Source organism: Haliotis rufescens, unplaced genomic scaffold (genome assembly GCF_023055435.1).
Source record: "Haliotis rufescens isolate VD_foot unplaced genomic scaffold, xgHalRufe1.0.p SCAF_2, whole genome shotgun sequence".
NCBI classification, from domain to species: domain Eukaryota; kingdom Metazoa; phylum Mollusca; class Gastropoda; order Lepetellida; family Haliotidae; genus Haliotis; species Haliotis rufescens.
This window is the reverse complement of record NW_025963890.1, coordinates 66,594,959-66,883,316: the sequence shown is the minus strand read 5'-3', so window position 1 is coordinate 66,883,316 and position 288,358 is coordinate 66,594,959. Positions and strand designations below refer to the sequence as shown.

General features: G+C 38.9%; 2 protein-coding genes and 1 long non-coding RNA gene across 4 annotated transcripts in view; 1 reads left to right on the top strand and 2 right to left on the bottom strand.

Moving 5' to 3' along the window:
* The first annotated feature begins 51,822 nt into the window (after nucleotides 1-51,822).
* On the top strand, nucleotides 51,823-261,626 carry LOC124134575 (orexin receptor type 2-like). Of its 2 annotated transcripts, none has more exons than XM_046499481.2 (7): nucleotides 51,823-52,950; nucleotides 253,282-253,663; nucleotides 256,683-256,806; nucleotides 257,118-257,242; nucleotides 257,819-257,902; nucleotides 258,548-258,578; nucleotides 258,987-261,626. In XM_046499481.2, the coding sequence occupies exons 1-7, from the start codon at nucleotides 52,576-52,578 to the stop codon at nucleotides 259,078-259,080; spliced, it is 1,215 nt and encodes a 404-aa protein (XP_046355437.2). In that variant the 5' UTR covers nucleotides 51,823-52,575; the 3' UTR covers nucleotides 259,081-261,626. The 2 variants fall into 2 exon arrangements, with proteins under 2 accessions (XP_046355437.2, XP_046355436.2); XM_046499480.2 differs by having other exon boundaries at nucleotides 258,984-261,626.
* LOC124134576 lies at nucleotides 180,802-183,308 on the bottom strand. Its single transcript, XR_006861119.2, has 2 exons — nucleotides 183,109-183,308; nucleotides 180,802-182,201 (listed from the first exon to the last, which is right to left on the bottom strand). It is a non-coding gene; the product is annotated as an uncharacterized LOC124134576 (long non-coding RNA).
* A 13,930-nt stretch (nucleotides 261,627-275,556) lies between the features above and the next one.
* LOC124134574 overlaps nucleotides 275,557-288,358 on the bottom strand; it is a 14,861-nt gene continuing 2,059 nt past the window's right edge. The window contains exons 2-5 of the mRNA XM_046499478.2: nucleotides 283,263-283,328; nucleotides 278,842-279,432; nucleotides 278,191-278,308; nucleotides 275,557-276,492 (exon numbers count right to left, since the gene is read on the bottom strand). Of these exons, the coding sequence (XP_046355434.2) occupies nucleotides 275,991-276,492; nucleotides 278,191-278,308; nucleotides 278,842-279,432; nucleotides 283,263-283,323 (1,272 nt within the window). The 5' untranslated portion in view covers nucleotides 283,324-283,328 and the 3' untranslated portion in view covers nucleotides 275,557-275,990. The remainder of the gene's footprint in view (nucleotides 276,493-278,190; nucleotides 278,309-278,841; nucleotides 279,433-283,262; nucleotides 283,329-288,358) is intronic.

Here is a 288,358-nt window from a genome sequence, read left to right as displayed (position 1 = left end):
GTAGCCATGAAACTATTATTACAGATTCAAGATCTGTCATTTGTAAGGCGCAGTTTACATTTACCAAAAACTTGATAAAACTATGGGTTCATATAAACGACACATTTGTCATTTAAAATTATGTTGTGTCTCTGAGTAACACATCGAATTCATAAGCTACATTCATTGTCCTGTATCCTACGATGTCCAATAGACAATCTTTTGCGAGACATGTTCGATATCTTGAAGCAAGTTCAAATACACACAGACAGTGGTAAACATAGTCAAGCATTCAGACATTCGATTTATCAAAATCACCTACACGACATATAGGCGGTGTGTTCATCAATTGTACTTCAGTGTCGCCTACTCCGTACCTGTCAAATTCTTGTATTCCTAAATGTAAGAGAGAGTTCCGTTAATGTCGGCGCTGTCTGGGGGATCTAATTAGATGAGTCCCCCTTTCCACATTTTCGTTCTTGAAGTAAGACGTGTGGCAGTAAATGCTCCTGCCACCTAAATGGGGGAACATTGGTCCACCACTTGGAGACGGCATTTACGGCAGACCTCATCAGTGAGGTATATATTAATTTGGTGGTGAGAGAAGAGGATACAGATAGTCTGTATTAAATGACACGAAAGCCGCTGATATGTGGCTATTCAGAGGGGACTTGTCAAAATACTTCGGTTCATTACTGCACAGGAAATACTTCATTCACTGACGAAGTAGAAAATGCTCTTAGTACTTCGCTGAAGTGCATCACTGTTAAATGTATTGCCAAACCATCAAATATGTACCACCGGGTTCTTTACTTGTTTGTGTGACTGAATTCTTTGAAACGATCCGTTTGGTTAAATATGTTGCAACATGTAATTGCTGTGAAGTTTTCAGTGGAAATAAAGATATATCAATTTTTACAGAAGTATAAATGACTCTCATATGTACAAGGAAGAGAATTTATGGATGTCAACTTTTTTATTTATGGATGAACACAACGTTTCGGAGTGTATGCTTACTCCTTCATAGGGTGAATGAATATATATGTGTACATGTAAGAACGACGAAAGTAATAAGGTAACAAAATGTGGAAACTTAACAAGGAAAGCTAACTTATAATTGGCGCTGATGGGTGATTAGCAATAGACAATGGAGGCCAACACCTTAGAGTAACTAGCGCTGATAGCTATGGACAGCTGGAAGCCAGGACTAAATCATCACTGATTGTGGACATACATAAATTATCTTCCTTTTGTGTATCACTTCTAAATGCCTTTCAAAGTCTCATATATGTAGTTATTGCCAATCTTCAGTAATTGCACAAAACGTTTACCAAATGTCATTGAACCATCACCTTTGCATCATATTTTGTAATATTTATATCGTTGTCCGGCCTCACATTGTCCAGCTGCGACCACTAAACCCACTGCAGGTGTGAAATTGTATCTGTGGAAAGGTCTCCATCCAGCGACACTTCGCCAAGGTAGCCATATTGACTTGTGTTACAATCACGCATTCTAAGAATTAAATGCAGGAATGCAGTTTGATTTCACATCTGATTGCAAATATTACGGTCAGTCAATATAGGCGTACATAGCTGTGTAGTCTGGAGGTGTGTCGATTCTACTTTCACAGTATTATATGCTATTCGCCTTCCCTGACAAACTGAAGAAAGTGACTCGTTGGAAAGCATATTCCCGGTACCAGACAAAGATTGTGTTGAAATCAGTAACAAGAAACAAGAGTAACCTGTACCGGGGAAAGACTAACTATTGCTTGTCGACCTGAAATAGCTGGAATATAACGGACTCATTCAACCTGACTTAGTCGAACTATTTGCATCTCTTTGCGTCATTACCTTTCAGTTGGGTGACATGTGAAGGAAAACGATAAGGACCGCAGACGCTGTTGTTCAGCTACACTAGTATCGCATTTTAAGTACTCTTCCTTGCCCTTTTTCTCATGTTCTTGTATCTCGGCAGCACAAAGCAAATTGAACTAATTCTTCACGATAGTGAACACATTGTCGATTATTCTTGACTCGAGTATATAGGATGCGTAGGTGTGCTGCTGTTGAACGTAATTGGTATATGTTAGCTTAGGTCAGCTAAGGTGAGATCAGGTACAATGCACTGTATATAGTTAATTGAATGTTTCGGATGGCGAAGTCGTATAAATCGCCGCAACTACTGCGCTGCGTCCATCATGCGTGCCAAAATCGTTTTAACCTGCTTTCGAAACCTAGATCATCCTGAATATCCGTTTTGGTTTGTCAAAGGTAATCCAAAGACATAAGACAGCCATTACCAGAGACCAAGGCATCTACCTACATGTACCAACCTCCACTGTGCTTTAACCATATCATCAGTCACAAACGGACATCGTGCTTGCCGTTTTGGTAGTGTTACCAAAGGCAACCCCTTGTTATTACACCCAACCGAATCACTACACCTTCAATGTACCTAATTTGCTTCTCCCCTTTTTATCTCATTGGCTTCGTCATTATATTGGTATCTTTGTACATTAAAACTACCTTGCGTAAACATATCAGTTATATATGTATAAACTCCATACGCTTATTCAGACCGCGTCTGTTGTCTATGCAGTGCGTCTGTCCGGAGATCGTGTTCGATCTCCGACCGCGTCATACTTAAAGAAGTTAAAAAATGGCAAATCTTGATACCCTGAGTGACGCTCGGCATTAAGAGGATAAAACAAGACTGTTCGCCTCAGTGTAAGTATTCTGTGTCTGAGTGAGGTAATCATGTTAAATTTAGTCCGGACTAGTACAAGTAGACACACACACACACACACACACACACACACACACACACACACACACACACACACACACACACACACACACACACACACACACACGAATGCACGTCGCCATATAAGTGCAATCTTGAATGCGACAAACACCATTTCAAATCACCTCACCTATACACTTATTCAGTGTTCACCTAATGCAGGGGCATGAAGTAGCTCCGACACGTCGTTGCAGAGAATTATAGGAGTTGTTATCCATAAAACGTGTCATGTATTCATGTTCTTCCAACTTCGAAAAGCCTACCAAAGACATGATATATGAGTGTAAGTGTGTCATTTACATTCATTATTGCTTACATGACGTATGCAACTTTTGCCTGTCTACCCTTTACTCCTCTTGTTAATTTGCCATCACTCTACGATATGGGGAAAATGTATTCTTTTCTTGTATGGAATATTGAATGTACTGTGGTTGAAGGTACAGGCTGGCAAATTGGCTTCTCCCCATGTGTTTTTATTGAACCTTTTCAAATCATCTGTCATGAACACGCGATCCATGTATCTCTTCTGACTTTTTCTATTTCCTCAGCCTGCAGCTGGCAACCAAATCAATTTTCCATCTATGACAGGCATTTCCTTTATATTTGTACTGTGACAGTCTAGGTCGAAAACATTTTCAGTTTCAAATGCGGTGGCAAGCTTTTAAGTAACCGTTGGAATTACTATATATTGGTGTTCAGATACATCTCAAGAAGGGACGAAGGGACGATGACTGTAAACGCACAAGATGGTGTCAATTTGTGCGATACGCATGAATTGCATTGAATTTGATAGGAGCACATACATAAATTACGAAGTTTGGAACTTACCTATTACTTTCAATCTTTAAAATACATCAAATTTTATTTGTAAACAGGGAAACAGTGATGTTATGTACCCTTGATTGATTGAAGTCCAGATTGACTTCCTGCTCTCCACAAATTTTCAGAGATACAACGGTCTGGAGACTGGAAACCACTTCATTGTCTGAGTGTCATTTCCATGTTACCACTTGGTCGTCTGTGATGATATATTTACAGTGCAATTGTCCTCTTGAAAATAAGACTATCCAGGGATTGTGGCTGGAAATCCGAATCTAAGAAAACTACTTTATCTTTATGTGATCATCCACAGCATCAGGGGTACTGACCCCTTCAGAACCTACGCACCCCGGACATTCTATGTTCTATATTTTATGTTTATCCTTTTGCATTCCAAGACATTACGGCCTCCACTAATCTTCATTAGTTCCTCATTCTTTCTGATTTTTATCTACATCAACCTGAGTTTCATCTGATATTATAAGTTTGGACTAGTGTTGTTTTACAACCCAGTGACGATGGCATCTGGCAAAGGCCTACCGCTTGAATATATTTTGAGTTGGTTGTTTTCCCTGTCCCTGTTTTCAATATGTGTTTATTCATAATACTGCGAGGCCATAGGCCTATAGTACATGTTATATATGGATGTATATACAATGTGACACATTTGGAACTTCTTAGCTTCATATTATGCAATATGTACATTGACAGTTTTTCGTTATTACTACATTCTTACTTGACATTAAAGAAACACATTTCTGTAAACTTGATTAACGGATATGATATTTATGAATGAACTGTTTTCTGAGTTCAGAATACAACAGCCAAAGTAGTAAGAAATGGTGGTCACTTTCTACAGTGTTTAAATCACAATACTGACAAATTCCGTGTTCTCTTACGATCCCCATATATCTTCCGGTCTCGATAAAGAGTTCACGTGAACGACATCTGAAACTTGCAAGTGCAATTCGAAATGTTTTTAGTGTCACATTTCATAAGTGTTACTCTCCACAGAAGCTGTTTTTAAAGAGGGAATCACTTGATTATTTCTTGGATACTGATAAGGACAAATGCCAATTTTGTATGAACATATGTTTCAGGGTCTGAGTAAAAGCATCTATGAAATGATCTGGTACATACTTGTCCTGTTCTGTACATATGCTTGCCGTAAAAGGCGACTATGCTTGTCGTAAGAACGACTAACGGGATCGGGTGGACAGGCTCGCTGACTTGGTAGGTTTATGTCATCGTATTCCAATTGCGTGGATTGATGCTTATGTTGTCAATCACTGGATCATCTGGTCCAGACTCGATTATTTACAGACCGCCGTCATATAGCTGGAATATTGCTGAGTGTTGACTCACATCGTCAAATAAATTCATTAAATATTAACCATGTTCATGATTACAAATAGGAATACAGGTTGTATCTAATCATTGATATCCAAGAATCTATGTCATATAAGATTGCAGTTCTTCTTCCAGGAGAACGTATATACTTTCCCGGTCCCCCCAAAATGCACCATTTCCAGTATTCTCGCCCACCACTTCTTCACTTCCCACAACAACAAAACCGTAAATAATTTCTTTTGGTCTTAGATTCATGGTTCTTGAAACTCTCACATGAGCAATTTAAGCAGCATTACTGAAAAACCTAGCGGATGCCTTGAAAACGGTTGCATTGAATAGTTTTGCCGTAATCATCGAGAAATGTCGATACACAAGCTTCAAAATGTGACATTAAGTCTTGCTGAGATGAAATCTGCCAGATGAGTGGCATATTAGGTACTACGATTAGGTTGAAAAAGAAGCTCGCATGTTAAAATAACACTGACAGATGGAATAATGAGATCGTCATGAACTGGTATGGAGAGCAATATACAACTCAGCAATCGAACATGCGACCTAATCAGTGAAACGTAGTGACTAGATGATCACCTTACAGATGTAGAACTATCTATGAAATGAATTTATGAAGTGCCACTTTTTAGATATTTTTCCGTGAAGAAGATCGTGAGAGAGTTGCTGATGGTATCCTTGACTCTTAAGCATGATGGCATGAAATCGAAGATCTCAAATTATTATATTAAGCTTTGAATCACCGCGACACCTTTTCAAATAAATCACTCTTAGATCGGGGAAGATTAATTCAATTGATACCGGCATACTTACTCTATTTTCATTTCATTAAAACTTCAGTTTTTCAACCCAAAGCGCAAAACGCTACCGGCAATATGGTTGAAATTCGATTGCTAAACAAGAGCTGTCCTTACTAGAAATACCGCTGCATTCATTACTGCTTGTATGAGAACTCTACAATGACAACATTTTCAAATAACGCAAGGCGACGAACTGCATGTCTGTGTTTAATGACAAATTATGTATTGTTGTCGGGTTTTGTCTGTATCCAAAATGACATTGGTAAACCAATTTACAGCTAAGGACATATGTCCGCGACGCTTTGGTATTCTAAGGTAAAGTATAAATCAGTCCTACTTTATAAATAGATTAACACAGAAACAGAGCAACACAGAAGCCGTTGCTGTTTGTATGTTATCCTGATTAATCACCCAGTATCGTTAGAATTTAAACCGAAGCCTACACAGATAGGAATTCATTGAACTAATTCGTGTAAGGTGGTAACGTTAAATACTAAAATAATTGTCAGGGAATATCGGTAGACAACCAGTTAACGTTGTAATTTAGTGCGCTACAAATAGCCAAATTGTGCAGGGAAATGCTTAGAAAATGATCTAAATAGAAATGGTCGGGTTTTATAAGAGATGATTATAGAAAGGGTTTTGTCACTCAGGTATGCTTGTTTTTCAGATTGGTATATATGTTACATGCAATGAAACAAATATGAACGACGAATCAAGGGACCAATCTGGCGATGATATTTTTCAGATCGTAGATGTCTCTCTCTACGCCAACAGATCAAGGCTACGACTCGTACTATTCAAATCATAACGGTACCACATACCTATTACTGTTAACACTAAATCGAACAAACGTTGTCTAAAAATAGTGAATTAACAATCAGCATTCTTCATTACCCCCAAACATCTTTTGCCGTGCTTATACAAGATCACTTGTGTAACAGTAGCAGGTACAGGAGACCCACGGTACACAGTATATACCAGCGGGACACGAAAGCCAAGCGGCTGATCAGCTGAACCCGATATGTTTGCCCCAGAAGCGTTACAGCAAACTAGCTTGCTGACGAAGTTGGCACGACACACATTCGGCGTGGGGGACACGGGTGGCCCAGTCGTCTAAGGCGCCGCGATTCGCTGTGCAGAGTTGCGTCCCCTGGACACGCCAGAAACCTATGATTGTGGGTTCGAATCCCGGTTCACCCCGATAATGTTTCTAGGTTTGTCAGCACCATACCCATGCTCGTGGGTTTCACCGAAGTGGTAAACGTCTTAGACCTGCATCACTTGGGGCTTTCCTCCCACATTAAGCTGACATGCCGCGATATAACTGGAATACTGTTAAAAGCGGCGTTAAACCCAACTCACTCACTCACTCACATTCGGCGTTCGAAGTAATAAAACAAACTGCAAACGCGTGATATAACTGGAATACTGTTAAAAGCGGCGTTAAACCCAACTCACTCACTCACTCACATTCGGCGTTCGAAGTAATAAAACAAACTGCAAACGGAGTTACAGGGAAAATAAGCCATGGATCAACAAGGAATATACAATGATTTAAATTCATTAGTGAAAGCAACAAAAAAAAGAAGAAGATTAAAGCACAGTGGTATTTGAAGTAAATAGAAGATAAATATACGAGAGTACGTTTCTCTTAACGGTCCCATTCACGGCACAAAGTAGCCATGAAACTATTATTACAGATTCAAGATCTGTCATTTGTAAGGCGCAGTTTACATTTACCAAAAACTTGATGAAACTATGGGTTCATATAAACGACACATTTGTCATTTAAAATTATGTTGTGTCTCTGAGTAACACATCGAATTCATAAGCTACATTCATTGTCCTGTATCCTACGATGTCCAATAGACAATCTTTTGCGAGACATGTTCGATATCTTGAAGCAAGTTCAAATACACACAGACAGTGGTAAACATAGTCAAGCATTCAGACATTCGATTTATCAAAATCACCTACACGACATATAGGTGGTGTGTTCATCAATTGTACTTCAGTGTCGCCTACTCCGTACCTGTCACATTCTTGTATTCCTAAATGTAAGAGAGGGTTCCGTTAATGTCGGCGCTGTCTGGGGGATCTAATTAGATGAGTCCCCCTTTCCACATTTTCGTTCTTGAAGTAAGACGTGTGGCAGTAAATGCTCCTGTCACCTAAATGGGGGAACATTGGTCCACCACTTGGAGACGGCATTTACGGCAGACCTCATCAGTGAGGTATATATTAATTTGGTGGTGAGAGAAGAGGATACAGATAGTCTGTATTAAATGACACGAAAGCCGCTGATATGTGGCCATTCAGAGGGGACTTGTCAAAATACTTCGGTTCATTACTGCACAGGAAATACTTCATTCACTGACGAAGTAGAAAATGCTCTTAGTACTTCGCTGAAGTGCATCACTGTTAAATGTATTGCCAAACCATCAAATATGTACCACCGGGTTCTTTACTTGTTTGTGTGACTGAATTCTTTGAAACGATCCTTTTGGTTAAATATGTTGCAACATGTAATTGCTGTGAAGTTTTCAGTGGAAATAAAGATATATCAATTTTTACAGAAGTATAAATGACTCTCATATGTACAAGGAAGAGAATTTATGGATGTCAACTTTTTTTTTTATGGATGAACACAACGTTTCGGAGTGTATGCTTACTCCTTCATCGGGTGAATGAATGATATGAGGCAGGGAACATATATATGTGTACATGTAAGAACGACAAAAGTAATAAGGTAACAAAATGTGGAAACTTAACAAGGAAAGCTAACTTATAATTGGCGCTGAAAGGTGATTAGCAATAGACAATGGAGGCCAACACCTTAGAGTAACTAGCGCTGATAGCTATGGACAGCTGGAAGCCAGGACTAAATCATCACTGATTGTTGACATACATAAATCATCTTCCTTTTGTGTATCACTTCTAAATGCCTTTCAAAGTCTCATATATGTAGTTATTGCCAATCTTCAGTAATTGCACAAAACGTTTACCAAATGTCATTGAACCATCACCTTTGCATCATATTTTGTAATATTTATATCGTTATCCGGTGTCACATTGTCCAGCTGCGACCTCTGAATCCACTGCAGGTGTTAAATTGTACCTGTGGAAAGGTGTTGACGACATCGGTCTCCATCCAGCGACACTTCGCGAAGGCAGCCATATTGAATTTGTGTTACATGCACACATTCTCAGAATTAAATGCAGGAATGCAGTTTGATTTCTCGTCTGATTGAAACTGTGGGTTCATGACATATTATCGGTCCGCCGTTCTAGGCGTTTATAGTTTTGTAGTCTGGAGGTGTGTCGATTCTACTTTCACAGTATTATATGTAATTCGCCTTCCCTGACAAGCTAAAGGAAGTGACTCGTTGGAAAGCATATTCCCGGTACCAGACAAAGATTGTGTTGAAATCAGTAACAAGAAACAAGAGTAACCTGTACCGGGGAAAGCCTAACTATTGCTTGTCGACCTGAAATATAGCTGGAATATAACGGACTCATTCAACCTGACTTAGTCGAACTATTTGTATCTCTTTGCGTCATTACCTATCAGGTGGGTGACATGTGAAGGAAAACGATAAGGACCGCAGACGCTGTTGTTCAGCTACACTAGTATCGCATTTTAAGTACTCTTCCTTGCCCTTTTTCTCATGTTCTAGCATCTTGGCAGCACAAAGAAAATTGAACTAATTCTTCACGAAAGTGAACACATTGTCGATTATTCTTGACTCTGCTTGTGTTCGTCATTTGAGGTATGACACAGATGATCTCGAGTATATAGGATGCGTAGGTGTGCTGCTGTTGAACGTAATTGGTATATGTTAGCTTGGGTCAGCTTAGGTCGGATCAGGTACAATGCACTGTATATAGTTAATTGAATGTTTCGGATGGCGAAGTCGTATAAATCGCCGCAACTACTGCGCTGCGTCCATCATGCGTGCCAAAATCGTTTGAACCTGCGTTCGAAACCTAGATCCTCCTGAATACCCGTTTTGGTTTGTCAAAGGTAATCCAAAGACATAAGACAGCCATTACCAGAGACCAAGGCATCAACCTACCTACCTCCACTGTGCTTCAGCCATATCATCAGTCCCAAACGGACATCGTGATTGCCCTTTTGGGTAGTGTTACCATAGTCAACTCCTTGTTATTACACCCAACCCAATCACTACACCTTCATTGTACCTAATTTGCTTCTCCCCTTTTTATCTCATTGGCTTCGTCATTATATTGGTATCTTTGTACATTAAAAATTACCTTGCGTAAACATATCATCATTTATATATGTATAAACTCCATACGCTTATTCAGACCGCTTCTGTGGTCTATGCAGTGCGTCTGTCCGGAGGTCGTGTTCGAACTCCGACCTCGTCATACTAAAAGCATATAAAAAATGGCACATCTTGTTACCCTGACTGACGCTCGTCATTAAGAGGATAAAACAAGACTGTTCGCTTCAGTGTAAGTATTCTGTGTCTGAGTGGGGTAATGATGTTAAAATTAGTCCGGACTAGTACAAGTAGCCACACACACACACACACACACACACACACACACACACACACACGAATGCACGTCGCCATATAAGTGCAATCTTGAATGCGACAAACACCATTTCACATCACCTCACCTATACACTTACTCAGTGTTCACCTAATGAAGGGGCATGAAGTAGCTCTGACACGTCGTTGCAGAGAATTATAGGAGTTGTTATCCATAAAACGTGTCATGTATTCATGTTCTTCCAACTTCGAAAAGCCTACCAAAGACATGATATATGAGTTTAAGTGTGTCATTTACATTCATTATTGCTAAAATGATGTATGCAACTTTTGCCTGTCTACCCTTTACTCATCTTGTTAATTTGCCATCACTTTACGATATGGGGAAAATGTATTCTTTTCTTGTATGGAATAGTGAATGTACTGTATTTGAAGGTACAGGCTGGCAAATTGGCTTCTTCCCATGTGTTTTTTACTGAACCTTTTCAAATCATCTGTCATGAACACGCGATCCATGTATCTCTTCTGACTTTTTCTATTTCCTCAGCCTGCAGCTGGCAACCAAACCAATTTTCCATCTATGACAGTGATTACCTTTATATTTGTACAGTGACAGTCTAGGTCGAAAAATATTTTTCAGTTTCAAATGTAATGGGAAGTAACCGTTGGAATTACTTTATATTGGTGTTCAGATACATCTCAACAAGGGACGAAGGGACGATGACTGTAAACGCACAAGATGGTGCGATACGCATGAATTGCGTTGAATTTTACAGGAGCACATACATAAACTACGAATATTGCAACTTACCTAAAACTTCAAATATTTAAAATACAGCACTGTTCATTTGTAAACGGACAACCAGTGATTTTATGTACCCTTGATTGATTGACTTCCTGCTCTCCACAAATTTTCAGAGATACTACAGTCTGGAGACTGGAAACCACTCCATTGTCTGAGTGTCATTTCCATGTTACCACTTGGTCGTCTGTGATGATATATTTACAGTGCAATTGTCCTCTTGAAAATAAGACTATCCAGGGATTGTGGCTGTAAGTCCGAATCTAAGAAAACTACTTTATCTTTATGTGATCATCCACAGCATCAGGGGTACTGACCCCTTCAGAACCAACGCAGCCCAGAAATTCAATGTTCTATATTTTATGTTTATCCTTGTGCATTCCAAGACATTACGGCTTCCACTTTTCTTCATTAGTTCCCCATACTTTCTGACTTTTATCTACAACAACCTGAGTTTCATCTGATATTATAAGTTTGGACCAGTGTTGTTTTACAACCAAGTGAAGATGGCATCTGGCAAAGGCCTACCGCCTGAATATATTTTGAGTTGGTTGTTTTGTTTTTTAACTGCCCGTCTATGACAACCATATTTGACTTAACGCATTGTACTGTCCTCTTTGATAACTTAACTTGTGAAGACGTGCAATATGCTGTAACCTGCCTTCAGTTGCAGTTAACAACGTTCAGCGATGACAAATGTGAGTTGATTTTCTTCTACCACTTCTGTGACGATTTTCTGAATCTTCTAGTTTAGAACACTCTTAAGAAATGTACATACGGTAAACCTGTTAACCGCGTTATTGTGCCAAGTTCACTACCACTTTTGTCTTCAGCTATAATATGCTGTACATTTGCCTCTTGGTCTCATGACACTGAGGCAGATGCCATAATCCAATAGGTGATATAGCAAATGTGTACATCCTAACATGCATCCAACCATATTACTTCGAGTGAGTAAGTGAGTATGAGCACTTTTCGCAATATTTAGCAATATCAGAGCGAGGGCAAACCAGAAATGGACTTCACACTACACTACCTCATCACCGCTTCTAAGACCCACCACCCTGCAGTCAAACGTACGGCGGCACGTTTCGTGAACTTTAATATGGCACAAGAAATGAAGCCGTGCCATTGCTCCTGCGTAACACAACACTCACCAACCCACTCTCACTCAAGATAATAATCAACGCTATCTAAGGCAGCACTTCTATACGACACAATTAATTTTCTACCACAACCATTGAGGCTGTTACTGTGGTTTGTTACCAAAGATTACAATTAATAAGTAACCAAACAGACCTTGGGAAGAGATGAACAAACATAGTTTAATGATGACTACAAGAACACCATTACTCCTATAAATAATACCCCCCTAACAAAGCAAAGTATTCTTGTTCCAGCACAAACTATTACTGCCATTAATTGGGAGTGATTGACGTGATTTGACATTCTCTTGTCAAGCAGATATGCAACCTACCAGAACAGACATTACGTTTATTGTGAAAGCGCAGATAGTCTGTCCTTGATGATGTCCTCTGTATCCTCAACACAAAGCTGTCATATCCGGGCATAACGCCCATAGAAGTCTCTCCATCATCGTATTACCTCGATCGACAGATAAATTCACTGGTAATGATTATTTGCGAAGCGAGTTCTATCCAGCGGTACTCACATCAATACAGTAAACACATGCTTCAATAATGAGTTAAACTACCTTTATGGTCTGGCTTTGCAACTTTGGAACCGATATTTATTCATATTGTCTTGTGCGTCGAGAGATAGGTAGTATAGGATGAAAATTATAACGCTAGACACACAGAGATAGTGGCGAAAATAGTCCAGCGATAACATGGCAACCAGTAAATAATCGAGTCTTTATAAGAAGCAAACGTGGTTGATATATTGAACATATTCTGTCCCATACCGTCGAAGTACGATAACACGCAATTCAGCTAGTCACAGAGCCTGAACACCAGTTCCATTTAGTCTTTTCTTCCGACAATCGTAGATTAATGGTGCTTATCAGACTGGGTGCTTCGAAATGTACAAGATATATATCTTTGAAAGGAGGGGTCAAACATTGTTCCAGACTCACAACACATTATGTTTTCCTCCGACATGTCCACTGATTTTCTTTAGTAAAACCTGAGAGCAAAGGATTATTTCGAGCATTTTGGGGAACAGATTATTTGTTTCAAAACAATCTCAGCAAAGTTATAACGGTGTATGATGAATTTAACTTTTGTCCGAACTTGAAGACGTGAACCTGTTTACTTGATAACATACATTTTTTATGGACATTCATAGGTTACAAACACTCAGCTCTTTTCTGATGTTTTTTCCTACTCAGTGGCATCCACTACAGATCAAACCACCTTTGCGTGTACCGACCTTTATAAACATGCAGCATATATATATAATGTGGGGCTGTATATTTTCTTAATTTGAAGAATTACTCGTGAACTTTCTATGGTATCTGACGAGAATCATTGTAGAATTCTTGTATGCTATCAGGTGTAAAGTGACAAAAATGACTTCAGACAGAAAAGACTGAAAGGTCGACGCAGCAAACTTCTTATAACCTCTTTACCTATCACCGCCAGCCTTTCAAACTATTTCCAACTCCTTTTTTTCGCAAAGTGCACCGTGAATGTCGCCTTTGCATCATTCTAGATAAATGTCAAATGGAAAAAAATAAAATTTTACATTAACTTGATTATGTGTTAACCTACAAATATTTGCAGCAGGACAAAGGCTTCCAAATTACTCACGGCTGGCGTTTAATGTTGGTTGAGGACTACACAAGAGTGAAATATGTTACCTCCGTATTTTATAGCTATGAATTCTGTGGATTGTGGAACTAATAAGAAGTATGGAAATGTAACAATCAATTATTTCATCACATTAAGAATATTCTTACAGTGTCACACTTAACCCAGTGATTGTGTGGAGTATTGATCATACGTGCTTGCCACGACGTTTCTTTCTGGAATGGACTTATCTTAAAGGGATATTTCGAAAACGTCTGTAATGCAATGAGCTGTCAGGTTTTGTTTTCGGATGTTCTATATATATATTCAGTGTCCATTATACTCAGTAACTTTTTAACAAGCAAAATTCACCTAAAAGCAATAAATATGTCCAAAGTTATCAATCACAAAATTACAGAGCAAAACAGATTTCCGTTTGCCGTTTACATCACTGTCTCAATCACTAAACGCGACAAGAGCCTTTCCATATCATTAAGAAAAATGGCCAAAGGCAGAATTGTTTGTACGATTCCGACTATGTCACGAGTGTTGATAGCAGGTGTTTGCGTAAAGACGAGCGTGTACCTCAGGTGGGACCCGTCACAGACACATGCAAAGGCAAGTCGTTTGTGCATCTGAAAATAACACGTGGACATATGGTACAAGTCAAAATAGGGAATAGCATCGGTGATCACTTTTGTCTCTGATATGTCAAATTTGGAAATGTCCTCCATATGTCCATCATTAAACCTTTTGAAGCTCAACTGAAGTCTTGAATGTTGTAACCTTGATCAAACAACTTCTGAGCAAGAGTCGTGTGACGCTTTTTGAAATCTTGGTTGAAATAGCATGCAATTGTGAAATGTACACAACAAAGACTGGAACTACAGGGATATTACATGCTATAAAGGGAAAGTTGCCATTTGGAAAGTTGAAGTCATCCCTCTTTTCATACAGTTTTGTGGAGAGTGTTTTGTTTCGCTGATGTTTTATTCATAGGTTCTACAAAACGTCTCCAAGTAGATTGAACTTGTTTGGTATGACATTTTAGCCATAATGACGTCACAACGCTGATGTCATAATTGTACAAAAGCCAATCAGTATGTGACCAAACATCCTGTGGGGTATATTGCTATATAGAGACGCCAACGCAATTGCAAGAGAATGCCCTGTCTCGATTATCCGCCGAAACAGACTTAATTTGGAGTTAGAAGGAAGTTAAATATAGATGGATCAATGAAAATTATGATGTGTTACCATGTGTTCGTGAAAGGCGGTATCAGGCTATACTAAATGACTCCACAAAATGTCATTACATTCGGAAGTCAATTAGCTCTCTAACCTTTTGCAGATCGTGTTAATGGGCAACACCACAGACGTATGTGTGATCATATGTTAATTGATCAAACAGGGCCAAACTAAATTAAACCAATTGAAAAGGAAATATTATTCACCTTGATCGTCGCCAGCAAAAGGCACAATTAGCCTGAAATGAAAATATCACTGAGTACGTTTTGAACGCAAGAATGGCTTCTGATGATCCAGTGCTCAGTCTATAACGATGGCAGCGGATTTGTCATGAGAGACGGATGTATCACGGAACAGACACATACTACCTGGATGTAATCAGACACAGAAGTCAAATACAATTCGTGATGTTGATAAATGTGCTTACCTCAATCCAATGAGAGAGAGAGAGAGAGAGAGAGAGAGAGAGAGAGAGAGAGAGAGAGAGAGAGAGAGAGAGATTCTTTATTTCCTCCAGAAGTTAATTCGAGGATTATACATAATTAATCAAACGTATTCACACAAACTCATATTACCTGTACATATATACAATACAAGACAGTAGCACCAGTGTTATGCCATTCACACAGTACAAAAGGTTAGATCAGATGACATAATCAAGGTAAGGCTTTAGTGTAAGTACATAAGCAGAAAATATCAGTATAACAGATTTCCATGTAACTATATCAATACATTGTGAGAAGTGAGTATCAGCACCAAAGAAAAGGGACAACATATCTTCTTCATCTTGTAATTCCAACAGGACATAGCTTTCAACATCAAGCAGATCAATAAAAGTTGAAAACAGTTCATTTCTTTCCTGCAGTAGAGCTTCACAATGTAATATCACAGCTGTCGAACATCAAGTGTGTCAAAATTCCTCATGGATGTCTTGAACTGCTAAATGCATGTAGTGGTCGGCATGAGACAAAGTTGGTCAATTAAATTGAGATAATGTATGATGCATTGCAACTTATTCGAACAATTTAAAGACAAATTATTATGGGTAAGGTAAGGTGCATATAGTGTGTGCGTGTGTGCGTCTGTATGTGTGTGTGTGTGTGTGTGAGAGAGTATTGCTCACAAGTTTGATGGAAAAATATAGCAAGATTCCATTACTTATTCATCGATTTTTGCGGGGCATTAGACTCTATCAAACACGATTTATTAATAGAAAACTTCTCGGAAGAAGGTGCAAATATATGGTATTATGTTATATCATCAATATTTAACATGCTAAGTGCCTGTATTAAAACTTAAAATTGGACATCGAGACTTCCACTTTTCTAAGTTTTACCTCCCAAAACAATTCAGAATTTCATCTGGCAATATAAGTTACAATCCAATGAATATGGCATCTGGCTAACATATTCCACTTGAATAGATTTTGAGTTAGTTGTTGTCTTTTCATCTGCCCGTGATGACCATATTTGTGCCTTTGTATTGTCCTCTTTGATAACTTGTGAAAACGTGAGGAAATATTCTGTAACCTTCCTTCAGTTGCACTTAACAACGTTCAGCGATGTCAAAGTGTCCCTGTGAGTTTATTTTCTTCTACCACTTCTGTGACGATTTTCTGGATCTTCACCTATAGAACACCCTTAAGAAATGTACATACGGTAAACCTGTTAACCGCATTATTGTGCCAAGTTCATAACCACTTTTGTCTTCAGCTATAATATACTGTACCTGGTAAGGAATCAAATGATACCACTAAAACAGATAAGCCTTTTGTTCACAAACTCCAATAGGTTATATAGCAAGTTTGTACATCCTAACATTTTATCCAACCATATTACTTCCAGTGAGTGAGTGAGTATGTTTTTACGCACTAGCGGTTGGCACCAGAAATTGGCTTCAGACTACGCTACCTCACCATCGCTTCTAAGACCAATACCATGCAGTCAAATGTTATTAGTATCAAGTCCCCATTTGACCTACGGTGGAACGTTTTGTGAACTAGAAAATGGCCGTGAGTGTAGCTATGTCATTGCTCCTGCTGTACACAACACCCTTACACCCACCCACCCATTCTCACTCAAGATATCTGGAGTAACACATCTACATCAATTAATTTTCTACCACAACCATTGAGGCTTCTACTGTGGTTTGTTACCAATGATTAACATGATAAGAACCCAAACAGACCCTGGGAAGAGATGAACAAACATAGTTTAATGACTACAAGAACATCATTACTCCTATCAATAATGCCCCTTACTGAGCTTACAGCAAAGAATATTTGTTCCAGCACAAACTATTACTGCCATTAATTGGTCGTGATTGACGTGGTTTGACATTCTCTTGTCAAGCAGATATGCAACCTACTAGAGCAGACATGTACGTTTATTGTGAAAGCGCAGATAGTCTGTCCTTGATGATGTCCTATGTATCTTCAACACAAAGCTGTCATATCCGGGCATAACGCCCATAGAAGTCTCTCCATTGTCCTATCACCTCGGTCGTCAGATGAATTCACTGGTAATGACTATTTACGAAGCGAGTTCTTTCCTTACCACAATCGTAGGTTAATGGTGCTAGTCAGACTGGGTGCTTCGAATTGTACAAGATATATAATCTTTGAAAGGAGGAGTCAAACATTGTTCTGAACATCCAGCATGTCCACATAACTACTGTAGTAAAACCGCAGCGCAAAGGTTATTTTCGAGCATTTTCGGGAACAGATTATTTGTTTCAAAACAATCCCAGCCCTGTCATAACGGTGTATGATAAATTTAACATATGCCCGAACTTGAAGACGTGAATCTGTTTACTTAATAACATACATGTATATATGGACATTGATAGGTTAAAAACACTAAACTCTTTTCTGATGTTTTTTCCTACTCTGTGGCATCCATATTGATTTAGAGGATGACTCCATGACACTCCACTACAGATCAAACCACCTTTGCGTGCGCCTAGTCGCGATGAACCCATCTAAACATCTATTTCAAAATCCCTGCCCAAAGGACATATACGTATCTCTTATCCAACCTAATATCACTCCTTTGAAATAACACTATAAAAAGAAACATATTTGTCACCTGCATGAAGTAGTTCGTTCGTCCCTCGCTCGGTAATTGGATGGGAAGGAAAATCCATTTATCAAACAGTCATCTGAGGTTTTGAAAGAAATAATTGGCAAGGGATCAAAAACGAAACAAAATGATCTTTCCATAGATGCTGTCTTGTTGGTTTGGAACTTAGCAAAATATGGATGATCGACGGGGGATTTATGTCAATATTTCACCGTACTTTGATTTAGGTAGTTAGGGTTAAACGTGATGTCCTCTGTAATCAGTGACTGGTTGAAACGCGCCTCTCCGTTTTCCCATCGGATCGGATTCCCACATGCACGAGGGCCAATATCGTAACACGTGTTAAGTTATTGGTTAAATGTGTTCATGGAATCCGTGAGCCCCTATGACAATTGAGCAGACAGTAGACCTGGTCGGTAGAAGAGTCTTCACTATTGATTTTAAATGACAGGCTGAGCGTATACGTACAACATGAACGTTTCCATAACGCGTTTGGTACAGCTAATATATCAAAGAATGGATGTACATCTTAGAAGAATATGTTCACAACACAACCTCATTGGTAGATCCCCCCGACCCCCCCACCCAATATGTTTGACTGATCACCAATGTGTGGCAAAAGGAACTTATTATTTATGTTTCTCTCTCTACAATTAAGCAACAGAAGCTCAGTATGTGTTTCAATAAATTTAGTAAATGGGCTATCATGTCACTGGATTGTCTGTTCCAGAGACGATTGCATACAGGCCGGGGTTTTTTCAAATTGCATAAGTGCCGGGTGCTGACTGCCGACCGGGACATGCTTATCCTTGTCGTGAACACCTGCTGTCATCACTGATTTTCAGTGATCCATTCATATTATTTTCATCACTATCTTGCCTTTACGCCCAGTGGAATCTGTTTTGGCAGATAATCGAGACTGGCTATTCCCAGGCGTTGACGTTTTATATACCAGACTAAACAAATAACTGTGCTTCATTAAAAATGGTTTAAATGTTATGCTATTGAAACTACCAACAATAATATCAGGCCGTTCGTCCGATCAATGTATTACCAAACAAATACATTAACAAAACTCTTTTAACAGCACTCACAGCTACACGCCCAAGATCGGGGTGATGTAACAACTCAATTACGAGTGTCAAATCGGATGTGGCCACCATTGCGGATACCAGTTAGTTCTGGTGCTGTCGTAGGCGTCGTTCTATCTCTTGCAAGACATGTTCTGTGGGGGAGATATCTGGGGAAGAAAACGGCCACGGCTGTACAGCAATGTTATGCTGCCTCAAAACGTCTGTTACAACACGTGCAACACGTGGGCGGGCATTATCCTGGTGCAACGTGACGTTACGTCCCTGCATTTGCACAAAGGGCAGAACATGATCTCGAAAGATGTCGTCAATCTCGATCACGTCAGTCTCGATTATCTGGCGAATCCGATTCCATGGGGCGGGAATGGTAAAATAGAAACATATGCGTGGGGAGAAACATAAAATCAGTGATAACACATTGTGAAAAGGGTAAGCATGTCAAGACTGTCAAGTGTGGTGTTTATCCTAAACATTATTGCAATGTATTTGATATTAAGTGCTGTAATTTTAAGTTGACACATAAAGGGGACAGGGATTTAACGTGTACAGTTGGAAGCTTTTCTAATCATACGTTTACTCTCATTGGTTGTATCGAGATCACAACAACCCACTGCCTATGGTTACTTTGAAATATCAAGTACCATGCCAATCCTTAACTTATAATTTGAACAATACTATTCCATGTTAAAAAGGGGCACAACTTTGTAGACCCTCCGTAACACTGGGATTCTAATGCAACATTACAATGCTGGAGCACTACACTTTGATTTGATTTTAGAAACTACAGTTTGATTTATTTTTTATCACTTTCACCGAAACGTATAAGAAACGTCATCGCCTTGATCTAATCAATGCTGATTATGCGCTTTACGATGTACGCCATAAAGTAAAGATAAGCTCAGAATTTGTTAATTCCATGACAATCTAGAACTGAGATAAGTCTCACATTTCAACTTCGGCAGTTGTAAACTTTACTGGTTATAATTTCCAACTTGGACGGTCCATGATAACAATATTCTACTGTATAGATACGAGCAAATATTGCAGGAATCAATGGTTGTAATCGATTCCCCGCCTTCCTTCATACTAAAAGAATGTCAAACCTGTGCAGAAGTGTGTCCCTTAGCTACCGAGATATGCAGGTCGTGGGTTCTGTTGGCATTAAGTCCACTCTTTGGTGGAAAGTGGAAGACCGGCGTCAACTGGGTTTTTCTCCCACGCCCAGCTGACACACATCAACTGAGATATTGTTCAAAGCGGTAAGACGTGAGTATAAAAATCCGGACAATTGCATTCCGTTTTATTCAGGTTATATCTATCTTTTTTTACCCGGGACGAAACAAACATATGTCCAATTTTTTTGTCAAGCTCAGTGCGGCTTCTTTGGAGAATGACAGTCTGCCACCTACGCTGCAAACAGGTGGACAAGTACTCATGCTGTGTTAAACAATATTAACTCACTCGTTTACACTGACACAATCGTGAGAGAAATATCTGAATATGCTGACCATTTCGAATAAAAAGTCAAAACGTAATTAACCGGTTGACTTAAAGCCTTACGTATACTATCAGGCGTAAAGTGACTAAAAGGACCTCACACAGAAAAGACTAAAAGGTCGACGCAGCAAACTTCTTAACGCCTCCTTACCTTTCACCGCCAGCCTTTCAAACTATTTCCAACTCATTTTATTTTTGTCGCAAAATACGCCGCGAATGTCGCCTATGCAACATTTTAGACTAATGTCAAATGGAAAAAAATATATTTTAAATTAACTTGATTATGTGTTAACCTACAAATATTTGCAGCAGGACAAAGGCATGCAAATTACTCACGGCTGGCGTTTAATGTTGGTTGAGGACTACACAAGAGTGAAAATATGTTACTGCCGTTTTTACAGCCATGAATTCTGTGGATTGTGGACCCTAATGAGAAGTATGAAATGGATCAATCAATTATTTCATTTCAAGTAAGAATATTCTTACAGCTAACCCAGTGATTGTGCAGAGTTTCGCTCTTTCTTGCTTGCTGTTTTTATCAGACATTAATCTGGAATGGACTTATCTTAAAGGCATATTTCGAAAACTTCTGAGAGGGTATGAAAGACCACATCATCCAAAGTAGGTTTATTCCTCCTACCGTTTTTAATCGTAGTATACTTGTTTGTTTTTTATTTTGGCTAAACTTGATGATAAACGCCAGCAGTTAAGGGTTGGTGTAAATCCTACTGGGGAAACGTGCAGGTAGCTGAAGTATTGTAAGTCTCCACAATTCCTAGTATGCTTGCTTGCCTTTGGTTGCTGGCGATCCCTGTTTTTAGAATGTATTGTTATTTATCATATCTTTTTATGGTTCCATACTAGTTTTAGAATATACATCTGTGATAATCTAGTTATTTTACTGTCCTTTGCCGACAGGTTTTATGATCAAATTGTATGTATTACTGTCTGACTTGATTTAGTCACGATATGGCTGAAATATTGCCGATGTGACTATAAATATTCACTCACTCACTCACTATTTCGAAAAGTTCTGTAATGCAATGATCTGTCAGCTTTTGTTTTCCGAAGTATACTCAGTAACTTTGCAATAAGGTAAATTCACCTGAAAGTAATAAATTTGTTCAAAGTTATAAATCCCAAAATTAAAAAAAGAAAGCTTTCCATGTCCCGTTTACATCACTGTCTCAATAAATAAGCGACAAGAGCCCTTCCATATGCATAACATATTTGCAACACCACAAACGTATGTATTAAATTGATCAAGTAGGCTACACTAAATTATACCAATTGAAAGGGAAATATAATTCACCTTGATCGTCGCCTGCAAAAGGCACTATTAGCCGGGGAAAATCACGGAGTACGTTTTGAATGCAAGAATGATCCAGTGCTCAGTCTTTGACGATGGCAGCGGATTTGTCTTCAGTAAAGGAAGTATCACGGAACAGACACATACATACTACCTGGATTTAATCAGACACAGAAGTCAAATACAATCCGTGATCTCGATAAATGTGCTTACTGCAGTGTAATGTAATTTGTGATGATAAATGTGTTTATTGCGAATTTATAACAACAGTACGTTAGTATCATCGCTGTTGAACACCGGATGTGTATAACTCATCATGGATGTCTTGAACTGCAAAATGTATGTGGTGTGCCTGCAAGTGATAGACGCTGGTCAATTACATGAACATTCGAGATAATGATTCGTACATTCCAACAAATGAGAACCTTTGAAAACAAATGATCATCAAGTAAGGTGAATAGAAGGCCAAACTATTACCATCAGGAAATCAGATTGAACTACTTTGGAAACATTTAAACAAGATGAACCTTTCAGATGCATATCTGAAAAGTCACCAAATGATGACTGGGTACAATTGTTCACTTGTCTGTTACTTTTGGGAAAGGTTTAATGGAAAAATAATCATGACTGAGTCGGCTATTGGTGATATGGATATAGATTTTCATATTGATAAAATTGTTATTCAGGTTCAAAAAGATTTATGAAAATATGAAAGCTCCGCGTTCATTTGTAATTATTATATTTTAATAGGATCTTCGGAAGTGGTGAATTCCCAAGTTTTTGGAGGAATCGAAGCGTATGGCCATCTTTCACGTTTTTTCTGTTCGAATGGGAACTAAAAATTACAATAGGTGGATAGATACTGATAGTGTTATTAATTGGATTTTAAAGCCAATTAGCCGACTTTTGAGCATACATATATAGAGTGTGTGTGTGAGTATTACTCACAAGTATGATAAAAAGAAGTAAGATTCCATTATTTATTCATCACTTTATGCGGGTCATTTGATTCTATCAAACACGATTTATTTATTGAAAACATCCTGAAAGAAGGTGCAAATATATGGTGTTATGTTATATTATCAATTTTGTCCATGCTAAGTGCTTGTATTAGAACTTCAAATGGCCTTTCGAATTCTGATAAGTGTAGTAGAGACACCCGTCAGAGATGCATTTGAAGCCCACATCCTTTCATCATTTTCATACATAGAGAAATCAAAGTTATGTAGGATTTGTAAGGTATTTTTGAGTATTTCTGTCTCTCTGTCTCATGAGAATATATTTGCATTGATGTCTGCCAAAGATTTGTCGTAAGTGGACGATTCGTGTTTGCAGTTTCAAAAGAAAATCAATGCTTTCAAATGTAATTTGTGGTTCTGCTGGTGTGAAGGTAAATTTGAACAAAACCAAGATAATGGAGTTCGGCGACGATGACCCTCTACGTTCATTTAGAAAAGTGTCTGTTAATGGTATCCACATTGAGGTTGTGTCTTTGTATGATTTACTTGTATTTACATCAATTTTGAGGTCTATTTACCATTATTCCGAAATGGTTGGGAATAGCCAGTGTACAGACATGCTCACTAGATTTGGCAATATGATTATCCACACACTTTAATCTTGTTCAGACGTTCCGTGAGTTATGACAAATAATCAGAACAATACCCATACAACTACATGTATGTACAACGTAATTGGGCGTGTCTCTCTCCGGTTCATGTAGATGACATAGGTTATAAAATGTTATTGTCTTGAAAGAGGATGTGTCAGAAAGATATGAAACATTGTGTGGACATCCAAAGATGATGAAATATTTAAACAGTTTTATATCCCCAAAATTAAAATTTAAGATAGGCCTTGTGTACCGGTACGTATTATTACTACAACCACATGATGCTGAATTACATCTTACTTCCAATGCGCCTATTCAGATACTATTTACATACAAGATAACGTGACACTTCATCTTCCATAGAAACTGGAAGTATTTACCACGTTTTTATATTCGGAAGTACTTACTAAACATTCAAGACAATGAATATTTTCAGCACTGTGTTAATGCACCGACTTCCCAAAACACGTCGCTTCAAAGTTCAGGAAGTAAGGTTACCATTGTCCTAAAATACCCTCTATATAATAATAGACAATGTATACACTGATATGTTATATCATAAATATAATTGTAAACAGCATGTCTGCATCAGTTCACTCTGAAAATGTATTACGGGCTATTTCATTCTGTACTTAATAAAATGTCTGACAGTTTGTTCACATACTTGTTTGGGAGTACGGCCCTATATACCACAGAGACAAGTCTGACGGGATCACTTGACATACAATTACCCACAGAGGGGAACCTGTTGTTGTACATAGAAAACCGGAGTCACAATATTAAAGGGGTATCATAAAGATCTAATACTGACATATAGCAGGATTTCAGTGAAGACGCATGTCGCGGTTTAGAAGCTTTGAAGCTTGTGTATGTTTCAAAAAGAAAAGAAAAACCAAGAAGTTACAGACACATTTCATTGAATCATACAGCTGAATTGTGAAGCACTCCTACTCAAATATATCAAACTTGAAACTAGAAATGAACTGTTAGCCGGAAAAGGTCCAGTTTTACACGCAGTGGACATGAATGACATGAAGATTGAGAAAAACAGAAACGGGAGCCCAAAGAAACGCCGATACATCGAAGGCCTCTGGACCACATAATGATACACGTAGTTTATATTCGTACATCGAATAGTCAGTTACTCCTACTTCGAACAGTAATTGTGCCAAGAAGTTGAACTGAAGCTTCAGGTATATCGATGATCTGGTGTCGTTCAATAGCCATTCAATAGCCATTGAATAGCCAACTCCCTTCCTCTGATTTACCAACATGAACTAGAAATAAAGGAGACCAGTGAGACCACTTCATCTGGTTCATATGTAGATCCATGCATAAAGATTCAGAGTGACATAACACTCCCCACACGATTGTATGACAAGAGGGGTGACTTTCCAACAGTCAGCGTTCTCTTCTTGTCGAGCAATATTCCAGCAGCTTTTGAGGTGCAATCGAGCATGCTTTTCTACCAAGATTTCAAAGAAATTCATACAACTCTTGCTTTGAAGTTGTTTGATCAAGGTTACAATATTTCAAGACCTCAGCTTTCAAAATGTTTTGTGGTAGACATGTGGAGGACAATTCCGAATTTGACGCATCAATGACAAAAGTGATGACCGATGCAATTCCCAATTATGACGTGTACCATAGGTTCCCGTGTATTTGTAAGCGCACAAATGACTTGACTTTGCATGTGTTTGTGACGGGTGCCACCGGTGGGACGGGATACGCTTACCTATTCGAGATCGCCTGGTGTCATCATTTGGTTTTGTCGCTTTTGTTTTTATACATTGAAGAGAACGTTATTCGTCCAAAGGAGACTGAATAATTCGTACATTGAAGATAGAGGTTATCACGCGAGTGTGTTTTGGGATGGTAAATTGTGTATATTCCTAATACAGTGTACACTGATATTGAGTCGCATTTTTGGCTAGGGGTCAGCAGTCGTATTAATTAAGAGGCGCATTAATTTCCAGATTTACAGTATGTACCACACCATAACACACAAGTGTGATATCTTTATCATATGATGTCATTCCTAAGTTCTGTTGTTGAAAAGCCTGTCCTCATCTCTCATTTAATAAACATTACCAAAACAAGTTTTCTTGGAATGTGCACATTGATTTGTCAATCGGACCGTGACAATAGGCAAACGTTGGCAAAATGACAATTGCCTATATATACATATCGTTTCTATTTGACTTTCGCGGCAGTCCATCTGTACGTCCGCTGAGAGTAACTGTCCTTTATCAAAGGGAAGCTACTCTAACCCTTGTCTTTGAGACTTAACGTTTGTTTGCGTGGCTTGTCATGAACAGGTCATAATGTTACGAAGAGTCAGATGTACACACAGCGACAAAAGGAAACAAGGTAACAATAGGAAATATAGGAAAGAGTTTTTTTGCTTTTATTAACAATATGATATATTTTGAACAAATCCATCTGTTTTAAATTGGGGGAAAGGCCTCAAGCCGCAGAGGTCTACAAGCACTGATATGGAAACTGATCTCGCTTATCTAGTGTCCTCGCTAAATTGCTTCGCAATTTGTATTTCTAAAGTTGCCGAAACTTGTAAATTCAGCTACGTCCCAATTAGAAACGATGTTTAGTATCTTAGGCTATTGTTTTGATAATGATAACACTTATCCAAGTAGTTTCTCCAGATTCACGATGGTTAACTCTGACTCGATAACCGATTGACAAGGGAAACGCGGTATTTGTGTGTAAACACTTAGAATAATTATACCTACCTGACCGTTCATATTTGCATCTTTATCAGTATATGACCCCAACGGATACCGGTTTCATCTGTTGGCTTTATCCTGCCTGGAAACATATCTGTTATATGTTTAAGGGTAGTTATTTGTACTTCGGAGAGCTGGATAAGCGTAGTAGACGAGCGGCGGGCCGATATTAAGCCAAAAGCTTTTGTGGACCATTAAGTCGTAATAACCGCAGTACATGTTCTTGCACACGCTTATATCTGGTCAAACTATGACATAATAAAGTTATCTAATCATTCATGATGGTAAACCAAAATATATCTCTGTGATTTTGCTAAATAGTTCACGGCAATGTTGAGACAAATCCACAATATTCCAAAATCGTATAAGTGATGAATAAGACGATTATGTCACGTGGGTATCAAGTGGTCACATTGCCAACTATGTATGAGCAGTAAATAGATCGGCGACCAACAGAAAAGGCCATGTCTTGACTGAGATCTGGTTTATTACGAGCCATTGTGTGCATCGTGTCACACACTATCGACCACGACTTTGTACAGACGCCAGTAATACCACTGACAAGAGCGTAAATTGTTATTTGCTCAGCACGTCTTGCATATAGTGTTATCAGTATCAAAGGTTGAATAGTGTAAATTATTATTGACTTGGGTGAAAGCTAACTCAATCACTCAAAAGTTAAGACTTTCTTCACGGTCAATAAAACGAATCTTTCAGCTGTGTTTGAAATATTAATAAAACTAAATATTCACACTATATATTTTGGGTAATTATTCTCAAGCTGTCTGGTGTGTGACAGCTGAATTAATCTTGCCTTGAGTCTGGATTGTGACTATGAATACTGCAATACTCAAACCATATTTTATTTATGTTATCTAATCATATTCTGATTCACATATAATAGAACTACAAAAAGGATAATTTCTGTAAACAAATATCCATAACACTAACGTATGTGCCGAATCAATTTTCAGTTAGGTATCGCGGCCCAACTGGTCAGGAGCTCGTCACCCAATCAGGAACTCTTCACCCGATCAGGAACTCTTCACCCGATCAGGATACGTACGAAAACAAGATGTGTTGCCAAATACGATTGTCCATCTATAACCGTGGGACTCTTCTTTGTGTTCTGGATTTCAACATGTACATGTATGTGAAATTTGGGGACAGGACATTTAAGGCAAGAATCAGGCATAGAAGCAGGACCAATTGTACTCCCCTCTTGTTGATCTGTTTCTTTCTACATACGAGTGGGAGTTTCTTCTCGGATTGGCAAGATCAATACCAAAGGAAGACGTTTTACTGAGGCTGAGTTTTACTACATGGATGATCTTCCACTTATTAACACACCTAAGCTACAAATAAATGAAAACAGATCAACCGCCTCAACTGTTTCATATTTAGATATATGCATACAAATTGAGAGTGATAAACATTATGCACAAGATTGCATGACAAGAGTGTTGATTTCAACCCTCCTTTTGTTAACTTTCCCTTTTTGTTGGAGAATCTTCCAGAGCTGTACAGGAATCACCTAATTTTGAAAGGTTGTCTAATAAAAGCTGCAAGCTGCTCGATGCTACGTTAGTAGTCACAGTTTTCACAGTACGGCGATCCCGATGGTGAGATATATTTAGATGTCAAATTTAGTAAACAATTGTTTTGCTAAATTCAGGCACAGTAAATTATTATTTTCCCATTGTATCAACCTGCAAAACCTGGAAGGAACACTTATTCAAACGCCACCTTATACATGTACATGTTGTCGGCCATACACATATAATTTAATTTAACCAGTTAATGTCCAACATAAACAAATACCTCCATGCCACGGTGTTTAAACTTTATATGCAAATATATGGCACCATTTGGACCGCCGTTCTATAAAATGTGCCACTATAAACGTAGCATCGAGCTGCTTGCAGTTTTTATTGGACAACCATTCATATTTTAGTGATTCCTGTAAATTGATGTATGGTGACATGACGGTGCGATCAGAAGAGCAAAATAACATACATGTTAACTTCCAAGATTATATTGGTAAAAGTTGGTTGGTTGGTTTGTTGTTTAACGCCGCACTCAATAATATTCTAGCTATATGACGGCGGTCTGTAAATAATCGAGTCTGTAGCAGACAATCCAGTGATTAGTATTATGAGCATCGATCCACGAACTTGGGATCGATGACATGCATCAAACAAGTCAGCGAGCCTGACCACCCGGTCCCGTTAGTCGCCTTTTACGACAAGCATAGTCGTCTTTTACGGCAAGCAGGGGTAAAAGAAAAAAAACCCACATCGAGGAGGAAGATATACTAGTATTTGATGAGATATTGACAGACATGTGCTATGCATTCCAGTTATTCATTGCCAGTGACATGGGTTTTGGAAAAATTCATTGCCAGTGACATGGGTTTTGGAAAAAGCCAAAGGTGAAGGTCATTTGTGGCAATCATGTATGGTGGCAATTTCTTCAATACAGAGACATGTTGAATATTGGCGGTCTTTCAGATTGTGATCACTTACCTCGAGAGTTGACTTTTAAATTCTTAAACATGTTAAGTTCGAATGTTAACAGTATACAAGAAAGGGTGTTGTCATGTAATCAACTACTTTTAAACGTCATTCTAAGAGAAGATGTATTTCTAAAATGAGAAACGAATACGAAGCTTACTGCAGAAAACATAAATAAGATATGTGTAAACTAGAAAGACTCCATGCCACTGTTCATTCTTCTTCTATGTTTTGGAGACACATAAGATCATATCAAAATCGGTCAAATACAGATGATGCCCTCTCAAAAGATGATTAGCCTATCCTTTGTGCGTGGACAGGAGGCCTGAAATACAATTTAACGTTGACTAAATAAAAGAATTAGAAAGTACATATACATGTCACGTTACCTAAAGGTTTTGCTAGATGCTAAGAAAACAGACGAATGTGAACTGCATGTTCACAGATGTGTTAGAACGTGAACGTCACTCACCAATTACAATAATAATACAGGAAAACAACACCTAGTGTTATAATCACTTCTGCTGTACTTCGGAAAGAAGGCTATACATCAATTTTCCCATATTTACTTCCGGCTACATTATTTGCCTATTAGTAACGATTAACGCCACTATTAAAGACGTTATACAAAGTTAGATGAGAAGGTTACTTCAGCTTGTCACACAAATGCAACTTAGATGGCCACAAGTGGAACTAGGATGACTTTTATTCTGCTCTCAACTGTTACGCCCCTGTAACTAGTGAGTTGGGTTTTACACCGCTTTTAACAGTATTCCAGTTAAATCATGGCGTGTCAGCTTAATGTGGGAGGAAAGCCCGAGGTGATGCATGTCTCAGACCACTTCGGTGAAACCCATGAACATGGGTATGGTGCTGACAAACATAGAAACATTATCGGGGCAAACCGGGATTCGAACCAACGATCATTCACGGGCTGTATCATAACTGAAGAATGTTGACCAAAAAAAATACAAACGTTATTACGAACTTAAGGTCCAAAACACAATTATGATACCCGTATCAAATATATCAGCATGGAATAACCATTTCCTGTTTCCTGCGAAAACAATTAGCCACGATCAAACGTGGGTGTATGCTTTCTTTTGCCCGGCAGTTTAACTCAGGCAAGTAGTCCTTGACATTTTCTGTCGATTGGAATTGTTCACTTCGTCATTTCAGGCACCCTTTCCAGTAGCTTTTGACGCGGTTTCGGCTTCGTTACATACATCATCACCTTCAATACATGAAATGTAAATTATGTGTTCACATTCGCACAATAGAAGCACAAATAAAGACTGACGTTAATGTTAATGACTGATTTCCTCTTCAAAATAAGCCTTTTGGAAATCTGCTCTGAGGTGAAAAGGAACAAGTCTCATTAATCTGTAGATCGCCTTTCCCGTCCCTCGGCGCCGACTTATTTGATCGCAACAATCAACTGTATGTCCAACCACACACTCACACCTAAATTGCAATATGTAGCATGGATGAGGGATTGTACTTTGAGATTGACGGTGGCAGTAGTTGACATTCATTTCAAAACCACTGTTTGTTGTGTTCAATGCTGGGATTGGTCATTCAACTAACTAACGACTTCTTTGAAGGGCTTTTAGAATAGTTGTTATTAAAAATAATCTGTAAGAATTTGATCTGTAATTCCTGCTTCCTTTGCTATCGATTTTCATTCTTGACATTTTATGAACACTCTGAGTCGTTACAAGTTCTTTCCTTGTAATACGAAGCCGGAAACAAGGCATATCCAATTTGCAGTCGTGGACATATTTTAATGCTAAATTCAGCTGGAACTAGACGAAGTGCTTAAATGCATTAAATGCTAGTTTAATTGTGCATTTAATAACGAAGTAATTCATACTTGAGGACGAAAGTCTAAGACATAAGGACATTTTAGGTTCACTCAATTGCCAATTGTTCATTGTCAGATTCCAACCATAACATACGCATATGATACTCCCCCTTTCCCCCAATCCCGGTGGCACATGTTACCAACACATGCAAAGGCGAGTCAAGCATTCACTTGAGCAAACACGGGAACTGTCACGGGACAGTTCAACATAGGAAATTGCATAATTTGGTAACCATACGCCGAAAATGGCTAAACTCTTATGCATATATCTGAATATGAAACAGATGAGGCGGTTTCACTGATCTGTTATTTCTTGTTTTCTAGTTCAGGTGGGTAAATCAGTGGAAGTGAATTGGCTATTTGATTCTTATTGAACGATATCAGATCATCGATATACCTGAAGCTTAAGTTAAACTTCTTGGCCAAATTACCTTGTTTTGACTTTCCCTCTGTGAAATGCGGTCGATCAATGAGCCATCAGTTCGCTTACTTACGTCTTCGTTCACTACTTGATTATTTGACCGTTATTGAACGGTATCAGATTATCCCTATACATCATGTTAAGGTTTAGCTATATGCAATTGCTTAAATTCAACTTCTTTGTCAAAGTGGAACAAGGAATGCAGTTTCTAATGTGGTATATTGGTGTACTGAATTTCGTTTCTCGTTTCTGAGATTGTAAAACTAAAAGCAAATCCTTTGAATTTTTTTGAATCCACATCCTATTAATTCCGTATTTCTTCAATACTTTCCATGAACTTAAAGTGTCTTTTCCTTGTTGTATTAAAAATTATATGGTAACTATTTGGTATAGGGATTTGGTGATACATTTGCTGAGCCCTGCAATATACACTGCTCAAAAGAAGTTAAGGGTCCAGGGATTTGTTTGATAATTGTTGTAATTCTTATTACCCGAAAAGGGTCAAAATATTGGTTTGTTTTTTGGACTATAGACATCCTTATTAATCATACATGTAATCATTACACCTATCTGTAGAAACTTTTTACCTTAACCAGGATTTCCTTTTTCATGAATTTGAAGCACAGACTAAACTGACAAACTCCCTCAAAACCCCAATTGAGCCACTTCATGCACCATTTTCGCAAGTGTTGTGCATTAGTGTCATTCAATGCATGCCGATTTTAGCAATAAAAGGTCTGAGCATTTGCTATTCATCATCACTAGAAATTTGACGATGGTTCGACGGCAGCTCATCATTCCAGCTCTACGTTATCAGCAGGCTCTGGCAGAGGTTCAGGACAACTAATACTGTTCAGGATCGCCACCGTTCTGGACGACCCCAATTAACAACAGCACGAGAAGACCGCTTCCTGATGACAACAGTGTTGCGACAGCGCTTTGTGACCGCAAAACATCTTTGTGATCAACTCAGAGCTGCCAGAGGCACCAACGTGTACGACCAGACCATGAGAAACGTCTGTGAGACCGAGGTTTGCGATACGGGCGTCCTGCAGTCCGACCACCGCTACTTGACCATCACACAAGGGCTCGCTGAGATTGGTGCAGACGTCATATTCAGTTCAGTGATGGCCGGGCTCGTGTTAATAGTCGAGGAGAGAGATTTGCTGATGTCAACGTTGCTCAACGTCTACCATTTGGAAGAGGAAATGTGATGGTGTGGGTGGGGATATCCAGAAACCACAGAACCCCTCTGTACCTCGTCTGCGTAATCTCAACGAGATTGTTCAACCTGGTAATGCCACTTCTGCAGCAGATTAGACCAGGAGCTTGGTTCCAGGATAACAACGTAAAACTTCATCGTGCCAGTGTGTAGACCGACTTCCTGTAGCAGCAGATCGTTCAGCACATGGGTTGGCCCGTATGTTCACCCAACGTGCATTGGAGGAACTTCGGTGGCTAGTTCGATGGCGTCACGTCCCTGCCGTCAACCTCCAGCAACTGGCTCTCGAATTGTCGCAGAATGCGCAATCGTTGTCAAGAATGTGTGAATGCTAACGGATGCTGCGCCAGTTAATGAAGCTTCTGCGACTTGTGTGAACATCGTTTTGGGGTGTACATGACCTTTTTCATCAGGGAAATAAACCAGTGTCTTCTCAGAAGTTGTTTAGGTTCTCTGTTCTTCAATCAGAGAATTATTTTTTCATTTGTCGTCAACGTTTGAGCACTTTAGGTTATGTTTATATGCAAAAGATATTTGGTGACCCTTGTCGTCTTTTGTGTAGTATATATATCTTTGTATGGATTTTGTACGGCCATGTCTTCAGAGTCAAACCAAACGTTGATTGTACTGATATATGTTTACTGAAATCTTTCAGGACAGAATGTCTGTTTTATTTGAACATAAATAATGTTATTTACTTTCAGGATAAAGATGTTTCGCGAATATTTATGGCTTTAGACACGCCGGGCCTAATGTTTTTATCGTTTCCATTGTTTACGCCGAGAACTGTGGCAGTCTGTCATGAAGACAAAATGATTTGACACATGTGAGTAGTTTACTCTTCGCGTTATAGCATGCCATTCTTTAACTCACACAAAATCACATATTTAGAAAAAAAAACCACTTATTTGCCAAATCAGGATAATTTAAAGCTGGCAACCCAACAGATTACATTAACTACATTGACAAACATTTTAAGCGTGCCGCATGGAAACAACATTTTATAGTAAGAAAATGAAATTTGAATTGAGATGCTGAGTTGATATCAATGACTTGTGTTGTACTTCATGTTGTATTTAGGCTTTGAGAAGTCTAGTGGATGAAGCCTTCGTTCTTCACACGGAGGGCCCGGGTTCGATTCTCTACATGGGTAAAATGTGCGAAGCCAATTTCTGGAGTTCCCTGTGGTGACATTGCTGGAATATTGCTAAAGCGGCATAGTATAAACTTACATAAATATGATTTGTGGTAGATGCAACTTATCTTTTGTCGAAAGTGTTGAAAGTTTCCGGCCAACATGTTTCTGTTTTCTAAGTTTCCAACGAGGTGAGTAGTTCTTTTGTTTCTAATTTGAAGTCGATGACAAATCATTCCTCGCCCCATAAATAATTGATCTCAAAGGATGAACTTACACGCCTTTCCTCTGTTTCAAAAAGGCACTCTACTGTATGTGAATAGGCGGCAAAGAAAAATGACGTTATAAAGAACATCAGAAATTATAGCACTCTTGTAATCTTCTATTCTATTTGAAAGAACAATTCCATACAGCAGAAAAAGTCTTTATTAAAAACAAATTAAAGTGGATCAGGACACATGTCTCCAAATCGTATTACCTTCCTAAAACTTTGTTTTGAAATTAAATTTGGAAGTTTTTGCTAATGCATCAGTGTGTCATCAAGCGTCACGTTAACCAATCATCGTTTTGATTTAATTTTTAAAATGTTTTTATTTGTATTAACTTCGTCTAATCTCTTTGGAATTTTGTATAGACGACCTAATCTAATATTGTTTGTTGGCCATCGTTTCTATGTTTCTGCCAAATCAGTCAACCACATGAAAACAGACACTAAACTTTGGATAGTGACTGTTTACAATATTGTTTTCTTTATTTTGCAATAATGATGTGATTCAGATTGTAGAAATACAAAATCACTTATTTGAGGCAACAATAAAACTGTGCCAGTTTTTTTTTATACATAAACATATCTGCAATATTATGTTTATAAGGTTTCACTCTTTGAACGCGGAAACTGTTATGCAGCAAGATGCAGCAGGGAGAACTCAACAGACAGTCGAAAGTGCATGAAACATCACCTTTAAATGTTCAATCGCGCCCTGACAACAAAGAACAATATGACAACACCAAAGGTACTAGCAACTAGAATGCCCTTTTCCCTTTTGCTTTTTTCATAAAATGGAAATAATTTATCATAAAAATGTCCACATTTTATCTGAAACCTGCTGGCTACTGTAACTTCATAACTTGACGGCCTGACGTCATAGGCGTCACGTTACTTGTAAATGACGTCATCATGTATTATGTTCTATGACGTTGCTATTCATAAATCGATGACTTCCGCTGTGAGACCTTTAATACAACCACTTAACTTATGCTGTTGTTTGTTACTTTATCCATTTTGGGATTGGCTACACATTCTATCCACTTTAGCTACAATAACGGTAATATCCTTCGTCGGGTGGTTGATGGCAGACCTCCGTTTACTGCAGCAAAGGATAATACCCTGAAATATATCCTAGTAGACAAAAACCGAGTATTGTTATTATTTTTGGTCAAATACCAAGAGTTCAAAATGGAGAGAATGTAAATAACACTTTAAAATGGTATTGTGCCCGACACATTTCCTCTGGTGTTCATCAAGGGCGTATTTAACCCCCAGTATGTGTCAACCTATAATATACGCTACTACGCAGCTTAACTATGTTTGTCTATCATACACTGTCAAACAAAGTAGAATCTAATACAGCTTCAACCACTGAGATGTATTGCATATTCTGGGCCTACATGTGTGTCAGAGGAATTATATGCTTTATTTATTGACGGATAGGGATACGAATGTATTTTTTTCAATTGGTCTTCAGCAACCCATGCTTGCCGTAAAAGGCGACTAACGGGATCGAGTGGTCAGGCTCGCTGACTTGGTTGATGCATGTTATCGATCCCAAATGCATGGATCGATGTTCACGTTGTCAATCACTGGACTCGATTACTTACAGACCGTCGTCATACAGCGGGAATATTGCTGAGTGTGCCCTCTAACAACAAACAAACAAAAAGGCGACTATTTTTGTCGTAAGAGGCGACTAACGGGATCGTGTGATCAAGCTCCCTGACTTGGTTGTTGTATGTCATCGTATCCCAATTGCTTGGATATATGCTCATGATGTCAATCACTGGAATGTCTGGTCCAGGCTCGATTATTTACACACCGCCGTCATATAGCTGGAATATTGCTGAGTGCGACGTTAAACAACACACAAACAAAACAACTGTGTCAATGTTAACCAGTGCACACTTCTTGTCTGTAAGTAGGCAGTAATCCGCTAGAGACAGTTGGATTATCATCGGGTAGGTCTCTGCATGAGACCTGTGGCAGGAACATCTTCAGTACTACAAGTAAGAACAGAAAGGAAAAGAAATACTATATATTTCAAGTCGCAACTATGACAGGTTCTTGTGGCTTTACAATAATTGTGATAGCGTTTTCGTTCTGACGAAGTTCAGTTGCCTATTGCATAATTCATAAATAAATCATAGGTAAAAGGGATTCTATAATTTAATTCTATGAATGCAAAATATTCTCAACAGGATCCTTACTTTATCAACAATTTGTTTCTGAATATTGAAACCTCAGTAAACAAATATCACTAATATGGTAATAATTTACGTATCATTTCCATATTCGAACCAATTTCGGGAACCCCGAAGTACTCCCCATGGAAACGTTCCGGGGAAAACACCATGATAAGCTTTCAGGTTTATTCTGGTACACTTTTTGTCATTTCCTGCGACGCAAATACTAGTTGGCATCCTTATCGATTTCGTATCATCAAGCCTCTGAATTCTCAAAGTGTCTATCAAAGAGTCACCCCGGTCTGTACGAATGTATTTCTCTACTGTATTTTCAATTTTAACTTTTAACTAAATTTAGTTGCTTTTCTTTTATCTGTAAATAGTGCTTTAGAGCAATACAAAGAGATAGTGATTGGTGAATATGGTGAACACTTGTTGGTTGTAGACTGACCAACGTCATTAGGATTTAACATATCCTGAGAGGTTTCTGCCTTTATCTGGCACTGACAGCTGGTATGACCTGTGCCTTAAAATATCACTGATTGAAATAACTTCTTGACAGATTGTCATTGACAGGCACACAGTCACCCTAGACGTTGTCGCAGGCTGCAGGGTCATTTTCATAACGATCTTAATCAATACTTACTGATACATGTTCCAGTGAGTATGCGAGTTAGGTTTTACGCCGCTTTCATTGTTTGTTTGTTGTTTAACGCCGCACTCAGCAATATTTCAGCTATATAACGGCGGTCTGTAAATGATCGAGTCTGGACCAGACAATCCAGTGATTGACATCATGAGCATCGATCCACGCAATTGGGATACGATGACATGCATCAACCTAGTCAGCGAGCCTGACCACCCGATCCCGTTAGTCGCCATTTACCACAAGCATAGTCGCCTGTTACGGCAAGCATGGGTTACTGAAGACCTATTCTACCCCGGATCTTCACGGGTCTACGCCGCTTTCAACAACATCACGGCGAATAATAGGTCAGATGTGCTACATCTTATCTTAGTTGATTTTTGGGATGGCACAAGATAAAAAGTCAAATACAATATAGTTTGTACGTTATCTACAAGCGTGAGGACCCGTGGCTTATTTCCTGCAAGGATCACTAGTCACTTGTCATTATGTCCCAGAATCGGAACTGTGTTCTGTATATTAGCAATAAACTCCCCCCCCCCCCCCCCCCCCCATTTCATCGTCACACTGGATTCTGTAAGTTTAATAATAGGACAAATGGGGAAGTTTATGCTGATGGAATGTAAACATTAGATACAATTCTTCGAACACATCACGTTGGTGTTGATGTTTTAGATTATAAGACAAGAACATTGTTTCATATCAACGACATGATTTCACATTATGATCAACAAAGTATTTACTGCGCATGAGTTTCACTTTACAAAAAACGTAATAAAAAACAAACAAACTACGTCTGCTTAGTTTGTAAACAAACATGACTGACCATTTGACACCCGTCAAAGTAAATGACCTCGTTCAAGTGGACGGATATCTCACAGGAAGAGTTATTCGTGTAGTTCAACCTCTGAACACATTAAATGTCTATGTTGTTCAAGCTGCAGATGGCTAGATTTAACATGCAGGTTGCTAGTGCTGCCAGAAACTGTTTCTGGTGCACCAAGATCAACACCACCAAGTCCGGGTTAGCCAGCGTCTGTGCCAGAGGACTTGCTCTTTGACGACTTTTCCCACCCCACCAATCCAAACACCGGACTCAATGCAGACTGGTTTGTGAACGATGATGACATCGATTAGTTCTGAACTGCCAATGAACTGTTTGTGTGTTTGTGTGTTGTTGAACGCCGCATTCAGCAATATTCCAGCCATATGACTGCGATCTGTAAATATCCGTGTCTGGATCAGACAATCCAGTGATTGACATCATGAGCATCGATCCACGCAATTGGGATACGATGTCAACATGGGTTGCTGAAGACCTATTCTACCCCGAATCTTCACGGGTCCAACTGCCAATGAAAATGTCTAGACTTGACATGAATTCTGTTCAGAGGCATGCAGTGGGGCGACGTCACACTCAAGACTGATTCCGATAATAAGTAATATTTAAAGTATTTGGAACGCCAGTCAAAAACACGGAAGGGTGATCAATTCCGTGATTTGACACCCTCTGGAAAGCAATTTCGGAATTGGTTGTCTGGGCCTCTGGAGTGACAGAGGGGACACAAGCAACATAGAAAAGTATACCAACACTGAGAAAGGCGTGTGTAAAAAATACTGTATACATGTGCATATTTGGTTTGTGAAGTTAGTGGAAGATGCTTATCATTCTGATCACAAGAAGAGAGTTACGAAAATCTTAGTGAGGTAATGTGTCGCGCTACTTTGAAATGATTTTACGAATGGTGTGTCAAAAATGCAACCAGCTGATGTTGTACTTCATTATGAAAGTTATGGGTGCATTAAGACGTGGTTCCATCCATTTGGGCACTGTCATTCTCAGTCGCCATCAAAGACCAAAACACTGTATGGAAGAACTGCCTGGAAAACTACAGAAAATGTTTATTTCAAATATTTGATGAATTATATTATCAGATGACAGTATAATGGATGCACAATATCTCTTTCTGTCACTTGCAGCCGAAGGTAAAATTAAATGCATGATTGTGTTTCAGCACATTATCATTGCAATTAATAATACTGTCACTTTCCAAACGTCAACTTTGTGCAAAATGTCAATTTTCTGAAATGAATACCGAACAAGCTGAAATCATTCCTATGTTTCAGTTCATATGAAGCATCAGAAGTACTGTTGAAAGGCGTCTAGACTGTGGACGGAAACATAATACTAACCACAGAGTTCCATTTGGGAAAGATTAATAATGATGGCGTTTTATTGAATCTTGCAGCACAATTGACGTTGCCTGGTCTGGGGTGATGGAAGGGTAGCCTGGTGGTTGCTCGTCAAACGGAAACCCTGGTCCCCCATATGGTCACAATGTCAAAATTTGGTGTACAATGCGGTGTAAAACTCATTCAGTGACCCGAGCATTGTCAGCTATATATGTCTATATTCAAGCAATACATATGCAAATGATTGCCTAAATTGTAGGGGGGCACGGGTGGCCCAGTCTTCTAAGGCGCCGCCATTCGCTGTGCAGAGTTGCGTCCCTTGTGAATACCAGAAACCTATGATTGCGGGTTCGCCCCGAATATGTTTCTAGGTTTGTCAGCACCATACCCGTGCTCGTGGGTTTCACCGAAGTGGTAAACGTCTGAGACCTGCATCACTTCGAGCTTCCCTCCCACATTTAGCTGACACGCTGCGATATAACTGGAATACTGTTAAAAGCGGCGTTAAACCCAACTCATTCACTAAATTTGTAATTGAATTTTATAAAGAATTAACTCACTGAAAATCTCTCTTATTGTATATATTAACCGTGTTCCTAGAATTAACCCAAATCAACATCGGTTCAGAAACTATTTAGCATTCGTGGTTTTACATTTCGCTTTAGTTTTATTGGTGCAATGTTTTTATTATACATCTAGGGGTTGCAATGACATACCTTCATTTACATGTATATCAAATGTGACACATTTCGTTTAGATTATATATAAAACGTCAATGCAAGAAAATAACCAGTATTGATTATCGGATTCCATCTGTGGTAAAGGGCAAAATAGCTCTGGAAATAAAATGAATGGCCCACTGAAAATCAGTGATGACACCAGGTGTTCGCGAAAAGGGTATGCATGTCCTGTGCTACAGGTAGCAACCGCCAGTGATACAATTTGCATGTAAAAGTAAGAGCACAGCAGCACTCCGTCCGTGCGACGGCTACAAACCAAACATTCGATTGATCGATGACAATATAGTGAATTTACTGATTTTGTTGCAACCAATAAAAACTATATGTTGTTTTTGAAACTAATATTTTGTTAATTTAATAAACCAGGCGCCAGTTTACAACGTGTGAGACATGCATCGGTTGTAGGAGATCTCCTTCTCTCTCTCTCTCTCTCATTTTTCGTGTAAGGTCTTCATAGTGGACATGGTGCCCCGGTTCCAATATGCCAATACTCATCAAGTGTTCAGGTGTATAGTCAATGCGTGTTGCTTCCCACACCTAATATCCGGTTATGCATTTCAATTAATGTACCATGTACCACTATGACTAATGCGGATCCTATGGGAAATAAACTAATTGAGATTGACAATATCTTGTTGCAGTGTAAAACCCCATTCATCCATTCTTGGTTGTAGCATTGGCACAGTTTCGATTTTGCTGTATGCATTAACGCCAATACGTAACATAGAGATGTTATACTACTACATATTCGTTTAGTAGAAGACCTTTGCTGAAAGAAGGACTGACGTTAATGTTAATGGCTGATTTACTCTTTAAAATAAGCCTAATTAGAACATGCTCTGGGGTGAAAAGGAACCAGTCTCATTAATCTGCAGATCGCCGTTCCCATCCCTCGGCGCCGGCCTATTTGGTCGCAACAATCGACTATGTGTCACACAACACAATCACACCTAGAAATAGTAATATGCAGCATGGAAGGGGCATAGTACTTTGATGTTTGAGATCGTCGGTGGCAACAAATGACATACATGTCAAACAAGACTGACGTATTTTAAAGGTTACTCCTATGATGAGTGTACGTACGTTTCTGGTTGTCTTCAGTGTTGGGTTCGGTCATATAATCTTTTCCTACTAAAGGTTATTCAACTGATAAACCCTTTCGTCTAGAGGACTTTTGGAATATTTCGTTGCCGTGATGACAGAATATGCATACGTGTGTACTCATTAATGCATTTTGCCCGATGATGTCCGATGATTGGCAATCTTGACTTGTGGCATATGGTCCCGTGTTTTTTCATGTGAACGATTGATTTTCATTTGCATGTATTTGAGGGGGGAGCCATCGGTTTGGCACCTGGTATCATCATTATTTAATAGTGATAAATAAACACGTGCTTACAACAAAGTGAGAATCGTACAATGGACTCTGCCTTTAATAGAAATTTCTTATGATTATCGAAATGATTTTGTCGCTTTGTTTGTTCCTTTTGTCGTACATCTACATGTAGTGGAAAAGATAATCAAATTCGTTCCAGCTGTTGCACTTTGGTTATTTGATGACCATATTTTTGTTGTTGACATTTCTGTATCAAAGAAACACAACACTGTATTTTGTTCTATTCGTGATAAACATAATACTTTAAAAACGTTGCATCAAATATTTGAGCTGGAACCTTGGATCGAAATGCTAATACATCATCTAAAAATATCACATATTGTGTTTCTTTTGAATGAGAGTGTTTAAAAACATTGTAAAGAAAGAAAGGTCATTGGATTAATGAATATTTTACAATGCAAATATAAATGGTTTTACCCGCCCGACAAAACAAACCACAGCTTGTTTTGTCTAAAGATGGAAATGCACTAAAAAAACGAAATAAATTGTTACATTACATAAATAAAATAATAACATTGATATGAGTTAAAAGCATGCCCAAGTAAAAGTCTGTCTATTGATCGAGTCAAGATTTTCAACAAAAAGATGCTGTTTTTTGAAGCACCAGAACAATAAACTACCTTTATCATTGTATTGAATTTCATTTTGGACTACAGTTTACATCCCCATGTTTCTAGGTTTGTCAGCACCATACCCGGGCTTGTGGGTTTCACCGAAGTGGTAAACGTCTGAGACCTGCATCACTTCGAGCTTTCCTCCCACATTAAGCTGACACGCCGCGATATAACTGGAATACTGTTAAAAGCGGCGTTAAACCCAACTCACTCACTCACTCATTAAGGGTCTGCATATGGCTCTGGTATTGGACTGAAATCTACACGAGACACCGAGACAGTAACATATACCATATGCCTCAGCATAATAGGAATTATGCAGACACAGTCTAATAACCGCCATTTAATAACTCTTTATGAACATGGTTACAATGATATTTATTAAGATGTACAATCCTTCAAGAATTACACAAATACATTAACGATAGAAAGTAGAAAATTCAAGTATTTTGTATCTGAACTATTTAAGGCTGCGTAAATAACGAATGTGACACGCACATGCAGCGACATGTCTTTTACAGGCAATGTCTCAAAAGCTTATTTAATTGATACCAGTTGCAACACAGTCTTTTGCAACGCATTGTCACTTCTAATATATTACCTAACAATATCTAAACAATAGATGTTGCTTTTGAGTTCTAGAAATATATACATTGTGTACATGATGTTTCCTCGAACAGGATTTCTTTACACCATTTGATAGTCGTTTTTGACAAGACTATCGTAGGTTTTTTCCTCCCCGTACAAAGTCCGCTTACCCAATGCTTTTTTTCCTTACCAGACTGACCCGATGTCATGGAATTTAGAATGTGAGATTTACTCAGATGTCTCAGCACTAACATTCGTTAACGTCCGACTATTTCTTATTGGGTGATGTGGTGGTTGCAAAAATTCAAAATTCATGGGGGTTTTTCTCTCTGAAAGGAGGACTCCTCCAACCCCACAAATATTAAAAGTGTCAGTGGCCTATTTTATGTTCTTGAAATGCTTTTTTCCAGTATTTAAATTTGATGACCGTGGAGTGCATACATTGGTTGATTTGTGTGAATACCCTGGAATGTCCATGTATCGATGTATTCTACAACTTCAAAGCTTCAACTTTTACATTTCAAACTTTCTAAGGACGTTCATCAATGCTTCAATCTAATTCAAAGTCCACAACAAACCATTCGTCTTCTTCCCCATCTTCACATTAATCATGAATCTGAAATGGATGCAACACTCGCATCGGTCTCCTCTTTCAAAATGTCATTTCACTGTAATTGAAAAGGCGCGACGATTACGACGAACATCAGGAATGAACATTAACAAAGTTGCAATTCTTCATTCTATACGAAGGAACAATTCAATGTTGTTTAAACGCGTTTCATAAAAATGTTCAGGTATTCTCATTGTGCTAAATGTAAATAGCCATCCTGATCCTGTACCGATTATATCAGACTTGATAACAGTAGCAATGCACAGCAACCATAATAGTCAACCAGTTCAGCTGTAGAAGTGACGTGCTTGCTCGGTCCACAGACCATATCATAAAGTGATATTTTTAACGTTTCACCTAAATATTCTCCTTCGGATCAGACAATTGAATTTTAAAAAAAGAAATGCTTGTTTGTAAGACCTATGAACTCTGTATTCTAGATCTATCATGACTGGAGGCTAGATCTTAGGCGCCGCGCACCGTCTAATGGACAACATATATTGCTGTACGTTGTCGCGTGAATCAACCTTATCGGAACAGCAAGCGCTGCGTTAGAGTTATCTCAGCTGTACACAAGTCAATGTGTCTGGGCTACCATGGGATCAAAGAGTAACAATTCGGGGCCTAACCATAGTCAAAAGACAACAGATGATGCCAGGACATATTTTGTTTCCTAAGTAGAGAACTGATGGCACATTGATCTAAGGTACCGCAATCACTGTGCATAGGTCGCTTAAGCTATGTTGCAATGGAAGCTGCATGAAGTAGACATTTAGGCAAGAAGTAAACATCCCCATGGGTACCAATTGTGCATCTCTTCTTTCGGATCTGTTTACTTATGCACATGAATCGGAATTTCTGTTCGGATTGGCAAAGTCAAAACAAGGTGATTTGGCCAAGAAGTTTAACTTAAACGATGGTAAAAACAGGTAAAACGATGATCTGATATCGTTCAATAACCATCAAATAGCCAATGCCCTTCCACTGATATATCCACCTGAACTAGAAATAACGGAGGCCAGTGAGACCATCTCATGTGCTTCATATTTATATCTATGCATAAAGATTCAGTGACAAAACACTCTCCACAAGACTGTATGACAAAGGGGATGACTTTCCAACTTTCTAATAGCCAATTTTTCCTTCATGTCCAGCATTATTCCAGCAGCTCCAGCCTTTGGTGTTTGAATTTCGCAACTTTTTAGATACAATCGGGCATGCGCTTTCTACCAAGAGTTCAAAGAGCGTCATACGACTCTTGCTCAGAAGTTGTTTGATCAAGGTCACAACATTCAAGACCTCAGTAAACCTTTCAAAAGGTTTTGTGGTAGTCATGTGGAGGACATTTCCAAATTTGAGGCATCAGTGACAAAAATTCACTATTTTGAATTGTACCATATGTTCCCGTGGTTTTGTTAAGGTGATCAATTGACTTGCCTTTGTATGTGTGTGTGACGGTTGCCACCAGTGGGGCAGGATACGCTCACCTTTTCGCGAACACCTTTTCACTATTTGATAGTGATTCATTAACACGTGCTCATTATATAGTCGAAATCGTACAATCGAGATTTGCAAAGATTTTTATTGGACATATAAAGGGTATTCAATATATGTATGTATTGTCAATATCTGTATAAGTGCTTGTCCGTATGCTTGAACGTAAATTAGAAAGAAAGTATGTAATTCATAAGGGAGAAAAGTGATGAAAGAATAAACTTTTTGTTTTGTTTTCAATAATGAAGCAGTAGAGCAAGACACGTAAACCACAAACTCACAAAAGAATTGGTGCTTCAAAATCACAACGTGAGTAACGCAAACAACAAAATCTAAGCACCAGATAAAAATAACAATTACCATAAAACTATGTCCTGGGAGTTAAACATTAAAATTTGCAATTACAAATAAACACTTTCATAAGTATTGCTGCATATCCATAATTCATTCACAGTCCTAAGATGATATGAATGCAACTTACTCTCAACCTGAAATGTCACATGGATTAATATTTGTCTGAATTTTGAAACCTAACGGCTGAGCATCAACGTCAATCTTCCACAGATATAATAACTCAACTGAAATAACTGAAATAACTCATCAGCAACACAGCATTCCAAGCTTCATCTCATCGACATATATTTTAATTCCAGCACCAGGAATACGTAGTCGGTATCCATATCGATTTCGAAACGTTCAACCTCCAGGGTATTCCGACAGTCTACCACATACAGAGACAGCATTATATGCATCCCAGATGTGCAAACCAGTTTTCTCTCTCTCTCTCTCTCTCTCTCTCTCTCTCTCTCTATATATATATATATATATATATATTCCTTGAAAATGCCCAAGGGAAAAATATGGAGCCTTTAATTGGTTATATATAGAAATATGTCAGCAATTATGACTCTCTGTGGAAATATTATGCTTCTTTGAATGAGTCTGTGGTAACATATCACCTAATGTAAGACTTATATGGCAAAACTAAGGACGAAATTGCGTTTTTGTATAATTTGAACCAAACCCCATGTCAGAACTAATTCTAGTTTGGAGAAGCAAATGTGCCATGGCGCGAGTTTTGTCTGTTGATACAGATGTGTATTCACAGGGGGGTGTACGTACGAATGGACCTGCATTCTCTAACGTATCAATATAATTGTCATACTGGCTTCGTGGAATCTTTATACGTTGTCACTGACACTGTCGGTAATGTGATTCTGTCCGCTAAATTATATTTCAGACACTCCATTATTAAACAGAGTATAAGTGGGCGTTACAATATTATCTGAACCAAGTAATATATACACAGTTGAGCACATCGTGTTTATCCAGTGCTTCGTGGACGTTCTTTGATTCTACGGTCGGTTGTTGGTACGATGGCAGCAGATGTAATACTATAGCTCGCCTTTTTGCATTCTGTGATTGTATTATTTAGTTTATGCATATATCGTAATTAAACTCCATTAACTGCCCCAGATAAGCAATTTGCAGTTGTTCCTACAGACAAGACCTCACATAACATATAACCATCATTAATTGTTTGATCAAAGAACATGGTATAAGTAACCTGTCAAATAATGCCAAATAAGGCCAGAGTGTAACCGAGGAGGAAATATGCCAAAACGAGGCATCAGTTATGTATACTGAACGTCTGGCTTGACGTTAAACCCTGAAGACATGTCCATTCTTTTTTTGGAATGGGTCAGAAAGCTGCATCCAAAATATCCGTACAAAGAGGAATGTATTGCAGGGTCCAGCAAATGCACTACCAAATCTCTGTCTGAAACACAATAGAACCATCATCCTTAAAACAATCAAGGAAGGACTTTCCTGATATTCACAGAGAGTAATTGAGGGAAGTACAGTAACTGTCATGTGGATCATCAAATACTCAAAGAATCTGCTTTGAAAGTTTGTAATCTCAGAAACGATCCGAGTTCAATTCTAAGATTTTTTTTGCTTTGTACACCACTAGTCCATATTACAAACTTAATGTAAAACTTCAATGAATAATCCAGTGAGGCATTTGTCACTAAACGTGATAGCCGTGGAAATTGTGTAACATTTCTCGCTTCAAAGGTTCCGGACAAATTGTCAAAACGAAAGCAACTGTCACCTGAGGTTAACTGAGAAAAGAGTATATGTAACATAATAGGAAATTTGGGGATGTGGCCCCTTTGGCAAGAAGTAGGCATCCCCTATGCATATGAATCGGAATTTCTGCTCAGATTGGCAACATCGTATTTGGCCAAGCAGTTAAACGTAAGCTGCAGGTATATCGATGAACTGATATGGTTCAATAATGGTCAAATAGTCAATTCCTTTACACCGATGTACCCACCTGAACTGGAAATTTAACAGACCAGTGACTCTATGCATAAAGTTTCGATCAGACAGAAAACTCTCCACAAGACCGTATGACAAGAGGCATCACTCCAACTTCAAGTAGTCAATTTTCCCTTAATGTCGATTTCAAAGAGCGCCCGACGACTCTTGCTGAAAGGTGCTTTGTTCAGGATTACAACATTCAATGCCAGTGTAAAGCTTTAAAAAATTCTACGGTAGGAATAAGGAGGACATATCCAAATATGACGTATCGCTGACCCAAATGATGTTCGATGCACTTCCATATTTTGACATGTACCATGTGCTCCCGTGTGTTTTCAGGAGAACAATTGAAATACCTTTGCATTTGTCTGTGATGGGTGCTCACCCTTCAGTGAAAACCTGATATCACTATTTGATAGTGATTCATAAACACATGCTTATGATACAGACGGATGTATGGAAAGGGTTTTGTCGCTTTTATTATGATCGTACTGAGAGTGATTGAGATTGACATCCCGCGTGGTGACAGAGATTACAATGTATGTAGCATTCACAACATATCACTCGTTTAAGCATTCCTTCCTCCATGAGATTACCAAAGACATCAGTTGTGGTTATTTGGGCATTCCTTAAGTTAACACAGTGTGTCTGTGGTATTACTAGTGATTAATATAACATCCGGCTCATGCCGATCATCCCATAACAGAACGATACGAAAAGGCATTAACAATGACAGAGTCCTCGCACATATCAATTGGTGAACATTTATCAACAGCTTACCGATTAGAAAGTGGCCGCTTAAACGTGCTGTCTGGTGGTTTGGGGGAGAAATATGACAACATATGTCATTATTGTGGCGTCAAACATTATACACTGTTGGCAGGCGTATGGCACGAGTGATAATTATACAACGGGCGATTGAACAGATCAAAGGTCCATCACAACGGCCATCATGAACACTTAGAAATGATGTCCTGTGCTGTGTCTGGGCAACTGATGCAGCCTCAGAAACTAAACAAGAGCTGCACTAGATGCGTGAAATTACATATTATGCAGATATTTAAGTATTGTTCATGTATTCTAAACAAGAAAAGTTCCTGTGACATTGAATAAGATTTAATGCAAAGTTATGTTTTTTTTACCAAATCTGAAACAATTTCGGTTTGCAACAGATAAGACTCCTGTAAGTGTTCAAATGGTTGAATTTGCAATACTGACTTCAGAAAATGCGTGATTTTATAAAATAAAAACATGAACAAGCCAAAATGTCAATTTACCTCTGGTTGCGATGCAAGCAACACATCTTCGTCTCATGCGTCGCACAAAGCTTCATGCAGTTGCTGGCTGGAATCGTTATCGTAGGTGTGTTGTTCGAATCCAGTTGTCTTGTCGATTATTGGTTACGCGTGGCCTGCCACTCCGAGGATGGTCTCGAATTGCATTCGCCTGTTGCCAACGTTGCCATAAACACCAAATGGTGTTTCTGTGAACGTTAAATTGTCTTGCATCATCACGTTGACTCGATCCTGCTTCAAGCATACCAATGGCTCGCAGACGCTCATTTTCGGACAGGCGTGGCATTTCGTAATGTTGAATAATTGCGTAGTTTTGTTGTCTTTCTGAGTGGTGGTTGTCAGCACGATTCTAAACACTGCATATGGAATCCCGTTAACGCATATGTTTTTATACCCATTCTTGGGTAGTGAAATGCATGGGGCTTGCATAAAAGTCAACTTTTGCATGGAACGCGTGCTTTTCTGTAGCAGTTGCGGTTTTGTGACTTGATTCCATACATGTACTACAATATTGAAAACCAAACATACACAGAAATATTGGTGTCATAGGAACTTTTGTTGTTGAGTATATATGTATTTCCATGGTTCTGATTATATAAGGGGCGGTGGGGTAGCTGGTCACGCCTGAACCCCGTTTCGATTCCCCACATGGGTACATGTGTGGAGACCATTTTTGCTGTTCCCCACCGTTAAAGCTAAAGGCTGAGTAAAACCATACTCACTCACACGGTCTGATTATTACAGGTGCGTTCTTGTTTCTGCTGAGTGAAATAAGGTGTCAAAGAAGTTTGAAATCAGTTAATAATAGTTTTCTTTAAAATATGTACTCGCGAGCTTACAAAAATGAACATACTGAACGTTATATAGCCCAGATGCCCAATATTCTTCTTCTAACGAATTGTACCTGGATAATCTGAAGAAGTTATTCCAATTTTGAACAAATAAGTATGTTTGCAATGATTCAATGAGTTATGCACTATGGCATGACGCTGAATCTGAAATATAAGTCGTGTTTGCAATTTATACCATCCATCAAATGGATCAATTTCAAGTGCATCAAGAATTGAAATTATTGTTAGATCAGACCACATATACTTGCCGTTAAAGGCGACTAACATGATCGGGTGGTCAGGCTCGCTGACTTGGTTGATGCATGCCATCGTATCCCAATTGCGTAGATTGATGCTCATGATGTAATTCACTAGATTGTCTGGTCCAGACTCGACAATTTACAGACGACCGTCATATGGATAGACTACTGCTGAGTGTTGCGTTAAACAACCAACAAATAAATATTGTCAAATCACAACTCCACCGATATTGTTTTATGAGGTACTATGTTAACTTGTAATGATTGACGACGTTTATGGTCCCCGTATGCTTGGAATAAGGAAATACGAAACATGATATTCTTTGAATACTGTACTTGTATGATTGGTTGGTTGGTTTGTTGTTTAACGCCGCACTCAGCAATATTCCAGCTATATGACGGCGGTCTGTAAATAATCGAGTCTGGACCAGACAATCCAGTGATCAATATGAGCATCGATCCACGCATTTGGGATCGATGACATGTATCAACCAAGTCAGCGAGCCTGACCACCCGATCCCGTTAGTCGCCTTTTACGGCAAGCTTGGGTTGCTAAAGACCTATTCTACCCCGGAATCTTCACGGGTCGTACTTGTATGAAAGATACTCGACTTGTATACGACAAGAAAGCTTAAAATCAATCGATACATATGGATTTCCTTTCTGCTTACATACTTGCCCTAAAAGGCGACTATGCTTGTCGTAAGAGGCTACCAACGGGATCGATGCTCATGATATTAATCACTGGATTGTCTGGTCCAGACTTGATTATTTACAGACCGCCGTCATATAGCTGGAATATTGCTGAGTGCGGCGTTAAACTACCAACCAACCAACAAACCAAACGAACGATATAAACCCAAGGTATATCATATAGAACGGTTGCTGATACATGTAACTGGGTTACACGGAAGCACGCGTAGACTGTTATAAACATGATAAAGGACAGTAAAACAGTTTTATATTGCAATGCACTAGCCTAGAAACTCAAACAAACTTCACAGAAGTGATGTGTTGACAACAGCACCACAATATCGGAAGATCTAATCACTTCTCCAGTTGAAACAGCATACCATGATGTAACTGTGCATCGAGGAGAAACAATAACGCTACACACTGGGTTTGTGATTCATATAACCACCACAATACAGGAGATTAACTGGTAAAAAAATAACTCTTTTTCTTTAACCTATCAACTGCCACAACGTCTCACAGCAGCATGTTTGATTGATTTATCCTTGGCAATGATGTATGGAGGTAATGATGTATGGAGGTCAGGCTAGCACTGTGCTTTACTTCACTGTATGCATCTTGGGATAAGAAGCGGTCCTATTGTTTCACTGGGAGAATATAATTACATGACAACGTTAGTTCAGCGACAGAGATCAAAGCCACGACCAGAATCCGAGCAAGAACTGGGATAGATTGCTATAAAAGGGACCATAAGGGATAGACTGCGTCCTGGGAGTATTACTTGCAACAATCAGTTATGTACAAGCACGACTTTCAACTTTAATCATCAGGAAGTAACAAATAGAAGCAGTTTGGCTAATAAATACATGTTAAACAGCCGTTGTACCCAGCTCTTAAAGCTGTCTTGGTATCACTTATATCACACTTCCTTATTCCGGAAAATGCTTCTCTTAGTAAGAATAGTATTCGACGATGACTAATTACATTTAATGCTATGCACTAACGTCGATTTGATCGCCATTAACGAAAGAACAAAAACACATTAACCAGCAAAAGAATATCACACGTTACAAAAAGCATTGGACGTAACATGGAAGTACACAAGGCGGCGAGATAAGAACATTTTGTCCCCAACTGAAAGACTTGAAAAACGTTTTACCCCATGGTTAAGTGTGCTGAATTTTTTCTAAGACACCAACAATGTCGCACGTAAAGCACAGGACACCTGGTGGTCCAGAAAGGAAGACGTGGCGTGATGGTCTCGCACGTACAGCTCTGCAGAAGAGGTTTTATATACTCATGAAAAAGAATGTTGACGCTCACTCACTCACTCACTCACTCAACCCTGTTTGAAGGTAGTACACCTATAGGTAAGGTACTGGTAAGGAATTGGAAAATTCTGTTCCGAGACACTCACTTTTGACACCTAGTCTGGGCCTTTTAAAGGAATCGCTTACCTTGGTAATCAAGTGTCAACACTCCAAATGTTTCACATTTTGACAGTACATTTACTCAACGCGCGTCGTGTTATCCTGACAAAACATGTAACAAGATACCTTTAAAAGATCAATACAGAATGAATCCGAACGTCGTTGTGTACGTGAGCCGCTATTAGAGCAGCCTTTAGGAGACAAGTTCTATAATAAGTAATGGTTCAATTTAGGCTTAAACTGCTATTAATATATGAATCATTTCCCAAGGGAAAATTCATATTGAGCAATTTATCGAGAATATAAAATACCCACATCCCTAAACTCCGATGAAACGAAGTTGAAATTTAAATCAGGGAGTTAAGTTTTTATGATTCTGGAATTCAGGAAAGAAATAGTTCATGTCATTTCCATTTACGAAGACAAATTTAAAAATAAATCAAGTCTCAAGAAGAAATATGATTTCGTGTCTAATGCAGCATTCATCTATTTCTCTCATCTCCCGACGGTACAGGCCGGAGATGTTTCTTCTGACGACGGGGCGTGGTTATCGATTGTCTCCGAGCCCCGCTGTGACTGGTGGAAAGTGGCAGCAATTTCCGTCAATCATTTTCTCTTACGGGGGCCTCTGTAAACGATCAGGACCATCTGTCTGGGTTCTACATGTGAGGTTCAGGTGATAGCCACGAGGGGGTTACAGAGGCTTCCATGTACAACTTCTCAGCTTCCAAATACCAAGTGATGAGGGAATGTTGCATGTGATGTACTGGTCACACTGTACACGATTTCAATGATGTGACATAAACCATCTTCATTGGCTCATAAAAGTCGGATTTTATACCGTATATTGACTAACCCGCGAGTATGGCAATTTGACACTGAGAAGTAGAGGACATTTTTTAGAGGACGCGAAAGAAGCTTTTGGATGTAGAGTATGGCACAGTTGGACATACGTGTGCAAGTGTATATCAAAGTTTGATGCGCATGGTAGAGTTTTGGATGATTTATGCCTCTGGTATTTCTATTTCCCTGCAGAATCCTGTCTGTGTGAAATGCCATTTTGAACGTAATCACTTTTGAGTGTAATTCCTATTGATTTAACACATGTTATTGACAAAAGTCAAACGGAATGAACACAAGTGGATAACACAGTATCAATTCATGCTGTGCAGCATATGACATAACTAGCATGGTTAGGATCGGAAGCATATGTCCATGGGCAAACACGTGCCAGATGTTATCTGGCTTTGACGCTTTATATTCGTTACAATTCAAAAGTTGTAAACAAAACCAACGCAACAACAAGCAATGTTCGAGGGACTCGCAACGAGAATGTGACTTGGTAAAATGAACGTTGTCTAAAACCTGCATTTTACATGAAAAGGTTACGAGAATACGGACAGGAAGACCTTTGAAATCACAATGGTGGTTATGAATTCAACCAACCACACGTGCAAGCATTACTATCCCAAACAAGGTCCGATAGAGCAATGCTATCAGTCGGACGAGGATTTAATGAATTCCATCTATACATTCATATACCCCAAGCCTCACGAGTGGATATTTACTATACTGTACGTACTTGTATTCATCTTTGGAGTGTCTGGAAACTTCCTGGTCTGTTTTGCAGTCTGGAGGAACCGGCTGTTGAGGACCACCACAAACTATTTTCTTGTGAATCTGGCCGTGGCGGATTTTCTGGTCATCGTCCTCTGTCTTCCGCCGTCGTACACTCAGTCTATATGGGAAACGTGGTTTTTGGGCAATGCCATGTGCAAAGTGGTCGAATATTATCAGGTAAGTACATAAGTTGACTATATTGTTTTAAATACTGAACAAACTGACGTTGGAGTTTCTTTCAGATTCTTATGATCAAAATAAATGAACTTAGATCTTCAACATAAATGCTATTTGGTATTATTCTAGCATTTCGGTACGTGATGAACGTTTCGTGTACATGTTGTGTGCTGTGCTTTTCTAGCAATTATTCAGTATTACCGGTAAGATGCATGCATGTCTTTATGAACATATTACACATGGAGTAACTATAAGTTACGTTAGATTTAAAGGAACTGAATTATTGTATTAAATCATTAGGACACATAAGCTTATGTTTAATGTGTTCTCATATGTGTAACAAGTATTTACTTGCCAACATACTCAGTACTCACCATGTCATACATAATGTGAAGTGAATGTTGTCATATATTGATCAAAAAGAGATTGGCTATGAATACATACGCATGGATGAAAGATACCACTTATAGCTGCTGAGAGATCCCTCTGTTGAGTGATGGTATATAACATTGTCTTTCTGAATAAACAGTCACGTATGAACGCCGATACGTCATCAAATAAAGGGTGACGCCATACGTTACCTTGAGTAACAAGCTGTGCGATCGGGAGAAGGTCGAGACAAATCTCTGGAATCACCATCTCTCCGAATGTCTCTCCCGTATTTGTTCTTGAAAAACATAACCTTTAACCAATCTTGAATACGCATAAATGTCTGTAATATACACCAATGTGTTTATCTCATTGCCTTCACACACACGGGCGCACAAACACGCAAGCACGCGCGCAGATTCACAGATTTATCTTTACACGACTGTTTTCAATAAATTCATTGCGAAATATTTGATCACCTAAGACACTTCGCGAAGGAAATTGATTTTACGCGGATTGAGGTGACAAACTTTATACCAATACATTCTCTTTATTAGTTTGCCATTTCCATATTTGAAAATTAAGTTGTGATATCAAACGGAAGTAAAAAAACACGTTCATTAAAGGTCAATAGTTGCTCTTTTATACATAGTCGAATCAACGTCCCCAGATAAAGTGTGTAATTGATGAACACGCCAAATGTTCCTAAGCGTGGAACTGGCTGTACATCTGAAGACAGCATCCGTGGCGCCGTCCTTTGTATGACTCCTTCACACTTATCCCAGGACAGGGATTTTATCCGGATGTTTATGAAGAGTCACGAAGGATCGCTGGCCATAGGGGCGGTTGACGTAATTAGATATGATTGTCTTGGCTGTCACTGCACGGCTTCGCCGGGGATATAGTGCCAGACAGCATCTAGTGACACAGAATACCAGGAAAGATGGACCTGTTATTTGGAAAAGTATGTTTACTGTATTCATTATACTTGATGCAACAAAAACAGAACTTAGTCAGTTTAGTGAACGTTCAACACTAGTACACCTTTGTTAAATTTAGATTCACATGATGAATTATTATGTTGTTTTCTCAAATAGTTTGTATCATGGTTTTACGCCGCATTTAGCAACATTCCAGCAATATCGAGGCGTTTTTTTCTCAAACAAATGTTTACAAAATGCCATCTATTTGCTGATTATGCATGTCAAATTATTTTGAATGCACAAAATAATCTTTATATATATTTATCTTCAAAATATTTTTCGTTACAATGATAAAAATAGTTTTGTAAAAAGTTGGATTGCACATTTACTTCAATACGCCTGAAGACAGATATTTTGAATATGTCAATGTCTCAGTGTGCAATATTTATGTATACGTAGCAGTCTCAACAACATTTAGATATAGCTAATTATATGCCAGTGACGAAATACATTTTAAGTTAAACACAGCCTCGGCAGCAGTTTTGATTTCTTCACCGATAAATAAACTGTGCCTATTTCTGCATGTTTCAAAGCATTATTTAAAAAATAGTCACAGGTCATGAATGTTTCATGACGGGGATAAGTCACCAGTCTCTTAAATTGGTTGTAATCTCTTCAAAGATATGCCATTGTAGAGACGTTGCAGCTATTGAACTTGCACTGGCATGTCCTTCTCTCCGTTCTGTCGTGGCAACAAGAAATGATATCGCCCACCTCCCTTTCTGTTCGTGGTCAACTGCTTCATAATGATATACTTGATTTGAGTTTGATGATATGACCAATGATTACCGTTGTTCAGTTTATAAAAATAAAAATATTGTTCACATAACTGGTTAGAGTGACCTTTAAGTCAGTGCCCCAGCCCAGAAGACTGTATTATTTACACTGCCCTATTTCGCCGCGCTTTTACACAACGCCCAAATAGGCGAATACACTTGAAGATTACAAAGTTTAACATTATATCAAAACGTCGCCGAAACACTGCAAACTTAAGAACCTATACACAACTATGACACCCGTATAAAATCTATCACTATCGAATAACCATTTCTGTTTTGTACCACAATCAAACAGGTGTATACTTTCTTATTTATTTATCTTTATTTTCCAGTTGGAGGGAGAGCGGACTAAAAGTAATTAATAAATGATGGCCAATACAATATCAGATTATTTTATGTTATTACTTACCCGTGAAGAGATCACCCGTTTAATATACAAACAGCTGTATTACACATTGTGTAATACCAAAACGCGTGCTTATGTCCTCTCGGAACACGTTTCACGAACAAATATACAAAGCTCTCAACATCCCTTGGCTTGTTCAACGACATTGCGCGTGGAGATGATAGATCACTGAGAGGAGCTTATGCCCACTCGATGTCCCTAGCAACCTTGTTGCTAGGCTGACGTCACATGGCATTGTTTCGCCGATGGATCTTGCAACAAATTACGTCATCGGGTATTGTGACGTGATTGTAAACTTTGAGGTGCAAGGCCCCGGTCCACAAGGCGATCGTATTGTAGCGCAACGACAGTCGATAGTCTAAGTTAAAGTATGTGAGTTGCGATAACCTTAGCGCTACGATAATTTTGTGGAACGGACGCCTGAATTCTAAAGGTTGACCGCTGTATGGCATAAAATTCATACGTTTCAACTTTTGACGTGTTTGAAGTATTATTCTGTTAAACTCAATTAGATTATGCGGTGGATCGTGTAGGTGTCAGCCTATTCAAACTCAACAGTTTAATTCTTAAAACGTTATAAATGGCAAGTAATAAATAGAATATAAAAAATTAAAAAAACGAGCTCCCGTGTAAAACCAATTTTATGAAACTCGTGAATAGTTGTGGTATACCAGAACTATTCACTCGTTTATTAAAATTGGTATTACACGGGAGCTCGTTTAGTATTCTATATTTATCATATATAGGCTGTTCTAATTGTATTCTAGTATTGATATGTATAAATGCCTGCACCATATGTTCATGAATTAGGTATGGGCTGTTTTCAGCCAGTAAATGCTAATAACGTTGACTCTAATGCTAATATAGCGTGTTTGCAGACTTGTATAACTAGAAGTAGGGGGTATGTGAGTTGTAAGTATACGCAGGAATATAACTGAAGGCTCGAACCCGAGACTCCTGATGAATACAGTAAGTGTTGGGCTCCAACATTTATAAATCGAATATGTGTGTACACTGCAATCTGATTGGATGAGGGCGATCGGGTTGCCTAGTGGTTAAAGCGTTCGCTCGTCACGCCGAAGACCCGGGTTCGATGGGTACAATGTGTGAAGCCCATGTCTGGTGTCCCCCGCCGTGATATTGCTGGAATATTGCTAAAAGCGGCGTAAAACCCCACTCACTGATTTGATGAAAAACATGGATAATAAGAATTGAAGCCCGGAAATCTTTCAGATTTGTCACTGCGTATGAATACTTTGTTTTAATAAGTATCTATTTTTCAAAATCTCAAATTTAAAAAAACCTTGACATTAGCCTAGGAGAAATAGATACCAAGTTCTTTTAAGTGTCATCAGAAAAAAACTTCGATGTTCTAGTATTTTCCCACATTCTGCTAATCAGGCGAGTTTAGTCTTCACGAAATTATGCAACGTTATGCTAATGACTAATAATTTGTTTTATTTCACAATGACGATAAACAAAATGAGATTTTAGATTGACTATGCGATGCCCATAAAGTCCATGAAACCAGCAAATCTGAAAACACCGAACAGTTATCCTCCAATGCATGTCGTGCAATAATGTCAGTTGCAAGGAAACATGTACTAACCACCTCTGATGTACCCGAAGATACCGTTTAGCTTGTTTTAGAGACGCTGTAAGGAGCTTATATATTCCTACAGAAACAGTCAGACACTGTTCATTAGAGGATTAAATCAAATCAAAGAACCATGTCTATAGGACATCCTTCGGCCGGAAAACATATTTTGCGCTCCAAATAAAGTCATTAGTGTTAATGGCGTTGAAAACGATGTCTAACTACGAAAGATGCCCATGGTGTAAAGCCATACGCAACATCCCGCAGTACGACCTGAATGATGCTGACATCGTAAATAGGACAGGCATACGTGCATATCCAACACTTCTAAGAACGTTTGCGGCCGAAGGGACGTTTCTTTCGAACAGTAGTGTATGTGTGGTGAATGGAAGCGGACACAGACACTATTGTCATATGTCGCGCAATATACAAATCTAGATTATCTAGTTTTGACGTTGGTCATCACCCAAGGGACACAACTCTGTACCGTGAATTTCACGGCCTAAGACGACTGTGTCTCCCGTACCTCGTTTTTGAGTTGGCTGTATAACAATAACGTGTTATGAACGATGTTAAGCTTTGTGTCAAGGAAACCCTTGATAAAGAACATTAAGAAAGTCTCACAAGGATCTACACAGCACGTCACTATTAAGACGTCACACTGTGACGAAGGAAATATGACGTCAAAGTTGGCTATATAAAAACGTCAAATTTAATGCTGCAACCATCCATCAAGTGAGAGTCTTTTCTATGCCTATCAAGCAGTCAGCACAGTGTCACGGTAGAATGCGACGCTTCAAGGAAATCCATTCTTAGATGATGGGATGATCAGCACTCCATTCACTGCAATTACTTCTGTTTCGATATCTGCATCATGAGGCCTTAAGAACTGTGAACTTGTGCAATGAGGTTTGTTACTTGAAAGCCTTTAACTAGCTTTAGGGTTAACAAAAACACATTCACTTCATTAATGGATTGCCGAGCTAGGCTACAGCAAGGGATACTATTTCTACGGTTATTGTCTGTTCAGCCCTATCATATCAAACAGGCACCGTGCGTCAGTGCAGATGCCCTATGCGAGAGACTAAAACACAAATCCATTTTGTCATGGGTTATTCAAATAAATAAACTACGTTCCGAACAATATGGGCATCTTTAACGGTTACCTTTGATGGCAGAACAAGATGAAATAAAGGATATACACTTAGGCGTCTAGATACGAAGTCGATGTTTTGTAACAGTGATTGATCGAATGCATTTTCATAGGGAGATTTCACATGAAGCATCTGTCTTTGACTCATCCAAATGAGTAAATTAGTTGGACTTATTTGGATACATTTACTATTAGATTGGGTTTACAACGCATGTATAATTCAAATTTACTCTAATAACCCTTCAAATAGACCATTTGTTTGTTTGTTGTTTAACGCCGCACTCAGCAATATTCCAGCTATATGACGGACGTCTGTAAATAATCGTGTCTGGGTGAGACAATACAGAGATTGACATTATGAGCATCGATCCATGCAATTGGGATACGATGACATGCATCAACCAAGTCAGCGAGCCTGACCACTCGATCCCGTTAGTCGCCTCTTACGACAAGCATAGTCGCCTTTTACAGCAAGCATGGGTTGCTGAAGACCTATTCTACCCCGGGTCTTCACGGGTCCCTTAAAAAAATAGAATTTCTTGATCTATAATACGGACTTATACGGAGGACACTTCTTAAAATCGAAGACAATATATTACAGCTCTATAAAATCACAAGGTTGTCATTTGTTTCCTAAATCAGTCGGACATACACGGCCATTTAATAATGTGTATAACTGGTGGCCCAGTCGTCAAAGGCGCCACAATTCGCTGTGCAGAGTTGCGTTCCTTGGGCGAAGAGATCAGACGGGCGTTATTGGCTCTTTCAATAATTGTCATTACGAGCTATAGTTCTTATTAGAATACCATCAGTATTAATAGAATACTAAGCTGAATGTTATTTTATAACTCGAGAACAGTCTTGTAAATGATGATGGTATGATTGATAGTCTTGTACGTTAAACAACAGTCTAGTACGTTAAACAACAGATGCCATAAAGGCTTACCTAAACTTGTCAATCCAAGTTTGTTTATGTACAAGTTTAGAGTCTAGTAAACACCGTAAATAACACATTTATGCATTATGTAGATTACATAAGTGTCATGTACGCGATATATTGCCATGTGGGAACATAATTTATGGCTTCAACATACAATTAATGCCCAATACTCATTTGCCTTTTATTTAATTCCAAGTCATTGATTTTCTAGCCTGGCTCGAAATACTGCTTTCACTTGATCCTTATGCTGATTGACTCGACAGAGTTGAATAAAAGCCTTAATTGACAAAGGTTCTGGCTACAATTGCGATACTGGTTCCCTGTTTTTTTTTAAATTTTAGCTCACCTGACTCAAAGTTGCAGTTAGCTTATGCCGTGGCCTGTTTGTCCGTCGTCCGTCGAAAACGAAATCAATAAATTGATGAAGTTGAAACTTCACCTGCTTGCTACCGCAGATGATGATACCCGACTGTGTTCTGATTTTCAATGTGGCAGTGATAGTTAGAGCAATATTTTCATTTCTTTATCAACATTGTTTTGCCACTGGTCTGCAGACAAAAAAAGGTCACGCAAAAGGTTCGTTGTACGAATATTTTTACAATGAAAATGTATATGAAGCCTGAATGTATGACAAATACATTATGTAGGTTTGTTTTGCTGCATTGGAATATGATAATGGCTGACAAATAAAGTCAGCGTACTTGTCCACACCACTAAATAATGTATCACTGAGAAAAAAACCTTGGGAATTCTACTAACTAGTAACAGCGGTCAGAAGGTTAGTAAACAGCGAATTTACTATCCTGCCGCAGAGGAGAAAAGGAGTATCATATTCAGTGTCTGCGCCAAGACCTATTATCATTGCTCACTTTCGCCTATGTGTAACGCTCGCCATTTTGAGACAAGGCGATGGTAATGAGTCAGAGAGGTAGGTTTTATATTGGCCTTGTGACGTTGTTAATGTTATTTTTTCAGGACTGACAATTTATGAACTTCATAGAATGTACTCAGTGAAAAAGGAAGTTGAATAATGTTCGCCAGTGTAAAACAAGATTTATTTATTTTAGTCACTTGTCAATTACTTTTGGTAATATTGTGTAAACAAAATTGAACCCTGCCACTAAACCTTATTATATGTTATCTTTCACCTGTATTGTTTATGTAATTTGTTATTTACTTGCTGTTTGTTTGTGTGTTTGTTAAACGCCGCACTCAGTAATATTCCAGCTATATGACGGCGGTCTGTAAATAATCGAGCCTGGACCAGACAATCCAGTGATTGACATCATGAGCATCGATCCACGCAATTGGGATCGATGACATGCATTAACCAAGTTGTAAACTGTATTACAGGGAGTGCAGAATATAAAACATAACACCGCTAAGGCCCTTAAGATTATGTGACTGGTTGACTAGATCCTGTTACATCATCACCATCATGTCTTCGTAAGGATTTACTCTATCACGATGTATGTTCCTAATTAATTTTCATGTCTTCATGTGTGCATAATCATATATGACCGTATTTGCACCTGTATAATCGACCCGTCAAGATCCGGGGTAGAATAGGTCTTCAGCAACCCATGCTTGCCGTAAAAGGCGACGATGCTTGTCGTAAGAGGCGACCAACGGGATCTGGTGGTCAGGCTCACTGACTTGGTTGATGCATGTCATTATATCCCAATTGCGTGGATCGATGCGTATGATATGAATCACTGGATTGTCTGGTCCAGACTCGATTATTTCCAGACCGCCGTCATAAAGCGGGAATATTGCTGAGTGCGGCCTAAAAAAACAAAAAAAACCCAAACAAACCTGTATAATCACTGCAGGTAAACGCTGCACAATTGTTCCAGATACAGCTGACAAAAATTCCCTAACGAGCCATTCCCTCTCCTATGAACAGAGGAGATCTGCGTTTTGGCATGAGGTTCACGTCGTTTGATCTACTAAATTTTCTCTCCATCCACATGTCTCGGATTTAGTGGCATCTCCCGTCTCAGCAGTGCCTGAGTCTGTCCCATAAATCGCTCCTCGTGATAATTGTATTGTGATATCGGTCAGTAAGGGCTTTGAGTGACGCTGTGGCTCAGATCCTGATTGTAACACCACAGGCATCATTCCCTTGCATCCATCTGATCTTTGGGCATGATTTGTAACTCAGGTACCTTTGTAATTATAAGCCTGACACGACGGGTACGTTTGCATGTGTCTGATATAAAACTCATCAAAGGGACAGTCACACATGTTTAGAAGCATTTGCAAAATGAACCTAAAATGTCACGCTTCAGATTGCTCATTTTGACTTGAAGGAAACCGTGGCTATGCAGACTCTTTGTAGAGGGACAATGCTCCATGGATAAATTGGTGCCTCTTTCAATATAGGTCTAGACATTAAATGAATGACCACTGTTACATTTGATACTGTCGCAATGCCATTCGGGTAATCATCAATTGCTAGATTGGTTTACACCATGAAGTTTGAATTTACAGGCAAACCAGGGTGTGAATACCTGGTGTCATCAGCGATTTTCAGTGATCATCCATATATTTTTCACCGCTCTTTGACCGTTTACGCCAAATGGAATCTGTTTCGGCGGACAACCGAGATTAGGCTCTGGCGTTGACGTTGCGTCTTGTTTCAACCTTTATAGGATTGCGAACTGGGCCTTGTCTTTTTTATTAACACGGTGGTATTATTGTCAGTTTACTTCTTTTCATGAGTGTAGGTTTTAAGTATTTCTTGGTTTCATTTTGGTTTAAAACTGCTAATATTCTTGCAACAGAGATAACGAGATGAATCATGATTTCATGTTTTGATTTTGAACACCGCCGCTCGCAGTTACTATAATTTAACAAATCTTGTTCAGTACCAGAAAACAGATTTGCTTGTTTTGTAATTGTTTAATGTATGTGTAAGTCGTATAGTAAATTTTCGTTTTACTCCAAGCATATGCAGCATATGTTAAACGTGATCCCTCTACTGTTTAGCAAGGCATCACAAACTCGTGATAAATCACCATATTTTAAAATAGAAAGATAAATAACTCAAGTTGGACACGCAACTTGGAAATCTTTTGATTTAATGAGAAACCTTTTTTAGCCTTACATCACATTCGCAACTAAGTGGAGATTTCTAAAATTAAGTGATGAAGTCTCATTACAGCCGAACACAAGCCATCTCCTTCTAAGGACATAGTTAAAATGTTTATGGGTTGTTCAAAAGTGGAATCTTGGATAGCATAAACGCTCGTTGATGTCAATTTGATATAAAAGGTATTTGTGTTTGAAAATAAGTTAATTAACAGTTTTTATTTGTTTCGGAAGAATGGTAACTTATATTTCTGTGTAATTGCGCCTCTGGGCCCTTCGGCGTTCATATCCGACCGTAGGACACTGAACTGTGGTCAGTAGTTCTAGCCTTCAGCCAATTCCACGCTCGTGCTCCAATTACTGGAGTACCAAACCTGGCTAAGTTGGGATATTCATCATTTGGGCAGTCTTAACGGCCATCATTAGGGACATGTTTCAACCCTGACAAACAAATGAGGTAATCCTTAATGCATTATCAGCCATGTTTTCAGCGATTATTGGACACATCCGATGACATTGGTTGTTAATGCAGCTTAGATAGCTTAGTGTCTGCTTGAATAAAACTACTTTACTCAATGCGAGGTTAAGTTAATGGTGAAGATTTACTCACACAGAATACATGTATGTTCCAATATGCTTACGATATTTTTAGTTGAGTTGATAAATCTGAAGTTATGTTTTTGTTAAAATTAACTATTCTTGCCATTATTTTTTTTTCCAACTGGCAGTATTTAATGTTACTTGGATGTGTGATGTCTTACTTTGATTACGTCTTTTCTAACTTATGGTAGGATGATTATTGCCGTATTGTTATCGCTTTTCATATGCTACAGCCATAAAAAGAATATATTATTCAGCATTAACAATTACAGTTAAAGTATTATCAGTGTCAGTATTTTACAAAGTGCCGTTCTTCTCGTTTGACATCTAATGTCTGTACATCTGAGGAAACATTACAAGCAAGCATAGTTTTGAAATAGATGTTTGAAGTTTTCTTTGTTGTTTAACTCAGCAATATTCCATCTATATGACGGCGGTCTGTTAATAATGGAATGTGGACAATCCAATGATTGACATCATGAGCATCGATTCACGTAATTGGTTTGTTGGTTGTTTTACGCCGCACGAAGCCATATAGCGATATGACGGCATTCTGTAAATAATCGAGTCTGACCAGACAATCCAGTGATTGAGATCATTAGCATCGATCCACGCAATTGGGATCGATGCCATGCATCAACCAAGTCAGCAGGCCTGACCACCTGATCCCGTTAGTCGCTTTTACAAGCATAGTAACCTTTTACGGCAAGAATGGGTTGCTTAAGACCTATTCCAACCCCGGATCGTTACAAGCATAGTAACCTTTTACGGCAAGAATGGGTTGCCGAAGACCTATTCCACCCCGGATCGTTACAAGCATAGTAACCTTTTACGGCAAGAATGGGTTGCCGAAGACCTATTCCACCCCGGATCGTTACAAGCATAGTAACCTTTTACGGCAAGAATGGGTTGCCGAAGACCTATTCCACCCCGGATCGTTACAAGCATAGTAACCTTTTACGGCAAGAATGGGTTGCTGAAGACCTATTCCACCCCGGATCGTTACAAGCATAGTAACCTTTTACGGCAAGAATGGGTTGCTGAAGACCTATTCCACCCCGGATCGTCACGGATATGTTTGAAGTAAATCAATAAACAGCATCAACTAGTTTTATCAACGCTGACAGTTAACATGACACATATACAAATACCCAGCAGTTAAAATTGGTACCCTGAGGGGTGAGACGGAAATGTGACTGTTAACCTTCCAGCGCCTGACAAGGCAGCTTCCTTATGGAGATTACCATTTAAAAAATGCAGCAAAAAGGTTTTTGGTCATCCTGGCACAGTCAAGCTTGGTTAGGCTCGTCATCAACTCAGGGCCCTTGCTCTCTCTACAAGCAGCCCAGACAGCGAATGGGACTTATCCAAGGAAGCGCTGCCTAGTCGAACCCACCGAGAACCTTTCGGAGAATGTGAAGACTCCTCAACACTGCAGCCCTCTGCATTACCCAGATTGTCAGAAGGGCTGTATTCCTGGCAGCAAACCCGGGTACTCTCCCAATGTCAGTAAACAGATTGGGAGTCACTTGGCCTGACCAACCGACCCCGGTAGTCGGCGGCTCATACGACAAGCATGGATTTCTGAATACCAAATCTAACCCACTTAATTTAGTGAGCAGGGAGGTTAACCTTTACACATTTGGAAGGTTTCTTTAAACAACTCGAGGGTATTGACCTTTCTGTATGCCTTCATTTAAATTTGCAACTCAGGGATTCAGAAAGTGTCAATAATGCAATATGGCACTCGAATGAGTGGAGCGTGATGAGTCAGTAGTGCCAGATTACCTTGATTCTATGAACAATATAAATGTCCAGCTTGTAAAAACCGTCATCGTTAAATTCAAACTATTTTGGAGCGTTTAAACTATTCTTACTGTGAATGCAAATCGTGTCAATACGAGTAGCTTCTAGCATTTGTCACAAGATGGTTCCATATTCGAAAACGTAAGGAATTGCCTGTTAAACTATACAAGCCTGTTAAACTATCAAAAAGGGGTAATTTATTCCTAACCTGATCTGAGAATTGCGACGTTAAAGCTATTTCAAAGAATGGATACTGATACTGTTTATGTGCACTGAATGCACTTTGAAATGGGACCAACAGACCAACAGAGAGAGATTCATATTTAGAGGCACATTGTAATTAAATTAGATCAGAATAAATTGGTCATTTGCTTGAAATGTTTTCTGGGAATATTTTGTTCATATTTTACGCCTGTGACCGTTTTATATGCATCCCTTTTTTAAGCAGATTTCTTTTTTCTTGTTCAAACATACGAATGTCCCTGCACATTTATAATTTCAGTCATCAATCTGTGTCTCCTTACCCGGACTCTTTACAAATTTCAAAATTAAAGAATATTTGTTACAGAATACAGTTCTCTGCATATGTAGTCGTTAATAACATCGGAATTTCTAAATGATCGGAATCAGCAGTAATGGTGTTTCATTCCATATCAGCTCTGTGGTACCTCCTTCCTACCGAGGCCAGATATAGAGCTTGGCCCTCACAAAGTTTGTTTGTTGTTTAACGCCGCACTCAGCAATATTCCACCTATGTGACGGCGTTCTATAAATAATCGAGTCTGGATCAGACAATTCAGTGATTGACATCATGAGCTTCCCAGCTGAATTGTAATAATCCCATTTACCTTTATGCATTTTCCTTTGTTATCATGGTTACATACCATCGCAATAGAGTTGATTGGTTGGTTTGTCAGCAATATTCCAGCTATATGACTGCGGTCTATAAATAAACAAGTCTGGATCAGACAATTCAGTGATTGACATCATGAGCTTCCCAGCTGAATTGTAATAATCCCATTACCTTAAGCATTTTCCTTTGTTATCATGGTTACATACCATCGCAATAGAATTGATTGGTTGGTTGGTTGGTTGGTTGGTTTGTCAGCAATATTCCAGCTATATGACGGCGGTCTATAAATAATCGAGTCTGGATCAGACAACCCAGTGAGTGCCATCATGAGCATCGATCCTCGCAATTAAGATATGATGACATGCATCAACCAAATCAGCGAGCCTGACACCCGATCACATTAGTTGCCTCTTACGACAAGCATAGTCACCTTTTAAGGCAGGCATTGGTTGCTGAAGACCTATTCTATCCCGGATCTTCACGGGTCACCTCACATCGTCCTAACACCCAATACAAATGCCTTCTAATGGATTGTGAAACATTGTTTCATTTTGAGAAAGTAGTTATTTGTTTCTTGATGACGGATTTCCCGAGGGCACACTGTTCCCAGAGGAACAATCTACGAAGACTGCACTCAACTTGACATTTCACTCAACTTGACATTACTTTGTCAAACTATTAAAACGACTTGGGACTTTTTCTGCCTAAGTTATATTGTGTTCACTTTGACCAGCTAAAGAAATCCATTTTGTTAATACAATAAATTTCCATTCGTTAATGCATACTTGATGTTCATGTTAAGAAAGGTTTCTCATTCACTTGAGAGAAAAAATACCCTCACGTTTTGGAAAATCAATTAAACGATTTGGGCCAAAGTGAAACCTCTCTCGCTCTATCCACGGCAAAAATAGATGCTTAAATAGATTTCCGATTCCTTGAAAGATTATCGCATGTGCATATGTGCACTTACAAAATTGCCAAATTACTACTACAGAAAAAAAATGTTCATAAAGTCGTAATTAACCAAAGCTTGGCTTGGTTGATTTAATATATAGTTTCAAATAAGTACTCGGGTCCGTCGTTGAGGGCGACTAAATTGATGATCGGGTGGTCCAACGATTGATAGGTACGAAAATGTATCAAATAACAAAGCTACCGAACGATTTCAAAGCCCCTGGTAATGGTACAAATGTTGTGTGACCTCCTGGAGCCTCATGGTGACGTGATTATTCAAGCAGTGTGGGGCCCAAGTCCTGTTGGAACAATATCCGTGTGGATGTTTCCTGAGGAAGGGGAGAACAACTGGCTACAGGATGACATCCAAGTAACGTTGGGCGTTTACATGTCTACAGATGATGACCAGACGTGTCTTGTGTTTTGCCACAATTTCCACCCCACACATGAGTGAGTAAAAAATTAAAGTCCCATCGGCAGTATTTCAGCCTATCGTGACTATCAAATGTTAAACATAGTAAATGCATTGAAACCCCACACATGAACATCTTGAATGCCTCCAATCATTCACCTTCCCGTTGATACACCCACTTCGGACCATTATGATGATACAAGTTGAACCTCGTAGCTGAATCACGTCGACCAATCACGTCGTTGCCAACGTCGCTCAGTTAGAGATGACTATCGACTATTTCGCCGATGTTGATCGGTCACGGCTATTTGGGTTAAGGTGTTCCTTCGTCACGCCGAGGACCCGGGTTCGATTCCCGACATGGGTACAACGTGTGAATCTCGTGCGGTCCTCCTGTGGGGTGGTCACACGTGGTTACCGCTTCGTGAGCTATCCCTTCTGTGGTAGTCCCAGTCTGGTGGTACCGCTGAAGTAGTCTGGCAATGGCCAGTCGGCTATACCCAGTCGGCTATACGCCGTCGTTCTTGCAAAATGGACCTGCGTGGCTCCCATCGGCGCCATTCCAAGACCCTCCTCCCTCTCCTCTGCTAAACTTTGGCGTTTTTATCGTGTGCTTGCATGAGCTGTGATTCGACCGCGTGCTTTGTATTCCATCTTTGCATGTTTATCACATGCTATCATTTGTTTGCCAAACATGAAAAGTTTGTCTTTAGAGGTTTTGGTCAATTTGTCAAAAATGAAAGCAAATGACGTCTAAAGTTTACTGAGAAAACAATATGTGAAATGCTGGACTTCCTCATTGATTTCATCAATGTAAAATTGTGTAAGTGTGTGTGGGGGGGGGGGGGGGGGGGGGGCAGACAGAAGGCATCTCCAAGGCACCATTTGCACTCCTCTTCTTTCTGATCTCTTTCCTTATGCATATGATTCAGAATTTTTCCTCGGATTGGCAAAGTCAAAACATGGTAATTTGGCCAAGAAGTGTAACTTTACCTTCAGGTTTTTCGATGATCTGGTATCGTTAAATAACCAGCGGATAGCCAATAGCCAACAGCCACTGATTTACCAACATGAACTAGAAATAAAGGACCAGTGAGACCCCGCTACATCTGGTTCATATTTAGATCTATGCATAAAGATTCAGAGTGACAACACACTCTCCACAAAGACTGAATGTATCACAAAAGGAATGACTTCAACTTTCTCATAGTCAACTTTCCATTTATGTCGAGCAATATTCCTGCACCTCCAGCCCTTGGTGTCGACATTTCCCTTGAGATACAATCGGGCATGCTCTTTCTGTCAAGATTTCAAAGAGCGGCGTCATATACATCTTGTTCAGAGGTTGTTTGATCAAGGTCACAACATTCATGGTAAAACTTTTAAAACGTTTTATGAACATTTCAAATTTGACGCATCAGTGAAAAGAATGATGTCCGATACAATTCCCTATTGTGACTTGTATCACATGTTCCCGTGTTTGTTTGGTGAACAGTTGACATGAACGTGCGTGTTTGTGACGGGTTGTACCGATGGGGCAGGATAGTATTACCTATTCGCGAACACCTGGTATCACTACTATTTAACAGTGATTCATTAATATATGCTCAGGATAAAGTCGGAATCGTACAATCGACAATGGTTTTGGCAGAGATTTTCTATTGAATATGGAAAGGGTTTTTTGTTGCGCAAAATTCACGAACAGGCAGATGATGTTGGGTGTGTTTGGGCAATCTTTTTCAACCTGAATGATTTTTTCTAAGGTATTAAAACCTATTCACAATCTAAAATTGTATATTTTGTTTTGATCGTTGTTGATAACATTCCAACATGGCACAAAAATTAGATAATATGGTAAGAAGTCTATTAAGTCCAACAATGTATGTTGCCCAGATGTGTCGACGTGTCGTCGGAATGAAGTGTATTGCCTCTATCGAACCTATCGATAATCAAGAGTGGTATTTGTTTCAAATATCCTTCAATAGACTTGTCACCGATGAACTGCAATCGGATCCTTGACTATTTCAATGTATCAACAGTTCGATCAACCATTACATCCCTCCCTATACATTATACGTATTATAAGACACGAAAACACACCTAAGCTTGGGTTTAAGGGTATCAGATCCTTTTAACGCATGTATGAACACACAGCGTCATTAGACTCAACTCAACCCGGATGAACCGGGGTAGAATAGGGCAGGGTGGGCAGACTCGCTGACTTGGTTGAAGCATTTCATCGTATCCCAATTGCGTGGATCGATGCTCATGATGTCAATTACTGGATTGTCTGGTCCAGACTCGATTATTTTCAGACCGCCGTCATATGGCTTGAATAGTGCTGAGTGCGGCGTTAAACAAACAAAACAAACATTAAACTCAACTCACTCACGTCAAAAATAACTATATGAACATTATGCAATTGAATCTGACAAAACCGGTATCTGACTAATCCGGAATTCTGTCATAACAAATAAAATTTACGTTCCCGAATTTACCACGGTATCTATCGTCAGGTAAAATCTTTAATTTATATTGTCGTCGATCCAGGCAGGACGGGGCGCAACTCCTGCTAAATATCACAGGTCCGGACCACTGTCCAAAGCGGACTACACTTTCAGTCCCACACAAGAGATGTTTAGAGAAATTTCAGTGTACGCCCACAAGTGTGCAGAGGGAATCACGTGATAACTAGTAAAACTATTCCGTCTCGTTCAACAGCAATATGTTTTAAGATTAGATAAAAAATGTTTGAAAATAATTGGCACCTTTTTTTGAAGATACACCTAAAACATGTGAAACCTTCATTACAAGAATGCCTGACACCACTGACGTGAAAAACAAACAAACACAGCTGTTAATAACGAAAACTCTAAAAAGAGAACATGAATGTATTTTCTTTGTGCCTTTGAGAACGCCACAAGTTTACGTCTGAAGCATGATTAGGTTACACAAAAATGCTTTTATATGGACAATTAATCATCTCGTATCGGCAGTAACAACAAAAGGGTTATATAAATCTCACGTACGTTGACATTTACTTGTTGCAAATACTGCGAAAACAAGTTTCGTAATAAGAATGAAATATCTACATGCACGCATGTTGACATACTTGACATTGCAAAGACTGCATAAACAACTATCGTTATAAAAAATAAACACCCTACATGGATTAAAAACTAATAAACAGTATGTCCTGCGAACTGTATCCAAAATATCTAAATATTCAAATTGAGATGAGTGTGAAAATGTACATGCCAAAAGGACAAACAAACATGTTCAATTCAACGTCGGAAATTGAGAAAAAACCCAGACCACTAGTTAGTTCACAAAAAGTTACATTTGTAATAGGCAAATGCATCAGTAACTCGGCTTCCAGTATACTATCACAATATAGGTCCACATGATAGCCAAAATGTTACTGACTTAACGTAATATGAACTAAACTAAACTATTCATGAACTGATCATTATGAGTGAGTGAGTGAGTGAGTTGGGTTTAACTCCGCTTTTAACAGTATTCCAGTTATATCGCGGCGTGTAAGCTTAATGTGGGAAGAAAGCCCGAAGTGATGCAGGTCTCAGACGTTTACCACTTCGGTGAACCCCACGACGACGGGTATGGTGCTGACAAACCTTGAAATCATAGGTTTCTGGCGTGACCAAGGGACGCAACTCTGCACAGCGATTCGAGCGCCTTAGACGACTGGGCCACCCGTGACCCCGATCATAACGAACACCTTGTACATCATAATGACTTTGGTGCCATAGGACTTGATAGCTCATACGGTTGGAATATACAGCCAAGTGCTGCAATGCTTTAATGTCTCATGTTATTAAAGTGACGGTATGCATGGAAGAGTGGGGATGGGATACAAGGTATAAGAGCTACACGCGTTAGTCGTGATCATTCTGGCCTTAATCACATAAATCATGGATGGCACCGTAAATATGTCACGGTGTCAATATATTAGAACCGTCCGTATATAACAGTGATAAATATCTTTAAAAGGTGATTTTTATTATGAAGTAAAATGACCTGAGGAATATATACTACTCAAAAGAAGTTAAGGAACATCCTATTATTTCATATAACTGCAGTTAATCTGTCGGGTGCTCTTTGACTTCTGTTGAGTAGTACATATCGAGTTGTCCATAGTTCGAGTGCCGATATAAGAACATAATGACGGTAACGATTCTGCCGGTGTTGGAGACCCAACTCAATCCCCGAGTAGGGGGCGTGTTGTCTCACTGACAATTGTGCCTTCCTCCCATGTTGTTTCGTTGGAAAATCGACATTGGTCAATCTCTGGCATTGGCGTTTTATATTTCTTCAACAATGGTTGTTTATGACATGAATGTTGGTTGATAACAACATCTGGTTCTACATAATACCAAATAAAAATAAAAATGCCTGTAAGGCCTTGGTTTTGTGTGACAAGGATATTTGATATTGACCGGGCTATACATTCCAGCAAGAGGTAGCTAATGTGGTTTTATACTATTTTATTCTGGAAACAATAGTTAAAATATGTTGCCTGAACACACAACCAAATATTTTTACCTCCCTTTGAAACAACAAGTGTTCTGATACACAAAAACCGTTTAACAAACAAATGTTGATGTTTACCGTATACGTTATGCTTCAAGTCAGATGTGAATTGTTTGTTTTGCATAATCCATGTAGCATTTGTGTACATGTAAATTTATAAATGGTGTGTACAGTACTGTGTGGAGAGAAATACGATATTGAAATAAAGAACGTGTTCATAAGTCGAGACATTTCAAAACACTAAAGTATGCAATATTTAGGGTTTTAAAGATCTTATTTTAGTTGACTACAAAATATAGGTGCATATACCATCAGCTACATCAGAAATTAAACATTATTATTAATTTTCTAGTTTTAAATACCCACATCGAACATCAATCAACAGACACTTCCAGACATACTGTTCACTTTATTTGGGGAATTGTTTGTATTTGGATTATTTTATTTGAAAAATATACACTTTTGACAGCCGACATATGTAACTGTAAGACTGTGTTGTACAAAGTGAAACGGTGATCATCAGAAGATTGAACCTACTGGTGGTATCAGGTGACGGGTAAACACGGTATACGCATGTTGATATCACATGTATATGTTATGTAAAGAGTGAGTGAGTATGGTTTTACACCGCTTTTCGCAATATCCCAGCAATATCGCGGCAATATCACTAGAGAAATGTGCTTCACACATTGTACCCATGTCGGGAATCGAACCCGGGTTTTCGGCGTGACGAGCGAACGCTTTAACCACTAGGCTACCCGACCGCCCCTGCTATGTAAAGAACACACAGCGTTCACTTATGTATAATATACTCGGATTTCTATTATTATTAGATCAAATAAATATAATATATTTTCAAAAGGAAGGACTTGGAGAACTTATACATACATGTAAATTACACGAGTACACACTGTTGTATATGTACGCGTCGAAGTTTGACAAAATCCTGATATGATTGTTATGATTAGAAAAAAAGAAGTTGAATCGAAATTACTTTTAACCTATTTGAGACCTGGCGCTTTTTAAAGTAAAACATCCTTTCAGAATTGTTATAAGCGATTGATGTCGCATGTTAAATGTTAACTATACAATGATATATAGATAATTCCTTGCACACCTACCTACTGATAATAACGAATGTTGACAATTGAACAATCAGCTACTCCCTTTCCAGGTACTGGGCTGGTCAAAAAGTTCTTCGCCTGACTAACCTTCGACTATGGGCTATAACAAAGGGACCTGTAGTCAATGTAGTACATTGTTTGAGCTCATTGCAAGTGTATTTGGCCTGTTGATCATGAGTCCGTTGTATATTAGTGAAAACAAACGTGATAGGGGTCCAAATGGACACAGAAATTGAAAAGAACGAGTACCGAGCAGTCATCACGTTTTTTTACTTTAGAGGAAAGTACTCCCCAAGACATTCATGACCGCATGTCACAAGTGTATGGGGATAGGTGCCCTAGCTATTCCGCCGTTAAACGATGGGCAGCTGAGAGAACAAGCCTTGATGATGACCCTAGGTCTGGACGTCCCTCAAGTTAGATCAATGAAGATTCAATCAAGGAGATAGAAAAACTCCAACTGTCAGACAGACGTATAACCGTTGTTGAATTTGAGGAAGACAGAGGTCTAAGCCATTGAAATTGTTATTCATGAACATTTACAGATGATTAAGATATCTGCTCGTTGGGTTTCATCAAATTTAAAACAAGATTAGATACGGGTGATGAAACATGGGTCTACCGCTATGATCCCGAGTCAAAACGTCAATCCATGGAATGATACCATTCCACTTCTCCGGCACCAAAGAAATTCAAGTCTTCAAGATCAGTGAAGAAACCTATTGCCACTGTATTCTTGTATGCAAAGGGTGTGATCCTTGTTGATTACCTGAAAGTTAAAAGACGATTACCGGTGCCTTATTTGCGTCATCGCCTGAGAGATTATATTAAAGAAACGCGCCGAGGAATGCTGACTGCTGGAGTTCTACTGTTTCATGACAATGCCTCTTCTCGACATGCAAAGGCTGCTCCGAAACGTTCAGACTACATGTAGTTTCATGACTGATAGGACTAATACTTATTTTTTTGTTATCTGCATGAGAACTTCAATTTAACATGTAAGCATTCTGTAAGAACACGCCCTATCATGAGTAGGGAAATGATCACTCCCACTCTTGAATGTCCAAAATACATATATCAAAACGGTCATAAAAACTGTTCTGCCTCTTACATGCTGTTTTGTGTAAATAACATGTTATTTCATGTCTTATTATTTCCGGTCATATTTACACGCCTTAAGCCTCGGGAAATGGAAATGTTTGGGATGAAAATGGGTCTTGAATAATTGATCATGAACCTGTGATAACGGCGAGCATGCATATGTGCAGCTTCCTGAAGCACCAGGATTGTGCTTATAGCTACCTCGTGATACACACGTTGCTTGTTGTTCTTGCGTCCATCCCTATCTATTTTCTGAAACATGAGAAATGTCATTTTATGAGATCGATAAAACAATTACATCACGCATCGTATCGTGGTTTGATTCCAACGGTGATGTAAACCTCAGATGTCATCGGACGCTATTGCTGTCCCAACAGCTAGTGGATGTTATTCCACGATGAGGATATATCACATCTCAACATCTATTCGGAAACTTCTCTGTTCAACATTTTCATTTCAAGGTTATTGTATTGAGTGATATATCGTTAGAAACTGACATACATGTATAAAGTAGTTGATAGTTTATAGGTTATGTTAGCATTGTGAAACTGCATGCCTATACTATTGAATTGATGGAATCAATTCAACAGTTTGACAATACCATAGATGAGTGTACATTCTGATGCACTCTTTTACGACTTCCGAATCCAGTGCTGTGGACTGGTGAGGTAGGCATTCCTGCGTTACGCTGGTCGATTTCCCACATGGCTACGACGTGTGTCTAAAATTGATATATTGCTACAAACGATGAAAACCACCCTGTCACACTCAATCATAACCTGTGATATAAATATGATGGAAGCATAGGCACGTCAGATCTTGTGGATATGATATAGATACGGATCGGGGATGGCAACTCGTTTATCATGGGTTTGAATCCCAGAGTCACTCCGGTTATGATCCTTTGTCAGTCATAACCTAATCCCTGCCGTAGATAAGCTTTCCTCTTAACGCATACTGGTCTGTATTGATGTAAATGCAATACTTAGTGGCGATACTCTCTCACTCAACCCTTTTGTTATTTTGCATAGTTTACGTGAGCCTTGTGAGCAGACGGCCGCCATCACCTATCATCCACACGTTGCAGCAAACCTGTGTCATGCGATGTCTTCATGATTTAAATGCATGGGAAACTTTACACAATTTCCTACTTCAATATTCTCTTTATATTACTTTTTAATGTTAAGGCAAATGCAATTTTAACCGATGGAAATATGTGGCATAATTGGATTGTCTGAACAGTCGCGGATGGTTTTGATAAGAGCGTTTCAACCTCAGTCGTTGCAATGAATAATTATGACACTGCATTAAACTTAATCAAAACTTGATAGAGTTAAAGTATTCCTACGAATAACGTCAATTATACTTTAACACAGAGTAATACGTTTCTGTAATATCCATTAAATTCAAAATGTATATTTGGTCATCTCGACCGCTGTTTTTTTATGAATATAGTTTATCCGTACGGTTTAAAGACAAAACGACCATTGCGCCCAATGGATTTTTCATCCTCGCAAACACATCAAGTATCATATTGTCATCTTTAAATCTGTGACAAAAAGGTCAAAGTGACTACTGTTCTTGTATGACATCAGCCTGTCAACAGAAACCATAAGCACTTGGCTCCTTGTCGGATAATTGTCAGCTGTTCTCTGTCTGCCCTGTAAATCATCTTGATTCCGTCGACGCTGTGTGTAGTTGTCTCGCAGTAATGCATGACCTCAAGTGAGGGTCAGTCAGTCACCAAGTGGCTGTATACATGTCAAGAGCATAAAAGCAGCTAAGCTCCCGGTGTCGTATTGCTATCTGTTTTGCAAAGATATCAGATGTCGATGGTGTTGCCTCGCGGTGGTTGGTTGGTTGGATTTTAGTTTAACGCCGCACTCAGCAATATGCCAGCTATATGACGGCGGTCTGTAAACAATCGAGTCTGGACCAGACAATCCAGTGATTGATATGCGCATCAATCCACGCAATTTGGATCGATGACATGCATCAACCAAGTCAGCGAGTATGACCACCCGATCCCTTTAGTCGCCTCTTACGACAAGCATAGTCACCTTTTATGGCAAGCATGGGTTGCTGAAGACCTATTCTACCCCGGATCTTCACGGGTAACCCTCGCGGTGACATCGCTCGTCACGTCCAAGTCGCAAGTTTCGATGTATTGCAATGGTGCTACACCTTACTCTCTTGGTGGAGCTGAATTGTCTATGTAACGACTAGTAATGTCAAACATAAACTGCCTGACAAAAAATAAGTATACACTTGAGAATTCGATTTGACTCCCGAATGACAAACGTTATCGAAACGTTGCCAGAATAAGGAAACACTGCAAAACTTAATGCCCGAAACACAACTATGATACCCATATCAAATACATCACTATGGGATAACCATATCTTGTTTGTTTCCCTCTTAACCTCCGTCAAACATGGATGTATCCTTTCTTTTGCCCGGCAGTTTACTGAATATATTGAAGGATCCCTGCTGTTTGTAACCATTGCACATCTACGATCAAACCGTAATATTAAACTTAACAGTAATGAGTAAGTGAGTGAGTTGGGTTTAACGCCGCTTTGAACAGTATTCCAGTTATATCGCGGCGTGTCAGTTTGATGTGAGAGGAAAGCCCAAAGTAATGCAGGTCTAAGACGTTTACCACTTCGGTGAAACCTACGAGCACGGATGTGGTGCTGACAAACCTAGAATCATAATCAGGGCAAACCGGGATTCGAACCCACAATCATAGGTTTCTGGCGTGCCCAAGGGACACAATTCTGCACAGTGAATCGCGGCGCCTTAGACGACTGGGCCACCCGTGCCCCCTAACAATTATGAGCACTGATAACTACTGGTATTTGTCAGTTGTTAAAGTGTTTGCTGGTCACGCCGATGAACCTGGTTCGATTGCCCTTATAAATGTCAATCCCAACTGTCCCAGTCGTCTAAAGCGAAGCAATTACTAACAGGGTTGCGGCCCTTGGGGACGCCGGAAACATATGATTTTGTGTTCCAATCCGGTTTTTCACCCCTGTTAAGTTTCTAAGTTTGTCAGCACCATACCAATGGTAAACGCCAGAAACCTGCATCACTTGGAGCTTTCCTCCCACATTAAGCTGACATTAATGTGGCTGTCTGGTCCACATTAAGCTGACACGCCGCGATATTACTGAAATACTGATAAAAGTGGCGTTAATCTCACTCACTGTAATGATACAATGTTTCATGTGTATATGTTTTAATTAATCTTGCACACTGGTATATGCTTCCACATGTGACTGATGTTCGAGCATGAATGTCCCCAGACGCTTAGACGCTTAGATGTAATCATATGCTCCCACTTCGTTGGTAAGATTCAAATATCTTTCGCCATCTCAAACGTGATAAACCAAACTAAAGGCGACTATGCTTGTCGTAAAAGGCGACTAACGGGATCGGGTGGTCAAGCTCGCTGACTTGGTTGATGCATGTCGTCGATCCCAATTGCGTGGGTCGACGCTCATGATATCAAACACTGGATTGTCTGGTCCAGACTCGATAAATTACATGCCCCCGTCATATAGCTGGAATATTACTGACAAACCAACAAACCAACTAACCAACTCTATTGCGATGGTATGTAACCATGATAAGAAAGGAAAATGCATAAAGGTAAATGGATTATTAAAATTCAGCTGGGAAGCCAAGAGGTTAAAGCGTTTGCTCGCCACGACAAAGACCCAGGTTCGTTGTCCTCGTGTGGGTACAATGCGTGTAGCCCATTCGCCATGGCGTTGATGAAATGTTGATGAAAGCGGTGTAAAGCAGTACTCAACTGTGAACGTATCAGCAACACGAGAAAATAAAAAAAAACGATTAAAGAACGATCCAGATAAATATGCTGGCTATTGTTATAACACTAAAGCTTATTTGTGTTTTTTTATGATAATAATTGCATGAGTAATAGGGGCATGTCAAATTGCTCTGATAATGCAAATTATCTGTGTATAGGTGTACTGATCACTATTAACACGTCAACCTTGGGGATGAATGTGTACTTGAAACCCAACTACAATGTATTTTGGACATTGAGGCCCAAAAATGTGTCATGAAATTTCAACCCTGAGCCAAACCAATCTTATTACTTGTTTGACGGTTATTTATCCCAAATATCTGAATTAATTCCTGCATTAATACACATCGTTCGTGATTTGGAGGAAACTGCTGTACTTTTGCTTCAGGTGAAATCTTTGCTGGAGTGGGCGGGAGAGAACGAACAAAGTCAAGATGTCAAAGTTACCGTAAATAAAGCAACAAAACCATTTCCATATCCAATAGAGTCGATTCTACGATTCCGACTATATCATGAGCATGTGTTTATGAATAACTATCAAATAGTAATGATACCAGGTGTTCGCCAAAAGGTGACCGTATCCTGCCTAACCTGTTGCACCCGTCGCAAACACAAATAAAGGCAAGTCAATCTTTCACCTGAAAAAGCACGGATACCTATGGAACAAGTCAAAATTGGCTATTGCATCGGACATTATTTTTGTCACTGATGCGTCAAAATCGGAAATGTTCTCCATATGCCTACCATCAAACATTTTTGAAGCTTTACTGGGCCCTTGATTATGGTAATCTTGGTAATACAACTTCTGAGCAAGAGTCGTGTGACGCTCTTTGGTAAAAAGAGCATGCCCAATTGTATCTCAAAAGTTGTGAAATGCAAAACACCAAAGGCTACAGCTGCTGGAATGTAGCCCGACATGCAGGGAAAGTTGACTATTGGAAAGTTGAAGTCATACCTCTTGTCATACAGTCTTGTGGATAGTGTTTTGTCACTCTGAATCTGTATGCATACATATAAATGTGAACCAGATGAGGCGGTCTCACTAGTCTCCTTTAAAGCTAGTTCTGGTGGGTATATCAGTGGAAGGGAATTGGCTATTTGATTGTTATTTATATCAGATCATCGATATACCTGAAGCTTAAGCTAAACTTCTTGACCAAAATACAATGTGTTGACTGCCAGTCCGAGCGGAAAATCCGATTCATATGCATAACGAAACAGATCCGCAAGAAGGGAAGCATAATTGGTGCCCATAGGGATGCCTACTTCTTGCCTAAATGTCTTACCCTCAAATTTTAAGTAGATGTTATCAATTAAGTCAATCATTTCACATATAGTTTTCTCAGTAAACTTCAGATGGCATTTGCTCTCATTTTTCACAAATTGTCCTGAACCTCTGAATATTGATACGAAACTGTGTCTGTGGTCACCACGTTTTGTAACAAAAGCCCCATGGATCAAGGAATGAAGTTTTCCTAAAGTTTGTCATGTGGGATAGTGGTGTATAAAGTCGTAAAATCAAATGTTTCAACAGTTTCATGAATGCAAGCAAATCCTTTGAGTTTTTGAGAATCCTGATGGTATTAGTTCCACTTGTCTCAAATACGTTCTGTGAATATAAAGAAAGCTCTACCCCGCTTTCAAAATGACTAAGAAGTGACAGGCGGATCAGTAAAACGTTTAATCACATTGATGTGGCCTTAACATAAAATAATGACTTCCAAAGAGATTTACTTAACTTGAATAACTATGTGTGCGACATCTTCGTGTTACCATCAAAACTTAATCTAATTGACTCATGCATACAGTATAATCAATATATATTATGGTCCGAAAATATGTCAGGAAAGTTTCGTGAGAAGATGGCCTTAGAAAAAAATCATTTCAAGCTTTCGTTTTGATGCAAAAGAATAATTATAGCAGAAATATAAATATTATAGAAATGAACAAGGCAACATAGAATGCATATATCAATCTGAAATTTAAAAAAAAAATTGTTTCTACTGTTTCCAAGTCTTCAATACGCCGTTAAAACCTAAATTCCAAATGATTATTATTATTATGTAGAAAGGTAGCTCCATAACAGCCCGAAGCATTTTGGAGTTCCTTCTTGCTCGAAATTATTCTAATTAACTTGGTTTCACTTTTTTCGAACCGAAATGCCACGTTCTTTATTTAAGATAAAATTCGCGCACGGCTTTGTTAAATCCTTTCTTTATAAAAACAATGAAACAAGAAGGTAGCGTTTGTTTTAAGGCATTTATGGTATTGTTTTAAGCTTTGATTTTTTATGTTTTGTGAAAGAAAAATATACGAAACGTGACATTCCAAGAGGTTTGAAATCTGAAATATGTCATTCAGTTAGAATAACAAGCTGAAAAAACAACCAATGCATGAAATGTATTTAGTGAACCGGAAGTTATTGAGTAACTACTTTTGACGGGGATTATTTATTGTGATAACTTTCAGAATAAGTCCAGAGGGACTACTTAGATCACAATTGAAAACATATAATTGACATGCTCTGGTAGCATCAAACGTAGAGACTTTCAATAAATTACACTGTACAAAGGATTTTAGGTATTACATACGTGTCAAGCATGTATAGATCTGAGCCTGTCAAAGATTGTGTTTATATCCTAAGCGGAAGTGTTCAGTCTGTACTTGTGTACTCTAAGCATGTCTGTTATCTAAACATAAGAAAAGTGTACAACCTATTTTGAAACATCAGTTAATTCAATATGACCTCAAAATGCAACACCATTGTGTCAGGACACGCTTATTGATTGATGGAGATTATGAATATTGGTGTGTCATCACCCTACCTGTGGGTTTAAAAAAAGTGTTACACGTCCATTTTCTGCATCACTTCGGAGTTTCATGCCATTTTAAACTGACACATGATGATATAACTGAAACGGTGTTCAAATAAATACAAACTACAAAACCTTTTCATAGTCATAAGAAATCTCTGCTAAAAGCAGAGTAGATTGAACAATTCCGACTTTATCATGAGCGTGTGTTTATGAATCACTATCACATAGTGATGGTACCAGGTATTCGCGAAAAGGTTAGCGTATCCTGCCCCAAAGTGATGTTAAAGCTTTCTCAGTTCCTTAAACCGCACAAAATCATGATTTCACTATAAATTCGTAATTTATTTATTTTGTGAATGCAGTGTTTTGATAGATGTCGATCAAACAAAACAAAGATGAATCATTTGGTTCGACATAATAATGACACTCATTGACCAGTTTTAATATAAAATTGAAGGCACATGTACATGCATGATACCGGTTTTTATCAAACAATACAAAACTGACTCAATTTGTTCGACATATATTTGTAGTTGAACCGAAATACATGTTGACTTCATCACACATTAATATTAGCGGCACGGGTGGCGCCGCGATTCGCTGTGCAGAGTTGCGTCCCTTGGGCACGCCAGAAATCTATGATTGTGTGTTCGAATCCCAATTCGCCCCGATTATGTTTCTAGGTTTGTCAGCACCATACACGTGCTCGTGTGTTTCACCGAAGTGGTAAACGTCTGAGATCTGCATCACTTTGGGCTTTCCTCCCACATTAAGCTGACACGCCGTGATATAACTGGAATACTGTTAAAAGCGGCGTTAAACCCAACTCACTCACTCACTCATCACACATTAAAATCGAATATATGCTACAGGTTTCTAAGGTGTCGCTAACCGGAATCATCACCACACGAAGGTACAGTATTTCCCATTTTTTCTCATGGAAGGAAATGAACTTGTAAGCCGAGGCCAGTACGATAAACGTTTGAACTATACGTCTCATTTGCCCGCCCAATTTGCACACACTACCGCGGGTCTTGAAATGAAAGAATATTCAAGTCATTATGGAAACTATCTGCTATGTTACAGTGGTGTGTAAATATGGTCTTCGTTTTCATGTATTTCTAACGTGTGCAACAATCGTAAATGCTGTGAATATTTGACACGGATTTCAGAAGCTGTGAAATCGAGTGTGACCAGGATTCGTTTTATCCTATATTTCATACGTACCGAAATATCCGGTCATAGGTGAATGGAAGATTGCCATATTGACTACAGTTATCCTTTATTTCAATGGTTCTGGAATATAGCTGGAGGGACGTAATGAGGTATTTGAAACAGATGGCGAGGGGATCCATTTCGATGTGCACTGCCAACTGATGTATAAATAAGAATGTTTTAGGGTGAGTGTTATCATATCAACCTTGTGAATATCATGTTAAATCCAAAACTTATGGTGGCCTCCCCCTCCATGTTCTTGTACATGGGGGTAATATCTTGTTAAGTTAAACTTTTCAATCAAATCAAATAACTATACTGTTGCGATATGAACACACACCACTGGAAACACGTTTTGAAGAAAAGTATTTCACAACTTTTGAGCTTATGATCACGCTCTTTCTATCAAGATTTCAAAGAGCGTTATACGACTCTGGCCCAGAAGTTGTTTGATCAAGGTCTGTTACAAGGTCAATTGTAATAACGCGGTAAATTGTAACAGCATACAAGGCCTCAGTAAAGCTTTCAAAAAGGGTTGTTGTAGACAAAAATGACAGTGACAAAAATGGTGTCCGATGCAATTCCCTGTTTTGACTTGTAGCATATGTCCCCGTGTTTTTCCAGGTGAACAATTCACTTGCCTTTGCATGGAACGGGTGCCCCTGTTGGGGCAGCATGTTAACGCGAACACCTCGTATCAACACTATTTGAAAGGGATTAAAAAACAAATGTTCATGACATATTCGGAATCGTACAATCGAGATTTCTGATGATGTGAAAAATGTTTGGTGTTTTTTACTTACATACGTGTGTACATATAAGTATGATAAATAGGAATGTCTAAAGCGCAAATTAAAACGAAATATCCCCACTCTGATATAACTGATTATACCATAATCACGATAATCAGTATACGTATGGCCAACAACGGCTTCGAGGAAAATGTTTGGGCTACTCTCCTTATGCTGTCGACTCTTGGTGTACATTTAATAAGACCATCGCTGCCAGATGTATAACACGTGGTGCATGGCTCCTTAAGCAGATATGTTGGGACCCGATCGAGAATTTGATCAATCTGATCATTATCAACGAATGATAGAGTTAACTTTCTTTCTAGAAATGTCATTAAATGGTGATAGAGCTACATTGTGTATTCCAGGGGAACACAGTTTGTGGTCCACCTGCGCAAGACCAATGAAACCTAGTTCGTTATATTTATCCTTTATTCAGCCTTTATATTTATTGCTGCGTTTCACCTGTTATGTTTTTTTAATTATACTTTTCTCGTCAGTTTTGTTTCATTTCATAAATACGAATATAAGCTACAGTATGACTAAGATTTTGATGTTTTGGAATAGGATGTCGCTGAAATAGGTTCTATCTAAGAAATGCACCTCTTAGTGCGAATCACATTCGCTCTGCAGTGTTGTGCCCCTTAGGCGCCGCAGAGTCCTATGACCATTGGTTGAAACTCACCACGGTAATGCTTCCTGGTTTTTCAGCACCGTACCGTGGTTGTGGGTTTCTCCAACATTGATATCACAGCAGTGATAGTGACTGAAATACCGTTCACATGAGCTTCAGTCCAAACTCACACATATCCCTTCACCTGGCCTTTAATTATTTGCATGCACACTGTTTTGGGGAATAAAAGCTAATTATAGTCGTGTAAATTGATTAATTTAATTAGCGAATGGAATGTGTTAACGCACACGTGTGTCATGTCTTATATTCACTGTAGCAGAAAAATGGATTGTGTGCGTAGAATGATTCCAGTCTCTTTAATATTCACTTATTCGTGCGCAACCATTGTCTGGTAACAAAGGGAAAAGTGTAAGTTTCTGAATTAAACTCGGTTCACTCGCGTCACAATATGCCAAAAGTAGGTTGGTACCTAACGTGATTGCCTGTCGTACACTCGATGAATATTCATGTATAGTTTACACATATATGACCCGTCTAACACACATCTTAGTCATGTGTTTAGTTTTGTAAGACTGGGTACTACTATACTACATTCAGTATTTAGGACAGATGCAGTCGAATCTGGGTTTCAACTGTTATCCTTTCCAGATGTATAAACGTCCAAATTGGGTGATTCCAACATTTTCATATCAAACGACGTTCTACAGCTGGATAGATACATTGATGAAATGGAGTAAAGAAAAATATAATAAGAAGGTTTAATACTAATTACATATGATATTAGGAACAGTGTATGCGTACTACCGGAAGTAGACGCCAGCTTTAGCGAGGGATTGTTACTGGTGTTTTGATCACTTGCAACGAGACCAGTTAATGTCATTGACCAGCTGAATATAACATTGTAGAATGATTCTGTGGACCCAGAAAATGCATCAAGTTCCCCGGACTTAAAAGATACTTCATCTAGTTTGGCATTCAGTACCAACTATAATTGTGAAGTAATGTTTATTAAAAATATAACATTTAGATCAGGACACTTTGATTTCAGTGATTGGTTTTCCTCGACAACATCTTCGCTATCTGTTGCCAACTGTTTAGAGTGTTTGACCTCATCTGACCATCACTGCTGAGAACAATGGGTTACCTGCACGCAACGCTTAATTCCCGAATATCTGTTTCTCGTGACTACGGGGTTGACAGCCTCATACAGCCGGAATGGTGCTGAGTGCGGCGTTAAACAACAAATAAACATAAACAGAAATGGTTCAATCAAGAGCGATAATCCAAATACTCGAAATACTACCTTAACATTGTTGAGTCAGGCACAGTGGCGACTTGACGCGGGAATATCTTGAAGACAATAATGTACAAGAACACAGAATGAGTTACTCACTGAAAGTAAAAACGATTGTGTGTCGTTAAGACGATTTTGTGTCACCTGCGTTAACAACAATAACTTGGACTGACTCATAAAAAGTAACCATCGATTAAAGAAACTCCGGAACAAACACAGCTAAAGCAGTTAAAAGTAGTTTCTGCTTCCTTTTTCGTTTGGAAGTGTCGTGTGATGTTTGTAATCGAGCACGTTTTTTTCTTCTAACTAGAAACGTGTCGATTCTAAAGACATCTATATTCGATTTGTGAGGTAATTCGGTACTGAGTATTGAGTTAAGCATCTATATTGAGTTAATATATCCGCACAAAACACCAGTTATTTACTGCATAGTTTGTAGAAGTCTGCAATGTTTTTCTAGTTACTTTATCGCGTGTGTAAATACATGTGTACACCATACTCGTCTCTCACTTGTTCGAAAACCGAACGTATACATTATTGGGAACAAAATATATACTGACATTTTTGTTGATATTTATTGTACGTGTTAATGATAACAAAACATACAATAAGATTCTTGGCAGATGGAGCTATTGCAACTTAAATGTTTCCACAAGCATATGCCACTGTACCTTCCCATTGTACCATGAGGTGCCTTGCTGCAAGGCCCACACTCGGAGGATTACAGTAATCCTGGTATGCATCTCCCGAACTTTAGTTAAATACGATGGTCAGAATGCTTGTGCTGTTAACTGCTGTTGATTCAATTTCAAATGTTCCAGTCACACGTCCATATCAGTAATCAACTTTCTTGGAACGGTCGGGAATATCAGGATAATCATATGTGATTAGGATTCCCCGAAGTCCATATCTTGCGTCCGCCCATGGATTGATGTGATTATAGAAACCACCTCCATACTGAAGCCCGGGAGTGTATGGGTTACTGTAAGTCATTGCTTCGTTGGGGCTTACTCCATGTTGTCCGGGACCCATTTGGCCTTGTACGTGCTGCACGGTTCCAAGAGGGCCTTGTGCAAACTGTCCTATGCCAATGGGACCTTGTGCGTATGTCGGGTTGCCTTGTGGGGCTTGAGCGTATTGCTCAGCAGCCAGAGAAGCTTGTGCGTATTGCGGGGTGCGCAGTATACCATGTGCGTACTGTTGAGGGCCTTGTGGGATTTGTACGTATTGCTGGACGCCTGCTGGTCCGCCTGTATATAACGTAGGTCTCAAAGGACTGCCTGCGACACGTCGATAACTCACAGGGGCTGATCCTAAAGGACCAGCAGTGTGTGGAGCTGCATTGTATAGCTGGTAGGGGTTGTAGAATGCTTCTGAGAGGCTGCCGGCAACGACAACAAAGACGAAAACTGACGTCAACATTATTTCTGAAAAGATGAAGTAGTATTTATTGTATTTAAGTGCTTTACATACGTCATATAAGAAACGTTTACACATAGAAAATGGAAGGATATTTGTAAATAGTGGAGTCTTAATTTCCAATCTTTGTACTGACATAACTCAGGTGCCCTTAATGCAACGTTTAGCAGTGTGTCAGTCATGTAGCGTGCATAACGTGTCAGCTTGAGATCTGAGTTAACGCCGGAATTTCTGAAACCCATGAGCACGTCATCGTCCAAGCAAGGAGAATCGATAAACAAATCTATCAACTCCTCGTATCTTAACGAAAAGAGATACGGAACACAGCGTTAACTATGATCTCTTTACAAGACGCTGCTTTAATATATGTCGTATTAGATAACAAGCGTATTAAAAAAACTTGTATTGTAAATTGTATTAATCATATGTGTTAATAAATCTTCATGTTGGAAAACGTCTATACGCACGGGCATGTCTATATAAACGCGAATGTGTTCGTCAATACTTACCTTATAAGCGTTTGTGTTCTTGTGGAAGTGAAAATCCCGGCACTAGCAGATGTTGATGGTTCACCTGAATTTAAAGGCTATGTGTTTCACAAAAAAATGTGCCGGCTGTGATGTAGCCAAACATGAAATGAGACAAGCCTTCTTGTTTTGGGGGCGGTCGGGTAGCCTAGTGGTTAAAGCGTTCGCTCGTCACGCTGAAGACCCGGGTTCGATTCCCGACATGGGTACAATGTGTGAAGCCCATTTCTGGTGTCCCCCGCCGTGATATTGCTGGAATATTGCTAAAAGCGGCGTAAAACCAAACTCACTCACTCACTCTTGTTGTTTTGACAAATCTAAGGCTCTCCCTCAGAAAATGAGCGTATGTTACTGAGCAATGCAATAGGCAAACTTAATTATGTTTGGCAATGTCAACACGTCATCCTTCAAGTCATCAGCACTGAATGTCACTAAAGCTTCAACAAAGATGCATCATGAACACCTTAGGTCAAATGTACATCAACGTGCACGACATGCATGCACGTATGTGACGTCAGATATAAAGGTAATCATCAAGCGCCCTTAACAAGAGCTGCATCAACACAAAACGAGGTTTATGTCAGCTTGCAAGTGTTGGCGCACGGGCCTGTTCGGTGCATACGTCCTACCTGGTATTCATAACACTGATGTGTGGAGATCTTTTAGTATGTAGGTCACGGGATACGTTTGGTGTTCCAGGACACACAGCATGGGCAGTCTTTCACCGGCACTTCATCGTAATTGTGTGACACAGTAGACTCTAGATATAAAGTAGTCGGCTACTGTGAATCTAATCAGCCGTATCATTCGCTCTTGTTGGGGAACGCATATCAAACGTGAGGAGTTAATTATAAGGCTGCTTCTGGTTCCTTATTTCCGTAGTGATTAGTGTACTGTTATTACAATGTTACAATAAGTATTTACGTGCAGCTGACACAATCTATATCTAATAAATAAATAAAGAAAATGTCCTACTGGTGGTGTAAAATAAATGCAAAAGCATTGGTGTAAAGATGGTTGAACTAGAAAATGTGTAAGCAATACTTCTTTTCACATATGAATTTAACGTCTTGAAAACATGAATCACGACATTATAGCAAGTTTATGGCTCTTTTGCTTTGATAAATTTGCTTTGTAAAAGATTCATATGTTTGTTTCCATGTTAAATGGAATCTGAATTCTCAATCGTGAATTACTTTTTATTTGCTTTTATTGTTTTTTAGTATTTTAACAATATTTTCATTGTATGCCTGCGCATGGCATATGACAGATGTACGTTTTTCTTAAAGTAGGTAATATAAGGCTGAAGGCATGTAATTGTCCTGCGTTCTTCTCATTTGATGAAATGGATTAAAACAGAGTATAGACTTTTTCAAAGGATGAAACAAAATAGAAAATAATGATATATTTGATAAGAAGTTTTAATGTAGAAACTATTTTTGTGTGTATTCATCAAAAGGCAAAAATGGATGTAATTCTCTGTTCCAATAACAATTCGGGCAAGAACTGGTTCCAACTGACAGATAAAGGCACATAAACAAAGAAATTTGGATGTATGTCGTTTGCACATTTTTCCAATAAAGGTTAAATCAATTTAACCATAGCGGAAAATAATTCCTCAATTACTATCAGAAACTATACAATCAACATCCAACACTATTGTTTTATAATGAAAGGAATAACATGGCTTATGACCATGTCAACTGCCCTGCGCTTGGTCATGAGTCACATTATTTCATGTAGCACGGACACACCTTTCATAAAATCGAACATAGTCGATCTTCCTTGGCACACACGACACATAGTGTTGTTTCAATGTTAGCTCCTTATGGAAATATATAATTTACATGAGCGAGTGAACGTAGCTTAAAGAACAAGAACACTAAAAAAGCAAAGTTGGAATGTGGAATAGTAGCGCTAAATTAAACCATGAATTTTGAAATATTCCATTCTGTTTTGTCAATGTGGGGTTTCAAATCGCAATAACCACGCCTGACTGAACGGTTGATTTGATGGGTTATTATTACCAGTTAGCGTGTTTCATCTTTCTACACAACTGTCTGCCATGTATTCCGACGTCAGTTATATGCATAAATAGAAATGTGAAGACAACAAGTGATCCTTTCACGTCACAATTATTTATAATGCGGAATTTGTTTCATGTAATACAGACACTGCTGGAATGCAGTTTGAACAATTGCATTGGGTGTTATATTCCATGCTTAAAATGTTTCAGTAATTCTAACGATATTCATCAGCTAAATTCTCATCCAGACTCAGCTTGATTTGATATGATATCTCGGTCCAACGCTCTTGACATGAATTACGTCGACATGGGATCAATAATCAAGAGCTGGTGGTCTGTTTTGTTCCTTTCATATGTCGTCATATTTAACATAGTCTGTATCGGCTCCGTTGATCCAAGGGTTGTAACGGTGGAATCCACCGTATCGCCACGTTTCGAAGAAGGTGCTAGCGATAGCTACAGTGATGAAAAGGATCGTGATGGCTTTCGTCAGCATCATACTGTGATTGAACTGAAATACGGAAACAGCTCTATGCTCTTTATCACTGATTTATTTCATGAAAGCACTTAAAATACCGAAAACACTCACTTTAACCTTCAACACTGGGGACTGAGTGATATGAGATCGAGTAGTTTAGATCAGCGTGAAATAATATGCAATGTACATAACTCTGAACATTTATGTTAAGTGATTGAGTGAGTTAGGATTAACGAAAGCCAAAAGTGATGCAGGTCGTTTACCAGTTGAAACCTTAAACCCCGGGTATGATGCTGTGACACCAAGGCGACTAAATCCATAATCACGGCGAATCTAGGATTTGAACCCACGATCGAAACCATTCTATCACACCTAAATTACACAACTCAGTACGGGGGCGGTTGGGTAGCCTAGTGGTTAAAGCGTTCGGTCGTCACACCGAAGACCCGGGTTTGATTCCCGACATGGGTACAATGTGTGAAGCCCATTTTTGATGTCCCCCGTCGTGATATTGCTGGAATATTGCTAAAAGCGTCGTACAACCATATTCACTCCCTCATTCACTCACTCAACACAGTACGGCGAATTGAGGTGCAGTAGACTTGGACATATTGTGCTATTTACATACATTTTATGTAATACATAATAATAGATTCATTTATCAAAACGTGCATTTAAGTGCAAAATTGATATATTCCGAATAATTTTATTTTATCCTGAACTTTTATTGTTCGTGATGAAAAGCCCGAGCCGCAATACATACATTTCCATAAATGAGTGAGTGAGTGAGTATGATTTTACGCCGCTTTTAGCAATATTCCAGCAATATCACGGCGGGGGACACCAGAAATGGGCTTTTCACATTGTACCCATGTCGGGAATCGAACCCGGGTCTTCGGCGTGACGAGCGAACGCTTTAACCACTAGGCTACCCGACCACCCTTTCAATAAATGCCTTGCCAGCAGTATATCAGGCGGGTGTGCAGCTTGCTTTAGCTTATTGTAATTACTAAATCACGTATGTTTGTTTATTTGTTGTTTAACGCCGACTTCAGCAAAATTCCAGGTGTATGACGGCGGTCTGTAAATAATCGAATCTGGACCAGACAATCCAGTGACTGACATCATGAGCATCCATCCATGCAATTAGGATATGATGACATGCATCAACCAAGTCAGCGAGCCTGACCACCCGATCCCGGTAGTCGCCCCTTACAAGTCAGTCACCTTTTACGGCAATCATGGGTTGCTGAGGACCTATCCTACCCCGGATCTTCACGGGTCACCGATATTGTTATTTTGTTGGAACGTTATCAGAAAAATATGTTTATCATTTTGGCATATGTTCGCATAAAGGATAATGTGATATTAATCGTTGTTTTCAAAAGTTAACAATTATCAAACAATGTTTGATATTTCATACACAAACTTAGCTTTTCAGTTGTGAGTGAGTATGGTTTTACGCCGCTTTTAGCAATATCCCAGCTATATCACGGCGGGGGACACCAGAAATGGGCTTCACACATTGTACCCATGTCGGGAATCGAACCCGGGTCTTCGGCGTGACGAGCGAACGCTTTAACCATTAGGCTACCCGACCGCCCCAGTCGTAATTTTCAGTAATGAGGAACCAGCTTAAAACCACTAGGCATCTGACAGAGGATTAGTTTTTACACCCACCTACGCATATATGGGATATCAGCTGTAAAGAAAACAAAATTTAAATGCAAAATGTCTTAGAGATGACACTTTTTCACCTGTGTTAAGGAGAATAGGTGCATTTCTCTGCATTCCAATCGGTATAGGCTTTAGAATTGCATCGTGTTTTGAATAGTAATGCACGACGCTTGAAAGGTTAGTATTGATTGCAAGTTGATAAAATAAGGTAGGTTGGTGAATTTTAAAAAAATGTATCAATAAGTATAAATAAAGGTTCCAAAGAATATTTACATTTCTATAAGTAAATATTAAGTTCATAATCGCTGCTTCTTCTTCAATTTTCATTTTTCAGTTCAACCGGGGCAGTTCACATCGATATGTTTATGGAAGGAATATATAGGGTCGAAAATTAATCAATTCTGTGCTTTCCGGTAAAAGTTTTTGCAAACTTGCCAAAACAACTTTTTCTCCTATTCAATTTATTCATTATCATGTGTGTGTATAATGTATAGCAGAAACGATGTAAAATCATTGACACATTCAAAGTAAAATAACGTGTACTTGTATATAACCTTCGTAATGTGGACGTCAGTGGTCTAGGATATGTCACGGAGCTGTGCTCCCGAGACCAGGGTGTCATTAAATACGAATATAACAAGTAATGGAAAACGTGCTAAAACGTTCACAGTTTTATTATTATCAGCTACATGTAACATAATATGAAGACCCCAAGTGACACTGACACTGACACTTACAATTTATAAACCATTAATAAAACAATATACAAGCTGATTTACTGAGCAACTGTGTAACAGCTATTAAATGAGCGAATAACATCGGCTTGGTTAGATACTAGTTAGATACTAGGGAGAAATGAGCACTGAGGGGCTGTAACTAAATTATGTCTCTTGGACAATTAAGATAGACCAAAGACTAGACTAGACTAAAAACTATATTATGGACTAAATTAGACTAAAAACAGGAAGGACTTGACTTCCAGCAAATACAGGTACTTGACCTACAGAGTGTCTAGACTCACATCAATAAAATACTTGACCTAAAGAGTAACTTCGATCACAATCATAAAACGATACTTGTCCTAATCTAAGCAATCCCAGGAAAATAAGTTGTTCACGGATTACTCAAAAAGGGGTATAAAATATAAAACCCTAGCCATTACGTGTAGCTCAGTAGCACCGGGGGTTAGTCAGTCTAAAATCAAAACTGTACCAAAATTACCTATTGACCTGACCACTCAGTTGCTGGGTGACCCGTTAAGGTCCAGCAATGTCTGGCGATCGTTACACTCGTAACACCGAGGTTCTTAAATGACACGCGCGGACCTCAGCGAAACAACCTAGCCTTGAAAGCCGGGAGAACGGTTAAGCCTTGTGACCTAGCAGAATTGTGCTTTATAAAATAGGGAAAAGACGATTGGTCTTCAGCAATCCATGCTTGCCGTAAAAGGCGACTATGCTTGTCGTAAGAGGCGACTAACGGGATCGGTCTGACTCGATGAAAGTAACTGAAAGTTACTGAAACACTTTCATTACGTGACTATGCATGCATACATATTTGAGAAAACATATAACAAATCAATAGATGATAAAAGAATGAATTTAAACTGCTAGAGAAAAAACATTACAGACAACAAATTCTCTGACAATACCAACATCAGCATAAAGACACCGAGCTGTGCCGATTGGTGCCGACTGCTGGACACCGATGAGCAGGGAGGCGCTACGGTCACTGGACCCGGTGACAAGATAAAATATATAATTTGCAGAGTTGCGCCCCTTAGGCGTGACAGAATGCTATGTGGGTTCGAATGCGTGAATGTGACCTGATAATTGCTATTACAGCATATGAGTATCAGCAAAGTAGTGAACGCTTTTTGTCAGACTTTACACCCTCATCAAATTATAATATAACTGAAATGGTGGGTGAAGCGTAGTAACCCCCCCCCCCCACCCCCCCACCCCCCACCCCCCCCCCCCCCCCCACCCCCCTCCCCATTGTAGGATAACAGTTGGAAAATATCAGTCAATACAAAAAAAAGATAATTATCAAGACAACGCATGCTTCATTCCTAAGCCCACTAGTTATGCACTCATTCACATAATTAATTTGTACATGTCAGTTCCCATTGTATTGTAAAAAGATATACTTGAGTAAATACGCGCACTCTTTTGTTGTTTTGTGGCCGAGGGCGTATATCATCCAGTGTCATAAAACAACGATATCGCAGAAACAGGAAAAAGGGTTGTAGCAACGTCAAATTGAATTTCGTTTCTTGACGAAAACATATTGGAAAAGATGCGTTTATTTGAACGATCCATTTCACTTTGAAATTACTCTTCAAATTCTGACTTAATCAAGCATGCATTGTGTGACCTGATGATCCATGGGATCGTTTGTCTTTTTATATATGTTACGTTGTCATACAGCTGTAATCATCATGCAATGCATTGCCTCTGTAAATATGCCAACGTGGTGGCAGGGGTTGCCCAGTCGTCTAAGGCGCCGTAATTAGCTGTGCAGTGTGGCGTCTCTCGGTCCCCCAGGCGTGTTACACTGATTCTATTGCTAATGTTTCACAAAACAGATAACGTCATAGACCGCCATCTCTTCGGGTTTTCCTCCAACATCAAACTAAAACGCCGTGAAAATAAATATACTGAAATACTGTTTTGAGTGGAGTTTGACCCACCTCATTAACTTAATGACACATTAAGCAGAAACATGTTCTGCATTCTTAGAATTTCACAATATCGTCGCCTGAAAACCAGAGTGGGGTAACTCCCATTATAACAGAAATGAGACGATGGCTGTTGAAGTTTTGAAATGATGTCGTTTACCTTTATTTTTTTTAAATAAACACAACGATATTACTGGTAGAGTTCATTATCATGTCTGGGAATGTTTCCTTTCACGTGAATAAAGTGTTCTATAAACCTTTTACAGGCAGTTTTGATTTATAAAGATGAATTTCACGTCAGGTCCGATTGACTGAAATATAAATATTGATCACTTATGAACATTTACATTAATTAGATTACAGACAATCTAGATTTACAAAGTAGTTCGATTATTTGTTTTCTCAGGTTTATGCATCTCCATTTGTTCAAAAGATGTTGTACATTATTTGAACTTAATCCAGTCAATATAAGCTCTCAAAGCACAAGGAAGAATGATTAAAACGCACTACAGTCAAGTCTCGTTAATCCGACATCGTTGGTTGCACATGATTGTGTCGGATTAACGAGTATGTCGGATTAACGAAATTAAGTGATTTGTGATCGAAAATCGGACGTCTTCACGATAGATAATAACCGTGTGTACCTTGTAATAAAATCATTAAAAACGAAATATTAATATTGTTATGTTGTTTATTCATTCATTCCTTAATTTATAATTAATGACTGTGCAAAAATAATAATAATTTTCCCATTTATACATAACAATAGAGACATTACTCCCTGAATTTATCACATCAACGACACACGTTTCCTCGTGTAAATGCAAGTGCTACTGTCTTAACAACTTGCTTCATCTACTTAAAATAGTCTGTCAGTGTTTTCTGTTTCTAATATTTTGAAGGCACATTTCTCAAAGTCCCCTGCTCGCTTGACGTCTAGGGCTTGTGGTTCTTCAGCATCAACATTGTCGAGGTGTAATTTCATTTGCTGTTTCTTATAATAAAGCTTAAAATTCTTTATGATCCCGGCATCTAGTGGCTGAATGTAATGTTATGCATTAACATTGAGTATGCAAAAATACATAAGGAGAGTTAAAAGAGAACATAACTCTGCTATAGCAGCGAGCAAACAGTTAGGTAATCTCAGAACTGCAATACTGAGTAGAATGTTTTATAGCTCAATTGTCTTGAGTATGTGTGGTGGGACTGAGAGAAGGTTGTTTTCACTTGAGCGGAGTTGATATTTTGCGCATATGGAGAAAAGAGCTCAGAGGATGGGATGGAGTCAGTGTTGTTTTACGCCGCTTTTAGCAATATTCCAGCAACCTCACGGCGGGGGACACCAGAAATGGGCTTCACACAATGTACCCATGTCGGAATCGAACCCGGGGTGGTGTTATGGAGGTATCAATACCATGGCTACAGTCACCTCAGAGTGTCACATTTGTGTCTGTACTATTGTCGTGCCCCATGTCCCTTGTGGCAACTTAAATGAATCAATAATCAACTCTAGGAAGTCGATTTGAATTGTTTTTTTCCGGCCGTCATCGGTTGCAAAGTGAAATAGCTTAATAGCTAATGGTTGAACAATCACCTCAACCCTCTCTCCAAGCTCCCCAGATGGCTGTAGTTTCAGCAATTGTGGTGAGTGAGACGATCACTTCAGTCAATATTGTCGAGAGAAAACATATTGGGTGTTTTATAGCTGAGACCGAAACGAATAATTACGCGACACCTGATAGTACAACAATAAACATTTGAAATGCGATTGCGATATTATTTCAAAGGCTTCAACTCATCATGAAATATAAAGTAACATTATCAGGAAGGTTATGTTATAAGGCTGTGATGTGTTCGTGTGATGATTGAAGATTGGTACACTTAGTCATTATGAGTCTTTGACAATAAACCTTTAAGTCAACTCATTGCTGAGTGTTTTTTTAATATTGGTTTGTATTGTGAACAACCACCTGTGGCTAAAGTGATGACGTTAATCCTGTAGGGGTATCATGCAGAAAGCAGAGGTACTGTAAGTCCCCATGATCCCCAGTGAGGTGGCCTAGCTTTGGTTACTGGTGGCCTATACCAGGTGTTTTAAACTGTATAAATGATATTGTTATGCCTAAATATGTTTCATTAAATGTGTTCTTGATATAACCGAGCATTCATGACACTCTCCTGTATGTATGAACTTGTTCGCATCGCTATATGGCTGAAATAATGCCGATGCGACGTTAAATTTCAACTCACTCACTGACTTGACAATGAGTAATTGGGCACATGCGCTAGTGCACGTTTTGAGACAAACGTTGATCCAGTGACGATCCAGTCCCTCAGTTTACAACAGTAGTCACGATAATCGCGGTAATCAGTTTGATCGGTATAATCGGGAAAGTCCTAAGATCTTCAAATCCTCCGAAAGCCTCAATGACAATAATGGATCAAGTAGTCATCACCAAAGCGACTTTCGTCAGAGTCTGAATTTGGGGACAGGGTCACATCCCTTAGACGTTCCAGAATCCAATGATCGTGGGTCCCAATCGAGGATTTCCCCTGATTAAGATTAAGATTAAGATCCTTGGGTGTTCACATAACCATGCTTGAGAGTTTCACATCAAGGATATACGTCAAACCCTCCTTCATTGAGCTGCCATGCCATGATACCACTGACATACTGCTCAAAGAAGCGTCAACGCCAGCTCACTTACCAACAAAACGAATAATTAACGAAAACTCCGACTTTAAATACATTTGAGATTTTATTTCAGATTATATTCTGGAAAATTTAATTGTTGTTGTTGTTTAACGCCGCACTCAGCAATATTACAACTACATGTATATGACGGCGGACGGTAAATAATCGAGTCTGGACCAGACAATCCAGTGACTGACATCATGAGCATCGACCCACGCAATTGGGATACGATGCATGACATGCATCATCCAAGTCAGCGAGTCTGACCATACGATCCCGTTTGTCGCCTCTGACGACAAGCATAGTCGCCTTTTACGGCAAGCATGGGTTGATCTGTTCTACCTCGGGCCTTCACGGGTCGGTAAGTTTAATAGTTCTCTTACGAACACATTCATATTTCGGTATTATGAACACAATCGTTTGAAAGCTGTTCCAGTTTTGTGGAATGGTGAAGTTACTTTCCCCAACGATTATCAAGTATTGTTAAAAAAGGTTCATTGTTCACTGAAGTTCCATCAGTAATAACGGCAGTCGTCGTAATCATCGTAATCACCGAAATCGTCGTGATCATCCCTTCTTACGAATCCATAAGGCCTCCTTCGGTTGAACAAGCCGCAGCCAAACTGTAAACCATTGACACGGCCACTTCAACCACCTAAAAACTGTTCCGCACCCGAAGGTCGTCCACCGAATCTGCTAGCACCAAACGGACAATCCCGAAAGAGTTGAACCGTCCAAGATTAACAAGGCTAATGTGAAGGTGAATGCAACGTCAAAGAGGACAAATATATACTTCAACATAGTGTAGTCGATGTGTGTAAAATATATGTATCGATTGTCTCACTGGTTTCTGAAAAATATATAGTGCATTTTTTATTGTGGTACAAACTCCCTGTTGTGGTCGATGGAAATAGGAACATGCATCTCATTAATCTGATTAGACTAGTAACTTAAGATTCAATTCAGCCGTCCAAACAGAACTATTCCCTCTCACGTTTAAATTGTACACAATTGTGTACGATAACAATGGATGATGATGTTCACATAGTTTACAAGTACGATACTTACGCTAATGCATGAACGAAACTCCGTTTAACTGATAAATTATACTCAAATGTCATAGGTTTAATGTATAAAGCAAAGTAAATTAAGGTCTGTTTATGATCCAATATCAAATGTATAAATCCCATCCAGTTGATGTCGGCTAATCTAAATGAAATTGCTTACCAAAAAATTCCTAAGTCCTCTGCCATTCCTCATATTCGTAGTTTTATAATGAATGCAAACAATCAAGAACATGTAGGAAGAGAGCAGAACAATTTAACTGATAAATGATACTGAAATGTTAAAGGTTGTAACTTTATACATGTACTACCATATTATTTTTAAGGTTATATATGCTTGGAATCAGGGGAGTTATTTGAAACTTATTGAGAAATACTAACGAATGTTTTTGTACACGGGGACATGAGAGCTTCAAGTTGTACTTGTAAGGTTGTCGCCCTTCAATGCTCTTTATGTACAGTTTGGGAGTTTTCACGCGGAAAATACAATCATACACCAAACTGCAACATCAGACAAAGTGTCTTTGTTTTCGTTTGTGCCAAAGAACAATAAAAGCAAATTTATAATCAAAGGTTGCCTCTTGTGGAATATGATATTGTATAAAAGGACAGAGTGATTGATTAAAATCTTTGGCCTACCAGTGTAACTCTACATGTATGTACACTTGTAAAATATAGGCAGAAGCACCTGACTACTGGAAAGCACGTCAAGCAGAAAATCCGATTTGTAACAGATTGTCATAACAGAGTTCTAACTGCTCTTCAGGTCTGTTGATGAAACGTTGTGATTTAAGAAATATTTCTTTTCTTCTTGTTCAGCGAAGTTTTATACCCTAGTCAAAGACGTACGTTTTGTTTGTACCCAAACACAATACGTACATCTAATGAAGGAATCGTTTGGAATAATCTTTTATAAGAAACGATAAAGCTGATGTATGTTGATTTTAATTAGTCTTCAAATGGCTTGAGGCAAACGTTTTCCTTACAGATGTAAATAAAAGGGAAAATCCCTTTTCATCATAAACGCTGCTAAAAGCAAAGTCAATTAAGGTCTGTTTATGATCCAATATCAAATGTAATAATCCCATCCAGTTGCTGTCGGCTCATCTAAATGAAATTGCTTACCAAACAAATCTTAAGTCCTCTGCCAATCCTCATATTCGTGGTTTTATGATGAATGCAAACAATCAAGAACATGTAGGAAGAAAGCAGAACAATTTTTTCGCCGACATCCTACAGTCAAAACATACATAATGTTAACATTAATGCTGCCAAGGCACGACGTGCTTATAAACAAAATAAGTGACAATATCGGAGGAACTATGTCGCCAAAACCAATTCACGCACACCCGTGTTCAATGTGTGGCACATGGTTAAAAAATAAACGCAAAAGTTCAAGATCTTCTGTTAACCATCTTAAAGCTGACATTTTACTGACTGATAAATAAACTTTGCGAAGCTCTAGCCAATCATTCTTCATAATCAAATGATGTCGCTGAGAATTTCAGATATATCAGAAACAGACAAATAATTTTGATTCAAATAACAGTGAAGATTACAATGAAGTATTTTCATTGCATGAGCTACATACTTGCTCCTGAGCAGGCTCATGATACTGCAGCAAGTGATGATATTTGCCACTATCAGTTATTGAAGCATTTGCCTGAATCATTTCGTGTGACACTTTTAGATATTTTTAACCAAATATGGACGTCAGGGTGAGTGAGTGACTGAGTTAAAATGTAGCGTCGCATCGGCATTATTTCAGCCATATAGCGACGAGAACAAGTACATATATACATACTTTAGTCATGAATACAATATTTAAAAACAAATTTATGAAACATATTAGGGCATAACAATATTATTTATACAGTTTAAAACACTGGCCATAAGCCACCAGTAACAAAAGCTGGGCCACCTCGCTGGGGATCATGGGGACTTACGATTCCTCAGCTACCTGCACGATATCCCAGCAGGATTTACGTCATCACTTTAGCCACAATACCAGCCAATATTAAAAAATACTCAGCAATTGGCTAAAACACAATATTACGTGTCACACAGGGGGACTATCATACTTCAACCTCCTGGATAGATCCTTCTATAATCTCTGTCAATAAAAGCATCACACCAAATTTCAAAACAAGCAAATAATTATTCACATACATATTTAAAATGTATTTCACAGACTGGACATTAGGGAATTTTCCTCCTTTGGGGCATAATACCATTGTAGTCCCCATACATTAACCAATTACCGCCCTATAACTTTAACCACTTGCGTTTGCAAAACCATGGAACGAATGGTAAATAATAGATTAGTTTGGTATTTAGAAACCAATAACCTTATTACAAATATCCAATGTAGTTTCTGAAAAAATAGAAGTACTATTTATCAACTAGTACGATTAGAATCTTTTGTTAAAAATGTTATTATTAGTAAACGAACGACACATAGTAACCATTTTCATTGATCCTGAGAAAGTCTACCTGGAAGCATGGAATTTTAAAGGATTTACATGATTTTGGTTTGAGAGGTCGTTTACCTCATTTTAAATCACAGTTTTTAACAGACAGGCAATCTAATTCCGAGTTGGTTCCAACCTGTCTGATCATTATAATCAGGATCAGGGTGTCACTTTCTTTGGTGTTAAAGTAAATAGTCTTTTAAAGTTTTTAAGTGAGTCAGAAGATGAAGTTTTAATCGTATTAAATTCCTCGTTTAATTGTTGCCGTTTTAAAGGAAATAGAATTGTTTGAACTTTTTTTATTGATATGTTTTGTAAAAAGGTGCTTTAAAATTTGTAGATTTAATTAACAACTGAGATTTTTTGTGGGAGAATCCTCGAAGGGTTAAGTTACTGTAAACATATTGTCCCCTAGAGAGGTTACATAAGTTCCACATCTTTCAAAGTAAATTTAGAACTTTCACGTTTATAATGGTAGAATATGTGTTCTTTTAACGTTTGGCTAAATTTGTCAATCTACAACACCTGAAGGGATGGCGTAAATCCTGCTGGGGTCCATGCAGGTAGCAGGTCCATGATCCCTTCTGTTGCTGGCGATCTATAGGCCGCTTTTATCATGTTTTATTTGTTTGGTTTGTTTATTTTTTAACGACGCACTCAGCAATATTCCAGCTATATGACGGCGGTCTGTAAATAACCGAGTCTGAACAAGACAATCCAGTGATTGACATTATGAGCATCGATGCACGCAATTGGGATACGATGACATGCATCAACCGTGTCAGCGCCTCTGACGACAAGCATAGTCGCCCTTTACGCCAAGCATGGATAGCTGAAGACCTGTTCTACCTCGGATCTTCACGGGTCTTTGTACAGTAAACTACGGTTATAACGAACACGCTTATAACGAACTGACGGATATAACGAACTTACTTTTTTGGCCCCGACTATTTGCTGTACTTATGCTGTATATATACTTATAACGAACTACGGTTATAACGAACTAAAATTAGTAGTCCCTTTGAGTTCGTTATAACCGTAGTTTACCGTATTGTCATGTATAGTGATACCTTTGTTATGGTTACATACTAGTTTTAACTCTTTTTCTGACTAAATCCAGTTATTTTACTGTCCTTTGTTGGGATGCTTTTACACATTCTAAGTGTATTTATTTCAGTTACGATATGGCTGAAATACTTGTGTATAAACTATTACAGTATTTCCACATACCAAAAGCATGCTTGGAATGCAGTTTTTACAATTATAACTGGTATTATATGAATGTTTCAAATGTTTCAGTACTTCTGGCGATATCTATCAGTTGACATATCTTCCAAACTCAGTTCTTCTTGTTCCCCAGTTATGCCAGTTAGCCATGTTTTGTTGGAGCTAAATCCTGCTTTGTCATTTACAGCCAACCTTTTATTGCAACAATCAATTTGGGGGTTTCGTTATATCTCTGACCACGCAGGCGACAATGCTTGTCGTAAGCGGCGACTAGCGGGATCGGGTGGTCAGGCTCGCTGACTTGGTTGATGCATGTCATCGATCCCAATTGCGTGGATCGATGCGCATGATGTCAGTCACTGGATTGCCTGGTCCAAACTCGATTATTTACAGACCGCCGTCATATACCTTGAATATTGCTGAGTGCAGCGTTAAACAACAAACAAACAAATGAAGTAATGCATGAGTAACGTACTTGTAAACCATGTGAACATTATCAAGGCAGCAATTAATTTTAATCATACTGGAATATTGCTGATTTCGGCGTTAAAGAACAAGCTAAACCAAACCAAACCAAACTAAAAACTGTGACTACGCAGGTGTTATTTTTTCTTTAGTTTGAAAACACATGTTAGAAACTAGAGACAAGATCTGGTGATAAGGAGGATAGAGTAGAAGAACGTATTCACATTCCCGTACAGCAGCAATTGCACTTTAGCTCGTGTAAACTGGAGCACTGTGCTCAGAGGAGAACTCTACGTCGCTTCTCTTTGATGAACAATCGCAAACTTTTCAACAGGTTTGCATAATATTCACCATTTAAAGTTGTTCCCCGTGGCAAATAATCGATGTGTATGATGCCCTTGCTGTCCCCAAAGAAGGTGGACCTGTCATTATTAGTGCATCTGGTTGCTTTCAAGTTCTTGGTTTGGGGAGACCGAAGGTGTTCAGGTTGTGGACAGCATTGATGTTGCTCTCTCACGCTGCAATTCCTTCACCCAAGTTGAACCTTTAAGTTTGATATTTCATGAGGCAGCCTCCCCATAAAAAGAATGCAATCAAGAGTCTCTGTACTCAGCTTCGTCCCTGTCAATGCTAACGTGTTGGGAACCTCAGATTTTACGAAGCCCATTTCTGTTGTCCCCCGCCCTGATATTGCTGGAATATTGCTAAAAGCGGTGTGAACCCAAACTCACTCACTCACTCACTGAGACTTAACGCATGTATCAGCAAGTCATGGGCCCGAAGCACGCCAAAGCGTAAAAGAATGACTTAACAAACAGGTCAGTACTAGCATAATTCACGCATAAGCATTAGAATAATATCGATATGACTGGCTCAAAACTTATATATAATGATATATTCACTTGATTACCTTGATATCTTGAACTATTTTACTGAATAAACTGTCTGTCTGTCAATAGCTTGAACAGTGGGTAATCCGGATTTGTGTAGTTAATATTCATACACATATCCAAAACAATATTTAAAGGAACACATTTAATTATAGCTAAATATTTGAACTCTTGTAAATATTCGAACTCTTGGTATATGGTCTTTGCAATGATAAATAACATATCTGACTCAAACTAAACTGTCAGTATTCTAATTTTAATTCTTACCAGTAAAATAATAATATTGATAAATAAAATAATACAAAAACAACTACATTCTTGGAAATTTTATTTGTCTTATCACGATGCAGCCTTGTACAACATCTAGTGATACAGCTTATGTATCAAGTAACGATCGGCCTGTGATCTCCAGAACATAAGGAAAATCTCTGGTGATCAGTTAAAAACAACAATTACTTTACATCAGAATCGAGTGTGTGGTTGTTTGTATCCCGTTTCCACGTTTCATCACTGTAGGTTTCGAATTGTTCCAAAGGTCACTCAATCATTATCGGGTGTCACCGTTGTCATCCTGGTCATTTGATCTTCCCACTCCCCCAAACCCAAACCCAGGGTGCCTTCTGCGGTTGAAGTAGCCACCACCAAACGGACTTCCGCCAAACTGTCTACCGGCAAACGGGCTTCCGCCAAACTGTCCAGCGCCAAACGGGCTTCCGCCAAACTGTCCAGCGCCAAAGGGGCTTCCGCCAAACTGTCCAGCGCCAAACGGGCTTCCGCCAAACTGTCCAGCGCCAAAGGGACCGCCACCGTAAGGTCCAGCATTGAAGGGGCTACCTCCAAAGGGGCTGGCACCAAATGGCCTGCCGCCATATGGATTGCCTCCGAAGTTGTTGACCCGCCCATACGGATTGTAGAACGAAGATGCCATGGTGACGACAACAGCCAAAAAGATGAACACTTGCTTCAGCATTGTAGAGTCGGGATCTGAAATAAGAACAGTTAGGTAATATTTGATACTCTTAGGCAACGTTTCGTTTTTGGTAGTATTTGACCTGGAAGACTATGTTGACATAGGATGTAACAGGAGATCGTCTTGCTGGAGCATATGTGATATAAGGTTAACGCTGGAAATGTATCTTAATAGATGAGAGCGACAAAACCCTTTCAATAATCATAAACATTATCTGCTTAAAGCAGAAGTGTCCATGTACGATTCCGACAAGATCAAGATCATGTGTTTTGGAATCAGTAAGAAGGGGTACATGTCATTTGACGGAGGGAAACCTAGAAGGTTGTAAACATTTTCCAACTTTGGTGAAAAATGTTCATAACGGGTAGAATCGAGAATAAGTTGGTTGGTTGGTTGTTTTTTTTATTAACGCCACACTCAGCAATATTCCAGCTATATGACGGCGGTCTGTAAATAATCGAGTCTGGACCAGACAATCCAGTGATTGATATCATGAGCATCGATCCACGCAATTGGGATCGATGACATGCATCAACCAAGTCAGCGAGCCTGACCACCCGATCCCGCTAGTCGCTAGTTGCTGAAGACCTATTCTACCCCGGATCTTCACGGGTACGGAAATAAGTAAACACAGTTAGTAATAATTATATATACAAATTGCCAGTGGAAGAAAACAATTAGCCTAGTTCAACCGCCGAAACAGACTCCATCTTGCGTAAAGTGCAAAATAGCTGTGAAAATTATATAAATAGATCACCGAAAATCAGTGATGAGACTAGATGTTCGCGAGAATGGTAAGCACGACCTGCTCGATCGGAAACACCCGCTATTCACACAAACTGCATAAAACGTAAGTATATATTGCCTGACGCCGCACAGCAGTACTGCTGTGCAACATGGGCCTATCAACTAACCAGATAATCAAGTGATCGTTGAGCCAGAAAATTCAGTGACACGATAATGTATTTATTGATTTCTCGTAACTAGCAAAAACAGAACGTCAATTTTGAACAAATAATTCCGGGCAATCAATAATATTAACTGAGAAAAAAAGTTAGTAAAATAACTTACCAATGTTGTTGTACGCCGGATTGTTTCTGTTGTGAGGACTTCCATAAGAGCCACTATTTATATATACTCTTAGGGTACTTTGCAGGGGTCAAGTGAATAAGTATAACAATGAAACAAAGTAAGCATACGACACATTACCTTTGTTATCTTTTGTTGCCATCGCCACTATAAAAAATATATTGAGCTTAGAGTGACAGGATGTTGATTAATAGCATTGTTTTTTTGGAGGTCAGCGTCAACAGAACAACAGGAAAGGCATGTCACATTAGAACAGGGTATTCACCTCAGGTGAAGGTGTGTTTAGAAGGAAATAAATATTCAGCAATCAGGTAGAGTGAGTGAGTGAATCTTGCGCCGTTCTGGACAGTATTTCAGTTATATCACAGCGTGGTAGCTTTAAGTGCAACCCATGCTGGACTTAAAAGGCGACTTGCTTGTCGTAAATTGCGACTAACGGGATCGGGTGGGCAGACTCGCTGACTTGGTTGAAGAATGTCATCGTATCCCAATTGCGTAGATCGATGCCACTGGATTGTCTGGTCTAGACTCGATTATTTACAGACCGCCGTTATATAGCTGGAATATTGCTGAGTGTGGGTTTAAAGAACAAACAAACAAATTATGTGGGTGATGATAAAGTGATTAGCACTATGATGAAGCAGGTAAGCACGTGTAAGATGTAGACAACCGAGGACGTCAAATCCGCACACCCACACATCTACATTCAACCCTCAACCCCACCTCACCACCCCACCCCACCCCACCCCACCCCAACTAGTTCACGAGTCCAACTATATCCTTCGTTTTAATGAATCACTAACAAGGCGTGGTGATACCAGGTGTTGGCGAAGGTGTTCATATCCTTCCCAAGGGGGACCCGTGAAGATCCGGGGTAGAATAGGTCTCGAGTAACCCATGCTTGCTGTAAAAGGTGACTATGCTTGTCGTAAAAGGCGACTAACGGGATCGGGTGGTCAGGCTCCCTGACTTGGTTTGATGCATGTCATTGATCCCAATTGCGTAGATCGATGCTCATGATATTAATTACTGGATTGTCTGGTCCAGACTCGATTATTTACAGACCGCCGTCATATAGCTGGAATATTGCTGAGTGCGGCAATAAACAACAAACCAACCAACCAACCAACACCCAACACCCAACACCACCCCACCCCACCAAAACACGTACCGCACGATTCCAAATATGTCCTTCGTTTTTTAATGACTCACTATCAAGGGGTGGTGATACCAGGTGTTGGCGAAGGTGTTCATATCCTGCCACAGCTGTGGCACCCGAAGAGCTAAATAAACACCCCTCTCCGATTGTATAAATGCTGCTTTCATTACATATTTATATTCTGTTATTCAGTGTTGCAGTGTTTTGACAAATAGATAGACAACCCATAAATGTAACTTTGTGTAAAACGCTCTTGGTGTATTCCACTGTTATCCTGAATACATGTACTATTCCAAAATAATTTTGCCAGGACGTTATTAGCATAATGTATTTATCATATAGCCTTGTCCCTTGACGTACGTTTTGCTTGTACCTTATCTCAAAATGTATATCTAATGAAATAATTGTTTAGAATAATTCTTAATAAGAAACGATAAAGCTGGCGTATATTAATTTAAATTAGTCTTCAAATGGCTTGAGGCCAACGGTTTCCTTACAAATGTAAATATCAGGGACAAATCCCTTTTCATCATAAACGCTGCTAAAAGCAAAGTCAATTAAGGTCTGTTTATGATCCAATATCAAATGTAATAATCCCATCCACTTACTGTCGGCTCATCTAAATGAAATTGCTTACCAAACAAATCTTAAGTCCTCTGCCAATCTTCATATTCGTGTTTTTTTTATGAATGCAAACAATCAAGAACATGTAGGAAGAAAGCAGAACAATATTTTCGCCGACATCCTACAGTCAAAACATACATAATCTAAACATTAAGGCTGCCAAGGCACGACGTGCTTTGGACAAAATTAGCGACAATATCGGAGGAACTATGTCGCCAAAACTAATTCACGCACACCCGTGTTCAATGTGTGGCACATGGTTAAAAAATTAAACGAAAAAGTTCAAATCTTCTGTGCACCATCTTAAAGATGGTGACATTTTACTGACTGATAAATAAACTTTGCGAAGCTCTAGCCAAACATTCTTCATAATCAAATGATGTCGCTGAGAATTTCAGATATATCAGAAACAGACAAATAATTTTGATTCAAATAACAGTGAAGATTACAATGAAGTATTTTCATTGCATGAGCTACATACTTGCTCCTAAGCAGGCTCATGATACTGCAGCAAGTGATGATATTAGCCACTATCAGTTATTGAAGGTTTTGCCTGAATCATTTCGTGAGACACTTTTAGATATTTTTAACCAAACATGGACGTCAGGGTGTGTGACTGAGTTAAAATGTAGCGTCGCATCGGCATTATTTCAGCCATATAGCGACGAGAACAAGTTCATATATACATAATTTAGTCATGAATATAATATTTAAAAACAAATTAATGAAACATATTTGGGCATAACAATATTATTAAGACAGTTTAAAAACACTGGCCATAATTAGCCACCAGTAACAAAAGCTGGGCCACCTCGCTTGGGATCATGGGTACTTACGATACCCTGCACGATACCCAAGCAGGATTTACGTCATCACTTTAGCCACTAGAGGCTGTGTACAATACCAGCCAATATGAAACAATAGTCAGCAAAAATACTGGCTAAAACACAATATTACGTGTCACACAGGGGGACTATCATACTTTAACCTCCTGGATAGATTCTTCCATAAACTCTGTCAATAAAAGCATCACACCAAATTTCAAAACAAGCAAATAATTATTCACATATATATTTAAAATGTATTTCACGGACTAGACGTAAGGGAATTTTCCTCCTTCGGGGCATAATGCCATTGTAGTCCCCATACCATAACCAATTACCGCCCTATAACTTTAACCACTTGCGTTTGCAAAACCGTGGAACGAATGGTAAATAATAGATTAGTTTGGTATTTAGAAACCAATAACCTTATTACAAATATCCAATGTAGTTTCTGAAAAAATAGAAGTACTATTTATCAACTAGTACGATTAGAATCTTTTGTTAAAAATGTTATTATTAGTAAACGAACGACACATAGTAACCATTTTCATTGATCCTGAGAAAGTCTACCTGGAAGCATGGAATTTTAAAGGATTTACATGATTTTGGTTTGAGAGGTCGTTTACCTCATTTTAAATCACAGTTTTTAACAGACAGGCAATCTAATTCCGAGTTGGTTCCAACCTGTCTGATCATTATAATCAGGATCAGGGTGTCACTTTCTTTGGTGTTAAAGTAAATAGTCTTTTAAAGTTTTTAAGTGAGTCAGAAGATGAAGTTTTAATCGTATTAAATTCCTCGTTTAATTGTTGCCGTTTTAAAGGAAATAGAATTGTTTGAACTTTTTTTATTGATATGTTTTGTAAAAAAGTGCTTTAAAATTTGTAGATTTAATTAACAACTGAGATTTTTTGTGGAAGAATCCTCGAAGGGTTAAGTTACTGTAAACATATTGTCCCCTAGAGAGGTTACATAAGTTCCACATCTTTCAAAGTAAATTTAGAACTTTCACGTTTATAATGGTAGAATATGTGTTCTTTTAACGTTTGGCTAAATTTGTCAATCTACAACACCTGAAGGGATGGCGTAAATCCTGCTGGGGTCCATGCAGGTAGCAGGTCCATGATCCCTTCTGTTGCTGGCGATCTATAGGCCGCTTTTATCATGTTTTATTTGTTTGGTTTGTTTATTTTTTAACGACGCACTCAGCAATATTCCAGCTATATGACGGCGGTCTGTAAATAACCGAGTCTGAACAAGACAATCCAGTGATTGACATTATGAGCATCGATGCACGCAATTGGGATACGATGACATGCATCAACCGTGTCAGCGCCTCCGACGACAAGCATAGTCGCCCTTTACGCCAAGCATGGATAGCTGAATACCTGTTCTACCTCGGATCTTCACGGGTCTTTGTACAGTAAACTACGGTTATAACGAACACGCTTATAACGAACTGACGGATATAACGAACTTACTTTTTTGGCCCCGACTATTTGCTGTAGTTATGCTGTATATATACTTATAACGAACTACGGTTATAACGAACTAAAATTAGTAGTCCCTTTGAGTTCGTTATAACCGTAGTTTACCGTATTGTCATGTATAGTGATACCTTTGTTATGGTTACATACTAGTTTTAAATCTTTTTCTGACTAAGTCCAGTTATTTTACTGTCCTTTGTTGGGGTGCTTTTACACAATCTAAATGTATTTATTTCAGTTACGATATGGCTGAAATACTTGTGTATAAACTATTACAGTATTTCAAAATACCAAAAGCATGCTTGGAATGCAGTTTTAACAATTACAACTGGTATTATATGAATGTTTCAAATGTTTCAGTACTTCTGGCGATAGCTATCAGTTGACATATCTTCCAAACTCAGTTCTTCTTGTTCCCCCAGTTATGCCAGTAAGCCATGTTTTGTTGGAGCTAAATCCTGCTTTGTCATTTACAGCCAACCTTTTATTGCAACAATCAATTTGGGGGTTTCGTTATATCTCTGACAACGCAGGCGACAATGCTTGTCGTAAGAGACGACTAAAGGGATCGGGTGGTCAGGCTCGCTGACTTGGTTGATGCATGTCATCGATCCCAATTGCGTGGATCGATGCGCATGATGTCAGTCACTGGATTGCCTGGTCCAAACTCGATTATTTACAGACCGCCGTCATATACCTTGAATATTGCTGAGTGCAGCGTTAAACATCAAACAAACAAATGAAGTAATGCATGAGTAACGTACTTGTAATCTATGTGAACATTATCAAGGCAGCAATTCATTTTAATCATAGCTGGAATATTGCTGAGTGCGGCGTTAAACAACAAACTAAACCAAACCAAACCAAACTAAAAACTGTGACCACGCAAGTGTTATGTTTTCTTTAGTTTGAAAACACATGTTAGAAACTAGAGACAAGATCTGGTGATAAGGAGGATAGAGTAGAACGTATTCACGTTCCCGTGCAGCAGCAATTGCAATTCAGCTCGTGAAAACTGGAGAACTGTGATCAGAGGAGAACTCTACGCCGCTTCTCTTTGATAGAAAAGCGCAAACCTTTCAATAGGTTTGCATAATATTCACCATTTAAAGTTGTTCCCCGTGGCAAATAATCGATGTGTATGATGCCCTTGCTGTCCCCAAAGAAGGTGGACCTGTCATTATTAGTGCATCTGGTTGCTTTCAAGTTCTTGGTTTGGGGAGACCGAAGGTGTTCAGGTTGTGGACAGCATTGATGTTGCTCTCTCTCACGCTGCAATTCCTTCACCCAAGTTGAACCTTTAAGTTTGACATTGCATGAGGCAGCCTCCCCACAAAAAGAATGCAATCGTTCATCAAGAGTCTCTGTACTCAGCTTCGTCCCTGTCAATGCTAACGTGTGGGGAACCTCAGATTTTACGAAGCCCATTTCTGTTGTCCCCCGCCGTGATATTGCTGGAATATTGCTAAAAGCGGTGTGAACCCAAACTCACTCACTCACTCACTGAGACTTAACGCATGTATCAGCAAGTCACGGGCCCGAAGCACGCCAAAGCGTAAAAGAATGACTTAACAAACAGGTCAGTACTAGCATAATTCACGCATAAGCATTAGAATAATATCGATATGACTCGCTCAAAACTTATATATAATGATATATTCACTTGATTACCTTGATATCTTGAACTATTTTACTGAATAAACTGTCTGTCTGTCAATAGCTTGAACAGTGGATAATACGGATTTGTGTAGTTAATATTCATACACATATCCAAAACAATATTTAAAGGAACACATTAAAATATAGCTAATTATAGAAACTCTTGTAAATATTCGAACTCTTGGTATATGGTCTTTGCAATGATAAATTACATATCTGACTCAAACTAAACTGTCAGTATTCTAATTTTAATTCTTACCAGTAAAATAATAATATTGATAAATAAAACAATACAAAAACAACTACATTCTTGGAAATTTTATTTGTCTTATCAAGATGCAGCCTTGTACAATATCTAGTGATACAGCTTATGTATCAAGGAACGATCGGCCTGTGATCTCCAGAACATAAGGAAAATCTCTGGTGATCAGTTTAAAACAACAATTACTTTACATCAGAATCGAGTGTGAGGTTGTTTGTATGCCGTTTCCACGTTTCATCACTGTAGGTTTCGAATTGTTCCAAAGGACACTCAGTCATTATCGGGTGTCACCGTTGTCATCCTCGTTATTTGATCTTCCCACTCCCCCAAACCCAAACCCATGGTGCCTCATGCGGTTGAAGTAGCCACCGCCAAACGGACTTCCGCCAAACTGTCCAGCGCCAAACGGACTTCCGCCAAACTGTCCAGCGCCAAACGGACTTCCGCCAAACTGTCCAGCGCCAAACGGACTTGCGCCAAACTGTCTACCGCCAAACGGGCTTCCGCCAAACTGTCCAGCGCCAAAGGGACCGCCACCGTAAGGTCCAGCATTGAAGGGGCTACCTCCGAAGGGGCTGGCACCAAATGGCCTGCCGCCATATGGATTGCCTCCGAAGTTGTTGACCCGCCCATACGGATTGTAGAACGAAGATGCCATGGTGACGACAACAGCCAAAAAGATGAACACTTGCTTCAGCATTGTAGAGTCGGGATCTGAAATAAGAACAGTTAGGTAATATTTGATACTCTTAGGCAACGTTTCGTTTTTGGTAGTATTTGACCTGGAAGACTATGTTGACATAGGATGTAACAGGAGATCGTCTTGCTGGAGCATATGGGATATAAGGTTAACGCTGGAAATGTATCTTAATAGATGTAATTGATGCTCTTAGGCAACGTTTCGTTTTTGGTAGTATTTGACCTGGAAGACTATGTTGACATAGGATGTAAGATGAGATCGTCTTGCTGGAGCATAGGTGATATAAGGTTAACGCTGGAAATGTATCTTAATAGATGAGAGCGACAAAACCCTTTCAATAATCATAAACATTATCTGCTTAAAGCAGAAGTACCATGTACGATTCCGACAAGATCAAGATCATGTGTTTTGGAATCAGTAAGAAGGGGTACATGTCATTTGACGGAGGGAAACCTAGAAGGTTGTAAACATTTTCCAACTTTGGTGAAAAATGTTCATAACGGGTAGAATCGAGAATAAGTTGGTTGGTTGGTTGTTTTGTTGATTAACGCCACACTCACCAATATTCCAGCTATATTACGGCGGTCTGTAAATAATCGAGTCTGGACCAGACAATCCAGTGATTGATATCATGAGCATCGATCCACGCAATTGGGATCGATGACATGCATCAACCAAATCAGCGAGCCTGACCACCCGATCCCGCTAGCCGCCTTTTACGACAAGCATATTCGCCTTTTACGGCAAGCATGGGTTGCTGAAGACCTATTCTACCCCGGATCTTCACGGGTACGGAAATAAGTAAACACAGTTAGAAATAATTATATATACAAATTGCAAGTGGAAGAAAACAATTAGCCTAGTTCAACCGCCGAAACAGACTCCATCTTGCGTAAAGTGCAAAATAGCTGTGAAAATTATACAAATAGACCACCGAAAATCAGTGATGAGACTAGATGTTCGCGAGAATGGTAAGCACGTCCTGCTCGACCGGAAGCACCCGCTATTCACACAAACTGCATAAAACGTAAGTATATATTGCCTGAAGACGCACAGCAGTACTGCTATGCGACAGCGGCCTGTCAACTAACCAGATAATCAAGAGATCGTTGAGCCAGAAAATGCAGTGACACGATAGTGTAATTATTTATTTTCTCGTCACTAGCAAAAACAGGACGTCAATTTTGAACAAATAATTCCGGGCAATCAAAAATATTAACTGAGCAAAAAGTTAGTAAAATAACTTACCAATGTTGTTGTACGCCGGATTGTTTCTGTTGTGAGGACTTCCATAAGAGCCACTATTTATACATACTCTTAGGGTACTTTGCAGGGGTCAAGTGAAAAAGTATTACAATAAAACAAAGTAAGCATACGACACATTACCTTTGTTCTCTATTGTTGCCATCGCCACTATAAAAAAATATTGGGCTTAGAGTGACAGGATGTTGATTAATAGCATTGTATTTTTGGAGGTCAGCGTCAAAAGAACAACAGGAAAGGCATGTCACATTAGAAAAGGGCATTCACCTCAGGTGAAGGTGTGTTTAGAAGGAAATAAATATTCAGCAATCAGGTAGAGTGAGTGAGTGAATCTTGCGCTGTTCTGAACAGTACATGTATTTAAGTTATATCACAGCGTGGTAGCTTTAAGTGCAACCCATGCTTGACGTAAAAGGCGACTGTGCTTGTCGTGAGAGGCGACAAACGGGATCGGGTGGGCAGACTCGCTGACTTGGTTGAAGAATTTCATCGTATCCCAATTGCGTAGATCGATGCTCATGATGTCGACCACTGGATTGTCTGGTCCAGACTCGATTATTTACAGACCGCCGTCATATAGCGGGAATATTGCTGAGTGCGGCGTTAAACAACAAACAATTTATGTGGGTGATGATAAAGTGATTAGCACTATAATGAAGCAGGTAAGCACGGGTAAGATGTAGACAACCGAAGACGTCCCATCCGCACACCCACACATCTACACCCAACCCCCATCCCCGGCTCACCACCCCACCCCACCCCACCAAAACACGTACCGCACGATTCCAACTATATCCTTCGTTTTAATGACTCACTATCAAGGAGTGGTGATACCAGGTGTTGGCTAAGGTGTTCATATCCTGCCCCAGCGGGACCCGTAAAGATTCCGGTGTAGAATAGGTCTTCTGCAACCCATACTTGTCGTTAAAGGTGACTATGCTTGTCGTAAAAGGCGACTAACGGGATCGGGTGGACAGACCCGCTGACTTGGTTGAAGCATGTCATCGTATCCCATTGCGTAGATCGATGTTCATGATGTCAATCACTGGATTGTCTGGTCATATTCGATTATTTACAGACCGCCGTCATAAAGCTGGAATATTGCTGAGTGCGGCGTTAAACAACAAACCAGCCAACCAACCAACCTGCCCCAGCGGAGGCACTCGAAGAGCTAAATAAACACCCCTCTCCGATTGTATAAATGCTGCTTTCATCACATATTTGTATTGTGTTATTCAGTGTTGCAGTGTTTTGACAAATAGATAGACAACACATAAATGTAACTTTATATAATACGCTCTTGGTGTATTCCACTGTTATCCTGAATACATGTACTATTCCAACGATATTATAATTTTGCCAGGACGTTATTAGCATAATGTATTTATCAAGTAGGCATATGCTTGCATAGAAGATAGTATACCCGTGAAGATTCCGGGGTAGAAAAGGTCTTCAGCAACCCATGCTTGCTGTAAAAGGCGACTATGCTTGTCGTGATGGGCGACTAATGGGATCGGGTGTCAGGCTCGCTGACTTGGTTCATGCATGTAATCGATCCCAATTGTGTGGATCGTTGCTCATGATATTAACCACTGGATTGTCTGGTCCAGACTGGATTATTTACAGACCGCCGTCATATAGCTGGAATATTGCTGAGTGCGGCGTTAAACAACAAACCAACCAACCAACCAACCAACCAAGAAGATAGTACAGTATGAATCTTTGTTTTCAAAAGTTATCAAGTATCAAAGACGGATGACATTTAGAGGAAACGTTTGACATTTCTAACGAAAACGCTTCAGTAACTGTTATTAAGTGAAAACTTTGGAATGAGGAACTAGCGTGATACTACTAGGCATCTGACAGAGATTTAATTTTTACACCCACCTACGCAAATGGGACATCAGCTGTGAAGAAAACCAAATCTAAATGCAAAATGGTTCGGAGATAACATTTTTAAATCTGTGTTACGGAGAATAGATGCCTTTCTCTGCAGTCCAATCAGTACCTGCTTTAGAATTGCATCGTGGTATGAATAATAATGCTCGGCTATGGAAAGATTAGTGTTGATTGAAGGTTGATAAAAAAAAGGTGTGTTGATGCATTATAAAAACATTTTTGAATAATTATTAATATGGGGTTCCAAAGAGTATTTACATTTCTTAATAAAGTAAATATTGAGCTGATTATGGCTGCGTCTACTTTCAGCCTCATCTGTTAATTCAACCGGGGCAGTTCACAGCGATATGTTTATGGAACGCACATGCGGGGGCCGAAAGAATAACCAATTCCACACTTTCCGATAAAACCACATGCAAACGTACCTCAAAACATTTTTCGTATTCAATTTATTCATTATGATATATGTGTATAATATATAGCAAGTGTAACAGAAACCAAGTTAAAAAAAACATGCCACGTTTAAGTTATAATAACGTGTACCTGCCTTTCACCTTTGTAATGTGATTTGTCTTAAGGAACCCACCCTGCCCCTTAGGCGTGTCCGAATGCGTGTTGATTACAAATGTTTTTTACAACCGACACGCGGTGAAAAAAACGAAATAGTTTGTAAAGCAGCGTTAAACCAACCCCACTCACCATTGCAGAAAAACAGTTGCAAATACCACAATCAATTACTCAATAGAAATAGTTATTAAGCGCATCTTTCATTTCAGTGCGGCGTTAAACAACAAACAAACAAACATTTTTAAGCCCACCAATTCTGCACTCATTCACTGATTAGAGCTCCCAATAAAGTCAGACATGCATTAATTACGCCATTTGCACGATGCGTATTGTTTAGATCCCCAACTGACATATAATGGTTACTGAATGCAGTTAATTAATTTTCACATGTTAATTCCCATTGTATTAGTAGCGAATATACTGCAGTAAATGCACGCACTCTTTCACTGCTTCATGACCGAGGACGAATGTTATTAAGCATATAAAACAGTAATATCTTTGAAGCACATTTACCGGAGCAGTTTTATTATCAACGTCAGCATTAATTTCACTTAAAGAAAATATATTGGACAAGACGCATTTATTTGAACGATATATGTCACGTTGAAATTATTATGCGAATTCCGTTTCGATATAGAATTCACGGAGTGATCTCATGATTCAACATACCATTCATCTTTTACGTAATGTTGTTATTCAACTGTAACCATCATGTAAGGCATTGCTTCTGCAGATACACCAACATGGTGGCAAGGGCGACCCTATCGCAGTGCAGTGTGTCCTTCAGGCGTGTTAGAAACCTAGTGATCGTGGGTTCGAATCCACGAATTGGACTGATGTTATTTCTAAATTTTCATCAAAGTGCTGAACGACCTTCATTGCTTCGGGTATTCCTCCGACATGAAGCTGACGCGCTGTGAAAACGATATACTGAATTATGAGATAAACATACTGTGTTTTCAATGTAGAGCTAGGGTACATGGAGATTTCACCGCCCTTAATTGAATTTGGAACCGAACGCGATGTCAGGCAAATATTCCAGTAGATCCAGCCTTTGGTTTCTACATTTCACAACTTTTGAGGTAGAATCGAGCATATTTTCCCCGTAAAGATTTTATAAAGCGTCATACAACTCTTGCTCAAAAGTAGTTTGATCAAGGATACATGTACGCCATATGCATTCAAGGTCTCTGTAAAACTTTCACAGAGTTTATAGTTTTCTGTGGAGAAAAGGCATGTCACATTAGAAAAGGGCATTCACCTCAGGTGAAGGTGTGTTTAGAAGGAAATAAATATTCAGCAATCAGGTAGAGTGAGTGAGTGAATCTTGCGCCGTTCTGAACAGTATTTAAGTTATATCACAGCGTGGTAGCTTTAAGTGCAACCCATGCTGGACGTAAAAGGCGACTTGCTTGTCGTAAGAGGCGACTATCGGGATCGGGTGGGCAGACACGCTGACTTGGTTGAAGCATGTCATCGTATCCCAATTGCGTAGATCGATGGTCATGATGTCAATCACTGGATTGTCTGGTCCAGACTCGATTATATACAGACCGCCGTCATATAGCTGGAATATTGCTTAGTGCGGCGTTAAACAACAAACAAACAAATTATGTGGGTGATGATAAAGTGATTAGCACTATGATGAAGCATGTAAGCACGGGTTTGATCAAGGATACATGTACACCATTCAAGGTCTCTGTAAAGCTTTCACAGAGTTTATAGTTTTCTGTGGAGGACATTTCCATATTTCACGCATCAGTGACAAAAGTAATGTCCGATGCAATTGCCTCCTTTGACTGTATTTTCAGGTGAACAATTAACCTGCCTTTGTATGTGTTTGTGACGGGTGCCACTGGTAGAGCAGGTTACACTTACCTTTTCGCGAACGCCTCATATCATCACTATTTAATAGTGATTCATAAACATATGCTCATGATGTAGTCGGAATCGTACAATGGACTCTGATTTTAGCAGAGGTTTCTTATGAAGAAGGAAAGGCTTTTGCCGCTACTATTCAAGTAACAACTAAAACAGGTTGCGTGTGTAGGAATCTTTAACTACCGCATGATGCATAATAAATATAGTTTTGGGGAAGGTAGTACTTTGCTTATTACTAACGCATTGTTATTTCTTAATTTTCTCAGGGCCACAATACAAGTAATTACAAGGTACATAAGTGACCTTAACATAATAAGTAGAATTAACATACTTGAAGCATGTAACTTTAAATTGATAATACTAATTGACCACTGACTGCAGAATGTCTACGCGTGAGTGAGAGTGGTTTTAAGCCGTTTGAGCAATATTCCAGCAATATCGCGAAGAGGGAAACCAGAAATTGGCTTCACATACTGTACCCATAATGTATATGAGGAATATCATATGAGCTGCTAATATGTAGACATAACTGATAATTTCTTGTTGAAACAGAGTTTACGTCAACAGTCGCAAGAAACTGATATCCTCGTCTATTACTATGTAAATATGATTATTGTTTTAAAAAGAGCAAAAACAGCAATAAACGTTTGACTGCGAGTTTATTTCAAACACTTTAAATCATCATGACATTTAAACTTTGTAAGGAAACTTATTATAAAAGGCAGTGTGATGACTGAGATAGGTATATTTGGTAACACTTAGTCATTGTGAATCTTTGACAATCACACTATTGAGTAATTGGGCACATGCATCAACACACACTGAAGCAAATGCATTTAGCGACGATTCTGAAGTTTCAGAGTTCACTCAATTTACATCAGTAATCACGATAATCGAGGTAATCAGCCGTATCGGTATAATCGGGAAAATCATTAGATCTTCCAAATCCTCCGAGACCAAGAATACCTCTAACGGTTGAAGTAGTCACCGCCAAACTGGAAACAAACAAAATGTCAGCCACCCGCTCGAACTACAAACTGCCAAGCGCCCAAACATGCAGGCATCCTTCGCCAGAGTGGAGTCTGTGCTTTGTATGGGATCACGAGTACATCCTTAAGTCCTGTGAGAATCGACTGATTGTGGGTTCAAATCAAGGATGTCCCCTGATTATGATCCTTGGGTTTCTAGCTACATGTCCAGGCTTGATGGTTTCACGTCTTGGACCAACGTTGCTATCCTCCTTCACTGAGCTGACAGGTCGTGATATAATAGAATAAATGTTCAAAGAAGCGTTAAAGCCATCTCAGTCACTAACAAAATGAATAATAACGATTTGAAATACGTTTGAGATTTTATTTCAAATGATCTTCTGATGAGTTTAGTGGTTTGGTAAAACACTTTCTATTCTTACCAGCACTTTCATATCTTTGTAAACGTAAACCACTCACTAACCTTTGAATTAAAAGTTGGTTTGGACCTGCGTCATTTTGGGATAGAACTAAGGTACCGATGAATGCAGTGTTAAACACGCATCACTCACTGACATGCATTGTAAATCTGAATATTCACGACATAAACTGCACATACGTTTGACATTACATTTCAAAAGCTATTGTGACTGGTATTCTCATTCACATTGACATTGTATATTAGTATTTCTTTGGAGGCCGATATGCTCACGATCGTCAGACAACAAATCAGATAGGTATTTGGTGGAATAGTGAAGTACTTGTTTCAGACGATTCTCTACATATATTATGTATATATTTTGTTTATATTGTATATAGTGTCTCATAAGCCAACGTCTGGCTGGACGCACTCCATACACCTTTTGTGCATCGATTTTATATTGTACATGTTGTGCGTGTGACACTTTAATAATAAACATTTTACTATTACTGTACAAATGAAACAATGTTCACTCATGTTCCATCAGTAATCACGATTGTCGGGGTAATCAGGGTAATCGGGATAATCGGGGTAATCGGGGTAATCGGGATATTCATCAGGTCTTCCGAATCCCCCGAAACCAAAAGATCCCCTTCGGTTGAACAAGCCACCGCCAAACTGGGAACCGCCAAACTGGGAACCACCAAAACGTCCACCTCCAAATCGACCGCCTCCAAACCGGCCGGCGCCAAACTGTCCCGCGATCGAAGGACGTCCTCCGAATCTGCCAGCACCAAACTGGTTAATCCCGAAAGAGTTGAACCGTCCATATGGATTAAGGAAGGCTGATGTGAAGGTGAATGCAACGGCAAAGAGGAGAACAACGTGCTTGAACATAGTGGAGTCGATGTCTGCAACAGAGTGTATCGATTGTACCACTGGTTGTTGAAAAATATACAATGAACTTTTTATTTGGTTACAAACTCCCTGTTGTGGTCTGTGGAAAGAGGAACATGCAAACGATGGATGTAAGTAGCCTAAAACTTTAATTTCACAGAGTGACATTAAAACTATTCCTGCTCACATTTAAATGGAACACAAATAAGCACGATTAAAGTGTATTGCTGCGATGATAATGTTCACATAGTTTTCAAGTACGTTACTCATGCATTACTTCATTTGATTGTTGTTTAACGCCGCATGCAGCAATATGACGACGGACTGTAAATAATCGAGTCTGGACCAGACAATCCAGTGATTGACTACATGCGTATCGATCAGTGCAATTGGGATACAATGACATGCATCAACCAAGTCAGCGAGTCTCACCAGCCGATCCCGCTAGTCGCCTCTTACGACAGGCACAGTCCACTTTTACAGCAAGCATGGGTTGCTGAAGACCTATTCTAACCCGGATCTTCACGGGTCGCATTTTTACATTATCGTTACATTATTTAACTGATATATGGTACTTAATTTGTTTAGGTTGTCATTATACTTCCATATGAATTAAAAGGAAACATTTTATGAGAATCAGCGGAATATTTGAAACATACTTACTTATGATGGGTCCAAGTTGTATCTGTGAGGTGGTAACCGTTCAGTGTTCTTTATAAACAGTTTGTGAGTATCATTCAAAGGTCAAGCGACAGATATAATAATGCGCCAGAACACAACTCATAACAAAGTGTCTTTGTTGTCTTCATGCCCAAGAGCAATAATAGCAAATTTATGATGAAATGTTGCCCCTTGTGGAACATGATAATGTATAAAAAGACATAATGGTTCAATGAAACCGTTTTGGGCATACCAGAGTAAATAAAGGTGTCAGACTATATCGTGAGCATGTTTTAATGAATGATGACACCCAGTTGTTTTCGAAAAGGTAAGCGCGTCCAAGACCACCGGTAACCACCTTAACCACACGGAAACATATGTTACAAGTCAAACTAGGGAACTGCACGGGCATGAGTTTGGTCAAAGAATGAAGGATCAATCAAATAATACATTTGGAATGTTTAGGTCCATTATATCTACTGATGTGTTGTACTTGTAGACTGGTTATTATGATATTATCGTGCATTGACAAAATTATTTTGTCAGTGAAACGATACATTTTGTCATGCTGCTTAATTAGGCTCGCTGACTTGGTTGAAGCATGTCATCGTATGCCAATTACGTGGATCGGTGCTCATTATATAATTCAATGGATTTTCTGGTCCAGACTCGATTGATCATACAGACCGCCGTCATATAGCTGGAATATTGCTGAGTGCGGCGTTAAACAACAAACAAACATCATGCTGCTTACATTACTTGTGATAGTGTTCAGAAGATACTTGTGTGAAGGACAGTCGAGGATAACATGAAACAATACATTAGCACGACTTTTAGAAATTGTACTAAATGTTATCAGGTACATTCATATGAATGAGAACTAGACTCTCATTTCGTCAAGTGCACGTTTTGAACATATGATAAAACGAAATATATATGTGCCTCTAAACTGTGCCAAAGAGACAATATTAAAGAATATTTTAAAATCAGCAAATCATTGATCCAGGCTGATATTTCCGAGGAGCTATATATACAGAAAGTACAAACGTATGGAAGAATGGCCCTATTGGCTTGTTGTTACATTTTCTCTTGAAGTCGAAACAAATTCATTTTTTGCTCGTGTTAGCCATTCTTGTGTAATCATAGTGTATATAGTGTCTCATAAGCCAACGTCTGGCTGGACGCACTCCATACACCTTTTGTGCATCGATTTTATATTGTACATGTTGTGCGTGTGACACTTTAATAATAAACATTTTACTATTACTGTACAAATGAAACAATGTTCACTCATGTTCCATCAGTAATCACGATTGTCGGGGTAATCAGGGTAATCGGGATAATCGGGGTAATCGGGATATTCATCAGGTCTTCCGAATCCCCCGAAACCAAAAGATCCCCTTCGGTTGAACAAGCCACCGCCAAACTGGGAACCGCCAAACTGGGAACCACCAAAACGTCCACCTCCAAATCGACCGCCTCCAAACCGGCCGGCGCCAAACTGTCCCGCGATCGAAGGACGTCCTCCGAATCTGCCAGCACCAAACTGGTTAATCCCGAAAGAGTTGAACCGTCCATATGGATTAAGGAAGGCTGATGTGAAGGTGAATGCAACGGCAAAGAGGAGAACAACGTGCTTGAACATAGTGGAGTCGATGTCTGCAACAGAGTGTATCGATTGTACCACTGGTTGTTGAAAAATATACAATGAACTTTTTATTTGGTTACAAACTCCCTGTTGTGGTCTGTGGAAAGAGGAACATGCAAACGATGGATGTAAGTAGCCTAAAACTTTAATTTCACAGAGTGACATTAAAACTATTCCTGCTCACATTTAAATGGAACACAAATAAGCACGATTAAAGTGTATTGCTGCGATGATAATGTTCACATAGTTTTCAAGTACGTTACTCATGCATTACTTCATTTGATTGTTGTTTAACGCCGCATGCAGCAATATGACGACGGACTGTAAATAATCGAGTCTGGACCAGACAATCCAGTGATTGACTACATGCGTATCGATCAGTGCAATTGGGATACAATGACATGCATCAACCAAGTCAGCGAGTCTCACCAGCCGATCCCGCTAGTCGCCTCTTACGACAGGCACAGTCCACTTTTACAGCAAGCATGGGTTGCTGAAGACCTATTCTAACCCGGATCTTCACGGGTCGCATTTTTACATTATCGTTACATTATTTAACTGATATATGGTACTTAATTTGTTTAGGTTGTCATTATACTTCCATATGAATTAAAAGGAAACATTTTATGAGAATCAGCGGAATATTTGAAACATACTTACTTATGATGGGTCCAAGTTGTATCTGTGAGGTGGTAACCGTTCAGTGTTCTTTATAAACAGTTTGTGAGTATCATTCAAAGGTCAAGCGACAGATATAATAATGCGCCAGAACACAACTCATAACAAAGTGTCTTTGTTGTCTTCATGCCCAAGAGCAATAATAGCAAATTTATGATGAAATGTTGCCCCTTGTGGAACATGATAATGTATAAAAAGACATAATGGTTCAATGAAACCGTTTTGGGCATACCAGAGTAAATAAAGGTGTCAGACTATATCGTGAGCATGTTTTAATGAATGATGACACCCAGTTGTTTTCGAAAAGGTAAGCGCGTCCAAGACCACCGGTAACCACCTTAACCACACGGAAACATATGTTACAAGTCAAACTAGGGAACTGCACGGGCATGAGTTTGGTCAAAGAATGAAGGATCAATCAAATAATACATTTGGAATGTTTAGGTCCATTATATCTACTGATGTGTTGTACTTGTAGACTGGTTATTATGATATTATCGTGCATTGACAAAATTATTTTGTCAGTGAAACGATACATTTTGTCATGCTGCTTAATTAGGCTCGCTGACTTGGTTGAAGCATGTCATCGTATGCCAATTACGTGGATCGGTGCTCATTATATAATTCAATGGATTTTCTGGTCCAGACTCGATTGATCATACAGACCGCCGTCATATAGCTGGAATATTGCTGAGTGCGGCGTTAAACAACAAACAAACATCATGCTGCTTACATTACTTGTGATAGTGTTCAGAAGATACTTGTGTGAAGGACAGTCGAGGATAACATGAAACAATACATTAGCACGACTTTTAGAAATTGTACTAAATGTTATCAGGTACATTCATATGAATGAGAACTAGACTCTCATTTCGTCAAGTGCACGTTTTGAACATATGATAAAACGAAATATATATGTGCCTCTAAACTGTGCCAAAGAGACAATATTAAAGAATATTTTAAAATCAGCAAATCATTGATCCAGGCTGATATTTCCGAGGAGCTATATATACAGAAAGTACAAACGTATGGAAGAATGGCCCTATTGGCTTGTTGTTACATTTTCTCTTGAAGTCGAAACAAATTCATTTTTTGCTCGTGTTAGCCATTCTTGTGTAATCATAGTGTATATAGTGTCTCATAAGCCAACGTCTGGCTGGACGCACTCCATACACCTTTTGTGCATCGATTTTATATTGTACATGTTGTGCGTGTGACACTTTAATAATAAACATTTTACTATTACTGTACAAATGAAACAATGTTCACTCATGTTCCATCAGTAATCACGATTGTCGGGGTAATCAGGGTAATCGGGATAATCGGGGTAATCGGGATATTCATCAGGTCTTCCGAATCCCCCGAAACCAAAAGATCCCCTTCGGTTGAACAAGCCACCGCCAAACTGGGAACCGCCAAACTGGGAACCACCAAAACGTCCACCTCCAAATCGACCGCCTCCAAACCGGCCGGCGCCAAACTGTCCCGCGATCGAAGGACGTCCTCCGAATCTGCCAGCACCAAACTGGTTAATCCCGAAAGAGTTGAACCGTCCATATGGATTAAGGAAGGCTGATGTGAAGGTGAATGCAACGGCAAAGAGGAGAACAACGTGCTTGAACATAGTGGAGTCGATGTCTGCAACAGAGTGTATCGATTGTACCACTGGTTGTTGAAAAATATACAATGAACTTTTTATTTGGTTACAAACTCCCTGTTGTGGTCTGTGGAAAGAGGAACATGCAAACGATGGATGTAAGTAGCCTAAAACTTTAATTTCACAGAGTGACATTAAAACTATTCCTGCTCACATTTAAATGGAACACAAATAAGCACGATTAAAGTGTATTGCTGCTGTTCACATAGTTTTCAAGTACGTTACTCATGCATTACTTCATTTGATTGTTGTTTAACGCCGCATGCAGCAATATGACGACGGACTGTAAATAATCGAGTCTGGACCAGACAATCCAGTGATTGACTACATGCGTATCGATCAGTGCAATTGGGATACAATGACATGCATCAACCAAGTCAGCGAGTCTCACCAGCCGATCCCGCTAGTCGCCTCTTACGACAGGCACAGTCCACTTTTACAGCAAGCATGGGTTGCTGAAGACCTATTCTAACCCGGATCTTCACGGGTCGCATTTTTACATTATCGTTACATTATTTAACTGATATATGGTACTTAATTTGTTTAGGTTGTCATTATACTTCCATATGAATTAAAAGGAAACATTTTATGAGAATCAGCGGAATATTTGAAACATACTTACTTATGATGGGTCCAAGTTGTATCTGTGAGGTGGTAACCGTTCAGTGTTCTTTATAAACAGTTTGTGAGTATCATTCAAAGGTCAAGCGACAGATATAATAATGCGCCAGAACACAACTCATAACAAAGTGTCTTTGTTGTCTTCATGCCCAAGAGCAATAATAGCAAATTTATGATGAAATGTTGCCCCTTGTGGAACATGATAATGTATAAAAAGACATAATGGTTCAATGAAACCGTTTTGGGCATACCAGAGTAAATAAAGGTGTCAGACTATATCGTGAGCATGTTTTAATGAATGATGACACCCAGTTGTTTTCGAAAAGGTAAGCGCGTCCAAGACCACCGGTAACCACCTTAACCACACGGAAACATATGTTACAAGTCAAACTAGGGAACTGCACGGGCATGAGTTTGGTCAAAGAATGAAGGATCAATCAAATAATACATTTGGAATGTTTAGGTCCATTATATCTACTGATGTGTTGTACTTGTAGACTGGTTATTATGATATTATCGTGCATTGACAAAATTATTTTGTCAGTGAAACGATACATTTTGTCATGCTGCTTAATTAGGCTCGCTGACTTGGTTGAAGCATGTCATCGTATGCCAATTACGTGGATCGGTGCTCATTATATAATTCAATGGATTTTCTGGTCCAGACTCGATTGATCATACAGACCGCCGTCATATAGCTGGAATATTGCTGAGTGCGGCGTTAAACAACAAACAAACATCATGCTGCTTACATTACTTGTGATAGTGTTCAGAAGATACTTGTGTGAAGGACAGTCGAGGATAACATGAAACAATACATTAGCACGACTTTTAGAAATTGTACTAAATGTTATCAGGTACATTCATATGAATGAGAACTAGACTCTCATTTCGTCAAGTGCACGTTTTGAACATATGATAAAACGAAATATATATGTGCCTCTAAACTGTGCCAAAGAGACAATATTAAAGAATATTTTAAAATCAGCAAATCATTGATCCAGGCTGATATTTCCGAGGAGCTATATATACAGAAAGTACAAACGTATGGAAGAATGGCCCTATTGGCTTGTTGTTACATTTTCTCTTGAAGTCGAAACAAATTCATTTTTTGCTCGTGTTAGCCATTCTTGTGTAATCGAACATTCAAAGGGTAAGCCCTGTCCAAAGAAATATGTGTCAGAAAGCTATATTTTAATGGGTTTTGAAAGATATATTTGGTCAGAATTCAACATGTGCCCGTAATCCTAGCTGCTTTTCATTTAGTACATTATAACATGTAGCAATGAATCGTCCTTGGGCCACGGACACATAGTTAGGAAAACCTTATTTTGCTATTACTTTAGTCATACTTCTGTATTGTTGTTTGTTTGTTTGTTGGTTGGTTAACGCCGCACTCAGCAATATTCCAGCTATATGACTGATCAAGTTTAAAGACATATGTGTAACTTTCAGTTTTCGGTTTTCCAATGAGCCAAAACGGATCCTTAAACATACCTCGTTTTTTCAGTTGCTCACAAAGATGTGTGCCGTGAAGTTACACCAATAGAAATGTCATATTTGTTTTAGGTATTTGCAGAGTTACAGATTTTCAATATATCTCCTTCACATAATGGTGATGAGGAGGAAGACGGCCACTTATTTCAGTTGAATGAAGTTTTGGAACAAATCGACGTAAATGTTTTTGTGGAATCAAAATATGATAATGGCCACGTGTCTGTATTTGGCGGTGGGGTAACCTAGTAGTTAAAGTATCCACTCGTCAAGAAAAAGGCCGGGGCTCGATTCCACACATGGGTACAATGTGTAAAGCCCATTTCTTGTGTCCCCCACCGTAAGATTTCCTGAAATATTGCTAAAACCGAACTCACCATCAATCACTCATTGTTGAACACATTTTGAATTAGTAAACTTTCAGTTGAGTGAATAATTAGTGTCAGTTAAGATGCTGCATGGTAAACGTGTATGGAAACCTATAAAGTAGGCTTGTTTCGTAATGCTAAGAACTCATACTATTCATGGGGATATCTTTCATGTGAAACGTCATTTTATAATTAATGTTTGATACCCTAAAAGGGTATACTGATTATATACGTATATTTTCCTTATGGTGTACTTACAAAACTTATACTGGCTTCGTAAGGCATGTGTACTTGATTGAGTCCACCTATTATTTCAGTCTGTATCAATTCAATAGGTCCCATGCTTGCCGTAAAAAGGGACTATGCTTGTCGTCAGAGGCAACTAACGGGGTCGGTTGGTCAGGCACGCTGACTTGGTTGATGCATGTCATCGTATCCCAATTGCGTGAATCGATGCTCATGATGTCAATCACTGGATTGTCTGTTTCAAACTCGATTATTTAACAACCCCAGTCATATAGATGGAATAGTGTTGAGTGCGGCGTTAAACAACAAACAAAGAAATTATTAAATTGGGTCAGCCCAACCTTGGATCACGTTTCCAGAATGCAAATCAAATAAAGGCGACAAAACCCTTTCATTAATCATAAGGAATCTCTGCTAAAAGCAGACTTGATGGTTGACTATATCAAAAGCATATTTTGAATCAAATAGTAATAATGACAGGTGTTCGAGGATAGAAATAATCGACGAGTGAGTATATATGGTTTTATACCGTTTTTAGCAATATTCCAGCAATACCACGGCGGGGAACGCCAGAAATTGGCTTGACACATTGCACCCATGTGGGGAATCGAACCCAGGTCTTCGCTGTGACGAGCGAACGCTTTAACTAGGCTACCCCACTGCCCCAGCAGCAACAGGACAGGATCTGAAAACAATTATGCTGAGAGGTCAAGTCATATTATTCAGTGAGTGAGTGAGTTAGGTTTAACGCCGCTTTTAACAGTATTCCAGTTTTATCACGGCGTGTCAGCTTAATGTGGGAGGAAAGCCCGAGGTGATGCAGGTCTCAGACGTTTACCACTTCGGTGAAACCCACGAGCACGGGTATGGTGCTGACCGACCTAGAAACATAATCGGGGCGAACCGGGATTTGAACCCACAATCATAGGTTTCTGGCGTGCCCGAGGGACGCAACTCTGCACAGCGAATCGCGGCGCCTTAGACGACTGGGCCTCCCGTGCCCCCTCATATTATTTAAAGCAGGTGACCGAAAAGCTTGCAGAAAGAACATATTTCATATTTTCACAATTACATTTGCTGATATGTAGGAAACGACTCCGTGGTCTAGTGGTAGAGCGTCCGCCCGGATAGCGGAAGGCAAGGGGTTCGATCCCCGGCGGCGTCATACCAAAAGACGTTTTTTACCCTGTCTGGCGCTCGGCTTTACGGCGCTAAAACAAGGACTGGTCTGCTCGGAGTCAGTATACTGTGTCTGAGTGGAGTATTCATGTTAAACTGCGGCATGGTATAAATCGGCATCAGTTCAGACTAGTACAAGCAGTCACACCCACACACACTCACACACACACACTCACACACTCACACACACACACTCTCTCTCTCTCACACACACACACACACACACGTGTGCATGCACGTCACTATATAAGTGCAATAATCTTGGACGCGACGTTATACCCCATTGCACCTCACCACCTCACATATGTAGGAAGCAAACTATTGTCTATAGCCACAGCGTTAAGGACGCATCTATATTAAATATAACAACGGCAGATCGTACGTTGCATAAAAGACAACGAAAGATTTTTTTTATGCTGATCTTACATGCTCCCGTTTTGGGTTGTTCCTGCGCATTGTTGTGCCTGCTATATTGATGGAACCCGATTGTTATATATGGTACACAACAACTTATGCTGGTCGTAAAAGGCGGCATAGGGGTGATTTGGTTGATAACGTGTCATGTACCCGGTCGGCTTTGATCAATGATCACAATATCATCTCAATCAAAATGTAATTTCTATAGCCATGTGTCGGAATCTATAACTACCGCATCATGCATAATAAATATAGTTTGGGAAAGGGTAGTATTTTGCTAACTAATAACGTATTGTTATTTCCTAATTTTCTCAGGGCAGCAATGCAATTAATTACAAAGTGCATAGGTGACTTTCGATGATCGATATCGACTATTGGTGAGTAGATTTAACAAACTTGAAGCAAGCCACACGTGCTCTTCCTCATGTAACATTGAATTGATAATACTGATTTACAACTACATGCAGAATGTCTACGAGTGAGAGAGTGAGTATGGTTTTAAGCCGTTTGAGCAATATTCCAGCAATATCGCGAAGAGGGAAACCAGAAACTGGCTTCATACACTGTAGCCATAATATCTATGAGGAATATCATATGAGCTGCTAACATGTAAACACAACTGATAATTTCTGAGTTTACGTCAAGAGTCGCATGAAACTGATATCCTCGTCTGTTACTATGTAAATATGATTATTGTTTTAAAAAGAGCAAAAACAGCAATGAACGCTTGACTGCGAGTTTATTTCAAACACTTTAAATCATCATGACATTTAAACTTTGTAAGGAAACTTATTATAAAAGGCTGTGTTTTGTTAATTAGCGTGATGACTGAGATAGGGACATTTCGTAACACTTAGTCACCGAAATCTTTAAAAATCACACTATTGAGTAATTGGGCAAATGCACAAACACACACTGTATCAAACACATTTAGCGACGATTCTGAAGTTTCAGAGTTCCCTCAATTTACATCAGTAATCAAGATAATCAGCCGTATCGGTATAATCGGGAAAATCATAAGATATTCCAAATCCTCCCAAACCAAGAATACCTCTAACGGTTGAAGTAGTCACCGCCAAACTGGAAACCACCAAAATGTCAGCCAGCCGATCAAAATACTACAAACTGCCCTGCGCTCAAACTGGCTTCCTTCGTAACTGTGGAGTCCGTGCTTTGTATGGGATCCTGAGTATCGACTAATCGTGGGTTCAATTCAAGGATGTCCCCTGATTATGATCCTTGGGTTTCTAGCCACATGTTCAGGATTGATGGTTTCACATCTTGGACCAACGTTGCTATCCTCCTTCACTGAGCTGGCATGTCGTGATATAACAGAATTAGCGTTACAGCCAGCTCGGTCACTAAGAAAATGATCAATAACGATTTGAAATACGTTTGATATTTTATTTCAAATGCTCTTCTGATGAGTTTAGTGGTTTGGAAAAACACTTTCTATTCTTACCAACACTTTCACATCTTTGTAAAAGTAAACCACCCACTCACTTGTAAATTAAAAGTTGGTTTGGACCTGCGTAATTATGTGAAAGAACTAAAATACCGTTCTATGCAGTGTTAAACACGCATCACTGACATGCATTGCACATACGTTTGACATAACATTTCAAAAGCTATTGTGACTGGTATTTTCATTCACATTATCATTGTATATTCATATTTCTTTGAAGGTCGATATTTTCAAAATCGTCAGAAAACAAATCAGATAGGTAGCTGGTGCAACAGTGAAGTATCTGTTTCAAACGGTTCTCTACATGTACAAATAATACAATGTTCACTCATGTTCCATCAGTAATCACGAATGTCGGGGTAATCAGGGTAATCGGGATAATCGGGATAATCGGGGTAATCGGGATATTCATCAGGTCTTCCGAATCCCCCGAAACCAAAAGATCCCCTTCGGTTGAACAAGCCACCGCCAAACTGGGAACCGCCAAACTGGGAACCACCATAACGTCCACCTCCAAATCGACCGCCTCCAAACCGGCCGGCGCCAAACTGTCCCGCGATCGAAGGACGTCCTCCGAATCTGCCAGCACCAAACTGGTTAATCCCGAAAGAGTTGAACCGTCCATATGGATTAAGGAAGGCTGATGTGAAGGTGAATGCAACGGCAAAAAGGAGAACAACGTGTTTGAACATAGTGGAGTCGATGTCTGCAAAAAAATGTATCGATTGTACCACTGGTTGTTGAAAAATATACAATGAACTTTTTATTTGGTTACAAACTCCCTGTTGTGGTCTGTGGAAAGAGGAACGTGCATACGATGGATCTAATTAGGCAAGTAGCTTAAAACTTTAATTTCACAGAGTGACATTAAAACTTTCCTGCTCACATTTAAATGGAACACAAATAAGCACGATTAAAGTGTATTGCTGCGATGATAATGTTCACATAGTTTTCAAGTACGTTACTCATGCATTACTTCATTTGATTGTTGTTTAACGCCGCATGCAGCAATATGACGACGGACTGTAAATAATCGAGTCTGGACCAGACAATCTAGTGACTGACATCATGCGCATCGATCATTGCAATTGGGATACAATGACATGCATCAACCAAATCAGCGAGCCTGACCATCCGATCCCGCTTGTCGTCTCTTACGACAAGCACAGTCGCCTTTAACGGCAAGCATGGGTTGCTGAAGACCCATTCTATCCCGGATCTTCACGGGTCGCATGTTTACATTATCGTTACATTATTTAACTGATGTATTTTACTTAATTTGTTTAGGTTGTCATTACACTTCCATATGAATTATAAGGAAACATTTGATGAGAATCAGCGGAATATTTGAAACATACTTACTTATGATGGGTCCAAGTTGTGTCTGTGAGGTGGTAACCGTTCAGTGTTCTTTATATACAGTTTGTGAGTATCATTCAAAGGTCAAGCGACATATATAATAATGCGCCAGAACACAACTCATGACAAAGTGTCTTTGTTTTCTTCATGCCCCAGAGCAATAATAGCAAATTTATGATGAAATGTTGCCTCTTGTGGAACATGTTAATGTATAAATAGACATAGTGCTTCAATGAAACCGTTTTGGCATACCAAAGTAAATATAAGTGACAGACTATATCGTGATCATGTATTTATGAATGATGACACACGTTCGGGTGTTTTCATAAAGGTGAGCGCATCCAAGACCACCAGTAACCACCTTGACCACACGGAAAAATATGTTACAAGTCAAACTAGGGAATTGCACGGCCATGAATTTGGTCAAAGAATGAAGGATTAATCAAACCATAGATTTAGAATGTCTAGGTCCATCATGTCTACGAGTGAGTTGTACTTGTAGACTGGTCATTATATTGTGATCTTGCATTGGCAATGTATATTTATCAGTGACACGATGCATTTTGTCATGCTGCATACATTACTTGTGATAGTGTTAAGAAAAGACTTCTGTAAAGGACATTCGAAGACAACATGATACAATACATTACCAAGACCTTTAGAAATTGTAAAGAAAGTAATGAGATACATCCATATGAATGAGAACTAGACTTCCATTTCATTACGTGCACATTTTGGACATATGATAAAACGAAATATATACGTGTCTCTAAACTGTGTCAAAAAGGCAATATTAAAGAATATTTGAAAATGAGCAAATAATTTTCCGAGAAGCTCCATATACTGAAATTACAAACGTAAGGTTGAATTATCCAATTGGCCTATGCTTAGATTTTCTATTGAAGTCAAAACAAATACATTTTTTGCTCGTGTTACCCATTCTTGTGTACTCGAACATTCAAGGTGGTCGCGAAAAGAAATATTTATCAGAAAGTTATATTTTAATTGGTTTTGAAAGATAAATTTTGTCCGAATTCAACATGTGCCCGTAATCCTAGCTGCTTTTCATTTAGTACATTGCAACATGTATTAATAAATCTTCCTTGGGCCACAGGCACATAGTTAGGAAAACCTTATTTTGTCATTACTTTAGTCGTACTACTATTGATCATGTTAAAAAATATGTGTTACTTTCAGGTTTCGGTTTATTGGAAAATTGCTAAAACCGAACTCAACAACAATCACTCATTGTAGAACACATTTTGAATTAGTAAACTCTCAGTCGAGAGTGTCAGTTTAGTGTCGGTTTAGTACACGCGTAAGGAAGCCTATAAAGTACCCTTGTTTCGTAATGCTAAGAACTCATAATATTCATGGGGTTATCTTTCATGTGAAACGTCATTTAATAATTAATATTTGATAGCCAAAAGGGTATACTGATTGTATACGTATATTTTCCTTATGGTGTACTTACAAAACTTATACCGTCTTCATCCCTCTTTTTGTTTACCATTGATGTCATGTGTGCCTGATTGAGTTAACCTATATTTCAGTCTGTATCAATTCAATACGTCTCCAGCAACCCATGCTTGCCGCAAAAGGCGACTATGCTTGTCAGAGGCATCTAAGGGGGTCGGGTGGTCAGACTCGCTGACTTGGTTGATACATGTCATCGTATCCCAATTGCGTGAATCGATGCTCATGATGTCAATCACTGGACTGTCTGTTTCAGACTCGATTATTTAACAACCCCCGTCATTAAGCTGGAATATTGCTCAGTGCGGCATTAAACAACAAACAGACAAACTATTAAATGGGGTCAGCCCAACCTTGGGTCACGTTTCCAGAAGGCATATCAAATAAAGGTGACAAAACTCTTTCATTAATCATAAGGAATGTGGGATTCTGACTATATCATAAGCATGACATTGTGTTTTTGAATCAAATACTTATGATACCAGGTGTTCGAGGACTGAAATAATCGACGAGTGAGTATGTTTGGTATTACACCGCTTTTAGCAATATTCCAGCAATACCACGGCGCGGGGCACCAGAAATGGGCTTGACACATTGCACACATATGGGGAATCGAACCCGGGTCTTCGTCGTGACGAGAGAACGCTTTAACCAGAAGGCTACCCCACCGCCCCAGCAGCAACGGCACAAAAGCTGAAAACAATTATGCTGAGAGGTCAAGCCATATTATTCAAGGCAGGTGACCAAAATGCTTGCAGAAAGAACATATTTCATATTCTCACAATTACATTTGCCAAAATTTGGCTAAAATGTTTATATGTAGGAAACGCCTCGATGGTTTAGTGGTAGAGCGTCCGCCCGGAGAGCGGAAGGCCCGGGTTTCGATCCCCGGCCGCGTCATTCCAAAAGACTTTAAAAGATGGTACTTGTTGTTACCCTGTCTGGCGCCCGGCTATAAGGGGCTAAAACAAGGACTGGACGGCTCAGACTCAGGATACTGTGTCTGTGTGGCATGGTATCTCAGTGTGTTAGCACTATAAATCGGCATCAGTTCGGACTTGTATAAGCCGACACAAATACACACATACACACGTACATGCACGTCACTATATATTTGCAATAATCTTGGACACGACGTCATACCCCATTTGACCTCACCACCTCACATATGTAGGAAGCCAGCTATTGTCTATAGCCACGACATATGCATTTGCGTTAAGGACGCATCTATATTTAATATAACAACGGTAGATCGTACGTTGCACCCGTTTTGGGGTGTTCCTACGCAATAATGAAAGGCGGCACAAGGATGATTTGGTTGATAACGTGTCATGTACCCCGTCAGCTGTGATCGATGCTCACAATATACTCAATATCACTCAAAAAGTAAATTCTATAGCCAACTATACAGGAACTATCAATACGCTGTGACATGGTACCATAATCAAGGGCTGTCGTGTATTTAATCAATACCAGGTACATGTACATTATGAGGTTATTTTACTTAAAGCGTGTTTTATAAGGTTCTTCAAATCTATATGCGGTGTTCCGACCCCAAGCCAGGCCAGGGTTTCATGATCGCGTGCTCGAATCCCGTATTCTCGTTATGGTTTGTCAGCACCAGGTTCTTGATAGGTGGTTTCACTGACGTGGTAAACGTTAATTTGGGGTTTGCCACGTTGAGCTGATATTCCGTGATATGAATACGGTTCAAAGCAGCGTTAAACGTCAACTACTCACTTTGAGTGAGTGAGTGAGTGAGTATGGTTTTACGCCGCTTTTAGCAATATTCCAGCAATATCACGGCGGGGGACACCAGAAATGGGCTTCACACATTGTACCCATGTCGGGAATCGAACCCGGGTCTTCGGCGTGACGAGCGAACGCTTTAACCACTAGGCTATCCGACCGCCCCACTACTCACTATGAATACACAATGCCATTTTGACAGTGGTCAAAGTTGTATGAGGGTTACGCAAAGTACGTGATCTACCATAATGATGATGATTCGTCGGACGTTCATTTTGTGGACGCCTCGGTGGCTGAGTGGTTGAGATCACTGACTTTGTGTGCTCGCGATTGTGTGCCTCACTCTGGGATTGTGGGTTCGAATCCCGGATGTGACTCAACCCCAATCAGTACGAGTATCTGTAACACCTGTCCCTTACTTACTATTAAACTAAAAGTTGTTTTCACGTATAGGAATAGTAAAGAGAACAGAGACTCAACATACGTTTGAGATTTTATTTTCTATTGTGCCTAGTATTATGATTAACATATTCACATTCATGTTTCTTTAAAGGTTGTTGCGTTTAGAATCGTTAGCAAAAGGTTCAGCTTGGTCATCGATCAGTTGGAATAGTGAAAAATTTGCCTGCATGTAGCTACGGTACAAAACATTCAATGTTTAATTTTGTTCCGGGGGGCACGGGTGGCCCAGTAGTCTAAGGCGCCGCGATTCGCTGTGCAGAGTTGCGTCCCTTGGGCACGCCAGAAACCTATGATTGTGGGTTCAAATCCCGGTTCGCCCCGATTATGTTTCTAGGTTTGTCAGTACCATACCCGTGCTCGTGGGTTTCACCGAAGTGGTAAACGTCTGAGACCTGCATCACTTCGAGCTTTCCTCCCACATTAAGCTGACACGTCGTGATATAACTGGAATGCTGTTAAAAGCGGCGTTAAACCCAACTCACTCACTCACTCACTCATGTTCCATCAGCAAAACGATAAGCGTGGTGATTAGGTTGATCGGGATAGTCAGGATAATCAGGATAATCTTCCGAATCCCCCCGAACCCCAAAAACCTTCTTCGGTTGTACAAGCCACCGCCAAATCTATCGCCTCCAAATATACTGCTTCCAAACTGACTGGCGCCAAAGGGACGTTCTCCAAAACCTCAAGTGCCCAAAGAGTTGAACCGTCCAAATGGATTATTTGTTTGTTTGTTTGTTTGTTTGTTTGTTTGTTTGTTTGTTGTTTAACCCCGCATTCAGCAATATTCCAGCTATATTACGGCGGACCAGACAATCCATTTATTGACATTATGAGCATCGATCCACGCAATTGGGATAAGCATGGATTGCTGATCCCTATTCTAACCTGGATCGGGTGACATAACAATTGATATGTTCTCATATATGGCTTATTTACTAGTGTGGCGTGTCTTTGTAAGTACTGACATGAAATGCATTACATGCGACAAAAAATATATCGTTTTGAACATAGCCAAAAACATAAGACATCAAATTCGTTTAAGATTTTATTTGAAATAATGTTGTGATTAGTTTCATGATCATAGCATGTGTTTCGTACATTCACAACGATTCTCCTATAATGGTTTGTATCACAATCGTCCTAGAACAGTTCTGAAGTTCCGGTCGAAAAGTGCAGTTACAGTTTTATACACAGTTCAAACAATTCTCACCAGCAGCATCAGTAATCATGATTGTCGGGGTAATCAGGTTGATCAGGATAATCAGGATAATCATAAGAACCTCCGAATCCCCCGAATCCATTAAAACCATTTAACAAGCCACCGCCAAACTGAGAACCACCAAAACGTCCACCTCTAAATCTACGGCCTCCGAAATTACCGCCTCCAAATATACCGCTACCAAACTGGCCGGCTCCAAAGGGACTTCTCCTGAAACCTCCAGCGCCGAAAGAGTTGAACCGTCCATATGGGTTAAGAAAGGCTGACGTGAAGGTGAATGCCACGGTAAAGAGGAGAAACACGTTCTTCAACATAGTGGAATCGAAGGCTGTAAAAAATATATTAATATGAGATTTACTTTTGATTAGTGGCCAAACAAAATATTACCAATGTTACAAAATACGTGATTGGGAAGATTTCATGAAAACATGAGTTGTGGGTGTTGGGACACAAGCTAAGTGGTTTAGTAATGACCGAATGAGTAGGTATTAACTCCACTTTCAATAGCGATATTAGCTTTGAGGTATCAAACTGCAATTTGACAGAGAGCAAAATGGATATATCGCCTATTTGGAAGCATGCTGCTACACTTCGATTGTCACAAGAAATGCATAGGAATGATGACGGTGACATTTTATGGAATCCACGAAATTGCATGAATGGTAGGGGGAAATACTTACGAATAATTTGTACTTGAAGCTTCGCGAGAGACTGGTAGCTGCAGCTTGTCCGTGATTTGGCGTTAATGTACACTTTTCTATATATACAGTTTGGGAGGGTAACAAACAGGGATCAAGTAAACAATAATAAAAAAACCAAAACTTTTCATGACATATTACCTTTGTTCCTATTTTTGCCCGTGGGTACAAACAGTAAATATAGGCTATAATGTTGTCGCTTTTGGAACAATATGACGTACCAAAGGAGAGGGTGATTGATGACGACTATTTGTTGATTCAAGGCCAAACAAATAACAAAATCACTTCTTCATGTCTGACATATTCACAGTGAATATTTCTAGTAAATATGTCAATATAGAATGTATTTCAGGAATTATATGGATTTTAATATAACTATTTGTCTATCCATGGATATTTAAAAAGAAACAGCGAAATGTTTACCTTTGAGCCTTTATGCCTCAAGACATATCATTTCGTTGCAGAAGAATAATAAAATATGCATGTGTCCTTTTGCTGCAAATATATGTAAATGTGTATGTTATATGACCATTATAAACTTCAATTTAGTTCAGGATAGGGGTACGGGTGACTTAAGATCCAGAGTAGAACAGGTCTTCAGCAACCGATGCTTGCCGTAAATGACGACTATGCCTGCCGTAAGAGGCGACTAACGGGATCGGGTGGTCAGACCCGACTTGGTTGATGAATGTCATCGTGTCCCAATAGCGTAGATCGATGCTAATGATGTCAACCCCTGGATTGTTTGATCCAGACTCGATTATTTATAGACCGCCGCCATATAGCTTGAATACTGTTGAGTGCGGTGTTAAACAGCAAACAAAAACACCGGGTGCCTTATTCGTCACAGGCACGGAATTTCCCTGATCATTGTTTTCTACCCCAGCCCAACTAGGATTGATCATCATAAGTTTGAATTCCAGGTTCGTCCACATAGGGTCCATGATTTGTCGGTTAATGTCGACTTCGCCAAAGTAGCCAACGTCTCCGACCACATGAAGGTGACATGTCGTGATTTACTCAATGAATTACTGTTATATGGTAGCGTAGTCACCCATTCACGGATATGATTCTGTCCACTTGATAGAAAGAGGACGTTCTCTATTGTACGGCACATGCTCATGATGTCAGACCCGTGAAGATATCCGGGTTAGAATAGGTCTTCAGCAACCCATGCTTGCTGTAAAAGGCGACTATGCGTGTCGTAAAAGGCGACTAACGGGATCGGGTGGTCAAGCTCACTGACTTGGTTGATGCATGTCATCGATCCCAATTGCGTGGATCGATGCTCATGATATCAATCACTGGATTGTCTAGTCCAGACTCGATTATTTACAGACCGCCGTCATATAGCTGGAACATTGCTGAGTGCGGCGTTAAACAGCAAACCAACCAACCAAATCATGATGTCAATTACTGGGTTGTCTGGTCCAGATTCAATTATTTACAGACCGCCGTCATATAGCGGAAGTATGGCTTAGTGTGGCGTTAAACAACAAACAAAACAAACCATGCTTTGAAGAAAACAGTTATGATTTGAAGAGTTGTTTAAGAACATGAAAGTTTCTGTATCCAAATGTAACCAAATTCAATGTTAACGGCCAAAAAATTAGATAAATATGGAAATACTGGGTCGCCTAAACGCAGCTTACCAAACGGCCATGGTACAAAGTTCCGGATGATTTCCATGAAAATCAAAATACAAAATTTTCTGATAATCGGCACCCCAATATGTGGATCCAACATTATTGTATTGACACTAAAGTACTCATGGAAATGAAAAAAACCCTGTTTTGCTGGATTTAATAATCGACACAAAGCTTTACGTAGATGTAAATACGAAATAACAAAACAACTGGAAAAGTACTAGTCTGGATTTGCTAGTTTTATCTCAGTGCTCAATACAAAATGTACTTTACAGGAGGTAATTTGCAGGCACTTTCAACATTCACAAATAAAACTAAGTCCAAATTGACATGGCAGAAACAGGCTATAGGCATCATGCAAATGAGCCTGGAAAAAAGTTAACAAAACAACAATTAAAATAACAGCTATGTTTATGTACATAATAAAAATGACATGAAAGTTGTTTGAGAAGGGAATATGTTACTTTTACGTTCTGATATTTTGACGATGATTCACTATCCCACAATGCCACTCACAAATCACTAACCACTGACAAATCACATGCACGTGGGTTTCAAGCACCTGTTTTCACCTGTCGTCAAGGTGTCATAGGTCATGGACATTCACCTTGATCTACTAACACCTGGTTATGCTCAGTTTCACAATAGTCTGTTTTGTTCATATTTTTACTCACTTTTACGTGTAAAAAGACATACAAACCTTTGATACGCTGTATTTGTGCCAAGGCCCAATAAGTACTAATTGAGTTGTTTGAATATTCATATATTTTGTCTATTAACTGCATTTATTTAAAATCTGAGATCGAAAAAACAGGTTTTTTTCATTTCCGTGAGTACTTTAAAACCATGTCACGACTTACGAAGAATCAGAGAAACAAGGTTTTTGGACAATGCATGCTGTTGATATCAGTGCTGTAATCTGTAGATGGTTCTCTCGTGGCCATAAGAGCATTTACAACCGTTTGTGCAGTCTGGCCAGCATGCAGTGGGACTGCTTGTACTATTCCAGACTAATGCCATTTTAAAGTGCTAGCCCACTGAGATGCCATGCCGCAACTTATCATGAAAACCCCACTCAAACACAATATACGGACTCTGAGCAGTCCTTGTTATATCCCCTTAATGTCGAGCCCTTGGCAGGGTAGCAAGTACCATCGTTTAACGCATTTTATTATGACGCGGCCGGGGACCTTTCGCAATCCGGACAGACGCTCTATGCACTAGACCTCTTATTCACTGTCATATGTTATATATTAGTGTCAATTACCATTTTCATATTTTCCCCGAATATATGTCTCTACACGGTTGTTATTGAGTCATTTGTGAAAGCTGTTCTCATCATAATATGTTTACCAAAGGCTATAGTAGCAAACACAAATGACCTAATACCACTGGACGCATATCCAATTTATGCGTGTTGCAACTATTGCTAAGCATTGAATGTGTGTGTGCATGTGCGTGCGTGCGTGCGTGTATGTGTGTGTGTGTGTGTGTGTGTGTGTGTGTGTGTGTGTGTGTGTGTGTGTGTGTGTGTGTGTGTGTGTGTGTGTGTGTGTGTGTGCCTCACTGTTAATTTCATACACATGTCACCTTTCGACAGCAATATGGTAGGTTTTCTTCACTTTTGGCACAGTAAAAACGCTTTATAACTGATTTATCTATGCACAAGAAGTAATAAAACATCGAGAGAAAAAATAATATTCAACAAAGTTGGTCACTCGGGCAGAGCGACTAGTCCAAAAGAACGTATCCCTTTTTTTCACTGCGTGAACAAAACGCCCTCGGGGAAATTGTATATATCATCCAAAAAGAAGATCCCACATAAAATCAGCATCTGGTTACAAAATGATATAAAACTATTTAATGTCTTCGAAACCCTATGACATTCATGAATTCATATTCGTATCTCTCAAATAGATCGCTTCCCTGTTCTAGTTGTAGAGCGTCTGCCCGGAGAGAAGAAGGTCGGGGTTGGATTCCCGGCCGCGTCATAATAAAATACATTATTAGATGGTACCTATTGTTACCATGCCTGGAGCTCCGCATTAAGGGGATAAAACTGGACTGGTTGGCCCGGAGCCAGTCTACTGTGTCCGAGTAGTGTATTTATGTGAGACACACACAAACGGGTCCCAGATGTGCATGCACGTCGCTATATCTAGAACAATCTTGAACGCGACGTTAAACCCCCTTTCACCTGTAGTAAGGAGATAATACAAGGTCTGGTTGGCCCAGTCAGTATAATGTATATGAGTGGCGTATCCATGTAAAACTGCAACAGGGTGACTCTATAAAACCTTCATAAGTTCGGACAAGTACAAGCAGGCACACACACGTTCATGCACTCGTATTATAACAGTAATAATCTTAATATTTAACTCCATTACACCTCACCAATATACAAACTATATTGAAGCGACTATTTCGAAACCATGTATTGCAAATTACTGTTCCATTACAAAGATGTAACCAGACGTTCGTAAAAGGGTTCCTGCCTTTCCGTTAGTACCCGCTAATATCATCATATTAAGCTAGTTCTACCCCCTACTTGTGACACGCAATCATCCGAACCAATGTAGTGCACTTAGATATTGCCTGCCTTCGATATGGTTCCCGACCTACATTCACCTCGTGGATATCCGAATTGGAATTGATCTTCATTAATCCATGCCTGTCGCTCGTGGACTTGCTCGTTGACTTGCTTGATGCATGAAATGGTATCCCATTTTACGTAGATCGATGCTCATGGTGTCAATTAGTGGTTTGTCTGGTCCAAACTCGATTATTTACAGATCCGTTGCGGTGTTTAACAGCAACAAATAAACAAATATGATCCCAATTCCCTGAGGGGCTTCTGATTCCTCCTTGTTCTCTGCGGATGCTAGTGGACACGGAGCATTGTAACGCTCATGCAGTTGAGACACCAGGCTCTGTGTATGATAATGGACACGGAGAACTGTCACGCTCATGCAGTTGAGACATCACTCTCCTAACTACAATGCTGATCGGTTTTGTGCTTTAGTTAAAAATATCGGTTTCTCATTTTATGTTTAATTCTGTTTAGTTTTGTTTTCGTGATTGACGTGGGTCAGTTAATATGAACCCAATTCAATAGCTGTATCTGTATTATTAAGGAATAGGGCGTAAGTAAGCAGTAATAGTAAATGTGTATAGTAAGAGTCGTCCAAATTACCTCTAAAGTGAGACAATGAAAGATGTTATTTTGATGCTGTAGATCAACATGTTATGGTAAACAGTGTTTGGCGGATGTGTCATCCAAAGAGAACCAACATGTAATTACCAAAGGGAATACAGAGATTGCATGTTGCTACTGACTTATTATCGTTAATATTTCTCCTGTGAAATAATGTATAGCATGTTATCGTCCCATGTCATACACTTTGAAATAATTTCAATAGGCATCGTAGTTTACCATTCACAAACAAGCTAAAAATGTGTTAATATCCTTTTCGTATCTTTGACATACACTGATCAATACGTAGCCATGGATGCTATTGGAAGAATTATCACTCGGGGGTATTCAAGGAAAAGAAGCAAAACTACCGTCGCGTTCAATATTTACTTAATTAATGATTAATTTCGATAACCGGGTCAGGATAACGTGATACCAAGTTGTTTTGTACAACAGGGATGCCCCTTGATATTTTGCCACGTGGTAAAAAGGTTAAAAGTCGGCTGAAGGAAACATAATTAACATGCATTAGAAATGACGGCGTTATTCCGGCATGTAAAGCAGATATACAATTTTCGCTAAGAATCAGAAATCAAAGTTACAAGATATTCATTTTTAAGTCAAGTGATTATATTATTCCACAGTGTGCTGCATATCTCGGACTTTATTACATTGATCATGTAGCCCACGGTAGGATTTGAAGACTATTAGTTTGATTTGAATGCTTTAATAGTTTATGATGTCTCGTCGGAAATACCACAAAGACTGATAAAGTGAGTTTGCATTATTTCTTTGATGCGATGTCACTCCAGACTGACCGACTTTGTCGTTTTCTGACGTAGATTGACAGGGAAATACACAGTTTTTCAAGGCGACTTTTCCTCTACCTTCCATCCTATCAATTCTTGTTTTAGTTGCCGACTGAGTTCCGTCTAAGTGCAAACAGGCATAGCTGAAAGAATACTCAACTCGTTGCGTAATGATTCACGTATGGGTCCTCCATATGCCATATGTATTCCAGATGCTATTAACACACGTCGGGACTTACGGTATCATGCAGTATGATTGAACATATTTAACCGTATCGTGGGTGTAATCTTAGATGCAAGAAATATGTAAAACCAAACCTTATTCCTGAAGGATTCTTTGACCGAAGTACTTAGGTCATTCGCGCATTCTGATTGGTTTGTTGTATTTTCGCACTTAACATTCATCAATAAGGGGACGAGTCTTCTTGCAAGCTACGGAAAAGGGGCGAGTGGCGATGAATAGTATCCAGTGCGGAAGCGACAGATTGGACCATCACATATATCTTGAGTTATCGCCCGTTTGGACAAAAAGATCTCCCATTGGTATCATGGCTAATTTCAGGGTCTGGTGGTTCTGTCCAAACAGTCACAGTAAAAGGGATTATATGTAACCGAAGTATGATATTATCTAGACAAATCAGTCATTGAAATTATGAGCAATGTCAGACATCGTCGGGTACCAAGACACGCAGTCAAGCAAGAAGTTACTTCGCACCTATTCTAATCTGGAATCTCCATTGGGTAAATATAGTAGTGGCATTAGGGTGAAATCGTTGTTCATAGATGAGTCATTTATGTCATTATTCTTTTTTCTAGATTTCATTTCAAGCACTTGGTAGTTATGACGGTGAGTGAGTGAGTGAATATGGTTCTACACCGCTTTTAGCAATATTCAAGCAACATCACGACGGGGGACACCAGAAATGGGCTTCACACTATGTACCCATGCCGGGAATCCAAACCGGTTCTTCCGCGTGACGAACGAACGCTTTAACCACTAGGCTTGTAATGATGGTACCAGTGAAGTATGCAAGCTTATGAAGTGTTTAATAAAATAGTTGATGTCTATATTTTATAGGCTGGCATTCCTATCTCGTAAGCACAGCAAATGGATCACATCATATTGTTGTAAACAGAGCCAAAGAACAAAAAAGACTTCAAATTCAGTTGAGTTTGACATAAAATGGTTTTATTAGTCTGACAAAAGCATACACCATGGTATGTCTTTGGAACACACACAACTCTTTTCTTTAAGACCGAATTCATTCTACAGAAAACTGTTTCCAAGGATTATCGAAGTTAGGTTCATACAGTAACATCAGTAATCATGATTGTCGGGGTAATCAGGTTGATCAGGATAATCAGGATAATCAGGATAATTATAGGAACTTTCGAATCCCCCGAACCCATAAGATCTCCTTTGGTTGAACAAGCCACCGCCAAACTGGGAACCGCCAAACTGGGAACCACCAAAACGTACACCTCTAAATCGACCGCCTCCGAATAAACCGCTTCCAAACTGGCTGGCACCAAAGGGTCTTCCTCTGAAACGTCCAGCCCCGAAAGAGTTCAACCGTCCATATGGATTAAAGAAGGCTGAAGTGAAGGCGAATGCAACCACAATGAGGAGAAACACTTTGTTCAACATAGTGGCGTCGATGTCTGTAAAAGAATCATTAGTTGTTAATTAACTAATTAACTGCACTTGATTAAAGACATGTGCTAAGAGAAAAGTACACGTTCACAAATTAAGAAAATATCAGATGTGTTAACGTCAGAAAATACAAGCTATTTCACCACAAAACGGGTGGGGACAGATGATTATTAGTAAATATGATGACATTGTGTATTGATACCCCAGATGATGTCCTCATAACGTCATCATCTGTCTTGAATTGCAAAGTAGTTGTATCAAATGCAGGTATTATATACAGTACGTGGCTTTTCACAACATATAGCCAGAATGGTAGAACAGTATGATCGCTGGTTACAATTCTGTGCCAAGGTTTTAAAGAGAAATAAGTATGTGTTTAACCGACTATCTCAATGCTGATAACTGTTGTAAAAAAACTCAAAGTCCGTAGGCAGGATGCGCCAGAGTAGCAAAGTATGGCTGGAGGAAACACTGAATTTGTTGGACAATCGCAGCTCGGACGTCGGCTCAGTTTAAAAATCTTTCCTGAATTATTGACGTGTTCTCAATCCCTTTGATTCACATTAGACCGACTAGACGAAAATGGAGTCGAATATTTGAAATGTTAATATCATATCTTATGACAATTTTGAGACATTTCGTACCACAAAATGTTGTTACCAACTCTATAAACAATCAGCTGTTAGGAGAGAAGGTTATCGGCATGAATACTTTGAATTTATATGTTCGCATGATGTGGATACTCTCCAGTACTTTATTTGAAGGGTTCACCAAGAAAGGTACAGATGTCAAAGATATGCACTGTCAAAGATATGGAACAATACTAAACATCATGTAGGATTATGGTTGAAAGGACATTCTGTTGTTCTGGTTTTATTGTCCTGGTTTCAAAATAGCTTTGAAATGCACAATTCTTGTACTATCATAAATATAAAAGAATAGCTAATGATATTTCTAAGGGAACTAACGCTTTTGAGAGATACTTACAAAGTACGAAACCTGCAGCTTGTGTCTGTGAGTTAACATTCGCCTATGATAGCCCTTATATACAGTTCTTGGGGTATTCTCAAAAGGTCAAGTGAACAAAATACAAGAGATGACAAATATTCTTTGTTCCTATATTTGACCGTGGGCAAATGTGTGATCAGACGTTGCCACTTCTGGAATAACGTGATAAACGGACAGGTTGATTGATATAATTAAAGGTGTTTGTTTCTATGCAAAAAAAAACAAAACAGTCTTCTACCAGTCTGACATTGGCAACTTGAGGGAACAAAACAAACTGAGTCAAGGCTAAATAACTATTTTTAGCGAAAATATGTAAAAACGGAACGTATGATTTATCAAATATTGCAAGAATTAGCATTGTCAGTACCATCATATTTTTTGCAGCCTAAAGGAATTTGGTGGCATTTGACTTCATAGAAAGCGGAGCTACAATGTATCTGTTCTGATAGACTACTCGCGCGATAGATTTGGAGCAAGCAGTGTCTTTCCTTGTGTAAATATATTTATAACTTGAAGAATTGAGTTTAGCTGCGTGTATACTCAACTTGGTCTCCTTGGAATGAGGTTTTCTTATTGAAAAAAGGTTATGTTATCGATGATAGTCATCAATGATAGATCAGTATATGAATGTATTTAATATTCATAAACAATGATACTACACTCGAATGACTGCAAGATTGTTGATGTTGTGTAACGCAATATTAACTAACTCACTATTAACCCGTAAACACAAACTTGGTAAGAAAGGTGAGTGTTTTAATTCATGTCTTCCTGAACTCTCTGCAAGGGTTTTACCCTTGAAGAATTAAGCTCACAGTTTAAAAGAGATACCAACTATGAACCAGTTATTCATCCATGATAGATTTCTAAAATTCTAAAATGACTTACGAAGTAGACTTTATAAGAACTGGATCTTTAATCTTCTTTAATATTGACAATGTCCACTCTGCAAATCACAGCTTCGCAAATGTCAACGTATTGCAAAACTAATACACATATATTAAGCATGCACTTTAACCATTTTGTTTCATTTAAATACTAGATTATTTATCATTTTCCCATGATGTGGTGCATACATTTAGTTTAACATGCATATATTGATAAGAGGAATGTTTAAATTATGTAACGCTGCTCAAGTGTGAATTGCCACTTCTGTAATCGAATAATCTACATGTGGAATCGGTACGCGGTTCATCTTCAACAGAAATAACCATGCTATTACTACAAACATATTGTCATATTCATTGTTTGGATACAAAAGACAAAGTACGGATAAAAACCAATTGTAAACAGCTCGGCAAATAACATCATTCACGCAGAAGGATTTGTGTCACAAACGATAATTTTGTCAGGCTTTCGAGAAAGTGTTTTTTCTCGAGGAATTTTCATGTAAATCAGTGTCCAGGGATTCTTTTCGTAGGTGATGAAGATAAATCCAGTATATACCTACGAAATGAAACAGTGGACATATAATTACATTAAAATTCCTCGAGAAAAACAAACTGTTTCGATAACCTGTAAAACTTATCCTTCTCCCTGGGACTTGTTTGATTTTATATGATATGCCTTTTGTTCATTGTTACATGAACCAAGCAGCCTCTGCTGGTCGTTAGAGGCGTCGAAATCTAATGATCAGGCTTGGTGACTTGGTTGACTGAGTGACTGTCTTAGTGTTGTGGATCGTTGTTCACAATATCGTTCACTGGAATGTCTGGTCCAAATTCTTTTATTTACAGACCGCCTTCACATAGCTGGAATAGTGAGTGTTGCGATAAACAGCAAACAAATACACTTTAACAAGAACGTGCAAGACGTTGCTAAATGAGGTTACATGACGTCATATCGATAGGAACAGGTAACATCATGATTCACACATCGCTTCAGTGATGCAGCGTTTGAGCAGAGCTCGAAATACCGGCGGTGCGTTCCCCTGGCTGCGTCACAGCAAAAGACGTTAAAAATGGTACTTGTTATTATCCTGCCTGGTGCTCGACGTTATAGAGTCCCGTTAATCTGACATAAAACAAGAACTGGCTGGCTCGGAGTCAGCATTATGTGTCTGGGTGGGGTAATCATGTTAAACTGCGGCATGCTATTTTAGTGAGCTAGTACTATAAAAGCGGCAAAAGTCCGGACTAGTACATGCAGCCACACGTGTATGTATTTCGCTATATGACTGAAATAATCTTTCATGTGACGTGAAACCCAAATTCTTCTGATTCAAACATGTATTAGCTAGATTTATTATATTTAAGAATAAAATTGTATTTGTAATGAAGACACTTTCATAGATGTGCGAAACATTGTACATGTAGTACATGGATAATGTGATAATCTTCGTTCACGAATTGGTTTCAATGTTACGATATATTGGACGGATTAAATCATGTTTTATAATTAAATGTAATCAGAAAATAACAAAAGAAAAATCTAGTCAGTCATAAGAGCATTTTCGATAAGATTTGATATAACACCACAGAACTTCAATGCAATACATTCTTCGATAAAATAATATTGAAAATGTCCATATAGGAAAGAAATGTTTATATCTGCATATATGAAGGATGCATAAAGTCGTTTTGGTTTATGCATCATGCATTTTGTAATGATCATAGATGTAACATGCTTCTAACGACAACAACAGGCTTTTTCAGAGGAATTTCCAAAATTCCGATATTTCGCTATTTACATCAGTGACCGTGGTACGGATGTGCCTTCGTACCAACGTTATGGATTCAATAATCCGCTCTTGGAGGTCTATTGTGATGTTTTCCATAATCTTCGTATGTTGCAAACTTAAATAGTCTAAACAGCCATTGGTTGAATTGGTTTAAGCCATGGCTCGGTGTTCCGCCAACATCTCCCCATGGTTTCAAGAAAGCTGTGGTGACAGCAATGGTGAAGACGAGGAAGACGATCACTTGCTTCAGCATGGTGTAGTTTAGGCCTGAAAAACAACAACACATGTTAAGCTGTAGTTTTTAACAATTCTTGTTAAGAAGTATGTTAACTATGAGAGAGGATTATCAGTCCCATAAAGAAATACTATCATGCTTGAAGGTATTACAGTGAGTATATGGTGTTTGTTTAACGATAATTGATATGTAATACTTCAGAGAGTGTATTTATATTTTCACATGATTATATGTCACCTTTTTCCAACAGTGAGTGAGTATGGTTTTACGACATCAGAAATGGGCTTCACACATTGTACCCATGTGGGGAATCGAACCCGGGTCTTCGGCGTGACGAGCGAACGCTTTAACCACTAGACTAACCCACCGCCCCTTTATTACAGTAAAAATAGTGATTATAATGAGGCTGAAGAACAATATATGTCCAAATATATTCCTTAGCAAACGTACCTGTTGATTTAGAACAAAGCCTCATCAATTTTTCTGTTTTACCATTTTTGTAGTCTCCCATTACATAAAAACGTATGTGTTCATATTTAAGTCAGTAGTTTAGGAATGCAATATTTGTGGACCACCAAGTCACCGAAAGTGAAACAGAAATAAATATACTTACGAGTATACGAATGTAGATACCTGACGGCAACGCGTATTGCTTCGCACTGTTTATTTTCTCCATTTATATACATTCTACAACCTATATATTGACAAATGTATGCCATGTTGTCATACCATTTATCAGAGTAAAAACATCACATGCTACGAATATTTTTGCATTTCTTTTTGTGTGTCAGAGTTCAAGGCTTAAGATTCTGGACAATCGTGTAGTCTAAAAGTGCAAACAACGTCTGTTAAACATAAAATTTAATATGGCCGAGTATCAAGTTCACGCCTATCCTTCAGTGACAGTTTATGATACTAAACATGTCCTTCTGACATGAAAAACGTCGAGGCCCTGTCTGTCCATACAGCAGAGCGTCCCTGACCTAATACAGTCACGAATGTGTGTGCAGTGATGACACCAGGTCCTTACAGCAGTAATCGTTGTGAGTGAATGTGAAAGTCAGCATGCAGTTGTCTTCTGGTCTCCTGGACCTGTCTGGTGGAGGGGAATATTTGCTGATTCAGGACCAGGCTCGCGTTACATTCCCAGAGGGGTTTCTATTTCCTGATTGTTCTATGAAAACGAAACTATACAGGGTACAATATCATGTTCATGTCGCTGCGACACACTCATTGATATCCGCATGAACGCGTTTAGATCGGTTTTTGATGAGGTCGGAATATGTTCACCGTTTCATCCTCTATCCCATTTGAATGCGTAGAAAGTGCAGGTATGTCATGATTTATTCGTGTTAGAGATGTACAGTGGCAAGTAAACATAAACATATGTCACTGTATGTAGCATTTTAAAAAGTTGTAAAATGTACTTCACGACTGTATTAATGTCTGTGGTATATGTGACGAACTGTAACCTGTATTGTCGAAGTCAACATGAACGTTTAACAGTACTCTGTGCATCTGATTTAGGCATTGATCAACAACATTTCTCAACTTCAGTGAGTGAGTGAGTGAGTGAGTGAGTGAGTTGGGTTTAACGCCGCTTTTAACAGTATTCCAGTTATATCACGGCGTGTCATCTTAATGTGGGAGGAAAGCCCGAGGTGATGCAGGTCTCAGACGTTTACCACTTCGGTGAAACCCACAAACACGGGTATGGTGCTGGCAAACCTGGAAACATCATCGGGGCGAAATAATGTATAGGATGTTATCTTCACATCACATATACTTTGACATGATTAGAATATGCATCGTAGTTTACCATTCATGAACTTGCTGAAAATGTGTATATTACAGTGATCGATATATAGCCGTGGATAATATTGCAGGAATTATCACTCCGGAGAATATTAATGTACTTGGGGGTATTCAAGGTAAAGCAACAAAACTACCGTGCGGTTCGATAAACAGGTCAGCATTACGTGATACCAAGTCGCTTTGTTCAACAAGGATGTCCTTTGATTTGTAGTACATGGTAAAAAGGTTTATAGGTGTTTGAAGGAAACATGATTAAGATGCATTTGAAATGATGGCGCTGTTTTGGCATGTAAAGCAGAAAGATAATTTTCGTCAAGAATCAGAAAGCAAAGCTACAAGAAATTCATCTGGGTGATTACAGTTTTTCACGATGTGCTGCACATTTGGCCCATCTCCGACTTTGTTGCATTGATCATGCAGCCCTTAAGAGTATTGGAAGTCTATTGGTTAAATTTGAATGCTTCAGTGCGTCGTTTGAATTACCACAAAGGCATATATTTCCTTGATGTGGTGTCAGTACAGGCTGAACGAATGTGTCGTTTTCTGCTGTAAAAAATGCCAGGGCAACATACAGTTTTTCAAGGCGATTTTCCCTCTACCTTCCATCGTGTCTATTCGTTGTTTAGCTTCCAACTGATGAAATTTTGCTTTTCTAAACTAACACAAAACAAAACATAAACTTGTGCTAGTTTAACATATGTCGTTACTAAACGGCTGTTTGTGAAAGAAAGTGCCAAAGTGAAACGTTTTTGCTTCCCTCTGTCTTTACATGCCACAAATTATCGCGTGTATATTGAGCAGGGAACCACCCATTCGTGATGTGCAATCCAGATGTTATTGGACACACATCGGGACTTACTTTATTTTACAGTATGATTCAATATATTTAACTGTATCTATGGTGTAAATTTAGATGCAAGATATATGTAAAATCAAAACATATTTGTGAAGGTTTCTTAGACCAAAGTACTTGAAGTCATTCGCGCATCTGATTGGTTTCTTGTACTTTCGCACTTAACATTCATCGGTAGGAGGACGACTATTCTTTGCAGGTTACGGAAAGTGGCGAGTGGTGACGAATAATATGCAGTGCGGAAGCGACATATTGGACCGTCACTTATATCATTTCAAAAGGACAGTTATCGCCCGTTTGGACAAAAAGATCGCCCATTGATATTATGGCTCACTTCAGGGTCTGGTGGTTCTGTTAAACAGTCACAGTAAAATGGATTACATGTAACCGAAGTATGATATTATCTAGACACGTCAGTCATTGATAATATGAGCAATGTCAGCCACCGTCCGGGACCAAGACACACAGTCAACGTAGTAGTTAATTGACACCTTTTCTAACTTGGAATCTCCATTGGTTAAATATTACATTAGGATGAAATCGTTATTTTACTTCGTTAGATTTCATTGTAATCATTTGTTTGTAATGATAGTACCAGGGAATGCCGGAGTGTTTAATAACATACAACAGTTGATGTTCTTGATCGTTTAAAGTCTGGCTTTTCTATCTAGTAAGCATTCACAGGGACATGAATCACATCATATTGTAAACAAAGCAAAACAACAACTAAGACTTCAAATACAGTTTTTAATGGTTTTATTAGTCTGAGAAAGCATATATCATGGCATCTCTTTGGAACACACACAACTCGTTTAGACCAGTTTCATTCTGTAGAAAACTGTTTCCAAGGATTATCTAAGTTACGTTCATACAGTAACATCAGTAATCATGATTGTCGGGGTAATCAGGTTGATCAGGATAATCAGGATAATCACCTCCGAATCCCCCGAACCCATAAGATCTCCTTTGGTTGAACAAGCCACCGCCAAACTGGGAACCGCCAAACTGGGAACCGCCAAACTGGGAACCGCCAAACTGGGAACCACCAAAACGTACACCTCCAAATCGACCGCCTCCGAATAAACCGCTTCCAAACTGGCTGGCACCAAAGGGTCTTCCTCTGAAACGTCCAGCCCCGAAGGAGTTCAACCGTCCATATGGATTAAAGAAGGCTGAAGTGAAGGCGAATGCAACCACAATGAGGAGAAACACTTTGTTCAACATAGTGGCGTCGATGTCTGTAAAAGAATTATTAGCTGTTGAAACAATTAACTGCACTTCATTAAAGACTTGTGCAAAGAGAAAAGTACACGTTCACAAATTAAGAAAATATCAGATGTGTAAACGTCAGAAAATACAAGCTATTTCACCACAAAACGGGTGGGGACAGATGATAATTAGTAAATATGATGACATTGTATATTGATACCCCAGATGATGTCCTCATAACGTCATCATCTGTCTTGAATTGCAAGGTAGTTGTATCAAATGCAGGTATTATATACAGTACGTGGCTTTTCACAACATATAGCCAGAATGGTGGAACAGTAGGATCCCTGGTTACAATTCTGTGCCAAGGTTTTAAAGAGAAATAAGTATGTGTTTTACTGACTATCACAATGCTGATAACTGTTGTAAAAGAACTCAAAGTCCTTAGGCAGGATGCGCCAGAGTAGCAGAGTATGGCTGGAGGAAACACTGAATTTGTTGGACAATCGCAGCTCGGACGTCGGCTCAGTTTAAAAATCTTTCCTGAATTATTGACGTGTTCTCAATCCCTTTGATTCACATTAGACCGACTAGACGAAAATGGAGTCGAATATTTGAAATGTTAATATCATATCTTATGACAATTTTGAGACATTTCGTACCACAAAATGTTGTTACCAACTCGATATACAATCAGCTGTTAGGAGAGAAGGTTATCGGCATGAATACTTTGAATTTATATGTTCGCATGATGTGGATACTCTTCAGTACTTTATTTGAAGGGTTCACCAAGAAAGGTACAGATGTCAAAGATACGCACTGTCAAAGATATGGAACAATACTAAACATCATGTAGGATTATAGTTGAAAGGACATACTGTTGTTCTGGTTTTATTGTCATGGTTTCAAAATAGCTTTGAAATGCACAATTCTTGTACTATCATAAATATAAAAGAATAGCTATTGATATTTCTAAGGGAACTAACGCTGTTGAGAGATACTTACGAAGTACGAAACCTGCAGCTTGTGTCTGTGAGTTAACATTCGCCTATGATAGCCCTTATATACAGTTCTGGGGGTACTCTCAAAAGGTCAAGTGAACAAAATACAAGAGATGACAAATTTTCTTTGTTCCTATATTTGACCGTGGGCAAATGTGTGATCAGACGTTGCCACTTCTGGAAGAACGTGATAAACGGACAGGTTGATTGATGTAAATAAAGGTGTTTGTTTCTATGCAAAAAAAACAAAACAGTCTTCTACCAGTCTGACATATGCAACTTGAGGGAACAAAACTAACTGAGTCAAGGCTAAATATTTATTTTTAGCGAAAATATGTAAAAAGCGGAACGTATGATTTATCAAATATTGCAAGAATTAGCATTGTCAGGACCATCATATTTCTTGCAACCTAAAGGAATTTGGTGGCATTTGACTTCATAGAAAGCGGAGCTATTTGTTCTGATAGACTACTCGCGCGAAAGATTTCGAGCAAGCAGTGTCTTTCCTTGTGTAAATATATTTATAATTTGAAGAATTGAGTTTTTCTGCGTGTATACTCAACTTGGTCTCCTTGGAATGAGGTTTTCTTATTGAAAAAAGGTTATGTTATCGATAATAGTCATCAATGATAGATATGTATATGAATGTATTTAATATTCATAAACAATGAAAATACACTCGAATGACTGCAAGATTGTTGATGTTGTGTAACGTAATGTTAACTAACTCACTATTAACCCGTAAGCACAAACTTGGTAAGAAAGTGGAGTGTTTTCGTTCATGTCTTCATGAAATTAGACTTTATATGAATTGGATCTTTAATCTTCATTATTATTGACAATGTCCACTCTGCAATTCACAGCTTCGCAAATGTCAACGTACTGCAAAACTAATACACATATATTAAGCATGCACTTTAACCATTTTGTTTCATTTAAATACTAGATTATATATCATTTTCCGATGATGTGGTGCATACATTTTGTTTAACGTGCATATATTGATAAGAGGAATGTTTAAATTATGTAACGCTGCTCAAGTTTGAATTGCCACTTCAGTAATCGAATAATCTACATGTGGAATCGGTACGCGGTTCATCTTCAACAGAAATAACCATGCTATTACTACACACATATTGTCATATTCATTGTTTGGATACAAAAGACAAAGTACGGATAAAAACCAATTGTAAACAGCTCGGCAAACAACATCATTCACGCAGAAGGATTTGTGTCACAAACGATAATTTTGTCAGGCTTTCGAGAAAGTGTTTTTGTCTCGAGGAATTTTCATGTAAATCAGTGTCCAAGGATTCCTTTCGTAGGTGATGAAGATAAATACAGTATATACCTACGAAATGAAACAATGGACATCGATTTACATTAAAATTCCTCGAGAAAAAACAAACTGTTTCGATAACCTGTAAAACTTATCCTTCTCCTTGGGACTTGTTTGATTTTATATGATATGCCTTTTGTTCATTGTTACATGAACCAAGCAGCCTCTGCTGGTCGTTAGAGGTGTCGAAATCTAGTGATCAGGCTTGGTTACTTGGTTGACTGAGTGACTGACTTAGTTTTGTGGATCGTTGTTCACAATATCGTTCACTGGAATGTCTGGTCCAAATTCTTTTATTTACAGACCGCCTTCATATAGCTGGAATAGTGAGTGTTGCGGTAAACAACAAACAAATACACTTTAACATGAACGTGCAAGACGTTGCTAAATGAGGTTAGATGACGTCATATCGATAGGAACAGGTAACATCATGATTCACACACCGCTTCAGTGATGTAGCGTCTGAGCCGAGCTCGAAATACCGGCGGTGCGTTCCCCTGGCTGCGTCACAGCAAAAGACGTTAAAAATTGTACTTGTTATTATCCTGCCTGGTGCTCGACGTTATAGAGTCCCGTAAAACTGACATAAAACAAGAACTGGCTGGCTCGGAGTCAGCATTATGTGAGTGAGTGAGTATGGTTTTACGCCGCTTTTAGCAATATTCCAGCAATATCACGGCGGGGGACACCGGAAATGGGCTTCACACATTGTACCCATGTCGGGAATCGAACCCGGGTCTTCGGCGTGACGAGCGAACGCTTTAACCACTAGGCTACCCGACCGCCCTCAGCATTATGTGTCTGGGTGGGGTAATCATGTTAAACTGCGGCATGCTATTTTAGTGAGCTAGTACTTTTAAGCCGGCATAAGTCCGGACTAGTAGATGCAGCCACACGTGTATGTATTTCGCTATATAACTGAAATAATCTTTCATGTGACGTGAAACCCAAATTCTTCTGATTCAAATATGTATTAGCTAGAGGTATTATATTTAAGAATAAAATTTTGTTTGTAAGGAAGACACATTCCACTTTCATAGATGTGCGAAATATACATGTACATGTAGTACATGCATGATGTGATAATCTTTGTTCACGTATTGGTTTCAAGGTTACGATACAATAATGAATCATGTTTTATAATTAAATGTAATCAGAAAATAACAAAAGAAAAATCTAGTCAGTCATAAGAGCATTTTCGATAAGATTTATTATAACACCACATAACTTCAATGCAATACATTCTTCGATAAAATAATATTGAAAATGTCCATATAGGAAAGAAATGTTTATATCTGCATATATGGAGGATGTATAAAGTCGTTTTGGTTTATGCATCATGCATTTTGTAAAGATCATAGATGTAACATGCTTCTAACGACAATAACAGGCTTTTTCAGAGGAATTTCCCAAATTCCGATATTTCGCTATTTACATCTGTGACCGTGGTACGGATTCGCCTTCGTACCAACGTTATGGATTCAATAATCCGCTCTTGGAGGTCTGTTGTGATGTTTTCCATAATCTTCGTATGTTGCAAACTTAAACAGCCATTGGTTGAATTGGTTTAAGCCATGGCTCGGTGTTCCGCCAACACCTCTGTAGTGACAGCAATGGTGAAGACGAGGAAGACAATCACTTGCTTCAGCATGGTGTACTTTCAAACCTGAAAAACCATAATAAATGTTATGCTGAAGCTTTTAACAATTCTTGTTAGGAAGTATGTCAACTATGAGAGAGGATTATCAGTCCCATAAAGAAATACTATCATGCTTGAAGGTATTACAGTGAGCATATGGTGTTTGTTTAACGATAATTGATATGTGATAATTCAGAGAGTGTATTTATGTTTTCACATGATTTCATGTCACCTTTTTCCAACAGTGAGTGAGTATGGTTTTACGACATCAGAAATGGGCTTCACACATTGTACCCATATGGGGAATCGAATCCGGGTCTTCGGCGTGACGAGCGAACGTTTTAACCACTAGACTAACCTACCGCCCCTTTATAACAGTAAAAATAGTGATTATAATGAGGCTGAAGAACAATATATGTCCAAATATATTCCTTAGCAAACGTACCTGTTGATTTAGAACAAAGCCTCATAAATCTTTCTGAATTACCATTTTTGTAGTCTCCCACTACATAAAACGTATGTGTTCATATTTAAGTCAGTAGTTTAGGAATGCAATATTTGAGGACCACCAAGTCACCGAAAGTGAAACAGAAATAAATATACTTACGAGTATACGAATGAAAATACTTGACGGCAACGCGTATTGCTTCGCACTGAGTGTATGTCTGTTCATTTTCCCCATTTATGTACATTCTACAACCTACATATTGACAAATGTATGCCATGTTGTCATACTATTTATCAGAGTATAAACATCACATGCTACGATTATTTTTGCATTTGTTTTTGTGTGTCAGAGTTCAAGTTCAATCGTGAAGTCAAAAAGTGCAAACATCATTTGTATGCTAAGCGTCTGTTAAACATTAAATTTAATATGGCCGATTATCAAGTTCACACCTTTCCTTCAGTGACAGTTTACGACATTAAATACGTCCGTCAGATATGAAAAACGTCGAGGCCCTGTCCGTCCATACAGCAGAGCGCTCCTGACCTAATACAGTCACGAATGTGTGTGCAGTGATGACACCAGGTCCTTACAGAAGTAATCGTTGTGAGTGAATGTGAAAGTCAGCATGCAGTTGTCTTCTGGAATCCTGGCCCTGTCTGGTGGAGGGGAATATTTGCTGATTTAGGATTAGGTTCGCGTTACATTCCCAGAGGGGTTTCCGTTTCCTGATTGTTCTATGAATACGAAACTATACAGGGTACAATATCATGTTCATGTCGCTGCGACACACTCATTGATATCCGCATGAACGCGTTTAGATCGGTTTTTGATGAGGTCGGAATATGTTCACCGTTTCATCCTCTATCCCATTTGAATGCGTAGAAGGTGCAGGTATGTCATGATTTATTCGTGTTAGAGATGTACAGTGGCAAGTAAACATAAACATATGTCACTCTATTAGAATTTTAAATAGTTGTAAAATGTACTTCACGACTGTATTAATGTTTGTGGTACATCTGACGAACTGTAACCTGTATTGTCGAAGTCAACATGAACGTTTAACAGTACTTTGTGCATCTGATTTAAGCATTGATTACCAACATTTTTCAACTTCAATGAGTGAGTGAGTTGGGTTTAACGCCGCTTTTAACAGTATTCCAGTTATATCACGGCGTGTCAGCTTAATGTTGGACAAAAGCCCGAAGTGATGCAGGTCTCAGACCTTTACCACTTCGGTGAAACCAACGAGCACGGGTATGGTGCTGACAAACCTAGAAACATAATCGGGGCGAACCGGGATTCAAACCCACAATCATAGGTTTCTTGCTTGCTCAAGGGACGCAACTCTGCATAGCGGATCGCGGCGCCTTAGACGACTGGGCTACTCGTGCTCCCATACTTCAATGACTACAGGGAGCAAATATTATTGATGCTTATGATTTTCCTCTTGGGGAGGAAGATGCTGATTTCCATGCCACCTTCCTCTTGTACGTATACATGTACAATGTGTCACGTGTGTCAACATTTCCTTTTTGTATTAAATAACATGCAACTCTTAAATGCTTTGTCATGGAAAGATGTGCTATGTTTTAGTACCTACGTGCGATTAAGGATCATTATTCCTTCATGCTCTTATAATGTCAACAAACATATTGTAAAAACAATATGAAATGAGGTTTCATTTCCGACTTAACAAAACCACATATACAAAACAGAGCTTGAAGAAAAGTGTTAGTATATGCAAACAGATATGATATTTGATCCTCATTTTTTCATATCGTTAATATTTATCCTGTGAAATAATGTATAGCATGTTATCTTCCCATAACATATACTTTGAAATAATTCGAATATGCATCGTAGTTTACCATTCACGAACTTGCTTTTTGTATGATTTGGCATACAGTGATCGATATATAGCCGTGGATAATATTGCAGGAATTATCACTCCGGAGAATATTAATTTACTTTGGGGTATTCAAGGTAAAGCAACAAAACTACCGTGCGGTTCAATATTTACTTAGTTAATGATTAAATTTCGATAAACAGGTCAGCATTACGTGATACCAAGTCGCTTTGTTCAACAGGGATGTCCTTTGATTTGTTACCACATGGTTAAAAGGTTTGAAGGTGTTTGAAGGAAACATGATTAACATGTATTGGAAATGATGGCGCTATTTTGGCATGTAAAGCAGAAATACAATTTTCGTCAAGAATCAGAATCAAAGTTACAAGAAATTCATCTGGGTGATTACAGTTTTTCACGATGTGCTGCATATTTGGCCCATCTCCGACTTTATTACATTGGTCATGCAGCCATTGATAGTATTGTAAGTCTATTGGTTCAATTTGAATGCTTCAATGCGTCGTAGGAAATACCACAAAGGCATATATTTCCTTGATGCGATGTTAGCCCAGACTGACCGAAAGTATCGTTTTCTGATGTAGAAAATGCCAGGGCAACGTACAGTTTTTCAAGGCGATTTTTCCTCTACCTTCTAATTGTTGTTTAGCTTCAAACTGAACAAATGTTGCTATTCTAAACTAACACAAAACAAAACATGAACTTGTGTTAGTTTAAGATATGTCGTTGCTAAACGGCCATTTGTGAAGGAAAGTGCGAAAGTGAAACGTTTTTGCTTCGCTCTGTCTTTACATGCCACAAATTATCGCAGCGTATATTGAGCAGGGAACCACCCATTCGAGATATGCAATCCAGATGTTATTTGACACACATCGTGACGCACTGTATTTTACAGTATGATTGAACATATTTAATTGTATCTTTGGTGTAATTTTAGATGCAAGATATATGTAAAATCAAAACATATTTGTGAAGGATTCTTAGACCAAAGTACTTGAAGTCATTCGCGCATCTGATTGGTTTCTTGTATTTTCGCACTTTACATTCATCGATAGGGGGACGAGTGTTCTTTGCAGGTTACGGAAAGTGGCGAATGGTGACGAATAATATCCAGTGCGGAAGCGACATATTAGACCGTCACTTATATCATTTCAAAAGGAGAGTAATCGCCCGTTTGGACAAAAAGATCGCCCATTGACATTATGGCACATTTCAGGGTCTGGTGGTTCTGTCCAAACAGTCACCGTACAATGGATCACATGTTACCGAAGTATGATATTATCTCGACAAGTCAGTCATTGATATTATGAGCAATGTCAGCCACATCGGGTACTAAAACACACGGTCAACCTAGTAGTTATTTGCCACTTTTTCTAACTTGGAATCTCCACTGGGTAAATATGAAAGTGTCATTAGGATGAAATCGTTGTTTTACTACGTTAGATTTCATTGTTACGTATTTGTTTGTAATGATAGTACCAGGGAATGCCGGGGTGTTTAATAACATACTACAGTTGATATTCTTAATCGTTTAAAGTCTGGCTTTTCTATCTAGTAAGCATTGTTTTAAACAAAGCAAAACAACAACTAAGACTTCAAACACAGTTTTTTATGGTTTTATTAGTCTGAGAAAGCATATATCATGGTGTCTCTTTGGAACACACACACACAACTCGTTTAGATCAATTTCATTCTACAGAAAACTCTTTCCAAGGATTATCGAAGTTAGGTTCATACAGTAACATCAGTAATCATGATTGTCGGGGTAATCAGGTTGATCAGGATAATCAGGATAATCATAAGAACCTCCGAATCCCCCGAATCCATAAGATCTCCTTTGGTTGAACAAGCCACCGCCAAACTGGGAACCACCAAAACGTACACCTCCAAATCGACCGCCTCCGAATAAACCGCTTCCAAACTGGCTGGCACCAAAGGGTCTTCCTCTGAAACGTCCAGCCCCGAAGGAGTTCAACCGTCCATATGGATTAAAGAAGGCTGAAGTGAAGGCGAATGCAACCACAGTTAGGAGAAATACTTTGTTCAACATAGTGGCGTCGATGTCTGTAAAAGAAACTTTAGTTGTTGAAACAATTAACTACACTTAATTAAGGCCTGTGCAAAGAGGAAAGAACACGTTCACAAATTAAACAGCTATCAAATGTATAAAAGTTAGATCCTTAAAGATATGCAAGCTATTTCACCACAAAACTGGTGGGGACAGACGGAAAATTATTTAATATGATGGCATTGTGTATTGATAGCTCAGCTGATGTTTTCATAACGTCACCATCTGTCTTGCATGGCCCGCTAGTGATATCAAGTGCAGGTATTACATATACAGTACGAGATTTCTTACAAAATATACCCAGAATGGTGAAATAGTAGGATCCCTGGTTACATTTCTGTGCCAAGTTAGTTTGAGAGCAATAACTATGTGTTTTATTTAAGTGGGTTTTTTTTCATCATAATGCTGGCAACTGTTGTCAGAGACCTCAAAGTCCTTAGGCATGAAATAGGATGCGTCTAAGTAGCAAATGATGGCTTGAGGAAACACTAAATTTTGACGTGTTCTCAATCACACAAACAACATGAATATGATCATTGATTCACATTACCCCGACTAGACAATAATAAAGTCAAATATTTGAAATGTTAATATCATATCTTATTTCAAATTTGAGACATTTATTACCGCAAAATGTTATTATCAGCATCATATGCAATCAACGGTGAGGAGAGAAAGTTTGCATACATGGCATATTCTGGTTGGTTACCGATTTAAAACTGGAACAAAGTGCCTCATGCCAATCTTGCTTGAAGGATGTTTTTTGCCTATGTACAAACTCAGGTATAAAACTAGATACATAATATACATTTCCTTTGCCAGACATATCCGAAACCAAACCTGTATAAAATATTTTTATTTTTTTAAGCCCAGTTAGTCTTTCCATTCTCACAATCTAGACCTAATAAGCTGTAACATTTCTTCACATATCTGGTGTCAGGCATATTAGTTATTGTACACCAATATTTAACAGCCTTTTCATATGTGAAGATATACATAGGATATCGTCCACATTCACCTTTGACAACGTGTTTTGAGGACGATATTTTAACACATAAGAAACGTTTACAAGCAAATATTTGTATTGTTATGATTTCTGTATGAATGTCCAGTCCCCATATTTCTGTACCATAAAGTATAGTGGGACTAATTTTGGTATTAAATTTTTTTTAAACATAGATTATATGGGAGTGGCTTAATCATATACAAAGATTTGAATACACCACAAAGAATTTCCTTCGCGTGTATAGCAGCATTATCAATGTGTTCAGACCATGATAAGGATCTTGCCAAAACAACACCTAAATATAGAATGGTGCAGTTTCAAGCTTAGTGCCATAAAAATACCATTGTTCATGTTTGGATAGTATACCACCACACAAACATTCTAAAACGTTGATACGTTAATTGTAATAAATATAGAGAATCTGCGAGAAGCACTACGTCATCTGCAAATAATAATAGAAATAGTTGTATATTATCCGGATGCATTTGTATCCCGTGTTTACGTTTAATTGGATTTCTAAAGCTAACTCATCAATAAAGATGGAAAATAATAGTGGACTTAATACAAATCCTTGTCTTACACCCGATGCACAATCTTAGATTGATATGTGATAGATATCTGTATTCTATAAAGGACTGTGGTAGAAAGGACATCATCTTGCTCTGGTTTTATTGTCATGGTTTTAGAATCACTTTTGAATGCATAATACTCGTACTGTCATAAATATACAAGAATACCTAGTGATATTTCGAAGGGAACTAATGATATTGAGAGACACTTAGGTTCATTGGTTTTCAACAAGAGGGTAGTACGGAAACGGTAGGTTGTGTCTGTGATTTGACATTGGACTATGATAGCCCTTATATACAGTTCTTGGGGTACTATCAAAAGGTCAAGTGAACAAAATACAATAGATGACAAATTTTCTTTGTTCCTATATTTGACCGTGGGCAAATGTGTGATCAGACGTTGCCACTTCTTGTATAACGTGATAAACGGACATGTTGATTGATGTAAATAAAGGTGTTTGTTTCTATGCAAAAAAAACAAAAAGTCTTCTACCAGTCTGACATTTGTAACTTGAGTGAACAAAACTAACTGAGTCAAGGCTAAGTAACTATTTTCATCTTAAACATGTTAAAAAGGAACGTATGATTTATCAAATATTGCAAGAATTAGCATTGTCAGGACCATCATATTTATTGCAGCCTAAAGGAATTTGGTGGCATTTGACTTCATAGAAAGCGGAGCTATCTGTTCTGATCTACTCGCGCGAAAGATATGGAGCAAGCAGTGTCTTTCCTTGTGTAAATATATTTATAATTTGAAGAATTGAGTTTAGCTGCATGTATCCTCAACTTGGTTTCCTTGGAATGAGGTTTTCTTATTGAAAAAAGGTTATGTTATCGATAATAGTCATCAATGATAGATATATTTATGAATGTATTTAATATTCATAAACAATGATACTACACTCGAATGACTGCAAGATTGTTGATGTTGTGTAACGCAATATTAACGAACTCACTATTAATCCGTGAACACAAACTTGGTACGAAAGTGGAGTGTTTTAATTCATGTCTTCCTGAACTCTCTGCAAGGGTTTTACCCTTGAAGAACTGAACCTCACAGTTTAAAAGAGATACCAATTATGAACCAGTTATTCATCCATGATAGATTTCTAAAATTCTAAAATGACTTGCGAAGTAGACTTTATAAGAACTGGATCTTTAATCTTCATTATTATTGACAATGTCCACTCTGCAAATCACAACTTCGCAAATGTCAACGTACTGCAAAACTAATACGCATATATTAAGCATACACGTTAACCATTTTGTTTCATATAAATACTAGATTATATATCATTTTCCGATGATGTGGTGCAACATTAAGTTTAACATGCATATATTGATAAGAGGAATGTTTAAATTATGTAACGCTGCTCAAGTGTGAATTGCCACTTCAGTAATCGAATAATCTACATGTGGAATCGGTACGCGGTTCATCTTCAACAGAAATAACCATGCTATTACTACACACATATTGTCATATTCAATTTTTGAATACAAAAGACAAAGCACGGATAAAAATTGTAAACATTTCGGCAAATAATATCATTCATGCAGAAGGATGTGTGTCACAAACGACAATATTTTCAGGCTTTCGAGAAGGTTAATTTTTACAGGTTATCGAAAAAGTTTTTTTCTCAAGGAATTTTTATGTAAATCAATGTCCAATGATTCTTTTATTAGGCGATGAAGATGAATATAGTATATACCTACGAAAAGAAAACAATAGACATTGATTTACATTAAAATTCCTCGAGGAAAAAACTTTTTCGATAACCTGTAAAACTTATCCTACTCCCTGGACTTGTTTGATTTTATTATATATTTTATGCCTTTTGTTCATTGGTACATGAACCAAGCTGCGTCTGCTGGTCGTTAGAGGCGTCTAAATCTAATGATCAGGCTTGGTGACTTGGTTCACTGAGTGTCAGTCGTAGTGTTGTGGATCGTTGTTCACAATATCGTTCACTTGTATGTCTGGACCAAATTCTTTTATTTACAGACCGGATTCACATAGCTGGAATAGTGTATGTTGCGGTAAACAACAAACAAACACACTTTTACAAGAACGTGAAAGACGTTGCTAAATGATGTTATTATGTTATGACATCATATCGATAGGAACAGGTAACATCATGATTCACACACCACTTCAGTGATGTAGCGTCTGAGCGTTCCCCTGGCTGCGTCATTGCAAAAGACATTAAAATCGGTACTTGTTATTATCCTGCCTGGTGCTCGACGTTATAGAGTCCCGTTAATCTGACATAACAACAAGAACTGGCTGGCTCGGAGTCAGCAGAATGTGTCTGAGTGGGGTAATCATGTTAAACTGTGGCATGCTATTTTAGTGAGCTAGTACTATAAAAGCGGCAAAAGTCCGGATTAGTACATGCAGCCACACGTGTATGTATTTCGCTATATAACTGAAATAATCGTTCATGTGACGTGAAACCCAAATTCTTCTGATTCAAACATGTATTAGCTAGAGGTATTATATTTGAGAAAAAAAAACATACATAATGTGATAATCTTTGTTCACGAATTGGTTTCAAGGTTACGATGTAATCATGAATCATGTTTTATAATTAAATGTAATCAGATAACAAATAACAAAAGAAAAATCTAGTCAGTCATAAGAGCATTTTCGATAAGATTTAATATAACACCACATAACTTCAATGCAATACATTCTTCGATACAAATAATATTCAAAATGTCCATATAGGAAAGAAATGTTTATATCTGCATATATGAAGGATGCATAAAGTCGTTTTGGTTTATGCATCATGCATTTTGTAATGATCATAGATGTAACATGTTTCTAACGACAATAACAGGCTTTTTCAGAGGAATTTCCAAAATTCCGATATTTCGCTATTTACATCTGTGACCGTGGTACGGATGCGCCTTCGTACCAACGTTATGGATTCAATAATCCGCTTTTGGAGGTCTATTGTGATGTTTTCCATAATCTTCGTATGTTGCAAACTTAAATAGTCTAAACAGCCATTGCTTTAATTGGTTTAAGCCATGGCTCGGTGTTCCGCCAACACCTCCCCATGGTTTCAAGAAAGCTGTTGAGACAGCAATGGTGAAGACGAGGAAGACGATCATTTGCTTCAGCATGGTGTAGTTTCAGGCCTGAAAAACCATAATAAATGTTATGCTGAAGCTTTTAACAATTCTTGTTAAGAAGTATGTTAACTATGAGAGAGGATTATCAGTCCCATAAAGAAATACTATCATGCTTGAAGATATTACAGTTAGTATATAGTGTTTGTTTAACGATAATTGATATGTAATACTTCAGAGAGTGTATTTATATTTTCACATGATTATATGTCAACTTTTATAACAGTGAGTGAGTATGGTTTTACGACATCAGAAATGGGCTTCACACATTGTACCCATGTGGGGAATCGAACCCGGGTCTTCGGCGTGACGAGAGAACGCTTTAACCACTAGACTAACCCACCGCGCCTTTATAACAGTAAAAATAGTGATTATAATGAGGCTGAAGAACAATATATGTCCAAATATATTCCTTAGCAAACGTACTTGTTGATTTAGAACAAAACCTCATAAATCTTTCTGAATTACCATTTTTGTAGTCTCTAATTACATAAAAACGTATGTGTTCATATATAAGTCAGTAATTTAGGAATGCAATATTTGTGGACCACCAACTCACCGAAAGTGAAACAGAAATAAATATACTTACGAGTATACGAATGTAGATACTTGACGGTAACGCGTATTGTTTCGCAGTGTTCATTTTCTCCATTTATATACATTCTACAACCTACATATTGACAAATGTATGCCATGTTGTCATACTATTTATCAGAGTATAAACATCACATGCTACGATTATTTTTGCATTTGTTTTTGTGAGTCAGAGTTCAAGGCTTAAGATTCTGGACAATCGTGAAGTCAAAAAGTGCAAACATCATTTGTATGCTAAGCGTCTGTTGAACATAAAATTTAATATGGCCGAATATCAAGTTTACACCTATCCTACAGTGACCGTTTACGACACTAAATATGTCCGTCTGATATGAAAAACGGCGAGGCCCCGTCCGTCCATACAGCAGAGCGTCCCTGACCTAATACAGTCACGAATGTGTGTGCAGTGATGACACCAGGTCCTTACAGAAGTAATCGTTGTGAGTGAATGTGAAAGTCAGCATGCAGTTGTCTTCTGGTCTCCTGGACCTGTCTGGTGGAGGGGAATATTTACTGATTCAAGACCAGGCTCGCGTTTCATTCCCAGAGGGGTTTCTATTTCCTGATTGTTCTATGAATACGAAACCATACAGGGTACAATATCACGTTCATGTCGCTGCGACACACTCATTGATATCCGCATGAAAGCGTTTAGATCGGTTTCGGATGAGGTCGGAATATGTTCACCGTTTCATTCTCTATCCCATTTGAATGCGTAGAAAGTGCAGGTATGTCATGATTTATTTGTGTTAGACATGTACAGTGGCAAGTAAACATAAACATATGTCACTTTATTAGCATTTTAAATAGTTGTAAAATGTACTTCACGACTGTATTGTCGAAGTCAACATGAACGTTTAACAGTACTCTGTGCATCTGATTTAAGCATTGATCACCAACATTTCTCAACTTCAGTGAGTGAGTGAGTGAGTGAGTTGGGTTTAACGCCGCTTTTAACAGTATTCCAGTTATATCACGGCGTGTCATCTTAATGTGGGAGGAAAGCCCGAAGTGATGCAGGTCTCAGACGTTTACCACTTCGGTGAAACCCACAAGCACGGGTATGGTGCTGACAAATCTGGAAACATAATCGGGGCGAAATAATGTATAGGATGTTATCTTCACATCACATATACTTTGAAGTGATTCGAATATGCATCGTAGTTTACCATTCACGAACTTGCTGAAAATGTGTATATTACAGTGATCGATATATAGCCGTGGATAATATTGCAGGAATCATCACTCCGGAGAATAGTAATGTACTTGGGGGTATTCAAGGTAAAGCAACAAAACTACCGTGCGGTTCAATATTTACTTAGTTAATGATTAAATTTCGATAAATAGGTCAGCATTACATGATACCAAGTCGCTTTGTTCAACAGGGATGTCCTTTGATTTGTTACCACATGGTAAAAAGGTTTAACGGAGTTTGAAGGAAACATGATTAACATGCATTGGAAATGATGGCGCTATTTTGGCATGTAAAGCAGAAATACAATTTTCGTCAAGAATCAGAAAGCAAGGTTACAAGAAATTCATCTTGGTGATTACAGTTTTTCACGATGTGCTGCATATTTGGCCCATCTCCGACTTTGTTGCATTGATCATGCAGCCCTTAATAGTATTGGAAGTATATTGGTTAAATTTGAATGCTTCTGTGCGTCGTAGGCATATATTTCCTTGATGGGGTGTTAGTACAGGCTGACCGAATGTGTCGTTTTCTGATGTAAAAAATGCCAGGGCAACATACAGTTTTTCAAGGCGATTTTCCCTCTACCTTCCATCGTGTCTATTCGTTGTTTAGCTTCCAACTGATGAAATGTTGCTTTTCTAAACTAACATAAAACAAAACATAAACTTGTGCTAGTTTAACATATGTCGTTGCTAAATGGCCGTTTGTGAAAGAAAGTGCCAAAGTGAAACGTTTTTGCTTCCCTCTGTCTTTAAATGCCACAAATTATCGCAGCGTATATTGAGCAGGGAACCACCCAATCGTGATATGCAATCCAGATGTTATTTGACACACATCGGGACTTACTTTATTTTACAGTATGGTTAAATATATTTAACTGTATCTGTGGTGTAATTTTAGATTTGTGAAGGATTCTTAGACCAAAGTACTTGAAGTCATTCGCGCATTGGTTTCTTGTATTTTCGCACTTAACATTCGTCGATAGGGGGACGAGTGTTCCTTGCAGGTTACGGAAAGTGGCGAGTGGTGACGAATAATATCCAGTGCGGAAGCGACATATTAGACCGTCACTTATATCATTTCAAAAGGACAGTTATCGCCCGTTTGGACAAAAAGATCGCCCATTGATATTATGGCTCATTTCAGGGTCTGGTGGTTCTGTTAAACAGTCACAGTAAAACGGATTACATGTAACCGAAGTATGATATTATCTCGACAAGTCAGTCATTGATATTATGAGCAATGTCAGCCACATCGGGTACTAAAACACACGGTCAACCTAGTAGTTATTTGGCACTTTTTCTAACTTGGAATCTCCACTGGGTAAATATGAAAGTGTCATTAGGATGAAATCGTTGTTTTACTACGTTAGATTTCATTGTTACGTATGATATTATCTAGACACGTCAGTCATTGATATTATGAGCAATGTCAGCCACCGTCGGGTACCAAGACACACAGTCAACGTAGTAGTTAATTGGCACCTTTTCTAACTTGGGAACTCCATTGGGTAAATATTACATTAGGATGAAATCGTTATTTTACTTCGTTAGATTTCATTGTAATCATTTGTTTGTAATGACTGTACCAGGGAATGCCGGAGTGTTTAATAACATACAACAGTTGATGTTTTTGATCGTTTAAAGTCTGGCTTTTTTTTATCTATAAGCATTCACAGGGACATGGATCACATCATATTGTAAACAAAGCAAAACAACAACCAAGACTTCAAATACAGTTTTTAATGGTTTTATTAGTCTGAGAAAGCATATATCATGGCATCTCTTTGGAACACACACAACTCGTTTAGACCAATTTCATTCTGTAGAAAACTGTTTCCAAGGATTATGTAACTTAGGTTCATACAGTAACATCAGTAATCATGATTATCGGGGTAATCAGGTTGATCAGGATAATCAGGATAATCAGGATAATCATAAGAACCTCCGAATCCCCCGAACCCATAAGATCTCCTTTGGTTGAACAAGCCACCGCCAAACTGGGAACCGCCAAACTGGGAACCACCAAAACGTCCACCTCCAAATCGACCGCCTCCGAATAAACCGCTTCCAAACTGGCTGGCACCAAAGGGTCTTCCTCTGAAACGTCCAGCCCCGAAGGAGTTCAACCGTCCATATGGATTAAAGAAGGCTGAAGTGAAGGCGAATGCAACCACAGTGAGGAGAAACACTTTGTTCAACATAGTGGCGTGGATGATCTGTAAAAGGATCATTAGTTGTTGAAACAATTAACTGCACTTGATTCAAGACATGTGCAAAAGGAAAAGTACACGTTCACAATATCAGATGTTTAAACGTCAATATCTTAAAGAAAATACCAGCTATTTCACCACAAAACGGTTTAGGACAGACGGATAATTAGTACATATGAAGACATTGTATATTGATACCCCAGATGATGTCCTCATAACGTCATCATCTGTCTTGAATTGCCAGGTAGTTGTATCAAATGCAGGTATTATATACAGTTCGTGGCTTTTCACAACATATAGCCAGAATGGTGGAACAGTAGGATCCCTGGTTACAATTCTGTGCCAAGGTTTTAAAGAGAAATAAGTATGTGTTTTACCGACTATCACAATGCTGACAACTGATGTAAAAGAACTCAAAGTCCGTAGGCAGGAATCGCCAGAGTAGCAGAGTATGGCTGGAGGAAACACTGAATTTGTTGGACAATGGCAGCTCGGACGTCGGCTCAGTTTTTAAAAAATCTTTCCTAAATTATTGACGTGTTCTCAATACCTTTGATTCACATTAGCCCGACTAGGCGAAAATGGAGTCGAATATTTGAAATGTTAATATCATATCTTATGACAATTTTGAGACATTTAGTACCACAAAATGTTGTTACCAACTCTATTTACAATCAACTGTTAGGAGAGAAGGTTATCGGCATGAATACTTTGAATTTATATGTTCGCATGATGTGGATACTCTTCAGTACTTTATTTGAAGGGTTCACCAAGAAAGGTACAGATATCAAAGATATGCACTGTCAAAGATATGGAACAATACTAAACATCATGTAGGGTTATGGTTGAAAGGACATACTGTTGTTCTGGTTTTATTGTCATGGTTTCAAAATAGCTTTGAAATGCACAATTCTTGTACTATCATACATATAAAAGAATAGCTATTGATATTTCTAAGGGAACTAACGCTGTTGAGAGATACTTACGAAGTACGAAACCTGCAGCTTGTGTCTGTGAGTTAACATTCGCCTATGATAGCCCTTATATACAGTTCTTGGGGTACTCTCAAAAGGGTCAAGTGAACAAAATACAATAGATGACAAATTTTCTTTGTTCCTATATTTGACCGTGGGCACATGTGTGATCAGATGTTGCCACTTCTGGAATAACGTGATAAACGGACAGGTTGATTGATGTAAATAAAGGTGTTTGTTTCTATGCAAAAAAACCCAAAAAAGTCTTCTACCAGTCTGACATTGGCAACTTGAGCGAACAAAACAAACTGAGTCAAGGCTAAATATTTATTTTCAGCAAAAATATGTAAAAAAGGAACGAATGATTTATCAAATATTGCAAGAATTAGCATTGTCAGGACCATCATATTTATTGCAACCTAAAGGAATTTGGTGGCATTTGACTTCATAGAAAGCGGAGCTATCTGTTCTGATAGACTACTCGCGCGATAGATTTGGAGGAAGCAGTGTCTTTCCTTGTGTAAATAATTTGAAGAATTGAGTTTCGCTGCATGTATACTCAACTTGATCTCTTTGGAATGAGGTTTTCTTATTGCAAAAATGTTATGTTATCGATAATAGTCATCAATGATATATATATATATATATATATATGTATGAATGTATTTAATATTCATAAACAATGATACTACACTCGAATGACTGCAAGATTGTTGATGTTGTGTAACGCAATATTAACGAACTCACTATTAATCCGTGAACACAAACTTGGTACGAAAGGTGAGTGTTTTAATTCATGTCTTCCTGAACTCTCTGCAAGGGTTTTACCCTTGAAGAATTAACCTCACAGTTTAAAAGAGATACCAATTATGAACCAGTTATTCATCCATGATAGATTTCTAAAATTCTAAAATGACTTGCGCAGTAGACTTTATAAGAACTGGATCTTTAATCTTTATTATTATTGACAATGTCCACTCTGCAAATCACAACTTCGCAAATGTCAACGTACTGCAAAACTAATACGCATATATTAAGCATTTAAGTAAATCAGTGTCCAAGGATTCTTTTCGTAGGTGATGAAGATAAATACAGTATATACCTACGAAATGAAACAGTGGACATATAATTACATTAAAATTCCTCGAGAAATACAAACTGTTTCGAAAACCAGTAAAACTTATCCTACTCCCTGGGACTTGTTTGATTATATATTATATGTTTTATGCCTTTTGTTCATTGTTACATGAACCAAGCAGCCTCTGCTGGTCGTTAGAGGCGTCTAAATCTAATTATCAGGCGACTTGGTTGATTGAGTTACTGTCTTAGTGTTGTGGATCGTTGTTCACAATATCGTTCACTTGTATGTCTGGTCTAAATTCTTTTATTTACAGACCGCCTTCATATAGCTGGAATAGTGAGTGTTGCGGTAAACAACAAACAAATATACTTTAGCAAGAACGTCCAAGACGTTGCTAAATGATGTTACATGACGTCATATCGATAGGAACAGGTAACATCATGATTCACACACCGCTTCAGTGATGTAGCGTCTGAGCAGAGCTCGAAATACCGGCGCTGCGTTCCCCTTGCTGCGTCATAGCAAAAGACGTTAAAAATGGTACTTGTTATTATCCTGCCCGGTGCTCGACGTTATGGAGTCCCGTTAATCGGACATAACACAAGAACTGGCTGGCTCAGAATGTGCCTGAGTGGGGTAATCATGTTAAAACTGCGGCATGCTTTTTTAGTGAGCTTATCCTACTCCCTGGACTTGTTTGATTTTATTATATATTTTATGCCTTTTGTTCATTGTTACATGAACCAAGCAGCCTCTGCTGGTCGTTAGAGGCGTCTGAATCTAATGATCAGGCTTGGTGACTTGGTTCACTGAGTATCTGTCGTAGTGTTGTGGATCGTTGTTCACAATATCGTTCACTTGTATGTCTGGACCAAATTCTTTTATTTACAGACCGGATTCACATAGCTGGAATAGTGAGTGTTGCGGTAGACAACAAACAAACACACTTTTACAAGAACGTGAAAGACGTTGCTAAATGATGTTATTATGTTATGACATCATATCGATAGGAACAGGTAACATCATGATTCACACACCACTTCAGTGATGTAGCGTCTGAGCGTTCCCCTGGCTGCGTCATTGCAAAAGACATTAAAATCGGTACTTGTTATTATCCTGCCTGGTGCTCGACGTTATAGAGTCCCGTTAATCTGACATAACAACAAGAACTGGCTGGCTCGGAGTCAGCAGAATGTGTCTGAGTGGGGTAATCATGTTAAACTGTGGCATGCTATTTTAGTGAGCTATTACTATAAAAGCGGCAAAAGTCCGGACTAGTACATGCAGCCACACGTGTATGTATTTCGCTATATAACTGAAATAATCTTTCATGTGACGTGAAACCCAAATTCTTCTGATTCCAACATGTTTTAGCTAGAGGTATTATATTTAAGAATAAAATTGTATTTGTAAGGAAGACACATTCCACTTTCATAGATGTGCGAAATATACATGTACATGTAGTACATGCATAATGTGATAATCTTTGTTCACGAATTGGTTTCAAGGTTACGATATAATCATGAATCATGTTTTATAATTAAATGTAATCAGAAAATAACAAAAGAAAAATCTAGTCAGTCATAAGAGCATTTCCGATAAGATTTTTTATAACATCACATAACTTCAATGCAAAACATTCTTCGATAAAATAATATTGAAAATGAACATATAGGAAAGAAATGTTTATATCTGCATATATGAAGGATGCATAAAGTCGTTTTGGTTTATGCATCATGCATTTTGTAATGATCATAGATGTAACATGCTTCTAACGACAATAACAGGCTTTTTCAGAGGAATTTCCAAAATTCCGATATTTCGCTATTTACATCTGTGACCATGGTACGGATGCGCCTTCGTACCAACGTTATGGATTCAATAATCCGCTCTTGGAGGTCTATTGTGATGTTTTCCATAATCTTCGTATGTTGCAAACTTAAATAGTCTAAACAGCCATTGGTTGAATTGGTTTAAGCCATGGCTCGGTGTTCCGCCAACATATCCCCATGGTTTCAAGAAAGCTGTTGAGACAGCAATGGTGAAGACGAGGAAGACGATCACTTGCTTCAGCATGGTGTAGTTTTAGGCCTGAAAAACAACAATACATGTTAAGCTGTAGTTTTGAACAATTCTTGTTAAGAACTATGTCAACTATGAGAGAGGGTTATCAGTCCTAGAAAGAAATAGCATGCTTGAAAGTACTACAGTGATTTTATGGCTATCCGTGCTGCATCATTGATTGCAAATAGAAACATCTGTATTCATTATAATTATACTGTTTAGTTTATTGAGTATCCTTGAGCATCTGCCATTTGGGTTAACGATATCATAGTACAAATACCGAAGATTTGCGTTAATACGAGTCACAGGACAATGCTATTCAGGATTTTAATTTTTTCAGTCGACTCTGTCCTGGACATTGAGCATACGTCCGTAATAACAGTGGAAAGTTGAGGAGTTTGGTTTTGCGTTTATTAGGGTGAGGCACAGTATATGTCCAAATATATTCCTAAGTAAACGTACCTGTTAATTTAGAACAAAGCCTCGTGAACTTTCTCTTGAAATACCATTTTGAAAGGTTAGTTAAGTAGTTAATTCACGCAACATTTGTTAACAACAAACTCACTGATAGTGAACAGAAATAAATATACTTACGAGTTTAAAAGGATAGATACCTGATGGCAACGCGTATTGCTTCGCACTGAGTGTATGTCTGTTCATTTTCCACATTTATATACATTCTACAACCTACATATTGACAAATGTATGCCATGTTGTCATACTTTTTATCAGAGTAAAAACATTATATGCTACGATTATCTTTGCATTTGTTTTTGTGTCTGAGAGTTCAAGGCTTTATATTCAAGACAGTCGTTCATCAAAGAGCATGTAGTCAAAAAGTGCAAACTCGTTTCATTTGTATGCCAAGCTTCTGTCGAACATAAAATTTAACATGGTCGAATATAAAGTTCACACCTATCCTTAAGTGACAGTTTATGATACTAAATATGTCCGTCAGATATCAAAAACGTCGAGGGCCTATCCGTCCATACAGCAAAGCGTCCCTGACCTAATACAGTCACGAATGTGTGTGCAGTATATAACACCAGATCCTTACAGCAGTAATCGTTGCGAGTGAATGTGAAAGTCAGCATGCAGTTGTCTTCTGGTCTCCTGGACCTGTCTGGTGGAGGGGAATATTTACTGATTCAGGATCAGGTTCGCGTTACTATCCCAGAGGGGTTTCTATTTCCTGATTGTTCTATGAATACGAAACTATACAGGGTACATTATCACGTTCATGTAGCTGCAACACACTCATTGATATCCGCATGAACACGTTTAGATCGGTTTTTGATGAGGTCGGAATATGTTCACCGTTTTATCCTCTATCCCATTTGAATGCGTAGAAAGTTCAGGTACGTGTATGTCATGGTTTATTCGCGTTTCACACGAACAGTGGCCAGTAAACCTAAACATATGTCATTGTGTGTAACATTTAATTTTTGTGTGGAATGTAGGCCGTAAGAAAGCAGTAATTTGTCTACATGTAATCTCTTTTACATAGTCTTTTACTTCACGACTGCATTAATTTCTGTGGTACATGTAATGAACTGTAATTTGTATTGTCGATGTCAACATGAACGTCAAACAAAACGTGATGCATCTGATTTAGGCATTGATTACCAACATTTATCTTCAGTGACTACAGAGAGCAAGCATTATTGTTGCAGTTAAAAAAATTCTTGGGGGATACTGATTAACATGCCATCTTCTTTATACATGTTCTTTGTAATATCGTTGTAAGGAACACAATTAAGACACATTAAACATTCACCATCAATGTGACACGTGTGTCTAAATTTCCTTTTTGTATTAAATTACATGCAGCTCTCAAATGCATTGTCATGGAAAACTAATTTGGACGGATTTGCACCGGAGCCAGGAATGTGTAGCTGAATGCTATCAAGGAAAACATGTTCCAGATGTGCTATGTTTTAGGACCTACGTTCGATTAAAGGATCGTTATTTTCGTTGATGCTGTTATAATGCCAAGACGGATGTTGTTAAACAATATGAAATGGGGTTTTATTGCCGACTTAACGAAACCACATGTACAATACAGCAAAACTTGAATTTTTTTGTTAGTCTATGCTTCGGAAGCGTAGAGGTGCCACGGTGAATTCTTTTTGTCTGAGTATCTCCTACGTAGGACTTAGTATCTTCTACGTACGACTTAGTATCTTCTACGTAGGACTTACTATCTCCTACGTAGTACTTAGTATGACCTAGAATTACTATCTCCCACGTAGGACTTAGTATTTCCTAGGTAGGACTTAGTACTAGTATCTCCTACGTAGTACTAGGATATACTAAGTCCTACGAAGGACAGTATGGACTAGAATTACTATCTCCTACGTAAGAGATAGTAAGTCCTACGTAGGAGATATTAAGTCGTACGAAGGAGATAATAAGTCCTACGTAGGAGATAGTAAGTCCTACGAAGGAGATCATAAGTCCTACGTAGGAGATACTTAGACCAAAACAATTTCACCCTGGCCCTACTACGCTTCCGTACTATGCAAATAGATATGATATATGTTTCTCAACTTTTGATAGAGATACCAATACGATATATTATACTCAACGACATAAGAAACGCGAATACCATACATGTGGGTTAATATATGAATAATTACTCATATTCAAGATATATTAGATTGGTTCGATGCACAAACGAACGCAATGTTATGTTGTGTGAACCGACGCTCATGAACGCATCACATGTGATGTCATAGATCCATGACTCGATATGCACCATTTGTCTCTTGCAGGATTAACATGTAAAGTTTGGAAATCACGTGCAGCATATCGTGATGAGAATAAAGACACTCTGTTGTAACACTTGACTGATTGTTAGTTTTGTCATTATTTGCTACACATTGGAAACGTCTCTTCTTGGCCTACATACTTCTCTATATGTTTCTATGGTTCGTATTGGCGGTGAGTATATATAACATAAAAGATAATCTTTAATTTGTCCGAGTGTACGTGTAAACACTTTAATTTGATCAGTCTCCTGTAACCCACGTGTTATTTAGTTGGCACAGTTGCAGGTAATTATGTTCCAAATATTCAGATATGGGGACAAACAATTAAATCCAATATGGCTTCCATGGAGAAATGAAATTCCAGTTTATCTCGCATGAACATGACCCACAACTTAAATATATAATGAAAACATTTTTTTAGGAATGTAAATACCCGTTTCTACAACTGTAAAGTAAATAACTTTATCATAATAAACTATTTATTTTGATTTAGGTAATCTAAAGTTTGAAAAAATATGCATTTCTTTCTCCTTCGGCATATCTTTAAGACATACGTCTTCTTCTACTTAAAGCCAGTTAACTAATTAATATTGTATACTCATATGGTGAATACATTTTGCAAATGTGATCACATTAGTATTGACTTGTCCCAAGCCAACCAAGCCATTAACCATACATAGCATATTTCATAAATGCAACTTTTCTTATTAAATATTCGGTTATTTATCTAATGAATTCACAATAATGGTATAGATAATTGGCATTCATACTGTATATCTTAAAGATATGGCAAAGAAGAAAGAAATGCATTTTTTTACACTTTAGATTATCTAAATAAAAACAAATAATCTACTAAATATAGTTATTTATTTTAAAGATGTAGTGTTGCGTTATTACATTCCAAAATCATTTTTCAAATTATATTTAGTTTGCGGGTCATGTTCATACGAGATATACCAGAATGTCATTCCTCCATGGCGGCCATATTGAATTCTTTCGGGTGGTCCCATATTTGAAAATATTTGGAATGTCAATACCTACATTGTTTTTATCACAAAGTACACAATTGTTCACGAAACGGCCGCATTATAATGGTTATAAGACCGTCTTCATTTAAAAAGTTTCATTCACAGTCATAATATGTTCCTGCATTAACCGGGGCGGTCGGGTAGCCTAGTGGTTAAAGCGTTCGCTCGTCACGCCGAAGACCCGGGTTCGATTCCCGACATAGGTACAATGTGTGAAGCCCATTTCTGGTGTCCCCCGCCGTGATATTGCTGGAATATTGCTAAAAGCGGCGTAAAACCATACTCACTCACTCACTCCTGCATAAACCCTTTTGATTTCTGTACTGCTGAATATTACATTCCTCCGTCAGATCGTATATGTGCGCCTTAAACAAAGTGAACTTCACTGGTATCACACGAAACAAAATACCGTGCGCATCTTTTCGAAATGCAACAATGCAGAAACAATACCCTTCTCAGAATCTGTAAAATCAATAGTCATGCCCAACATCACCGCCGGCACTGTCGTATCCGCCGTATCCCTAGCCTCTGAACATCCAGGGGTTGAAGTAGTTGTACCGTCTACCTAGACGTCACGGAAGGCGTTGAATCTTGCCCAGTTGAAGTATGTTGCCATGGTGTTGGTGACAACTAGGATGATGATAACGAGTAGATATATCAGAACATAATTCGTTGGGATTTGACATGCTACAAACACGAAATATGCAATCTGTCACCGCTGTGTGATAGTTATGAAAGTCTGCCTAGCGTCCGTGACAGGGAATGTGGAAGGCACTCGTTCTTCACATGTTGTGGAGTATATTCAGCTGCGTGCTTCTTAGACAAGCTTACTTAGTCAAAAACAAAGGATTTGATGTAAGGTATGGTCAACCCTGGTGTGTTTGTTTATTTAAAAATGCGACAAATGTAATAATACCGATTGACCATTTCACCTCTTAAGTAATAATATTTCTTTTGAAAACAGGATCGGGTGTTTTATTTAGTCGCCTTACATGACATGTGCTATAAAGAAAAGTTAACGTTATTACCAAAAAGGGTAAAAGATAAGAGGGCCAGGTTTACAAATATACTTCACTTACAAGAAGGAGACGTGGAACCATTCTTGTATCATTTTGAAATATACTATTGCATCACAATACAAAGGTCCAGGGGCTTCAGAGCCAATAAATGTGTATTAATCATTTACTGAGTTTTGGGAAAGCAGAAAGTAGCTTATCTATCTCGCATTTCGGTCAAGTTAAATGTTTGTTTGATTTAACGCCGTCTTGAGGAGTATTCCAGTTATATCAGCTTAAGGTGGAAGGACGAAGTGATGCTAACACACGGGTATGATACTAACAGACTGGGTATGATACTGACAGAAACATAATCGGGCCGACCATGGCTTTTAGGTTTCTGGCGTGCCCAAGGGTGCCCAACTCTTCACAGCGAATTGCGGCGTCTCAGACAGCTCGCCCGCCCGTGCCCCCAATATCGTTTGAGATGTTTTGGAGGCTATTTAAATGTATCTCCAAAAATGTATATAAAAAATTGTGTTTGGATGAAACACATGTTCGTATTTATTCTTACGTGACGACGTTTTGCTATGTGCCAGCATGGTACATATGCGATATACAAGGTGGCCACCAGGAAGACCGACGGATGCGGATTTCATCAGATATCTGGAACTCCTGCCTTCCAATCGGTATTAATTGAATACGATACTGTGTTATATATGAAATTTCTATTTGTTCTGGTGAATTCCGGTTTGCGGGTCTGGGCGGTAATATGTTGAGGCTAAATATAAATACAACTGGTTCACCATTCATACAATAAAACAGGTGGTGTCGCTTTCGTCAGACACATTGCAGATTAATTAGCAACGATATGCCTCAGTCTTAATAATACACAATGCAACGTAATGATATGCACTATAGTGCTGGTATTATGTTCAGTGTATTGATATCCAGCGTGGTTTATGCAATGGAACATCACGTAGCTTATCCAATAGCGAGAGGCGGTCGGGTTTTCGTAGCCTAGTGGTTAAAGCGTTCGCTCGTCACGCCGAAGATCCGGGTTCGATTCCCGACATGGTACAATGTGATATTGCTTGCATATTGCTAAAAGCGGCGTAAAACCATACTCACAACTATACAATAGCGCTTAACGTTGAAACTGTTCTGTTACATGTTGTACTTAAATCTGTCTCACAGTCCCTGAACCACATTGTTCTCCTTCTGCCCAGCCTTTTTTGTAATTGTATAGCTCCTTATAAAGCAAGCCTAGGTCTTACGCCGACGTGAAACGCCATCCCACCCTGGTTCCTTGTCAATTTAAATGTAGTTGCTTGTTTCTATCAAAGATATATATCAAGTTATATAAAGCGTAAGTCTAAAGATATACTTAATGTAATGATATACAGGGTATTAAATGTTATTCTATGCAAAGCACGTTGTGTAATGTTAATGTAATAGAATGTAATGTGGTTTATACACGGCATAGTTAATACATTATCATATAACGTTTGTACAATGTTATACGGCGTGCTATATGTTACTGTATACCATTTGTGGTGTTCTTGTGTTTGTTTCTAGTAACAAACTGGTCGGTTAATTTGACGACTTTAACTTGTGAACTGGCGATGACCTTCGGATCAACAATAGAAACCGGCGAGACAAGGCATGCTTATCAACCTCAAGAACATTTTGCTGTCATGTCATGTGTGCATGTACAATGAGCTGACGTGGTTTAACATGCCACTTTCACCCTTGTCAGTGGAACAGCTCAGGCGATAGATCTAGAGGAACGAGAATATATCTTAGCCCTGGGGTTCAGAGGGTAATAGGGTAAATTAGATTTAACAGATTTACGGCGAGGCAGCTTAAATCTGGACAGGGAGCCTTAAGTGACCGAGGTAGTAGACATTTCCGTGCAACAGGGAATATTGGTTTTATGCTGATAAAGCAGGCATGATAATAGTGGCGCATCGGAGATTCGAACCCACGAACAGAGGATACAGTTGAATGTTGAATTGTATGGAACACTTCGATACATTTAGCAATGGTATCGAAGTAAATATTGTTGTACAATTTTCGTTCATCGTAAGTAGGGTTTGTATATCCTTCTCCCTTTAAAATGCCGTCATTGTTTCCTCCCATGTATTTCATACGAATGACCAAAGCACCGCTGAATCATTGTAGTTGTAAGGCTATATGTTTGTGAATGAATTAACATCATCAACATGTAACAATCAACACGTAACAGGAGCCTTGAGGCTCCCCGTCATCCAATTCGCGTTGACCACAGAGAACGACGTCTGTGAGCTGAATATATGTACAAACCCGATGAGGAAATGGTGTTTACACACTGAACATTTAGCAAATAAGTGAATGAATAAAATGGGTTAACATTAACAACGCCAAAACATTCGGGGTATTTCTATTCAAATCACTAAAATATAGAGACTATGAAACCTGAACCTATACTTCAGACTCACTGTTACTCATTACTCAATGCAACTTGGAAAACAGTTCACGTTATGATTTGTACAGAACATTTAAGACTTTATTAGAGCCAGAAAAATATCTATCAGTTTTAACAAATAGTCACCTAAGAAATGTATATATTAAATACAGACTTGGCTTGTCAAAACTTATGATTAATTATGGACGAAATATATCACTTGAAAGAATACAAAGAATTTGTCCATTCTGTAACTCTGCTATAGAAGACGAAATACATTTTACCTTTGAATGTCCTTATTATGGAGAAATACGTACTAAATATATACCAGAATGTTTCTTATCTAAGACGAGTAGAATAGCGTTTGTTTCTATTTTGTCATCGAATGATGCCGATGTAATGTTTAAATTGTCTTTATTTGTAAAACATGGGATGGAACTACGAAATAACATGTTGAGTGGAAATTCAGAATTTTAATTACCTTACCCTAGAAAGTCCTCATGATTATCACCGATTGTTAAATGAATGTTATATTTTTATAATTTTTGTTGTATCTCCCAATCTGTAAATTCTCACCCACTGTATTTATCTGAACTTGTATATGGGCCGATGGCCTTTGATAATATAAACGTCTTTGACTTTGACTTGACTCACTGGTACAGACATGAAAATCAGGTGTTCGGAAAACATGGAAATCAAACGTGCATCAACGTGACCTAAAACTGATATGGGACCAGTAAGGTCAGTCAGGTGCGGTAAAAGTGAGTGAGTATGGTTTTACGCCGCTTTAAGCAATATTCCAGCAATATCACGGCGGAGGACACCAGGAATGGGCTTCACACATTGTACCTATGTCGGGAGTAGAACCCGGGTCTTCGGCGTGACGAGCGAACGCATTAACCACATTACCGCCCCAGGTGCGGTAAAAAAAGGTATTCATCGGATGTGGTAGAAGAAGTTTTTTCAAGTGGTTTGGTGTCAAAGAGCAACACCTATGGTCATAAGAGGACAAGAACACATTTTTTGCACTGACGTGGTCTAATAGACCAGCATATATAGTAAACAGTATAACAGAGATTAAAGTGATGACATGTTTCATACTGGTTATCTGGAACAGCTGGAACAGCTTCTATTTCTTTTTAACCAATAGAAACGAGTGAGCTTACCTCTGGTTATACACACTTACTTGAGTAATGACTGACGTTCCATTAAAAAATCGATATTCATTGATGACCATAGTTCCCAGTTGGACATACTTCTTAAATGATGTAATGGATCGTTAACTGCTTTAGTTCGAACGAGTGAAAGAACTGAAAAGCTATATAATTAAATTATGACTTTAATACGCATTGACGTCGACGAATTGTATTTTTTTCCTCCCATGCAATAAGTACAAAATGAATTACTAGATGTCCATCAAGTTTGAATTCTCGTCGGGGGTAACACTTCTTCAACACATATTGGAAAACATATTGGAAAACCACAATGTTCATTTCGTCGTTCCCGTAGAGGTTTCTGTCACAGTAAGCGTTACAAGCGCTTGGAAGTGCCCAGTAGGGGATAGGTGTACCATTAAGAAGTGACACGGCATATTGTAGCTATTTCTGTAGAGAAGTGACCATAGGCTTGCAGACAAGAGACAATTGAATTGTGTCCAGACTGAAGGGTTTCCTTAAAGCGCACGTGATCGTGAAAACCAAGTAGAGCTCTAGTTGACGCCCTTGTTTCATAAACAAAACCAATATTCAATGACATATATACTAGCTGATTTTTTTACAAGACATATGACATTTCTTATTAAATGTTACGTCAAACCTACAGTTACAAGATTATGTGTACATTTGCAGAAGCAAGGTTAGACAGACAATTTCAGTATGGAATCGTAATGTCAAAGACATGTTACTAGTTTTCTGTGACATCATAACTCTTCTGACCATGAACTTCAACCCTCGCCCAGTAATTGTTTATTATAACCTATGGGAAGCCAAGAAATAAATTATTTCAAACATTAGATAGAAGCAGTAGCACAATATCCACAGGTAAATAATTTTCAAAATGTTTCGGAGGTTATATAATGTAAATATTGCATTTTGGTTGCCGACTTTGGGCCTACGGTCTCTACGGACAGCTATATTGTGATTTTTTTAATTATACTGTCATTTTGTGAGTTATACTGTGATGTTGTGAGTTGTACTGACCGAATTTATTTACATATATCGGATGCAACTTTACTCAAACATTCACACGGGTCACTAATTATAATCCCTAGACCCATCCCTTGACCAAAACTAAAGGTTTACATTGCTAATGATGAATCATAAATAGAAATGTTGTACACTTTAATATCAGGAATATCACAGAGTTCTCATGCACGGATTTAAACATCATTAGTTTGCTCATTCATATCCTGCAACCAGTAAATCAGTATTTGGTCAATGACATGATGTACACAACTCATGTGCATTTCAGAGAGGCCTTGCATGGTGCAGCAATGCAGAAACATTATCTCTATCAAATCAGAAGTCGGGTCCTATTTCAGAGGCATCGTCCATCGCCCTAAACAGCCAGGGATTAAGACGATTGTACTGTCCACCGCGTATACCTCTCCCAAAGCTCCTGACAAAGTTGAACCTCGGCCAGTAGAAGGCTGTTGCCGTGGTGATTACGAGGACAAGAAGAAGAACTATTTGCTTCAGCATCATCGTGAGCCTTTTTTCTCCAACCTGAAAAAAAGCCATCAAAACATTAGTTGTGACTATCTTTGTATCTCTGTCACCTGTTATACAAGTTGTATCAAAAATACATATGTCTGACACATGGACATCCGTACTGACTTTCTGTATCTGCTTTGCATGTGTTATCATTTGATATTTCCTTCAATATGTAGATAGCATCAGATATAGCTAAAGACCTTTCAACATTGCTGAACTGTGACATTCTTTAGTAAGACATTGGTACCATGGATCCGTCTCTTGAAGTTGTAAGACCTTTTGCCTCTTGTGAATACTTTAAGCTGATATATATATTGTATATCAATTACAAAGTGATTTGATATTCAAGTATGACATTCAAATGCTTAGAACACGGACCAACAGTAGACAACGCCCAATAACGGTTGTAATAAATAAACTCTAATCACAGAACAGTTGTTAGATAGGTAGATGGATGGATGGATGGATGGACAGACGGAACGAACAGACAGACAGACAGACAGTTAGATAGACAGACAGACAGACAGACAGATAGATAGATAGATAGATAGATAGATAGATAGATAGATAGATAGATAGATAGATAGATAGATAGATAGACAGGTTCGGAAATAACTTAATGATAACTTATTTACAGTTATACTGTTATACTGGAATACTGAATGATACCGGTGTAGTCGCTAATGCGTGTATATTACTGTCGTAGTAATGTAATAGATTGTGCATGTTTTCAAACAAGGTATTTTAAGACACAAAATCGTAATCCAGGAGGAGTCGTGAGACGGTGGGGTGAAGATTTTTAAATGTCAATAGAAATTATATATGTGTACATGTAGATAAAACCTAATCCTTAAACAACAATCCACCAAACCACAATTGGCTCAAAGTGAAAATAAAAAATAAAATCCTTACTACTTACAGTTCAAACTTCCTAAAACTGTTAAAGAGCCCCGATCGTCGTTGGTGCAGAGAGGCCTGTACTTACATCTATGCATATTTTGGCTTCCATTTGTAAGATATTTCGACCAATCACTGGAGGTGTTAGTCTTGGGTTTTGGTGATGCAATACCCTAACGATCACGTTTCTGTCTGTTACCGTCGTTCACAGATGTCAATGATGTCATGGCAACCATGCTGGGCGTCATGTTCAAGTGAGAGTGTCAACCTGAGTCAGAGGAATAACGTCTGTGCATGTTGCCTATGGCTATTTCTTTAATGCATGTATATTATACGAATGTGACATAAACGAGTACAGTGTGCCTTTATTAACTTATGGCATATTGTCATATATGTATATTAATGGCTGTCACTTCTATTCGCGTTGTGTGTTCATATGCACGTTTATTATTACCTGTCAACTTGAAACGTACTTTTTATCAAGAATATTATGCGAAGTTACATTTCAAAACTTAGTTCAGAGGGTATAAGGGAAATATAATGCTTAAACATTTACGAAAAACAGATCAATATTGAGGAAAAAACGAAGAGCACTAATCTGACATATTTTCATTTTCGTAAAGATAATGTGACGATATGCACGGATACACAAACGTACTTGCATATCAACATGAGGTTTCCAATAACATTTATGTGCATATGTAACAGCCGGCTGTTTGACACACAGTCACGTATGGTAATTGCCTATGTCATGTGGCAGATGCTATGAGTCAGTAGATCTAACCGACACAGATTATTTTTTTACTTCTAACCCTTTATGTGATATTGTGCCTGTAGAGGTGTTTGTGTATAATCACTAAACAAACGGTGAAATATATATATCCAGAACCCTTCACTGTAGAGGGATGGGACTTTCACCGTTTGTTTATAATTAGGGATTATACACAAACGCCTCTACAGGCACAATGTCACATAAAGGGTTAGAAGTAAAAAATTACTGGAATACTATATATATATATCCAGAACCCTTCACTGTAGAGGGATGGGACTTTCACCGTTTGTTTATAATTAGGGATTATACACAAACACCTCTACAGGCACAATGTCACATAAAGGGTTAGAAGTAAAAAATTACTGGAATACTATATATATATATCCAGAACCCTTCACTGTAGAAGGATGGGACTTTCACCGTTTGTTTATAATTAGGGATTATACACAAACACCTCTACAGGCACAATATCACATAAAGGGTTAGAAGTAAAAAAATACTGGAATACTATATATATATATATATAACCAGAACCCTTCACTGTAGAGGGATGGGACTTTCACCGTTTGTTTATAATTAGTGATTATACACCCTTACATCGCCTATGGGTAATCAACTTAGTTTGATTCAAGGTGAAAATGCTTTCACGGTGTCATGAAGGGGAAATATTTAGTCTCAACACATGACAACACGCAGCCGTTAGAGCAGATCACATATCATGACATTAGATCACGTATCGTTAAAAGTCCAATATTGCTTCATTTCACATTCTCTCTGCATTTATCCTACCATATTACTCCCTACGTCTGACTGCTTTAAAAGGAAAATAAGACAAGTTTTATGCATACAGTTTGGGCACACAAAACCAAACCTTCGACGTGTAAGGTATTGATCCCTTCTTAGAATTTGATATAACTGAAAACTGGCTTTCGTTACCTGGTGCATATTGATGTTTGCCTAATGCTTAATCATAGCAATATGGCACCATGTTAATGAATTATATTAATACTGTTATGGCATGTGAGCAGCAACGGTATTTTAAGTCCAAATATTTGTATATTTTGTCAAGAATTCCTACCAAAAACAAAAAATGAAGGAATTACAATATCGCGTCATAGCAATATAAGCATTTTTTACGACTAAGAAACAACGCTAAAAACAGTATCCACATTCCATACAGTTTTAGTAAAGAATGCCTACATCAGACCAGTGGCCCGTTTAACAAAACATTCTCAAGGTTGAACTGTCGAAAGTCTTTGTTAAAGCGTTGATATTTACACTAAGATCAGCTTGTGGTACAGGTACAGGTCAGATAAAGCTGCATGTCAGCATTGGCTGTCAAATTCCTATCCATGTGCTTATTCTTCAGCTATATAGCCTTATTGTATACGGAGTAATCTGTATAGACCTGGTTATGGATTACCGACATGTTGTTCCGTTATATATACTGAACTGCAAAAGAAACGTCCCGATGGACAGATATATGAGAAACCTTATTTGTCCAAACACTGTAAACATACTTTGAAACATATTAAAAAGTTGAAACTTGGCAAAACTGATAATCAAGGTTGAAATTAAAGTGTCAAATGTCCTTAAAGTGAAACACAACACTAGTCTCTGAGAAAATGGCATTACAAGTCAGTATATCGTGTGTCCGTCATGTGCATTAATGACTGCCGTGTAACGTCGATACATGGAATGGATGAGGCGGTTGATGAAGGCCATAGGCACTTGAGCTCACACTCTGAGGAACGCCTGACGTCGGTCGGACGTCATTCAGCCGTTTTTGAATCTCGTCCCACAGGTGCTCAATGGGATTTAAATCGGGACTGAGGGCAGGCCACTGCATGGTTCTGATGCCATTCTGCTGGAGGAAGTTTCTTGTTGCTCTCGCAGTGTGGGCACGGGCGTTATCATGCTGCAACTTGTGGTTGCGGAGACTTGATCAATGTATCGAGCTGCTGTGACATCATTGCCTCTCCCTGGACCGATGTTCCTGAAGACCACAGGACCGACCCTCTGTACAAGACCAATTCCACACCACACCCTGATGCTCGGACCACCCCAGGATTCTCTCTCAACAAAACAAACATCCGAATAACGTTCCCCACGACGTCGCCAGACTCTCTCTCTCTCTCTCTCTCTCTCTGCCATCTGCTGTTGAAATACAGTAACGGCTCTCGTCTGAGAAGAGGACTCTTCAGCACTGTTGGTGGCGCCAATGCTGGTGCTGTGTTGCCCACTGAAGACGGTCCCGGCGATGACGTGGTGTCAGAATGGGTCCTCCGTGTGGCCTGTGACAGTGGAAGTGTCTGCTCGTCAATCGTCGACGCACGGTGTCCGCACTAATGTGTCGCTGGTGTGTCCACATGGTCTGTCGAGCAGTTTCCGCAGCAGTAACAAAGTGATCTTGAAGATGCTGTCGCACAATCTGACGATCCTGACGCCGGGTGCTGACCCTTAGTCTTCCACTACGTGGTCGGTCATCTGTAATGTTGGTGGGCTGGTACCGTTGCTGGAGCCTGGTATTTGGTCCTTACGTGGAATTGAAACGCATTTGCTACTTGCCGGGCGGATTGTCCAGCTTGCAATCGTCTAAGGGCTTGGTGTCGCTGATTTCTTGTCAATTTTAGCATGTGGTAGCAATTCATTAACGATCAAATGTTATCCGATCTGGGTGGATATTTATAGGGCAAGAAATGGAGGAACGCATGTGCATTTCAATTTGCACGGAACTCACGTGCATCGGGTTGGCATGGCCGTTGCCGTGATGCGTTTTGGCGATCGGTTTTATTGTCATCTGCTTTGTTTTTTTATCATCAAATTTCATTTTTCCGGACAGGGTAATGTTAAATTTTAGAAACTTTGACAAAAATAACCCAGATATTTAAATGACAACTTTTCATGCAATGTAACTTGGGGTGACGTTTCTTGTACGGTTCAGTATATTAGCAATGCCATGAGGAACGAATGCACACTCCGGCGCAGTGGTTACTAAGCATACCACCACTGCCACAGGCTGACCTGTATATCAAGTGACCAGACTGTCCTCTTGTTTGTAAACAAACGCGCTCATTCTGAACAGATTAGCCTAACGGAAGCATTTCGGGGCATTTCGGGGCGCTTTACATGTTGTTTTGCTTAATTATATATCTGTGCTACTACAACTGCGACAGTGAAGTGCATGAAATATATTATTTATTCATCAAAGTGACGATATCGTTCGCTATCCATACAGCATCGATGACAGCACATCGAAGAAGCCGTACAACCAATGTAAAGAAAGGATAACTACGGAAATGGAAATATCTAAATATGTATTCATATACATTTATTGCACAACTGACAAGCTGCGTTAGAGACAGGCAACATATATATCAGGTCTTGACTATTATATAATCACTGACGTTTAATGCCAGGTATCTTTCTTTGACGTAAGAAAACAGTAATATCGACATGCAATTATTAATGTGGACCAACAACTTCACCGGCATTGGTTACAATCAAGATGCGCACTAACTTTGCGATCCTTGAGCGGATTGACATATCATTTCCCCTCATCATCACTTTGTTTGTTCTTGAGTGTGTGTTATAAACACTTTGAAATTCACCGGCAGGTCTATTACACCGTGCCTTTATATCTTTGAGTTGCAACAATGCATGAACAATATCTGTAACACTGTACTTTGAAATCAATAATCGGGCCCAACATCGTCACCGGCATCGTCGTAACCTCCGTAGCCGTAGCCTCGGAACATCCATGGGTTGAAGTAATTGTACCTTCTTCTGAAGCCGTAGAACCTTGCCCAGTTGAATGCTGTCGCCATGGTGATGAGGAGAATGAGTAGAACGATCACTTGCTTCAGCATCATTTCGAGGTCCTATGGAGGCTGAAAAGGTAACATGGGAATACCAGGTGTTTCATCAAAAGGGCATGCTTCTCAAGTTGTTATTTGAGATTATTATATTCTTTCTATAGTCCAGTAGGCGTACATACCGACACATCACATAAAAATGTCCAGTTGGCATACATACTCACACATCACATACTATAGTCCAAAAGGCATACCTAGTACTCATACATCACATACTATAGTCCAATAGGCATAAATGCTGATACATTATATACTATAGTCCAGTAGGCATACGCATTGGACAGTCACATACTATTATCTACATATTTAAACACCCCATACTGCAGTCAAGAAGGAATATATTTGATATACACTATACTCTAGTGAAGAAGACATACATAGTAATATTTCACGTACTTCAGTTTGATAGACATACATATTGGTTTGTCACATTCTATTGTCCAGTAGGCATACAAATTTATATATACCATAGTATAGTCCAGTTGGCATACATATTAGTACATCGCATTCATGTACTACAGTCAAACAGGCCAACACGCTGATGTATGTTATATTATAGTAACGTAGGCAATCATAATGATATATCGAATCCCGGTTCGCCCCGATTATGTTTCTAGGTTTGTCAGCACCATGACCGTGCTCGTGGGTTTCACCGAAGTGGTAAACGTCTGGCACCTGCATCACTTCGGGCTTTCCTCCCACATTAAGCTGACACGACATGAAATAACTGGAAAACTGTGGCAAGCGGCGTTAAACCTCTCACTCTCTCATATCAACGTATCTAAGTCGCTTTCTCTTGTTATGTTATGAAACAACTCGTAAGATAAATGGTATGTAACAGACACTCGTGTAGTAACCTCTATATCTCACGCTGTAGTATGATGACATTTAGGTTTACAGATCTCATTCATGTTGCTGGAAACGCAAACTTCGGGATACTGCCTTCCTCCCCATGTGAAGAAATTTTAAAGGCGGCATAATCTAACAATACAAAAGGACAATGAAAGTAGACACTAGACCATGGAGCCTATCCTCAATTTGGCATGTCACATTTATATGACATCTGACAAGCTGTTATATTTAACACAATGAGCAAAGTTTCTAAAATGACTCACATTAAGTTTTCTTTGATTACGAGTTAATTACCTGGTCTCGCGAATTTATCTTGATGCGTACATTGTCTGATTATAGCCTGAAGATTTCATTATGAAGGAAAAGAAAATATTAATCTACGTTTTCAAAGAACTTTGTTCATGAAGATGCTCATTTGCACCGATATCACCTCTGGAAAGAGTTGATTACGTATTTTGTATAATGTCGAACCTCATAAAGTCATTGTACGTAGGGTTCTCTATTAATCACTTCCAAAATGCTTGTATTACATAATAATGAAGTGACTGTATTTGTTATGCCCGATACTGTTTTTAAACATATAATTCTACAATAAATATGAGATAAGCAATAATGTCACAACGAAAGTGTTAACCAATGGTTTGTTGCAGAGTAATCATAAAACAGAAGAGTGAGGTGACATGGAGTTTAATGTCGTCTCAAGATGTTTTGGCTAAATGTGAAAGGAAATCCCGACGTATTGCGGGAAAAGAAGTATGTCACATTGTCTGAAACCCACGAGCCCGGATATGGTGCTGACAAACCAAGGATCTTATTATAATTAAGCGGATCCGAGGTGTGCACCCAAGAACCAAGATTTTGGAATTTAGGCAACTGGAATAACTCTGTCTCAAATTTAAATGTATCAATGGATGAATTTAATTTTGTAATTCATCCTAGGACTACGAAACCCTGCTTAATACTTACTGTATATCCAACTTCCGTCAACCCTTGTTACTGAGCACTGATCGTGTTGAGTGTCGATACGTTGGGTCGTACATGTATTTATATACACTGACCGTTACCGTCATTTGTCAACAATATACCGACCCATCAGTCACCTTGATGTATAAAGTAAATTATACTCCAACAATTTTCTGATGTAACGGTAACTTTTTCTGCCTGTGATGATGATCCGAAATAGTTCCGTTACATGGCCAAGTTCAGAGGCGAGGTCACGCAGACATCGGGGTCATGGATGAAACAAACGATCAGTTCAGTTTTACCAATATGTGTCATCTGATATTTATGACACATATTTATGTACATACATAAACATATATTTCAAAAAGCCTCTCTTGTGGCAAGTTCTTACTCTCACTGGAAACTAAAAAGAAAATTTGATAACTATCTGATGCTTATAAATTCTTGGTAATGGCAGCTGTAGTCTTTAACGCGTGTTCGTCATTATTGAGTATTTTGTTTGTTTGTGTGTTTGTTTGTTGTTTAGCGCCGCACTCAGCAATATTCAATCTTGACCAGACAATCCAGTGGCATAGTCGCCTTTTACGGCAAGCATGGGTTGCTGAAGAGCAATTCTATCCCGAATGTTTCATTAATGATTAATTGAGGTGTTTCTCTTTGTTCACTGATAAGAATAAATGTCCATCATGTGTCATATTCCCTTTCGCGAACACCTTATTTCATCACTGAGTTTCAGTGATCCATTCGTATACTTTTCACCGCTTTTTTGGCTTTTACGCCCAATGGAATCTGATTCGTCGGATAATCGAGACAGGTTATTCTCTGGCTTTGACGTTTTATATTAACCTACATCATGGGTTTCAATAAGTTGTGGTGCCTTTTGTTTTGTATCATACTTAGGAAGTTATTTGAAAATGCTCGATTCTGATTGGTCAGTTAAAGGTTTCAAACCACAATATCTACCTCTGATCGAAACATCCGATTTGACGACCGCATAACCGCGGAAGATATGACCAACAGAAAAAACTGTCTCAGTCATTGTCGGTGGGCATTTATAAATGATTACATGTACAATATAGGTTATAATATGCAGATTTGACCTAACAACAATATTCAAAGTATGTGTGGCAATACAATAACAATTGCTGAGAGGACGTATTTCCGGTTTGGCGGACATCAGGGAGTTGTCCTTAAGCCGTTACTATTAGCGGTCATGATAGTGCGGTGTAGAACTAAACCTTGCAAGACGTAGTAAGGATAAGAATTTATGGATGAACAACTTCTTTATTACAATTAGGAGCGACGTTTCGGTGTAGGTTCAAACGTCGCTCTTAATTGTAATAAAGAAATTGTTCATCCATAAATTTTTAAACTTCAAAATGGCTATCAAAGAAACTTGCAAGATTTGCTTTCTCTTCTTTAGGGGTGTCCATTTCATGCTTGCTTACGTTGTATGCGTAACTTTGCTATACACTTTCTGTGCATGCCATACGTGTCTCGATTATGTGACGAAACAGATTCCATTGGGCGTAAAAGACAAAATAGTGGTGAAATTTAAAGCATATTTATTGATGAAGGAAACATTTTGTTTAAGCAAATAAAGTACCATTATGTGTTTAGAGTCTATTATCGGTGTTTCCTGAATTGAAACCGACAACCAATTCAAAACAATGGACTAAACCCATACTGTTTCACTCAACATCTGTGCGAGCCCCAAAGATAAACGTGCTGTGTTTATAATCTAGGCCTAAATTACCTGTAGGTTTAATCGTTGTGCGTTCGGTTCCATATTCCATTTAGAGCGGTGAAATCTCCAGGTAAAACCAGCTCAAAATTAAAACACAGTTCGTTTATCTCCTAAATGTATTCCCAATATATCGCCCCATTAAGAAAATGAGGCTTTCGGGCGTCAAGCTAGGTCAAGCAAAACAAAATATTATTCCAGATGCTTCCATATCTTCTCATTATTTGTTCGGGCGTTGATGCATATTGATGCAAAATGCATGATTAAAGCAATGAAAATAGCCTCGCATATTTGGAAGCGGATCAGGACGGGCTTCAAGATCAAGATAAAGATCAGCAGCCTCACACGATACTGAATATGACAGTAGTGTTTTCTTCGTCAAATAATTACTAATTGCCCTACAGTCATGTATTTATGCTATATAAGAGAGATCGGCGTTCAGCGGTCTATTTCCTTTGTGGGATTCTTCGCGCCACAGGGTTCTTTGTTTTTCTAAGTAATAACCATCTTCCTTCTAGTTTTCACTGGGGTTTCTGTACGAAAGTACGAAAAGTACGAAATAAATTGAACGTGACATTAAAACGTAATAAACAGGAGCGTTTTTATAAATATTCTTGGATTTCTGTAATTTCCACTCGCTATATCGAAACTTATTTTTAAGTTAGGCTGAGGCAGAATTCAGAAATCAGAAGATTAATAATTCTTTTTTAAATCTGTTATTAATCTTATAAATGTTTCTTTTCTTTTCTAAACACCGGGGTATTTTTCATACATCACTCTAAATACGTGTTTATCATTTCATCACCTAGCTGTGATTGTCATGGAAATAAATGTTGACGGATTTATTACCACTTCTGAACATCTTGCCTTCACGTCTCGTCGTCAAGATAGTTATTGCGGACACGAAATGCATGTGTCAGCAATGCATTTACAGGTGAAAATCATGATAAGAAATGACATTAACACAATGCAGTTGTGAACATTATTTCTACTACATTGCCATTTCACAGAAAGGTATGGGTATGGGCGCATTAATGTAACGGTTATTAAAGTTACCTTTAAAGTAGATGAGTCTAAATCTGCCACTGGCCCATTACAAAGACAACGGGTGGGAGTTTAATTTCTAGGGGAATCGTCGTTTTCTATAATTATTTGTCAATCAATGTCTCTATGATCACCGATTAAAAAATGTTGGCCTTGATCTATTGATAAAATAATGTCTGTTTTATGTTTGTGTTTGTCATTATTTCAGTTTTAAAATGAACTGCGTGTATACAGGATATATTTGCCGTTGGCAGGATGCAGTTAATCTGCAACTGCCACGGGTATTAATCTTACGGCCTTTGAAGGTTGAATACATTGTGTTCCCTCGATAAAGACGAGGGATCATGTACAGGACACGAGTTCAATACATGGACATGTCCTTGAGAAAAGCACGCAACTTCAGCTAATCAGTTTCCAACGCTGTCTCTTTGTATCAATTGTTGTGGAGGCTGACAACCTCTGTCTGTTCATTGTTATCCGTGTGTCAGGAGGTTGTGATCCATGACAATTTACAGCACTTATATATGACATTCTCTGGAGTTGTTACAACCATCGAAAACATTTTACAATGTCAGCAAGACATAGAAATGTACTGGTGCCAAGGCCATGGTGTCATTGTAAACTCCTGTAATATGTGTGGAGGTGAGTTGGGTTTAGATCCACTTTGAACAGGATTTCATTTCAATCATGATGAACAGGCGTAGGCCATTCAGCTATAAGCACTTGTGTGTGGGTTTGGCTTAACGCCGCTTTCAACAGTATTCCAGTTATATCATGGCGTGTCAGTTTAATGTGGGAGGAAAGCCTGAAGGGATGCGGGTCTCAGACATTTGCCACTTCGGTGAAATCCACAAGCACGGGTATGGTGCTGATAAATCTAGAAACGTAATCGGGGTGAACCAGGATTCGAACCCACAATCATAGGTTTCTTGCGTGCCCAAGGGACGCAACTCTGCACAGCGAATCGCGGCGCCTTAGACGACTCGGCCACCCGTACCCACATAAACACTCGTACTTCTTATTTCATATACAGACAGACGGACAGACAGACAGATTTATTTGTATAAGGCCATTTGACCCATTGTACAAAATACATTAAATTACATTTTATTTATCTAAGAGTTACCTAATTGATACTTTTTGTGTGTGTGTGTGTGTTGAGAACACGTACATTAGAAATTTTGCAAAATTTATCATTGCATCGTTGTTGGATACTTGACAGAGTCTTTCTAAACAAAATTAATTATGATTAACTGTCTTTGGGATATACATTTCCCGCCGACTTGCATAAAGAGGACAGTTGTATATAACATTAAGTTCATCCTCAATTACATGACAGTGTTTACATAAGACGGCATCCTCCTCAATATTAGCAACACCCCTACGTATAAGTTGAATACCAAGAGTATTCTGTCCACATCTAAATTTGGTTATTAGCCTTCTATATTCACAATGCTTAATATTTGATAAATATTTTTCACAAACGATATTAGATTTATGCAGTTTATAGAATGAGAGGGTCTTGCTGCCTAGAGATGCATGCCAATTTCATATACATGAGTCTAATTGTAATCTGATGTTAGGTCACAATAACGACGACACGTTAATGGCATAGTATCGTATCTTACCCGTATGTATAGTATGATCCATTTATTATGTGTTTCAAATCTTACTATCTAACCATTTTCAAAAGTTTAATGTGGTGAGAATGTATATTGGCATTCTGAATTCATGAAGTGGTGAGTGAGTGAGTGACTTTTATTTAACGCCAGTGTATATTGCACGTCATTAGTACAAATCTTATTGTAACGTTAGGCCACAATGACGTCACACTTGAAAAGACGTCATGGCTGGAGATTTTTGACGTCGTTCGACAATTGTGGAATTTTAGACGGTAATCGTGATCAGTGCTTTATTATAAAGGGGGAGGGGGCAAAAGGATTTAGAAATAATGGGCTATAAAGAAATTGATACACTAGTATGTGTATTATACTAATTTACGAAACTCGTGTAAGAATTGATCTATTACCATCGTTCTCGTTCGGGAAATACAAGAGGTCTGACACTCGTTTCGTAATATTAGTACGACGCACATGCTCGTATAATATTCTCTATTCATATGATAATACTCTCTGCTGGTCCAAATCTTTGTGCCCACGAAAACATGTTGCAATATTTTTGGTTTTTATTTTTTTTGGTACAAATATAGCAGCATGGATTCGAAGATATCACTGAGGTCTTGTTTAAAATTATTTTATTGCAGGAAGCGTTAACACGTTTAGTGTTACTGCTGTCATGCTTTACTTTCTTCTGTAGTCTTGTTTCTTTGTTTATTTTCAATGGCGGATTATGATAGATATAACGGCTTTATGATGACATGCGCACCATAATGTGAGCTGTAACGATAGATATAACGTACATGCGCACCATAATGTGAGCTGTAACGATAGATATAACGTACATGCGCACCATAATGTGAGCTGTAACAACGCAACCAGTGTACAATGACACGCCCGTGCAGCCAGTCCATTGTTGTCCGTTCCTTTGATTCTTACTACCCTTGTTCTAGACGCAATCAATTTCCATGACGGTGAGAAAATTGAGACATTATCTTTGTAGTAGCTGAGCAAGTGTACATTTCAACTCGCACACTAAGAAGAAATCCAATGAAACAAACAAGGTATTTAAGAGAACAAAAACATATATTTGAAACAAAAACATTTCACATGTATGTATAAAAACATATATATCTCGAATGTAATATTACCGGTATTGATATAAATCCTTTTAGCTTCATTCTTGTATTTGTATTTTCATATTTGCATTCCATGAATATGAATAATGACCAGTTAGACCAGCGGATACAGTTGTGGAACTGATAGCATTCAATGACATTCTACATGTATAACAATGTCAGTGTCATTGACAGATAACGTTTTTCAAACCGTCAACGTCCAAATTATATGGACTATTCGTCAGTATAACTGTTGTAATTCATAACGTTTACATTTCAAAAGTCAGTTTCAAAACCGTCAAATCCTCCTAGTCCGTATGCACTTAGCATCCATGGATTGACGCGGTTGAAGTAGTTGTACTGTCTACCTCCGTACTGTCTGGTTCTACTGAACCGTCTGTAGTTGTTGAATCTGGCCCAGGGCCAGTTGTAAGCTGTTGCCATGGCCACAGCGATAACAAGGAGGAGGATCACCTGCTTCATCATGTTGGTACTTCTTGGCTGAAATGACCAATGATCAATGTTAATGGCTATCTGCAATTATTGGCGATATTTTTCCGTGCACGCTATTTTTTCATAAAGTATATCGCCGAAGAAAACCATCTTAACAATCTATTAAATACTGAGATAACATGATTATTTATCTGTAATGAAAAAAGAAAAGGGCTCTTACTGCTGTGTAAACATGTCTACAAATTGAATATAACTTGTCCATGGCATATTCGTCACATTGGCATTGATTTCTAGGTTAAGCGATCTTGAATTTGTATTGGATGTCATAAAAAAATACAGTGTAAACCTCTTGAAAATAAAGAAATCAATAAATATAAAGTTCTAGCGCTTACACAAACAACACACTTAAAGATAAGTTGTAAATGATACACAAACTTTAAAGGACAATAGTGTTAATCTGCTTTATCAATCCAACCTACTAGGGCTTGGACAGGTAACTCGGGTTCTCGGGTCGGGTGGGCACTGATCAGGACCCGGGTACCGACAGGACTACCCGGACCCGTGGTTAGTCACGTGATATATTATTTAATGACAAAAGACATCTAAAACTCTATGGTCACACTACAACTCCGTAATGTTCCCATTTCTTTCTGACTATGCACGCATTCCTTCTGACTTTTATATGTTTGAAAAAAAAGGATAAAACTTCATGCAGTAAACTTCAGTGTATGCATGACCAGATCGTTTTATACGTGTATCTAAATACATTTTGCCACGGCTACGGTCAAACTTTTCCCAATCGGACAGTTTGTACCTATCTCTTGAGACCTACAGCGGGTAATAGTGGGGTGGGTACCCGGGTAGTAAATGTGGACTCGTCCCAGCCCTACAACCTACCTTTTGGTGTCTTTAGAGCTTGTCCAACGCAAGTCCAGTTGCCTGAGCCTGTTACTTTGTGTTGTTGCCCTATGTATACAAGCATTTATATGCAGCCACAATTACATAAGATACAATAGTTCATACTTGCTGTGGGATTAAATCTTCCAAACTTGTAACACAAATATGAGTAGGGCAGCAAGGTCATAAACACAATGATTCATCTGGCACATGTCGGACAGAAAGTTCAAACATATCTCCTCATGTCAAAACCAATATGTCGTGCTGTCAAAGGCACCAAGCGGGAACGAACTTCCTTAATTCTGATAACACATTCTGATAATAAATTCCAAATACACTGAACAGAAAAAGTTAGGATCATGAAATATTTTTCATAACCCGTACACATTTAAAGACAAAATCCCAAAAATATTCATGATTCCTAACTTTTTTGTTCGGTATATAATCATTATACCATTCTTAATTCGCTTCACAATATAACACAGTATTTGTACATTCTCCAGATCTATGCAAATCATGGTGATACTCATTTCATGCGAATTTCTATAACGATCATGTTAGGGGAACTTCCCTTTACAATAATGAAAATGACATATAAAAATTTGACGATAATTAAGTGAAACAAGTACTATCAGCTTTTGCGCAGATGTCTCGTTCACAACAGACAGAATTGATAGGTTAACTGTTAGTGATATATATACGCGTTAATTAAATGGAATTGGAATTAAATATCTGTAATAAGGATCAAATAGCATTCACATATTGGTTATTTGGTGATATTGCCAACAGGCCGTGCAATGTGAACAGATCGATTCAATTCAAATAGGAAAATGGGAAACACGTTGACAGCTACAATGTAGGATACCTACATGTTGATTACTGGTTTGTTTCTTGTCTTCACGAACACCGATAGCGCAGGGTACGCTGATCTTTTCGCGAACACCTGTTATCATCACAATTTAATAGTGATTCATAAACACATGCTCATGATAAAGTCGGAACCGTAGAGCAGAGCTTTCTTATGAATGTGGTGAGGTTTTATCGCTTTAAATGCAGTGCAAGTCAGTCCACCTTCAGATCAGTTCCGTTATTTTAACTTTGATAGTTCATTTTAATTGAAACATATTCTTTATTAAACATACTTTGCTTTTTCCACTTAGATAGTATTTTCGTTTTTTCTCCTGATTTGCTGTGTAGTTTCCTTGTTGATGCATTACATATGTGCGGATATGGTATGAAAAAGAAAAGTTTTTTTGTGTTTAAGATTATAAAAAATATATTTGATTAAAAATTAAATATAGGTAAAATTGCATGTAGGGTTTATGTTTTGCAATGTATGTATTATCTCCTTTTTCGAATTAACGAGTTCATAATAAGCCATGGGAAGTGCCATAATGATATCACGAGGTCAACAGCACCATTGTTAACACCTCTGTATGATCGGAGTGTGTGAAAAATGGCGTATGTAACTAAGGCAAAAGGAGCCCATTGTTGACGTATGATTTAGTGAGGCCACAGTTTAGGATGATAACCGTAAGCTCACACTAAGCTGGCGATTCGTCCATCTCTGCAGCCTAGAAATTGACGGTTGTTATAATAAATTACATTAAATGTCACCAGACAATCAAGAATAACAAGTGATATTAGCAGGTGGTCATCACAATGTTGAAAGTCATGGAATAATAGAATATTAGCCATGTGATTAAATCTTAAACTTCCAGTCTCGCATCAGTATAGTATATATTTCAAGCATTTCTATAATGTTGACAAATGGCTGTTTTCTTATCATGATAGGATTACAGGGTCATAGAAGACAAGTTCATGATAATAAGATTCGTACATATCGTGTATTTAAAAACTCTTTAACTGTAGAGCCGTGTGTTAGTTGCATCTTATGTGGATCTCAAAGAAGTATTTTAAGTTTACTTAGCTTCATTGTTGAACGTTGCCCTTAGAATTAGAAACAGGTAGGTTTTCACGCCTTAAGACACCTTTAAGGATCTTGTTACCGCTTGTGTGTTCTATACAGTCCTTAGGTATAATCTATGGTGCGAAGCTTCTATTCTTAATACACATTTTACACATACATGTATGTCTCTATGTGACCAAGTATCATTCTACATGGAAACTGATGCCGCAACGATCTCATGAATGTTCAAATGTAAAAACAATTTGAACTTCTTTGAGAGGCATTTAGTTGGAGTACTAAGTAAGGATAAGATTTATGCATGGACAACTTCTTTACAGTAATTAGGACTTGCTTGATAACAGTGGCTGCACCTAAACGTTGTTCCTAACTGTGATAAAGTAGTTGTTCATCAATAAATCTTATCCTGACTTATTGAATATATGTTTTTTAAAGTGTATTTTATTACTTTGGTGCTCATAACTTTGATAAATCATTTCATTTTCTTCTTCTTCTTCTTCTACTTCTTCTTCTTCAGTATTTGAAGTTGTCTGTGTACGATTGTGTAAGCCTTAAGAGGCTTTGGTAGTTTTACCTTTGTTATTATCCTGATTTTATACACTGTAAACGCAAAGTATGACACATCAATCTCATAATCTTTCTTCTTCTTCTTCTTCTTCTTCTTCTTCTTCTTCTTCTTCTTCTTCTTCTTCTTCTTCTCCTCCTCCTCCTCCTCCTCCTCCTCCTTCTTCTTCTTCTTCTTCTTCTTCTTTTGCATTCATATTTGATTAATACGGATTTTATTAAATGTGTGTGGGACGCCATGCACTTACCATGCAGTCGCTTCGGAAATGCAGCATAATCTGACACAGGTTGTGCATAACATTGTTATGACATAGATACAATACTGTAATAACCAGTGTGTGTTTTTATTCTTCTTCCCACCTGATAGCCAATCTGCACTCCTGAAAAGGCATTTAACATATTGCTTTCAAATGTTTTGAGGATCAGTATATAATCCATCTTTAAAATGAAGCGAAGTTTTTATTTGGAAAGAAATACCGGCCTTGGCGGTTTACTAAAATTGGGTGTGTGAAATCTGTTGAAAAATAATTTCATCTTCAACAAGCTCAATCCTTGTCTAAATCTCCCCTTGTGATATTGTTGAACTATTGCTCAAAGTTGGATTTGTATTGGGTGTAATATATTAAAATAATATTGTCACTTATCTCATTGCCTTCAATCTGGATTTTGTATACTAAACGTTCCAACGCTGGAATATCCGTCGCTTAAATGACCGTTGGAAGTTAAAATGAAAACATATATGTTTTCCTATGAGCAAACTCACTTTGTGCTTCGAATGCCAACTATCTAAAGGCAAAAATTAGTCTTTACAAATTTTGATTAGCTTGAACATCTCCGTACTGCCGGCTTTCAAATGGGTACAAGGCTACGCCAACTGGCTGCGAACTATCTAACTGCAAAAATTAGTCTTTACAAATTTTGATCAGCTTGAACATCTCCGTACTGCCGGCTTTCAAATGGGTACAAGGCTATGGTAATTGGGCAGGCAAAGTAATTGAAATATAGCTGTGTTTGTCTGTTAGCATCAGCAGTAAATCCCGCCTACCTGCTTTCCATTGAGCTAGACACAAATATTAAGCATTGAGCCAATGAAACTTTCGTTTGGTATATTTTTGCTGGATTGTCTGGACCAGACTAAATATCACTCGATTGTCTGATCAAGATTCTACTGCTTACAGGCTATCCTCGTGTGACGGGGGTATTGCTGCGTGCGGCGATAGGCAAAAATAACACATGTACTTTTTATTACTGATGTTCAGTCATCATTTCATATAATGTCATCTCTATTTATCCTTTCACCCCTGATGGAATCTGTTTCGTTGGATAACCGAGATAATGTGCTTTAGAAACATTTCGAGCTTCGCACTGAATACATTGTCAATTAACAAACCGATAAACACCTCTCAGGGAGATCTTATAGATGTCAAGAAGTTTCGCATTTTTTCATTTTGAATTGAATCTCCATGCCTGTAATACCGCCATACAGCAAATATATAGACTGGTTTCGTATTCCAGATATGTAATCACATATAATCACCACGATCAGTGTCACTAACAGGCAGCAAGTTACAAATGCAGTCATTGGCATTTCCGAACTGTAACAACATGTTCCCCTCGGCTAAATTACCTTACAGAAAATCGTTCCATTGTTTAAATCAGTTAAGCAGAATTTGTTTCTCATGGTCATGCATCTGAAACTACAAGATACAATTGCATGACACTTGTTCACATGTTGAGTAGGTTGTTTTTACAGTCTTATGTATATGTTCACAGTTTGAATAGGCCGTTTGTTTTTGCCAATGGAAGACACGAAGATGGTCTTCAATGTATCTTCGGGGGCACGGGTGGCCCAGTTGTCTAAGGCGCCGCGATTCACTGTGCAGAGTTGCGGCCCTTTGGCACGCCAGAAACCACTGATTGTGGGTTCGAATCCTGGTTCGAACCCACAAATAGTGGATCCCTGACGCCAACTGGGCCTCCACTATGTGTTTATGTCATGTTTATATATATTACTATACATGGCTTCTGTCCACATCTCAATCTAACGATCGGAAAAAGTGCAGAGGATTTCTTCGTCATTTTGTTATTTGACAGTTAGTTATTTAAGTGCAAACGAGATTGTTTTACGTCTTTTACACCATACAAAAAAATGAAGATATAGACGCTTTTTATTCTGTTCACTCAGGCTCATCCATTGAGTAGAGCAAATATTATCAATGACATCATATAGGTGTTGAGAGGAATACTCTACTGTCATAACAAGTACAGACATTGCATCAATTCAATGTAAATTTGAATCTAATATGGCACAAATATGCAAGATATATCAGCATTCGTCTGAACTGGTCTTGTTCATGACGTTCATGTATTCAACCGTCGGGGATTAACATGTCAAAACCCTCAAATCAACATGCAGTCACCATCTATCAGTATCACTGTTGTTCGTCATGACGTACACGTTTTCACATGTCAGGTTTGAACATACCAATACCATCAAATCCTCCTTATCCATATACTGTAAGGATCCACTGGTCGAAGCGGTTGAAGTAGTTGTACTGTCTACCTTCAAGCTGTCTGGTTCTACTGAACGGTCTGTACTTCTTGAATCTGGCCCAGGGCTAGTTGTTGTCTGTTGTCATGGCGACAGCAGCAACAAGGCGGAGGATAACTTGCTTCCACATGATATTGGTAAATTGAACGGCTATTGATTTCCTGCGAATATTTATTACGAGTTGGTTATCTCTATATATTTTCTCTATGTATCTGTGTCCATAACGTTTGAGAACATTCTGTAAAACGTTGTATTACAGCAACGTCGTAGTGTAGTGATGTATACGGTGCTATTTCATTGCATTGTATTAGAGATTATGGTAATTAGGATAATGTCCTTTTGATATTGTATGCGAACGTTATTAAGCATGGTTATTTAGATTACTACACAGTTAAGTAGTAGGTCATGTAAATACGATATTGCACCCTTGAAATGTTATGAAATATTCTTGGTCCAACTTCGTTTTCGTGGATCTATATATTACAGTCAGTTAATCAGAGGGCATGGACTGCAAACAGTTGTCCGTGCGCATTATCCAACGATTTACCAACCACGCAAATCACGTCAGAACCCAAATGCGTTCTTTGAGGACCAGCTCTGGTTGTTGCTTAAAGCGATCTTCCAGTTATACTTGTACAGTGAATTGTTGGTTTTATATTTGGTGCAAAAATTAATCTTGAAAATATGACACATGTAAGCTTGTAAATTCCAAAGAACGGCCATTCGCCTGGCAAACGGCATGTAGATGTCTTTGTATAATCCTAGTCTGTGAACATGGAGCACTGCATCACATCCTGTCAGAGACTTCACGAGGAACTGAGAATGAGACATATAAGTGATGAACAGGCGTAGGCCATTCAGCTATAAGCACTAGTGTGTGGGTTTGGCTTAACGCCGCTTTCAGCAGTATTCCAGTTATATCATATATAGGTACTGTATGACCTATTTATTATGTGTTTCAAATCTTACTATCTAACCATTTTCAAAAGTTTAATGTGGTGAGAATGTATATTGGCATTCTGAATTCATGAAGTGGTGAGTGAGTGAGTGACTTTTATTTAACGCCAGTGTACATTGCACGTCATTAGTACAAATCTTATTGTAACGTTAGGCCACAATGACGTCACACTTGAAAAGACGTCATGGCTGGAGATGTTTGACGTCGTTCGACAATTGTGGAATTTTAGACGGTAATCGTGATCAGTGCTTTATTATAAAGGGGGAGGGGGCAAAAGGATTTAGAAATAATGGGCTATAAAGAAATTGATACACTAGTATGTGTATTATACTAATTTACAAAACTCGTGTAAGAATTGATCTATTACCATCGTTCTCGTTCGGGAAATACAAGAGGTCTGACACTCGTTTCGTAATATTAGTACGACGCACATGCTCGTATAATATTCTCTATTCATATGTTAATACTCTCTGCTGGTCCAAATCTTTGTGCCCACGAAAAACATGTTGCAATCCTTTTTGGTTTTTTTTTTTTTTTGTACAAATATAGCAGCATGGATTCGAAGATATCACTGAGGTCTTGTTTAAAATTATTTTATTGCAGGAAGCTTTTAGTGTTACTGCTGTCATGCTTTACTTTCTTCTGTAGTCTTGTTTCTTTGTTTATTTTCAATGGCGGATTATGATAGATATAACGGCTTTATGATGACATGCGCACCATAATGTGAGCTGTAACGATAGATATAACGTACATGCGCACCATAATGTGAGCTGTAACGATAGATATAACGTACATGCGCACCATAATGTGAGCTGTAACAACGCAATCAGTGTACAATGACACGCCCGTGCAGCCAGTACATTGTTGTCCGTTCCTTTGATTCTTACTACCCTTGCTCTAGACGCAATCAATTTCCATGACGGTGAGAAAATTGAGACATTATCTTTGTAGTAGCTGAGCAAATGTACATTTCAACTCGCACACTAAGAAGAAATCCAATGAAACAAACAAGGTATTTAAGAGAACAAAAACATATATTTGAAACAAAAACATTTCACATGTATGTATAAAAACATGTAAATCTCGAATGTAATATTACCGGTATTGATATAAATCCTTTTAGCTTCATTCTTGTATTTGTATTTTCATATTTGCATTCCATGAATATGAATAATGACCAGTTAGACCAGCGGATACAGTTGTGGAACTGATAGTATTCAATGACATTCTACATATATAACAATGTCATTGTCATTGACAGTTAACGTTTTTCAAACCGTCAACGTCCAAATTATATGGACTATTCGTCAGTATAACTGTTGTAATTCATAACGTTCACATTTCAAAAGTCAGTTTCAAAACCGTCAAATCCTCCTAGTCCGTATGCACTTAGCATCCATGGATTGACGCGGTTGAAGTAGTTGTACTGTCTACCTCCGTACTGTCTGGTTCTACTGAACCGTCTGTAGTTGTTGAATCTGGCCCAGGGCCAGTTGTAAGCTGTTGCCATGGCCACAGCGATAACAAGGAGGAGGATCACCTGCTTCATCATGTTGGTACTTCTTGGCTGAAATGACCAATGATCAATGTTAATGGCTATCTGCAATTATTGGCGATATTTTTCCGTGCACGCTATTTTTTCATAAAGTATATCGCCGAAGAAAACCATCTTCACAATCTATTAAATACTGAGATAACATGATTATTTATCTGTAATGAAAAAAGAAAAGGGCTCTTACTGCTGTGTAAACATGTCTACAAATTGAATATAACTTGTCCATGGCATATTCGTCACATTGACATTGATTTCTAGGTTAAACGATCTTGAATTTGTTTTGGATGTCATAAAAAAATACAGTGTAAACCTCTTGAAAATAAAGAAATCAATAAATATAAAGTTCTAACGCTTACACAAACAACACACTTAAAGATAAGTTGTAAATGATACACAAACTTTAAAGGACAATAGTGTTAATCTGCTTTATCAATCCAACCTACTAGGGCTTGGACAGGTAACTCGGGTTCTCGGGTCGGGTGGGCACTGATCAGGTCCCGGGTACCGACAGGACTACCCGGACCTGTGGTTAGTCACGTGATTTATTATTTAATGACAAAAGACATCTAAAACTCTATGGTCACACTACAAGCTACTAATGTTCCCATTTCTTTCTGACTATGCACGCATTCCTTCTGACTTTAATATATATGGAAAAAAAGATAAAACTTCATGCAGTAAACTTCAGTGTATGCATGACCAGATCGTTTTATACGTGTATCTAAATACATTTTGCCACGGCTACGGTCAAACTTTTCCCAATCGGACAGTTTGTACCTATCTCTTGATACATACAGCGGGTAATAGTGGGGTGGGTACCCGGGTAGTAAATGTGGACTCGTCCCAGCCCTACAACCTACCTTTTGGTGCCTTTAGAGCTTGTCCAACGCAAGTCCAGTTGCCTGAGTCTGTTACTTTGTGTTGGTGCCCTATGTATACAAGCATTTATATGCAGCCACAATTACATAAGATACAATAGTTCATACTTGCTGTTGGATTAAATCTTCCAAACTTGTAACACAAATATAAGTAGGGCAGCAAGGTCATAAACACAATGATTCATCTGGCACATGTCGGACAGAAAGTTCAAACATATCTCCTCATGTCAAAACCAATATGTCGTGCTGTCAAAGGCACCAAGCGGGAACGAACTTCCTTAATTCTGATAACTCATTCTGATAATAAATTCCAAATATGCTGAACAGAAAAAGTTAGGATCATGAAATATTTTTCATAACCCGTACACATTTAAAGACAAAATCCCAAAAATATTCATGATCCCTAACTTTTTTGTTCGGTATATAATCATTATACCATTCTTAATTCGCTTCACAATATAACACAGTATTTGTACATTCTCCAGATCTATGCAAATCATGGTGATACTCATTTCATGCGAATTTCTATAACGATCATGTTAGGGGAACTTCCCTTTACAATAATGAAAATGGCATTTGAAATTTGACGATAATTAAGTGAAACAAGTACTATCAGCTTTTGCGCAGATGTCTCGTTCACAACAGACAGAATGGATAGGTTAACTGTTAGTGATATATATATACGCGTTAATTAAATGGAATTGGAATTAAATATCTGTAATAAGGATCAAATTGCATTCACATATTGGTTATTTGGTGATATTGCCAACAGGCCGTGCAATGTGAACAGATCGATTCAATTCAAATAGGAAAATGGGAAACACGTTGACAGCTACAATGTAGGATATCTACATGTTGATTACTGGTTTGTTTCTTGTCTTCACGAACACCGGTAGCGCAGGGTACGCTGATCTTTTCGCGAACACCTGTTATCATCACAATTTAATAGTGATTCATAAACACATGCTCATGATAAAGTCGGAACCGTAGAGCAGAGCTTTCTTATGAATGTGGTGAGGTTTTATCGCTTTAAATGCAGTGCAAGTCAGTCCACCTTCAGATCAGTCCCGTTATTTTAATTTTCATAGTTCATTTTAATTGAAACATATTCTTTATTAAACATACTTTGCTTTTTCCACTTAGATAATATTTTCGTTTTTTTCTCCTGATTTGCTGTGTAGTTTCCTTGTTGATGCATTACATATGTGCGGATATGGTATGAAAATGAAAAGTTTTTTTGTGTTTAAGATTATAAAAAATATATTTGATTGAAAATTAAATATAGGTAAAATTGCATGTAGGTTTATGTTTTGCAATGTATGTATTATCTCCTTTTTCGAATTAACGAGTTCATAATAAGCCATGGGAAGTGCCATAATGATATCACGAGGTCAACAGCACCATTGTTAACACCTCTGTATGATCGGAGTGTGTGAAAAATGGCGTATGTAACTAAGGCAAAAGGAGCCCATTGTTGACGTATGATTTAGTGAGGCCACAGTTTAGAATGATAACCGTAAGCTCACACTAAGCTGGCGATTCATCCATCTCTGCAGCCTAGAATTTGACGGTTGTTATAATAAATTACATTAAATGTCACCAGACAATCAAGAATAACAAGTGATATTAGCAGGTGGTCATCACAATGTTGAAAGTCATGGAATAATAGAATATTAGCCATGTGATTAAATCTTAAACTTCCAGTCTCGCATCAGTATAGTATATATTTCAAGCATTTCTATAATGTTGACAAATGGCTGTTTTCTTATCATGATAGGATTACATGGTCATAGAAGACAAGTTCATGATAATAAGATTCGTACATATCGTGTATTTAAAAACTCTTTAACTGTAGAGCCGTGTGTTAGTTGCATCTTATGTGGATCTCAAAGAAGTATTTTAAGTTTACTTAGCTTCATTGTTGAACGTTGCCCTTAGAATTAGAAACAGGTAGGTTTTCACGCCTTAAGACACCTTTAAGGATCTTGTTACCGCTTGTGTGTTCTATACAGTCCTTAGGTATAATCTATGGTGCAAAGCTTCTATTCTTAATACACATTTTACACATACATGTATGTCTCTATGTGACCAAGTATCATTCCACATGGAAACTGATGCCGCAACGATCTCATGAATGTTCAAATGTAAAAACAATTTGAACTTCTTTGAGAGGCATTTAGTTGGAGTACTAAGTAAGGATAAGATTTATGCATGAACAACTTCTTTACAGTAATTAGGACTTGCTTGATAACAGTGGCTGCACCTAAACGTTGTTCCTAACTGTGATAAAGTAGTTAGTAGTAAAGTAGTAAAGTAGTATCCTGACTTATTGAATATATGTTTTTTAAAGTGTATTTTATTACTTTGGTGCTCATAACTTTGATAAATCATTTCATTTTCTTCTTCTTCTTCTTCTACTTCTTCTTCTTCAGTATTTGAAGTTGTCTGTGTACGATTGTGTAAGCCTTAAGAGGCTTTGGTAGTTTTACCTTTGTTATTATCCTGATTTTATACACTGTAAACGCAAAGTATGACACATCAATCTCATAATCTTTCTTCTTCTTCTTCTTCTTCTTCTTCTTCTTCTTCTTCTTCTTCTTCTTCTTCTTCTTCTTCTTCTTCTCCTCCTCCTCCTCCTCCTTCTTCTTCTTCTTCTTCTTCTTTTGCATTCATATTTGATTAATACGGATTTTATTAAATGTGTGTGGGACGCCATGCACTTACCATGCAGTCGCTTCGGAAATGCAGCATAATCTGACACAGGTTGTGCATAACATTAGTATGACATAGATACAATACTGTAATAACCAGTGTGTGTTTTTATTCTTCATCCCACCTGATAGCCAATCTGCACTCCTGAAAAGGCATTTAACATATTGCTTTCAAATGTTTTGAGGATCAGTATATAATCCATCTTTAAAATGAAGCGAAGTTTTTATTTGGAAAGAAATACCGGCCTTGGCGGTTTTCTAAAATTGGGTGTGTGAAATCTGTTGAAAAATAATTTCATCTTCAACAAGCTCAATCCTTGTCTAAATCTCCCCTTGTGATATTGTTGAACTATTGCTCAAAGTTGGATTTGTATTGGGTGTAATATATTAAAATAATATTGTCACTTATCTCATTGCCTTCAATCTGGATTTTGTATACTAAACGTTCCAACGCTGGAATATCCGTCGCTTAAATGACCGTTGGAAGTTAAAATGAAAACATATATGTTTTCCTATGAGCAAACTCACTTTGTGCTTCGAATGCGAACTATCTAAAGGCAAAAATTAGTCTTTACAAATTTTGATTAGCTTGAACATCTCCGTACTGCCGGCTTTAAAATGTGTACAAGGCTACGCCAACTGGCTGCGAACTATCTAACTGCAAAAATTAGTCTTTACAAATTTTGATCAGCTTGAACATCTCCGTACTGCCGGCTTTCAAATGGGTACAAGGCTATGGTAATTGGGCAGGCAAAGTAATTGAAATATAGCTGTGTTTGTCTGTTAGCATCAGCAGTAAATCCCGCCTACCTGCTTTCCATTGAGCTAGACACAAATATTAAGCATTGAGCCAATGGAACTTTCGTTGGGTATATTTTTGCTGGATTGTCTGGACCAGACTAAATATCACTCGATTGTCTGATCAAGATTCTACTGCTTACAGGCTATCCTCGTGTGACGGGGGTATTGCTGCGTGCGGCGATAGGCAAAAATAACACATGTACTTTTTATTACTGATGTTCAGTCATCATTTCATATAATGTCATCTCTATTTATCCTTTCACCCCTGATGGAATCTGTTTCGTTGGATAACCGAGATAATGTGCTTTAGAAACATTTCGAGCTTCGCACTGAATACATTGTCAATTAACAAACCGATAAACACCTCTCAGGGAGATCTTATAGATGTCAAGAAGTTTCGCATTTTTTCATTTTGAATTGAATCTCCATGCCTGTAATACCGCCATACAGCAAATATATAGACTGGTTTCGTATTCCAGATATGTAATCACATATAATCACCACGATCAGTGTCACTAACAGGCAGCAAGTTACAAATGCAGTCATTAGCATTTCCGAACTGTAACAACATGTTCCCCTCGGCTAAATTTCCTTACAGAAAATCGTTCCATTGTTTAAATCAGTTAGGCAGAATTTGTTTCTCATGGTCATGCATCTGAAACTACAAGATACAATGGCATAGACACTTGTTCACATGTTGAGTAGATTGTTTTTACAGTCTTATGTATATGTTCACAGTTTGAATAGGCCGTTTGTTTTTGCCAATGGAAGACACGAAGATGGTCTTCAATGTATCTTCGGGGGCACGGGTGGCCCATTTGTCTAAGGCGCCGCGATTCACTGTGCAGAGTTGCGGCCCTTTGGCACGCCAGAAACCACTGATTGTGGGTTCGAATCCTGGTTCGCCCCGATTATGTTTCTAGGTTTGTCAGCACCATACCCGTGCTCGTGGGTTTCACCGAAGTGGTAAACGTCTGAGACCTGCATCACTAGTACTTCGGGCTTTCCTCCCACATGAAGCTGACACACCGTGATATAACTGGAATATTGTTAAAAGCGGCGTTAAACCCAACTCACTCACTCACTCAATGTACCTTCGGGGTGACACGCGTTACGCACTCAGCTACCCAATCCCCAACGAAACACGTAACCTGAGTCAGTTAAAAATAAAAACAAAAATATAATTGAAACAACATTTAATCTGCTTTATCATGTTGTATGAGATAGTGAGTTAGGTTTAACGCGTCATTTAGTCTGTATGTAAGCCACATCATAGAGTGAGACACAGATAATAGTCATCACACACTCTACCCAATAATATTTGTACTTTCATAAATACTATGACACAAGCAACATGTGAACATATTCAAGATCATAGATCACCCACATCGTCCTGTTATGTTCATGAAGTATTGTCAGCAATAAAAATCAAAAAGAGGATTTTTTTCACTTATTGTATTAGGGTTTTACAGGATATGGACGTTATAATTCCAAAACGGACAGGTGCTGCAGAAAGGCTAATCGTCAGTGCGTCAGCTTGATGTTAGAGAATAGCCCAACATTTGGCAGAAAATAGAAATAAGAATCCTACAAGCACAAGTGTAGACACACTGGACTCGAACCCACAAATAGTGGATCCCTGACGCCAACTGGGCCTCCACTATGTGTTTATGTCATGTTTATATGTATTACTATACATGGCTTCTGTCCACATCTCAATCTAACGATCGGAAAAAGTGCAGAGGATTTCTTTGTCATTTTGTTATTTGACAGTTAGTTATTTAAGTGCAAACGAGATTGTTTTACGTCTTTTACACCATACAAAAAAATGAAGTTATAGACGCTTTTTATTCTGTTCACTCAGGCTCATCCATTGAATAGAGCAAATATTATCAATGAGATCATATAGGTGTTGAGAGGAATACTCTACTGTCATAACAAGTACAGACATTGCATCAATTCAATGTAAATTTGAATCTAATATGGCACAAATATGCAAGATATATCAGCATTCGTCTGAACTGGTCTTGTTCATGACGTTCATGTATTCAACCGTCAGGGATTAACATGTCAAAACCCTCAAATCAACATGCAGTCACCATCTATCAGTATCACTGTTGTTCGTCATGACGTACACGTTTTCACATGTCAGGTTTGAACATACCAATACCATCAAATCCTCCTTATCCATATACTGTAAGGATCCACTGGTCGAAGCGGTTGAAGTAGTTGTACTGTCTACCTTCAAGCTGTCTGGTTCTACTGAACGGTCTGTACTTCTTGAATCTGGCCCAGGGCTAGTTGTTGTCTGTTGTCATGGCGACAGCAGCAACAAGGCGGAGGATAACTTGCTTCCACATGATATTGGTAAATTGAACGGCTATTGATTTCCTGCGAATATTTATTACGAGTTGGTTATCTCTATATATTTTCTCTATGTATCTGTGTCCATAACGTTTGAGAACATTCTGTAAAACGTTGTATTACAGCAACGTCGTAGTGTAGTGATGTATACGGTGCTATTTCATTGCATTGTATTAGAGATTATGGTAATTAGGATAATGTCCTTTTGATATTGTATGCGAACGTTATTAAGCATGGTTATTTAGATTACTACACAGTTAAGTAGTAGGTCATGTAAATACGATATTGCACCCTTGAAATGTTATGAAATATTCTTGGTCCAACTTCGTTTTCGTGGATCTATATATTACAGTCAGTTAATCAGAGGGCATGGACTGCAAACAGTTGTCCGTGCGCATTATCCAACGATTTACCAACCACGCAAATCACGTCAGAACCCAAATGCGTTCTTTGAGGACCAGCTCTGGTTGTTGCTTAAAGCGATCTTCCAGTTATACTTGTACAGTGAATTGTTGGTTTTATATTTGGTGCAAAAATTAATCTTGAAAATATGACACATGTAAGCTTGTAAATTCCAAAGAACGGCCATTCACCTGGCAAACGGCATGTAGATGTCTTTGTATAATCCTAGTCTGTGAACATGGAGCACTGCATCACATCCTGTCAGAGACTTCACGAGGAACTGAGAATGAGACATATAAGTGATGAACAGGCGTAGGGCATTCAGCTATAAGCACTAGTGTGTGGGTTTGGCTTAACGCCGCTTTCAGCAGTATTCCAGTTATATCATATATAGGTACTGTATGACCTATTTATTATGTGTTTCAAATCTTACTATCTAACCATTTTCAAAAGTTTAATGTGGTGAGACTGTATATTGGCATTCTGAATTCATAAAGTGGTGAGTGAGTGAGTGACTTTTATTTAACGCCAGTGTACATTGCACGTCATTAGTACAAATCTTATTGTAACGTTAGGCCACAATGACGTCACACTTGAAAAGACGTCATGGCTGGAGATTTTTGACGTCGTTCGACAATTGTGGAATTTTAGACGGTAATCGTGATCAGTGCTTTATTATAAAGGGGGAGGGGGCAAAAGGATTTAGAAATAATGGGCTATAAAGAAATTGATACACTAGTATGTGTATTATACTAATTTACAAAACTCGTGTAAGAGTTGATCTATTACCATCGTTCTCGTTCGGGAAATACAAGAGGTCTGACACTCGTTTCGTAATATTAGTACGACGCACATGCTCGTATAATATTCTCTATTCATATGTTAATACTCTCTGCTGGTCCAAATCTTTGTGCCCACGAAAAACATGTTGCAATATTTTTGGTTTTTATTTTTTTTTGTACAAATATAGCAGCATGGATTCGAAGATATCACTGAGGTCTTGTTTAAAATTATTTTATTGCAGGAAGCTTTTAGTGTTACTGCTGTCATGCTTTACTTTCTTCTGTAGTCTTGTTTCTTTGTTTATTTTCAATGGCGGATTATGATAGATATAACGGCTTTATGATGACATGCGCACCATAATGTGAGCTGTAACGATAGATATAACGTACATGCGCACCATAATGTGAGCTGTAACCATAGATATAACGTACATGCGCACCATAATGTGAGCTGTAACAACGCAATCAGTGTACAATGACACGCCCGTGCAGCCAGTACATTGTTGTCCGTTCCTTTGATTCTTACTACCCTTGCTCTAGACGCAAACAATTTCCATGACGGTGAGAAAATTGAGACATTATCTTTGTAGTATCTGAGCAAATGTACATTTCAACTCGCACACTAAGAAGAAATCCAATGAAACAAACAAGGTATTTAAGAGAACAAAAACATATATTTGAAACAAAAACATTTCACATGTATGTATAAAAACATATAAATCTCGAATGTAATATTACCGGTATTGATATAAATCCTTTTAGCTTCATTCTTGTATTTGTATTTTCATATTTGCATTCCATGAATATGAATAATGACCAGTTAGACCAGCGGATACAGTTGTGGAACTGATAGTATTCAATGACATTCTACATATATAACAATGTCATTGTCATTGACAGTTAACGTTTTTCAAACCGTCAACGTCCAAATTATATGGACTATTCGTCAGTATAACTGTTGTAATTCATAACGTTCACATTTCAAAAGTCAGTTTCAAAACCGTCAAATCCTCCTAGTCCGTATGCACTTAGCATCCATGGATTGACGCGGTTGAAGTAGTTGTACTGTCTACCTCCGTACTGTCTGGTTCTACTGAACCGTCTGTAGTTGTTGAATCTGGCCCAGGGCCAGTTGTAAGCTGTTGCCATGGCCACAGCGATAACAAGGAGGAGGATCACCTGCTTCATCATGTTGGTACTTCTTGGCTGAAATGACCAATGATCAATGTTAATGGCTATCTGCAATTATTGGCGATATTTTTCCGTGCACGCTATTTTTTCATAAAGTATATCGCCGAAGAAAACCATCTTCACAATCTATTAAATACTGAGATAACATGATTATTTATCTGTAATGAAAAAAGAAAAGGGCTCTTACTGCTGTGTAAACATGTCTACAAATTGAATATAACTTGTCCATGGCATATTCGTCACATTGACATTGATTTCTAGGTTAAGCGATCTTGAATTTGTTTTGGATGTCATAAGAAAATACAGTGTAAACCTCTTGAAAATAAAGAAATCAATAAATATAAAGTTCTAACGCTTACACAAACAACACACTTAAAGATAAGTTGTAAATGATACACAAACTTTAAAGGACAATAGTGTTAATCTGCTTTATCAATCCAACCTACTAGGGCTTGGACAGGTAACTCGGGTTCTCGGGTCGGGTGGGCACTGATCAGGTCCCGGGTACCGACAGGACTACCCGGACCTGTGGTTAGTCACGTGATTTATTATTTAATGACAAAAGACATCTAAAACTCCATGGTCACACTACAAGCTACTAATGTTCCCATTTCTTTCTGACTATGCACGGATTCCTTCTGACTTTTATATGTTTGGAAAAAAAGATAAAACTTCATGCAGTAAACTTCAGTGTATGCATGACCAGATCGTTTTATACGTGTATCTAAATACATTTTGCCACGGCTACGGTCAAACTTTTCCCAATCGGACAGTTTGTACCTATCTCTTGATACATACAGCGGGTAATAGTGGGGTGGGTACCCGGGTAGTAAATGTGGACTCGTCCCAGCCCTACAACCTACCTTTTGGTGTCTTTAGAGCTTGCCCAGCGCAAGTCCAGTTGCCTGAGTCTGTTACTTTGTTACTTAGTCTGTTGGTGCCCTATGTATACAAGCATTTATATGCAGCCACAATTACATAAGATACAATAGTTCATACTTGCTGTTGGATTAAATCTTCCAAACTTGTAACACAAATATAAGTAGGGCAGCAAGGTCATAAACACAATGATTCATCTGGCACATGTGGGACAGAAAGTTCAAACATATCTCCTCATGTCAAAACCAATATGTCGTGCTGTCAAAGGCACCAAGCGGGAACGAACTTCCTTAATTCTGATAACTCATTCTGATAATAAATTCCAAATATACTGAACAGAAAAAGTTAGGATCATGAAATATTTTTCATAACCCGTACACATTTAAAGACAAAATCCCAAAAATATTCATGATCCCTAACTTTTTTGTTCGGTATATAATCATTATACCATTCTTAATTCGCTTCACAATATAACACAGTATTTGTACATTCTCCAGATCTATGCAAATCATGGTGATACTCATTTCATGCGAATTTCTATAACGATCATGTTAGGGGAACTTCCCTTTACAATAATGAAAATGACATTTGAAATTTGACGATAATTAAGTGAAACAAGTACTATCAGCTTTTGCGCAGATGTCTCGTTCACAACAGACAGAATGGATAGGTTAACTGTTAGTGATATATATATACGCGTTAATTAAATGGAATTGGAATTAAATATCTGTAATAAGGATCAAATTGCATTCACATATTGTTTATTTGGTGATATTGCCAACAGGCCGTGCAATGTGAACAGATCGATTCAATTCAAATAGGAAAATGGGAAACATGTTGACAGCTACAATGTAGGATATCTACATGTTGATTACTGGTTTGTTTCTTGTCTTCACGAACACCGATAGCGCAGGGTACGCTCATCTTTTCGCGAACACCTGTTATCATCACAATTTAATAGTGATTTATAAACACATGCTCATGATAAAGTCGGAACCGTAAATTCTCCTGATTTGCTGTGTAGTTTCCTTGTAGATGCATTACATATGTGCGGATATGGTATGAAAATGAAAAGTTTTTTTGTGTTTAAGATTATAAAATATATATTTGATTGAAAATTAAATATAGGTAAAATTGCATGTAGGTTTATGTTTTGCAATGTATGTATTATCTCCTTTTTCGAGTTAACGAGCTCATAATAAGCCATGGGAAGTGCCATAATGATATCACGAGGTCAACAGCACCATTGTTAACACCTCTGTATGATCGGAGTGTGTGAAAAATGGCGTATGTAACTAAAGCAAAAGGAGCCCATTGTTGACGTATGATTTAGTGAGGCCACAGTTTATGATGATAACCGTAAGCTCAAACTAAGCTGGCGATTCGTCCATCTCTGCAGCCTAGAATTTGACAGTTGTTATAAGAAATTACATTAAATGTCACCAGACAATCAAGAATAACAAGTGATATTAGCAGGTGGTCATCACAATGTTGAAAGTCATGGAATAATAGAATATTAGCCATGTGATTAAATCCTTAACTTCCAGTCTCGCATCAGTATAGTATATATTCCAAGGATTTCTATAATGTTGACAAATGGCTGTTTTCTTTATTTTATCATGATAGGATTACAGGGTCATTGAAGACAAGTTGATGATAATAAGATTCGTACATTTCGGGTATTTAAAAACACTTTAACTGTAGAGCCGTGTGTTAGTTGCATCTTATGTGGATCTCAAAGAAGTATTTTAAGTTTACTTAGCTTCATTGTTGAACGTTGCCCTTAGAATTAGAAACAGGTAGGTTTTCACGCATTAAGGCGCCTTTAAGGATATTGTTACCGCTTGTGTGTTCTATACAGTCCTTAGGTATAATCTATGGTGCAAAGCTTCTATTCTTAATACACATTTTACACATACATGTATGTCTCTATGTGACCAAGTATCATTCCACATGGAAACTGATGCCGCAACGATCTCATGAATGTTCAAATGTAAAAACAATTTGAACTTCTTTGAGAGGCATTTAGTTGGAGTACTAAGTAAGGATAAGATTTATGCATGAACAACTTATTTACAGTAATTAGGACTTGCTTGATAACAGTGGCTGCACCTAAACGTTGCTCCTAATTGTAATAAAGTGGTTGTTCATCAATAAATCTTATCCTGACTTATTGAATAAATTATGTTTTTTAAAGTGTATTTTATTACTTTGGTGCTCATAACTTTGATAAATCATTTTATTTTCTTCTTCTTCTTCTACTTCTTCTTCTTCAGTATTTGAAGTTGTCTGTGTACGATTGTGTAAGCCTTAAGAGGCTTTGGTAGTTTTACCTTTGTTATTATCCTGATTTTATACACTGTAAACGCAAAGTATGACACATCAATATCATAATCTTTTTTCTTCTTCTTCTTCTTCTTCTTCTTCTTCTTCTTCTTCTTCTTCTTCTTCTCCTTCTTCTTCTTCTTCTCCTCCTCCTCCTCCTCATCCTCCTCCCCCTCCTCCTCCTCCTCCTTCTTCTTCTCCTTCTTTTGCATTCATATTTGATTAATACGGATTTTATTAAATGTGTGTGGGACGCCATGCACTTACCATGCAGTCGCTTTGGAAATGCAGCATAATCTGACACAGGTTGTTCATAACATTAGCATGACAAATATACAATACTGTAATAACCAGTGTGTGTTTTTCTTCTTCTTCCCACCTGATATCCAATCTGCACTCCCGAAAAGGCATATAACATATTGCTTTCAAATGTTTTGAGGATCAGTATATAATCCATCTTTAAAATGAAGCGAAGTTTTTATTTGGAAAGAAATACCGGCCTTGGCGGTTTTCTAAAATTGGGTGTGTGAAATCTGTTGAAAAATAATTTCATCTTCAACAAGCTCAATCTTTGTCTAAATCTCCCCTTGTGATATTGTTGAACTATTGCTCAAAGTTGGATTTGTATTGGGTGTAATATATTAAAATAATATTGTCACTTATCTCATTGCCTTCAATCTGGATTTTGTATACTAAACGTTCCGACGCTGGAATATCCGTCGCTTAAATGACCGTTGGAGGTAAAAATGAAATAAATATGTCTTCCTGTGAGCAAAACTCACTTTGTGCTTCGAATGCGAACTATCTAAAGGCAAAAATTAGTCTTTACAAATTTTGATTAGCTTGGACATCTCCGTACTGCCGGCTTTCAAATGTGTACAAGGCTACGCCAACTGGCTGTGAACTATCTAACTGCAAAAATTAGTCTTTACAAATTTTGATCAGCTTGAACATCTCCGTACTGCCGGCTTTCAAATGGGTACAAGGCTACGGTAATTGGGCAAGCAGAGTAATTGAAATAGAACTGTGTTGGTCTGTTAGCATCAGGAGTAAATCCCGCCTACCTGCTTTCCATTGAGCTGGACACAAATATTAAGCATCGAGCCAATGAAACTTTCGTTTGGTATTTTTGCTGGATTGTCTGGACCAGACCCAATATCACTCGATTGTCTGATCAAGATTCTACTGCTTACAGGCCATCCCCGTGTGACAGGGGTATTGCTGCGTGCGGCGATAGGCAAAAATAACACATGTACTTTTTATTACTGATGTTCAGTCATCATTTCATATAATGTCATCTCTATTTATCCTTTCACCCCTGATGGAATCTGTTTCGTTGGATAACCGAGATAATGTCCTCTAGAAACATTTCGAGCTTCGCACTGAATACAGTGTCAATTAACAAACCGATAAACACCTCTCAGGAAGATCTTATAGATGTCAACAAGTTTAGCATTTTTCATTTTGAATTGAATCTCCATGCCTGTAATACCGCCATACAACAAATATATAGACTGGTTTCGTATTCCAGATATGTAATCACATATAATCACCACGATCAGTGTCACTAACAGGCAGCAAGTTACAAATTGAGTCATTGGCATATCCGAACTGTAAGAACAGGTTCCCCTCGGCTAAATTTCCTTTCAGAAAATCGTTCCATTGTTTAAATCAGTTAAGCAGAATTTGTTTCTCATGGTCATGCATCTGAAACTACAAGATACAATGGCATAGACACTTGTTCACATGTTGAGTAGATTGTTTTTACAGTCTTATGGAATGTTCACAGTTTGAATAGGCCGTTTGTTTTTGCCATGGGAGGACACGAAGATGGCCTTCAAATGTACCTTCGGGGTGACACGCGTTAAGCACTCATCTACCTTATCCCCAACGAAACATACAACCTGAGGCAGTTAAAAAAATAAATATATATATATAATTGAAACAACATTCAATCTGCTTTATCCTGTTGTATGAGATAGTGAGTTAGGTTTAGTCATTTAGTCTTTATGTAAGCCTCATCATAGAGTGAGACACAGATAATGGTCTTCACACACTCTACCCAATAATATTTGTACTTTCATATATACTATGACACAAGCAACACGTGGACATATTCAAGATCATAGATCACCCACATCGTCCTGTTATGTTCATGAAGTATTGTCAGCAATAAAAAACAAAAAGAGGATTTTTTTCACTTTTTGTATTAGGGTTTTACAGGATATAGACGTTATAATTCCAAAACGGACAGGTGCTGCAGAAAGGCTAATCGTCAGTGCGTCAGCTTGATGTTAGAGAATAGCCCAACATTTGGCAGAAAATAGAAATTAGAATCCTACAAGCACAAGTGTAGACACACTGGACTCGAACCCACAAATAGTGGATCCCTGACGCCAACTGGGCCTCCACTATGTGTTTATGTCATGTTTATATATATTGCTATAAATGGCTTCTGTCCACATCTCACATCTAACAGTGGAAAAAGTGCAGAGGATTTATTTGTCATTGTGTAGGGGGCACGGGTGGCCCAGTCGTCTAAGGCGCCGCAATTCGCTGTGCGGAGTTGCGTTCCTTGGACACGCCAGAAACCTATGATTGTGGGTTCGAATCCCGGTTCGTCCCGATTATGTTTCCATACCCGTGCTCGTGGGTTTTACCGAAGTGGTAAACGTCTAAGACCTGCATCACTTGGGCTTACCTCCCACATTAAGCTGACACGCCGTGATATAACTGGAATACTGTTAAAAGCGGCGTTAAACCCAACTCACTCACTCATTCGTCATTTTGTAATTTGACAGTTAGTTATTTAAGTGCAAACGAGATTGTTTTACACCGTACAAAAAAAATGAAGTTAAAGACGCTTTATATTCTGTTCACTCGGGCTCATCCATTGAATACAACAAATATTATCAATGACATCATATAGGTGTTGAGAGGAATACTCTACTGTCATAACAAGTACAGAGAGTGCATCAATTCAATGTAAATTTGAATCTAATATGGCACAAATATGCAAGATATGTCAGCATTCGTCTGAACTGGTCTTGTTCATGACGTTCATGTTTTCAACCGTCGGGGATTAACATGTCAAAACCCTCAAATCAACATGCAGTCACCATCTATCAGTATCACTGTTGTTCGTCATAACATACACGTTTTCACGTCATTGCGACAGCAGCAACAAGGCAGAGGATAACTTGCTTCAACATGATATTGGTAAATTGAACGGCTATTGATTTCCTGCGAATATTTATTACGAGTTGGTTATCTCTATATATTTTCTCTATGTATCTGTGTCCATAACGTTTGAGAACATTCTGTAAAACGTTGTATTACAGCAACGTCGTAGTGTAGTGATGTATACGGTGCTATTTCATTGCATTGTATTGGAGATTATGGTAATTAGGATAATGTCCTTTTGATATTGTATGCGAACGTTATTAAGCATGGTTATTTAGATTACTACACAGTTAAGTAGTATGTCATGTAAATACGATATTGCACCTTTGAAATGTTAAGAAATATTCTTGGTCCAACTTCGTTTTCGTGGATCTCATGTCTATACAGTACAGTCAGTTAATCAGAGGGCATGGACTGCAAACAGTTGTCCGTGCGCATTATCCAACGATTTACCAACCACGCAAATCACGTCAGAACCCAAATGCGTTCTTTGAGGACCAGATCTGGTTGTTGGTTAAAGCGATCTTCCAGTTATACTTGTACAGTGAATTGTTGGTTTTATATTTGGTGCAAAAATTAATCTTGAAAATATGACACATGTAAGCTTGTAAATTCCAAAGAACGGCCATTCACCTGGCAAACGGCATGTAGATGTCTTTGTATAATCCTAGTCTGTGAACATGGAGCACTGCATCACATCCTGTCAGAGACTTCACGGGGAACTGAGAATGAGACATATAAGTAAAGTAAGTCAAAGCAATACCAGAAGAGACTACACAAAGTTTGACCGTGTCACAGCATGTGTGAAGCTTCCAATACGCTATGCTTCTATGACATGTTAGACAATTCATCACTTTCATGAAGCTCAAAGCTTCCGCCTAATGCCTAACAAGACAGGTCAAACAGTCATCGTAGAGACTAACCACCAAGGTAAGTAATTACGGAGTATCCGTCAAGTGTAAACGGAGGGTGTCAGCCTCGACGGAAAGTGATTAACAACACAGTTCTACGTTAGGGACAGAGACTCCACTTTTCCGAATTTCGAAGTAGTTAAAATTAGGAGAGCTAGGTTGACTGTAGAATTTACAGCGACTAATTTGAATTTGTTGTTTGCGATGATATTGAGTGAAGTGGCGCGGGTTTAGTACAATGTTGTGGGTTGTCGATCTGAATTAAGGACGCTATGTCCTTTAAACAATGTATGTCCCTATTTATGCTCAAACAGTTGGTAATGTATATCACAGCATGACGTGGGCATCCCTAAGGAAGACGAGTCTTGAAAGGTTTAGCTCAAAACTACGCGTGACCATTATGACGCTTCACCATGAATGTGACACGCGTTACATTTTAAGCTCTCTGTTCATATAACTTGCAATACTGTCTTTGGTGGTCTGAATCGTGCTTTCTGTCCAAGAGAAGTTTGCCTCACATACTATGAATATATTTGTAACAGCAACTCTGCATTTTGTAACATATAATTATATATTTCATAAATAATTACTTCACAAAAACTGCTGACATTTGCTATACACATTAGCTGCTGGCAGTAATGCGGCGTGTAATCATCTTTGTAAATCAGGGGTGTTTATTGTCATCTTATTGACCAATCAGAATCTTGTAGTTTCCAGATCCATGGTAGAATCTATATTACAAAGTTATCTTTAAAGACGCAGAATGCAGCAAATATATACAACTGAATTCCACCTCTTGGTGAAATACATTGAAAAGATATACATGTCCAGCCAAATGTACGCCACTTTTCTTGGATTCTGCATTTTGTTCTGGTCATCTCCCAGAATGTTTGTGTTGATATTGCTTACTTAAGCATAAGTTTTTTTATAGCCTTTTCTTCTCCATGGAAAAAGAAATTCGTGTTGTGTGTGCGCAAGTCACAACGTTTGCTGCCGATATTGCACATTATACTCACCGGTTTTACGAACTGTAATCGTCCCTGTACCTCTGGAGCAAGTCATACTTCTATACAGTTCTTGCTATAATTTACATATGAACTCAAGGTGTTTAATGTGTCGCTTATATTTTGACTGGATATCATATAATTTATAGTGTTATATTAATCTTTTAATGCAAGATATCCTGTATCGGGTTTTTGTGTGGACTGATTCTATTTAGAGTTTGATGGATGGTCGGTTGAAGATTAATGCCATTTTGAGAGGATGTATTCAATTCTACTAATATATCACGAGGGGAATAGCCTCCAACCAATCAATTATCCAAACGGATAATATTATTATATCAACTACGCATAGTTGGCAAAAGTGACGTTATTGCAAACTTCTTGCAAATGGGATGCTTTCCTTCACGGATATGCACGGTTTGGAGACATAAAAAATGATAGTATAATTGATTTATTTCATAAAGTAGAGTGGTGATTGGTTTAGGCAAAATTATAATTAAGATGTCGTTAGATGTTTGGTTCTCAATCTATAAAAAATCTGTACTGAACAAAATTTGATATTTGTATGGTGTTCTGTGTCACGAACCGCCACAGCAACCTGACGACCACTGTCGATTGTGAGGTAAAGATGCCTTTGATATGTAAACAAATGAAAGCATGACCATAACCATAGAGCTTTTAGGAACCTCTCTGAAACAATACCCGCTTAAACATCAATAATGTACTTTATGGTGCAAATGAAATATTTCTATCCGATGTTGAGTGGTATACTGGTAGTTCCACATTGATTAGAAAACAAGTTCGTGAGCAGCAATTTAGGATGAGTAGCCATGCATCCTTTATTAAGGCTGAAATAGCACACTAATGAATGTTTATCATTGACTGTCAAGGCTCAATTTGCAGATCACTTACACTTCGGTGGGTGCACTTCTGTGGAATTACATTCTTGGAAGTTCTGACCGCAAATATGACCTTGGTGGTATCCGCACTGAAAGAACTACACGAAATGAAGGTGCATATCACTGTCTGCTTTTATAATATGTTTGCTTTTGTAGTCTTGGATAGTATATTATGTATATGTATGATTCAATATAGAATCCATGTTTCGAGCGAGCATAATTTTGTTTGAACATTCATGTAATGTAAACTACGCCAGTTTTAATGGGATAATACTATTTCAATATACACTTGACATGTTATGGAATCAGATTTATGTATCATGAAAAATGAAATAACCCAATCAAAAGCCGAGTGGTATATTTCCAGCTAAGGGTTTCACACAGTTTGTATATATTATTTTTAATATGTGTTTGCACATGGCTTTCGTGTACATGCAGACACACATTTTTCATGTGTTCATTTAATTCTTATATCAAAGATGTTAATTTCGATATGCATGTTGACTAGTAAGAAAGATCCAATCTACAGCGAAGTGCTGCATTGATAGAGCGTCATTATCCACTATTTTGGACCAATACCTCAACTCTTCATTCATGTAACTCATGTGAGTTAATGGATGAGTGAGGTAGGAAGCAAACGTACTTTGAATGTCATGTCGAAATAGTTTGCTTGTAGATTTAAAGGCACTAACTTAAGACAAGAACTGAACACGAAGCAATGAAATTTCAAATAATAATTGTAGTGTTGTAATAATCAAACATGGTTTAAACATCGTAATACGTCACCAGAATATATGACAGGCATTGAAGGTGTGTGGCGAAGCTACGTCCCAAAGCGACACGACATGGGCTGCCCTGAAGACGCAAACGATATGACGTCACACAGTCTGATAATAGACCGGTGTCAAGCTCTCTCTCTCTCTCTCTCTCTCTCTCTCTCTCTCTCTCTCTCTCTCTCTCTCTCTCTCAGCCATCCAATCAGCTGTTTTGGGGATGTGTTTGAGACTGAACTCATGTTTTCATATGAGTCAAGTGGTGCAAAACAACAATCGATGCTACGCATCAGTTCCATCCGGAATTAATTTGTCTGAGTAATGGTAGTTACATGGTCACTTGACACGAATACACTGTGTTTAGTTTGTTTCTGTGTTATGTTTTTAACGCCGCATGCAGCAATATCCAATCTAAATGATAGCAGTCTGAAAATAATCGAGTCTGGAACTGACAGCCTGGTGATTTTGCATACATTTATTTGCCTGATGATCCTCTCGTGAAACATGTAAAGACTCATTATGAAAACAAGTTGTTACAACAGTTTTCTTAAACGAACCGCGGGTGAGGGATGGATTCTCGCTGTTAATTTTGATGGTCCTGTACTGCTGGACGGTACATAAATAAGTGTCAGTGTCATATCGAATCAGCCAAGACTCGGTTTGGCAAGGGGAGGCTTTATGAACGACCACTATACAGTTGTAAATATATTGTTATGATTAAATATGTTTGACACATTTGTTTTTTAAATATAACTTTGTTTTCATCACTCAATTATATTTATATCAACCTGTTCTCGTCGCTATATGGCTGAAATAATGCCGATGCGACGTTATATGTCAACTCACTCGCTCACTGATCGACCCCTGTATCGCGTTTATGTGCAGTGTGTTGAAAATAACGGCAACACTGCAAAGCCCTTCGTTTGGATGAAGGCGACTGGCCTGAAAGGTGAAACTGAAGTCAACATGTGATTTTGCGTCAAAATGTAAATATGACATGTTGACAATGCAATGGATTTAATGAAGTTTATGTCCAGCTTTGGGATGTACACAGTACCTCAAGCGGCACGGATCGATCTGAGAGATGGATCGATCCTTTTATTACCGTCTTCGCCAAGCTTATGGTTGTGATTCAGAGGTCAATCCATGGTACGACCCAGAATATGTAGAGGGCGTAGAGGAAAATGAAAATTATGAATAATAACAGCCTTCAAGCCTCAAAGTCAACAAACCTGATTTTGAGTGAGTGCGTATGGTTTTACGCCGCTTTTAGCAATATTCCAGCAATATCACGGCGCTTTAACCACAAGGCTACCCGACCGCTCCCTGATTTTGAACTTTTTTGATAAATCTTATGAAATCATTTATTACATGATCGAATTCTTTGTCTCGTTTGACACTTTTCATACATCAGCAACTTGTCTGCGGGATCCTACCTGTCATGGTTGATAAGTCTCCCATGGTTTTTTTCCTATGCCCGTACATCGGATTCCATTCACAAAAACGAAAATGATGATTAAACGAATGGTTAAAAAATATACTTTTATTCCAACACTTTTAAATCACTGGTATGTGTACATAGTAGTACATCTTTGATTATTCAATCCGGTATAACATATAACGTTAAATTCATGTTGCACCTTGACCTGCATTAATTTTTACGGTCGCCATCCATTTGTAAAATATGTGTAATGCGAATATTACTGTCAGATGAACTGTTCACCAGGGTCGAATGTCACGATTGGACATGTCCAAAATGTCAACTCTGCCAAATCGATATTCGCTATTTATCAGTATAATTATTGTTCGGCATAACATTCACGTTTTCAAAAGTCAGGGCTGAACATATCAAAACCGTCAAATCCTCCCAATCCATAAGCTGTTAGCATCCACGGGTCGAAGCGGTTGAAGTAGTTATACTGTCTACCTCCGTACTGTCTGGTTCTACTGAACCGTCTGTAGTTGTTGAATCTGGCCCAGGGCCAGTTGTAGGCTGTTGACATGGCGACAGCAATAACAAGGAGGAGGATCACCTGCTTCATCATGTTGTTACTTCTTGGCTGAAATGACCAATGATCAATGTTAATGGCTATCTGCAATTATTGGCGATATTTTTCCGTGCACGCTATTTTTTCATAAAGTATATCGCCGAAGAAAAGCATCTTCACAATCTATTTAATACTGAGATAACGGCCTTACTTTTCTTTTGGCTATGCAATATTTAAGGCAATGGCATACACTAAAAATTCTTTACTGAATACAGAAAAAACATCCAAATGCAACATTACTTTTATAATAATGAAATAACCTTTTGGAAGAACACAAAAAGCTATACATTTGCTGTTAAACAATTTTTTTGCAACTGAGGAGGATTGCCTTATCGTAACTTCAAGATAAGTTCCAGGAAATACACGAAGACCGACCTCAAGTATAGTATCTACATGTAGAATCCAGAACATGAAAACATTCATTTGACGATGAGGCGAACAGTAGAGACGCTGTCCCACATAACACTGTTAGTCTTGTACATATCTAGTTAAACAGGGTTTGTTTGTGTGTTTTTCTGTTTGTTGTTTAATGCCGCATGCAGCAATATTCCACCTATATGACGGCGATCTGTAAATAATCAAGTCTGGACCAGACAATCCGGTGATTGACATCATGAGCATCGATCCGGGCAATTAGGATACGATGACATGCATTAACCAGGTCATCGAGCCTGACTATCCGAATCCGTTAATCGCCTCTTACGACAAGCATAGTCATATGTTACGGCAAACATGGGTAGCTGAAGACCTATTCTTACCCTATTCATCACGGGTCTAGTCAAACCGGGGCGGTTGAGGAGCCAAGTGGTTAATGAGTTGGTGTGTCACTCCAAAGGGCCATGTTCCATATCTAACATGATTATTATGTGTGTAGCCCATTTCTAGTGTTCCCTGTCGTGACATGGCTGCACTTTTGCTAAAATCCACATAAAAAAGCCCAATCACTCAGTCCAATAAGACAATTTGAAGACGTTGTCGTAGAATAGAGCATTATCTTATAAATATCGCAACTTACCTCCTCGGGTCTGCTGATGGCTTCTGATATTCTGCCTCTGCACAGATCGACTCCGTTTCCTTTATATACATTTAGGAAGACGGAATGGACATGTTATCCGTCACACGGCTGTTCAAGGAACAACCAGTGTTACTAAAATTAACATGAATGTGATTAATTTCACAGAGTGAGTGTCGGGTTAAACGCATCTGTAACGTAATTGGCGCCGCGGACGTGTGTGATGTGCAACATTGACCCTGTCTGTCTGGCCACCGCCTTTACATGAGGGCATGACCTCTATATGTCACTCGAATCAAATTATCGGGGTCAGACACTCCGGCTTTTCTTTTCCGAGTTTCGTCGTTGTTAGGTTAACTGTGGAGTTTAGAGCGACTAACTTGAATTTAGTGTTGGGGAAGATATTGTGTGAAGTTGCATGGGTTTTGTACAATGTTGTTGGTTGTCGATCTGAATTAACGGTATGATCGCCTTTCAACAACGACTTGCACTATTGATACTCAAGTAGTTGAAAGTGTGTTGCACCGACTTTGGCGATTTGAATCGACTTTTCTGACCGAAAGGGCTTGCCACACATACGTTTTTATTTCACATATAACATTTAACATTTGTCAACATTTTTCTTTAGATATTGGCTTTTGCGGCGTCTAATCATCTGTTTCAATCAGAGGTGTGTTTATTGTCATCTTGTTAACCAATCGTGTATTTTCAAAATTCATGCTAGAATCTATATTACAAAATTGTCTTTAAAGGCGGAAAATGCTTCAAAATATACAAATGAATTGAACCTCTATGTAACATATTTTGAAAAGAAAACTCATAACATGCATGTACAGCAAAAATAACATCACTTGTCTTTGAATCTGTACCTTCTGTTCATCTCCTGGACTGTTTGTTCAGATAGTAATTGCGCCAACGTAAGCAATCACAACCCTTTCTTCTGAATGGAAAACGAAATTCATGTTGCGTGTGCGCAAGTCGGATGCTCGCCGGTTTTACATTATACTGGCATGGTCCCAGCAAATGATACCGCTATACGTATCCATGCTTTAATTCACAATAAAGGTACTCTTATTTGTCGGTTATATCCTGATTGATCATTTACTGTATTATTATGTTAAGCTTTGAGTTTTAAGTGGGTCAAGATGCTTTCTCGTTTACGCGAACATCTGGAATCATTTCAATTGATTCACGAACACATCCTTATGAAACAGTCGGAAGCGTACAATCTTCTCTGCATTCGTGGAAATGTTTTAATGATTATGGAAATGCGTTTGTCATATTTATTTATTTACTTGAAGGAGAGCCAGTTGAAGATTAATGCAATTCTGATAGGAAAAGTTATGCAATTCAATCCTCCTTATACATCACTAAGAGAATAGTCTCCGCACATGGATAATATTATTTTCACATTGAATGTATCCGGACTGGGCTTAAACCACTACAATGTATTGCCGTAAGCTTATATTCTATCTACAACGGATAATTGGCAAACTGTCGTCACTCAACTTCATGCACATGCAATGCTTTCCTTCACGGCAACACATCATGGTATATATATATGCTGACAGTAGAGCTGATGTATTTTATGAAATAGAGTGTTTCTTGGTTTATGCATAAATTAGGGTGTGTTTCATGTTCTCAATACATTAATACGTTCTCTGTGACGATGAGCCACGCCACCCTGACCACCACTGTCCATTGTGAGGTACAGATGCACCAGACATTTAACCAACTAAAAGCATGACCAAAGCTTTAGAGCATTAGGAACCGATCCTGAACTATAAGCGTTTACATGTCAGTTGTGGACTTAATGGTGCATTTGAAATACCTCTATTCGATGTTGAGTTATATAGATCCTCACTTGTTTGAAAACGAATAAATTTCTGAATTGTAATTTAGAATGAGAAGCCATGCATCCTTTATTAAGGCTGAAATGCCGTGATATTGCTGGAATATTGCTAAAAGCGGCGTAAAGCCATACTCACTCACTCAACTTGCAGATCACTAACACTTCGGGGGATGCCCAGTTTAAATGCTTCCAACCGTAAATATGACCTTGGTAGCATGCGCATTGGAAGAAAAACATATAAGCTTGGAAAGTACACAAAATGACGACTCATATCAATGGATTATTTCCAAGGATTTTTCTTGCGTTTGTGATCTGTGATGATGTATATGTTGTGCATGTATGGATATGAAACGACCATAACTTGATTTGGACATCCAATGTAATGAGTGAGTGAGTTGGGTTTTACGCCGCTTTTAACATTATTCCAGTTATATCACGGCGTGTCAGCTTAATGTGGGAGGAAAGCCCGAAGTGATGCAGGTCTCAGACGTTTACCACTTCGGTGAAACCCACGAGCACGGGTATGGTGCTGACAAACCTACAAACATAATCGGGGCGAACCGGGATTCGAACCCACAATCATAGGTTTCTTGCGTGCCCAAGGGACGCAACTCTGCACAGCGAATCGCGGCGCCTTAGACGACTGGGCCACCCGTGCCCCCTCCAATGTAATGAAAACACAATGCCATAAAGAAAGTGGTCAAATGGAACATATGTTATATTTGGGGTAATACTTTCTTAGAAAAGAACAGATTCTCGTAGTTTTAGGGGGTTGAGTCCCGACCGGGATTCGAACCAACACTGCGAGTGGGTTCGAATCCCGGACTGGACTCAACTCCAAAAAGTGAAACCGACTCTACTGGGCGTTAAAGGAAAAATAGAGGTGAGAATTATATGACTGGATACTTGAAAGTTGGTGATGACACCATTTGTTCGCGAAAAGGGAAAGCAGGTTCTGAGTAAGTAGGTGAGTGACATAGGCTGCCTTATATAAAAGTAAGGAAGACTTGCAAGCTCTACACTATTTCGAGGTCACACTGCTCATTGTTACGCTAACAATATGACATCACAATCTTATAATAGAAAAGTCCATAACATCAAAAAATGTATTTCGGTTTATTGGTCCAAAATGTTTTGCCACACGTATCTTGAATTATGTAGTACATATAAACACACCTCTTCTTTTAAATAAAAGCCACAATTCCTTTTCCCTATTTACAAGAATTATCTGCTGAAAACTGCTGTAAACAAACATGTGTACATGTCGTTATATCAAAATGCCTTGCGACAATGTTTGTGGAAGAAGTATATTTCTATAAGTATTAGCTTTCTCAGTGATGCGGCCGTCAAATAAGCTGTTTTAATCCAATTTTATTATTGTGATTTGAAACTTTAGATTGACCAATCAGAATCGAGTATTTTCCAAATTTAGAATTTGGTTTAACGCTCCTTTTAACAGTATTTCAGTTATATCACGGCGAGTCCGCTTATGACACACAAGCGGTTAAGTCCATAGAAGTTTAAAAGAGCAATGAACACAGGTAGGAGGCTGTCAAATATATAAACACAATCAATTTACGAACCAACAACCATACTGTTTTGGATCGCCTATGAGACAACATGTGCTCATTTCTTATTTATATTGAGTCGTTTGATACAAAAAAAAATCGATGCTGTGCATAAGTTCAATCCGAAAATAATTTGGCGATGGGGTGATATTTACATGATCAATTTACACAAACGTCTGTTCTGTCTGACTTGCATGCACTGTTTACAATAGGGACTTATAAAGCGACAAAACACTTATATATAAGTGTATCCATGTATTTACGAATGTTTTACATACGCATATTTCACATTCATATGAATCAGATAATAATGTTTTTGTTGGTCACAAATAGTAAATGTTAGCCATCTTCTAAAGAAGACCGATATGTGCTGATTGAACTTAAATAAGGAAATACATAAGTGAATAACAGTGTTTACCGTGGTCGCTGTACATGCCCTCAATATTCACTTGTTATACTTGACATTATCGACCCGTCTGTTGTGGGATGCATGCGTAATTACATACCAAAATATACATATTTTGAGTGTCTCCTATCAGCAACTTTTCTGTGGTTTCCGACCAGTCATGGCTGATGAGCCGCTTCTGTTAAATCCTATTCTAGTACATTATAATACATGCACAAAAGTGAAAATGATGATAAAACGAATTGTTACAAAACGTACTTTTATTCAAACGCTTTTAAATCACTGGTATGTGTACATGGTAATACATGTTTGACTTGCCATTTCAATATATATAGACGTTATATTTATATGTTGCTTCACTATTTGCATCCATATTCACGTCATTTTCCATGTTTAAAAAAACTGACTGATGAACTGTAATCACTGTCAGCAGTCCATATCAGCTCTCCAAAATCCATATTCACCATTCATCAGCATAATTATTGTTCGCCATAACATTCACGTTTTCAAAAGTCAGGGCTGAACATATCAAAACCGTCAAATCCTCCTAATCCATAAGCTGTTAGCATCCACGGGTCGAAGCTGTTGAAGTAGTTGTACTGTCTACCTCCGTACTGTCTACCTCCGTACTGTCTGGTTCTACTGAACCGTCTGTAGTTGTTGAATCTGGCCCAGGGCCAGTTGTAGGCTGTTGCCATGGCGACAGCAATAACAAGGAGGAGGATCACCTGCTTCATCATGTTGGTACCTCTTGGCTGAAAAGACCAATGATCAATGTTAAATGGCTATCTGCATGTCAACACATTTGGTGACATGTTTCCTCTCTGCACTGTTTAAGACACTGGCATATATTATAATTTCGTAAACTGTTTACTTGAATATGAATATGATAGAAATAAAAGAACTAACTCCTCACAATTATAATAATGAAATAACCCTTTTGAAAAACAAAAAATGCTACTGCTGTACAAAATTCAAATATAGGATCTACATGTAGAACCCAGAAAATGATCCTCATTTTCCGGTGATAAATTGCATTGGGACGAACAAGGGAGAAAATGTTCCACACTCGTAACTCCATTATTCGAGTAAGCAATCTAGTTAAAGAGGGGAGGCAGAGGAGCCAATTGGTTAAAGCATTCGCTCGTCGCTCCAAAGACCCCTGTTCGATTCCCAACATGGTAACTATGTATGAAGCCCTGCCCTGATGTGGCTGAATTATTGCTAAAAGCGATTTTATATATAAAAAAGAAACCCACTCTCTCAGGCCAGTACGACAATAATTGGAAGACGTTGTCGTAGGCTAGACCATACTCTTATAAACGTCGCAACTTACCAACTAAGCTCTGCTGACTTCTGCAATTTGGGCTCTGCACAGATCGACTCGGTTTCATCGCAGCACGATTCCTTTATATACATACAGGAAGACGGAATGGACATGTTATCTGTCACCTGGCTTTCAGGGGACAACCAGTGTTACTAAAATTAACATGAATGTGATTAATTTTCACAGAGTGAGTATCGGGTTAAACACATATATAACGTAATCGGCGCCGAGGACGTGTATGATGTGCAACGTTGACCCTGTGCGACAACGACTATATTCGTCTGGCCACCGCCATTACATGAGGTCATGACCTCTATATGTCACTCAAATCCATGTTTCACACACTCTTCAAAGAGCTGGCGTGTCATGCGATTGACAATGAGAATGAAGTTATGAATACTTGATATAATGTCAGTGAATCTGTAATTCTCTATTAAATTTTGAAACATGTTAGAAAATCTCAATGATAGTATTTTTGAAGCTTAATGCAGATAGACACAACTTAGTGGCGAACATTTCGACACCTTCCCTTACAACACATTTATTTATAATATTAATGTCTCTTATGATTATAGTTATGTTATATTTGTTTTCATAGTTTCATTTACTCGTTTCGCATAAACGTTGTGACATGTAATCGATGAAGGATTTTATCTTTTTTTAAATAACTCACATGTGGAGATTATCCATACAGTAGATCGATGTCCATGATGTCACTCGCTTGATTGTCTGGTTCAGACGTATTGCTGAAGGTGGCGTTAAACAAGAAACAAACAAATTTTCAGTAGAGGGACACCAAGATATCTATTTGAGCAATTCCCACTGAAAAATGCTTGTTTCCATCTTGGTGATCATGGCTTATTCTGTTCTATTGCTCCATGTTTTATTGTTTAGGAAGCGTCACGTAGCAACGTGATGTCCTATTGATAAGCGGATTGGTACGAATACGAATACACAGATAAATAATATGCTTTGACGATGTTTCTTAATAGTACGAGAATTATTTTTATTCGTCCATATCTGTGACAAAGGAAGATTATAGGTGCAATATAGAATAGAAAATGCATTACTCAGAATTATAGAATAGTTGTGCTCCGAAAAAACAATGTCACAAAATTTATTGTTATTAAAATGAAAGTATTAGTTGTAAGTATTCTGAGATCAATTATGTTTATATATATATATTTTTAAAAAATAGGCCGGCTGTTCACGAACACCCTTGTGTCATCTTTGTTATCTTTAAATGCATTGCGAGGGTTTTTTTACGAATTATTCACTTACAATTCAGGTGAGCAATTGACTTGCCTTTGCATGTGTTTGTGATGAGTGACACCGGTGGGGCAGGATACACGCACCTTTTCGCGAACCCCTGGTATCATTTTTATGTGATAGTGATTTATAAACACATGCTCATGATATAGTCGGAATCGTTCAATCAACTCTGCTTTAAGCAGAAAGCTTCATTGGAAATTGGATATGGAAAGTGTTTTGTCGCTTTATTTACACCCATTTTGGACAGATCTACAACCATAAATATACATAACAGCTCCGAAGCTCTCCGGATTCTCATGATTTCTCCATTTCGGAATGTTTGTTATGCCATCATACTTTGTTTGAGTGTACGTACATTTCAGTTGACAACGAAATGTTCAAGAAATCTTGATCTTAATTTTTTTAAATCTTAAATTTTCATTTGCCAGTCCGATGTTAACCGTGACGTATAATGAGTAATTGCTGAATTGATACATGTATCTGTATGCACCGGACCTGTAGCGTGAACATATCGGTACTTGACTCACACTATGAGTAGCTGGACGTGTTTTGATGGTCATTACAAACTTTGAAATAGTGAGGACTCACTGTAGATACACAAGTTTACCATGATAATGAAGAACTATTCTTGTTTTTATACTAGTTGTTCCGTAGCGTTGATATCACTGCTGCAATATCGAATGATAATTATGACCACTGACCATAATCAGGGCGAATCTAGGATTCGATTCCACGATTATAGGGTTCTGACACGCCTAAGGGACGCAACTCTGCACATGGAATTGCAGCGACGTACACATCTTGGCCACCCGTGCATCCCTGCGAAGAGGATCTTGCCTCTAATGAGTATTTCATATGGCAGATAGAATTGATATGACTTAGTATTTAGTCACCTCTGCAATTGTCGTGTATTCAGACGAAAATTATTCTCCCATGCACGTGTTCGTTTAATATACATTGTACAGCTCTTATGAGTGATTGAACCACGCTTTACGGTGCTTATACGGCTTTAGATTTTAAAGTTGGTGTTAATTTTACGTAAGTGTGGATTCTTTAGCTCGTAAGTTACTCTTTCAGTCCTGGATTTTAATGACCAGAGCGTGTCAATATTAATAAAAATAGCGTGGTAGGATAAACATTAACTATCTCGATGAACTGTCATAACACATGAAAAGGTAGTACACATAATTAAAAGTAATGTTCTTTTCAAAGGGAATGAAAAGACTAGACAAACCTATTTCTGTCTTTATTTAACTCAATATATTGCTTCAATACAAACATACACATTCACATTTTCCTGCAATTTGACATAGAATTAGCGTTTTGTTGGCTGGATCACTGTTGGTGAAGTTTTTACAACCATCTGTCATTGCTAGCTCGACTGATAAAACCCATATTAGAACAGGCATTATGTCACTGTTGACTGTCAATTATGTTCCGGTAGACATGTGTGAGATATCAGACACTGAAAGGACTTTACAAGATCGTCTTGTGATGAAGTTATCTCAGTGTCGTCTTAGATCAATAATCAGGTCCAAAATTGTCGACGTCGTCGAAACCGCCATACCCGTAGCCCCTGAACATTCAGGGATTGTAGTAGGGGCTGAACAGCCCACCGCCGCACCTGCTGAAGGTGTTGAATCTTGCCCAATTGAAGGCAGTTGCCATGGTGATGTTAAAGAAAATAAAGACAATCATTTGCTTGAGCATCCTGGTGTGGTAAACTTGAAAAAACATTTCTTTCCTAAATGGACAGTGAATATGCCATGTCGACAGTCTGCGAAACAGCAATACACTGCATACACAGCAATTCACTGCATACACAATACAGCTATTTCAAAGTTTCCTCCAAATTGGAATCTGGACTGGTTATTCTCTTGCATTGACAAATGAATATATATGTTATATAATTATCAGCCTTGCTTGACAACGGTATAAGTTTATATACCGAAACGTCGCCTTAACAGTAATTAAAGAAGTTGTTATCCATAAATTGTGTCTACTTTATCATTCATCATGTCATAAATCGAACACAAATTTGAGTATTATTAATGTATATCAATTGAACGATATCTTGTTAAATACACACAAGCAATTCATTTCAGGGTCCAACCTTTTAGTATTCCATGAGCTTATTATATATATAATGCCCATATTATAGATAGATGGATGGACCGACAGTCAGACAACTAAAACCGACATATCGGAAACACTTTTCCTCTAATGACCCGACGGGATGTGAAACGTTGTTTGCCGCTACCGATGATGCTGAGCACTGATGTCTGAATTTAAAGGAGTCCTCTGCACCCATATGTATGCATACACCTTCATATTATTTGTCAGATTCAAGTAAAGGGTATGTAGCTTGCCAATAGATCATACACAAGGACACAATCCTACCTCGTTCATCATCAACAACAACATGCTCGTGCCCTATGCAAAATGAAGTATTCACTTCTGTGACCGGGTCATTGTGACAGCTATCTTATATCAAGGACGCGGAAATGGAAAGTTCTCTTCTTGTTTGTCTGTGCCCTTTGATTGATTGGACAATAATTGTTCATGACGAAACAACGTGTCTTTCTATCCAATGGACATACACTGTATAGGAGTGAATATTCACTTTGAACAACATGTATTGTAGTTGTATCACGGCATTTGGGAGGAGATCCTGTCATGATGCAGGTCTCAGGCGTTTCCGCCCAAAGGACGCCACTCTGCACTGAGAATTGCGGCGCCTCAGATGACAGGGCTACCCGTGCCACCTGTATAGAAACAATTCGTGTTTTGGTGATTTGTATCAGTAATTGAAAATTAGAATCTGCATTCATTGATTATGGTTGTTTTAAAGTTAAATCAGCATGAAACAATTCGATATGTCATTGTAACGTTGTAAAATTGTAAAACTTATCCCCCTATTAGTTTCAGTGAGAACATATACAGGTTTTTAAATCTTCAGCCATCTTTGACGTTTATCCTTGTATATTTCATGTATACGTCTTGTATATTTCATGTATGCTTAGCAAAATATTAATGTGACACCTTGACGCATAATTTCTCTTTAACATTAAAGACGTATTTGATAAGTCAAAAAGTATAACTATTTTTCTTGGTGAAATGCAACATTACCCATGAAAGTAACTCGAAATGTTTGTTAAGAAACATGCGATGATCTAATATTCACATATATAAAAGAAAATGTGTGCATTAAAGAACTACAAACGGAGTAATAGATCCTAAGTAAATATTCTTTCCAAATATAACATTCTAACACACATTGCTACATTAGAACCTAATAACAGCGGATCCTGGTACTGCTAATGGGCGAGACATGCGGCGACATATACCTTTGGGCCACTCGTGATACCAGAAAGATTATTTGATATGATCAGACAACTGAACAATTAAGTTCTTCTCGAATATGAAAATTAGATGTAAAGTTTGTACGATTTAGCAATATTCATAATCACATTATATAATGAATCAACATTTGATTGGAAACTCTGTACACTACTGTTTACACCTAACGGCTTAATGCTGGCAATCCTAGCCCTGAACATCAGCTCTGAACAGAGCGTTAGTTCTAAACAGTAGTGTGGGACGTTGTGTGGAGCCAGTGACTCACATCCCAGTGTGACCTACACCCGGCAACTGAAAGCTTATAAACAATATGTTTAACAAGGAATGACCTGTCCTTGTTCGTGGACAAAATATGTATATATGTCCTACTTGCCTGTATCTGGTAATCTACATATATCATTATACACAGACCCAATAGGCAAGCTCGGTGGCATGCCAGGTGTGGAAACAGCTTGAAAAGCTACTTATCTAAAGAGACGTGTTTTCTCTATGATCTACTGATGAGTAGGAATGGTGTGAAATGAAACATTGTGTTTAGGTAACCACACACATACTGTACTACTAAACTGAACTAAATGTTACAACTGGTTTTAGTCAACAAATAAACAGTCGTTTAAAAATAACTCAAGAAAATGCGAATAATTGTCTTTTACGAACCTAATGTTCAAGAAGTGGTATATAATCTTACTGTCATTGTGAATAACGTACATTCCTATTGTAAGGGTGCCTTGGTGAACGAGCCTTGTGTCGGGAGCTCATCATTTTCATATTGGTAACATGAGCCAATCAATTACATGCATTATGTGGTATTAGTAAATTCAACATCTGGTCAACGTTGATAATTTGAATGAATGCCAGCAATAAGAGAAGGAGAAAGTTTTAAGTAATTGCGGAATTGCAAATCTGAAAAAGATGACAATGCATCCACATTTACAAGATCAAGCATGAGGTGATTATCAGGAATTAGTGTCACTATTTGAACGTGACCAGACGGAGAGATTGTAAAATCAATACATTCCTGTCTTAAAACATGTAATTACATTTACTTGCATTCTTTTAGCATATTATGTACATATACAAATTCAAAACCGACACACTGCAGGACTTATGTTTCCATGAATATGCATGGTTGCAAAAATATCTACAGTAATTTAAAAGTGATATTATATCGGGTTATTACTGAATGTTCTTGTGTTGCACAAATAATGTACATACATGTATTTAGCCCACGATCTGACTTGTTCTTGCTGTTGTATCTGTTGTAACGAACCCCAATACAACATGACATGACTGGAGTACTGCTGTGCGGAGTCAGGGAATAAGCAACCATTTACTTTTGTGTAAATTGTGTTAGTGCTGTTTGGGGTGGACATGCTTACCCTTTTCGAGAACACCTGGTGTCATCGCTAATTTTTAGTAATCCATTTATATAACATGTCGCTATGTAATTGTGGACGCGAAGTTAAACCCCATTCACCCCACCCAACCCCTACTTCACCTCACCTCAACTTCTCACCGTTTACGCCTAATATAATCTGTTTCGGGGGAGAATCGATTATTCTCTGACTTTGAGTGAGTCAGCATGGTTTTACGCCGCTTTTAGCAATATTCCAGCAATATCACGGCGGGGGATACCAGTAATGGACTTCACACTTTGCACCTATGTCGGAAATCGAACCCGGGTCTTCGGCGTGACGAGCGAACGCTTAAACCACGAGGCTACCCAACCGCCCTTCTCTGACTTTGACGTTTTATGCTCACAATGAGTAACTGTTATCTTGCACGTTCTCATTTCTCAGGTGTATTATATCTCCAATCTTTTAAGATAAATATCCCCGCATATTTCAGGTTTTAGTCCGATTCAAATGGCACGGCGCTGCAAAATACAGCGAGAGAAAATCATTGCAAAGATAAGAGATACAAGCAATGGAGGTGGTGAGGTTGCTTTCGAAAATTACCTTTGATGTTGAGTAGATCTAAGGAATTTATCAAATGGAAAGGATAAATACATTGGGTATTCGAGGATGGAAATAAGTCATCGGACTTAAAAGCAGCATCGGAATTGTATTCATTATCGTAGATGCATCGTAAGATAACGATGATAACACAGTGTTTGTGTTACTTTTTACGTACGTGTGATTCTTGTAGTTCGTAAGTTATTCTTTTTACTCCTCGATTTCAAGGAGTAGAGTGTGTCAACATTAATGATAAAGCGTGTGGAAGAATAGAAAATTGTCAAATGAGGTGTCATTACAAATATCTCTACAATCCACAGGTAATGCACATACCTAAGGTTTTGTTCTTTGGAAATTGAATGGAAGAAGGCAGAGGAGCATGTTTATAAAAAATAACGTCTTTATTTAATTCAACATATTGCTTCAATACAAACAGACACATTCACATTTTCTTGAAATTTGACATAGAATCAACGTTTTGTTGGCTGGATCACTGTTGGTGTAGTTTTTACAACCACCTATCCTTGCTAGCTCGACTGAGGCATCATGTCACTGATGACTATCATTGGTGTTCCGGTAGTCATGAGGTAGAGGTGTGTGAGATAACAGGCACTGAAAGGACTTTACACGATCGTCTTGGGATGAAGTTATCTCAGTGTCGTCTTAGATCAATAATCAGGTCCGAAATCGTCGTCGTCGTCGTAACCGCCATACCCGTAGCCCCTGAACATCCAGGGGTTAAAGTAATGGCTGAACCGCCCACCGCCGTACCTGCTGAAGGTGTTGAATCTTGCCCAGTTGAAGGCAGTTGCCATGGTGATGGCAAAGAAAATAAAGACAATCACTTGCTTCAGCATCGTGGTATTCTAAACCTGCAACAAAGAGAAACATTTCCTAAATGGACTGTAAACATTCCAGATAGCGTTCAGCAGTCACAACACAACAATACACTGCTGTCACGACAGAACAATGATGGAGACACTACAATGACTTGATTGTTATCGTGATAGTCATCATACTATCATTAATATATGTCTGATGCAATTTTACAGGTTGCAGTGACATCGTTGTTAAACCACTGACCGCTTGATACGGATATACAGCTTACTCTGTGCCACGTTACATATCTATTCAAAGTAGTTCCCTCAGTCCTATCATAACAGAACAGAAATATGCCTACACAAATTTGAGTGGAATAAATGTTGTTAACTGAACGATATCATGACGGACAGGCGGACGGTCGGACGCTCACAGACAGACAGACAGACAGGAAATACTGTTGCACAAATGGCTAATAAGATAATTGAAGTGAAGTGAAATGCCAGTGAAAAAGTTTGTTCTCACCGAAAGCTTCGTTTGCCTCTACCAATGTTGCTGAGCACTGATATCTGTACTGTAAACGGAGACCTCCATACCTATATATATATGCATAGACCTTATTATGATCTGTCAGGCACAAGCAACAGGTATGTAGTTAGGCGATAAATCATTTACACAACGATACAAACCTACCTCATACATCAACAAGCAACGCATTAGAGGGTACACGTGTCCTATGCAACATGAAGTATTCACTTCTGTGACCGGGTTAATGTGACAACTGTCTCAGGTCAAGAAGGCGGAAATTTAAAAATGTATTTGACTGTAAGCCTTGATTGACTGGACAATAATTATTCACGACGTGACAACTTGGGTCTATTCAATGGTCCAACACTGAACAGGAGTAAGTGAGTATTCGGTGCGTCGGCGAATCGATATTTGAACCCAGGATAATAATTTCTGTACACAGAATTCCGGCACCTAAGATGACTGAGGCCACCCGTGACCCCCACAAAGATAAAGGTTTAAGTAATTACGGAATTGCAATTCTAAAAAAAAGATGACAAGGCATACACATTTGATCAAACATGATGTGAGAATCAGGGATTAGGATCACTACTTGAACATGTCCAGACGGAGAAATCGTAAAATCGATATATTCTCAGTCTACTTTATGCAAAGGCTGTCTCAAAACATGTTACTATTCTGCAGGTGGGTGAGGTGAAATGGGGTTTAACGTCGCGTCCAAGATTATTGCACTTATATAGCGACGTGCATGTGTTTGTGTGGCTGCTTGTACTAGTCCGGACTGATGCCGATTTATAGTGCTAGCTCACTGAGATACCATGCCGCAGTTTAACATGAATACCCCACTCAGACACAGTATACTGACTCCGAGCCGACCAGTCCTTGTTTTAGACCCTTAATGCCGAGCGCCAGACAGGGTAACAACAAGTACCATCTTTTAACGTCTTTTGGTATGACTCGGCCGAGGATCGAACCCCGGACCTTCCGCTCTCCGGGCGGACGCTCTACCACTAGACCACGGAGGCGGTTACTATTCTGCAGACTTTGTATTCTTCTTACATAATATCAAGATAGAAATTCAACACAGACACACTGCAGGAACGCTGTCACCTTGAAAATGCATTGGTTCAATAATATCTACAGTGAGGTCTAAGGTATATGATATTAATTATTACTTGTTGTACAGAACATATGTACATGTTCACGATCTGAATAGTTCTTGTCTCTGTTGTAACGAATTGATCTGATATCGTTATATAATAGCCAAATAACCAACTCCCACTGATTCACCCACCTGAACGAGAAATAAAAGAGACGGTGAAATAGCCTTATATGTTGCCTATTCAACCTATGCTTTACGATGTGACAAAATTGTATCGACAAGTCTGTATGGCAAGAGGGATGACTTCAACTTTCCCTACATTTCCATATTCCAGCAGCTCCTTTCTTTGGTGCCAACATTTCACAACGTTTGAGGTACAGTCAGGCATGCGTTAATGCAGAATTCGTTCAATTTGTCTCGTATTGAAATATTTGACCTTACAACTTTGAAATTTGCTCCGATCAGATTTAGTGTATGAATCATTTCGGACTCTCACTTTGTCTCCTTGAAACCGTAAAATGGACTCTGCTTTTAGCGCTGATGTAATATGCTTATGGAAGTGGTTGCATCGTTTTTATACACGTTAGCTAAATCATGTTTGTTGTGAAAATTATATCAGGACTTAGTGTCAAGATCTGAAAATGCCCGGAAAGATCAATTGTAAAAATCAAAACATTCCAAGTCTGCTTTATGTCTGCTTTATGTCTTAAAATAAGCATACGCAATTGTTTATGAATCACTGTCAAATATTGATGATACCAGTTGTTCACGAAAATACATGCAAAGGCAAGTCAATTGTTCACCAGAAAAAAAGAGGGGAACATATGGTATCAGTCAAAATGGGGAATTGCATCAGACATATATATTTTTGGTCACTGATGACCAAATTGCGAAATGTCTTCCACATAAAACTATCTGAGGACTCAGCTTACGCCTTGAATGTTGTATACGTGTCTGATGAAACTGTTTTGTAGCAAGTGTTGTGAGACGGTCTTTGAAATATTGATAGAAAGGGCACTGTAGACACTAAAGAATGGAGCTGCAGGACTATTGCTCGAAATAAAGGGAAAGTTGACCTGGTCAGAATGCTATGTTCACTGTGAAAGTTGATAAACCAAGCCCGAAAAAGGTAATGGTGATAAATTCATAGCTATGTTGCTTCGTAGCTATCCCCTCAAGGGTGTTCGTGGACGTACCAAATACTTGTATCGACTCGGGTCCGAGGAGAGTATGTAAGTATACAAAGATCTACGACTAGCGTCACTGTAGATTTATGTGGGTATATCAAATAACTTCCCCAATGACCTCTATCAGCTCATTCATTCATCACGGTTACAATTCACTAGTCCCGGGGCGATTAGGTAGCCATGAGGTTTTGCGTACAGTGTGTGAAACCCGTTTATTCTGTCCCTCGCCGTGATAGTCCTGGAATAAAAACATATTCATTCAAGGAAGAGAATATATGTCAACTTCTTAATTATCAGGAACACAACATTTCGGAGTATATGCTTACTCCCTCATCATCTGAATCACTTCTAAATGCCTTTCATATTCATTCACTCACTCACTAACTATACTGAACCACAAAAGTTCCTGTGACATTGAATAAGATTTAATGCAAAATTCTGTTTTATACCAAATCTGAGACAATTTCGGTTTGCAACAGTTAAAAGACTCCTGTAAGTGTTCAAATGGTTTAATTTGCCATTGTGACTACAGAAAATGCGTGATTTCATAAAAAACATGAACATGCCAAAATATCAGTTTACAAATCAATAGCGTGTGTGTCCACCTCCACCTTGCGATGCAAACAACACATCTTCGTCACATGGAATGGACCAGGCGTCGCACAAAGCCTCGTGGGATATCTGTCCATATCTGCTGGGACATGTTTCAAAGTTCCTGGAGTGTCTGTGGAACACGTGGTTGACGTCGAAAGCGCCGATCCATCTAATCCCACATGTGCTCGATTGGTGAGAGATCAGGGGAGCGAGCCGACAAGGGGATGACATTCACGTTGTTTTGTTGAAGAGAATCCTGAACAAGCCGGGCGTTGTCATGTTGAAAGGTTATGCCTGGGCCATGACGACGCAAAAGCGGTAGAACAACAGGGCCGATGATCTCGTCGCGGTAGCGCTGTCCATTGAGATTTCCCTATACCACTATCAAACGGGTCCTCTGTCTTGCTGTAATCCCACCCCATACCATAACGCTGCCGCACCCGAACCGATCTTCTTCCATGACACAATGATGGACGTAACGTTCACCTCGACGTCGGTACACTCGAATCCGTCCATCGCTGTGGCTGAGGTGAAAACGAGACTCGTCAGTGAATAGAACTTGTCCCCGCTGCATGGCCATCCAGCATAGACGATATGTGAAGATATTCGTCGAAGGCCAGGGATGCTTCTTGCAGTCACGGTTACTGGCTGGAATCGATTTCGTAAGTGTGTTGTTCGAATCCAGTTGTCTTGTCGATTATTGGTTACGCGTGTCCTGCCACTCCGAGGATGGTCTCTGACTGCATTCGTATGTTGCCAACGTTGCCATAAACACCAAAAGGTGTTTCTGTGGACATTAAATTGTCTTGCAACATCACGTTGACTCGATCGTGCTTCAAGCATACTAATGGCTCGCAGACCCTCATTTTCGGACATTGGCGTCGAGTGCTGTTTACTGATGAAAGTCGGTTTAACTTGTTTCGAAATGACGGCAGAGAACGAGTTTATCGACGCAGAGGGTAACGTTTGGCTCCGGCGTGTATTCGAAAGGTCCATCCATTCGGCGGGGGAGGTGTCATGGTGTGGGGCGGTATTTGTGGAGATCAGAAGACTGATTTGGTGATTATACAGGGAAACCTGAACGCTGTGCAGTACAGAAACAACGTGTTGCAGCCAGTTGTGCTTCCGTTCTTACAAAAACCAACAGCAGGCCTAGGGTACATTGTTTCAACACGACAATGACAGGCCCCATATGCATACTGCAAGACTCCCTCGGAACTTTCTAAACCAGCAGAACGTTGACGTTTTGCCCTGGCCTGCCCACTCACCCGATATGAATCCTATTGAACATCTGTGGGACCATCTTGACAGAGAGATTAGAGCACGCCATCAGCCTCCCGTCAACAGACAAGAATTGCAGCAGGCCCTGAGAGACGAGTGGCAACGGATTCCGGTCCATGTCATCAGAAGACTGACGTCATCAATGAGGCGGCGTATCACTGCATGCAATGAGGCAGCTGGAGGTCATACACGCTATTGAAGGCAACTGTGTCGACAATGAACTTGTGGTCTGTCTGACAATTTTTTGGTGGCATTTCATACACTTTTTGAAAATGAAATTTTTTACCCCACCATTGTTTACCTTGAGCTTACATTACCTGTGATTGCACAGTTTCATTCAAACTGTGGTTGATCAATCATTTGTTACCCCTCCCTAGATTATATAATAATTCACTACAAAACCTCTTCTTGTTATGTTTTTATCGATCATGGGACTCGACCTATACATTCTTTTGGTTATACATTCAGTTTAGTTGTACCTAGATGAAAACCATAAAGAAAAGAACTCTGGAAAAACTGTTTTCAGCACCATTGTTGGCCATTTTCGGACTTAAGAATAAATAACTCACCAGAATATTAATGTCGGTATTATTTAAACAAAATGACAATCTCAGAAATATATTCACACATTTTGATCATTTCGGGAATAAAAACAAGAACACTCAAAAGAACATACTCCTCCGTTGGGCGGATGACCAGATGAAACACGAATACGTACATACATCCGAAACACAAGTGTCAAAACGTGTGGTGTCACCTGGGCAATTGATTTAGTTCACAACTGCCTCGATTCACCCAGAAGGAATGGGTACCCGATATGTGAGGCGGATATAAAAACCCTCAAGCGCTCGAAAATAGTTTTATATTGCTTTGTAATGGCATAATTTATATTCGTTAATTATTTGTAAAGGACACCAATCAGAAGTAAGTTGAACACTAAAAAAAATATCTCATTACTTTTTGTTGACCACACTTCATAACGCCACATCTTACAATACACGTATCTCGGTTAAAATAATTACGGCCGTACAATATTAAAATAATTGGGTATTTTGGTATTATGGAGAGGAAATATGTATACAGATGATTGCTTTATTCGTTACAGTTTACGAGTCAAGTACACACGGTAATCTTAATCTCGGCATGGGAAAACAATGCCTAGCTAATCCGAAAATATAACTGAAATGGTAAATCATCATGTCTTGTGATGTTTTATCGCAATTTTCACATTTTCATGTTCCAAGTTTGTTATCGATATTCTGTTCGTTCCCCTGAAGCCATAGGTAGTCTCTCCGCGCTTAGCCTAATGCTCAAAATATCTGTGTAATCTCAGCACGTGTGCTTGAGGGGAAGCGAAGGGAATTAACCCGCAACATTCAAGCATTTCGTAAGGTTGTTTACTAGACCACGGAAGTCCTAAAATAACAGCATCTGCATACGTGTTGTGCATTTTGACCACTGCCAGGAGAAAATCATCAGGGAGTCCCAATGTATCAATAACTCTACGCGGCAGTGATCGTTAATGATAATCTACTGTTGAGGCCTGTCCCTCGGTATATGGTCTCGGTATATGGTCCTGATCAAACGTATTGAGGAGGCAGTGTTTGGTAACTGTATTACGTCTAGAAAACCTTCCGAAAACTACTTCTTATAGAAACTGGGACGGTCGGGTAGCATAGTGGTAAAAGCGTTCGCTTGTCACGCGGAAGACCCGGGTTCGATTCCGGACATGGGTACAATGTGTGAAGCCCATTTCTGGTGTCCCCCGCCATGATATTCCTGGAATATTGCGAAAAGCCGAGTAAAACCTCACTCCTTCTTTCTTATAGAAACTTGTGATTGGTACCGATATATATACTGTTTCAGGGAACACGTAATTAGAAGATAGAACACATGTAATAATACACTAGTAAATGTAACAATGTCTGTCAGAGATAATAACTAACATGTTTCATAAAAGGATCTACTTTTGTTCTCAAATTCAAGGGGGCACGGGTGGCCCAGTCGTCTAAGGCGCCGCGATTCACATGTGCAGAGTTGCGTCCCTTGGGCACGCCAGAAACCTATGATTGTGTGTTCGATTCCCGGTTCGCCCCGATAATGTTTCTAGGTTTGTCAGCACCATACCCGTCCTCGTGGGTTTCACCGAACTCGTAAACGTCTGAGACCTGCATCACTTCGGGCTTTCATCCCACATTAAGCTGACACGCCGCGATATAACTGTAATATTGTTAAAAGCGGCGTTAAACCCAACTCACTCACTCACTCTCGTATTCAATGTCATTGGATTAAAACCAGTTTGTAAAACTCAAGACAACAATAGGCACCTTAACATAAACCTGTTACCTGTCCATCTTAAAGTGAAAACAAAAATATTACTAAAATAGTCTTTGTTTTTGTAATATGATTTGTAGTTCTAGCTGTGTTGTTAAAAAAGTTTCATAGTTACAACAGTTTGTCGGACTTTATTCGCTGTGTACTGATGTCGTCGATTAAATAGCTAACATCAGTTCTTATATACCCTTACATTCTCTTATATCACATCTTCGCTTCAAGACCGCCTCCGTGGGTCTAGTGGTAGAGCGTCCGCCCAGAGTACGGAAGGTCCGGGATTCGATCCCCGGCCGCATCATACCAAGAGATGTTACTTGTTGTTACCCTGTCTGGCGCTCGGCATTAATGGGCTAAAACAAGGACTGGTCGGCTTGGAGACAGTATACTGTGTCTAAAAGGGGTATTCATGTTAAACTGCGACATGTTATCTCAGTGGTCTAGCACTATAAATCGGCAACAGTCCGGACTAGTAGCCACATACACAAATAGGCGTGCATACACGTCGCTATGAAAGTGCAATAATCTTGGACGCGACGTTAAACACCATTTCACTTCACCTCACCTCTTTGCTACAAAGGAATTCCAAGGACAATCAGTCAAAGTTGGTATGTGGAGATGAAAGGTTATGGTATTTCCCGGTAATTCCCGGCAGCAAAACCTACAAATGGAAATTGTTATATATACTCACCGTCAAAAGAAACGCGAACTTCAGCAACATATGGAGAAGTATGCAGGTGAAGAAGAGATGTTTCCAATGTGTACTAATTTATGACAGTCAAGTGTTACCACAGGTGTCTTTATCATGATATGATGCACGTGATTTCCAAACTTTGAACACTTCAAGAGGCAAATGGTGCATCTCGAGTCATGGATCTATGACGTCACATGTGGTGCGTTCATGAGAACAGTTCACACAACATACCAGAATGTTCGTTTGTTCATCGAACCAATCTAATATCTCTTGAATATGAGTAATTCTTCATGTATCTACCTACACGTATAGTATTCGCGTTACTTTCTCCGGTGAGTATACTTTACTCCAGTGTGCGTGATACATCATGCTATATTAATGTATCGAGGACCGCTGGCCTGTTACTGACTTCATTGATCTGTCTGTCAATCTGTTATTGGTTTGCTGGCTCTTCATTTTAGAGAAAGATGTATGAAATATATATACACATGTATATATAATTATTACATACATGTCCTGAAGCTGCCGGAAATCATATTGTCTCAGACAAAATGACCAGATAGTTCACAATCAGATCATAAAAATCCAAAGAAAACATGAAACACGGATTTACTATAAACCAATTAACCGTGAAATATATTGTAAAAGTTATACTTGAAGATGGCGTTGGCGCCTTACATAGTCCCAACACACTATCAACACACTTACAAAAAATCCAATATGACTGATTCAATCAAGCAGAAGGGGCATGCTGCGATCCCGTTACCTGTTTAAGTGCACACAGATGAATCCGTTAAATCTAACATGGGAGTAGAAGTACATTGGCATTATCCTCCAGCAAAGTGAGGATACTTGAAGGTCCTGTTCCTAGTCACTGTCACTAATTGACTTGCGTCCGGGCTTCAGGCTCATTGACCTGCCTACGGGCACCCATTCTCTCACGTCTTAACTTATTCGTGCTCCGTTAGATACGACATGGCTTCGGGCTCAAGCGATGCTTTAAGACCGTGCCACCTGCATAGTATGTTTATTTCTCCCTGGTTATATGTAGAACTATTCTTGATAACGATAAAGATATTTCCGTTTTGGCTAATCGCCGACCTAATACATGTTGGCAGCGATCCTATAATATTTTAAGTACAGAAATAAAGCAGTTATGTTTCTCAGATTCCAAAGGTATGTTAAGATACTTGTTAGCTCACTATTGAACCCTAATAGATAAATAGAATGTCAATGCATGAGAATACGTAACCAGCCTAGATCATCCACCGAAACAGATTCGGTTTGGTGTAAAGGGCAAAATAGCTCTGAAAGTTATGTGAATGGACCACTGAAAATCAGTCATGACACTAGAAGTTCGGAAAAGGGTAAGCATGTCCTGCCCAATCGGTAGCACCCGCAACTTACACAATTTGCATAAAAAGTTATTATCTAACTATATATATGTATGTGTCTTGGCGTATTTAACATGAGTATTATTTGGAGGACAGGAACATGCAATAATATACCACTCTATATGGTAATGCAATTTGTTTTGTTATGAAACAATGGAACTTGGCTTCAAACAACAGTTTGGACTTTGGCGTATGGTATTGGGTAATTCATGTACAAAACCACATACAAGTGACAACCTAATCAAGGCGTATACCCCATGTATTGTTTCCCCAGTCATTTCTTAAGTATTCCAATTATCGTGTTCCGTGTTGATTTTATCAACCCCTATTCCCGGGAGAGACACTTGTATTGATTCTGACATGACCTTCAAATGTGTACATGCTTTTACAGATTTCAGTTACCAGTCAGCTTCTAGACGGGCACCTGTTATAGAAGAGCCCCGGGTGTCGCTGCAGTGTCTTATCATGGTTGCCTGAGGATAAGGTTATATATGTAGCGTCCTGGCCATCATATCACTCCCTTTGATTGTGTAAATATCAGAGATTATCACGTACCGTATTGATCCAGGTGAGATCAGACTAGACAGAGGAACATAAGACCTAGCATCAGCCACTTATCACAATGCCGATCTCTGAAGAAAGTAATGAACGTTGATGAAGTACAACAGAAATGAAGATGAATAATAACGTGTGTGCTGTAGTTTCAAAAGTGAAAAATACGAATATTGATTACATAGCGAAAATATGGATACCTTCAGTCGATTGAAATCAGAGGGACTAATACGTGGAATTGTCAAACATTGAGTAAATCATTATTATCTTCTTGTTACACTGGTATTGTGGAAGATTGCTGAATACATAGTGTTAAGTGATAGCCGAACCTTAGACATGATGCTGTCTGAGTGACCATACTGCCCACTGCTTGAACATAGGGTATATGCCAAAATAGGGTCTAAACTACACCGTAATAAAAACGACAAAGCCTATCCATGTTCTTAGGGAATGTCTGCTAAAATGAGTGAGTGAGTGAGAATGATTTTACGCCGCTTTTAGCAATATTCCAGCAATATCACGGCGGGGGACACCAGAAATGGGCTTCACACATTGTACCCATGTCAGGAATCGAACCAGGGTCTTCGGCGTGACGAGCGAACGCTTAAACCACCAGGCTACCCGACCGCTAAAAGCAGAGTTGGCTGTGTGATTCTGGTTGTATCACGAGCACCTGCTTTTTATCTAAAAGTGATAATACTTGTTGTTCGCAAAACGGTGAGCGTATCCGGTAGCACCAGTCACAATTTAAACACATGCAAGGTCATGTCAATTGTCCAACTGAAACACATGGAAACATACGATGCAAGTCAAAATAGTGAATTGCATCGGACACAATTTTTGTCACAGATGCATACAATTTGGAAATGTCCTCCTCATGTCTTCCATAAAATTTTGCGAATTCTGTTCTGAGGCCTTGAATGTTATGTTCGTGATCAATCACTTTTCAGCAAGAGTCGTATGGCGTTTTTTTAAAAAAATCTTATAAGAAAGAGCATGCTTGTACCCCAAAACATGAGAAATATAGACATCAAGATGCTGGAATATTGCTCGGAAAGGTTTACTTTTGGACATATAAAGTCATCCCTCTTGTCCTTCAGTATTGTGGAGAGTTTATTGTCATTCTGAATCTTTAGATCATTATTGGTGGAGGCATTTGTCATCAGGGGAGTTTATATATATATATATATATATATATATATATATATTTCTTCTTATTATAAGCAATGTCCGAGTTCCAATGTGGATGTCTTTTTGTGGTGAGGTGAATTGGGGTAAACGTCGCGTCCATAATTGTGTGTGTGTGTGTGTGTGTGTGTGTGTGTGTGTGTGTGTGTGTGTGTGTGTGTGTGTGTGTGTGTGTGTGTGTGTGTGTGTGTGTGTGTGTGTGTGTGGCTGCTTGTACTAGTCCGGACTTTTGACGATTGATAGTGCTAGTCCACTGAGATACCATGTCGCATTTTAACATGAATACCCCTAATAGACACAGTGTACTGACAGTCCTTGTTTAAGACCTTTGTTGCCGAGCGCAAGACAGGGTAACAACAAGTTGCTTTCAACGTCTTTTAGTATGACGCGGCCGGGGATCAAACCCTGCACCCTCCGCTCTCCGGGCGGACGCTCAACCAGTAGACCACGGAAAAGTCTAAACAGTCATTACAAACCCTTTGATTTGAAAACACATGTCAATTGCATAATCTGAAAGATATTTGTTCAGGGGCACATCTCGTTTTCATACAGCGGCGAGACACACATGGCGTCACTCTGCAAATCCGTTCTAAACGAGGAATAACGTCACAGCCTACTATGACAGCCAAAACGACAGCAGTATGCAGTCAAGAATATGTATGAAATTGAATAAAAAGGGAATATGCATATAACTCTAACATAATTTTACAAATGTTTGATTCAGAAATAAAATGTTAATATATATATCAAGGAAAATGTCAAAAAGTGGTAAAAGGTGAGTGAGTAGGTATCGTTTTGGCTTTTAGCAATATTCCAGCAATATCACGGCGGGATACGCCAGAAATGGGCTTCACACATTGTACCCATGTCAGGAATCGAACCCGGGTCTTCGGCGTGACGAGCGAACGCTTTACCCACTGGGCCGCCCCAAGTAAAAGGTGAAGGATTTATCCTAGCATCGAATACGTTGTAGCAAAAATTTAGAACCTAAAACAATGTGGCACCAAAGAGTACACATTTCATATATGTTTTTTTATCTGTGATGTCTAGCATTTGCTTTATGAGGTTGTATGTACATACTACATGGTTTAACTGAAACCAACTAAATGTATAAGAATATACCTACGTCATATCCATACGCACTTTGGTCTAGCGCCATGTCCCCAACAAGCAAAAACAGATCTGTCCGCTACATATTATATACTTCAATGCCATGCAGATATTCAGCTTCATTCTGTACGTGCAGTATTTGCTCAGTAGACTTGACAAGCATAGGGCAAACCATCCACTGATGACTTTATTGACAGATAGAACTTTTTAAAAACGTTACAATGTTCCCGAACCGTAAGCATCTTCAAGAACCTCCCCGAAGCCAATAAGGAAGTCATTAGTTTGGGGAATGGCTACCACTCGTGTACCGCGTTACGAACCAAATTCCTTCCACTACTTAACAGTAGGGCTTTAATGAGACTTTCTGCTGTTACCGCCACCCAGAAGAGATCTTGAGTGACTCCCTAACATGCTTTGTCCTCAGTGTTCTGTAAATGATGTTATGTTGCTGATGAAACAGGCCTGCGTTATAGGATGGTTGATGATAATGGACATGCTTACTGGCACGTCCTGCAAGGCTGTTTGGTACTGGAATAGCACTTTATCGTTTAAGGAGACTTACAAAGTGCAATGGAAACATGTCCAGTTCACTCCCAAACAAATTATACTTAATTCGTGCCACGTTTTATTTGGAAGGGCGAATATTAAGGGCAACAAATAATGGATAAAATGGTTTCATGCCAAACTGAACATACTTACACTTTCAGCGAATACCTGGTGTCATCACTGATTTAGAGTGATCGATTCACATAATTCTCACCGTTTTGTCTTTTAAGCCCATTTGGAATATGTTCAGTTGGAAAATCAAGATAATTTCCTCCAGCTCCGACGTTATATATTATATGTTGGACTATGCTGGTCTATGCTGAAATTGTCTTTCACAGTGACCACAACACACGACTCTTCAAGATACTCCTGGGACATGTAATTTCGCTTATGAACATTGAGTGTCTGAGTATGGCTATACCTCCTGTTACATTCTTCCAGCTATATCACTCACGGTGGAGGGGGCACGGCTAGCCCGGCAACCCCGGCTAGCCCGGCTAGCCTCACTCACTCATTACTCACTTCAAAACTGTTAATTTCGTTTCTGCAGGGAGACAACATTATTATTCTTCTTCTTCTTGTTGTTGTTGTTGTTGTTGTTGTTGTTGTTGTTGTTGTTGTTATTATTATTATTATTATTATTATTATTATTTACAGATTAAAATAAACAATGCAGCAAAGAGGGTTTGGGTGATCCTTGCAGTCAGGCTGGTTAGGCTCATCATCAGCTCAGGGCCTTTGCCCCCTCTACACGCAGCCCCAGACAGCGAATGGGACTTCTCCCAGGAAGCGCTGCCTAGTCAAACCCACCCAGAACCTTTCGGAGAATGTGAGGGATCCCCAAAACTGCAGCCTTCTGCATTACCCGGATTGTCAGAAGGGCTGTATTCCTGGTAGCAAACCTGGATACTCTCCCGATGTCAGTCAACAGACTGGGAGGTACCAAACCTAAGGCATCGAGAACAATCGGGAGTCGGACAAATTTGAACTTGGGATGCAAGCGTGACATTTCGAAAGCGAGGCCCGCGGCTGTGTATGTCTGAGGCTGTATACGGGCCTATTCCAAAGAATTTTGTATTTTTCATTTTCCATGACGCCCTCTTTATATTCTTGGTCGTACCATGGATGGACCTCTGTGTCAAAACCACAAACATTGCGAAGAGGGTAATAAAAGGACCGAGCCATTCCATCATGTCGCTTAAGATACTGTGTTTTTACCAAAGCGGGGCATCCACTGACAATGTTTTGGACAGTCTCATTGCATAATCTACATTTCACATTTACATTTTCATGCAAAATCGCACATTGACGGTTTCGAGTGGGAAGTGACTGGCCCTGAGCAGCAAACAGAAAACCTTCTGTTTCACTTTCCAGGCAAGCCGACTTCATCCAAACGAAGGACTCCTCAGGGTTTATGATCCTCTTTACACACTGCACATAAACTCGAATCAGTGGTCGTTCAGATAGCCTCTCCTTGAAAAACTGAGTCTTGGCCGATTTGATATGGCACTTCACTTGGTTGACATTCATTTCTGTACCGTCCAGCAGTACAGAACCATCAACATAATCAACACTGACATTGCCATTATGTCCCACACCCTTGGCTCGTTTAAGTAAACTGTGGAATGCCTTGTTTTCATCATGTGTCTTGACATGCTTCACAAGAGGATCATCAGACAAATAAATGTATTCGTATTATTATTGAAACTCATTAACCAAGTTGAATCCATAAAATAATAGAATCATCGCCACCTTCTACGTTTAACTCTTTGTTTTGCTCTTTGTTTTTTGGGCATCAACGTGAAAGGATCGTGCAGGAAAATTGAGCTGTTCAAGCACAAACACATACGTTGCCTTGTTATGCTTTACTTTGCGTTGCGTTGCGTTTCGCTGCCTAGCGCAGCGTTGAAATTGATCTTACTAAACCAGAATTATCAAAATTGATTGAAGTTGTTTGAGTAAACTGTTTTGGGCTTTTTCATATTGTAGCATCTAGGCATGACTTAATGTATTGTATTAATATATTTTCTGTCAGTCGAGGAATCCATTATTAAAGTTCATCTTCTTATCTTTGCAGGAGGTTACTGTCGTCGTGTCGGTGTTGACATTGACCGCCATCTCCATCGAACGCTGGTTCGCAATCTGTCACCCCTTAACCTTCAAGGAGACGAGGAAGAGAGTGATTGTATCCATCATTGTGATTTGGGTGGGGGCGCACGTGATGTCCATCCCGAGACTCCTCATCTTCCGAGAAAACCGAGACCCTATGATACCCAGCAATTTAACCATCCTTTTAACGTCATGTGGTCCCGATTACGACATGGATGTCCTGGCCTTGAACTATGACCTCTTTGCTTTCGTGACCTTTTACATTGTGCCTATTGTGGTAATGGGCTACACGTACACCGCAATAGCCGTGTGTCTGTGGTCCAGTATCAAGACTGGACAATACCTTACCGGTAAGTATATATATTATATGTCATACTATTGGGAGTCTGGAAATCATATATAAAAGTTCAAGGCCAACTGGTCTTCGGTCAAGGTCAGGGTCACCGAATCGACACTGTCAAAACATATGCTTGTAACAATAATTTGACACGGGTTAAAAACTCTGGGAACTTCGTAATCAGTTATTGACCTTCCAGTTTGTTTGTTAACCTGTCAGTTTTTGCTAACATAGATCTGTTTACTTCTTTCCCTGTTACCTATGCAAGCATGTGATCACCTATTTGTTGGCCTATCATTACAGTATATTATCTCCCCAAAAACAGTGATGGCTTTGTTATTATATTCCACTTCCGCAGAACACCTCATCAGTAGAAGCAATTTAGTAAAGACAATTTGGCGTATCTGCTTCGTTTTCATATTAGATAAGTGATCCTACCTAATTCTTAAATGAAGTTATTACCATCATATCACATTCAGTGTATTCTAGTCTTCGAATTAAAATGACGTTTAAGTTACATTACTTTGCTGGACAGAGATATATAGTGAGCGGGTTGAGTAATTTTGGTTTTATGCCACTTTAAGCAGTATTTCAGTATTTTCATCACGGCGTGTCAGGTTGGTGTGCGAGTAAAGATTGGGGTGAATCCGGATCGTATACGTTTTACTACATTTATGACATATAAAGATATGATGTCGATAATCAACATCATGATCATAATCAAGGCGAATCTGGATACAGATCGATGACTCTGCATCCTTGTACACCCAAGGCACGCAACTCTGCACAGCCAAACACTCCAAACAGGACTATCAAGCATACATGTTTACAGTAGATGTTTATGCTGCTCGACAAGCCTGACTTTCTTTTTTAAGTGTGGTATCGATAACAATGAAGATGATTGCCAGGAGGCGAGTCAGACAGCAGGTTTGTAACCACTGACTAATATTTTGGGCTGGGATATGTGTTACAGATTGCTAAGAGGAAGTAACACGGCACAATCGATGTAATACGTGTATGTTTTCTACAACTTTGGTAGTTTTATCATTAAACAGTCTCTGCCTTCCAGCAAGGAAGCCAGACAGATTGTATACCTAAGTGCGAAATTGCCGAACTGACAAACGTGCAATACGGTGACGGGACTGCTGATTCCAGCGTCAGATGACACAGCTGGAATATCATTATATCCGATGTCAGGTGCATGCTTTACATGGGGAGTTTGTGTTGGTGATTAGAGTCCTAAATTGTGCGTGTCTGCTGAAGCAAGATTGGTTTTCCTTCCTCCCCGAAATAACTCCTTCAAAATTGCCTTCGGAAGCGGTCGATGATTCGTCCAATGCCCGGTAGATGGGGTTAAAGCATGTCTAAGATTTCAACATGAAATGATGCCAGTCTTTATGAGCCATCTGAGCACGAAGGTGATACGTCCTGCCAATGTCAAACCTCAGACAATTTTACGATTGACGTAATTACTCTGTTTGTGAAGCGCGATCACTGTTCGAAATTCAATATTTAATGTAATGGTCAGACGGAGTGCGATATAACTGCTGAATCTATGCTGTCAGCATGCACTTGCATTTGAGTGCAGCACAGACTTTTAAAGCTATCAGCGTACAATTATCAAGTAGGCCAGATTTGCAAGTAAATAGTAAAAATGTTTATGTTAGTTGTTATTGTGATATTATTACTGACGATTTAACAAAGATATCAAATGGCAATTGAACAACTCATGTAAAATTCATTTTGCAAATTTATATAGAAGAAACGGAAGAACCCGAATTTAAAACCCATTAAGACTTGACAGAGGTGAACGGGAGAGCAATTTACAATAATATTCTGTAGGGGTTTCTGAAACATTAATATTTATTATGGGATCTTCTTTGATGGGGAGTGGGAGAGGGTTTGATGTTTGTCGATCTTAGTTTCGACAAGCAGGCAGAACAGTATCACAGCCAGTGTTTTTCATAGATTTATGCAATGCTTTTGATAATGATGTGGAAATCCTGAAACTGCTTCCCAACGTCCACTAAATGTATAGCGGCTTTGCAGAGTTGTCTCCCTTGTTAGAGCCAGGATCTGTTATTCGTTAATTCGAATTTCATATTTGCACTTATTGTCGTGCTACGTTCGTCAGAATCAGTGCTCTTGGGTTTTAACTACGTGTCCCTCAGATATTTAGTTCACACGACGTGAACTATTGTCTAGATTGAGGTTTAACCAAAACCACTAACTCGATACTCGGAATAGAAAACGTCCTAAAAATATATTATACACGATTAATCCTGAGACATTTTACGTCCAAACATGCTTTCTGTCTGATGTACCTGTTTGATTCATTTCGACTAATAAGCTTCATAATGTTCCATAGCTTTCAAGAGGTCCATAATGATAAGGGGGCACGGGTGGCCCAGTCGTCTAAGGCGTCGCGATTCGCTGTGCAGAGTTGCGTCCCTTGGGCACGCCAGAAATCTATGATTGTGGGTTCGAATCCCGGTTCGCCCCGATTATGTTTCTAGGGTTTGTCAGCACCATACCCGTGCTCGTGGATTTCACCGAAGTGGTAAACGTCTGAGACCTGCATCACTTCGGGCTTTCCTCCCACATTAAGCTGACACGCCGCGATATAACTTGAATACTGTTAAAAGCGGCGCTAAACCAAACTCACTCACTCACTCATACGTGATAAAAGCTACAGTATACGTCCTTTCTCATGACTTCAGTGTTTTGCTGTATCTATTTTAACAGAAGCTACACATACTTTGTGTGTCTTCTGAGATGTTTTTTCAGCATGAAGTTCAGGCACTCCTAAATATAATATGCCATACACACATAATATGCCATATTGTCATCGCTTGGTGGATAGAGTATCTGCCCGGAGACCGGAACGTCAGTGGTTACACACGCACGCACGCACGCACGCACGCACGCACGCACGCACGCATGCACTTTGTATGAGTGCAATAATCGCTTCGTTAACCCCATTTGATCTCACCTCACTCTAATCGTATATCCTCTGTTGTCTTGGTTTCCAGAGGGCGACCAGAGTGCCGTGACGTTGCAAGTCCAATCACGCCGTCGCACAGCAAGGATGCTAATTGTAGTTGTCGTCGTCTTCATCCTGTGCTATCTGCCTTACTACTCCTGGAACCTGATGAGGTGGGTAGAAACGTCGTAAACTCGAAGTCATCGGGACCGTTGAGATTTTCGTACTTCGAGACAAACGTATCAATGATATAGAATCTTATTGAAGGACCATAACAGAGCACCGTCTTACGCTAATGCAGCCATTGGGAACACGCGTTTACTTAAACCAAAATCTTAAACCGTCCCTTAGATGTACATTTGATTAGGTCATTGTTATCAGCGTTGTAAAATTATTTGAAAACTGTAAAAGTGTTCTATCCATCTTATCAATGTTAAGTATAGTTTTACCCGAGTAAGTATTTCACACAATGCTTCTGTTTAAGGTTAATCCGAAGTCCCTTGGTTAAAATGATAGATCGACACTCCGTCTCTATCCTCACATTAACAGCTCACTGGATGGTTTACCTCAACAGCTCTATCAACCCAGTCATTTACAACTTCATGAGCGGTACGTTTTATCAGGTGCAACATATAAGCTATGCATGTACTTAAACTGCCAGGCAAAAGAAAGCATAAAATTGGATTTGACCAAAACATTACAACCGCTGTATAAATGTTACTTGGCCGAAACAGTAGTCGTCGAGACATGCAAACTTCAGGTCCCAAATACAACTATGATACAGTTATCAAATATGTCACCATTTAATAACCATCTTTGTTTGTTTCTATCTTTATCACCATCAAACATGGGTGTACACTTTCGTTTGACCGGCAGTGTATGTAACCACATACCTCGTCAATATGTAACCACAAACCTCGTCAATAGGGACATTATTACAAGCATACCTATATTTCCATTGATGTTTGTTCTACTTGACAAATTTCTCCATTGCAATTGTTTTCAAACGTGTTTCACAATACTGTAAATGTACTGACAGGTTCTCTATCTCAATAACTCTGCAAAGCGACGAACTAGAAGTTGCCTTCTACTTTGAGAAATGCTATGGGCTTTGATAAATCATGATTTGTCTTAACGGTACGTGTTTTCTTGTGCTATATACATTTAATTGTGATTTTATTTCAGGTAAATTCAGAACAGAGTTTGCCAAAGTATGTTATTGTTTCTTTGGAAACTACACCGTGAAACGGAGACGGTGTTACGGAAACCGTATGTACCTTGTTTTTGTTTTTGAAAACGTGTTTCGTATGATCTGCATCAGAAACTCTTTCCTTGACTTACATGTGTATCATGATGTTTATCATGTGTGGTATGGTCCACTTATGTTAACCGTTAGCTACATGTACTATCACCCCATGAAGACATGGTCATCAGCTACCCATGCTTGTCGTAAGAGGCGACTAAAGATCGGATGGTCAGACTCTCTGACTTGGTTGATGTATGTAATCGTATCCCAATTGCGTAGATCGATGCTGATGGTGTCAATTACAGGATTGTCTGGTCCAGATTATTTACTAATATTTACTTCTACCCCTATAGACCATTCTGCCCCTATATTTTCAGAGCATTTCAAACCTAGAGAAAGCCGGTTTAATAAAGTGAGTGATTAAGTTGGGTTTAACGCCACTTGGTCTAGAATCGGTTTCCCCGACTATGTTTTGTCGCAATTCGATCGGGTGGAGAGGCCGGGTGACTTGGTTGATGACGTATTTTGGTACCCTGACATACTGCTTAATAATATTTGCCTGGCCCAGATTTGTTAATTTATAACCGTAAAATAACAGTAATTTCACTGAATGCTACGTAAAAGATATAATATAATAAGAAATAATAACATTTCAACTATTTTTACAGATGAAATGGAGCCGTTATCGACAACAAAAGGGTATGAATTCTTTACATTCATGCTGTTATCTCAGATCTCAGAAGGAGATATGCTCAGAGCATTCCAGAGTCATTATAAGCATTTATATTTAGTAACCATCATACCAGGATATCGTTAAAGCCTGCAGAGGCATTCTCCGTGCGAAATTAATATATCTAAACTTAACTCAAAATGTATGTTCGTACAGAAAGCATGTGTGCGCTAACCATCACTATCACTATCACTATCAGATGGTGATTCATAAACGCATTCTCATGATATAATTGGAATTACACAATGGACACTGGTTTTAAGTAGAGATTTCTTACAATTTCTGAAAAGGTCTGTCTGTCGCTTTTAGTGTCTGGTAGGAATCGATTTTCGTCTGTTAATACGCTATATAACCCTTTCTATCTTATTGTTCAGCAGAAATGGTTTCATGACAACAGAATCCCCTCTGAACAGAAGAGACACTCAACGGACTGACACAGCCATCGGGAAGGATCCCCACGGGAACGTCTAAATCCGAAGTAAATGCTCTATATCGTACAACCTTGACATACGAGATAGAGAGATTGTTATCATGCTGGGGCCTTTTTCAATCTCTGACCTTCTAGAACATTTTCGTGGCAAGCAACCCCATAATGAAGTGCCGTGAAGACCCTGCAGCAAAGTGTCTGATGCCACTAGTACAGAAGTATAGTCCTTGTGCTAATTCTTTCCGGGTTGACTCAGTGGACGTTGGAGTGGTACACCTTTAGCTTCTTGGACACGCGATCACTGCGCGACGTTGAAGCCTACAACTTCACACTGAGACTCACTGGTTTTAAGAATGCCAAGTCTGCTGAGGCTTTCACGTTATGAGCTATACAATCCAGTTTACACGACAACTCTCATAACTTCTCTAAAAATGCATATGGGACTTAGTTTAGGTGAATGCCCACTTTGCATTAAATGGGAGGATATTTCTTACTTCAGTCATAAGTTTCTCTTCCTTTGCGCAATTAAATTGCTCGGCGTATTCTAGAAACTGGACATAATAAGTGTTAGATCACAGAGAGTGGGTGAGCATGGTTTTACGGCGCTTCTAGCATTATACCAGCACTGTCACGGCCGGGAACACCAGGAATGGGCTTCACACAATGTACCCACATGAACATTTAACAACAATTACTAACATACTTGTATACAAGAGTTTGCTTTCTTCAAATATATATACTCAATGTATGTATGTCGTTGCCGAATATGTGTTTTGAACATGCGTGGATATATAACATCGCCCTGAATGATGCTTGAACGATTGTTTTGGGTAAGGGTTTCAGATTTTAAGGACTCGTTGTAAGGGTGTAATGTGAAGAGTACTAGAAGGCATGGAACAGTTACAGTTGTTGGAAATTATTAAATGACTGTGACAATACAAATAATGTGTAAAGGATTCCGTGTGTTTCGTGGCAGTGTTTATATCAGTTGTATAGTAAGATATCAAACAAAGGGGAATCATGGTCTCAAACACCACCGTCTTGTTCTCAGCTGTCATGCAAATTGGTGATGTGAATCCCAGATTTGCTCTGACGGTGAGCCTTTGTTTGTCGGTACCGGGCCAGTTCTCCTGTGATTTTTAGTTTTTTGTGAAGACTATTCCAGTCATATGGTGTCAGCTGAATGAAGAATAATGTGATGCAGGGTGGGAAGGAATTTGACGTTCACCACTTAGCTGAAACCCAGGAGCTTGGGTGAAGAGCTGACAAATTATAACAATAACCAGTTTCAAACCAACCATTCTATGATCCTTGTGTAACTAAGGGATGTAACTCCGAGCGACGAATTGCGGTGACCCGTGATTCCGGGTCTCATACAGTGTTAAACATAAATATAGTAAACGTCTACCAAGGAGTTTTGTACATGAAGCTTTCGTTAAACCCGCATCTATCACTCGCTCACCTGTCCATGCATTCTGGTGACATTCAATAAGAATTAAATATATGGTACTTATTTATTGTTAGTGTCAACTATCATGTCACAATGTCCTACGAACTACATGGCATTATCATTATTGTGATGTTGTACAATAGTGTCATTAATAATATGCTTCAGTACACTACATGTAGGTATTCAAATTGATTATGACACCCTTCACAATGTCCTACGAACTACATGGCATTATCATTATTGTGATGTTGTACAATAGTGTCATTAATAATATGGTTCAATACACTTTACATGTAGGTATTCAAATTGATTATGACGCCCTTCATCTTACAGCTGCTTGAGTGTCAGTGTTAGTTGACTGATAGCTATTTTGGATAAATTGTCCATTCCTTATAACTGCGTTTCAGGGCTCACTTGGCCCTTTTTCGAGCGACTGAAGGCGCAAGACGTGTTGTAAGGGTGTAATGTGAAGTGTTTATATTAGTTGTATATTAAGATATCAAACAAAGGGGAATCAAGGTCTCAAAAAAACTGTCTTGTTCTTAGCTGTCATGCAAATTGGTGATGTGAATCCCAGATTTGCTCTGACGGTGAGCCTTTGTTTGTCGGCACCGTGCCAATTCTCCTGAGATTTTTAGTTTTTTGTGAACACTATTCAAGTCATATGGTGTCAGCTGAATGAGGAATAATGTGATGCAAGGTGGGAAGGAATTTGACGTTCACCACTTAGCTGAAACCCAGGGCTCACTTGGCCCTTTTTCGAGCGACTGAAGGCGCAAGACGTCTGGGCAAGATGTAACCCCGAAACTTCGTTACTAGGAATAAAAGAACTTGTTATCCATTAACAGTTTCATGTGTTCATGTCTTTCATGTCTACGTTGACTAAGCTTCAGGTGGTGTTATAGGTGGACGTTTGGGTATGAAATTAGTTTATGTGTTCCCGAGGTATTCGTACAACGATAAACAATATGTACATGTACTTCTTCATTAATGGCTGTCATTTAGTTACCATGTGTGACCTGATAAGTTAGTTTCACGACGTTATGTCGATCTTTGTGACAATGATTTGCTCAAACACTACGGGTTTTGCATATTGTTGTATTTCTCCGTTATGCTTATTAAATAGTAATTAAAAGACTGACTATGAAATTTTGATGGTGTTTTTTTGTGTGTTAATGACAACCATTTGTTACATTTGGGCGTAAATAAATTATTAATTTTCGAATGTGTTTCCCATGGTAATATGATACTGTGTGCGATGTTTTAATCTGGTTTTTTAACTGTATTGCTAATACAAAAACTGATTTATCAATATATTTATTGATATTTAGTCTTGAATGCCCTGCTAATAATAATTAAATTTCTTGGAAATAGTTTGTTTAGTTTTGGTCTTGGCAATACTTATGGCAATATGTTTCGTAATACATTATGAATAGTAGATTTATTGTTTCATGAAAACTAGTATGAAAATACCCAAGAAAAGTGGAGTAGTTCTTCAATCAATTCATGATGAGAAAGGTTTGAAGATGAAATTATTTAATTAATCTTTTGTTCTTTCTAAGGCCACCCATCAGCAATGTCCATTGTTTTAGACAGACAGTTTGACTAAAACATACGCAGTGAAGGGTACATGTATAAAAACTTACATCCTTACTATCCTTTCTCGCTAGTGGCTTTAAGGCAAAACTTTACCTACAGGAGCACAATCCTAATAACAAATAATGCGTGTCAACAATATTGAAAAGAATGTTGGTATTGCCATTCAATCTGAAGGAAAATATGGTTTATATGAATTGTGTTTCTGCTTATGGAATATAAGTGGCGTAGTGAATAGAGCGTCTGCCGGAATGCGGAATGTCGGCGGTTCATTGCCTTGCATACTGTTGCGTGTTGATTCCCAAATTGAAACGCCAAGATTTACCTAGAAATTGGTAGGTACTGTACTAAATTATGAATGTAGTATATAACCAACCACACAAGAACAATGAATATTCAACATTTTGTATTGAAAGACACTGGATTAGGTTTACAATAAAAAAGCAAAGCAATGGGTCGAAATATGTGCTACAATATGTCAAAGTATGTGCTACAATGGGTTGACATATGTGCTGCAATATGTCAAAATACGTGCTACAATGGGTCGACATATGTGCTGCAATATGTCAAAACACGTGCTACAATGGGTCGACATATGTGCTGCAATATGTCAAAACACGTGCTACAATGGGTCGAAATATGTGCTGCAATATGTCAAAATACGTGCTACAATGGGTCGAAATATGTGCTGCAATATGTCAAAATACGTGCTACAATGGGTCGAAATATGTGCTGCAATATGTCAAAATACGTGCTACAATGGGTCGAAATATGTGCTGCAATATGTCAAAATACGTGCTACAATGGGTCGAAATATGTGGAAGCAGCAATAAAATTATAGGCCACATAACAAAAATCAGTGCACTCAGGAATGTTCAGTATTTATCACAGTTGAATATCTTGAATTAGGCATGTGCTCTTGAGGTGGAAAAGTCAGTGATATGTATCCTGTCCGTACTAGACAAATAGATACGTCGCAAGTCAAGAATGGCCTGGAATCGCTTTCGTCACGCACTTATCTTCTCGAAAATAGAATGGAATTACGTTTGTACCGGAAGTAAGGACAACTGTGAACAACCAAGGGAGGCAACTCCACGTCAAGGTCACTAACACAACTCAACAATATACGAGCGCCTCAATCAAATTGCTGCCACAATAACCATCAGTTACAATATAAACTGCAACTTAACACTATCAAACGCGACGTTTGTTTCTCGGCCCGGTGCTCGGGATTTAGGGGATAAATCAAGAATTGGTAAAACTGCGGCATGATATCTCATTTGGCTATTAAACCGGCATTATTCTTGACTAGTACAAGCAACCGCACACACAAACACACACATGCACACACAAGTGTAATAATCTTAACGAGAGGTTAAACCTCACCTCACTTCACCTCGCCTAGCCCCGTCCCACAACGCCAACCCTGGCCCACCTCGTCTCACCTAAGGTGATGAAAAATATCAATACACATTCTACAGACATTGATGTTGGACTCAATCACATGTAATTTTGTCATGTTTCACGTTTTATAAGACGAATAGAACAACTTGCCAGGCGTGGCTAGAATGGATCATGTCCTTTATACACGAGGTGATAAAGGACATTTTACCATAGTAGATGAATCTGACACGATATTATCATAATTACAGAGTGAGAACATTTAAGGTTCAATTTCACACAAGGCACTAATACTTAGCCGGGGAGGGAGAGCTGCCGGTAAAAATAATCAGTCTCTGGTGCCACTACAGTTACTTGACAATCTTAACGAGCAGACTGTTGTTGTTAAAGACTCACAAGAAGGAGGTGAGGTGATGTGAGGTGAAATTGGGTTTAATGAGTTCAAGGTTATTGCACTAAAATGGCGACGCGCATGTACATCGAGATATCATGCCACTGTTTGATACCCTCAGAAGTGATTTGAACATCTGACCGGCCAAGGGTATTGTAACCAAACGTTTCGTCCTGTCGTTGTTCCAATCGATAGAATCATCGGAAATAAATGACAATGCCAGACCAAAATCATGCCGAGGTCGTCACCGATTATCTTCACCAAGAAGGCATTCGACCATTTGACTGGCCCGCTAAGTCCCTTGACATGCCCCTAATAGAACATCTGTTGGAAGTTCTGGGCAAAGAGTGTATGCCAGAGACCCAGCACCCAGAGACCCAGAGACCCAGAGACCCAGCACCCAGAGACCCAGAGACCCAGCACCCAGATACCCTGCACCCAGCACCCAGAGACCCAGAGACCCAGAGACCCAGAGACCCAGCACGCAGAGACCCAGAGACCAAGCACCCAGAGACCCAGAGACCCAGCACCCAGAGACCCAGAGACCCAGCACCCGCCAACGACGTGAGCAAGCTAGGGATAACTCCTCAGGAGGAGGGGCGGTCGGGTGGCCTAGTGGTTAAAGCGTTCGCTCGTCACGCCAAAGACCCGGGTTCGATTCCCGACATGGCTACAATGTGTGAAGCCCATTTCTGGTGTCCCCCGCCGTGATATTGCTGGAATATTGCTAAAAGCGGCGTAAAAACCATACTCACTCACTCACTCACTCACTTCAGGCGGAAGGGTGGCAATACCAAGGGCACCCATACACAAGTTAATCAACAGTATGCATCAAGGTGTCGTGCTCGTATCGCCCAACATGGTGGACACACAAGATATTGATCAATACGCCCGAAATTAATTTTACAGACATTTATCGTCAATCACCTTCACTATCATTTCATCAGTGCCCTTAACTTTTGTCGGAAGTATATATTAATTATATTTCAATTCGTACATTTAACCTTTTAGTTGTATGTCTGGATGAAATTACATGTATAGGGCCAAGCAAACCAGGATTTCAAGATTTCTTGAACGTGTTTAAACACGTCAAAGTCTCATTCTAAATGTTTTCGAATTGGTGCCGGCGGACCCACCTCACGCACCGGAATTGTCAACTTACATGTGAGGTGAGGTGAGGTGAAATGGGGTTACGTCCAAGATTGTTGCACTTATATAGCGACGTGCATGCACGTGTATGTGTGTGTGTGTGGCTGCTTGTACTAGTCCGGACTGATGCCGATTTATAGTGCTAGCACACTGAGATACCATGCCGCAGTTTAACATGAATACCCCACTCAGACACAGTATACTGACTCCGAGCCGATCAGTCCTTGTTCTAGCCCCTAAATGCCGAGCGCCATTTAGCGCCAGGGTAACAACAAGTACCATCTTTTAACGTCTTTTGGTATGACGCGGCTGGGGATCGAACCCCGGACCTTCCGCTCTCCGGGCGGACGCTTTACCATTAGACCACGGAGGCGGTCTCAACTTATATGTACGTTGCAATTACGTCCTTGTAATTTGCTCACTTGTCTGTGTTGACATGCCCCCCGGGTGGTACACACCTACTCACATCGTCAACTTAGACTCTATCGAAGAAAACAATCCAAAAAGCATAATGTCACACAACTGCAGCAGAGTAGGGACAGGATGTACGACACTATAAATGCAATTATAAATAGAACGTGGCAAACTGGGGGGGGGGGGGGGGGGGTTCTATCCAGGAAATTTTAATGTTTGAATACAATATGCAAATACGTTTAATCATATTCAGGACAGTGTGCAAAATCGATATATTAATAGTGTATACTATTTGACTATTGGTTCTTTTACACTTGGAGGAAAGATGTTTCAAAACAACATAAGGGTTTGAACGGATTACAGTACATTACCATCATCTACCAGGGCCTGGGTGGTTTATAGAGACAGATGTCTTCTAGCTGTTTAATGTCAAACTTTTGAAATGTGCACCACAATACACGAATCAAACTTCAATTTGGATGTTAAAAGGTATGGAGGTGCACATGCATTAAACCGGATACCTCTCCACAATGTTTGTTTGATGCTGATAATATAGCCGTAGGCGAAAGCGTCACTATTTCAAAAATAGAGCAATAAACCACAAAATAAGCAGGAAAAAATAACCCGCTTGGATTTGTATGGCTTGGTATCATTAAACCTGGCTTGGTATCATTAAACCTCGAAATTGAATATCAAAGTAATCCGTAAAAATCGAGAAATTGACATCGAAAAATCGAAAATAGAAGTTCCATAAAGGCGTGCGACAACCTCATCAGTGACATCCATCTGCGCTACATTTCAAGGGACGGTGGTAATTCATATTAACATCGATAATTAAGACCCAATATCCCCCTACTATTTTAGCGAGGCTACAAACGTCGTCTGAATCACTTACAAACCATTACTGAGGAAGAAATTCGTGCACATCCCTAAAAAATGGCTGAAGGTGTCCGGTATACCGTATTCTTGGGCAACTCCCCCCCAAGGATAATGCCCCTAGACAATAAAGGGGCACTTTTCCGGGAGATTTGTCTGGGGGCATCTGGACTGCTGATATTTCATCCTTTCTATGTCAACTGTTTTTGCGTCGATTTAAGCTGGCTATTAAGTTTACCACTTTTTTCGAAAAAAGACCTTAAATCGTTACCACAAAAATGCTTCTGATAATAATAAAAATAATTCTCCAAATTCAATTTCCTTGAAAACGTGAACAAGTATTTCCCGTAGTTTACCTCTGAAGACAATTGTCTGTATTCATGAGCCCGTGGGAAGGTTACTAAACAATCAGTTTCCCGATGTTTTATCATTTGTCATGTCGGGGGTAAAGCAATAAACTATCGCCAAATCTCCCAGGGTGTTCTGTACTATCATCAAGTACATAATAACCTTTGCTTTGGGAGCGATATACGCGGCAATCTTAAGAAAAGAATCTGGTCTCACCCGTGAGACTGAAGTTTCCATTCCTCGAACATATTAAGTCGTCTGGGAATCCGATGTCCTCAAATAAACATTGTGTTGGAGGTTGAAGGGCTCTTGGGATTTGATTGGGTATAGGGCGCCAGAGTCTTTATAAATGGCGTCTACGTCAACATCAGTAATCAATAACACTCCGCACAAAGATTCCAGTGGAGATTATCTAATAATATTAAGGGCGTTGATTATGAGTAGGTGAGTAGAGCAACATCGCTGCATGAATGTGATCTGCACCAAGGCGTGACGTGTCTGAAAGGTCAAGGTATAATATGGCAATTGTATGGGTATCATAGTACGTTTATTACGCAAACTGGCCACGATACAGAGTCACACAATGTATAAATGTATACAATTATATACCAGCAAGAGGAGTCATGCTTGTGGGATCTCTTTATAAATGCAACAGAGGACAAGAATATCACATCATGTAACTTGTCATACGAGTCAGTTGACATAAGGTGTTAACATAAAGTTATATCTGTAATATATATAGCAAACACATATTCCAAAACATGAACATTCGTACCTCTATTACCTCTACTGCAGTTGCAACAAGACTGAAGGCATCTACCGCTTTATTCTTGTTTGCCCTTTTTTCGGGCCTTCCATTCACTTTGCAGTAGAAGTAGAAACCATCATGTTTTGGAATAGTATTTAGTTTGAGTGAATGGGTACGTTTGTATCTTTTAGCGGTATTCCCAATCTCATTAAAATCAGATCTAAGTTCTCGCTGCCGCTAAACAAAGATCTGAGGACATCCCATTGCGGGTCACGTCAGAACGATCTTTCGCGAACTTTGACCGACCACTGAAACGAATAACAAGAAGTCGACATCAGCCAATGAGAAGGCAGCTTTCTCGAGCTTTACAGCACTCGTTTCAACCTGACGATTTTCATTTCAGACTACACTTGGAAAATATGTTGACACAGTTCTCGATTAAAATTTTGAAAACTGAACAAACGAACAATCCGGAATGTCTAATATATGGTTGCAATTGTATGGCCGTGCTTCCCACCTAATTTTCAACGCCTCCTCCGTTCAAATCATTTATCCCACGGAAGCAAGAGACATTTGACGGAATCAGTCGTACGGGCCGTAACTGTCGTTCGGAATATCCCGTGTTAACATTTTCGAGGATGCATGATTAGAAAACACATTCAGACTGTCACGTTCATGATCTGGTAAGCGACGTTTTGATTGGTCGGAGGAAATATCGTTCTGACGTGACCCGTAATGGGATGTCCTCAGATCTTTGTTTAGCGATAGCGAGAACTAAGACCTGATTTTAATGAGACTGCGGTATTCCAGAACTATCACGAAACGGAACACCAATAATAGGCTTTACACAGTACACCCATGTGAAGCGTATCCTGATCTTCGCACCACCAGCGGATGCTTTTACTGCCGGGCTAATCAACAGTCGCGGTAACTATACTTAATAAAAACAAGTTATGGACCATGAATATTTTGACATTTTTGTGATGAAATCTGAGCACACAATTTCATGAAAATATTCCCAAAAATATTAATGTTATTTGTATATAAAGTTTACGATACTCACGTGACACACATGGACACATGGTCATTTTCATTGCCTGTGTGAGCCACAAAACACCGTTTCATTAAAATTGTGCTTTAAAAACTGTATACATTGTGGTGAAATAATGCCGATGCGACGTTTAATTCTAACTCACTCTACATACATGCCATTTTGTAAACGCCATCAACATCAACATAGCAAGTGAATAAATGTTGTCGCAGTACTATTCCAGCTTTCTTGTGACGGTCGAATCTGTGCTAGGGAAGCCAGTGGTTGTCAATATATTTTTCGACGAATATTTCTGTGTTTCTGCCCCACTATGCCATACCATAATATAATGCAGGAACCCCCTTGATGTTTAATCAAAATACGGCTGCAGTGTTGAAAAAGCAAAACAGCGAGCAAATCAAACAGCAGAGAAAGGAAACAGTCCTGACACATTAATTGAAAGATGCTGGCACTGAAAGGTCAGTGTCAAGATTAAGGGGATGAAGAAAAACCTAGGGTTAGATGTCGGTTTTATCAGGGACCTACGCATCGCTATTGCACGGGTGACATCTTTGAAGATCATATACAACAATAACTGACCTTTGCTGTTCCAGTGTTTGATGTTGATAGACGTGCTGAAAGCCACTTCATCATCTGTCTTCCCTTCATCACAACAATCGGTGATATCAGTTTAATGCTTGAGGGGTGTGTGTTTTCTCTGGATGACTTACAGCCGATTGTCTTAGGTTATTGCCTTACACGATGAAATGCAACAAAACATGTTTATGGCAAGATGACGAATCAAACGAATACATCAATTAATTGGACTTTGTAATCATAGATCAGATGATGATGATGATGATGACAAAACATGTTAATGGCAAGATGACGAATCAAACGAATACATCAATTAATTGGACTTTGTAATCATAGATCAGATGATGATGATTATGATGACAAAACATGTTAATGGCAAGATGACGAATCAAACGAATACATCAATTAATTGGACTTTGTAATCATAGATCAGATGATGATGATGATGATGATGATGATGATGATGACAAAACATGTTGATGGCAAGATGACGAATCAAACGAATACATCAATTAATTGGCCTTTGTAATCATAGATCAGATGATGATGATGATGATGATGACAAAACATGTTGATGGCAAGATGACGAATCAAACGAATACATCAATTAATTGGACTTTGTAATCATAGATCAGATGATGATGATGATGATGATGATGGTGGTGGTGGTGGTGGTGGTGGTGGCGGAATGATGCAAAAGCTGGACATGTAAAACAATGAGTGAGTGAATATGGTTTTACGCCGCTTTTAGCAATATTCCAGCAATATCACGGCGGGGGACACCAGAAATGGGCTTCACACATTGTACCCATGTCGGGAATCGAACCCGGGTCTTCGGCGTGACGAGCGAACGCCTTAACCACCCCGACCGCCCCTGTAAAACAATGAAACGAAACGCACTCGAAACAGTTAAGGGACCTTCCAGCTGCTCCTGTATAAACCACTGGCCACATCAAATAACATTATTCTGTCAGCTATAATAAAACGGCAAATGTTTTTAAATCACTTCAGTGATAGTGATGATAGTGATGATGCAAGATATTGGAAAAGAGGTGAGGATATCCATCGGTGGCACGCATTACCAATACATGCAGAGGGAAATTAATTGCTCACCTGTAATAAAGACGGGAAGAATCGGTATTGTCAAGTCAAAATAGGCAAATGCATCAGACATTGTGATGCGTCAAATTTAGAAATGTCCTCCACATGTCCACCATCAAAGCTTTCACTAAGACTTTGAATGTTATACTCCGACAACCTTTGAGCAAGAGTCGCAAGACGCTCTTTGAAGTCTTCGTAGAAAGGGCATGCTCAAGTGAAACCAAAAACGTTGTGAAATGTAGACACCAAAGGCTGGAGCTGATGTAATATTGCTCAACATGAAGGAAAAATTGACAATTTGATAGTTGAAGTGTCATACAATTGTATGGATGTTTATTTTGATTCAGATTTGCTAACTCTTTTTTTTATCACAAACGGTATGACTGTATCTGTTCAGAAGTTTTTATGCAACACATCCACCGGAAACAGTTGACAAGAATGTTGGGTAGTTTTTGCGGTTCATCAAAGATTGAAACAAAAACGAATAGTTGAGTTGGAATACTTACAACAGCACCACAAACAACAAGAACAGACCTTTCCATTCTCGACCAAAATATATCATATATAACATATAACCAATCTCGATTATCCGCCGAAACAGATTCCATTGGGCGTAAAAGACAAAATGATATCAATGGATCACTGTAGTTCAGTGATGACACCAGGCTTTCGCAAAAAGGGTAAGCATGCCCTGCCCTACCGGTTGCACACACCACTTTCTAAAAAAAGGGAAAGCGTCTGTTTGTTCCCTAACGCCGCACAGCAGCACGGACTGTGAAATGTTCGAAATTCACGTCCCTAATTAGCAGAACCCTCAAGGAGAATTCGATAATTCACACTTCATGCATTAACAACTTTTTTTTTACATAGACACAAGCACTCGAAAAATAATTTTGTTGTGAAAAAATTAATTCGGCTCCTAGTTTCAATGACAAATGTTGATATATGGAAGTAGAAAGTATTCCTTCTGTAGCAAAAATCCCATGCTTAATTTGTCAGACGGGTTTACATCGGAGGCTGCTCATTGATGAACTAAAAAAACGTGGGCTACTTCACATGTATCACATCAAGGTGAATGATCCTTGGAAAGAATGTATTCCCCTTTCCTTCATTCATTTGTGAACTTCATGGAACGTATAGCCATTGCCGCTGGCTACTTTCAGCAGCTTGTACGCTACGATATCTGTATTTGACAGAGGATTTATTTTTTATTTAGTTCTTTTGACGAAAACATCAAACAACATTCCAGGCAAATTTCTAACGTCTTGTCTAAAATGAACTGAGATTTTACTTCTCTTTGAACTTGTAGTATACAATGCATATATTCAATTTCATAACATAGGCAGGCGCCAACATTCGTTTCCTTCTTTCAGCTTATACTTTTACTTTTTCAGTTCACATAGGGAAGGTCAATATTTCGTGCACTTCGTCATTAAGATGTTATTCAGAAATTAAGGTTAAATCACAGAACAGTGACCAGACAAACTTTGCGTCTGACATGCGCAGGAAAGTGTAGCGCTAAGCCATTGTTGAAAGGCTGGATTAAAATAACGTCACTTTCAGTATAATTAACAGTTCGCACTGGCTACCATACAGTAGAACAAGCCCTATACGTATCTAGTTACTAGGCTAACGTGTAGGTCACTGTCGGCAGTATCAACACCACACATTGACGACTGCATTGGGCAATTAGGCCTACATGAATCCAGTTACTCGTCTCATGTTTAGTTCACACACACAGCATCATCAGCATCAATCCACGCTGACGATCCAATAGTGTCAATAACCCTACATGTGTCTAGTTACTCGTCTCATGTTTAGTTAATTCAGTTATCAATAACGTCACACACTTGCGACAACACAGTACCATCAACACCACACACTGATCATGACGGCCATGCAGTACCATCAACTCCTCACACTGACGACAACACAGTACCATCAACTTCTCACACTGACAACACAGTACCATCAACCTCTCACACTGACGACAACACAGTACCATCAACACCATACACACTGACGACCATACAGTACCATCATCACCATACACTGACGACCATACATTACTATCATCACCACACACTGACACCATACAGTACCATCATCACCACATACTGACGACCATACATTACCATCGATACCACATACTGACGTTAACACAGTACTATCAACACCATACACACTGACGACCATACAGTGCCATCATCACTACATACTGACGACCATACAGTACCATCATCACCACATACTTACGAACATACAGTACCATCATCACCACACACTGACACCATACAGTACCATCATCACCACATACTGACGACCATACAGTACCGTCGATACCACATACTGACGTTAACACAGTACAATCAACACCATACACACTGACGACCATACAGTGCCATCATCACTACATACTGACGACCATACAGTACCATCATCACCACATACTGACGAACATACAGTACCATCATCACCACACACTGACACCATACAGTACAATCGATGCCACATACAGACAACCATACAGTACCATCATCACCACATACTGACGACCATACAGTACCATCATCACCACATACTGACGACCATACAGTACCATCATCACCATACACTGACGACCATACAGTACCATCATCACCACACACTGACGACCATACAGTACCATCATCACCACATACTGACAACCATACAGTACCATCAATACCACATACAGACAACCATACAGTACCATCATCACCACACAATGACGACCATACAGTACCATCATCACCACACACTGTGTGACGACCATGCAGTACAATCAACACCATACACACTGACGACCACACAGTACCATCATCACCACACACTGACGACCACACTGTACCATCATCTCTACATACTGACGACCATACAGTACCATCATCACCACACACTGACGACCACACTGTACCATCATCTCTACATACTGACGACCATACAGTACCATCATCACCACACACTGACACCATAAAGTACCATCATCACCACATACTGACGACCATACAGTACCATAGATACCACATACTGACGTTAACACAGTACCATCAACACCATACACACTGACGACCATACAGTACCATCATCACCAAACACTGACGACCTTACAGTACCATCATCACCACACACTGACGACCATACAGTACCATCATCACCACACACTGACGACCATACAGTACCATCATCACCACACACTGACGACCATACAGTACCATCATCACCACACACTGACGACCTTACAGTACCATCATCACCACACACTGACGACCATACAGTACCATCGATACCACACACTGACGTTAACACAGTACTATCAACACCATATACTGACACCATACAGTACCATCATCACTACATACTGACGACCATACAGTACCATCATCACCACACACTGACGACCATACAGTACCATCGCTACCACATACTGACGTTAACACAATACTATCAACACCATACACTGACGACCATACAGTACCATCATCACCACACATTGACACCATACAGTACCATAGATACCACATACTGACGTTAACACAGTACCATCAACACCATACACACTGACGACCATACAGTACCATCATCACCACATACTGACGACCATACAGTACCATCATCACCACACACTACGACCATACAGTACCATCATCACCACACACTGACGACCTTACAGTACCATCATCACCACACACTGACGACCATACAGTACCATCATCACCACATACTGACGTTAACACAGTACTATCAACACCATACACTGACACCATACAGTACCATCATCACTACATACTGACGACCATACAGTACCATCATCACCACACACTGACGACCATACAGTACCATCGATACCACATACTGACGTTAACACAATACTATCAACACCATACACTGACACCATACGGTACCATCATCACCACACACTGACACCATACAGTACCATAGATACCACATACTGACGTAAACACAGTACCATCAACACCATACACACTGACACCATACAGTACCATCATCACCACATACTGACGACCATACAGTACCATCATCACCACACACTGACGACCATACAGTTCCATCATCACCACACACTGACGACCATACAGTACCATCATCACCACATACTGACGTTAACACAGTACTATCAACACCATAAACTGACACCATACAGTACCATCATCACCACACACTGACACCATACAGTACCATCATCACCAAACACTGACACCATACAGTACCATCATCACCACATACTGACGACCATACAGTACCATCATCACCACACACTGACGACCACACAGTACAATCAACACCATACACACTGACGACCATACAGTACCATCATCACCACACACTGACGACCATACAGTACCATCATCTCTACATACTGACGACCATACAGTACCATCATCACCACACACTGACGTCCACACAGTACCATCAACACCATACACACTGACGACCACACAGTACCATCAACATCACACACAGCTGACGACCATGCAGTACCACCATCACCAGATACTGACGACTACACAGTACCATCATCACCACACATTGACTACCACAAAGTACCATCAACGCCACACACGTTAAACAACAGACAAACGGAAATACACCGCTGTGGCAAGCGGACTCGCGTCTCACCCATCGCACAAGTGCCTTGAACTGATATTTTATGAGTGTTTCGACTACTTCTGAAGGCCGAATCCATTGTTGTAATTGTTTTGTTTCTTTGTGTGGTTTGGTTCCATGCTTTTTAACATAAAAGCAAGTATTGTTCCAGTAATGCCACGTCGGCCTATAAATACCCGAGGACAACAAAGTATCATGACACCCAATTAACTAAGGCACCAAGACAGATTATATAACTCGGTCTCACGATATATTGCTTGGCAACAATCACAACCAAGGTTGGGATGGCGTCCATGAAGTATTAATTAATGGAGATTATTTTCATCCATCACCGGCAACTGTTTAAAGACCTAATCTCCGGTTACGTTTGTTTGTTTGTTGTTGGGTATATGTTATTGGAAAATGTTGGTGGCCTGATATTCGACCTTATGCGACATGACAATGAACAGTTTTCAATGCCTTTGTACAATGATAACATGTGATCATCGACCTCCAAAATTTCATATTTATATCTGTGATATTAAATTAAATATATCGACTTTATTAAGTACAATAAATTTACTAAAAATCACCTTGAACATCAAACATATGTTTCATATTTTAAGGTTTCGAACCCAAATATATATTTACTACCGAGTGTATGCATTTCGGTTGCAAGTTTTTACTGCCCAAGTGAATATGTTTTGGCGAATAATCGACACCGGCTATTCTCTGGCGTTGACGTTTTGTATTTAAAGTAATAACTCACAGAAACTTTTGTGTGATTATTTTATTGGTTAAACGTGTGTTTTAAATAGATATCCATTCATAACTTACATGTATATTTCATTAAACAAAATTCAGAGAATTATGAACAAAAGAGGTTTCTGTTTTGCTTTCATGATCTAACATGATGACCCACGATAAGTAGATTATGTATTGTAATTGTTCGACTTCCTCATTGTGTGGCGCTTACAAGTGTGGAGCATATTGTTGACCTATCCTGTCAAGGAATCGCTAAGGGTATGGTGTATGGGGACTTGAAGAGCTACGGAAACATCCCATGTGTGTTCGTTACTGACACGATGACTGAAGCGGCAGATGTCTAGTGTCATTGTGTGGCTTACAAAGCTGTAAGCTAGCTATCCTCACTGGTTAGCCATAAAGCAGTATGTTAGCTCATATGACTGTCTGGCTCGAAGCAGCAGATGTCATTTTAGCAGGCGTCTAGCAGCTTGTCGAACTGTCTGGATGTGAAGCACTGGCATATCCAGCTTCGTAGTCAGTAAGGTGGCCAGTCTCAATGTTTGGCTGTGTAGGGGTGAGATATCTGGTCTCAATGTTTGGCTGAGTAGGGGTGAGGTACCTGGTCTCAATGTTTGGCTGAGTAGGGGTGAGATACCTGGTCTCAATGTTTGGCTGAGTAGGGGTGAGGTACCCGGTCTGAATGTTTGGCTGAGTAGGGGTGAGATACCTGGTCTCAATGTTTGGCTGAGTAGATGTGAGGTACCTGGTCTCAGTGTTTGGCTGAGTGGGGGTGGCGTATCTATTCTCAGTGTTTTGCTGTATGGCAGTGAGGTATCCGGTTTCAATGTCTGGACGTGCAGAAGTGTTTGGCTCTACTGATGGAGGACCTACTTCATCATAGACATGGTCAGCGTTGTCCTCCCCGCGAGGAATGCGAACATCTTTCACGGGTCTAGCTTGTGATCCTGGTCGATGCCTAGAACTGTAAAAGTGCACTTGTTAGTAAAACATTGACTTTATAAACGTCTGCGTTTATTGGGGCATAAACCTGAAAAACGGGGTTTTTTTACGTTCAGAACTCAATGAACGCAAAACATGTTGACGTCCATTCTTATAAATATGTAACGTCAAAACAATATAACGTCACAGACTGCTTATTTAATCATTCCCACAAAACAACCTGTAGACAACACTACAACATTGGTGTCATCGTTCAGTGATATAATCCAAAAAAGGACCCGCCCATTCTATTATCAGCCAATCAGGAAACAGTAGTGGGGGTGACCTAATCGTCTAAACGTTGGATTTCATAAACGGAGATCTTCAGTATCTGGACTTTACACTGCGAATGAATCATTTTCTTGATAAGTACCATGTCCAAATAAAACGTGGCATTCAGCAGCCATTCTGAATTGCCTTTGATTAATATATATCAGTAAAAACCATTCACTGACGTAAATGGTATTACCATAATGTTTTATGGCAGTGTAATTTATTGTTAAACAATGATTGTAACTGTTTTACATTGTTTCTGTTGCGATTCAGAAGCAGCTAATTGCATTGTAGTTTTCAGGAATGTAGTTCTATTTAATGAAGTCAGTTTGTGAGAAAGTTATCATATTTAGATGCTCGAATTATCTGTTAACTTCCGGAAAAGAATGGATGGAATGTCAAGCATTATACAAACATGTGGAATATTCTGTGATGTTCTAGTTTCACTGGACTGATCTGGCACTGTTTGGAAAGTGCTGGAAGCTAGTTAGACTATATAAGTGGAGCCGGAGTCTGCCTGTATCATCTCACATTTCATCTCATATTATTTCATCTGACATTACATCAAGACTAGCTTTCATGCGAAGATCACTTTTAACCCTGGTGTTCAGCCAAGGCCTATCTCGGCAAGGTGATTTTTTTCTTGTAGTTGCCATTTTCACTGCTCTCACAATTTCGACTGCCATTTAATAGTGTACTACCACGTTACTGTGTACTGCCATTTAACAGTGTACTACCACGTTTTTGTGTACTGCCATTTAATAGTGTACTACCACGTTATTGTGTACTGCCATTTAATAGGGTACTACCACGTTATTGTGTACTGCCATTTAATAGTGTACTACCACGTTAATGTGTACTGCCATTTAAGGTGTACTACCACGTAATTGTGTACTGCCATTTAATAGTGTACTACCACGTTATTGTGTACTGCCATTTAATAGTGTACTACCACGTTATTGTGTACTGCCATTTAATAGTGTACTACCACGTAATTGTGTACTGCCATTTAATAGTGTACTACCACGTTATTGTGTACTGCCATTTAATAGAGTACTAGCACGTTATTGTGTACTGCCATTGTAATTGCTGTGCAGTAATTTTATTCATTTTTAATCCTAGTTAATTTTGTAATACAATTGTTGATTGTATACCATTTGTTGATTTCTGGTTTAACATATTGTTTCAATTTTGGAATCGACTTGTAACAATATGGCGGCTTGTGTTGTCTTTGTAGCATATGACAACACATAATCACTGATGAATAGTTATTGAATAGTCGATACGGTGAAATGTCCACAGTTGAAACATTCAGCTTATACGGTCGGTCCGAAATGAAATATCTAATAATCGAATACAAATCTCAAATCTGAAAATGCATCATGTTATCTCTTGAAGAAATACATACCAAGTGCAGATGAGGAACGGAATCGTTATCAATACGAGGAGACCAGCAAAAGCAACAACGGTGACAATTGCCATGATGTACGGGTTGAATGTAGTGATGTTTGGTTTGTGGTGAAATTCTGAAACATGATACCGGTCATAATGACAATACATTCAAGAAAGCTTAATTGCCTACCGACATGACGCAAAGTGACGTAGATTTATTTTTCCAAATACCATACTGGCGCGAATCAGATAAAGTACTGACATTATCTCAACGTTATGACCGAGAGGTAATACTATATGTTTTTTCTTCTGTTACATGAACTTTTGGACAGAGTGGTAATACTGATAGAACGGCGTGAAACCCGACTAGTACAAACAGACACACACACAAGCATAAACACACACACACACACACACACACAAACACACACGTGCATGCACGTCGCTTTTCAAAAGTGCAAAAAGACGCGACGTTGAACCTCATTTCACCTCACCTGTTTAACCTTGACGTAAGCGGCGCAAGTTGTATATAACTATAATGGCATCATACAAACTCCTAACTTCTATATATATAAAGATTTCTAATTTCGTTTTTCACGTGAGACTAGCTACATATCATATTAACCACGCTGTGTTAAACACCTCAAATTGTATGCAGTAAACGTACGTGGGAACACGGTCACGGCGTCCTCGTCCTCAGTGAAGCTTGTCTCGTCAGGATTGCTGGCGTAAGTTGTTGTTTGTCTGACTTGTAATTCAGTTGTGATGTTTATCACCACACAGTCTCCAGTATTTGCATCACATCGCTGGCATCCGGCTGGGCAGGTTTTGGTGCAGTTGGCACCATAGAAGCCGTCGTCACAATGACCCATACACTTTCCAGACTCTTTGCCACATTGATGGCAGGACTGAGAACACCTTTGTGAACAGTTAGAACCATAGAATCCATTTTCACAAGGATCTAGACATCTACCAGACCCTTTGTCGCAACGGTGACATAAGTGCAAACACCTCTGTAAACATCTGGAACCGTAGAAGCCGTTCCTGCAGGGCCCAGTACAATCCCCGGTATAACGGTCACATGTCAAACAGGGTCGCTTACAACGCGTGTTACACGTCAAGCCTCTGTACCCGTCCTGGCAGCCCTGAGTGCAGTTGACACTCCGACCACTAGACAGGAGGTCACACCTCCCTTCTGCACAGTGAGGAGGACAAGAACGGGTACAGTCGGGTCCGTAGAATCCAGCAGGACATGTTGCTGCAACAATTGAATTGAACTTTCACTGATTTGTATGCCGAAAGAAAACGATTTCATAAAACAAAATTGGGGGGTTGGGGTGCAATTAAAGAAAGTAAGCTCAGGAAAGCAGGGACACATAACTTCTTTAAGAGGCTTTTAGAAGTTGGAGTACTAAGTAAGGATAAGATATATGAATGAACAACTTTTTTAGTACGATGAGGAGCGACGTCTCGGTGTAACGGTGTCAGAACCTACACCGAAACGTCGTTCCTCGTCTTAATAAAGAAGTTGTTCACCCATATATCTTATCCTTACTCAGGGGCACATTTTGTGATTGTGAATAAGAAAGTAAGTGAATGGGATGATGCGCCTTCGTCAGGTATGCACGACTATCCCACCGCAGCATTCAGTAGGATGATGATATCACCACTACCTCACCACAGCATTCAGTAGGATGATGGGATCACCACTACCTCACCACAGCATTCAGTAGGATGATGATATCACCACTACCTCACCGCAGCATTCAGTAGGATGATGATATCACCACTACCTCACCGCAGCATTCAGTAGGATGATGGGATCACCACTACCTCACCACAGCATTCAGTAGGATGATGATATCACCACTATCCCACCGCAGCATTCAGTAGGATGATGATATCACCACTACCTCACCGCAGCATTCAGTAGGATGATGGGATCACCACTACCTCACCACAGCATTCAGTAGGATGATGATATCACCACTACCTCACCGCAGCATTCAGTAGGATGATGATATCACCACTACCTCATCGCAGCATTCAGTAGGATGATGGGATCACCACTACCTCACCGCAGCATTCAGTAGGATGATGATATCACCACTACAACACAGCAGCATTCAGTAGGATGATGATATCACCACTACCTCACCGCAGCATTCAGTAGGATGATGATATCACCACTATCCCACCGCAGCATTCAGTAGGATGATGATATCACCACTACCTCACCGCAGCATTCAGTAGGATGATGATATCACCACTACCTCACCGCAGCATTCAGTAGGATGATGATATCACCACTACCTCACCGCAGCATTCAGTAGGATGATGATATCACCACTATCCCACCGCAGCATTCAGTAGGATGATGATATCACCACTACCTCACCGCAGCATTCAGTAGGATGATGATATCACCACTACCTCACCGCAGCATTCAGTAGGATGATGATATCACCACTACAACACAGCAGCATTCAGTAGACACTGACACAAACGATATCACCGCAGCATATAGGACGATGATATCACAAGTATCAAAACATTCAGAAGACATAGAGAAATTTTTTTAGAGTGTTGATATATTTGATATCAAAAGATACGAGGGTGAGATTTTATTTATCATCCAACATCATTCTTCCAACTTTTTCAGTTTGTAGACAGTAATAAGCAGTGTCTTAAGTGTAAAAAGTACTGCTAACAGCTTCAGTAGCAGAGCCATTAGTGATGTCATTTGATTGTGACGTCATGGTAACAATGACGACACAATGGTCAGTGAAGTATTGTGATGCAATTTCATTGCAGCGATATCTACAGTGTAGATATAGCTTGATCTCACCCAAGTGACATCTCCTGTGGGAGCCAGTTTTGGATGATAAATATCAAGCACCATAATGTAGGTGTTGTAGTACAACAAAAGTAATGTCCAAAAGAAAGTATACCAACTAAAATGTTTTCAACTATTTGGATAACTTAAAAAACTATATAGATGAAGACACAAATATGTATTCGGTGACCAAATGTATGCGGTGACAAAAAGCAGGAAAAAATGGATTTTGTGGGGGTGAAAATCGACTTGGGCCACAACGACTTTGGACTATGTAGAACGAAATGCACGTTCAAAAGTATTGTATAAAATGATGACACGGCACGTTATGAACACATCAACCAAAAGCAACAAGAAAATATGCCACGTTTAACCGTTATACAGAGGGGGAGAGTCGTTGGTATGACGCAACTATGAGCCACGCAAGCCGCCATTGCAATAACGTTTGGATGCACCCGTGTTACCATGACCAGATCGATCGCGGCATTATCTCCGATGAGAGTAGATATTGCTTGCACACAAATGATGGTCGGCAGCGAGTATACAGAAGAGTATGTGAACGTTTAGCGCCAAATTGTGTTCAAGAAGTTCAAACATTTCGAGGAAGTAGCGGCATTGTCCGAGGAGGTATTTGCGATGATGTCAAAACGAGGCGTGCTTGTTATTATTCAAGGAAACCTGAATGCCCAGAGATATTGGGATGAAGTTTGGTGACCATTCTTTCAGCAACAGCCACGTGACATTGTCCTCCGGTTAGACAATGCGAGACCGCATACGGCAAGGCTCACACAGAACTTTCTGAACAACGCGAACATTCACGTTTCACCCTGGCCGGCATGGGCAGTTCTACACATTACAGTAGAACACGAATATAACGAACACGGATATAGCGAACAAACGGATACAACGAACTGTTAAAAAATCCCCGATTTATCTCCTATATAATATCATATAAAATTTACGTATATAACGAACTCTCTACAGCGAACTAACGGATATAGCGAACTGATATCTGATCACCGACAAGCCCATCTATCACTAATTTGTGACGTGAAAAGCGAACTGAGAAATCTTTCAGTGTCAAGTGTCACTGACAATTGGCCGTAAGCAATCTGCCTCGAATCAACACAATGGCGGCGAATAAATACAATCAGCGGTGACGGATCAGCCTTGTTACATTTGCATTGTGGGCAGTTCTACCCCTTACAAATGTATGTTAAAACACAGCTCTAATGAAATATATACACATTGGCTTTCCATATGCTTTTGTTTTTTCTTTCATGGTCTTTTAAACTCTTAGTATACTTTCTTCTGGACTTTAGTTTATATCAACTGAGAATATCGGTTGTCAATGATATCCCAAGTATTTCACCCTAGCACGCAGTGGTCAGTGATAACACTGCTAGACCGCCAAGGCATGAAAACGTCATTGATATCACAAGAGCATATCATGCAGGAGACAGTGATATCACATCTTGCCCAGGCATGCAGTAGTCAGTAATGGCAGAACATTTTTGTCACAAAAATACCACATGTCAATAACCTATGTTTCTTTGTTTAAATTGGTTCATAGGCATTACTGGGGCGGTCGGGTAGCCTAGTGGTTAAAGCGTTCGCTCGTCACGCCAAAGACCCGGGTTCGATTCCCGACATGGGTACAAAGTGTGAAGCCCATTTCTGGTGTCCCCCGCCGTGATATTGCTGGAATATTGCTAAAAGCGGCGTAAAACCATACTCACTCACTCACTCACTCACTTATAGGCATTACTTAGAAATGGACGGATGACACAGCAGAGACAATTGATGGAAAACAACTTCTTTATTTACTGTGAAGGCTACGTGTCGGTATTTATCCCTATACCGATGTCAAGTTAAGCCTGATTGCTTCTTATTAAGACGCTGCACTCAGCCATATTCCAGCTATGTGAAGACGGCCTGTAAATAATGAAGTCTGGACCACAAAATCCAGTGACTGATATCATGACCAATGAACGGTATACGATCAGCCAGGTCATCAATCCTGACCAGCCGATCGAATTCGTCGCCTCTGACGACAAGCATATATCACTGGCTACGAATTCTAATCCATGAAGAACTGCTGTGACACCATCCGGCAGATCACGGAGCTGGTGGTCAACCATCAAATAAATATGCATATACAGCAATCACTGTGGCCGAAACTGAACGCCTGTTACGCGATACATGGGTTGAAAAGTGCTGGTTAAAGCGTTAGAAGGGATATATAAACTTACCTCCAAATGCCGAGTGCGTTACGACCACTATAGAGACAATTCCAAATATGTACTGACGCATAATCCCTGTAACATAGAGACACCGGTGGTACATATTACAGAATAGGTATCGGGACTCTTAAGAGACAAATAGCCCATGGGTACAATATGTGAAGCCCATTTCTGGTGTCCCCCGCCGTGATATTGCTGGAATAGCGGCGTAAAACCATATTCACTCACTCACTCTTGACTCAAATATCAAAAGTTCCCTATTCTGATTTCAGAATAGAGCTAGCTATAGTTGGCTAGACTTGTTTTTTGTATACGTTTCCAGATTTATTTTTTTCTGTAAAATAAATATATTCCACGGTCATGGTGCAGGACTATAAAGTACATTGTACCTCCCACACGATCTGACGTATCCATGGTAACATCGTTCTGTCATTGTAAATCAAGATGGCGCATCCACAGCATTATTGATCAATGAAATAGTTTCTTCAAATTGTCAAATAATTGAACTTATTCTCTAAGTCGAAACATGGCCAGATGATGTCAACCATCTCCCATGTCACTGGCTAACCCAAAACATATTCAAACCCCTGTGTCCATGCCACATCAGCCACAAAGTTGTCCAAGGCGGGCGTTGGTGTCCTAGGAATGTATGTCACTGTCACTGAGGAATGGGCAATCCTTGAAAAGTTGCATAACCACATCATGGCACATGTACATTTGTTGCTCGTCGTTGGGCATTAAGCAACATACGGCAGCCAAACAAAACGATCGTTGTTGCGCTTCCTCCGCCATTTTCGTTCAATGGTGACGCCACGTCACCCCCAAGGCCGTCGATTCACGTCGGTTACGGTATTTAGTGCAGCCAACTAGGTAAGCACACTGATTCATGGCTTGCAGTGGCTGCAGTCTGCCAACATTCGTAATGTGAGTGAGTGAGTGAGGTATCATTTAGTGCAGCCAACTAGGTAAGCACACTGATTCATGGCTTGCAGTGGCTGCAGTCTGCCAACATTCGTAATGTGAGTGAGTGAGTGAGGTATCATTTAGTGCAGCCAACTAGGTAAGCACACTGATTCATGGCTTGCAGTGGCTGCAGTCTGCCAACATTCGTAATGTGAGTGAGTGAGTGAGGTATCATTTAGTGCAGCCAACTAGGTAAGCACACTGATTCATGGCTTGCAGTGGCTGCAGTCTGCCAACATTCGTAATGTGAGTGAGTGAGTGAGGTATCATTTAGTGCAGCCAACTAGGTAAGCACACTGATTCATGGCTTGCAGTGGCTGCAGTCTGCCAACATTCGTAATGTGAGTGAGTGAGTGAGGTATCATTTAGTGCAGCCAACTAGGTAAGCACACTGATTCATGGCTTGCAGTGGCTGCAGTCTGCCAACATTCGTAATGTGAGTGAGTGAGTGAGGTATCATTTAGTGCAGCCAACTAGGTAAGCACACTGATTCATGGCTTGCAGTGGCTGCAGTCTGCCAACATTCGTAATGTGAGTGAGTGAGTGAGGTATCATTTAGTGCAGCCAACTAGGTAAGCACACTGATTCATGGCTTGCAGTGGCTGCAGTCTGCCAACATTCGTAATGTGAGTGAGTGAGTGAGGTATCGTTTAGTGCAGCCAACTAGGTAAGCACACTGATTCATGGCTTGCAGTGGCTGCAGTCTGCCAACATTCGTAATGTGAGTGAGTGAGTGAGGTATCATTTAGTGCAGCCAACTAGGTAAGCACACTGATTCATGGCTTGCAGTGGCTGCAGTCTGCCAACATTCGTAATGTGAGTGAGTGAGTGAGGTATCATTTAGTGCAGCCAACTAGGTAAGCACGCTGATTCATGGCTTGCAGTGGCTGCAGTCTGCCAACATTCGTAATGTGAGTGAGTGAGTGAGGTATCATTTAGTGCAGCCAACTAGGTAAGCACACTGATTCATGGCTTGCAGTGGCTGCAGTCTGCCAACATTCGTAATGTGAGTGAGTGAGTGAGGTTTAACGCCGTTTTGAGCAATATTCCAGCAATATCACGGCGGGGAACACCAGAAATGGGCATCACACATTGTACCCATGTCGGGAATCGAACCCGGGTCTTCGGCGTGACGAGCGAACTCTTTAACCACTAGGCTACCCGACCGTCCCTCTAACATTCGTGATACAAAGGTAACAAAGGTGCAACTTTTATGACAGAAAGACCTAAACTCACAATACCCAGTAACACCGGAATAAACTGATCCAAATTTATATAAAAACGAAATTACAAATCCTACATATTTCTGCATTAGATTTTGGACAATCACATACTGTACGAATGGTAACTTGTCATTTTTTAAAACAATAAACTACCCATTTTATTGGTGTTTTAGTTTGTTTAAATCATATTGCGTCTCTCAACGTATGAGTGCTGGCAATGAGTTCTCCCTGTTTGAGAATTTTGTACGGCGAATATGACAGCTTCGAGTTTAAACGTATCATCAGTTAAACACAAGGGTAGTCCTAAATTCGGCATCAAAGTAATAAATTAAAGTTTGCTCTACCCCTATGTGTAGGGTAGTTCATATAATAGTTCAGGACAAGACTTTACTGTATTTACAGTACAATCAATCAATCTTTATTCTCGCTCTTAAGAGGCCACAGGCCTATAGTAGATATAACAGAGGTGTTGCACATAAGTTTGACTAGTATTTACAAATTTGGTTCTATATAACAGTGCGTGGTATATATACATAGCCAGGTTTTGCATTATTAATGTATCGAGAATGTGTAACAATTTCACAATATTTGGATCTTTAAAGTAGTATACCGGAATATTTTTTTCTCACAGTGTAGTACAATGGACAAACAAGTAAAAAGAGATATTTATCCCCTATGTCTTGGCTATTACACATTGTACATAATCGTTATGACCTTGAACGTTTGTATATCGCCCACACTCGATGCATAAATCATGGGATGAACATCGAAATCGTGCCAAAGAATTACATTATTTCTATATATTTACATTGAACAGATACTGTTCAGAATATATATGAGTTTTTAACATTCTATAAGATAAAACACTGGTTCGATAATATCAACGAAAATGACCACGATTGCAGATAAATCTATTTTAGCTTCTGTAGCAATTTTTGCAAAGAATTGATAATGCACTTTCAGATTGTACAGATTGTTCATACTAAACATTTCCCAAACCACTTTTGAATAAAAAAAATCACATCAGTTACCAAGTTATTCTTTCCATTCGTATCATATAACATCATCCTGTTAATTCATTTTGACGAGTTCCAGACAGAACTTTATAACTTTTAGCTGTGAATATATAAACAGAGGAAATCAACCACATTCTCGATAAACCATTGGGCTAGATGTTGCTTTTTACACGAAGATTTTTTTTACATGAATACAAGTGAAGCTTTAAAGAAGAATTAAATTGTTTTAATCCTCATATTCAGCACCGTAAAGTAAACTTGGGGTAAGTTTAACATACAACTGTTATATACAACTGTCGTGGATTTCTGATACTAATCTGTTTAAGAAAAAGGAAAAGGAAAACGGATTCAATTTACATCCTTGGCGCACGTCATGTACATGTATGTATTCAAACATATCAAACATTAAACCCTTGTCTCGTACACACGTTTAAACATTTTCACATATTCTACATAATAATTTCAACATTTTGGAACTAAGTCCGCGTGCAGTAAATGATCTCCAAAGTTTACACCTGTAAATAGAATCAAATGCTTTAGATAAGTCAACAAATCATGCATAAAACTTCCCCCACCCCTTTCTTCCTGATATAACGCTGCATCAGGGATTTCAACATAACGACGGAATCAACTGATGGATATCCTTCCCTAAGTCCAGCCTGCGATTCAGATATTTTATCCATGGTATTGGCCCAAGACACAATTCTCTTATTAATAATAAAAGTAAATATTTTACTGAAGGTACACAGCAGAGTTATCTCTCTGGACAGTCCCTTTGGTTCCAAACTATTCAGTACTTCCGTGATTCAGGCACTCCATATCATATTATATTATTTCCCTTGTTTATGCGTTCGTTTTCTATGTTCGATTATAAATCATAAAAATAACTTGACATCAGCTCGCTTATCACAAACAGTGAATCAACGTCTATCCTGAGTAAGTCATGCTAGCCTTTAGTTGAACTGACATCTGACTTCAAATCACTGATATCACTTCTCATGTATCATCCCTGACGTCTTACTCTTATTCTGCATGTCATATTACTTATAACCTTAACTAATATTTTTTTTCCATTTTGGAATGAAAACTTAGTGTTCACTTATTGATGTTCCGCAACTCAGTATACCAAATTGCTGACCGTTTTTGTTCTAATTGGCCAGAATTAGAACAATATGCACACAATCATTTTAGATTCCTTGTGCTGTGAATAAATTGAGTAATTGTCATATTTAAACTACAATCAATAATTATGGCTGTTATAATTGTTGTTGTATCTTATCTTTTCACTTTTAACGCAAAACATCTACTTTTCTGTCTCTGAGTTTGGCAACAAATGACATAAACTTATTGTAAAGAATGTAAAAGTAAATTTAGCGAATATGTCTACAAAAACTCGTAGTTGGATCAGGCCTAGGGATACGTATAATACCCGAAAATGTAGACATTAGACATATTCCCTGTAACATATATACCTTATTTAAGAATACCGGAAGGCTCTGTGTTAAAAAAGCTGCTACAAGTAAATTCCTGCTCATGTATCAAGGTGTGGATCCAAAATGAATATTATCTTAAGAACAGTATCTTTATTATAACTGTTATTCGTCTCATTGTTACATTTACATTTACAAAACCAACGCCTCCATTTCCTGAACACACTTTTTTATATTTCACGAAAATGATAATATCGAAATATAGGAGGGACACAATCACTGTTTACCTTGAGTGGACGTCAAACGACAGTTCACAATGACGCAGTACTTATACTGCACTTACAAGAATTAAATTTATAATAGTAGATCAATATATCAGTGTGAAATGCGTTTCTTAAGAAGAACGTATTAAAAAGAACAACACATGCGTATATTTGAAGCCTGGTTGTTTGAACAATTTAGTTATCGCTGAA

Coding starts and splice junctions, on each gene's coding strand:
- LOC124134575 (XM_046499480.2), top strand. CDS start 52,576: ATGGTGGTTATGAATTCAACCAACCACACGTGCAAGCATTACTATCCC. Junction 52,951..253,281: donor AAGTGGTCGAATATTATCAG/GTAAGTACATAA, acceptor TTATCTTTGCAG/GAGGTTACTGTCGTCGTGTC. Junction 257,243..257,818: donor CATTTACAACTTCATGAGCG/GTACGTTTTATC, acceptor ATTTTATTTCAG/GTAAATTCAGAACAGAGTTT.